This window comes from Pyrgilauda ruficollis, unplaced genomic scaffold (assembly GCF_017590135.1).
Source record: "Pyrgilauda ruficollis isolate IOZ18807 unplaced genomic scaffold, ASM1759013v1 scaffold25, whole genome shotgun sequence".
NCBI lineage: Eukaryota > Metazoa > Chordata > Aves > Passeriformes > Passeridae > Pyrgilauda > Pyrgilauda ruficollis.
Window position 1 is genome coordinate 4,390,272 of NW_024523822.1, and position 288,358 is coordinate 4,678,629.

Genomic DNA, 288,358 nt, shown 5'->3' on the forward strand with positions numbered 1-288,358 from the left:
TTTTGCTATTATGGTTTTGCTGTCTTTGGGATAAGGAAAGGCAGAGGAAGACTTTCCTGATTCAACAGATCGATTTATTCAAGACAGGAGAGGAAGACAGCAGGAGAATAGATAATGAGGTTAATGAAATCTGAAGATCAAAGCTTTTAGAGACCTCCCATTGAACCAGAGGCATTTTAAAATATAGCTGGTGTAAAAGAAAAAAAGAGGACTGAGAGTGGAATAGACTGATGTATGTTTAGACTTAGGCTAGAACAGCTGCAATAAACAGAAGATATTATAGCACAGAAGTATGATCGCAAAAAAATTAATTGAGTTTTTTATGATAGATTTATTTACAAGCTGTATCTTAAAGCATAAGCAAGCTGACTGTGCAGTATTCCTGGATTAGAGCTAAAGCTGTGCAGACAGTTTCATAACTGCTTTGATTTTTCAGAGCTGTCTGTTCAGCAGGTCTAAGCTGACCTTACATGTGTGCCTTAGCACAGGCATGGCTGGGAAGTGTGTGTTATTCTCACAGTCATATGGGTGACTGAGGTAAGAATAATTCCGTTGGTGAAGACACTATTACAGACAGCATCAGGGACTCACCATGCCCAAACACAAGGCAGCATTCAAAGCCATTGCCTGCAGTTTCACACCACATGACATTACATGGAAAAGACAAGCATAGCTGTTACCATCCTACCAGCCTTCAGTTGTCATGGACTAACGACTGTAAGGCTAGTTCACTAGGCATCTTAGCATCTTAGATAACTGCAGAAAGACATGATTTGAAAATCAAGAAGCTTGTGCTCTGCAACAGACCTGCAGAAAAGCCTCAGCCTCAGCTGTGTATTCCAAGGTCAAAGTGCTGGGAAGCTGAAACTTGACTAGCAGTAGAATTTTAGGTGTTGTGACGAAGAGAGGCATGAGAAGATATCAGTGTGTTTTAGCTGAGGTGTGTTTATGCATATATTATGCATATAATATTTTCTAAGTTACCTCTTGCAGATTTTAAAATTTATTCTAAAAATTACCTTTCTTATATTTTTTCTAACTTGCCACTCCAGACACGTGTTCCTGCATCATTGCAAAGCGTTTTCTTTGTTTTGCTCAACTTTGGCTTGACCTAGTAAGTTACTCAGTGAACAATTCTGTAACTTTCAGGGCTGCTTCTAATGTTCTAAAAGTTTATCAGTAAATCTAACAAGATTTACTACATGTAATGCATGTAATGAATTTGAAAAAGATCTTAAGGGATTTGGTAAAAGCACAGGCTTTAGTAACGTTCTGCCCTGCAATTGTTATTGCAGATTCTGAACTCGCCTTGATGTACAATGACTCATCAGTACTGGAGAATCATCACTTGGCTGTGGGTTTCAAGCTGCTGCAGGAAGAAAATTGTGACATTTTCCAGAATTTGACCAAAAAACAGAGACAGTCGTTGAGGAAAATGGTCATTGACATTGTGAGTTTTAAGACTTGGTCTTCCATAGAGCTAGGCCATTGAGTAATAAAGCACGGAAGCATTTTATGATAAATGACATGTCATCAGGCCCGTGAACAATAAAGTGAAAGTTTGAAGTTTTGTCATATCTTAGCCAAATACAAATAGTGGGTCCTTTTAAGTTTCACTCAGTTTCTGTGCATTTCTGGAAGGCATACTTTTCTGTTTCAAGCTGGTTTTGTACTGACATGACGCTATTCTACCATTACAGGCAGAAATTTGCTACTGAATTAATAATGAATTTGGGCTGATCAGTTCATTCTGAGCAATGTTGAACAATGATTCTTAAAAAAAATAATATGAGGACCTACTGTTATGAACATACAGGACTCTTACTTGTATCATGTATTCAGACATAGAAGCTGAATTCCTTCCAAAAAATGTTGATTTATATGTTCAATTTATATGTTTCTAAAAATTCCAGTAGAATAATTTACATAGTGTTCTTTTTTTTGGTTTTTTTCTAGGTACTTGCAACAGATATGTCTAAGCACATGAATCTACTGGCTGATTTAAAAACTATGGTTGAAACTAAAAAAGTGACCAGTTCTGGTGTCCTGCTTCTTGATAACTATTCAGACAGGATTCAAGTAAGGAAATGCATCTGAAAATGTTCACTTGTATTACACACTTAATAACATTGTCTTCCCCATTCTCCAGCATGGATTAGAGCTGTCTCTTTCACACCATGATTCGCTGCTTCCCTCTGTTTCCTCTGTGGTCTAATGACATGGTTTAAGTGATTCTCTGGGAGACTAATGAAGTGCTAGGGTAGTTCAGGACTAAATGAGGCTTTGGCCTTCCCTTCAAATTATCAAAAAGTGATTCTTTTTCTCACAAGGGTTTTGTGACCTTTATAGTGGCAGAAGCCAGGTAATTCATGGCTGTTACTGCAAGTGTGAAAATCACGCAAGCACCTAATTTTTGGCTGTTTAGAATAAATTTTGCATTATGTGTATCTTCAAGATTTTGTTTTACAGTCACCAGAAATGTAAATACAAAAGGAGCTGCTTGTCTTCAGTGCAATAACACCACAGGTGTTCAATGTATTCTAGGTTCTTCAGAATATGGTGCACTGTGCAGATCTGAGCAACCCTACCAAGCCACTCCATCTCTACCGCCAATGGACAGATAGAATAATGGAGGAATTTTTCCGTCAGGGAGACCGAGAACGAGAGAGGGGAATGGAGATAAGTCCCATGTGTGATAAGCACAACGCATCTGTAGAAAAATCACAGGTAATGGATTTTATAAGGCAGTTAAACCTTTTAGAAGAAAAGGATGCTACATAGTCATGTTTTGAGCAATTTCTGAATGCACTTTTTACTTTTCTTCCTCTAAGCTAATTAATTCAGCCCCTCAGTAGTAAGTGAGGCAAATTGAGACTTTTACTGTGAAAACGTAGAGCGTGGCAGTATGTTTGCTGAAGGAATTCCATCACTGTCCTGACCTGAAAAGCAGCATACGTGCCAAAAGAGATAATTGTACAGCTGACTGGGGTTTCCTTCAATAATGTAGTTAAATATAAAGCAGGTATTTAGCTCACTAGATGCAGTGGAGTTGTTTGAAATGTGCAGTTCACTTGAAAACAAATCCTTTCCGTGCTGTTATCCAATATCCTGAATCAGACTTCTGAAAAGTAAAAGACCTTATCTGTTATATAAATTAGTATGGTTTCCTTTCAGCCACCTCTAAGGGCAATGTATCTTGTCTCTCTTCCTAGCATTATATTTCTCATGCTTTGCATGACTTATTCATTTCTCTGTGAGTAATCATATTCTTGCATTATTTGAAATAGGTGGGTTTTATAGACTACATTGTTCATCCTTTGTGGGAGACATGGGCAGATCTTGTTCACCCGGATGCCCAGGATATCTTAGATACACTGGAGGACAATCGAGAATGGTACCAGAGCACAATCCCTAGAAGTCCCTCTCCTGCTCCTGAAGAAAAGGAAGAGGGAAAGCAGGGTCAAACTGAAAAATTCCAGTTTGAATTAACGCTGGAGGAAGACGGTGAATCAGACACTGAAAAGGACAGTGGAAGTCAAGTAGAAGAAGACACCAGCTTCAGTGACTCCAAGACTCTTTGCACCCAGGATTCAGAATCCACTGAAATTCCTCTTGATGAGCAAGTAGGGGAAGAAGTGGAAGAGGAGGAGAACCAAACAGCAGAGCCTTGTATGGTAGAAGAACATTCTCCTGACACATAACAATGAAAACGCAGTCTCTTTCTCTCTTGCTCACTCCCTTTCTTTTTCCTCTCTCTCTCTTTTTTTTTTCTTTTTTTTTTTTTAAAGGTAGGCAATGATTTCCAAAGTATATGTCACATACCACAACCATGGTCAGAATTTGGTGTTATCTGCCAGAATGATTGTTGATCAAAACTGAAGTTGATGATTCAGTTTGGCACTCAGGAATATTGCAAACAGAATTTTCACCTCCATGCCATCAGAAAGCAGGGGGAGAACATCCATAAATTACATTTTAATAAGGTCCCTATTTGGCAGATTCCATTAAATAAAGCCAATGCTTTCAGAGGAGTACCACCTGCCAAACGAATGTTGGTGTGCTTTGATAGTTTTTGAATTCATTGTATTGTATTGTAAGACAGTGGATAACGTTCATCTGTAGAGGAAACAGACAGAAAAAACATTGAGGTTCCTACTGGAAAACAAATTCACAAAAATGATGGGACACAAATGGATTCTGTTACCAACATGAAGATAAGCTGTGAAAATTACATAATTTTCTAATTTCTAATCTTCTGAGACATGACTGAAAAAAATGTGACCCAGTGGGTTGCACTAACCTCTCCATTTTGTATAATATGTGAAAGAGAGATCTTTTCTAGAGCTCACTTTTATTAAATATACCAAGGTATTATATTTAAAAAAAAAATCCCACTTTCATCTGCCACTGTTGTATTTTTTTTCTCCAAAGAGTAACTTACAAGTTTTCAGTACAAATCTGTACTACACTGGATAATACTTGTAGGGCTTTTTCTTTAATTCTTTTTTTTTTTTTTTTTTTTTGCCCCTTAAAATTGCTTGGTAATTTTTGGGCACCTTAGAATGTCATGGTAATATTGAGCTATAAATGTCTATTATTTTATATATTAGTGAGTTCCATGAGTATTCTTTGTGTTACATTAATTTTTTCAGTGGGATAGCTTTTTTTGTTTATTTGTTTTTCCATCACAATTTTCCCAGATATGTTAGTGGACTTATACAGTGCTTTTGCCCTCATAGTAGCCTGATCCTGCCAACTCTGTCTTACTACAAGAAGTGGTCCTGGTGATACCAGGTGGGACCACTAACATTAGGATTTACAGGACCAGAGCCTGTGAAAAGAGTAATGAATTGTCATCAGTACAAAAGCACCTCTTTTGCTATTCTAATCAATTTTGTTCCTCTGAAACATGGTTTTTCAGACTGCTTTTTTTCTGGGAGCTATAGACTGCTAAACCAGAACAGACTAATACAATGTATGGAATATTTGTTCTGGTGCAAAAAATCATTAGTGTAATATTTCCAATTTATGACTCCCAGTAACTTCTAATCTGGGTAGCTATCTAGTTAAAGCATTTGCTAATCTGAGAGGTGTACAACATAAAAGTGATGATTAGTGTTATTTTTTCATGTCTTTCTTGCTAGAAGAGCCGGCCAGTCTTGTCTTTTTATATTATTGTGTAAGCAAGCAGTGCATCATCAGAGTTGTAGTTTTCTCCATATTCTTTCAATCTTGTATCTCTTCATCCTTTATGCAGTTTGTGCTAAGGGAATCCTACCTTCCAGTTTCATTGGTACTGAAAGCTTCCGTAACTTGGAAAGCTAAAGGGAGGTAGGAGTTCATCTTTGTCATTTTTCAGTCTTGATGTTTGGTCACATGGAAGAAGAGATTTTATTTCCTCCACTTTACTCTTCATTAGAATTGTAGTTTTGAGTGTGGAAGATGGGAAATAGTTGCCTAGGGAGGCTAACAGACTCCTACACTGCAAAATTCAGTTAAAATGACAATATCAAGATAATTTCTTAACAAAAGGTGATAGCAGCAGCCATTATTTTCCCTTTGGATTCTTTTTGTAGCAAATTTGCAGATATGAATGCAGGTACTTTTAAATTACCAGAGATCTACAATAACAACCTGTTTTTAAATTGGCTAATAGTTCAACTTTTAAATAAATTTTGCGTTCTTCTACATCCAGGTCATAATTTTCTTTACCATTAGCCCTTACAGGGCTTTAGCACAGAAGATGCAGAAGGAGTAAAAGAATGAAGATAACTACTGAGGTTTTTTGTGTTTCGACTTTTTTTTTTTCAATTCCTTTTTTTTTTTTTTCATTATTTCTTGCTGAATCTGATCCATCTAAAAGTCATTTCAGCCCCCAAGAGTGCCTGGAACCTCAGTAGTGGAAAAGCAATATAAATTCCAGAAGAACCAGTAGGACCTGGAAGGTTTTGTTTCTGCACTAATTGAAAGTAAATGAACATAAAACCATATTGTGAGATATACACCTGTACATGTGGACAATCAAATCATAGAAAATTATACCATTTCTTAGAGTTGGGGATATAATGCACTGTACAATCTTTTTTTTCCTCTTTTGCCAAAGTGTGTTTTAGCATTGTACACTGCTTTAAAACAATACAATTTACAAGTGGCTTTACGTGTTGTGAATATTTTTGCCATAAAAAATGCAGTGAGTGGATATTGAGTGGGAGGAAAAAAGAAGAATCACCTAGTTTATAACTGTACACTTTAGCTTGCAAGTTGCTGTATTCAGTAATGCTGTATTTAAATTCTTAAATTGTTTTGTGTCATTAAAAAAGGATAATGAAAGAATATAGATAGAACAAATAGCATTCAGAAGTTTAAAACTTGAATGAAATGGATTTTATAGAAAGCTTTGACAGCTCTTTTCAAATGTGTTATTTATTTTTTGTGCCATGCATTTTTCTCACCAAATGACCTTACCTGTAATACAGTCTTGTTTGTCTCTGTTTACAACCATGTATTTATTGTAATGTACATACTGTAATGTTAATTGTAAATTATCAGTTCTTATTATAACATCATCCTTGTCAGGATGGTGTTGCTGTATCTGGAAACTCTTGGTGAGAGAATGACTATTGTGTATACATATTCCTTGTACATTTCTTCTCCTGTAATATATTCAGTGTCACCACAGAGCTCGTTTATGGAAGATTCAAGAAAAGTATAAAATACATAAAGATATATCGATTTAAAAAGCTGCAGGTCTTTGGTCCCAGGGCTGTGCCTTAACTTTAAACAATATTTTCTTGTTTAGCTGCATTTGAAAGTAAGGTAGCCTTGGGGCTGGGGCTGGGCATTTCTACCACATTTTTAGTTGCTAACTGATGGGGGATACTCTTACGAGCTAATATGTGTAATACTACAATAAATTTTCATTCTTGACCCTGCTGGAAGTTCAAGCTTTTGCAGACTTCTGGTAATGTAATTGTATTGTCTCTGAATATCTTTTTACAGCCTGTAATTGGGGATTATTGCAGCCATTTTTTGTTCCTAAAAAAGATAAATAATTGATGCTGCATTTCAGTGCTGAAATGCACTGAAACAGCTTTGGAAAGCATCTCTAATAAACATTTGATTTTAATGCATATTGTGAAATGGAATGATCAGAATTAAGAGGGTGTAACTCATACACTTTTACAATGTAATGTCTCTTCTTTAGTAGCACAAATGATCACTGTATAAGCAGAATCCATAGTAGGATATACAACTTCAGTCTTGGAAATGCTTTCCAATATTAGTGTTACAAGTAGCCAAAGTTTATTTTATATAGGTGTAGCTAAAGCTTTGTGCAGGTGTGTGTAGCATAGTGCACTAGCTCTCCAGAAGAGCAGTAAACTGTTAGATGTTTTAATAACACTACTACTAGGTTTGCAGGTTGGACTGAGCAACTCTTGCTGTTTGACTTGTCACATTGCTCCAGATAACCTGGAGCTGGTATCATTGAATTTGACAGAGTGAGGTAAAAACCTCTTCTCCATTCCAGTGATGCCCAGCCCTTGTAACTTGCGACTTATTCATGAAAGGAGAGATTCTTTTCCAAGAAAAAACAGAATCTCCTTTTTGACACAAACTGTAGATTTTAGCAGCCCTGGCCCAAAGGAATTCGAATGCTTTTGTTTTATATGGTCTAAAAGGGACACTACAACAACAGAAATCCAGAACAATTTCTTGTTACTGTTTTAATTCGGTATTTTCTTTGGGGATGTCTTGAGAGTGGCAACTTGTGTGAACATTGCACATGGCTATTCTTTCACTGGTTTCTTAGCCTCTCTTACAGCCTATGGGTTAGTACTGTACATCAATACCTTCATATGAAATTTTATATGCAATGGAAATAAAAGCATGTGTTGATTCTGCCTAGTTACAGCATTTGATTTTTTTTTTGAAAGTTAACTTTTTTACATGCATCCCATAGTTTTGACAGCTTAAGAAAAAACACATTTCCAGAATAATTTGATTACCACCATTTTGTCAGAATAGTGTTTTGCATAAATAATAGAAAATAAATATGAGCAAATCAGAAAAGTCAATCAAATATGGTATTTTTTAAGAAGCCTAATCCACAAAGGTATGACTTATAGTTATATTAGAAAGGCATACACTCTTGGTTGTCAGAAAATTTTACCACTTCAATGGCTTTAAAGAAACTAGATGTCTACAGGTTGTCTAGAGGAGCAATATACTGGATTACCACAAAGAAACATAACCAAAACAAAACAAACTAAAAAAAAAGAAAATGTACCACAGTTAAACATTGTCACAATCTCTGTTCCAAATGGATGATAAAAAGAAATTGCTCTTAAAAATAAAATTCATAAATTATAGTGTTTTCTTGAGTAAGAAATATGGTTTTTATGTGAGTCCAAATCTTAAAGTGGTTTTCAGGCACCTTTTAGGTGTCTGGCTTTCAGGTTCAGTGTGGCATTTTGTATGACTCTTTGCTTAACTGAAAATAGTTCATGGTTAAATTAAAAAAAAAACAAATCTATGTTCATTTTTTTCTTTAAGTCTCTTAGGTCCTTCTTCAGGTTTAGCAATTTGTTTGCAAGGAGAATGAATTCTTAGTACTTTTTCATTCACACCTTTGTGTCAGAAAATGCTGGTAAGTTCGGTGTGGGGAAGATGAAGGATGCTGCAGTGGGTGGATAAATTAGATAGTGTCTGTTACTCCTGTCAGGCTCCTTCTTGCATGTTTCCAGCAGCCCTAATAAGAAAATAGCTTGCATACATCATGGCTATTATTATAAGGGAGAAGGAGTCCCAAATTATTGTTGACAGTACTAAAACCTTTTCAGTAAGCAGATCAGGTACCACAGACAGGCGTAATCCTGAAGCTGGCAGCAGTAACTCATAGCTTCCTTCTACATCCTCTTGCATTACTTTGTCAGTCTCTGCCCATGGAAATAATTAATCAGAATAGAGAAGTTTCAGAGCAAAACCAAAATGTATCCCGTGTTTCAGTGCAAACAGCTGCTGCTGTAGCAGTTCAATGTATTTATGAACAAATGACTCTTCTATTTCCTAATGAGACAAATAGTCTGAATAGCTGCAGCTTTGTTTGCTTAATCTCTCTTCAGTGTGGAAAATGAAAGTCACAGCTACTAGCACACGTAGTGTTTACTGGAATGATCAGTACAATTTCTCTCCAGCTGTGATTAATTTTGCTTAGGTTTTTCCAGGAAAATGAAATAGAAAAAAGTTCAAAGATGTTTTAAAAGCCTTAGTTAGTTCAATTTCGTTTTGTCTGAAGAATAAAGAAAATCTCTAGCTTCCTCCTGTCAAACTGGTTGAGAAATCTGCAAAAGTAATAAAGGGGGATAGAAAGTCCAAACAGATATCAGAGTAACAAACTGGGAGCAAAACCTGAGCAGGGAGAAATACTCTCCAACTAAAATAATCTCATCTCATCAAAGATATCCCATAGTTTGAATAAGGACATTAGGAAAACTGAGTTTGAGTTTGATTTTTGTCTCAGTTCCTTGGGTACAAAGCTATATTTTTTTGCCTTTTTGCAAAGAAAATATTTTGAGTTCTTTGAAGTTACTGGTAAAAACTGTTTATGCAATTAAGATATATATATAAAAATCTAAAAATTGTTCAATACAATGCAGAGTTAATCTCAGCTTTAAAGACTAAAAATGTGGGATGACTGTCTCAGATAAACAAGCCCTTAGCGTGGGAGATATCACACCTCAGTAAACAGCCCTTAGTGAAAGCAAGAGGGAGAAGACATGGGACTCCAGACAGTGTTAATTAACTAGTGCTGATGAGCTGGGAAGACAGCAAAATACTGAGATCAAAAACTAATCAATCATGTTACCTCCACTCTTATCTCCATCCTTCTCTAACATCCATTGAGTTCAGATGCCTACAATATCAGCATTTCTATTATGCAGCAGAGACCATTTTTTGTTTATCTGAAGAAGTCTGGAAAACAAAATAGAGGTTTTGCAGCATGTAGTAGTCAAACTACAGAGGCATACTTTGTACATGTGCTGGACTTGGCTTGCAGCAAATGCCTGTAAGCCATCATTGCATGGGGCTAGGCAGAGACAGTTGAAGTTAGCTTAAAATCCTCACAACTTCTGAGAATCCAGAAAACTAATAGCCAAATCTCTTAAAACTTAACTTAAATTCATTATTTTACCATGTGCTGGTTTTGTCAGGGGTAGAGTTAATTGTCTTCACAGGGGCTGTGTTTTAGATTTGTGCTGAACGCAGGGCTGACAATACAGAGATTTTTTTGTTATTGCTGAGCAGAGCTCACACAGAGCCAAGGCCTTTTCTGCTTCTCCTACTGCCCTGGTGGTGAGGGGACTGGGGGTGCCTGGGAGGCTGGGAGGGGACACAGCCAGGACAGGTGACCCCAGGGATATTCCAGACCATGTGACATCACGCCCACAATATAAAGTGGGGGAAGAAGGAGGAAGGGGGGCATTTGGAGTGAGGAGTTTGTCTTCCCAAGTCACCATTGTGTATGATTAAGCCTTGCTCTCCTGGAGATGGCTGAACTCCTGCCTGCCCATGACAAACAGTGAATTCATTCTCTTTTTTTCTTTGCTCGCGTGCACAGCTTTTGCTTTCCCTATTAAACTGTCTATACCTCAGCCCATGAGTTCTCCAGCTTCTACCCTTCTGATTCCCTCCCAGCCCCATATGTGGGGAAGCAGCTTGTAGAGCTTGATTGATGGCTGGGGTTAAACAAAGACAAGATCTCACTGAAACCTATCAAAAGTGGTCTGTCTGGCGTTGCCTTGAAGTATGAAAGATTATGAAACCCAGGGAAACACACAAGTGAAGAGAGAGAGGGAGGAAATTTTTTAAGGAAATGTGTGGGGATAAAAGGACAAAAAAAAATGTTTGCATAAGAGATTATTGCAATCTGGCTCAGGGTTTTGACATTTCTTAGCACGGGTGCAACCTCCAACTGTATTCTCTGAAGTTCTCTTGTGCAGTAGGCATACAGGCCTTCACACTGAGAAGCAATGGACAGGTTGGTGAAGTGAGAGCAGGGAGAAACATGAGGAAAGCAAGAAAAAAAACACTCAAGGAGTGGCTCAACCGCAGCCACTGCTGCTCTGGGGAAGATAGAGGAGCAACAACCAAAGTCACAACAACACACCAAGAAGTCACAACCAAAACCCATCACTGTGAGCTGTGTCTGTTACACACTGATGTTCTGGGCTGCACAGTTGCTCCTTGCCCATGTAGTTGTGCAGCCAGAGTCATGGCTCAGCGCTCATTGCCCAGTGCGGCACGCAGGCTGCAGCGCCAGCTGCTCTGAAGTCATTAGAGAGCTGGATATCCCTGAAAACTGCCAGTGCCCTGAGGCTGACATACACCCCAAAACGCTCACAGTGCTGTCAAGTGCTGCTGTCCCAGAGAGAAACCTGCTGTGCTCCTGTGGGTTGCCATGGAGTATCGCTGCCCCCCTCGCTTGGGGCCAGCCAGCAGTAGCTGGCACACTCTGTAGATTTCAAAGGCCTTTAAATCTTCTTTTCCCAAACGGGAGTGGAGTGCTACACCATTTGGAGTCTCTGATCAGCAACACTCAAGAGCACAGCAAAGTCAGGGCAGATGTGAGACACAGACAGTGTCCCCAGCAGGGACACAGGACACGGGCTGTCTCCTAGCACCCTCCTCCACAGTCAGTAATTAGTAATAATGAACACCATTGGTATTCAATTTATTCATTATTCTGTCCAAGCTGAAAAAGCCTTCAGCAGCATGACTTCTAACTGAACTAGAATTGGTTTGGTGTATTTTCTCTGCAAGTAAGTAAAATAACTCTCAAGTTCATGCTTCATTAGAAATGTTTGACATCATTTCCATTTTTTCCTCCCCAGAATTCCCTCCATAAATATGAATACCTTCTGGGGCTTCTCCCAGGCCTACTGCTGTCTGGAGAAACTAGTGGAGACTCCCTTTAAAAATATGCTGTTGCAGAACCATTCAGCCTTTGTGTCTGAGTAAGTTGGCAACAAGACTCAGACTCTCTGGTCTGCTGGGTTTGCTCTTCCACTGCTCCACCAGTCAGGAGGAGTGGAGCCCTCAAAACTGTTTCCTTGTGGGATGCCTGCAACAGCAGTCCTGGAGCTCTTCTGCTGCTGATCAGCTTGCACAAGCTGCCAGGCTGGAGAAACTGTGCATAGTGGTGCAGGATTTTTCTCTGAGAGTTTTAATGTGCTGCAGAATCCCCAGGGCTTTGTGCTTGGAGAGTGGTGGAAATCATAACCAAGAGCAATGGCACTATTTCATGGGGATGAGTAGAGGGTGGGGGGTGGCACATCAGCCAGGGTGATGTTTTGGGATGCCGGTACTATTGTTTCCCAAAACCAAACTAAAAATTTGGAGAGTCTTTTTTAGATAAATTTGAACAATTTTCTCATGTATTTCTGCAGAGTGCTGCAGATCTCCTTGTAGTTGCAGCTCTCCCTGGCATCACTACTGGTATTTATTTCCCAGGGGAGCAGACATTAGAACTTGGCTCCTTTAAGCAAAAGGTATCCTCTCAGTGGTACCCAAACTTTCCTCTGCTGCACAGGATTCAGGAGCAATGCAGATGAAATCCCAGTGACACTCAGTGACCCCACCCTTTCAATAACTACCCAACAGCAGGTAGTGCATTCCCACTGCTTTCTGGGGACACGTGGTGCCCCTGCAGGGACCCTCAATGCAGGGGTGCTGCACCCTCAATGCAGGGAGGCTGCTGGCTGTGCCACAACCCTGGGCTGTACATCCTGCTACTGTGCTGCTGCCATAGCACTGCAGAGGAGCAGCTTGGCCAGTCACTGGCCAATGCAATGGGATTTTTTTGTGCTCATGGTGGGAGGAAATCGCTGCTTTGGGCACATGCTAATATCTACACATTAATTTCAGTACAGAACAGCATGCTATTGTGAAAAATAGATCAGAAAGCCCTTTGAAGTAGACTTCCTATCCAAAACCCCATGTTGCATTTCCAGGTATCGCTATTGGACTGTTTTGTATGTGACTTGATGGTGTCATATAGAGACCACTCTGCTTCTGATAAATTGAAATTTCCTCTAGCTGGATAGAGCTTTGTAACTGATTTAGAAAGAAAAAGGGAGGGAATGGGGATTTAATTTTGGGCCCCTGGAAATCCAGCAAATCTGAAAGCATTAGCAAGGGCGGGTATGAATCATTCCTTTCTTCTTTGTGCTGCTTCAGATGAACTGCTCTTATGTTCAGCTTCATTAATAATTAATACAGCAGGGAAGCGGGGCTCAGCCGCATTATCTTCTGTCACAGCCAAGGGGCATGTCTGCAGATCCACACAGCTGCTCTAACACCAAGGCTCTGGGAAGGAGTGCTCAGTGTGTAAGAGAACAGAAATCTGTGCTTCTTACCGTAGCTATTAGTGGTAGACGACAAAAGGTGAAGGCACCATACAAGGTGAAGTGAAGGTGACATGAAGGTTCTCCAGGAAGAGAAAACAAATGCACAATAGGGAACACAACCTTGATTGCTGTATTGTGTTCTTGTATATCCTGTTGTAATGGCTTGTACTTTGATTTGCTCCAGTTTCCCCATGTTGAAATAGTTCTGTCCCTGTTGCCTCCTCTCTCCTCTTCCCTGTCGATCTCCTTGCCTCCACCCCCCGGTTTCCTTTGAGAACTGCTAAGTCATTCCCTCACCCCTTCCCCAGTGTCCTGTTCGTCACCTGGCAGCCCATCCCTTCTCTCTAGAAACTTCTACCAGGGCTGTTGAGTGATAGGCTCAGGCACAGGGGTCCCTCCCCTGAGCTCTTATTGGTTCTCCCAACGGCCTGTGATCCCAATCTCCACACCCCCGTATATCCCCATTGGTAGATAGATGGGCGCCTCCCCTGTCTCCTCCCGCCTTTATAAACTGTTGCACAGCCCAGCTCGGGGTCTTCTGTGCGTTGGCCCCTCTGGGTTGTGGATTTCTTTGCTACCATCCTCCAATAAACCTGGATTTCACCCCCGACAGGAGTCCGCTCCTTTACGTCTACCAATGTTGTTCAGTGTCTTATCCGTGCAAGGTGAGAGGCCTCCTGGCCTCCTGAGGAACGGGAGAGTGTTCTCCGCCGCTCGCTGTGCCGGAGCGAGCCGGGACACTCCAAGTGGACACTTGGAGGGGCACAGCAGCACTTGACATCTGCAGCATGGCTGGCACAGCAGCACCATCATGCTTCCTACTGGAAGGGAAAACATGAGGTTTCTGGGAATGTCTTAAATAACAGCGAAAAATCCTGAGATTTTTCATGAGGCACATTGCAGCAAAATAAGGACTGCCTGGGTCTTGGTGCCCTGCAGCCTCCTGAGCCCACTTTGTAAAGATACCTGGCTCTGCTGCTCGCCTGGTCCCAAACTCCCACCCAGATATCTCTCAGGAATGGCTGATGCAGGGAGGTGCACAAGAGCATAATCCTGGCTGAGGAATTATGTTATAGTGAGTATCTGAGCACAGAGGAAAACGGTGGATAAAGGGATACTGGGACACCTTTAGGGTAGCAGTAAAGCTGCACATTCAGCATGTGTTGAGAGACAGAGGCTACAGCATACTTACAGGGTGAGGGAGGAACCTTCTCCTGTCACACTTGTGGTGCAAGGAGGAAAAGAGTTCCTCGAGGACTGCCTACAGGATAGGTTGTGTGAAGTAAGTCAGGCTCTGGAACATCTGTGGTGAACACTAGCATGGCAGTTCAGGATCCTGTTTTAGTTTCTTTACAACTTATTTTATTACCTCTTCTCACCAACAAAAACTAGCAATTTTCTCCAATACTGAGGGGAATTAATGCCTGATTATTTTGAGAAATTATCCATGTAAAGATGGTGGGTTGGTTGTTTGACATCTGTTAAAAAGTTTTAGTTTGGTAGAAGTGGTGCATGTCTGCAAGTTAGGGCTTTCTGAAAAGCTTTTACAGTACAGAAATCGCTAATACTTAAGTGAGCTTTTGCAATTAGTTCCTTAGGGAAGATTATTGTATTTCTAATCTATGCTTGATGTGAAAAAGCATATAGATGCATATACACCCAGATAGAGATACATATAGGTGATAGATAGATAGATAGATGATATAGATAATATAGCTGTACCTATAGATGATAGACTAGATACAGCTATAGATACGGTTGAAAAGAGGAAATTCTGTGTATGTATGGATGAATATGATACTCTAGTGCAGCAGCTGTGCTCTGCAGAAAAGAGGAGCCCTCCATAGCTAATTGGTGGGTGTGCCCTAGAGCAATTCCAGCAGTTACCAGGAGTTAACCTCTTGTCAGACTGCCTATAAGAAAGGACATCGCTTGCAAAAAACATCAGCAAGAGGGAACCTGTGAATGTTTATTGACAGATGCAACGCAAGTCCTGCAGGCTCTGACCTTTGCCCGGAGTACAGGCTGCAGCAGGGGCTGTGCACTGATGTGGCTGGTCCCACAGCTCCAGCTCTGCTGCGGAGGGCAGAGGGCTGGGGCATGAGCACAGTCCTGAGGCACCATCCCCCTTGCTCTGGATATCAGCAGCAAAGTGCACATGGCTTAGAAGCAAGACTTAAGATAGTTACATAGCCAAGCACAGTTAGTAACAAACACACACACTCACAGAGGCACGTACAAGCACAGATGTTTCTGCGTTACCCCTGAGGAACAGAGCTCAGACATTGCTTAAGATGGCTCACAGTAACAGAGCCATGGGGAAATCATGCAACAGAGTGAACTCTGCCCGCACTTTAAAAGCATATCATATACTCCATATTGGGGCAGTGAAGAAAGTCTTAAGGATCAAACAGGTAGTGGCTTTTCAATTTTTAAAACAGACTTTAAATTTGACACTCAGTTAGAAAAATAAGAAAAGTTCACACTGCCATTGGCTCAGGGTTCACCCTAGCTGCAGAAAAAATGAGATGACCTAGTGGTCACAGAGTCTGGCCGTGTAGGATAGAGTGAGTGATAAAATACTGCCTCCTCTTTTAATTTATGTCTTTTTCTTTTTTTTTTTTTCTTTTTAATTTAAATGAAGAGAGGAAGCAGAACTAGTTGTCTGATAAAAACAGAACAAAATTGCAGAATTCTGTCACTGTTTATCTGTGGGTTTTGTTAATGACAAATTTATTGGCAGTAAGATTTGATAGGGCCATCTTAAAAACTCTCAAAATGAAGTCTGTATCTGTTCATCTGTAATGCTCTGTAATTTTCTTGGAGATCAGTGGGGATCCTGTGCAAGCCTGGAACTTGCAGCAGTAACTGTGGTAAAGAGTCTGGCACCCCTGTCCTACCCTTCTCCAGGGATTTATTGCCAGCATTGCTGCCCAAATCCATGTTTATCCCAACCCACTATGGCTCAAATAATGCATACGAACTGGGGCACTTTTTGTAACAGTGCTTTTTTTGTCCTACCAATCCTGTGCTATGAGCAGAGGGCAAAGGCTGTTTTAGCAGCATATTCATCTTTCTAGCTTACACACTCCATGTTACCTCTTTTCTTGCCAGGCACTGAAAAATGGATTAAAAATATTCTCCTCTTCCAGTAGCTAGGGTGCAACAAAACCCATTTCCCAAAGTGATTCACAGCCTCCAGGAGGGGAGTAGCTGGAAGAGGTTGCAGAGTCAAAGGAGGAGCTACAGACTCTGGCCACACTCTAAATCCACTTCTTTCACAGCTCCACAGAACTAAGCCACCAAGTGCAGCTCATCATATTCACCACTTTTTGTTACCACGTGCATATCATGCAGTTCATCATATTCACCACGTTTCGTTATCACTTCTCACATCTTTCCTCCCAGCAGCTGTGCACTCACAGCCTTGCTGAGCATGCGGGTCTGTTGAAGTTTGTTTGAGGGGGCTCCCTGGGGAGTCCCCGGAGGGCCCCCAAGGCTGTGTGTGCACTGGCAGCAGCAGGCAGGCAAGGAGACTCCACACGGCTTCTGAGGGTGCTGATCAGATGAGAGTTTATTGGGGGTCCCATCCCTGGGAGCAGCATGGCTACTGAGGGAAAAGGGGAAAGGGGGAGGGAGGGGGAGAGAGGGAGAGCTAAGAGAGAAAGGAGCCAAGAGAGAGTCGCGTTTCCCTCGCACAGCTTAAGAGGGAGATTCAAAGTGGGCACGGAGTAAGACTTGGGCTAATGGGATTGCAGATACATGATACTTCAGGAGAGGAACCCAGCTTGGAATAAACCATATGTTTTCGAGGGGTGAGACAGCATACCATTTAACTAAAATGCAACACCACATGCGTCCTTTCCTCTTAGACTGGAGCATTCACTGTTGGTTTTCCTTGGTTCCATGAGGTTTCTTTCTTTGTATTTCATACGTCATCATCTCAATACTCTCACACTTTCAGCTTCCTTGGTTAAGCACTGTGAAGGTGGTGGTTCTGCTCTCTTTGCTTGCCAGAATGGGACAACTCACTTCTATCATACTATGTTCCTTGGAATGGCAACCTGAAGTGAGTGATACTGGTATGTAACAGATAAACATTCTTCTCTTAGCTCTGAGTTTCCCAGAAACAGCCTCTTCAGATGCTCCTTCCTGGTAAACATGATTCAACAATAGGTATTTTCAACCATAAATTGTATCTTGGATGCTGTATTAAAAATAAACTCTTGCAGCTTGTAAGCAAAAGGATTTTGGCCCCATTCTCTCATCAAAGTGTAAGCTGTCTCACTCCAGATTGCAGGAAGTGCTTGATTCCTTCCGATTACTCTGGATGAAGTACACACAGATCATGTGGGATCTCTGACCTGCCTCCTGTACCCTTTGAGAAGGTACTTCTCCCAGAGCACAGTCCCACTCAGGGAACACTGCCCATGACTCAACCATTGCTACACAAAGCCCAGCATCACTGATGACACTGACACTGGAGGTGGAGTTGTGCAAAGACACAGAAATGTGCACTGAAGCAGCTAATGTTTGGTGCCTGCTCCCTTCCTGTGTCTCTGCACAGGAAAGGCATCTTCATAAACAGTGGAAATGACAAATGTCAGAGTGTAGCAGCCAGCCCACTGTGAATGGTGTGCTGTCATCACATACTGCCACCCTCCCAGGTAGGTGTAGCTGCATTCACACTGAATCTATCCACGTCTTTGTGCAGGATGGAGTGGGAAGGGTCACTGTGCCCACGTGCAGGCTCTCTGCTGTTCAAGGAGCAGGAGGCTGTGGTCCATCAGACCAAGGAAGACATCTTGCGCTGAACCACTCATCAGACTTTCCTTCTGCTTGGAGAAATGTGACAAAAACAACAGCCAAAAAAGCAGGTAAAAAGCTGAGCTTGGCAGGTGCTGGCACAGTAGAAAAGTTAAACATACTCAAGTACCCAGGTTTAATCATGGGATAGGTCAAGGAAGCCCAGCAGTGTAAAAAATTTTAAAGGCTGGTTCTCAGTGCCTGGTGATCCAATTGGGAAAGGATGAAACCTGGTCTCAAGCCCATATTTTGAGCTGCATCTGTGTAAAGAACATCTGCCTGCAGTGAAGCTATTTGCATTTGTCTGGGAGAGACGGCAGAAGTTTAATGCTAACTGCAAGAATACCTGTTAAATCTAAGGTTATAGGATTTGGACCATGCTATGAAGCACTGTTTGATTCCACCTCTCACACTACACTTGGTGAGATAGCCACAACCAGAAGTGTGCTGAGTGGGAAAAAAGAAGTTTTGATGCCTACATGATGCCTTACTGTGGGCTGTCTAGATAGGAGTGCTGTGCCCAGGCATGCCCAGAACCAGGTCTGTGTGAATGACTAAGATGCGTGTTTTTTTCTCCTTCTAGAGGGAAATTGGTGTCTGCAGGCAATCAGTACAGGCTGGTCCTCTAGCCTGGCAAAGGGGTCCATTGGCTGGGTCTGCATATGCGATTTCATCTGGCACCAAAATGTAAGTGGGGCCACTGAATAGCTTCAAAGAGCTCTTCGCAAGATTTCACAGCTCTTTCACAGCTCTCTGTCTATTGAGCAGAGAACAAAGCCTGAGAACAGTGGCTGACCCAGACACAGGGCATCAAGCTCTGACAGGAGCCTTGGTCAGGGGAGGGGACCTGCAAAGCAACAGAAAAGTAAATAAAAATTGAAGGGCGCTGCTGTACAAGCTGTCTTCCTCTGGCTCCTGGAGAAAGTCCAGGGCTTTGCCCAATCCCATAGAGGTATCTCCCAACCAAAGGAATTTCCTCTGCAGACTGGGTAGTACCTGGAACATGGGGAAACATGGTAGCCATATTGTGTCTTGGTGCATTAGTGCTAGTCCTGGTCATCTTCCCAGTATTTAATTAGACAGCATTGAAAACAGTATGCTGGTCTTTGCTGCTGAAATGAACAGGCAGCTTCCAGGTAGGCAGAGATCACTCCACCAGATCCCCAGGACACTCATAACTCACTCACACCTGACACAGAGCAAGGCACTCCTTGGGGAATCCCATCTGTCTCTGAGAAGATTCCATCTGCCACACTGGAGAAGAAAATAGAAAATGTGGAGGGTGGGGGAGAGAAAAGATATTCCATTTTCCTTCAGGGATGTAGAAAAGCAGTGACTGCAAGGCACAAAGTTCTTCCCACAGTCTCTGTCAGCTACCACCATAACAAAAAATTTGCTGACCTAGATCAGAGTCCAAGTGTTAGGGCCTGGGAATTGTGCAGCACAAACCATTGAACAATCTCTTTGAGGGTGTGTCTGTGCAGTGAGCCACAGCTGTGTGACCATGGATGTTCCTCCTGGGACAATGCACACTGTGCACTTCAGTGTCCTGGGTGCAGCCATTCAGAACTACAAGTAGGACATATGCCTTAGGGCCATTTCAGGGAGCTGCACCGTGTGGAGGCTCTACTCCAAGAGCCAAACCCAGATCCAGCCTTGATAAATCCCCCATCTCACTTGCATGACACACAAAATCCAATGAGCGAATACATTACCTGAACCAGACATGTAAAAAAGTACAGACACTGCCTGTGAGTCACCTGCTATTCCTGACTTTGATGAATCCCCTGATACGCTGGTGACATCTTAATACCAAACCATTCAAAGCAATGACTGATACCTCCCATCCTCTTTTCTCAGCTCCAACTTCTGAAAGAGTATATGTAGCATGCCAAAAAAAAGGGGAAATGAAACAAAGTCTAATGAAATCATGTCTTTTATAGGTAGGAAAAACAAAGCAGTGTTGTTTTCTGCTTTCTCATTGTGACATCTGATGATTATGGAAATCTGTATAGAAACAGCAGTGGCAGGGCAAGGCAAACAGATGTAACCTCGTTTGCCTGCACAGATCATGCACAGCTCTCAGGTGAGTGTGTGCAATTCCCATTAAAGTAGTGTGAACCAGCCTGTCCCAGGCAAAATTACAGAACCTCCTTTTCCCATTTTTCTGCAGCATATGGCTACCAGTCTGACCACAGCAGAGCTTTGCCTTGGGTTGTCCATGTCCAGGCCACTTGGTGCTGGCCAGGCCCAGCTTCCTCCTGCTGCGGAGAAAAGTTTATTCCCAAAGCTCCATGGTATTGACATCCATTGACCAACTTCACAAACCCTTTTTTTACAGCTTCAGACTTCCCATAGCAGCATTAGCTCTTAACCCAGGCTTTTAGTTCAGCCACACAGATGGTACCGTGGTATGAAAGCAAAAATTCTTCCAGAAGATATTTATTTCACAACCTTCTCTCACAGCACTTGAAAATTTTGAATGGATGAAGAATATGCAAGGGGTAACACATAGCCTTAAGTTCCTGCTTCTGTTATGACCTGATGGTATGGGCAAGCATAAGCAGAAGATATTTTGGTTTGATGTGTCCATTTTTCTTGATACCCTGCAAAAGTTTGAAGTCTCTGGCTTGGCCACAATCCCATGCTCCACCCATCAATTTAAGATGTTTGGAACAGAATAGGGAGATGAAGCTGACATCTTTGCCACATTCAAGAGGAGGCCATGGCTGGGTTTGAATCTGTGCTGTCACCTGGCAGGGCCACTGTAAACCACCGTGTGTGCAGTGGTTTTGCTTTCTTCAAAAATAGGTGTGATTCTTTCCAAGAATCAGTACAAACTAGTAAGCTGTTCAAAACACTGCTTAAAAGTGAGACGTAAGCAGAGCACTGTTCTTCCTGTACCTCCTACGCAGGTGCGAATTGCATCTAGCTCTCCTATAACTAGAATCATAAATGTACGTTGGAAATTTAGGCTGCTAATGAGAACAACAGGAACCAGAGAGTGTGTGCTATAATTTTAGCTCATTGCCTCTATTGAATCACCTCCAACGCAACCAGCATCACATGTTGCATTAAGGAATGGCAGTGCCACCTGGTCATAATATAATTTAGTCAATTGAAAGTAAAAATCTTGCTATGTAGACCTCATAGGCCATGTGCAGTTACATGCCTTAAGGATGTTTTTTTTCTTCTACCTGAAGCTATGCAGGCTTAGAAACATGGAGAGTTTTAAATAACTGCTATGGATAACTGATTTAAGCTTGCTTTCAGGAAGCTGATGGCAGTAAATTCATTTATGAAAGAAATTATTTTCTCTAAATACTGAAAATATGTTGTCTGATGTGAAAACAAGTTGAAAGCCAAAAACATGCACATTTGTGGGCATAAGAGGTATTCTTTCCTTTTTTTTCCCTCTGTAGATATCTGCACCTTTTAGCAGCTCCTGCAATAGGAAAACATGTGAGGTTTTCCAGCCCAGCAGTCAGCAGTGGGAAGCTGGGCACATTTCCTTGAGATGTGATTCGTGCTTCCAGAGGTACTGGTTGAGGTTGAGGAATATAAAATATAAAATAGCCCTGACCTGTGTTCGGATGTGCTTGTGGTGATAAAACCAGGCTGCGCTGCTCCAGGAATTGCAGCATTTTCATCTTGAGAGTGATAGTGTCAGAGAAAATTATTCAGTGCTTTAAGAGTGTTTATTTCGTGCCCTTATGTATTCAAACTGTTTTTTTTGATAGCATAGCTGAATAGCAAGTGACTCATAAATGCCTGTTTTAAAGAAGGTCTCTAGTTAGCATGTCACATATGAAACAAGCAACATGTGAGTCCACTGGTGACAGCCAGTGACATGATCCGGTGGGGAAGGAAGCTGTCAGTCCTGGGGAAGGAAGCACTGCAGCTACTGAAAGTGGAGGCAGGAATTCTTTGTAGGTTTGGTGTTAAGCTAAGAAGAGCCAAAATCTCCTGCTCCCCTCTCATTTACTTACATGTAGTTATTCAAAGCAGTTTGACTAAAAACAGAAGATCTTCCAGTACTATATTCAAGTAGTTGGATACTTTTCTTTTAAGTTCTATTCCAAACTGCTCTATTTTTATTTCAGAGAAACTGTTTATTGTGAAGAGACTTCTTTCCCTATAGGGGCAATTTTTGTCAGAGCTGGACTAACAGGCCTCCCAGCTGCAATTTAATTTATTCTTTTACTAATCATCGTCTTCTCAAGTGAAATTTGCTTATATGCAGGAGCTCTGTCTGAGCTGGTAGGACAGGAAAGCTCCTGGGTGTCTGAGCAAGGGCTCAAGGGTGCTATTGAGGACAAGGAAGTCCCATCTCAAGTGTCTACATTAGACATTGCCCAGGTTTCCATGCTGAGTGAGAAATCAGTCAGTGCGGCTGTCACAGTGCTGCTTAGCAGCCCATCAGAGCAGGCTTCATTTGCATGAAGAGTATATGAGCATGGTCAACATCCCCCCTGAATCTGCAGAGCATTTCTGTGTGGGAAGGAGAGCGATCTTTGAGAACCTTAAAGTAACAGCACAGTGACGGTGTGAGCTCCTAGAAAGCTTTGTTGGCATGCAAGAGGGTCACAACTAAGCATATACAGGTAATGCTTTGGTGTAAATGGTCCTGGGAAAAGAAGTGGATGGCGCAGGTACCTGATCATACACTCTGTGACATAGAGGAGAGCTGATACAGCCAACAGATCTTTGAAAACTAATACCAATGTGGTTGCTTCTGGCAGACCAGAGACATGAGACCACCAATAGCTTCAGCTTTTTCTGAAATTATCATACATGTGCACCTGTCTGAAAAGCTGCTCTCTCTCTCTCTTTCTCTCTCTCTCTGCATCCCTCTTTGCTTTTGCACAGACTTTGGCATCACTTCTTCAGAGTTCAGCTTTTGATCCTCTCCTCTCCCTCTCCTCTCCCTCTCCCTCCCCTGAGGCACACAGGCACACCAATGCATCTCAGTGCATACAAATAGCAGAGTGAGAATGTAAATTAATAAGGATTTTGTGGTTAGCCATCGTATCACAACCACGTTCTGAAGCAAGTAGCACACCTACTGGCCTGCACACGCTGGACTTCCTTCCACATGCAGCAGCACTACAATGCCGTTTTTGAAAATAACACACTGTGAACTGGTAGCATTGCAGGAGATAACTTTGAAGTTTTATTGAGATACTCATGTTTAACATTGTTCAAAAGATGAATCAGGCTTCACACATTTACTAAGCACCTTGTGCTTTACTGTGTTAATTGCTGTTACTTGTTGAACACATCTATTTATACATGCTGCTGCTTTTCTCTTCTTTTTGTGTAAATTCTGACCTTTTTGCAAGGAGCAAGGTAACTTTGATAGCACGTTGTAACAGCAGGCTTGGATTTCTGTTGTTCTGCTGATCCAAAGCTATTTAAAAACCCTGAAAACCAGCTGGACAAAAAAAATCATGTAGGAATGTAAAAAAAAATTGGGAAGTACTTGGCATTCAACAAATATTTCTTTAAGTCATGTCATTTTATATTATTAGTTTATATTATAAATTGCTTTCCTCATTCCACTGTGGTTCTATGAAAAGTGTTTGATGGGCCAGAGGAGCACAGCATAACAGAAGCTGACTCTTCTGCATTGCTGAGAGGTGAAAATGGGAGACACTGTGGACTTGCTCCAGAGAGAGTCATTACAGTAACTCGACAGTAAAAACATATTTTCACTGTAGAGTTCCTCTTGTTTTAAACCTGAAAACAGTGGCATTTTTAATGAGAACTAAGTGACTATAACACAGGTAAAACTTCATACTCTCCAAAAGCCTAAAATACAAATTGAGAAAGAGGCTTCAGCTTGGGTACTGAGGAATTAAAGAGACTGTAGAATATTTATAAGATTGCAAGCAGATACTTGAAATTATTTTGTATTTGGAGATTCATAACTTGTTTTCATTAGACAATTGTCACTTCAAATTCTATCTGCTGGAAGTGGAGGCAGGGGGCAGGGGGTCTGCTTGTGCATCTAGAAGGAACTTGAAAGATCCAGTGCAAGAATCAGCATTAGCTCTTCTATCTATGGAAAAATTCCTGGCTAGAGTGGATGGGGTTTTAAGCACTCCGATCTAGCAGAAGTTGTCTCTGCCCAAGATTGGGCAGGGTTGACACTAGATGATCTTTAAGGTCCCTTCCAACTCAAATCATTCTATGGTTCAGCAATTCTATGATCCCCATGAAAAGCCCAAGGCATTTCATTTTCCTCCATATGTCAGTGTGTGATTTAATGTTAAGAGAATCTGAGAGAGTTAACAGTAAAACCATGACATGTCTGGGGAAGAGATTTTCCACTAAAATGACAAGAAATACCTCTCACTCTGTAAGGCTCCTCTCGGCTGAGGATTTTGCTGGGAGGAACTGCTGATTGAATATTTTCTATGACTGTATCAGTGTCGTCTGGCCATCAACAAAAGCACTCCTGCAGAAGTAGATTATGCTCCCACTGCAGATGTGGTTTTCAAGTCCAGCATATTTTTATGGCTCTCCAGCTTCTTGCACACTGGACCATGTTGCAGTGTTCTGTGCAGTCTCTAATGGGCCTCTACATTTCTAGTTCTGCACCAAAGTAGTCTTCACCTAACATTAGGGCAGGCAGCAGGGGAGCAACTGACCCTGTAGGAGCACTGGTGCTCTCCCTGGGGCTGGTCTGCTGTAGGGACTACCAGCAGGTATAAAAGGTCACTCATCTGCACTCACAGGTGCAGAACATGGTTGTGAATAACTACAGGTTACACAATGTTTAGCTCTGATCATCCTGCCCTCCCTGGCCTACAAAGCTCTGCTTCCCCTTGAGAAGGGCACCAGGGCAGTATCTTCAAAAAGAAGCAGCAACAGGGCTTCCTGGTAGGAAAGATAAGATGCTTTCATGGTTTGCATCCATGTTCTCTGCTCCAGCTTTTCTTACTGTTTTCACTTTTCACTCAGTATCTGCAAATTTTCAAAATCTTTTCTGAACCTGATACGTCTTAATCCTTATGTGACATTTCCTCCGCCCAACCACTTAATGAATGGCTTTATTCTCTTCCAGATGTCCCAGTAAGGTCTAAATTTGCAGCCTCTGCCGTGCTGCCTCTTACAGCTGCAAGCACCTTTCCCTGTCTGACAGCTGGGACCTTGCTCTGCTGTGGGACCTCCCCAGTCAGTTTAAACTGAGAAAGTGAGAGAGGGTGGAAACTGTAGAAGAGGCAAGAACCAGGGTCTGTTGGGAGCAGGGATGAGTCTTCCCAGGCTGCTCTTGACCTGCTAGGAAAGCGTGATGTTTATAACACCACTCTCTCTCACTCTCAGACACACCATTCAGAGACAAAGCCTTGGCCAGTAGAGCAAGCAAGTGACAGCCAAGACAAGGCAGGGGCATAAGAGAGTGACCGTGGGCATGGAAAGTCCCTTGGTAGGTCACAGCAGCCCTCCACATGAAAAGCTACCGCAGAACCAACTCATGCCTCAAATGAGTTGCTGTGCCTCCATTTCTGGGGTTTTATTTTCCTGTTTTTAATGCTTCATGCTCTTGTGAGCAATGATTACTGGCATTGCTATATAAATTAGAGCTGAAGTATTTCTCCTAATTGCTTTCTGCAGGCATATTAAGGCAGAATACTGTGATCTGAGAACACAGACCCTGCACAGCAAAGCTGTCTGAGGGCTGTATGCTGTGCCAAGATGTCTCCCTGGGGGAAAAAAAAAAACTATTATAGGAGTTGCATCTTTAAATGAGAAGTGAAGGGAAAGACTGGGAGGGAGAAACCCATAGCTTTAGTAGGTATTGAATGGAACATAAATTCTCACCTCCATCCCCACTCCATGAGCAAATTTTTGGGCAGCAGCATTGGCAGTGCCCTTTCCCTCAGCCATCCTTCTCTTCCACTTAGTCACAAATGGCAAGAGCACATACTCCTTCCCTAAAACCCTCAGAAATCAGACTGGCATCCTTTCCAGTGGTGACGACTCTGGAAGTCAACCCTGCTTTGTATGTGGATCTCTTAAGAGATATTTCTGCATTGTATACAAGAAAGGTTAAGAGGGCACAGCACCAGGTACCACAGAAGGGAGCCTTTGTGTCCTTAGCCACATTTCCTGCTGACATCACGAACCCGGGGCTTGGAAACCTGCGTGGCTCACTAGTGAGGGCAGAATAATTGTGCATCATCTTCCTGAACTGAGCATCTTTTCACCTTGCCTTCTAGCTGCTTGGGGGCACATTTGAGGTGTGGGGGATGAGAGCAGAGAATCAGTCACTTCTCCCATACAGGAATGGGGTAGGAGCCCTTGATATTTTAGAAGGTGATCAGTTGAGGACTTGCAGCCAGTTCTGCTCTCTCTAGAAGCTACAAGCCTGAATTCAATTAAATTCCTGCCCTGGGCCTCCAAACTTGGTGGCCCCATACCTGGGTTGATAAAAGGATGAGGAGGCCTGAGATGTCCACAGTCTGAGCTCAATGAAGAATAGGGTCAGATTGTCCCTAGTCTCTCCACATCTCCATGTAGTGTATTGCCCAGGTAGAGGAGCACAATCAGGAGCAGGCCCACTTCTCCTGGACAATGCGTTAGTAAGAAACATATTTGGTGTTCCTGCCCTTTCACTACTGGGTCTGTGTAGTAGCCTTTAAAATTGAGGTTTGGGAACCTATCTGCATAATAAATGTTTGGAAAAATGTCAACATTTTTTTGAGCATTTTCTGAAGAGCTAGTGTTAGAGCTAGGGTTTTGAAAGAAACTCCAGAAAGTACCAACTGCAATAACATCATGTGAACTAGCAGTAGAATACATCATTTTAATAGACTGTAGCCTCCTATGCCTTATGCCTCTCATATGGCAAACCAAGGTAGTTCACAGTGTGCTAAACTGAGTGGAATTTCCTTGCTTTGGTATCTTGGTGAATCCTCTTCCCATGTTATGTCAGGATACTTTTACTACTAGAAAATGAGATGCATTAACTTGCAAGGAAGGGGAAAAAGATGTTTCCTGTTTCACCACTGGAACCAACTCTGCCCTACTACTAACCTGGGATCAGAAGGTAGGGACAAAAAATGTTAGGGAGAGCCATGAAAACTCTGCTTACACAAACAGGAAGATGTGATTATGGGGCCCATGTTAAAGCTGTGTGTTTCGCCCTCTCTGTGGGTGAGAAGCTCTTTTTGCCTTCTAGCTCCCTGCCCAGGCCACAACAGTCTGTGTGTCCTGTGCAGCAGCAGCTCCTGCCTCTGGCTGAATTGCAGGACCTGAACAGGAAGGCCTGTTAGGGTGGCCCTGTGAACCCATCTGGAAGTGCTGGCAAGTGCACAACTAACCTTTTGCCTGAAAAAAACCACAGAATTTTGAGTAAGCCTCCGAACTTGTCAATGCTGAGTTGTTTCTGGCAATGGAACTATAATTTCTTGCCTTAGAGTTGGTAAGAAACAATTAAAAAGTGTCTTGGCACTAATTCTCCAGGGAGTTTCTAGCCCTTGGTGCATGTAGAAAGGCTGACAATGTGGGAGATGTCATAAGCAGATGCAGCACTGTCATGCTGAGCTGAAATGGGAAGCTGCAGACCAGGGTGCCCACAAGGGATAGAAGGAGACCATATTTGATAATTTTTATTTAGAGGTTCTTGTTTTACTTTCTCATGGGAGCTGACAGCATGAAGCATTTCTCCTTCTTGCTCTTTCTGTCCTTCACCTAAGCACACACACTCACACACATCTAAACACACATCTCAGACTTGAGCACTTGGAGTATTGACAAGAAGCCCTATGTACCAGACAATAGAAGGGATGAAGCCAATATATTATATGGTTTTTAGGCGCCTATTTCACAGTTTTCCCGGAGTCAGACTCATGGTTTGGGAAATTACAAGAATGACAATATTGAAGTCTTTAATTAAATGCAGAGTTGAAAAGTGTTAGCAGCTGCCACCAAAATGTGTGCGGCGGGAGGAGCAGGATGGGGAACGCATGGGAAAAAATAGGAAAGGGCTGGAGGGGAGCAAAAGTTTTTCTCACGTTTGCATCCGCGAAGGTTAAAAGTAGCAGATTAGGATATCTCTCGGGGATCCATCAGACGGCAACAAGCTAAGAAAAAAGCCTTGTCGCCACATCGTGGCCAAGCGAGGCCACTCATTTCTGGCGTCGGTAACACAGCCCTCCTACCTTACCTGCTCTTTCTGAGCAGCAAAACGGGGAAAGCTAGGGACTCGTGTAAAGGCAAACTGCAGGCAGGACCCACGGAGAGGCTTGCGAATAGCGGAAGGGGCCCGGCAGCGCGGCTGCGTGCCGCGGGCCCGGACAGCTGGGATGCGCGGCTCCGGCGCTCCCTCTGCCGTCCCTGCCGCCCGCCGGCCCCGGCAGCTCCAGGCGGGAGCTATCCCCTCTTGTAGCGCTCGGAACGGGAAGCGCCAGGCAGGGCTTGGGCAAAGTGCGCATCTCTCAGGTATGACCCCTTTCCTTCTCAGAGCTGCGCTGTCCCTAGGATATAGTGACGCTGGACTGTACAGCCTATCCTCCAGCACACGGCTGTGATGGAGCGAGGCACGGGAATCACAGAATAGAGTCACAGCATCAGCTAGGCTGGGAAGAATGCTTCAGATCAAGTCGAATCCTTAACTCAGCACTGCCAAGTCCACCACTAAACCATGTCCTCCAGTGTCATATCTACGTGTATTTTGTAGACTTCCAGGGTTGGTGCTTCCACCACTTCCCTGAGCAGGCTGTTCCAATGTCTAACCACCCTTTCAGTGAAGAAATCTTTCCTACTCCCCAATCTAAACCTCCCCATCACAACGTGAGGCCCTTTCCTCTTGTTGCATTTTACTTGTGAGAAGAGATTGACCTCCACCTTGCTAAAACCTCCTTTCATGTACTTATAAAGAACAATGAGTGACCTCCTCTTCTCCAGGATAAACACCCCCAGCTCCCTCAGCTGCTCCTCACAGGACTTGTGCTCCAGACCCTGCCCCAGCCCCACTGCCCTTCTCTGCACTCTCTCCAGCTCCTCAGTGTCTTTCCTGCAGTGAGGGCCCAGCCCTGGACCCAGCACTGGAGCTGTGGCCTCACCAGTGCCCAGCACAGGGGACAATCCCTGCCTGGCCCTGCTGGCCACACCATTGCTGATCCAGGCCAGGATGCCATTGGCCTTCTTGGCCACCTGGGCACACCCTGGCTCGTGTTCAGCTGCTGTCAGCCAGAGGTCAGGAAGACAAAGGGACTGTACTCAGTCACTGGTGCAGCAATGTGCATTGCAAGCTCTCCGAGCCCTCGCTTTAGCTCTCACCCTGATTAGGAGGGCAGCTCTTAGGGATCAATACCTCTTATACCAACAGACTGTGTTGCATGCCTGCTTGCCCTGTGTCTTGCAGGGAATGTACAGCCAGAAAACACAGCGAGGCTTAGTTCTCAAGCCTGACATTCAACTACAGATATAAAGGAAGTGGTAAAGTGGATTCACAAGATGGGGTAGGTAGCTCAATATGTTTACCAGGCTGAGCAGCAGCCTGGGGTTGAGTGAGTGGCTTAAAAACTGAAATTACTTCCTATGAAAGCTGAAATGACAAAAGATTGCTCCCAAGGCCAAATGCTCTGGTATGTAGCAGGTGACAGGTGACAGGACAGGTCCCTGCCAGGTGGTGGGGAGCAGCTGCACTGCACAGAACAGTGTGGTTGCTGCGCAAACACATTAGAGGGCTGTGGAATGCAATCATGAGCTGCACAGAGAGGCACCTACCTCTCCTTCCGAGGGGCAGAAGGAAAGGGGACTGGAAGGCTGTTGAGGGAGATTTTAAACTGTAGCATCTATACAGGGTGTTGGAACAACACAAAGGAGGGTTCTTGCTGTGAGACCAGAAAAGATGGTGAGTTAAAAGATATTTCTGGCATCTGATTTTCATTTCAATGCAAAGAAAAGGAAGAAGAGGGAAGGAGAGCAAGATTTTCTTTTGTGAGCCTGTCATTACCAGGCAGTTCAAAGTTATGATGAAATAACACAGCTAGTTTGAAAACTGGCCATGGATCACAGTGGACTACTGGACTGGATCACAGCAGAGTGAGGCTCCAGCAGCAAGTTCTGTTGACCATCCCCTGCGATCTCTGTACCTAGGTATGCATAGCCAAAAGTGCAGGACCCACAGCAAGATTTATGAAGTGCTGTGTCAGGGCTCTGACAAACCATAACTCCTTGGACTGCTAAAATGGACAAAAGGACTAGGTCATTGTTGATTTACTAATTTTATTCCTATTCTTGAAGAGTATTCGCCTTATACCAAGACTTTTTGCAAGTCTTATGGACACACTCTTCTTTTTCCCTTTCCCCATACCTTCTTTTAGCACTATAAGACCACTAGCTGTGTGATTCCCCACTGTTGCACTGAAGCAGCCCCTTTGAGAAGATGCAGTACTCAGAAACCTCGTGCCTGGATCATGAAGGGTGGCTGAAGGCAAATAGCCAGAAATGTGGCTGTCCACAAAATCATAGTTTCCATTGCTCATACTTGGAAGTAGCTTTGCATGGTATCTGTGGTCACCAAAACCATCCAGACCCAGCTCCTTTTCCCTGTGGCTTGTCTGTCATGATTGTCATTCACGTGTGCTTATTATATGAGTGCATAATTTATCCACAGCTTTCCTGGTACAATGAATCGTTCTTCTGGTTATATGGCCAAAAAAAAAAAAAAAAAAAAAAAAAAAAAAAAAAAAAAAAAAAAAAAAGAAGAATATTCACATCCCAGAATCCCAGCACAAAAAGGTCAGTTTCTCTTTGGAATATAAGTGGCAAATGAAGGAGAAAGAGTCTGTTTGCTTAGCACTGAGACACTAAGGCTTCTTACCCAGCCCACCAATGAGCCCAGGGCAGGAGGAATGCCTGTTGCCAGCACATCTCCAAAATGTAATTCTGTGATTTCTCCCTTTTTCTTGGTTAGCAGTTGCCAGGTACCTGCCACTCTGAGGCAGTGATTTGTGCATTTTGGGACAGTGCAGACATGGATTATATTTAGACAAGACTGGTAAGGCAAGAGAGAAGGCTTAGCAGACTAATAAATTTTCTTTCTGGCTTCCTCTGAAATGTAATAATGAAAATATTATCTGCTAAAGAAATAGGAAGAAATCCCTCTCTAATGGTTTGGGAATTTCTATTATTACATGTCAGGAAAATAATTAGTAGAAGAAAACTGGGAATCACATGCAGAAGAGGAATTAGACAATTTCCAGATAGAAATGTTCATCCCAGGACCATATACTTATGTCCCCCTAATACCATGGTACAGAAAGCACTCATACAATAGAAGCAGATAGCAGCCAGACTACTGACCAAAGGCACAGGACTCCTGAAATGAATGAATGAATGACTGTATCTGAAATCCTGTGTGTGCCCAATGACCTCCTGGAAACTTGACTTGGACACCAAGTACCTCCATCCTGGTAGATGGTCCCCACTCCCTGCAAGATAAAAGGAAGCTATATAACCAGCTTGTCTGTAATGTTAGTGAAGATATTTTTATTCTGCTATGCCAGGTGGCATGTGGATGGTTATGTGCCCTCATGCAGCAAAGGCGTCAGAAAACTCATCTCCCTATTGTTAATTACTGAAGGGACAAACTTCAGTTTGAAGTGGGCTTTATTTTCCAGACTATTTATGGTGTTGTTCCCAAACAGAAATAAAAGAGATGGCCCAAAGGCAGGTTCCACCCGAGACACTGAGCAGACGCTGCCTGAGCCGATGGCTGCAGGGCACAGCTGGCAGGGCTGTGTGCGCTGGGCTGGCGGCCTGCGCACGGCCTGGAGCTGCTGGGGTCAGGGGCTAAGCCTTCTCCTGCTTGGGTAAGTATTAAAGAAAACAGTAAAAATGAAGATACATCTCTTAGGGCAATCTTCTTGAAAGAAAAGCAGGGCAGAGTTTTTCATTCCTAGAACCCTATCTAAACTTTAAAATCTCTAGTCTGGTTAGATGCAGTTATTCTGTGTGACATCCCCAGATGTTCGACAGCTATTCATGGGCTTATTTTCTAACCACAGGCATTGATTTGAAACAAGAGAGTATGCACTTCCTGGGGCCTCAGAACACCATGTAGGGGCCCCAGAGTGAAGCTGCTCTGCTGTGAGTGTGCTGACTGTCTGCACCTGGCACAGTTGTTTTGGGTTAGCTACAATGCCTCGATAGGGGTGATAATTTGGCAGTTCAAGGTCACTCTTCACATGTGCTTGAACATGAGGAAAATATCGCCGGCCGGGGGCTATGTACAAATCACGAACAGGACAGGACTGCTAGGAACGTGTCTTGAGCCGTTTTATTTTCCAGCATCAGTCTCATTACATGGTTATGACAATGGGAAGATGCCAGCAGCTCACATCCCAGGCAGCAGACCAAGAACTTAATGTTACAGCTTACTTTATAAGTTTTTTGACCAATCACACAAAGCAAAAGCATATTGACAGTAGTTCTATCCAACCACTATAAGCACACATACCTTCAGTTAAAACAGTGCTTGCGTATTTCAAATACAATACCTGTTTGTAAGCCTTAAAACACAATGCACAGAGCTCCATTATTAAGCTTAGAACTTCCTAATATCTTGCTAGATATACTTTTCTGCAGATTAGGGAGTTATTCTAGACAAGTGTTAATACACAGACCATTGTTCCATTTGTCCTTACTTTTCTACTTTTTACATAATTTTTCTGCTAACTTATTTTATGGCTACTGCTTAGCTATAATCACAGTTCTGCTGTCTCTGAGGCCTGCCTTTCACAGCTTTTTCAAAACCCTCTGATTTTATGGATTCCCACAGAAAAGGCTGTATCTCCTCAGGAAACCATGATGCTGCTTGTGGAGGCCTCAGATAGCCTCCTTGGGGCAGCTGTTGGGAAGTGAAGAGTGTAATACCAGAGTTTCTAACTCTCAAAAGACAATGTTTTTTATCTTCCTAACAACTGGGAGTTTGGGTGGGTTTTGGACCTTTCACACAATTTTTCATCAGGTGGAATGGTCTCTCATTTTCCATTGCACTGCAGTGGGTTACAGAGCTGCCTGGGTTCACTCTTAGGCTTTGCCAGGGCTGGAGTGTCTTTCCATCCTGTCACTCCTTCAGCACCTCCAGCTTCTCCAACCCCAGTGGAGCATTAGGACCAGGTCCAATGGAAGACCCTGTGGCTGGGATATCATAGAGAACAGGATCTCATGCCAGCTTCCTACAGCCTGTGCCTGCTGCTGATGACCTGTGCTCACCATGGTTTAAAGCACATCCCTTTCTTGCATGAGACAGTTAAGGTGCAAATCTTCTGTCCTACATTTAATTTCTTCAGGATCTTGCATTAGTGCCAACAGGTACACAGGTGTAGAAAGACACTTCAGATTTTTGAAGGCACCTCTGTTTTTCACTTTGCAGCTCAAGAGTTACACAGATCTATATAAAAACCAGCTAACCCTCAGTTTTCCATTACCTTGCTGAGTCCTCTTACTTGGGTGTAAGCCAGAGTTTGTTTTTTTCAGTTTTGGTGGATCATATTGCTAAGTCACTCATTCTTACTTCACTGGGATATTCTGCCTGTTTGACCTTTTTTTTTTTTTTGGTGGTGGTGGTTAGAAATATTTTGTCTTCAGCCTTCTGACTGAAAATAGGATAAAAAATGTTTTACTTGAGCAAGAAATACCTATTGCTGAGAGAGGTTTTATCCTGGTAGATCACTGTTCTCACTTACCCATCTGTGATTTTCCCTAGTCTAGTTCTTTAAAACTTTTCTTTCAGCATGTTTAAAATAAAATCGGTTCAAAAATTCTGTCATTCCAAGGTATCCATCAGAAATCATCTGTTTTTTCCCTGCTATCCTTCCCCTCTTATACCTCATTTTTTTTCCCTTCCACTCTCACTAATACACAGGGCAAGTACATTAGAGCCAATCTCGGAGAGCAATGGAATGAGGGAGGTAGATGAAAAGACACTACATTTGCCAATATCAGGAAGGAAGGAAGGAAGGAAGGAAGGAAGGAAGGAAGGAAGGAAGGAAGGAAGGAAGGAAGGAAGGAAGTTCATTCTCAGACGTGATTTGATGACGAGTCCGTGCTACAAAGAGATGCTCTATGTGTGAGGCCAGTGAGCTGCACAAATAGACCCTTCAGCAAAAACCTGTCTAGAGATACAGGATCACAAACAGCAAGCAAGGAAGCACTCACTGTAGAGAGAAAATTAAGCAATTATCATGAGATATTTTGCAGATGAGATGTAAATATATTAGAAAAAATAGGGGGACTTGGCTGGGACACAGTAGAACAGTGAGAAGGGATGTGTGCTAAAGGAGTTTGTAGGTAGAGATGTGCTCTCTGGAACTGGGGGGGGGGGACAGGGGATGGTGCAACCTGATCAACAGACTGATTGAAGATTAGGATTTATGTGGAGGAAAAATAAGGAGCAGGGTTCAAACTAGAACAAGTGTGTGTGTAAGTGTTGGAAAAAGCATAAACTAGGCGCTGATGCATCATAATTTGTATGATATACAAATATCATATAACCACCCACCACAACTGAGATGGTGCATTTGAACTAAAATTACGTGATGAAGTAATAACAGTGTCGAAAAAGCACATATACTGTTAAGCAGTTTAGACAGTGAAAAATCAAAAGAAAAAACCTTGCCCTATTTTAAAGGGTCAGCTTAGAGGCAGCATGCTTTTGCTAGGAAAATGTCTAACAAATCTTTCTCCTTCAGACTATTAGGGCAGAGTCCCCAGTGAATTCTGTGGAATTCATAGAGAGCTACAGTCACCAGTGCTACTGAGAGGATATTAGTGAAATGAATTATTGCAGATATGATATCTTTGTCAATCATTTAGTCAGTAATGAAGTTATTCTTTTCCAGTTTTTGTAAGTTAAAGGAAATAAATGAAGGTAGAGGGGTGGGGTGTAAGACCATGTCACCACAACTGAGATATTCATGAATATAGTCTCTTGAATATTTATTGTAATTGCAAAAGGAAAAAAAAAAACTTTCAGCAAAAAAATTGAACAAACAAAATGCACTTAGTATACAGAAGTCACATACAAAAAGAATATCCAATGGAATACACATGGTCGCTACATCAGCACAGAATTAAAACTCTCCATGTGGATAAAACTTGACAAGAGCTTCCATGGATTTATGGAGAAAATGCACAAAATTTATCACTCAGCAGCATTTTAGCTAACATATTTTTTGAAACCACAGTAGCTATATTGCAGTAAGAGTCGGGGGTGAAGGCACCCCCTTACAAAGGTATCCTAAACACATACTTCAATTTTTCTTCAAGAACAGTTCAGCAAACAAGTTGGTTTGAGAGAACCAGAACAGCTACATGTTATCAAGGAAAGCATTTATTTTGGTGCATGTAATCATGTGTCTGTGAGGAATTATAAAAAAGCCAGGTAAAATTGTCTGCCAGCCGTTGAACTGTCAGGTCACTTAAAAATAAAAAGTTTAGCGAGTCCTGTAGCAGGCTGTACATTTCCATTTTTGTGGTAAATCATATTCTGACTGTTACTTTGTTGCTCAGCAACAATGATGCCAAGAATTTCCTTTTTATATTAAGCAATCCCAAATTTCTATACACACACATTTTCATTTCACTCTGATCTATATAATTTTGCAGAAGTTTTAATGGCATTAGGTAGAAAAAAAATTTTTTAAGGAATTTTCATATCATGCAAGTACTGTCTTGTGCTACTTAATGTCATTTGGCTACTTTGCTTTCTCAGAGAATGTATTTAATGACATCAGAAAGGAAACCCGTGATAATGGTTTCCAGTAGGCCTTAGAATTTCATTCTTTTCCAGATCAAGCAAATTTTAAAAAAACAAAACAAAGCAACAAAAAAACCATAACTTATGCAACCTCATATATTGTCACAAAAATGCACCAGATAAAATAAAAAATCTACTTATGTACCTTTTAGCATGGTACTAGTGAATATATATATATTTTTTTTTTTTTAGGAAAATTGTCTGGCAAAACCAATTCCCCAATTCTTCCACATGGCCCAGACTCAGTGGCCTGTCTCTGTTTAATAAATTCCCAGTGCAGATGACACATGCCTTTGAAGCTGGAGATGTAGCAAAAATTAACAGAATGAGCTTTTCTGCAGGCTCTGTGGGCACAGCTGGGAACCCATGGCAGATCAGTAATTCAGAGTTTAAAGTCTCAAATGTACCCAAGGATGTTGCTGAGTACTGATAGCTTTGCTTATGTTCTTAGAAAACCATTAGAATTATGCAAGTGAGTAGGAATAAATAAATTATTGGATGTCTCCTTTTAATTTCATGGTTGGATTCTGGCCTGCATTTTGTTTCCATTTGTACCTCAGCTTTATTCCTAATACTGGAAATGTTGAACTTTGAAGGCCGTGTAAAATGGAGTGAAAATTGTGGGTCAGTTTCTTTAAGGAAGTATCTTCCATCTTTAGTATCTAGAGAACTTAGGAAACTTAATTGTCAAAAGTGACCAATTAAGGCCACCTTCCACTCTGCTGTGCTGCTGACAGTGACCTTGAAGCTGTTTGCAAACCAGGGCACCAACCAAAGTCTGACAAGTCATCTGCAAGGATATTGGGTACCCCTGTTTATTATTTCAGGCAAGTATTATGAGTTAACTGTATCTGATTAAAGAAAACATGTCCACATATTATGCAATTCAGGCAGACAGAGCATGTAACTGACTCTTTATAAGAGGTTCTTTTAATGCTTCTAGAGAGCATGCTTCAAAAAATATAGGCAGACAGTTTATAAATGGTTTAAAGCATTTTCTGATGGAAGGCCTGTCCCACTAGTGTGTGTAACATGACAGTTCTCAAAAAGGGATACTCAAAACTCTAAAAGTAAAATTGACATGCACTTGCAGTAAACATACAAATACCTTTAACCATAGTCATATATGTGAAAAATAGCTTAAGTTATCTAAGAATATTCTTACACTACACTGGTAAAGTGTTTCCTATATAATATTTCTACAAGACGTGTACATTTACTAGAAATCTTAAGCCACACAGGCATCATCAACAGCTTATCACACATACATGATGCTTTTCCCTTTCACACAAGTTTATATACACTGAGTAAATAATTAAATATTGCACTTATTGGCCCATGATTCCTCAGTCTTGAGGTATTCAAAAATAGAAAAAATATCTATTTTTATAACATTTTTTTCATGCAACATGTAAGACATTTGAAATACACAAATGCTAGTATATAAGTTACACATTGTGATGGTCCAACTGAGTCACAACACATCTGACATTACTTACAAAATACCAAACAGAAGTTACACCACAAACATTTCATATATCACTAGTTGCAGGTACATGTCAGAATTACTTGAGGAAATTTATCACCAGAAGTGGCAAACAATGTCTATCTAACCTTCACTTTTGTGTGTTATAGGTGAACATGAAGTTACGGGGAAATCGGGACTTTTGTTTTCCCCCCCCCAAAATCAAATACCAAGTACCTTATTGTACAAATGACAAGTCATCTATCTGTGCTGGAACCCCGGTTAATAAACTTATGGTCTTCAAATGTAACTCATTTGATTTCCAGCAGTAGTGACAATTTAAGGATGAATTGGGAAAAGCGGCACTGAATATAAACAAGTAACAGTGGGAAATTAATATCAAAGATGTACTTCTGTATATATGTGCATGTAATATGTGTGTAGTCACAAATTCTGCTTCACTGAACACCTATGGGTAAACAAAAGGAAAAAAAAAAAGCTTAATTTGCAAAGGTGAAGTATATTTACCCCTAAATAAAACTGGTGGAGTTCATTCAAATAATTGAAATAAGTTGCCTTCTTTAATGAGACTGGAAAAGTGATCAACCTTGGAGAATCTGGAGTCAGAATGTATGGATCAATGGTGCAAATTAACACAACTTATTCCCCTGTAGTTATAAGTGAAGATATGTTGCTAAACCCCCTGAGAATGTATCTATGAGCCTTCAAACTCATGGTTTCACGTTGCTAAATCTGTCATGCTAAAGAAGAATGAGGCTTATACATTGTGAGTCTATATGAAACAGGCCAAGGAGGAATCAGTTGAAATTTAGTTGATGCCTGTAAAAATGTAAATAATAAATCTTACTTCTCAAAAAAAAAACAAATATAGAAAACAGTAGCTTGGGAGGGGTGGAGTTTGTAAGGGAGTTTCTCTTGGAATGCAATTGCAACATCATTTGTCTGCTCCAAAGGAACAAATGCATAATCACCAAATGTAGAAGTTTTGCTACTTTTTTTTCCCCTAAAAATTACAAATTTAATTCATTCTCAATGTTAGGATCAAACTCCAGCAAATTTTGTGTGCATCCCAAAATAACACTTCATTTCTAATGTAAAGAAGATACAGGTGGTACAGCTGAGCTGAGCAGACTGGGAAGAAAATTTAATCTTTCAGACTGGTGCTCTGGAAAAGGCCACATAGATGTAGTTGCTCAGGTAATTTCTCTAGGCGTTGCATTAAGTATAAGCACAAAGGAACAAACAATTCCAGCTAACAGTCACTTACACAGCTGTTCAGAGAGAAAGAGTATTTTCTGACAGAAAATTAAGCTAGTTCATATTTATTTAAAACACCCAATGAACAAGTCTAAATAAACTAACCACCACCACCAAAAATAACAGACACAGTATTAAGTCAGTTGCACTTGTAACTTGTGAACATGAACTCTTAAAAGAATCAAAAACAGGCATGTGAATGTTCAACCCAGCAGGGCTGGTTAGCTGTTCGGCAGGTTGCTGCCTGAGGCACCGCAGGAACCAGTCAATCCCCATGTTCCTGGGTGCTCCCAAAGTATTTTCTGACCAGTAGCTTGAAGGTGCAGAAAGCAGCACATTGTCAGAGCATGATAAGGCTGGTGCGTGGCCCATGCACAGGATTAGCTTGCTGCTATAAGCTTTAGTCTAGATCATAACTCGGAAAAAGGATTGCGTAGTATTAGTTCAGCTTCAGCTGGCACTATGTAGCTCAGGATTCGCTGCCCAAAGACATCTCATCTCTCAGAAATTTAACATATTCTGTGTATTAACTGCTGTATCTCACCAAATGGCTAAATCTCTGCTGAAGGGGGTATCTATGGCTGGACCAATGATTTGCTGTAACGTTCAGTCTTATTTCTATGTTGAAAGCACAAAAAATTAATGCAAGGTGTGTGAGAACTTTTTCACTTGTGATGAGGCTGAAAGTAGTTTTGTTTCTGCTATCCCAGTTTTCATCTGAGCCCGCCCATCTTCTATCACAAAACATGGGGCTTTATTGCCTGGTACTTCAAGGAATTGTGCCACAGCACTGGACAGATCAGGGATATAACCAAAACTTGCTTGTCTCCTCCAGGAAGTTGTAATCAGTGACTACTGGATATATGTGAAGAACAAGGCATTGATAGTTTAAATCTAGGCCCTTGATCAAGTTGTGACTGGTTCTTCAAAAATGTTCAGCCTATCTGAATTTAAGACAACTGCAATTCTGTCCTGTAAGTCAAGAGGAACTGAACCAGATTGACACAGGCTGCTGTGGGATATTCTGTCTCATAGGAGGCCAACGAATAATTTTACATAGAATGAAAATTCTAACACTGCTAGTCCCCTCAGAATTTTTGGAATATTTGAGGAAGCCATGGCAAGTTACTTCTCAAAAGCTTTTCTGTCTTAATGTTTCTCTAGAAAAGGTAAGTTCTATTTGAGAGAGATACTGAAATCATGATACTCATGATCTAAATGTGACCAACTTTACAGCAGAAAACTCAATATGGCTGTGAAGCATGTGACTGCAAAAGCCAACCTGTGATGGGAAATCAAATCCTACTTTTCCGACAGTAGGTAACCCAGTTTGGTAAGATAAAGCCTGCTTGAACTTCCACACGTTCAATTTCGGAGAAAGTCATGATAGGATAAATTTGGTTTGATGGGACCACAGCAGGACATCCTTTCCAAACTTCTATTCAAAACAGTGTCAACTGAGAGCGCTGAGTGGTTTTCACAGGGTTTTAGTCGCATCTTGAAAAACTCCAAGTATTTTATATGAACAGTTTAAAAATTAATCTCTTAACTCCATGACAATGTCTGAGTGTTAGTACAAAGTTTTGAGGAGATTTTAGATACAGACTCATTCTCTGCAATTCATTCATTCTCTGAATCTGTGTTTCAGATAAGCCTTTTCCTTTTAACACATTTTTAGCACTCTAAGGAATAACACTACTCTGACGGCTGCTTCCCCCAGCCACCCCATCTCATGCAGAAGTTCAAGTATGTGGAGTGTGGAGGCCTAGCAGGTTAGTTGCCTCAGAAACTTGAAGCAGGGGTTCTCCTTAGATTTTACTGCTACTCTTCCGCCCAGTCTCCTGATGCAAAATGAAAAGCAATTAATTAATCCCATTTATGTAAAGAACTTTTTATCTATCCCTCAATTTGTTTGAAAATATATATGCTAATAATGTATTTCTACCACCAAGTCTAAACAGTCATGACCAGACAGGGAGGGTGTTAAATTCATTGCAATGGAATACTAGCAAAGTGTGGCTGCAGCAAGGGACACCTTGAAGTCTTTTTTCCTTATTGCACTATGCACAGGAGATGAAAATTTCACATCAAACATCTCAGAGCAAAGCTGGAAGAATACTTGCACTTCTTGCCAAGGTGCATGATTCAGGATATGCCCAAGATTCTTGACAATGTGATTATGTCTGTCCCCTCCTTGCCTGAGATTGTTAAGATTAATAATACAACCTAAGACTTGTCTAAAGAATTTGAGAACTGAAGTTGAATTCTTTCTCTAGGCTTTTCTGCTCCTTCTTCTCTAGCAGGAATCACTGACATAACAAGAAACACATAGAAAACTGCCCAGCAGCCATCTCAAAGGAAGCTTGCTTAACTTTGTACTGCTTCTGTTTTTTCCAATCAGCTGGCACCTAGGGTGTGAAAATGTACTAGTGAAAGTCTCTCAGCACACTTAGCAACATGCTGTCTTAAATGGGGGAGAGAAATAAAGCACCCTGGAGAGAGAAAGACTCACAATTTGGATAGCACATACCTCTTCTACCTGGCTGGTCCTCCACTCTGAAAAGGAGGGTGCTTTCTCTTCATGGAGGTAAATCGGTCTCCATGTCTGATAGGGGGGAAACTGCTTAAATAAACTAGCTAACAGGATAGACATGGTTTCAAAGCCCAGACTGAAGACAGCTTTGATTAATTTAAGTTAGGCAGCCCAGGTAGAACCCTCCTGGCATATCCTCTTTACATGTGCCTATATGTCTTGTTTGGAAGTAACTTTCATTGTGTCAAAGTGTATTTAGATTATTTTATCAAATTTTAAAAAGCAGCCATTTTCTCTTAGTGTGTATCAGGAGTTACATAAGTTACCTTCAAAAAACATAAACTGTAAAGAAGGATTTCTCTGCAGTTGTGAGTCATTCAGTGTACTGTGTGTTATTTCCTTTTTTTATTTTTCAGATTTTTCCCATTATTGACAGTTTAAGCCTTGTCTTAAATTATGTCTAATTGGAAAAATTAAATAATCATGGCTTCTTCAGTTATGCTGTTTAGTTAAAAAGGTCACTATGATGCAAGTAAAGCAGTTTTACTTCAGGGCACAGATGTAAGAAACTTCCACCAATTACTAGAGGAGTAAAAACTGTAAAATATAAATATTTTAATACTTTACCATAAAAGAATTTGTGTACTTTATTCTGATATCTTCACAGTTTTTTGCTGATCTTTTCAATGTATTCAGCCTAAGATTAGAAATGTTGACAATTTTTTATTACTCCTAAAGTTTTAAAAATCCTAATTCTCTTACCAAAATAAATGAAAAAAAATCAGGCCAAACTTCAGTTCACTGACACCAACAGCCATTTCTGCAACAGGTCTGAGTAAAATATAGACATTTATAGCCTCTGTGGTGTTAGTTCTCTCAGTGACTGAATGGGAGATGAAATTTCTGAAAACTGAAGCATGCAGGTTTGACAGCAATGTGACAAGGCAGCTTTTGGCTATGAACAACCAAACACAATGGATTTGGCTCTGTCAGACATAATAGAGGACTGTGTGGTTAATGTCTCATGCAGGCAGACATGGAAAGAGCTAACTAGCCTTCTGCTACAGGGGTAGGTAAGACTGGGATCTCCATAATGATGGAATGAGAAATTAAGTCCAGTTTCATAAAATTATTAGTTAGACATGCAGCTCCAATGTAAAAGCAAATACAGTAGCTGTCCAAACAGGATGAAGTACCTAATATCTCTGAGGCTCTGGACTGAATATCCACATCCAGTCGGAAATTGTTGATGAACAGTTGGGAATTTTGATGGCTTTGGGCCCAGGACCTAACTTTCTTCCTATTTCTGCAGTTTTCAGTCAGCCAGGATGTGTAATATTGTGAGTGTGGATTTTCCAAGGAAGGATGTGCTCCAGGAAGTGTCCCTTGTACAAGTGATCTGGCAGAATGAGGGATTTGCTCACTACAGGAATACTTCTAAATTCATTTTTAGTCAGGAAAATATACAAGTGGCTCCAGGAAGCTAAGTCCAAACACCCTGACCACTACCCTAAAAATTCAATTATATAACTTGAAACTGATGAAGTGAGAGACAGATATAGGCAAATATGGTCTGAGGACATGGCACCAGCTGAAGTATGACACAAAACAGTAAAAAGAAAAGAGAAATTAATATACACCCTGCATGCAAAAGCCAGGTTCTAAAACATGGATCATCCTTTCAGACTAAAAACTGCTCCATCCCCATATGCATATCTGAACAGCTGTTTTACATCAGCTGATGTAAAACAAGACTGTTCTCCCAAATAAATTAATAAGACAGTATAAATAAAGGCATATAGACCATTCGTAAATACTCTGTTGGCAATAAACACACTGGAGCTGCCATTGCTGATAGCTGCATTAGCAGCTGCAGCTGGGCTGCTGTGGAGGAGGGGTGTCCTTTAGCTGTGTGTTCTGGTTGCTGGCAGCAATGGTGGGATTCGTCTCCAGACTTTCTGACATTTTGTCACAGATGATATCCACAAGTCGCTCAAACGTCTGCTTGACATTAATGTTTTCCTTGGCACTTGTTTCAAAAAATTCAAATCCTAAGAAAATAAAAGAACATGTTTATGTTCTAGGCATATTTCGGTATCTCCAATAAACATACAAACTTCTCTTGAGCAAGAGACACTCAGAAAGGGAACACACAAGAGCACACATGTGGAAGAAGAGCAGTAAAAACTATAACACAATCAGAGTAAGTACACTAGTGCTACTGGCTTTATACAAGGCTGGATGAAGTCAGGACCACTCCAAATATATTCCCTTAGAAAAATTCTACTTTAACACAGTTTGTTCTAAAACTTGATACCTGTTTCAGGGAAATATTTTAGGAAAGCCTTATATGTACAAATAACGCTTGCAAAAGTACAGGTAAAAAATCAAACAAGACAAGAAAAGTTTTTTGCAATTTGATAGTTACTAAAGTTAGATGTGAATCCATGGGACCAAAGGGATTTCCAGCTCCACAAACAGAATTTATAAAAAAAGAAAAAAAAAACCAAACAGAAATGCACATAAGGAAGAAAACATCTTAATTAATTTGTACAGAAGGACTTTTTATCTATTCATTCCCAATAATTAGCCCAAAGGCAAAAAACATAGCTATCCTTAGCCCTTAAGGGACATGGAAGTTTTTCTAGAGCAGAGACAGCTGTTCTAAGCCCTCCAGAGACAGTCTCTTCTCTGCCTCCATTTGTACCACATCTCACCTCCCACATGTGTCTCATTCATCTAGGCCAGGTTTGCAGCTTGGTGGTCAGCCTGCAATCTAGAAATATTCTGCCAGTGCTGGGTCTTCCCACATGCTTGTTTCCTTTGCAAAGCATTTGTGTTCTTTAATTTATTGTTTTCTAGGACTTTTACCACATTTTTCCCAAGTTAGGACAATGCTTACTGATAATTCACAACTTTCTTCCATTCCTGCCTTTCCACTACCTATAGGTTCAATATTGAAACAGTTTACAAAACATCTGATTCACTGGTAGCTTCTGTAAAGCACAGTCTGGCTTTCCCTTTGCATAACTCTTTTGATTCCTTCTGATTAAATCTGAATATTAATGTGCAATTAGCACTGTCTTTAAGTATGAGAAAAATCCCTGTCAGAAAATTTCAATTACTTGAAATTCCTGGCAGAAGGACAGAAAACAAATCTTTGTGGGTCTGGTGGTTTTGTTTGATTTTTAATTTATTTTTTTTTTTAATTTGGTTTTGAAAGGCCACACGAAATTGAAATGCTAGTACTTTGGTCACATTAGTATTATGTATTCAGTATGCCATCTAAACAGAATGTAATCTACACATTCAGTCCTATAACTGTTGTCCATGCAGCTTTTGCAATTTGAGTTCTAGCCTAGAATTACTGCAGACAATTATATTTAGCTTGATGTGATAACCCTGCAAGAAGTAAAAAGCAATGTACAAACTCAAGCCTGCTCTGATTTTTTTTTTAACTTTATTTTTATTTTTAATTTATGTAAGGTGCCGGACTGAAGTGTCATGAAGAACTAAAATGTTTAAATATCTAGGAGCTAAGCAGTGGCAAAAGCTAGTGTTCATAGGGAGATTTGATAACAAAAGCCACAAATATTGTACAGGGATTTATTTGGTCATATGACTTCTCTGAGTATCAGAAAGAAATGTAAAGCTCACCAGTAAGAGAATGCATTGCCATAAAAACTTTTCATTCCACATTTCTCTGCAAAGCAGGAAAACTGTGAATAATAAAAAGCCTTCTACAAAAGTTACATACAAAGATACAGTTTTAATCTATAAGATACTGCTTTAGTTTGCTTTGCTTACACATTTCCGTTGTTCTAAACTAGAAGGAAAAGGAGGAAAGACAGTGCAGCCTCACTTGCTGGTGGCTTTGGCCCTCCTGCAGAGCTCCATGCAAGAGAAAGCTGTTCAGATCATTTGGGAGCTGCCTGGGAAAGGAAGATCCTCCACAGTTTCAGTATGCTGTGTTGAAACCCAGATGCAGCTCTAGCCCAGCAATGCAGTCAAGAATCTTCCACAGCTCTTAGTGTCTTCTCCACAGGAAGGAGGAGGAAAGCCGCTGTTCCACAGAGGAACAAGCAGAATCATAGGGCAGAAGGGTTGAGTAACAATGGGGGAGTGGTGCACCAAAGCTTTGGAGATGGCAGAAAGAACTCTGAATCTAAAGAGCATTTAGGAGTGGAAGAGTTTTTACAGTTATAAAGATGGAATAATGAGCACATCAGATGATCATGAAATAGCAGATATGATATCTAGGTAAGAGATCTAGACAGAGAAAAGCAGAAAATGAAAGGAAAAGAGTCACAGAGAGGAGGCCCATGTCAAGAACTACTGTAACAAGGCTAAGATCACGAAAATAGGCCCACTGTCTTGGTGAGGATATTTTGCATAAGAACATAATGAAAAACTTACAAGGCATCCATTCTCCAGATTAAATGGAGGGTTACAGAGTGTCAAGCACAAAATAATTGATTCAAATAAAATACTCTGGGGATTTCTATGGAATTTCAGGTATGATTTCAATGTAAGAAGGAAATTGCAGTCATAGCAGTGATGTAGCTGGATATCAGGCTATGAGGGTGGTAATTGCTGGGACCTGCTAGGCTAGGCTTTCCTGCATAGATGAAACAATGAACAGACCTGAGAGAAAGTGGCTGAGCACCCAATTGCCTCCACAATAAAACTAATGCTATATTCTTTACTGGAACTGTAGGGAACAGTTGGGAAACAGTCTGGGAAATTAGCCCAAACAGCTCCTTCTATGTATAGACCTATGATAGGTGCTTTTTCTACGCTTGAATGTGCAAATAAATATCCATCTTCCCAAGAAGAGAATGGGGCATACATGTGAGCTCCTTCCAGGCAGCTCCTGCTGTAAAACAGATGCTGGTGCACATAGGTAAGACACTGTTCTCACAGGTGCAGAAATGGTAGCACAGAAGAATCTTTTGAAGCCAACTAACACAGTTAAGAAAACCTTTATGCAGTTTCTGGTAATAACTGTCAAAGCATCGTGGTATGTACTGAGCAAGTAGGACCAGCTGGATTACAAAAATTCAGCAGAACAGGAGTGCAGATTCTCATCTGATGCAGCCAAAAACACCATTACAAAGACTTGCAAGAGAGGCTCCTGTAGACACCCAAACAACGGATTGTCCTGGGCATGGGATTCAGTTTCTCATGGGACTATTACCTTGTGCAAGATGCCCCAACAAATTAGATTTGTTCTTTTGGCTGGTTCATTTGTTTAACAAAAACCCTGCCTGTGGAACAATTTCAAGGAGCTACACAGATTTTTTCCTAGCAGAGTGTGCTTGAAATCAGCACTAGAATTGTGTTTGTTTTCATTTTCTTATGGAATATTCTGCAAATCCTTTTTCCCCATGACACCGTCTTCTCTCCTGACTCATCTTGCAATTATTTTACTAATGGCTCTTAGACACCCTAAGCTTCATAAATCCCTGTGTATGACAGCCTAAGTTCTATGACTTTTAATACTTTTGTCAGTGTTATTTCCCACTGCTCATTATTAATTGAGAGAAAATATTTTCCATGAGGGTATAACTGTGAAGCGAGGCAGCTATCTGGTGCTGCCCAGGGAAGCAGAGCTCAAAGAACACCATGTCCCCACCACCTGTGATGATCTGTACTGCTGATGTGCATGAGGCCAGGCAGAGGAGATTAGTGCAAAGACATGACAAGCCCAAGAGGTAAGAGCTGAAACTCAGAAAATCCAACACATCAAAGTGTTGCCTGAACATATGTACAAAGTGTGTGGAACATGGAATATGATATTTTAAATGCTTATTTTGTGTTTAATTCTGTTTTCTTTTGCTGATTCCCTCTTTCCCTACTACTGACTCAAAGAAAGCTGGCAAGCTCTTGGCAGCTCCTACAGAGCACTACAGAAGCAGAGCTAGACAGGGCACTGACACGATTCTGTTGTTCACCTGGTGATCTATAATGCACACAGAGCATTTAGATGGCTTTCCTGAATCATACACACAGCCAGAATTACTGATTCTGTACCCTCTCTGCCTCACATATGTGCTGGTTCTGTAGAGGCTCCTTCATAACTGCTCATTAACATTCGTTTATGTCTACTTTCAAAACACAGGAAAGAACAAAGCCCAGAAAGCTCAGTCATGTGCAAAGAGAAGAACACTATGCACCCTCTCATCTTCCTGAGAAAACATGACATCAAGAGCACAGGCCAGACAGCAAACTTTAAGAACATTTCCACAGACAATACAGACAAGATCCATGCTGATGTTTCACAAGCTGATCAGGAGGCATTTTGGTTTCAGAGTGTCTTTCTGCAACAAAGCCAATTTAATTTATCACCCCTGATGTTACGTTTTACAGATGTCCACAAGTGTATGCTCCCTCAATAACTATCCTTCTAAACTTTCATGAAGACAAGCTTGAACTGTGGTCCTTAGTGCTGCTTTTGTCAGTGTCTTGTTCAATCCAGAATTGTGAGGAGGAGTAGTAGGAGACTGCAGCACCAGAGCAAGAAATGGCTGCAGGAAGCTGCTCCCTTTGTAAGAGTAGGATGTAAAAGGCAACCTCCAGGAAGTCATGGGAATTAATAATTTAACAATATCATTGTATATAAAGGAGAGGAGTTAATAAGGCCTTATCTTCTTAAAATTGCATCCTGTGGGTAGTTCTGAGGGGGCACTGGCAGGCACTTACCTTTTTGCCTGCTATGAATAGTATCTAATAAGTTTTGCATTCACGTTACAGGCTGTCAGTCAGGGCAACTGCAAGACCTTTCTCCTCTGCTCAGATGTCCACTTCCTCAGCACTGTCAATATTTTTTAGTCAAAGAGAGAAAGGACACACATGCCATGACTGCAAAGGTCATCTCTCCTAGGAAACTGGGCTGAAAGTAGCTGGAGACCACTGCTGTTCTTCAAAGTATCTTCTACATCAGCAACTATCTGGTTATGGCAGCAGCTCTGGCTTCTTGTGCTTTGCTCTCTAGATCAATAGGATGGGATCTCTGCTGACCTAACAAGCCCAGGTGCTGGACTATAGTCAGAAAATTATTAAAACAACATTAAGCCTCAGAACAGGACTCTGCTAATATTATCTCAGTGAAGAGCAGTGATTTATCACCATTCAAGATAGAGAATTAAAAGGAAGATAAACAGTATTAACAGAAATGCTAAGGTATTTATCCAGTCTTTAGGATGGCTGAATTTATTAATAGCAACAAAGCTAAAGGGGGACTGTCAGCTGTGGCAGAATGGGGAGACCCAAGGGGCTGTTACTGGTCATGCTCTAGCTAACATCTCGTTTTCCAGTCTTTCCAAACAGAAGGTTTCATATAAATTCCAGTTGTATTGATTTTGATTGTTGTTTCCAAATACCTTTTAAATGAGTGCATTTGGACAATAAATTAGATTCCTGGCAAAGATTTTCTTTGTGTGTTTACAGGAGACATGGGGTGAGCAAATCCTTGCTCCTCATTGTTATTAAATAACTTTGCTGTAATGCAGCTCCCAGTATGTGAAAGCAGTGGCAGACTGGCTTTCCTCTCAGTAAAAGAGCATCCTGGGGACAGGAGTCTGTAATTGCTCTGCCAATACCCTGTCTGTGTTGTAGCTAAACAGAAGACTGGTATTTGTCAGTGCTGTCAGTCTGTCTCTTTCCCCTGGAACTAACATTTGCCCATTAAAAATAGCTAAAAAACAGTGAAGGATGGAAGTTTGAATGGGCATATTGTGGCACAACCCAATTATTTTCATTTTTAGTGCAAATTTAGATGCAGCCATATGTCTGTGCTCTCTAAGCTGTGGGTGACCCTGCCTTGTGCACCACAGCCTCCAGTCAGCCACAGAGGCAAAAGAGAACTTGCTGTTCCAGCAAACTGTGTGCTGAGGTGTCAGTTCCCACTTGGTTCCTGATTTGCATGCCAAAATTACAGCACTACAAATGCCTCTTCAGTTCAGTGCCTAAACTCACAGATGCCTAGTGCACACAGCATGCCCACAGATGCCTAATGTATGTGTTACCCCACGGGGCTCCTGCCCCTGGCACGTGAAGGTGCATCCCAGTCCTGATGCTGGGGAGCTGCTGCCTTGTGCCCCAGCCCTGGAAGGATTCAGAAACCAGTCGTGTTCCTCTTCCATCTCAGCAGAAGCTCTGCTCTTGCAGGCTGGGTCAGACCACAAACAATTGCACCCTCTGTAAGACCTGACACCAACACTGGCAAAAGCTCCACTTTCAGGCCTACTGGCATGCTAAATGGTTTAATTTGAAGAAATGCAATCACAGCTCAATCCTGTCTCTGTTGTCTCCCTGGCAAAACCATTACCTACATAAATATATGAGCCAAGAAAAAATAAAACCTAAATAGTCAGGGAAGGATGATTCTGTTTGAAGTACAATCTTTTTCTGTTTGGTTTTTTTTTTTTTTTTTTTTTTTTTTTGAAATTTTTTTTAAAAAATTTGGAAAAACATTTTTTTTTTTTTTTTTTTTTGGAAATTATTTTCAAAGCATTGGGAATCAAGACAAGGAGAGAGGAAAAAAGGAAGTAGGAATAAGAGAAAAATGAGGACAAAATAAAGAAGAACAAAAAAATGAGAAGGAGAAAAAGGAGAAGAAGGAGAAGGAGAAGAAGAGGGAGAAGAAGGAGAAGAAGAGGGAGAAGAAGGAGAAGAAGAGGGAGAAGAAAGAGAAGAAAAGAGAAGAAAAGAAAAGATAAAAGAAAGGAAAAGAAAAAAGACAGAAAACAAAGACAAGAAAATAAAAGAGAAAAGAAGAAAAGAAAAGAAAAGAAAAGAAAAGAAAAGAAAAGAAAAGAAAAGAAAAGAAAAGAAAAGAAAAGAAAAGAAAAGAAAAGAAAAGAAAAGAGAAAAGAAGAAAGAAAAGAAATGCTATGATCCATAGTGGTGTTGCCAGTGTCATGTTATTAACAATAAATTTAAAAAAAATGTTCAAAGCAAACAAGACAGATTCTGCCCTCATAAAGATTCTGTAATTTTGCTTCAAGGTCAGGTCTGCGTTTCTAACTATTCTTTCATTCTTTTGTGAACTTTGAGTAGTGCCATGAAAAGGGTCTGCAGATGTACCACATGGTAGTTGTCAAGTTCAGCAAACCTCCTCCAACAGTAATGAGACTTATGTTGGTTCATTTGAACTCCTTGTTTGGGTTACACTTGAGAAATAAGCCAGCACAGAGATTTAAAGAAATGAATGATTACACCTGGTTAATAAACTTTAAGGCCACACTTTTCAGAGAGGTCAGGAGCCAAAAGTAGGCCCCATTTTCCAATAACACTGTTCTCAACAGAACAACATGTTCCCCAGAGGGTTTAATTCCCAGTGCTCTTTTTGACCTTCTGAATGTTCACCCCAGAAAGTGCATGTGTTCATTTTTCTCTTCAAATGATTTCAAGTGACTTCAAACAAACAAGGGCTGAAAATAAAACCACACTTGATAACAGAGGGTGTCACAGTGTAGTTTTTGAACAGCACTCATGAATCTTATTGGTTTGTGTCTGTGATCAGCACTGTGTTCAAAGAGCCCACAGTTTTAAAATGTCTGGCTGGACAGAAAAATCTATATTGTTATTTTTAAAACTTGTCTGTAAGAGATGTTGTCAACTTACTGCCAGAGAAACAAAAGACAGTCCCATGTGTAAAACACAATGGGTGCCCTCCAAACCAGCCAGCAAGGCCAGTGCACTTACTGCAGTTACATCACCTCACCCAGTCTCTGGGCAGATTTATGAAATTATTGCAGCTGTACAGGAAACATGTAAATAATTGTGTGTGCAGTCTGACTACAGTAAATGACTAGATCAGAGACACAAGTTTTCTAATACAATAATCTGCCCTTGAGATAGCCACAGGATATATATCTGAGAAAAGAAACCCCCTGAGCAGATAAATATGGAAATAGAGGATAATCTTCTTCCATAAAGATTGAATTTTAAACCCCAGGAGTTAGAATTTGCTTTAAAGTCTGAAACATGAGTTTTGTTATCTATCTCATTACTCTTTTTTCTTTTTTTCAAGCATTGGTTATTACATCTGAGGATTCTTGACTGTAAAACATATAAAGTTCCGTCTTGTCTTGATAAATTCCTGACCTTGGGGAGGCCTTGTCAATTCATTGCATAATTTTTTTTAATAGGAATATGGTTCAAGGAATAGAAATTCAGATTTTTTAATATCACTTAAAAAAAATTTCAAACTCTATAGTGAAAATTTATGGTTGTTGCTAAACGTTTCAGCACTTTGTCAAAATTCATGGTGAAAGTACACAGTTAGATTTTTGGGATCTCTTTGTCCAAGGAATACACATTCCTATCTCCTAGTACAATGAGTAAACATTAGAAATGGGAAGAACATATATAGAAAAATATATATAAAAATACAACAGGTATTCTGCAAAGATAAATATCCTCTGTTAATGATTTGGTTGCAAGCAATTTGAGAAACTCAATTCTTTACAAATATTGGTAAGTTTTTTGGATACAACCTTCTGTTAAATATTTCCTGTCATCTTTCAAAGACTAATTTACAGTAATCATTAATGTATTCATTCAAGGAGTTCTTTTACACATATGCAACACTTATTAAGACAGATACAATAGGAAGGTATGTTATTTGATGAAATTGTTTACCCGGAAAACTAATTGTACAAGTGGAAAACAGTATTTTTTTAAAAAATAAGGTCATTGACCTGTGAATATACGCAAATTAAGAACCACATAGTGAGATTAGATCCCCTATTAAAACATCCTTTCATCTACCTACCTATATAGGGATAGTGACAAGGAGATCTTGGTTACATATATTTTGACCAGACTGAGCTTTGACCATACCTAATTTTAAAAACAATAACAAATCCATGCCCATAATTTATGATTCCCTATGCATAAATTGACCTCTAACAATGCCAGAATTTGATTTACACACCTGCTGAGCTTACTCTCCAGAGGTCAGGAAATTTGAAGGAAAAAAGAGGCTGGGTAGTAGTATTACAATGATACTCTGGGGATTTTCCGTAAAGTTTGGCCATTGTAACTTCAAAAACACTTCATGGAATGAAAGGATAACACAGTTGTGTAGAAACAGAAACAAAAAAGGTGCTCACAGCTTGGCAATTTTCTGTGTATACAGAATTTGCTTCCCAGAGGGAGACTTTATGAAACAAGTTCATATCTACAGTTCTGTGAATGTACAGTAGATCAGTGGATGAAGTGTTAGCAGTGGGAGTTTGAGCTGGACAGCAGCATATTTCTGTTCTGGAGTATTGGTATTGCTAATCATAACCCAAATCTACTCAAGTTACAAAAAAGATCTAGTAAGCTTTTTATGCAATATCTCCTTTTCTCTCTTTTGGTGTTTTTTTTTTTTTTTGAGGGGACGGCATTTAGGGTTTTTTGATTTGTTTGCTCCATATCTAAAAGGCTGTAGAAATAAAAGGGAAGCAGTGTGTGACTATTCCTTTACAATGAATGTGTCATGAACATGTATTTGCAAGTACTGTAGCAATAAATGAAATCAATTTGTGCATTCTCACAAGCAACCACAAAGCTTTTGTTGTGTCATTTCTTACCAAGTTGCTCCGCTAAATGTTTTCCTCTCTCAGCAAAGATTACCCGTTCATCCTCCATGTCACATTTGTTGCCAACCAAAATAACCTGGGCATTATCCCAAGAGTACGTTTTGATTTGAGTTGACCTTAAAAGACAAAGGGAGAGAGAGGAGTCAAAGCAAAGCAAATTCCCCTTCATTTCAAACAGAGCTGCAAAAAGACAAAAGAGAAAATACTGATTTTGACAGCTAGGGTAACATGATTCTGTTTAATTACAGATTTCAAATAAACTAAGGATTATCTGTCAGGTATTACTATTACAGAGTTCATTTGAACTCCTTGTTTCAACACAGGTTTTACTTTTGCTTGCTAAAAATAATATTTTCTCCTGCCATCAACATTCTTCCTTTACTTTTAGAAAGAAGAGATTATACTTTCTCCTGTTTCCACATTTTAATACAAACCTCATAATCTAAAAACAGAGCTCTGAAAGAAAATCAGCAACGTATTCATTTCTTATCTTTTACTTTTGAGATCAGGATGTAAATTTAGCAGCAAAACTTCAAAAATTTCAGAGCTAGTCTATCTTCCTTCTGTTGTTTCTCTCCAGCACATTCCTCTGCAGGTCTTTGATCTACCAGAAGGTCAGCAACACTTACATGGTGCATTAAGCCATGGACAGGGGCTGAGTTTGAACTCTGATTTACCTTCCATTTAAGGGATACAATCCTCAATCATGACTGCAGCTGAGTGGAAGTATCAGAGGCCTTAAAACACCGTAGGGACCATGAGTGCTGGTGGTGAAACAGCTCACGGTGCTTTCTTTGAATGCAAGCAGATAATGGGTGACTTGGAAACATACTTGTGGTACTTATCAGTTTCTGCCTGCCATCATTCTGCTGGTACCAGATCTGCTCTGTAGAAGGAAAGCTCCATGGCTCCAGGCTCAGCCAGGAGTGATGCTGCTGGTTACCACCTTCTGACTGGGAGCAGTATGTGCCCTTGAAGGTAACACAGGATGCAGGAAACTTATGATTTGTCTTGAGCTTGTGACTAAGTCTGGCTCTAGGCTCAAAGTTTTTGGTGGGATCAATGATCAGTGGAGAGAGAAGAAGACAGAGAGCATACCTCTTTCTGCCAGACTGTCCCACACCATTTCCTCCCTCCCTCCCTCCTCGGACAATACAGGATGTTTAGGAAAATAGCAATATAATAGAAACTAATTTCTATAACTACACATTTATGAGAGGACACCCTGGAAAGGGATCCTGTGGCATATGCTGGACTTTTTTTCCCAAAGTCTCTTTGACAAAAGATGAAATAAAAAAATCTGTCACCTAAATGTCTTGCAATGCTGGTCTGCATGGGTACATTCACTACTGACCCCTTCTCGTAACACAGCCATCATCTCTACTTATTGAGACCCCTGTCTGCAAAGTCTTACATTCAAAAAAAAGATCATAATCTTTTCTAATTTGGTCTGACAACTGATTCTGGTGAAAGACAGAAAATGGATCAAATCTCCCCAGCTGGCTTTGCTTACTGCAAAACCAGAGGGATGGCCATGGGCAAAAGCTGCTATAGCTATCTCTGGGACTCTGGGTCCAATGCCATTGCCTACAGGTTCCCTGCATAAGTCAAAAACCTCTAGGCCACATCTGATGGGTTTGCAGTGACAGGCAGAGAAATTGAAAGGGGAGGATCACTGCTTTTAGGAATGTTGCATTTATCACAATCAACACAAAGAAGCTGAGGGAAGTCCCAGGCATTTTGTGCTACAGATTGGTCCCTTGGGCCTGACCTGATCTTTTCTTCAAGAAATGGACTCTGTGCTACTTTTAATCTCTTTTAATAGTAATTTGCGTAGGTGTAAGGTACTGTGACCAAAAAGAACTTCCCAATACACTTATATTTTACTAAAGATACCATTTCTCAGAAATAAAAAGGACAATATGCATTCACTTTGACAGAAATGTCCTTTTGGAATCATGCTGAGTGGTTAAGCAAAGTAGAATTATTATTGTGTTTTTTAACCCGAACTACATTTGTCACCACAGCAATTTTGCAAATACTAGTACCTCAAGTGCCAGAGTATGTTAGTCCATTAAGGGCTCTAAAAGAGTTTAGCTCTGAACAATTATTACTTGGGAGCCAATTTATTCCCTTAATGTCAGCAGGAAATCAAATACATTTCAAAAGCAAAATCCACAGTAAAGATATTAAGCTTTACAGAAGGAATTACTTACATAATCTATAAAGTTGAAATAGAATAAACTGATGAAGAAATACAGCCTGAAGAAATATCATCACACAACTGTAAAGAGCATTCATTCAGCCATGTTTTGCAGACTTTGCCTCCAGAGCTTTACATGAGTTTCTTTCATTAAGAATGTAAGGTCCCTTCATTTTACTGCAGCCAGATGTGATTTTTTATTCTACAACTACAAATCTGTGCGTTCAAATTCTTCTCATTACTAAAGCTTATTTTATTCATAGACATTATTTAGTCTGTCTTGCTTTTGTCTCATCTTCTAGTTATATTTTTTTCAAGTAACAAGAAGAGATCTTGCCCTTGCAAACAAATCCAAAGGCTTACATTTTGCAAACAACTTAGTAGTGCAAAAATATAACTGAAAATTAGTCAAATGTATTCACACCCAACACCACATCAGCAGAAGCTTGATTCCAAGGATATAATAGGCTTATTACTGTTATGTTTTCTTTAAGAGATATAGTCCCACTACTGGCCTCTGTAGGTTTTGATTCCCACAATTCTCCACCAAAGCCAACACATAGGTCACTTGAAAAAAAAGAGATTTTGCTGTTCCTTGCATACATGACCTTTCAAATGACCAAGGCTTCTGATTAATACAAAACACAAGCAGTTGTCCTTGTGAAGAACTTCAGCTTCAGGAAGATTGAAGACATGAAAAGGCAAATATGGTGTTTGCAGTAAGGTGAAAAAGACAGTTCTCATTCACTCTCATTGACCTGGTATATGTCAGTAGTAATTTACCCTGTAAGTCTTTCCCTTTCTAGTTTTATGGTGGGCATGTAACCTGCATCATGCCTGAATTTTTATAAGGTATAGACTCCAGGGGGGCAGATTAATGGAGGAGTGCAATGATCCATTACTTTCCATGATCAACACCATGCTTGTTCCCCCTGTACTGTAGTTCTACCAGCCCCTTGTCAGAAAAGAGCATTTGCTGAATGCAAACAAAAGCAATGCTATTGACTTATCATAAAACAGAGAGATCTTCAAATAACTGCCCAGCAAAAATGGCAGGGAGCCTGTGTGTGCTGTTGGTCAGCTTGTAAGGAATGCTGTGCAGTGGGACAGAGTGGGGTTCAGGAACATGCATCCCCAGCTAGCTGAGCTGGCTGAGATGCTGGAAGACAAGGTAGATAGCACAGAGCAATATGGGGTAGCTGTTCTGATGTCACTGCTGTGGAAACCAGACTGTTCATATTAGATTAAGTGATAAAAGCTTATCTGTACATACAAAAGAAGCACAGAGAGATTATGGCAGGAGAGAGAGCCCAAATAATATCCTGGCCCTGGCTGCTTTCAGGCCTATTGCAGGAAACATCAGATTATCCAAAGCCTATGTCCACTAGCCTGGTGGAGCAGTAGTGTGCTAAAGCAGGTTACCAAATTAAGACTCAGAAAAATACCAGGACACCACATCCAGGTCCCTTCCAGGGTTGTTCCAAGAAAGTCCCAGCCTCACTATCTAGCATGAAACCCATCACTGCAAGTCATCACTGGAGGCTTATATCCAGGTGTCAGATCCAGGGGCAGCTACTGGGCAGATTGAGGTTATGAGCCCAGCTGATGGCGGGAGCCACAATGTGTATGTCTGCACAGATACATATGCTCATGAATGGACCTCGATGCTGCACTGTTTTGGTGGGGAGCAGTGTGAGGATGATGATGCTTTTGGTGTTTGTGGGAGCACTCTGGGGGATCCTGGGTGTTTTTGTCTGCAATGTGTTTGTGTATGGTCAAGTGTATATGTATATATATACATGTGTGTTGTGCCTTTGTGAGTTATGTGCACATGGCCTGCTGGGAATAGATCTTCAACCTCACTACTCAATATATTTCAGGTTGCACCCGCTGCTGGCATACCTTCAGTTTACTCTGAATACCCATTCAGATGACCACTTTTTACTAACTCATCTATGTCCAGAGCAAATATTCATATAACCTGGAATAGTCTTTAGTATATTTTCACCCACAGACAGCATGGAAGGCAAGCAAATCTATTCAGTAAAGACATGTTCATAGACTAAATATATCAGGAATATGAACTTTTAGATAGCCTCAATCTATTCACCACTCTTTGAACCAAGTCCTCCAAGGAGGCTTGCCTATCATATAGAGGCTGATTTCACAGGCTTTTTAGATTAATTATGTAGTAAGTCACATGAACAAACAGCAAGATAAACACCTTAACCAAATGCTCTCAAGAGGGCTATGTATAATGTTCATTCCAGCAAGGTTAGGAAACATGTTGTATATTTGATCATTTGATTTAGGAAAGGAGTACTCAATGAACTGGGGTGCATCACCTTGCCAGGAAAAAGAAATAAAAAACTGCAAACCTATGCAAAAAACTTCAAACAAACCATAACCAAATTAAAGAAACCTCTACCAAACAGGTTGGTTTTGGTTTTGTTTGGTTTTTTTTGTTTGTTTGTTTTGTTTTTTTTAATTACTGTTTTTTGTACTGTTTTTTTGACTGCACTGATTAATTCTTAAAATTCTCCTGTCTTTATCTACAGCATGGTGACTGCAAAGTCCATTAGCTGAATTATTAGAGGTCACAGTGTAGTGGTGGGATCTCAGGTAGAGTCCAGGTTATCTATTCTTTCTCAGTTTATTTATTTGGTAAGAGGCAGTATCAGAGAAGCAACTATGAATTTGGAGGGGTTTCCAAAAGTATTCAGTGTCCCCAGTTGAACTTCATGCCTTTATTTGCTAAAGAGTGTGCCAAGTGTCCATGACTCACTGAGCAGGAAGGGTTGCTCTCCAGCTTTGTCAGGAGACATCATTTTCCTTCTGTAATTGAAGCAAGGAAGGATCTCTTTCCCTCTTCCCCCAGTCTCCATCTTGTGATGTGGGAAGACACACCACTGCCCTCTCAAACCCCTAATACAGCCAGGGATGGTAAGAGGAAGCTCTGTCATTCACTTCTTTTCAAATAATGGAATTATGCCACAAATCCTTTCCCACCCTCCTTGTCAGTGAGGAGCTCTGACACATTTCCCATTCAAACCAACTTTTCCACAGAGTGAGTCTGAGGTCTCCTTCATACAACCAAGTGTTTTCTACACTTCAGTGTACACCATATGTTCCATTCTTTTTCCCATGCCCTCTATATCACCTAAACTCTTATTATTCCCAGCAATACTGATAGGTTATGTGCCTTAAGAATGCCCCAGCATCTTGGAGTTTACCTCTCGCCTCTCTCTTTCACACTTATCTTTTAGATATGGTGAAAGCAGGGCATATGTAGGATTATTCTGTATGGCACATTAAATGACTGCAATGCTCAGTCTTGATGGCCATTCGTAATCTGGCTCTGTACCAGCTGCTCTGCACTGGGTGCTTAGACCTTGCTGCAGGCAGGGCAGGGAGAGAGGTGGCCTCAGGCTTTTCATCTGTTCTCCAGTAAACAATCTAGTATTAGTGGGAGACAAGCCATTCAAAATATATAGACCTACCAACCAAAACTCCAACTCAGCTCTCTAATTGGAATTTTGAAGAGAGTACTAAGGTAAAAAATTTGAAGCAATCTTAGCAAAAAAACAAGGCAAAGTGTCCTGGTGTACTTGAATACTAGGCTTTTTGTGGCCACCGTTATTGACATAGCAGGGATATACTAGAAATAATTAGTAATTATGTCACTAATAATAAAAAGAATATGCTAACATTTGCCAGATTTTAATTGAACTGATGAATAGATGGAGCCATACACAGAAATAGTACTATCTTTAAGAAACTGCTCAGGATCTTTCCTCCTCTACTGACAAGGGAAACCTGGATATTTGCAACTTTTGAAATCTTTCTATTTGTTTCATCTTTCTGGTGTGCTCTACCTGCAAGCCATAAAACCTCCAGGATTGTGGCTAATACAAATAGTTTTATCTCTTCCATTTATGAACCCCTGAATAATTATTGAAGCCATTAATGAAAACCATGGGAAGCAATGGATAAAGGAAATAATTATCAAAATAAAAAGCTGATGCAGATTAACATGTGACCAGAATGAGCAAATTGCAGCTCAGTCATTCTCAAGGCAGTTTTAAAACCTAGTGGACATTCTAGCATCTTCACTTCTCTCCAGAATTCATGATATATTGAATTTGTGATGTTTATTTTCAGTGATGGCACTGGCACCCACTGACTGCAAATGCTTATTAACATGTGATAGAGAATAGACAAAGACATCCCAGCAACACAGAGTACTGAAAATGGATGGAGAAGAGCAGTGAAAGGGAGACATAAATAAGGAAAATAAATTTGCTCCACCCTTAATATCACAACATAGCAAGAGAAAAAGGATCTGGGGAGAAGTGGATGTGCTAAGGATACGTTCAGTGTGGATAGCTTGGTAAGCAGGGCAGTTCGAGCTGCAGATTGTACTCTGGGTAGCAGGAGCTCAAGGAAAAGTAAACCTGAGCTACTCTTTGCACAACAAAAGGCCAGGAACCTGTGGTGTCAGCCAGGTGACTGGACAATCAGACACAGCGGGAACTGATGACCCCAGACTTTTGAGGGCTTAGGCTCTGAGGGTATAAAAGCCCAGCTCATCTTTATTAGGTGTCCCTCCTCAAAGGCACCAGCTCAAGTCGTTAATTTGTTGCTGCACCATGATTAAATTATTTTAAGGATACAGAGGTCTGAGCCTCTGCTGTGGATGTCTGAGACCCTGTTACGGGAAAGGTGGGAGAGCCAGTGAGGAAACCTGGCTGACTGTGGGAGTGTGGGATGTGTAGGGTCACTGGAGCCACCTGCTGTGAAGAGGCTTTGGTCCCAGGTGGGGCAGGTGTGGCTCCTGGATGGTTGGACAAGAAAGTTTCCTTTACACAAGTGATAGCAAAAATGGGATACATCAACCCCTCCATGCTTGCAAAAGAGCAGGATATATGAATATTGCCCAAGACTGACTGTATCTGATGTGTCAGTTGTTGTTTATACAGTACTGTGTTTTCTGTCTGGATTGAAGGGCAAATGAAGAAAAATGCCTTATGATTGTGAAAAAACCCACTGATATTGAAGAAACCAGAACAATGCCAATTATTCACCACTTCTTCTGACAGGCTTTATCTTCCTTGTGCAGAGACAAAGAGTGCACACTGTGCAAAGAAATGCTACACATTTAACCTTTCATTGGAGGAAGATAGACTGATGATGCAGAAGCTGCATGACAGGTGTGACACTAACAAATTATCAGCCAGAAAGCTAGTTAAAATGCACATTACCCGGAGCATCACAGGTTTTTGTTGTTCTGGATCTACTTTAATGAAAAAAATCCTTCACTACAAGCTTCTGACGCCATAACTTCATTTTAGAAAACCTGGTGTCACATTTCAGTTCTGACAGGCTGTAAAGATACTCAAAATTAATCCAGTTCTTTTGGAGATAAAACTGAGCAGATCTTTAATATGTGCATTTTTATAACCTTATGCAAGGAAATACAACATTTTGCAAAAAGTTTAGTTACCTACAAACAAAAAAAGAAGATAGAAAGCAGGGATAACAGTTAAGCTGATGTTCTTTGTGTGTTTATGTCATTTATTCTTATTTATTCTTATTTATTCTTGGTGATATTCCATTACCATAATTGTAATGGGGAAGTATATGCTTACCCTGTGATGTCCACTCTGGGTCTGCATTTAGTAGAATGCAATAACAACTGACATAGCATTAATAATCACACTATTCTGTGTGGTAATTAGGATGAGAGGTAAGGCATTATGTCAACCAGAATTGTCTTTCTAGTCAACCATCTCTAGCTGTTCCTACTGTGCTTGTGGAAGTGTCGTCCCATCCAGAGTTCTCTGCTGAGTACTTTATTGAGTTACATTTCACCTTTCATGTAATATACAAATATTTTTTTAGAAGAGTCCATGTATTATTTTTGGTGCCTTTTATGTACAGTGCTGTTTCAAATAAGAGTACCAAGTGTCTGTTATTGTCTGAAAATTATTTTCTGACATTAAAATTCAAATCCATTGGATAATGATCTCTGATGTCAAATTAATATATTGTTGGCAAAAGACATTAAGTTTAACTCTATTTTTTTCCATACTTTACATAACATAAGATAACAAAAGTTATCTTTTACATACTTTAGTTGGAGTTACAATGAAGGACCAAAAGCTTACAGGGCATACTCAATTTGTGTTAATCAGATTGTAGATGTCCTCAGTTTTTGCATCTTTGGCACAATCTGCAAACTGCTTTTTTTACAGCTGTGAAATACACCTTGAAACTACTTTCCAATACCAGTGTAGCAAGAGCCCAGTATGAAATTAATGCATTAATAAAAATAAAAAAGACTGTGCTCTAAGTTAGTATTGTATTCTTTACCCCTCCTCCCCGTACCTCCTGTGCTTGAGTTCTGATGGTCCTCTCCTTAGATAAAAAGCTCTCCAGGTGGGCTGTTTTCCTGTACCTACACAGCCAGCACACCTCAGCCCTCAGCAGAGTAACCACACACAGTACACCTGGCACTGCACACACTGCAGACTGTTTTGTCACAGAGACATATAACAGAGAATTTGTGGAGGAGTTCAAGGCAAGGTGGGCTTTGGCTGAAGGTATGCTGAATTCATGAAAAAGAGTAAATTCCCTGTCAGTCAATCTCATTTCTTCCTTTTCTGGTGTGTAGTACATACTGGCTTCACAGGCTTTTTGCTGAGAAAAGTAGAATGGATATTTAAAAGAAATCAATGAATAATAGATAAAAATAGTGTGTTAGACACTAAGGGCAAAGAGATCTTCCAAGCAATTTTCTTATATTTTTTGTCAAGATAGAGCAATATAAAGTACATCTCAATATTTAATTCTTATTAACAGGAGTACAAAATCCTCTCTTGCAACAAGGTTTACTTATGGGCAGACCAACTAATATAGTACATTTTTCACAGTAGGACACATGCTAATGAAGAGTTTTTATGTCATGTATAATGCCACAAGCTGTGTCATATTGTGGGAAGTGATTTAACAACTCACCACACAGACAAAAGGCTGTACATTTTAATTTTCTCCCCACTGAGAAACCCACCATTAAATTATCATCCTTCAAAGCTGCTACCACACATGCACAGTGAAAACAATCAAAAAAAAAGGGATTTGAAAAGAGATGGAAAAAAGTCTTTATAGGAAAATAATATTCATGGAAACAATAAAAAACAAAATACAGACTGCACTTGCACATCTTTTGATTATCCCCTTGTTTTCATGTTCCAGATGCTTCCACATAAATGATTCTGTTTATCACCAATTTAGTTGATTGCCCAGACTGTGGCTGGAATTCCAAGTAATGACCCTAATCAATCCAGCTGATCCTAACTCTGCTATTTGAAAAACAGAGATATAAAATAAGGGAGTTATGAAAGAATTTACTAAAACAACTACAGCATCTGCTTGAGTATATTGCACTTTCAAGTAAATGAGCAATTTGCTGTCACTTAATTTTTTTGCTTGCTCTTTTGTGATTTTATATATAAGAATATATATAAGGGAACTGATACAGACAGATACATATGTGTCCTCATTTTCTGTTTTTCTCTCTTACACTGATGGGCTTTTGATAATATAAAAAAAAATATAGCTAAGCAAGCAATAGTGATGCTGAACAAGTTCTTTTGGTCCTAGACTTTCATATCTAATATCTTCCTCTTCACTGCACCTACAACAGTCCCCTAACCCAGGACTGCACTGCCTACCAAAAAGGCTTTTGCACCTGGGATTACTGACTAGTGTCTCATCTCCAGCCCCAAAGAGCACCTACCCAACAGTGGCATTTTGGGAGCAGTGAAGTTCTTAAAGGCATGGTCAAGTTCTTTTGTTTTATACCAATATTGAGAGTTTTATAGCAATCATTGAGGTGGATCACACAGGATTATTTATTTTCCATCATTTCTTTTAAATAGCAAATCCAGATTCATATATACAATATATATGGCAAGTATCTGCCAACAGGACATCCCTATTTTAAGGAAATTCTGATTAATCAACTCTCAGGAACTCTGAGTTGACCCTGATTTTTTCTGTCAAATCTCATTATGAAATGCATTGCACATTTGTCTCTCTTAATCCCTTCTACCTATTTCATGAGGAATGACTTCCAAGTTTCTCTCACTTATCAAATTCATTTCTTTGGATTTCATTTCCTCTATTGTTTAGCTTTCATTTTTTTTTCAAGTTTAAATGAACTGTGCGATTACTTCTCTTATGTCCAGTTGTCTTAGATAATTTATGTTTATATTTTTCATTTGGTATTTTGCATTAACTCTTTCACAAACAATTCAGTCTTATATGCACATAAATTGAGTCCTGAAATGCCTGTGTTTAAGTATGAGAGATGGAATTGAAACAAATCATATCTAAATGTAATCACTGAAAAATCTTACCAGGTTATTGAAGCCACTTGTGATAAATTATCATCACCTATCCTTCTTAAAGATTCATGAAGCCTGTAAGTATCAGAGCAATCATGTGAATTATTTTACTTCTTCTTGTTAAGAGACAGCATTGTTTTACTAAAACATCAAGGATATATTTCTTTTATATTTCTGTTACTATTATTTTACACAAAATTGATATAAATCCTAGCAGCATTTGTCTTTAAGGTTGTTTACCCTGTTTTTCTCTGGAAGCAGAGGAATGGAAACATTCAGAATTAGGCATTAAATTTTGATTCTCCCGCTGTGTCCTTGCAATCATACTTCTTTGAGAGTAATTTCCCTGTGTGGCTATACACTTGTAAACACAAGGGATTTGAGGTCCGAAATTTTGAAATGTGACCTAGTTTTCAGTTGAACATGTGAGCTTCTGACTTTTGTCACAGATACCTGGAATTGGATTGGCAAAATAGCAACTGTCTTTATCTCATGGTTAACTGACGCTAACTGGTTAACTTGTTGAGTATGACTTCTGCAGTGGTACTGGGGATTTTGGGGGGCTTGGTAGTTGTTTTTTTGTTTTTTTTTCCTTTGAGGTCATGAGAGTAAATTTTGAATTTGTCTGACCATATTTTGTTTTGGGGTACTGCTGATCAAAATTCATTCTGTGAGGGCTGCCACTAGCCAAAGACAACAGTAAAAACCATTTCCCTGTCTACATCCTGTCTGGCACAGGGTGGCAGGATTGTCTTGCTGACTCACACTGCAAGCAAGTAAACTGCAGGTTTATTCCTGCTGACTCACAGAAGATGGAGGGACACTTCAGATTTTATTTCTAGGATTAATAAGAAGGTGAGATTTTTTTTTTTTTTAAGGGGAAAAAATGGGTTGTGTATTCATTCAGAATATCAGTAGTACTGCTACATGATTCACAAATCGAAAGACTGGGTTTATAGATACATATGGGTAGATATATATATTTTTCCTTTCAAGCCCTAGCTAGTATATATTTGGGATTTTCTTCTCCTTCACAGCCCTGCAAACCAAAGTATAGTGTTTTTCCCTGACCCCAAAAGCCTGAGTGTTGCAGAAGTTAACAGTAACACATGCAGGCATAAATACAACGTCCTAATAAAACATGGAGACTGGATGTAAAACTTCTTAACATTTGAAAACTGAACACAGTGGCATTTCAACAAGCTAGAGCCCTCAATCAAAAAAAACCACCCACCACAAAAACAAAACAAAACAACAACAACAAAAAAATTTAAAAAATTAAACAACAACAACAACAACAACAAAAAAAACAACAACAAAAAAACACCCCAGTTTAATGGTTTTTTATTGGGACTTTGTCACTGACTTCAGTGGGTAAACACCTCTCTAAGAGGACAAAACCATGTTCATTGGCTAGGCAGTAATCTTTGTATGGAAAGATTATAAGGACAAGTGTCAGAAAATAAAAAAAAATCATCAGCAGAATTGCTCTGTATTGTGGAGTAGAGTGAAGTACCGTACTGAAAGATCAAAAGAATAAAACATTTCTTATGTATGGCCAGAAATTAATGTCTGTAATTTCAAACAAGTAGCTGTGAATGAATGAGCTGGTCACCAGGTCTTTATAAGGTATGGAGAAGAGGAAGAAGGAAAAATGCTGGGCTTGGCTTGTGGCAGACTCTGAGGTCAGCTGAGTACACCTCTGTGTGCATGGCAGAACTGTGGCAGGGTTTTTGGAAGGCAACCTCCTGCCATCTATCCTCCTTTCATCACTTGATCCCTTTGCCCTAAATTGTGCCTCAGTCACAGTGAGCATGTTTGGGGGAATAACCCTGCATTTTCCTCACTGACTAGCAGAGCTAAGAAAGATTGAAAGGGAAGAGCATAAAATCTGAAAAGCCAGATGGTATTAACCACCAGGTCCCACAACAAAGAGAGGCTTTGGCTGATGTAATCTAGAAAAATTCCTGTATTTCAATGAAATTAAAATCTGCATAGCAACATTTGAAAGTGAAGTCTCTGTTGTTCACAGATGAATGAGTGGTTACAGCAAACCTGGTTTCATTTATATGTGCCTTTGTATGTATACACAGTGTCTGCTGGGATTAGAGTAGGAAATCATTGGATGTAAAACATTTACACCTCAGAAACTTTAGCTAGCTCTCACTGTCTTCATAGCAATGTGTGCTGCTCTGAGCACATTTAACCCTGTGAGCATGGGGGCTGCTGATCACAGACACTGACTGAAGTGGTCAGTTCCTTCAGTTTGGCTCTGCCAAATTTTACTGCAGTGTGAGGGTAGATTTCAAGATTTCACTAAGGCTGCTAAAAGGTCACCTCCAGATTGTCCTCTAAAACAAGGACTTAGTTGATAGCTCTGCTCAGAGACGCAAGGTGCCCTTGCTGAGTAGGCTTTTGTACAATGGATTGTGGATTTTCAGACTGGGGAATTGCCAGTGGGACACATCAAGGCGTGAAGAGAAGATCAATGGTGGTCTTTTAACACAACAACAACAAAAAAAAACCAAAAAACAAAAAACAAAAAAAAAAAACCAAAAAACAAAAAACAAAAAAAAAAAACCAAAAAACAAAAAACAAAAAAAAAAAACAAAAAAACCCAAAAAAACAAAACAAAAAAAAACAACAGCAACAACAAAAATAAAACAAACAAAAAAAACAAAACAAAAAAACAAAATCAAAAAGAGAAGAAATTTCAAGCAGGATGTACAGTCTTATGAAGGCTTGTGTTCAGACACAAATGATGACTACCTCTCTCAGACAGACAGTCTATATAAATGAATTTATGCACTCCAAGGCCAACCTCAAGCACGTGAAGATGTGGGATGTTTGGGAGGGAGAAGCAGAATGCAACTGAACTACTACTTCAATTGCAATGCAATTGAGATACTCTCTTTTCTTGAGAGCCACAGAGCCCCTGGGGGACATGCAGAGTACGTTCAGAGAAACAAGGCTGGTCTCATGGACCTAGTTCTTCTCGTGGCAGCCCCCTGACCTCTAGGTGAGCATTGATAGCTTCAGTCCTCCACTTGGAGAAAGAGAAGATAATTTTGAACAGCAAGGCTTAAATCTGTATCCTTCTTTCCCATTTGTCACAGCAGTACTGAATAGATCAATCAATAGAACAAATTTTGACTTTTTTCTCTGGATATCTGGCAGGGGAAGGACTTAGAATGGAAGAGAGAATGTGACTGAAGCAAATTATGAGTCTGAAAGCCATTCAATTGAAAAAGGGGTATGCATGAAGAGATACTAGGTGATAATCAAGCACCATTTCTAACATTTGTGGCAGATAATCTCTGAAGGCTCTGAAGCACCTCACTGCACTTAAACAATTTTGAATAAGAAGGTAAACCACATTAAAAAAAAAAAAAGACTACTGAAAGTGACACAAAAGGTCCTATTAATTTTTTTTTAAATTGCATGTTACATATTTGTGCATCACGTGTGAATAAGTGAGGTTGAGAGAAAAAATAGATGGCCTTAATCTTGGGACAAATATGCTCTATTTTTTCTTAATATAATATGATTGCTAAATTAGGAAATAGTTTTCCCCTCTCCTTAGTTATTCCTTGAAGGTTTTTCTAAAATTTTTGCATAGCATTAGAAAATCTTCATTGAACTCTAAACAATGGCTGCTTAAAGAGAAATCTGATGAATTAACAGTAATAGACAAAATGAAATATCTAAAAGTAGAATACACTTAAAAATGTATTAAATTCTTAATATAACCAAACCTCAGTTTGCTGATTCTCTTCCCACTTAGTTACACAGTGCAAAGATAAATATTTAAAAGCAAGATAAATTAAGAACATGCTCCCAGTCAGTGTGAAGAAAAAAAAAAAAAAAGAAAAGAAGCAACCTTGAATATAAGCAACTCACCTGAAAAGAAGAGATATACAAGAAGGAGGTAGCTGCTACATTGCATACCAAAAAGAAGTTTGGCCTATAGCATATATATAAGCAATATGCACAAAGCCATCTTTGCAGAGAGGCAGGGGTGCTGCAGGAAGATACCACAGAATCCTTATATGGAAAGAAGACAGTGTGGCACAGCATGCAAAGCAGGATGAATTAAATGTGCTGATTAAATGAACAGCTTGCTTCTTTTACTTCACTGAAGTTCAAAGCTTTCTAGCCAACCACTTTAAGCATACCTAGCAATCAAATAAATGACTTATGTTATAAAAGCCTCATGCAGAGAAACAATAGGTAATGCACAATTGATCCCTACAGGCCTCTATCCCTCACCTTTGTTCAGGGTTCTAAAAAGAATACATAATACATTCTAATGCAGGTGTAAAGGCTAAAAGGCTGAGAGAAGAGACACTGTCCACTACAACAGCACAAAAGGAAACTGAGAACAATGACCTCTATCCTGATTCTGAAAAATGGTGCAATCAGCTTTTCTCCCAAATCATACCTCAGGTATGCTGCACATTCATTCCTTGTGCGCAGATCTTTAGCTAAAAGATTAGTGGTAAAACAGTCAGTGCTGCTTGCCCTGCAAAGTGTCAGTCTGCAAGCATCAGGACATCTGGGCTCTATTTCTGTATGTAACAGGGTGTTACTGCTTCCTGAAAATTCATGGCAGGGAGTAAGGTGGCACAGGTAGTCCCTAGGTCTCATTGTGAGAAGCAGGAGGTCTACTGCCTTTGATCAGAGAGGTCAAAGAAAACGCAGACACATCATAACTCTTCATTCTCAGTCATAACTCTTCATTCTCAGACTAGGACAAGAGGAAGAGAAGTATTTTTGTTTGTAATCTGAAGTATTACTGTATAAATCACTGACAGATGTTAACTGTAGTGTCCTAACAGCGTTTGGTTGCAATGTATATTGTGCTCCAATACTTGAAAGTTGATGACATTTTCAGAAAAAGAACATCTAGTATTTAGAGTCATGCCATCCTGAGCTGTGAATTTGGGTGTTGTGTTCTGCTAAACTAGCTTGGTTCTTCAAGTGTCTCAATAGGGATTTATGAATCTATCTTTGGACTATCAACTAGAATAGATCCATTTAATCCTCCATTTAATCTTGCCCACAAGCCATGAGAAGAACTGTAAGCTTCTCATTTTCACAGCTTCCTGAGAGTCTTTAGCATATTGTGTGATATTTGGACATCAAACATCCACATATTTGACCTTGAAATTATCTTGATAGGACCTGGCTCAATCTTTAGGTACAAAACAAAACAAATGGAAGAAAGATTTTGTTCTTTCTCTGAAATCCCAGATAACTGCTACTGGTTGGAATATCTCTGTACGAAACCCCTCACATTTCTTATATGCAAAGATGCCACCAAACCTCACCTATGACATGAGTCAGAAGCCTGGACTGGCAACATGTTTCATTATTTTAATAGTAACCTCCAGACATTCTTCCAATCTGTCTTTTGTAAAAAACCTCAGCATTACATTATCCTCCTTTAAATATCTGCTGATAAATAACCTGTGTAGTCATGTCCCTCTTCAATGAATAGCCAATTGGCATGCTAGGACTGAATTTATTACACTAATTCTTACTGTCTCACTGGCATCCTGTGTTTTTCCTGTGTGCTTGTTCTTATGCTTCACTCAGACTCTTTTAGTCAGATTTTTTTTTGTTTTGTTTACTAATGTGCAGTGATTATTAACATAATGGTATGTCACACCCTACATCAGACTTGAAAATAACAAAGAGAGCTGCAAACACTGAAGAAAAGGCCAAGGACCAAGCCAGACTGCAGGTTAGAGCAAAGCACATGGGAGTGTAGCTGTCTTGTTCGTAGGGGCAAATAGGAACAAGAGAGGTAATCAGAGCCAGATAGAGATGCAGGAGGAAGATGGGGGAATTTCATGTACTGACGCACATGAAGAACTGTGGCTCTTGCTTGCTTCTATGGTGTTCATGGAAACAGGACACTTCATGAGTACTTGTAAATGGAATAGTTATTACACCTGAATAGGGAACAAATCTGCATCACAGAGAAATGGCCATGCTAAAGGCTGAATATAAGCTATGCAGGGTGCTTATGCAGGCATCATAAAATACACATACACACACCCCCTAATTCACAGCATTCTAAACTGTTGGTAATAAAAGCAGAATGTAAACTCTTGATATTTATTGTACTTTCTAGGATGCTATGTCAGATTCTACAGGATTAAATAGAATAAGATTTCTTTTGTACATAAACCATGACAAAAATTTATATGCAGTTGAAGTACTCTAAAGAAATTAATAAAGCTCAGTAATTGCTTTCCTATTAGTTATGAACCATTTGGTTGGCACACTTTCTTTGGACTTTTAAAACTTTGAAACTTATAAAAGAAGTTCAAGGTTTGGACACATGAAACCCCATTCACCTAGCTATTTTTCTGCTGGAGGTTTAGTGTAAGAGACTAAACATAATAGATATTTTCTCAGATATTTTCACCCACAGCAATATATAAACTTAATGGAGGATAACTACGAATCTGGGCTATGAGCTGGTTGAGTTGCTGTGTTGTCCTGCTGAATTTTGTATAGCAAAAATATAAAGGAAGAGCAGCTAAAAATAGGTGATGCAGGGAAGTAACATCTCAGGCTATAGATGTTTGTGCAGTAAACCCAAGTAAATTACTAAAGTACAAGCCCTAAAATGCCATTATTGAATAAGAGCTGGATAAGAAACACAAAACAAAGAGAAAATATTTAATTTGGTGAAAAAAGAGCAGTAATGTCTCCAATTTTACTGTGAAACAGTAAAAATAACATTGTGAAAAAAAACATGAAATGAAAACACATGGAAAATTCCTGATTAGATCATCAGGATGAAAAATGACTGAGACATTTCTGCATGAATGAAGGAATCAAAATAAATGGACAGAGTCACGGTTACTAAAATTTAGTGTTTATAAATTTTAAAACATGTACATTAGAAGGCATAATCTGTACTGCTGACCTTCTCTAATGAAGTCTAAATGAACTACAATCACTTAGGAAAAGTGTCAAGTGTCATTGCAAGCAAGCCTAACAAAAACCAGTGTTCAATATGGTGCAGTAGTTAAATAACTAAGCAAGATTCTAGCTGCATGCATAAGATGGTTGAGAATACTGAAAAAAATCCTCTTGTCCAAGGTCATTAGCCAATTTCATGGGTTTGTCAGCAGTGTTCTTTTGGGTGTTTCTGTTGTTTTATTTATTTTTTCATTTTTTTTGTAGGAGAGCACCTCATGTATTTTTGATGCAGTTTCTTTACATACAAAAAATGTGCTCAAAGATGAGGTACAATAGAAACTAAATTGGAGATACTAATTTTTCTCACAGTTCCCAAATGTCATAAACCCAACCTATTACCAAAAGAAATCCTTACTCAGAGAACTCCTTGCATTTTCTTAGAGGTCAAATCTTCATATTTGGAGGTGGGGGGAGTGTTTGTTTTGGCTGTTTCTCTGTCTTCTGTCTTTAAATACATAGAACAGGCTCCATCTTGCCTAAACTGAGATATTTACAGTGTAAAAGCCCAGTAGTTCCAATACATAAACTTTTTGCAGAAGCTTGCTCAGAACAGTCCATCTGGCACCAAAAAGTGTAAATAAAATCAGCCTTGAGATACAAACAAGACTTGAGAAAAAGCACACTGTATGACATGGAAATTGGAATTTTTGTGTCCTGTGAACTGTTAATGTCCTATATATCTATAACAAATGATTACTACATTTGCATTAAATATTGGTTAAAATAAATTAATTTAGCAGTTTTACTGACAGAAGCATGCCTTATTCATTCTGAAAATTGTTCAGCTATTTTTCAAGTTTTCAAAATGTACCACAAAAAATCATTCTCTTGCTTTAGAGTGGAATTAATAGCTGAGTATAATGCAGATGCCTGGTGCTTGGATGAAAGGCTGCTCTGGGGTTTCAGATGTCTTAGCCGCAAGTCAGAATTATGTCCAGTTTAGGGCACATGAGCACAAGCCAAAAATCTTGATTAAGCGAACTTGTTGTAACTGACGGATGGAAATAATGACAACAAATAAGAAATTAAATGTAGCAGATGGAAACCAAAACCCAATCATTTTATCCAAGAAAAGCATATAAGACTTAAAAACTTATAGGCCTCAAAAAAAAAGTATTTAATTTTTTTTCCAGACTCCAGCATTTCACATGGCATGAATACTTTTATTCATGCTCAGTATGTAATTTTCCCATTAAATCTGATCTCAATTGCCACACAAAAAGTGGACATGTCTACTTGGGTACATAATTAAGTAAATCAAGGTTTTCTGACAAATGTAGATAATAGCGATGTTTTCAACCCCCCATAGCCAAATAGTTCTTATAAAAACCCGAAACACTGAAGGTACAAGTTTGCAAATAACCATAGATTAATAGAAAAGGATGTTTATTAGTCTTTGAATCCATGCACAGCAGAAACATGATATTCTCTGAAGATGTTAGGAAGGAGAGCTTGAACAACTCATGAGGCTAGTCAGTGCCTTCTTCAGCCATTTCTCATAGGTAACTATGGGGTCAGAGAAACACAGCAAAATACATCCTGTGGGGACTTGTTCAGTGCCAGAACACGTTTAGGGTGCTTTACAGCACAAAAAAATATCTAGTGGGAAAAGGTCCTTCTGATCTAGTTGTTGTGTAAGCAGACAAAGTATGTTTTGGGTTTTTTTCTGTTCAACAACCCTTCCCTATAAAAATATTTGTAACAATATTGTGCATTTTAAACATATCAGTTTGTATCCTATCTTACTGCGGCTTGACTTCAAGCAACAAGCCTATTCAAGGCAATCAAAAGTCTTCTCTGTTTTAACATATTTGCATATCAATGTCTCTCTGCTTATGTCTTTAGATCATCACAATTACAATACCACTTGCACCATCCCCTGAGCATGATGGCAATTTTGGTATTTGATTTTTGTATAAAAATGAAGGATTTTTTTTTTCAGTTTGGATAATACAAATTATTCTACTAATTATGCAAAGAATCATGGTATCATAGAATGGTTTGGGTTGGAAGGGGCCTTAAAAATCTTCTAGTTCCAACTGCTCTGCCATGGGCAGGGACACCTTTCACTACATCAGGTTGCTCAAAACCTGATCCAGCGCTTCCAGGAAAGGGACATCCATAACCTCCCTGAGAAACCATCCAGTGCCTCACCATGTTCATGGTAAAGTATTTCTGCCTAATATCTAAATTTCCCCTCTTTTGTTCTCCATTTATTTCCCCTTGTCTAGTCACTATATGCCCATGTAAAAAGTTGCTCTCCTGTATTTTTATAAGCCCTCTTTATGTACTGGAAAGTTGCTGAAAGGCTTTGGTGGAGCCTTCTTTTCTCGAGGATCAACAAGCCCAGCTCTCAGCCTGTCCTCATAGAAGAGGATGCTTCAGCCCCAGAACATCTTTGTGGATCTCCTCTGGGCTGTTCCAACAGGTGCATGGCTTTCTTATGTTGAGGGCTCCAGAGGTGGATTCAGCATTCAAAGTGGGGTCTCTCTAAAGCAGAGCAGAGGGACAGACTCCCCTTTCTTGCCCCACTGGCCACACTGCTCTGGAAGCAGCCCAGGACACAATTGGCTTTCTGGGCTGCAAATGCATATTTCTGGGTCATGTCCAGCTTTTCAGCCACAACAACCCCAATGTCCTTCTCAGGTCTGGTCTCAATCAGTCTTCTCCACTCTCTACTCATGTCTGGGATTGCCCTGACCTGGGTGCAGCAACATGCACTTGGCCTTGTTGAAGTGTATGAGGTGCTTGTGGGTCCACTTCTCTGGATGGCAACCTGTCCTTCTGTGTCACCCCCACTGTTCAGCTTCTGTCACCTGCAAACTTGCTCAGGGTGCACTTGATCCCACTGTACGTGTCATGTATAAAGACATTAAAGGGTCCTGGCCCCAAGACAGCCCTGAGGGATACCACCCATCACCAGCTGCCACCCAGACACAGAGCCATTGACTGCAACTCTCTGGCTGTGTCCAATCAGCCAGTTCCTTATCCATGAAGTAAGTCACCCTTCAGAGCCATATCTCTCCAGTGTGGAGATCAGGATGTTGTATGTGACTGTGTCAAAGGACTTGGGGAAGGCTAGGCAGATGACATCTGTCAGTCTTCACGTGCTGACCATTGCAGTCACTCCATCATAGAAGGCCCTCAAATTTGCCAGACACAATTTTCCCTTAGTGAAGTGGTGTTGGCTGTCTCAGATCTCTGCATTGTTCTGTATGTCCCTTAACATTTCTTCCATGAAGATCTGCTTTATGATCTTCCCAGGGACAGAGTTGAACTTCACTGCTCTGTACTTTCCTAAATTTTCCATTCTTTGTTTTTAATAATTTTTTCCCCTTTTTCCGGTCTCCAGGGACATCCCTTGAGTGCTGTAACTTTTCAAGTATGCTTGGCAACAACATAACTAGACCGTCAAAGTTGCCTCAGAACTCTGGGATGTAAGGCCTGAATCCTTGTAGTCATTCAGTTTTATCGACTGGAACCAAAGGTGTCTTTCACTTAGAGTGAGAGGAACATCACTCCCCCAGTTTAGGGACTTGAGAGTCCTGGGAAGCCTCGCTGCCAGTGAATACTGAGCTGAAAACTCATCCACTCTCAGCCTCTTCCATAAATGTATCCAGTTCTTTTCTTGTTTATCAGAGGGAGTACACTCTCCTTGGCCTTTCTCTTCTGCCCTATGTACTCATAAAATCCCTTCTTTTTATTCTCACATCCTTTACCAAGTTCTGTTCCAGCTGTGGCTCAGCTTTCCTTGTCCCCTCCCTACACATCTGAGCTGTATCCCTGTACTCCACCCTGGTCACCTGTCCCTACTTCCACTGGCTGTGCACTTGTTTCCTGTTCCTCAGTCTGAGAAGCAGGTTCTTGCTCAGCTAGGAGCTGTTTTCTTCCTTCCCCACTTGATGTAGGGAACAGACAAATGCATACATAAAAGAGATCATCTGCAGGAGGAGTAAGATATTTTGAAATTAATATTTTGATATAACATATGTAAACTTTTCCCAAAATTATTTGTTTAGGTTATTTGTGTTTAGGTTATAACATTGCTACACAGAGAAACTTTTGAAGGCAAAACTCATAGTAGGATGATGAGAGATATAGCAGCAATGTCAAGTCTGTCATAATTGGTATGTAAAATTTTTCCAGCATTTTGGTCAAATTGTCTTTGTTATATCATGAAGTTTTGCAGACCTAAAGAGTATTGCATAGATAAGTGATCAATACACACTATTCCAGGCATTGTTGTCCTGCCCAACCCATCACACATCATTGTTTTATGATATCCCTTGGCAGGAGCCTTTGAAATCAGTCATCTCAAAGGTTTTACATTGTGCCAAGAATTTATGTAGAAAGTATGACCATTTTTTTGTCTCAGTCAAAATCTATTTTTATCAATGCATTTAGCCCATTCATATTTTTTGTGAAGATATCTGCTAATGAAAAATATGTGTCTCTAAATCAGATGGTTTTGTGGAGCAGACTGCTAGATGGATAAGAAATTGGTTGGATGGTCTCATCCAGAGGGGCGTGGTCAAGGATGCAGAGTCCCAGTTGACATCAGTGACAAGTGGTGACAATCAGTGACAGGTAGTGCCCTCAGGGGGCTGTGTTGGGACCAGAATATTTAATATCTTCATCAGTGACATAATACAAAAGGATCAAATGCACCCTCAGCAGATTTGCAGGTGACCCCAAGCTGAGAGGTGCTGTTGACACACCTGAAGGATGGGATGTCATCCTGGACAAGCTGGAGATGTGGGCATGTAGTTTAACAAGACCAAGCACAAAGCACTGCTCCTGGACTGGGGCAAGCCCCAGTATCAACACAGGCTGGGCATGAACAGCCCCAGAGCAGCCCTGCCCAGAAGGATTTGGGGGTGCTGGTGGCTGGGAGGCTGGACATGACCCAGCCATGGGCACTCCCAGCCCAGAGAGCCACACATGGGCACTCCCAGCCCTGCTGCCCACACATCCAGAGCAGTGTGGGCAGCAGGGCCAGGGAGGGGATTCTGCCCCTCTGCTCTGCTCTGCTCAGACCCACCTGCAGGGCTGCAGCAGCTCTGGGGTCACAGCACAGGAAGGACATGGAAATGCTGGGGAAATCTAGGAAACATGGAAATCTAGGGGAGGCCACCAAATTGATGTAGAGGGATGGATCACCTCTCCTATGAGGAAGGACTGAGAGAGATGAGTTTGTACTGCCTGGAAAAGAGACAGTTTCATGATGTCCTAATTCTGGCCTTCCAATACCTGAAAGGAGCTTACAAGGAAGAGGGAGAGGGACTTTTTACAAGAGCATGTAGTGACAGGACACAGGGGAATGGCTTCAAAGTGAAGAGGGTTCAAATAAGATATTAGGGGGAAATTCTTTACTGTAAGGGTGATGAGGCACCCAGAGAAGTTGTGGATGTTCCATCCCTGGAAATGGAAGGCCAGGCTGGATGGGGCTTTGAGTTGAATGGGGCTCTAAACAACCTGATCTAGTGGAAGGCATTCCTGTCCACAGAGGATGGTGTGAACTAGATGATCTTGAAGGTTCCTTCCGACCCAAACCTATGAATCTAAATTTAGTGTATAGGACCCTTTTACAGTAAAAATTTCATATTGTTTCACAAAATAGCAGATGAAGCAATTCTCAGTCACTCAGGCAAACAGTTGTTAGCTGGGGAATTAAACACAGCACAGAGTTGTCATTTGTGTCTCTGAAGACATAAAAATGTTCCTAATTTAGGTAGTACATCATGGGGATTCTGGTGTACCTCAGTAAAAGTTCTTAGCTCTCCAATTTGTTTTCCAGAACAGCCAAAAAGTAGGATATATCCACACAGTAACTAAGCCCACATGATTGGTTATGAACAGAAAGGTGTTTTCCGTGGAACAAAGCTATGAGTAGCTTTGGGTGGGAAGGGAGGGAGAATTAAAAAAAAAAAAAAATCTATATATATATTAGAAATAAGCAGAAACTCATCTATACTGATGGCCTGATGAAGTCCAAGTGTTCAATATATTGTACATGATACCTTAAAATACTTAAATAAAGACTAGGTTTCATGCATAAAACAAGATTAGTAACAGGAGAGAAATGCATGTCAAAACAGCAAAGATGTTAATGAATGTCCAGGATATTTACAGACATATTTAAGTAAGCAGAGTATGATTCTTTTTAAGGCATTAAGGAACTTATTGAAGTGATCTCTAGATCTCTAAATTATTAGCTATTACCTTTGAGCACTCCTAGAGTATGCACCCAAGAATTTTAAACACAGGAATGCATAGAAATAATATATTAAAAAAACAAAACAAAAAAAAAAACAAAAAAAAAAAAAAAAAAAAAAAAAAAAAAAAAAAAAAAAAAACAAAAAACAAAAAGAAAACAAAAAGCAGAATCTCAGGAATTACAGGCAAATAATTCCATTTAATGCCTGGAAATAAAAAAACACCTGAAGACTGCTACTGACATTGCTAACAAAGTCTGTCCAGGCCAATTTTGTTGCCTTCACTGATAACCTAAATAACCTGGCAGGTACAGGGGAGGAAATGACTGAGATTCCTCTTGATTTTAGTAAGATTAACATGTGAAAGGCATTTTCTGTATAGCAGCAAAGTAAACATGCAGAGAAGATTCTGAAAAAAATTAAATTAAAAAAATTTAAATTAAATTTAGAATTTAAAACTTGTTCTCAGGTTAGCTAGGAATTATTCACTGAAGCTAGAAAGGCAGTCTGAACATGGGGTGTCAATTCCATTTGTTGTTATATTAATGATCTGGATGAAAATAGGAAATACACTGATTAATTCTGTATAGACCATGCTGGAGGGAACTATCTGCAAGGATTTCAGTGAACAGGATCAGAATTCTAAGTGGTTTTGTTAGACTGATGGAGCAATCTGAAATCAATGAGATGGAATTTAATACAAGTGAGTGCAAGATGCTACCTTCTGGAAAAAGAGACAAAATACATAAACATGAGCTTTGAGATAACTGACTAGACAGTGTTTCTAAAGAAAAGACTGGGGCTGCAGACCAAAAACTGAGTGCAGGTTACAAAGTGACAAAACAAATCTGATGCCTGACAGAATTAAGAGGTGTTATAAAGAACAAGGATTATTCATTCCACTCAGCATTCTCTGGACTTTTGCTACATTTTAATGCCACAGTTTTGAGACAAATTAGGAGATTATAGAGGACAGAAACAAGAGGAAACAATGGATTAGAATATTGGGAAAAAGTAATAAAGGATTATAATCTTATAGTCTTAATTTAGAAATTATGGTAGATAAAGTAACAGTAGAGAATACTCTAAGACATTTTTAAAAACTCCAATCAGATACAAAGAACAACAACAACAACAAAAAAAAAAAGTAGCTTCAGATGTATATTTTCATCCTGAATGTCTACATTTTTTTTTATGTGGAGCTGTGAGCAATCCTAAATCCAAAATAAAATATGGCAATGCTAGAATTCAATACTTTTAACTTCAACATCTGAAAGCCTAGACATCCAATGTAATCCAGACACTTTGAGTCCTTCCTCAGTCAAAGCATAGGCACGGTTCAATCCTCAGTCAAAGCAAAGACAGCAGTTGAATCCACTGTATAGTCACTATAAACCCTCCCCAGTTCCTATTTCTCTCATTTGATTATCATAGAGACTTGGTGGCAGGCTTGGACTAAAACCTAAATTAAGAGAGATTCAAAGTTAAGAGACATTGATTCTATTATTTAGAGAGATTTATTCTATTATTAAGAAAACCAGCACATTATATTGCTTAATCATCTAAATTTACACAGATGTGAAGGGTCAAAGACAAATGAACATTGATTAATATGCAAGAACTACAGAATGTAAATAGACTTTTATGGGTTTGAAGGTGCTAGACATGAGCAGAGACAAAAATTAACTTTGGACTAGAAATATAAATAGAGATCAAAAGTGAAAAAACCCCCATCCAGTAGTGACCTGAGTACTTACCAAGAGAAATGTTTACTGGTAAGCAGTGAAACTTCTTTAAAAGAGGAATTTACTGAACACAAATTGCATTTTTCTGTATGACCAAGATAATGAGCAGTTTTTAAAAATAACACAATGTGTCCTGTGGCCAAAATGTGTAAGGCTATTATACAAGACATAAAGAGGCCATGGTGAACAGCTTTAATTAAATAAAATTGCAAAATAAACAATGTTAAAATAAATATGCCTATGTAGAATGTTGGATTTTGCATTCCCAATGATATAGGCACATGTGTTTCATGCTAATTGGTAAAAGACATTTTTCAGAAGAGGGAGAGAAATATGATTTTTTACGAAATTAACATGAATTAACTTCACTGCTTCTCCTTGAACTGTGCACAGCTTCAATTCCAGAGTAAATGCTTCTGAAGGTCATGTTCATTAGAGTTACCCAGAGCAATATCAGGTCTTGATGTTTACTTATGACAGCGGCTTTCTGCTCCTGATTCTGTCAATAGAAAACTAATCATAACTTCCTCCCTGCTGTGGTTTAGGTTCAGTGCTCTCAGTGAGACTCACCAAAACCACACATCACTGTCTCTGTCATCCCTTCACCTCCTGCTTCCTGCTGCAGTGGGATGGAGTTGGGAACTGGAGACACAAAAGGCAAAGGTTACAGGGTGAGATAAGAGCAATTTACTGGAAACAGAAATGAGATGAGAAAATGAACAAGAACAACAATACTAATGACAGAGGGTATAAGAAAATAAACAAAGTCCGTGGGGGGGAAAAAAAACAAACAAACCAACCAGTAATAAACAACACTGGTCAGCTACCTCCATTGTGTTTTCTTTACCAGAGGGAATCTCTTCTCCCTAGAAGAGACGCCCCCAGCAATGACCTGAGCTTGTACAGAATAAATTCCAGGTGTCAGCTATGCCCCTCCTGGCTACTGCAAAAAAAAAAAAAAACCAAAAACCCTTGTCCTGGCTGGAACCAGGACACTCTCAAACCTTAAGATCATCCTTGGTGTTACAAACTAAATGCAAGGCATGGAAGAACAGTGTGTTCACACAGGTAGTTGTAGAATTGAATTTAGTGGATTGCCTGTTTCCTTCATTTGAGACACTCTGTCACAGGGAGTCTAAGTTTATTTGTCTAGGTGATACAATTGGTCACATTTCAGATAACAAATTAAATTTCCAAAAGCTAAACCTAAAGTGTGTATCATGCTTCAGGGAAGTGCATTAGCAATAACTAAAGACAGACAGAAATTCTTTGATTTAATACTAGTATTAATACTAGTATATTAATAGATTAGTAGACTAACAATGTTCTATATAATTATTAAGTTCTCCATTAAAAATCAGCTGTAGAGCTGATCCTATTGATGAGAGGAGGAGTAGTTTTCATCTTGCAGCAATTACTTTGCTTTACTTTACTCTGTCAACCATTTAGGAAACTCTAAACTGCCTGTGTGGTCAATATGTAAATAAATAAGGCAAAAGAAAAATGAAGTCGAATATGCTTTCTTTAATATAGTGGGAATAGTCAGAACATCCTCAGTGAGGTATCATGTTCACAGTTTTTTCCAGATAAAAGATATTTTTGCAAGAGGTTTTTAGTGCCAGACACATCTCCTTTACTCTGTACTCTTCTATGTTCCACTGCCATGTATTTTGTGTTCCAATCCTCTCAAAGACTTACTGTCTCAAAATAAAATGCAACTTTAAACAAAAAATTATCTTTCTGAATTTCTGCAGAATATGTTTTAATGTGTGTAGATGTACTTGGAATGTGCAAAGAAAACTTGCTAAAATAAGTGTTCTGTCTTTATATGCAGATGTGTGGAGCAACTACCTAACGTGATAGAGACATGGCAGTCTATACACTAAATGGTATTACTGAATATCATTTGCCTCTATTGACACATCATCATTACTCTCCACAGAATAGAGTATCCTTCCTAGTGTGTGTAGAAAGAAGAGAACAAAGGAGACAATATTGACCTCATGCCCAGGTACACAGAAATTCGTCCAAAATTAATCTGCCATTCCTGTAAAAGCTGTTTGTTCACGGGCTGCTTGGCACCACTTACAAAAGCTCTATGAATGTGCTACTTAGACACCTGCATTAACAGTTTAAATATTAACCAACTCTTATTTACTTTTATTGTCTCTTTCATCACAGTGGAAACAAAGCAGCATGTGGTGTGTGCGCACATGAGTGTGTTAAAGTTCAAGCTATACCTCAGGAAATGAGAAAAGCATTCAGCTTCACAAAACAGGTAGAAGCACGACAGAGATTTGTAGAGGATAGGATTGGTTACCTTGGAAACAGGTTTGAATTCTTTCATCAAACAACAAGATGCTCAGTGTTGACCTATTTCCAGCTGCTGTATGGATTTAAGGTGGAACTATATGTGCAAAGTTTATAGAAAAAAGTCTTCCTATCAACACTGAATCTTTATTTACTAATTAAATGCATTACTTTGTTTCCTCTATACCTCTAAGCCTTTCAAGTGAAAAAAAAATAGTTGAGAACAGAAAATAAAAAGGGAAGAAGAATGACATCATCTCCTCAACAAGAATTTGTTTCCAATATATACGAACTACTTGTGAACACTAAAGACATTTTGGTCAATATATTATCTTCTTTCAAATAACTATTTAGTTAATATAGGTAAAAAAATGTTACCTGGAAACAGTCACTCCCCATCCCACTACACAACTTTAAACTACAGATGGAGTTCCTGAGATAAGTGTAGATGTTTAGCTTTATTTTGTCTTCCATCATCTCAGCTCCAAGAGTTTGTTTTATTTTTGTGAGAACTGACATTTTACACAGCATTTTTTCATGAAGCCTAATACAACCAGCAGTCAGATCTGTGAAGACCTTGAATGCAGTGCATTAGCAGCAGAGGGGTAACTGCAACTAAATCAATCTACCTTTCTCATCACATTCTACTAAACGTCAGGATATAGGAAAATGGAAAAAGGATCATTATTGTACGGTTGATAAACACACAAATAGAGATGGACAGCATCATGTGTTACTGATTTAGGGAGCCTCTGAGATAGTCTGGATGTCTAAATAATACAGTGCAATGCAGCATCACACAAAGGGACATGATATTGAATCCCAGAACAGTCAGATTGCCTGCCTGGTGCATACATCAGTTATCTGGTCCAAACTATTTTGGGTGTATTTATTCTGTGTTCCTTGGCATCACTGAAAGCCCAAGCTTTCTAAGGAAGGCAAGGAGCAGAAAGAAAACAAGGCAAAGGAACTCACAAATTAAATTCATCTGGACCTGTAGAGGGAAGGAAATCATTGCAAACTGCATAAAGTTACTTCATATCATCATATCTAATGATAACATAATCTTGAGTAATTTTTAAGCTCATTGTATATATCATATTTTCTGAAGCCATATATTTTTCATTACTTTCAAGAGAGAATAAATACATTTTTTGTGGTAGGGTGTGTTTCTTAATAGGAACTATATTAAAGGGGTTTTTTTGCACATTCTCTTTAAGAATATTATAAACCTCAGCATTTCCTTCTAAATACTTGCTCTTGAGATTGTGACATTACATGTGTTTTTTTTAAAAAGGGGATATTTTTGGCTGTCAAGGTATAGGTCTGGAAACATTTAAAATGCAAAAAAAAAAAAAAAAAAGGTATTTCTGAACCTCAGCCTGTGGAAACAAAACAATATTGAGTCCTTTGCAAGCCACACAATCCCTTTCATCAAAAAGTATTTATAGTTTTAAGAGAGAACAAAATATTTATTTCACTCTGGTATTTCCCACCAACCCTTCCCCACTCTTCGCTTCAGATCTTACTCAGATAAAAATATTCTTTTGGAGGTATAAAGATTCTCAGAAAGACTATTTTTTTTTTTTTTCAGTTTGGCCATAATCAGAACTTTCCCAGCCCAGTGATGTATCCAGCTGCTAGTCTAATAGGATGTGCTCCCTATCTGTCTTTGAAACACTGGGCATGTATCTGGCAGAGCACAACTTAAAGTTATTATCAGAGCATTTATTTCTTTGTCCTTCTTCATTGTGTACTGGGTTTAGACCAGATAATTGTTGATACTCTTACAAAAGGGTCTGAAAATCCATAATAAAAATCATTCATATGGATAAAGTGTCAGCAATTAGGCTATAATCTCTTTGCAGTTCATAGCATCCCAAAGTTCATCTGCTTTTCCTGTTATGTATTGACATATAAGCACAAGTACTATATTTTAGAGCCTCATTCTCATATGCCTCTATTAGTCTAATTAAATCTGTCTCACTGAAGATTAATGCTTTCTTTCCTAGAACATCTGTCAATGGTGTATGAATTTTACGTAAAACATATTTTTATTTTCATGCTTCTGAACCCATTCTTCCCTGGACTTTTTTTTTTTTTCCATAGCTCACTACAGAGCAGCAACACCAAAAATCATGTTGAAATGTATCAGGGAAAAGTGATTGTGCACATACTGCACATTACAGCAGAGTTACTTAAGCTGAAGAGATGAAGTGCAATTATTTCTTCAATTCTAGATGGTGAAAAATGGTGTTCCACTGCTAATTTTCCAAGTACTCCTAACAGTCATAGATACTTCATAATAACAGTGAAGCACTCTGGATGCAATCCTTGCATCATTCACATCACACTCTTTCACAACAATGAGGTATAGCCAAAAAAACTGAACAGTACTGATGCTGAACTACAAATGACCTACGAAGAATGTGGAAGAAATGTGGCCACATCCTTTTGTTTACCATGAAAAGTAACATGCTGGCTGCAGTTTTTCTAGATGCTTTAAAACCCAGTGTCTCTCTCTTTAATGTGTGTAAGACGCCAAATGTTTGGATGTGCTTTGCTCAACACATTCTCCAGTGCTTGTTGTGTTACCAGCTTATAATACCTTTGCTAGCTTTTCACTTAAGTTGCAGACACATGTTTACATATTGTGGGTAAATAAATGAATATTCACTGCTGCTGCAATGAATTAATGCATGGAGAAGAGGAAAAAATATCTGGAGAAAGAAACAGGCTCAGCTCCACTATATTTTATCTTTCTTTTTCATCTCCACAGTTTTATATGTCAGGAAGCATATATTTTGATTTTTTTTTTTTGTCTGAACATTACATTTTTCAGTATAATTTTTCTGGAATTCATCTACATCTTTTTTTTATTATTAAGCCTCATTCCATGGAGTTCTAAAGTTCTTGAGGGGGTGGCCTCAAGGATGCTGCCAGTCCAGGAAGCTTGACCAGTCCTGGCATTGCCCTGGCTGAACAGAAAAACTCTCATGGCTTCTAAATATGACAGCTTGCTCTGGCTTAAAATTGTCCCTGCCCTACAGGCTGAGCAGCACTGCCTTTTTGTATTATGGTGAGCAAAGGGTGAACAAATTCACAAAATGTGCACTGCTTGTCAGACATCCATGGGGACACGGGATTTTCACAAAATAGGGAGTATCTGGAATGAGAACAGGCAGTGCTGCTGCCCTGATGAAAGCTCACCAGAACAACTCTATTTCTTAATTCTCTTTCCTCAAAAGAGTGATTCTTACTATGTTTCTCCTATCCTTCTTAAGTACAGTTCTCACTATTCTCACTCTTAACACACATGCCACCCCCCACCGTCATTCTTTAGACATTTATTTTGGGCCTCTTATTTTGCAGTCAGACTTCTTTCTTCTTTATTATATGGCTATCTTCCCAAAAGCCAGAGCCCAACCAACCAATCTTCATCCACCAAATATCCTTGTTTACACTGTTATGTGAACAGAAATTAATCAGAAAAAAAAACACAACAAAATAGTCACCTTATATAACAGCAAAGATTTATCTCAATTTTTTCATGTCTTTTGATTCCTCTCACCCCAGCCCCATTTTCCCCCTGCTGTAGATGCTAAACAAAACCAGAGGACATTCACAGCAGACTTCATTGCTTAGGCTCAGAAATAAATTACATACCTCATGGTAAGGTATGTACATGTTCTTTACAGAAATGAAAATAATCTCTCATTTCCTTAGTTCCTGAGGTTTTTTATGAATGCAGAATTCAATTAAAAATAATAAATCATGAATGGCAATCAAAGGAAATTCAAAAAATGCTGATTAAATGCTAATTATTAAATAAGTAATACTCCAAGCATTCATATTTTTCAGGCACTCAGTTAAGAAGGATTGGCTGATTCCATCCTTGATGGCCTCAGTTATAGCTGAAAAAGTAAGAGCAAAAGATATTTAAGACTTGTTTTTTTAAGTGTGGAGGACTTCAGCTCTCTCTACACCAGGTTTTTGTGTATGGAACTGGCCATGACTGTGGAAAAGAAAAAATTAAAAAAGGAGAGCAACCAATGTAATGAATCAATAGTTTTCAATTAAATCAACCCAGGAAAGTGCAACAATGCCTTCAGCATAAACAAAAAACTCCAAAAACCAATACAATGAAAAATGAAGGTTATGAAATCTGTATTGAATGATTGACTTAATAATGCTGAAAAGTGAATCTAAACATTTTTGTTATTAAGTTCTTCCCTTCTCAGGATTCTCATGAAGAATGTAAAGAGCTTGTTCTTCTGTTGAAATATTACCACATAAGAAAGCAGTTCCACTTTTCTGGGAGGTTTTAGTTAATAGGAATATGAGTAATCCCTAATAAAAAAAACCTTATATATATTCAAATATCAAAATAGTTACTTTATCATGCCTTTCACATCCTTATGGCTTTTACTGCTAGAATATTATTCTTTTTTTCCAAAATTGAAGTCAAGATATTAGTCCATGTCCACCCAAGTCTAGAAGAGATCAGTGTTCACTCTGCTTGACTATTAAAAAGGTGATTAAGCATAGAAAATATAGAAATATATTGTACACGTATATATGTAGGAATGTGCCCCCTAATAACAGAGTGGCAAAACTAAACTTTGTCCCCCAAAAAAGGAAAGAAGCCCAGAAGCTTCTCTCAACTCTTAGGTGAAAAGCCACCTTATAGGGCCTCAGGGACTTCACCAAACACTAGAGAACATCTAACTGGATAGAAGCCAAAAAGTCCCGCCTGATCAATCAAGTAGAAAAGAACAGAACAAAAGAGAAGAGGGGCTTTTGTGTGAAGTGTTTCTACCAGGAGCAAACCGCTGTACCTGGCTCGAGTTTTTCTGTTTGTTATTTTGCCTTTTATTAAACCCTTTTTGTTTCTAACACCGCAGCAGAAGCCATCCTGCTTATTTTATGCCCCCAGAGTAGTAGCTAAGCTATCCTTGGGTGTATCAAGTGTTTTTCTAGGGCTTATAAGAACTGGCCCGGGAAAAACAACTTAATATATATACATCACAGAATAAGGTAATCATTTGAATATTCTACGAAACAAGAATCAGTCTACATTTTAATTCACCTTGACAGGTCTTGCAGGTTGTAAGCTTAATTTTTATTAATTTTCTCCAATATCTCTATTAAATAAATCTATAAGCTGGTTTCAGTATATTGTATGTTGGTGAGAATGCTGCACACCCGGAGACTTTTGCCTTTACAAAGGCAAAAATCACCTGCAGGAAATGAAGCGACAGGAATCTGTACAATCTGTGGAGTGCTACAAGAGCATCTTAATCCAACATGTGCATACAATGCAACTTTACATTTCAAAACACTTTCAGTTCTTTCCATCTCACTGAGCTGCAAGAGAAAATAGCAAGCTCTATCTGTGCCGAGGGAATAAGGTAGTTCCAGATGCATAAAAGCAAACTTTTCCTCTGCATAGGACAATGGACTAGAGAAGACAGTGTCCGACTGTCCTCACTTAGCAAACCTCATGGAAATATAAACTGCACTAAGCTACACACTATTTAACACCAGCCTTTGTGTTCATCACTTTTCAGTAACTCATGAGATGAACACTAGTACTTGAAAGTGTTCCTTCAGAGCAGTGTGGGTTATTAATGTGCGGGGAGAAGAGCTGACAATGTTCTTACAGCAGGGAGCTGCCCATAGAAGGGGGGATAGCTGTGCTTTTCCAAGCCATTCCTGCACTTCTGGGAGAACACAGCTCTCTGTAGTTTGGAGCTGAGTGTTCTTTGAAAGTGCTTGCTAGCTGTCAGTGCTCAGGAAAAAATTTTGTGGAGAAAGGACTGTCATTATCAGCTTCTGATTTGTGGTACGAATGTAACAGATCAATACTGAAATACTGTAGTTTGGTATTTTGTTGCATTGTTTTCAAGATAACCTTTGCAGTTAGAAAAGTAAACTTCAGCAATTTATTATTTAAAAAAATCAGACTGAAATGCAAAAAAATTTGTGTCAGAAACTTTCCAGCAATACATGTGCTCACGAGTGGGCTCTGGCAGACTCTAAGTAAAACCAGAAAAATTTCATTATTTGTTTAAATGTATTTTACAAATCTATTTCTACTTTATCAAGTGTTCACAGTCTCAGTATTCTTCTTTGTAGCAAAGGCCTTTTTCCTTCTGCCTTTGAGCCTTCCCACCGTCTTTCACCAGTTAAGTGGGAAGGGGATAAACTCCTTTTTTGGAAGATGCTTCTCAAGAAGAGGTTGGTGCTCTGGACTCAGAAGAAAAACTAGCAGTAACAAAAACAGGGGATATGGAAGGCAGCCAGAAAACAGTGAAAAATTATTTTTAAATTGATGCAATAGAGACTAAGGAGGAAAATCAGCATGAGGGGACGTATGAATTAAATAAAGATCAATCATAAAATACCAAAGACAAGCTTCCAGCAACCATTCCTCAGTGATTTTATTGTCTGAGCCCACCTGCTTCATCCCAGTCACAGTGGGTGCTCAGACTGCCTCATTCCACAGCTCTCACTAAACTCCCTCTGACTAATGGCATTTTCTGCTTCCCACAGGTCCCTGCAATATCTCCCACAGATCTGAGATCCCCATTCCTCTGCAAGTACTGTGGCCCCCAGCAAGAGTTTCTGCCCTCCAACTGCTGCAGAACCTGGCTTGAGGAAAGCTCAGAAGGATATCTGATTACATTCCAGTTCTTCCCTACAAAACAAAAAACAAAACAAACAAAACAAAACAAAACAAAACAAAACAAAACAAAATAAAACCTTCAAAAATAAAACAAACAAACAAACAAAAACCAAAACCATCAAACTACTCTTAAACATAACTCACTCTGGACAAACATCTTTGCTTCCCTTTCGCTGACTTAGAGGACCTATTTATTTTTTCAGATGCCTTCTTTAAAAATTTCCTTTCTGTTCATTTGGGATTTTGCCATCTTCTCCAGAAAGGACACAGGGCCTCAGACCATTCACTTTCTCTGTCTCCACTCCCTGTTTGCTGAGTAGATCAGCATCACTTGTTCGAATCTTAAGGAGAATCACAGTTTTGTCACTCTCTTCCCCAGTTCCCTTCTTCCTCTTGGAACACTTCAAATACAACTGGCAGGACAGCTCTTGTAATCTCTAAATAGATCTCTTTGTATAACTTTATTGGGAAAGAGAGAATAGAACTGGCATTAAAATAAATTCAGCTTTAGTTCAAAGCTTGCAGTTTAGATAGTCTCATAAAACAGCTTGTAACATATCCCAAAATTCTTCAAAATATGAGTCCTGAGAGGTGTTTCTTTTGGGAAAGCAAATTGAAGACACCTAATTAACTATTTAAAGTATAAAACCTTAACTGAAATGTGAGAAAAATATTAGGTTTTGGATGTCTTCCACTGGATTAGAAGACTGGTTTGCTATGGTAGACACTATGAAAAGCCCTTTAAAAACCACAGATAAATGCAGACTTTCCCTCTAGCCATCATACCCTCGCTTTTGTTTATATATCTAAGCTGCGATGGCAGTAACTAACTCAGTAGGGTTTCCATGGAGACTGGAAAGTCATTTTAAACACCCATGACTTTCAGAATATAAATCTCTATTACCAGATATTGTATGAGTTGCTAGAGGCAACATTTCCTAATAATTCTTAGTTACTTCTCTATATTTTTTGTATTCTACTCACTCAAATATGCATAGACAACAAAACTCTGAGAAGATTATAAAAACTGAATAAGCATTTGTAGTTCAGATGAACTACCAATACTGATTTTCCTTGATCTATGAAGGAAATGTCTATAAATCTGCATAGAATTATAACTTTAACTTCTAAGCAAAGAACTGAGTATTTGTGGTTTAAAAGCTCAGAAAATATGTTGATTTAAAAGGATGTACTAAATAAGGAGAGAGGCTAAAATGGCAAATTTCAATTTATGCATCTAAAAATATAATGAAAATTTCTATTATAAATATATATATCTTTTATATATATATATAAATTATATATATATATAATAAGTAAAATATGTATTATTTCTCTCAACTTTACCCAAGCTTACATAAACAATTTTAATCTTGTCATTGAGTCTTAATGGTATGTTTGCTGATTCTCTCCAAGCAATCAAAACCAAAAGGACTGATACTAAATATTACATCAAAGGAAGGCTTGCATTGCCATCCATTCTGCCTGGCTCGTATTTTGTTCTCTCCCTTTCTCCCACAGGCTGTAACACTCAGCTCTGTTATACTGAAAGGGACTAATGCTAAATATTACATCAAAGGAGGGTTTGCGTTCCCGTCCATTCTGCCTGGCTCATATTTTGCTCTTTCTCCCAGAGGCTGTAACAGTCAGTTCTGCTGCTCCCTGGCTGGTAACAAGTGAGCTGTAATACACAGGCTCCTCTCACTGACCAGCAAAAGAAACTGCTACAGTCTTGTCCTGTCTTCAGAATTGTTTCAAAGCAGAAATTACTTAATGCTTTTCCTTTATTTTTGCTTTCTTCAGCACACTTTGGCTCTGCTAATCTACACACATATCTAAGTAAGAATTTAATGTGTTCAATTAATATGGATTTGTTACAGAGTTTTTCCTTCCAGGAACAATAGGAAAAAACAATGCCTCATGACAGATGAGGTGGTGACAGATGCTCATTTTCTTACTCAGTGTACCTTAAGATTTTAGCTTTTATATCTTTCAGATCCTGTACTGCATTAGTATATAACTCTGAACTCCATAGAGTGTTAGCAAGATCTCCACATTTTGGACAGGCAAAACAACACTTGCAAGCCTCAGAACCAAGGACACCCTCTGCCCCAGGCCTTAAAAAGTATAAACAAAAGAGAATCACAGTGGGGGGAGCGAACTAGGGATACATGACTTCATTACCTGAAGCAATAATTGGAGAATGAACCCCTGATATGAAAATAGACCAAACTTATATCTGTCTGAAAAACTCATGACCATTGTCCATTTTGGGTGTAGTCCCTTGGGGAGGCTTTGTCTGCCCTTAATGTACCTGAAGGTCCTTCATTAAATATATCTGTTGTTATGTTTTTAACTTTGTTTCACCTCTGTCTCTACATAAGCCTGTTCCAGGAATTATCTAAATGGCCTCTTTTAAAAAACAAAACCAGGGATATCATGCAGCTATAGAAAAACTGAAAATATCATGAAGATTCATCTGCAAAACTGGGCCTGAAATCAGTTTTATCAGTATTATGGTTTTCCAAGGGAGCTCTTCCATATGAATTGCTTTTTAATTGATATAACATTTTCTTTTCTCTTGCTGTGTACAAAGCACTGTAAATAGAGATGTATCATATGAGTGGGAGAAGGCAATTGAAGATAAAAAACATTGATTTATTTTTCTCCTTGGAGTTCCTCATGATGTGAACTTATGGCAGAGCATGTTTGCTACAACTAGAGGGAAGTGAAGAGCTTAGGAAAGCCTTCCCTGCTATGAACATTGGACAGATACAACTTTTCTCATGTTTTCATGTGGGAATTGACTTTTAGTTTGATTATTTAAAATGCCAATACTATCAAGAAAGAAGAAAGGATAAAGTCACTGCTGTCCTTGGAAGAGTTAAAACTAATCTGCTGTGCAGTAGTATCTGCCCTTCCACACTTTCCTTGCTGTTTCCCAGAGTTGTGCACAGACCAATGCCTTCTACTTCCACCTCCCGAACTTAAATAAAACCATACCCCCACTCCAGTAAAACTATAGCTGTCAATCTCCCACTAAAACAATGATGTAGAGATTATTTCACACGTTATCACTGAGCTGCCAGTGCCTGACCCCTTGTGATGGTCAGTCCGAAACTGCTAAAGCAACCTGTGCTGAGTCTAATGTTAGGGACAACTATGTAACTTTGCAAGAATATGTATGCAGAACTGAACACTGCATCATGATACCCAAGTATGGGTGAGACAATTTAATTTCTGTATTGGAAACACTGTTATCCCAGACTCTCTCTGGGACATCTCAGCTTGGTTGCAGGTTTCTGTGCTGCTGCATTATTTGCCAAAGGCAACTTTAACATATTCAGCCACTGAGAAGCCACTCAGTTGCTTGGTGGCCAGCATAGAAAGGATTAAAGATGAAAGACATCTCCCTCCTCTGGTCCCTGTGGGGAGTTTTAACACCAGTTTGTGACCTTGAAGCTGCAGTTTTTACTGCCTGTTCTCACAATATCTAGATAAATTCAGGGCTTTTAAAGTAGGTTTTCTGCTAAAGCATATTTAATAAACATCCAAGATCTTGGTCCAAATAGCAGGCAGGTTTTTTGACTTACTTAAAGAGACTGCAATGCCTCTTGTATTGTAGAAAATAAGAGCAATCACCAGGTAAAAATAGAAACTTTAATTTGGAATGAAAATATTTTTTCCCTTTCTTTTCCTTATTTTATAGTGACTTTATATTCATAAATCTACCCAATCAGAAATGTTGATTTGTCTTTAACATGCTTCTACCTGACACTAAGAGAAGAGACAAATTCTTTTAGGGATCCTTGGCAGAATGATGATGGTACTAAGCTGTAGTTACAATTAAGGCTTTATTTTCTTAATGTATTCTTAATGAAGAATTTTATTATTCGCACAACACAGCACAACAAAAGAGATTAGGAAAGAAGTCGACTTAAAAAGAAGGCTGAAAACCATCATTATTAAGCATTTACTATAAATGCCTTGGTTTAAGGTCAAGGCCTTGCAATGTTCTGATGAAAGACAACCTAAATCACCAAACTAGCATTTGGATATGCTTTGAAAATAACCACTACCAGCAGGTCGTACTGCTGTGTCACATTGCAGTTTGCCTTTCAATACAAGAACAGAGGGATCAATTTCAATAAATCTTGTTGCACTCCCCCACATATAGACTGTATCTCACATTGCTAATATACTTGCACAACTGCCAGGGCTTGACACTCAAAACAGGGCATCTTGAAATCATGTGCAGAGGAAAGGAGGGGAGAGGGAACAGAGGTGAGAAAGTTCATGAGGAAGAAGGACTCAGTTAAACTTCATACTGCCCACAAAGTTGTACTCTGCAAGACTCACACAGTCTGGTTTTTTTTTAAGATTTTGAAAAAAAGTCATCCAGAAACTGCAGTCTTAATGCTCCTGAGATATCCTAACTCACAGAAGATATATGCAAAAAGTTGAAACCCCAAAGGAACAGCTCCATCAGCAAATTTCAAGCTTTGACTGTGGTACAGGGATCATGATATTCCTCTGAAGAGTAACAGATTCAGAATAATAGAGTACTGAGAATAGTGAATAATCTGCAGCTTCAGATGAGAGTAGAAACTGTTCAGGAACATTATTAAGTCCCTGACTGGACTTGTGTTGGCTGGCAGCAGAGTTTTCATTTGGGAATGCTGAGCAACTGTGTAAATCTGTCAATATACAGTTACAGGGAGATAAGAAGAGTGTATTAGTTACTGCTCAGCCAATAAAAACTATTATTGTCACAAGACTGTAAGACTTTTATTACTAACAAAAATAAACATTGTGAGTTGATTATAATATACCCATGTTTGTTTCTTTCACTATTGTCAGTGTGTAACTATAAAATGGACAGACTTGCTAAATATTAAACTCAGCATTTCATGTACCTTCTTCAGCATACTGTTATATCTTACCATCCCTAAGTTTGTTTATCTTTCTGATAATCTCCAGCAGCTTACCATGAGCCTATCAGAAGTATTTTCCACTTTAACCTTTTTAAAAATAAAAGCATTATCATAGGAAAAACCAGACAAAACTGAAAATCTCATTAAGAGTACCTTAGCATGATCTAATTAAAGGATAGAAGTTCAGCCCAGCAGCATTCAGATACTTATCTGATCATCTGGTTTGCTTTTATCCACCTCAGTGTAACCCCCAGTGATCATATCTGAAGAAGAGCAGGATGTGGTACACATTGGAAGACACCTCCTTTAACGAACAACAGTTCTCTGAATGGCTGAGTATTTGCATTACCTCATCAACTGCACAATAAATCTCCACTGTGAAATTTCCAGTCCAACAAAGCAAGTTAAGCCAGAGCTCTCCTCTTGCCAGATGTAGGTAGCAGCAAGGCATAATTTGCTAGTTTGTCATGTTTTCCCTGTTAAAAGATCCTGGCCATTTCGTATCAGACAGACCTCCACATTTTTATGACTGAGGAAAAGGGTCTTAGGAAAGGAGTGATGCACCCTTCCTTACCACAGACCAGGTATAACAAGAAGAGAAGAAATCAATCCCCAGAACTTCAGCCCTTATCTGCAGGGGTGGTAACTGTAGAGAAAGGCGCAGCTTTTAGCAGTTGCAGCCACACTTACGATGTAGCTGCCAGTCTGCAGCCGATGCTAACAAGGAGACTGCAATGTGGTGGTACTAGCTCATGTCCAGTTATGGCCAACAGCTGTCCTAATCAACAAGCATCCAGCTGATACATATAGATACAGATATATAAATAGTTATTTAAGCCAATTAGGTGCAGTGCAAGTCAGAGTGACATAATCTTGAAGCATGTTGTTGAGACAAACTCCACTGAGGAGCTGCACTCATCAGTTGGTGACTGAGTAGGACCTGGGTGTGTGATTGCTGTCAGTGACTTACTGACTGTACTGCCTGAGCTCACATTAGAGGGAAAAAAAAGACATAGTACACCCTGAGGGAACTCTGTCACTATTTACTCCTCTTTTTTATTAGACTTCCCACTGGCAGCATTAGTAGGTTTTGATGCAGCTGAGGACAGCTGAATGGACACCCTGATACTGAATAGCTGCCTAGAATCTAAGAAAATATCACATTTACAGTGAAGGAGGTTCAAGGGAGTGGTTTAAAACCTACAGAAGCACTTAGTCCCACAACAAAATAAATGAAAGGAGCAAGTGTGAGAAAGAGCCAATAGGACCAAGGATCACATACAAAAAAATTCTGTTCCACAAACATATTTCTCTCTATGGCTTAAGGGCATCAAGACAGGAAAGAATGAAAAATGCCATGAAAACTTAACATCTGTCTTTCGTGATTAACTGTGATAATGCATGAATTAGTTTTTGGACAGTTAACCCACAGAAAACATTTTCTCATGACATTTGTACTTTTAAGTCAAAGGTTTACTATTTTCAAGACACCACTTTGATAAGGATTTGCAGAGATTCCTATTTGTAATGTACATATTTAAATTCAGGTTTTAGTAGGAAGAAAAATATAAGTATCTTTATCAAAGCAAATAGTTCAGGCTAGATTGATGCTTAATCCTAACATGAAATGTTGTCATGAAAAGCCTTTAGAAAAACAGGTTATGTTTGTCCTTTTTAATGGAGAATTTTCCTAAAGCCATGCATTGGCAATGTCAGTAATAAGAAATGGTAATATTTTATGGCATGTAGAAAACTTTGAGTCAGCGATGCCCTGACAGCCAGGAGGGCCAAGCGTGTCCTGTGGGGCATCAGGGACAGCATGGCCAGCCGGACAAGGGAGGGGATTGTCCTGCTCTGCTCTGAGCTGGGGCAGCCTCACTTTGAGTGCTGGGAGCCACAATATAAGCAGATAAAAAAGCTATTAGAGAACATCCAAAGGAGAGACAAGGGGTTGGTGAAGGGTCTGGAATTGAAGCCATATGAGGTCACTTGGTTTGTTCAGCCTAGAGGAGACTGAAGGGAGACATTGTGGTTCCCCTCATGAACATCTTCATGAGGGGAAGCAGAAGGGCAGACACTGATCTCTTCACCACTGCCACCAGTAACAGGATCCGAGGAAATGTCATGAAACTTAGTCAGGGAAAGTTTAGTTTATCAGGAACAGGTTCTTCACGCAGAGTGTGGCTGGGCTTTGGAACAGGATCTCTGGGGAAGTGGTCACAGCACCAAGCCTGACAGAATTTAAGTGTGTGGGCAGTGCTGTCAGGCACAGGGTTTTATTCTTGGGGTGTCCTGCACAAGGCCAGGAGCTGAATTTGATGACCCCAAGGGGTCTCTTCCAACTCAACATATTCTATGAGTTCTATGACTTTATGAAAATACTCTGGATGACATAATGTTTTTTGCTGGTCTATCATGAGTGATCTCCTGAAAATTATAGAACTGTAAAAAAACCCAAATGATTTATTTACAAGATTTTCTCTTCTTTCCATACCAAATACATACTTCTTTTCTCTTTTAGGAAAACTCAGTTGCAGTATATATTACTTCTCAAATATCCAGGGCTATGTCCTGCCCTTCAGTTTGAAATGTGGGGATACTTTTTTTTTACATGTTGGGAGAAACATTGTGGAAGACATTGGAATGGGTCTTAAAACTGGAAAGCATGTAGGCAGTTTGAGCTAGCAGCAATTTAGCATTTGTGAAACAAAGTTTGATGATAGACTTTTGAGGGAAAAGATGTCACCTCAGAGAACTGTTTCATGTATGCACTTTCCTACACCAGGAATTCTGTAGCAAACTCTTCATGAAAAACAGCTAAGCAAATGGGTCTGGAATACAGAGTTTTAAAACACATTTGTTCCACCAAGAATATAATTTTTGCAATTATTTTTAAAATATTTTAACTTAGAAAATTTCTTTCTCAGAAAAAAACATCCAGTTTGTCACTGGTCTTTGTCCTCCTTAAAGTAAGTGTGAAGATAAAAAGTGAAAAAAAAAAATTTAGAGTCATTTTGTGCATAACAAAAGTACATTTTCAATAGTAAGTATTAAAAAAGAAAATGGTAAATTTAATGTAATTGCAAATAATATCAATATTTCCAACTGAAGAATGCATTTTTGTTTCTTATATTTAAGTCCATAAATAACACCATTTGTCTTTCCCCTTATCCAGTGTGCAGATGAAAGACTTAGAAAGAAATGAAAGGATAATACCAAACTGTGATCAATTTCACTCTTTTTTTCCACAGCACATAATTTGTGTGTCTTTTGTTTTAAGCAGGAAAATGACATGAAATTATTGACCAGCATGCATCTCCTTGCTCCTCAGTGGCTGAAAACTGTGAATATATCAAAAGCAACTGAAGGGCATCTGTTTAAATATATGTTGATATCAAGCACAAGTATATGTGTGTGTGTGTGTCTATAATACAGTAGAAGTTGTATGCATATTTAACACCAGTCTGCTCCAGCTGAGGTTGCTGCCAGCTCCATGGCAGACACTCAGCTGGTGCAGAGGTCACCAGTGGCACAGTGCCACTCTGTCCAGACAGTGTCCCCAGGGACAGGGCTCTGACACACATGGCACCTGGCTGTCCTCTGTGCTGCAGGACCCCATCAGCTGCTGCATGACAGCTCATGTGCTTTGGCAAAGAGAGGTGGAGGCTAAATTTGCCTAGAGGTATTTTCCAGTTATTTTCCCCGGTATACAGCATGGCATAATGAATTTTCTTAAATTATAGAACTAGGTACAGTATCAAGAGGTAAAAGAAAAGTAGCCTATCTGTATATCAGACTTGTGTTAAGCAATATTAGACTAAAATTTTAGATGTGGAAGCAAGAAGGTGTGAACATATGCCCTTTAGAAATGTGTGCAGCAGTGCTGACAGTAATTTAATGGCTCCGTTTGTTTTGAGGCCTTCTTAAATTGGTCCACAACATGCTAAAGTCCTTTCCAGTTTGTTTTTTTTCTTTTTCCTCAATGACTATTAAAAAAAATGACATCATATCTTCCATTACAAGACACAAAAGAATACATAAATGCTCAATTTCTAGTGTACTGTAGCTGTAGATGCCAACTTTTAGTTCAGTTGAGGTGTTGAATGGACAGAAAAAGTTCAAAGAAATGGAAGAATTTTTTCCACAATATTGTTACAGAATGACAACTACTACTGACATATCTAGTAAATACAGTAGCCAAATGTCATGTGAAAGTGAAAACTTTCTTATTTTTCATGCCTTAATTCTCAGTGTTATCTTGAATTGATAATAGCATAGACTCTTTTTAAGGTTCTACTTTATAACCATCTAAAATGACACTCTGAATAATTTAATCAAGATATATTTATAGTATATTTATATATTTATAGTAATGGCTAAAGTAATATTGAACAGCTCAGAATGTGCTCTGTTGTTATCTTACAGCATTCCCATAGTCTTTGCCTAGACCTGCTTTCCAATAACTACATCCCACGTGTTATGGGCAAAGATGAAGAATGCAAAATCAGTATTTACTTCTGGTTTTAATTTGAAATTAAAATTGTTTTCATGCTGTTCTAAGCATATGGGTTATTACTAAATTCTGCAAATAATTTCTGTCTAAATACAGAAGTAAACAGAGTGTGATAAAGTTCTTAAAACCATGAACAGTCTGCTGGGACCTGAGGCTCTGTCACCTCATGAAATAATATCTTCTGCCAGTTGATTTCTTCTCAAAGATCATTAGCTTGAGCAGTCTGCAGCAGGGGAGAAGGGGGCAATTAAAATGACATCTCAGAAAAAGCAAAGAAGAAAAGGAAAGAGAAATATCTTTCATGGAAGACCCTCTGAATTCTTTAAGATGTGTAACAATTATCTTTCCAATAGGGACATTAAAAAACATCCATCATACGATTTTTCGCAAATGCTATATTTTTTAAAGGGTGTGGGTAAACAGCCTTTGAAAAGGGTGAGGGTATGTTTTCTAGCATACTTTCTTCCCTGCTCCCATAGATCTCAGCCAAAAATGTAGGAAAAATTGATTTTTTTTACACCTTGACAGGTTTACAAAACAGACCACCAGTAGCTCAAAGTCTCTTAGACTCCTTCAACCTTATGTGTTTCCTGAGGAAGCACCCTTGAATCTGAGATTTCAGCAATTTGAAATTCTCAGTTTTTGAATTCATGCACAAGGGAGCCCTCCACATCAGTGTTTTCAGCAGTCACCAGACTGTGATAAAAATATTGCTAGACAAATATTTGTAGTTGGGAGAACATTTTCAGGTGCAAAGGAGAAACTTAGAGTGACTGTAAAAAACTATATACCATGTACTCTATTCCCATTCATCCTTCAGACCTACAGAAGTTTCACACAGAGGGTTTCAAACTGGAACATAAAATTTCAGCTATTTAGATCATGCTTTACATACCTGCTGTTTCTGACCTAGGTAAGATATTGCAATAGAAACATGCTGAGTAGGAGGATATTTCAATTCCTTCCAATTCATTCATTAGATGTCTAGAAAAGTATTTGTAAAAACAGGTTTTCACTTCAGCTCAGAGACATTTATTTCTCGGGAACTTCTACAGAGCTCAGCATAGTGAGTTGGTACCAGTTGCAAAAATAATACCTTTCACCCTCTCCTTTCTACCATAAAGGACCACTGCCCTTAAGGATACAACCTACGTGCACTGAAACACTAAGATGAAAAGGGGCATAGCACCTCCAAGTGAAACATATAGAGAGAAAAGGTTAACAAATGTAGATGCTACAGGTGCTAGTATAAAACAGGAATCAGTGCAAGCACTGTGAAATTACAGCTGAACTAAAAATTACTCATTGAGGTGGCATTGAGCCACTCTCAACATTCACCTATTTCTCCTTCAAATTTAATTAGAAAGAATTTCTAAAGAAAATAGATCCCACTAGGCCACTTTCTTGAAACATGTGGATACTGTCTTAAGAATTCAGCTAAATGGGAAGTTCTGGTTATTTGGCTATACCCTTTTTCTCCTTTAAAACTCAGGCAAACAGAACATGATGCCCTACAACTGATTTCTTATTTAAAGGAAATACATCCATTCCCAAAATCTTCATCTTTTTAGGATGACATGAACAAAGTGCATCAAGCTATTTCAAGGTATACATCTTGCAGCATTAGCTGCATTGCTGAAAGAAAAAGCCTCTTAGTGAAGGCAGCTTCAGACCCTGGGGAGAGCTCCATAGAAGAACTGCTGAGTCAAAGCATGTTTGATTTGCTCTTATTGCTAGCAGACAGACTTTCAATCCACTCTCTGTGAATTCTTGGCTACATATTACATATATAAGTACTAATAGAGTTAGATAAAATTATGAATACTGATTTTTTAAATGTAAAATGTTAATACATTGGCTATAGAATTTTTCACAGTTGAATAGATATATGCTGACTTGAATAGATATATGCTATCTAGAGGTGCAACTATTATTTATCTATATCTGTAGTTAAATAGGAGAAATGTCAGTCATATTTCAGGCTGCAAAAAATATTTTTTAATACAAAAAATCATCCCAACACATATTTTAAACCAAAGTCCTTTATCCAAACCTAAAAGGAACCATTGTCCTGACTGCAGTGCAGTTTCTAGATCAAGTCTTGAAGCTGATGCGATGTGATTTGAACTTGGACTTGACCTGTTGTCCATGCATATGAAAAGGCACTACTGCTTAGAGAGGCACATTTATCACAGAGAAAATCACTTTCAGCCCCAAAAGGACTTAAAATCCCCTGTTCTCTCCTCTGTAACTTTCAGAAATACACAGACACCTGCAGATAGCCATGCTTGCTTTTCTGTAGCATTGGTAATTGCCAGTTTTCTTTAACTTTTCTCACATTCAGAAGCAAGCTGTGCAATTACTATCAAAATTGAAGCCAGGGCTGATCAAAATTAATTATGAGCTGTGAGATGGGAGTAATGGAAAAAAGGAAGAGCAGCAGAACAGTAACTGGGCTTACAACATTAAAAATACAAATAACAGGCAAATCTATGTCTCATCCTGACAAGTGAGGCACTCAGCATATCTGTCATTCCTTTCATCATGCAGATTACTTCTCAGTAGCTCTCGACACATAATACTGCAATGCCTTCTTTCTACCAAATTTCTACCAAGAGCTATCAACTCTTTGTGAAACTTCTAGATAAAAAACATTGAAAATTCATATTTCATAATTAATCTATTTAAGAGCTCCATAGCCTTAAAATATGTTCTTGCTTCAATTTACAGTGACTTTTTTCTTTTTAATTAGCATGAAGCTTAGTTACTTTTTACCAGGGGACAAAGAGTGCCAAACATAACAGATCTAGGAGACTGGAAAACAAACAGGTGGGAAAATTAATAATAAGCACTCATATTTACACTTGCGATAAAAGGAGTCTTTGTGTTAAAGGGAGAGAGATAATATATGGTATGCCATCTGGTTTGCCTGGAGATGGGACAATGAAATTTTCAGATCACAGCTGGTCTTAGACAAGACATTATCAACTCAGTACTAGAATAGAATCAGCCCATGGACAATGAAAAACAGGACAAAACAAAAAAGTGCTGTATCTGGCAGTGGCAGGAAGCAGTGCCATTGGCAGCTACATCTGCAGGTTCAGATGGGAGATTGGTGTACTTCTTGATTTCCTGTTTTTGTTAAACTTTTGCAGCACCTGTGAATTAACACTTTCAGCTACCTCTTGTTAGGTAGGAGATTGTGTCTCATGCTGTTGAACAGAGCAGTAGTCACAAATGTGTAATAGCAAGTACTTATACTATGTTTCCAGATTGTAAACCATGGGCAAAACATCCCTTTGTCATAACTCACAGGGAGCAAAGGTTCCTTCCTCTTGGAGTATCAAACAGAGACTCCACTCAGATACATTCAATTGCCCAAAGATACTTAATCTATACTCATGCAAGCTTATAGATTCTCTCAAAAATTGAAGGAGTTGCTCATAAGAGCAATTTGGTGTAGAGGCATACAGACAACTTGATGGAGAAATAGTGGGACACAGTCTGAAGTTGCCCCTTTCCCCTGGAGGACTGTAAATGACTACATCCCTGGTGCTTTTATGGGAAATGTCAGGCAACCCAAGATCCCATTTCACTGCAGCAGAGTCAAGCTAAGGTTTTCAGTTATTATTTTCAGAGTGATAAATGACCAATCTCATCTTACAGAGACCAAGAAAAACTCCAGGTGTTGAGAGGGAAAGTGTTCCATGGGTACAGTGGCACCTTCTACCACAATAATAAGTAGAAGAGTATGAAAGAGAGAAAATTATTTTTCTTGGATGGTTTAATGTTTATAGCAATTTCTGTTAAAAAAAGGCATCACAGCATCATTACTTTTCAAGCGTGAAACATGCTTCTGACCCTGTCTGTCCTGAAAGAAGTACACACTAGAACATACCTTAAAATGAATTTTAAAAAGCCAAAGAAATATACTGAACAAACCACACAAACTCCAAACAAAATCCTCTTTCAAACACAGTTGTCCCGTGGGAACTACATGCAAGAGAGCACATGGACCACACATGACAAATATTATTCATATCACTCAGAAAACTGCTGAAAGGGTCTTGGATATCAAAATAACTCATAAAGGGGGAAAAAAATCACAGAGGAAAACTCTGGCTTTCAATTTATTATTTTCATAAGTTAGCTTTACTTAAAAAAGCTTTAGATTGTCTGGATGCTGACTGACTCGTGTGATTAAAATGATATCTCCACTTTCATGGAGACATCTGTATGTTCACATAATACCAGGTAATACAAATTCAATGCATTCTAGGGGTTCTGCTATTCTGATAAAGTTCACTCAATTTAACACTTGATTCACAGGATGGACAGAACAATGTATATCCAGCTACAGATAAAAAAAATTAAATTAAAAAATTACTCTCAAACATGGTATCTCATTTTTTTCCATAAAGTATGGGAACACTTTCTGGTATCTTAGCAGTTAGTCTCCACATCTAACACAGCATGTTTCTGGTTTCAGTAGTATCAATAATGTACATGAACTGAAATTACAGAAAACACAATCATTGCAATTAATTATATGCAAAACATTTTTAAATATTCATTGTCTTTCCTGACTGAAAAGAACCCCACCACCATATACTCAGATATAGGAATGCTTTAGCATTTAACTGGAAGTTTTCCAAAACAATTTATACTGTCACAGCAAATAAGTGATATCACACAATACTCTCTGACTATTTATTTAATACAAATTCCAATTTTTACTTACCAGTCTTGCACAGCATTGAAAGAGTCTTCATTTGTGATGTCATACATTAAAATGAAGCCCATTGCACCCCGGTAGTAAGCTGTGGTAATTGTTCTGTATCTCTCCTGGCCTGCTGTGTCCTGAAACAGTAACAAACAAAATTTTTACATTGCACATAAATTGAAAACTTTTTTCTTTTCTTTTCTTTTATAGAAAAGAAAGAGTTATTGTACAATTCTGTAATCCTGAGATAAGTAGAAATAGAACTCTGCATTGGATCATAACAGGAGGGACATATGAGGGGAGAGTGGAGAGCAGCAGAAAGGCATGGCCCCCTGTCAACCCATAGATTCTGAGTCATTAGTGATTCATTTTATTCATCCTGAGTTGGGTAAGAACTTTCTCTTCTGATCCTGTCTTGTACCTTTCCAGTAAGACAGAAGTAAATTCTCAGTAAAATGCTGGAACATAATAGCATCCTTAGGACCTTCATTACAAGAACAGGATGGTTCCTGAAGTCAGAAAACATCTGGAACAAAAAGGCAATGTCTAATTGTTCTGTTCTTGTGATTTTAATCCACAGGTCCTCATGTCAATGAGCACAAATTACAGCTTTTTGCTGACAAAAAAAAAAAAAAAAAAAAAAAAAAAAAAAAAAAAAGACTGTATGGCAGTGCTCATAAAACAAGGATGATAGGATGATATCTGGAAAAAAAAAATTTGCTATCAGTCCCTTACCTCAACCCAGTTTTCTCCATCATCTTAATCAACTGTCTTTAAAGCAATAATGTAGAAATGTAAGTCTTAGCTCCTACTTCTTGCTTTCCTTATTTCCATTAAAAACTTTTCAGGGTAGCAACTAGCTTTTAATATATTTAATGTAATATCCAGAATAGTGTTTGGTCTAGAGAAAAGAAGCCTGACAGCAGGTCTCATTAATGCTTTTATTAATATAATACCAATATTTAAAGGCCAAGAGGATGGTACCAGACTTTTCAGTGGCGCCCAGTGACAGGACAAGGAACAATGGCCATAAACTAAGCACAAAAAGTTTCACCTCAGCTTTATGAAGAAATTCTTCACATTGAGGGTGGCACTGGAGCAGGCTGCCCAGGGTGGTTGTGCAGTGTCCCTCTCTGGAGATGCTCAACCCCCACCTGGATGTGTTCCTGCGTCACCTTCTCTGGGTGACCCCACACTGGCCCAGGGGTCGGCAGGGTGATCTCCAGATGTCTTTCCCAACACTAAGTATTCTCTGATTCTGTAATACAACTACCTATGTCTGCACTAAAATTGAGACACAACAGAAATAACTGAAATATAGGAAATGCATAACTATTTCATGTTTCAGCCTACCTATTTAATATTTTAAACCATTAATATTAACAGCATTACAGGACACATATTTCAGTGCAATCCTGTAATTAACAGATCATCCGTGCACGTTTAATTTTAACAAACTTTGAAAATTAATATCATTATTTCCAATGGTTTTTCAATATCTAGAAAATTAAACATGAAAATTAAATTCTTACAAAGATGACTAACCAGTAACAAACATATTTGGTATGTTTTCTGAAATAGTTTCTAGTCTAGAAGTACTCCCTTGTGAACAAAAGGAAAATAGATTAGATGGGCCTCCATTCCTGCATATATACCACCTATTTCATAAACTAATAAAATAAGAAAAGGAAATTTACCTGCAATAGAAAACACTTTTAAAAAAAATTTCCAAGATCATCACTGCAACTAACAACATTAGGTAGAATATATGATTCCTGTTCATCCTGCCTGCTGCTTTGATGTATTTTCAGTGATTCAAGATGGAAAGCTAAAGTAGTAGTTAGACTTTAGCAGGTCTCACATGAAGTTAGTTTACATCTTTGTGGGAAAGGCCAGACAGACCTAAGCTGTTTCTGTTTATGCTCTGAACTGCCTGAGCCTCTACCAGCTGTGGTCTGGAGCTTGGATAGCTGCTCCTAGATTTTCTGGTGTTCTGGTGTTCCTGAATCTTAAGGTATTAAGAAGTGCACTAAACCTGTGCATATTTCAGTTATGAAAAAAGCTTTTTTTTTTTTTTTCTTTTGCTTTTTTTGTTTGTTGCTTTGTTGTTTGGGTTTGAGGGGTTTTGTTGTTGTTGTTGTTGTTGTTGTTGCTGGTTTCATTTATTTGATTTTTTTATTAGAAAAAACTTCTGGGAGGGACAGAAGCAAAATATGACCCACAGCAAACATTCAGCCTGTTCAGGAGAGGATTTTCAAACAAATTTTATCAGTGTCTATCTGCTTGGTTTTTAGTTAGAGACATGTTTGATTAGAATGTATTAGTATGACAAGCAAGATGACGCTCTTACCGAAGACAATTTTATTTTGCTCAGTGGTTTCCAATGAAGCCCACCTGCAGATAAGAGTGAAAAGCCCTAGCAATAAAGCCATTAGTCAATGATGCTTTCTGTCCCAGACACTGACTATTTTCTGTTCAGTGTAAAGTCACATAGGGTGGGCTTAGAAACTCTTGATTATAAAAATAAATAATGAAAATAAAAAATGGGTTTAAAGGATGACAAATCAATATGACAATCCTTAAATGATTTTTACAAAGAGGCAGGAAGCTGCAGATAAAGATGCAAACACTGACTGACTTTGGGATATAAGATGTTTTTCTAGACCCAAATTTGTCAGTCTGGGAAGGAACTAGGTATTTGGAGTTGTTCTCAAATTCTAATTCATAATTCTAAATTCACAGCTAATGCTATGTTAATAGGATGATAAAAAAAAGATTTCCTAAAGTGATATTTCAGTACACATGACATAGATGGATGACCATTGATAAAGGGCAGTACCTTAGTTACAAATACAGATAATAACATTCTTCTCTCTATTATTTTATATTCACTTCCTATGAAGAAGCAATTAAAATTTTAATAGGCCTAATGCCAAATTTATGCAGTAAAGTTTTTATGATCCTGTAAGAAATGAATCCAAATATAAATAACCAATGTTTCAAAACTTTTGTGTCCTACACATTCATAAGCATGTTCTTTATATTCAGACAAGAACATCTTCATAACTGCCGTAAGGATAGGTCCTTTCATATGACCATCAAGGAACTTAAATACCATTTGACAGGAGAGATAGCATACTAGAAAAATAACAAACTTTAATATTAAATATTATATTTTACCACACTCATTTATTTCAAACAGATAATACTATGTACATGATCTTTTTGTTTATTATCTTTTATTCTTATGGAAGAACTAAGCAGAAAATGATTGATTTCCAAATTTTATCATATTTATAGTTGTAAATCACTATGATTGTATCCTCAGGTACTGTTATGTACTTGTACTTGAAGAAAACCTTTTCCAATTCAGGTAGGGCTACTGTCTGTTGCTATGTTTTCTTAGTCTATTTGACAAGACCACAGAACTGATCTGATGACTGTCTTCTTAGATTTAAATTCTAAAATATAATATCTGTACTTGCACTGACTGATGTTTATTTCTAATCAAATGAAATAAAATAAGCCGGAGGAAGAATAAAATTTGGCCTATTATTCTGGTTAGCTGATCCTATCTTTGTGGATCTGTGGCATCAGATTTTAATTATTAAATCACATTATTATAAGGTTTAGTGGTCACAGTACTTTAGAAATTGTATTTCTACAATTTCTGAGCATTGTATACAGCACAATAGCTAATAGCCCACAGTCTTGAGTATTTGAAGACTCTGATACTTGCACAGATTTCCTTTTCATGTTTTGATGCCTCTAGTATGCTTTGTTCGGTTTCTTTTCTTAACTGATTTTTTTCATGTATAATAGAAATTAGTCATCTGCAAATATTTTTGTGCTCCAGATCCTGATATGTATGATTTCATATTAGAAAAATTCATTGGTTTTTGTGAGTGATTCAATAGCTAAAAGGATCAGTAAAGTTTTTCTATCAGTGAAGGTCTTGAAGAGGGCACATACATCTGTAGACTGGGAAAGAAGAATGATAGAGGTATAGACTGAATGCACAATATTTGGTTCTTCCTCTTGATGAAGATAGCAATCTAGTATGCTTTTGGCCAACTCTCCTTTCATTCTTCCTGATCACATATATATCAAATGATAGGCAAATAATTGCTGTATTACCTTGGCTCTTCATTTGAGTTAAACTTAAAGCTGTGAAATTTGACATAGAATAAAACAATAAGCAAAGATGTGTAAGTTGTTTGTACAGTAACTACCTGAATCAGTGTTTGTCCTGTGTTCCTCTCTAATAATGTCATGGAAAGATCTGATTGTTACTGTGGAACTACTATATAATTGGAGGCTTTATTGTATGGCGAATGCACCAGCTGCTGACAACAGTGTTCCCAGAGGAATGGAGAGATAGCATGTAATAGCCATCTGGGAAAGTAGAAACACTTGAGGACAGGAAGCTGGCTGACTCAAGAGGAAATAATGTGTTTCACGTGAAGTTAAGAGTTTAGGGGGCTGGAAAGTTTCAAAATACAAACCAAGGTCTTGATGGCAATCCTGGAGATACTACTTTGTATCTTACTTGCAAAGTACGGTTATCTAACTCAACAGAAGTAAACCCCTCCTACTGTTAAATCCTGCTAAGCTAGACTTCATCAAGAATGTGACCATACCAGCTTAGACTATGCTATTTTTTTGCAATGGGTTAAATCAGACACTTGAATTAATCTGCTGTCTGCCCTCCCTCTCACCCTCACCTAGCACTGCACCACTGACAGGAACAATACTTTATGCAAATAACCTGCAAGGGGAGTTGCTCATTATTAACATAGGCAGTTCTGAAGGTGGAAACAAACATCATTTGGCAGCAAGAACTTTTAATGAGCCTATCATGAGAGTTCAGCCTGCAAAACACAAATGTATTTTTTGGCGTGCTTAAATGACTCTGTGCCTCTGAATTTCTGTTCTGTATGCCAAACATACAAATATATTTTTTAGATCCACTTTCTCACTACAAGTATTACTCATATCATCATACAGCTTATTCCATGTGCCTACATAAACCTGGCAAGAATAGAGGAGGATTTCTTGGATGGTGTTTATACCTCTGCTTCACATCCACACCATTTGACGGCAAGGCAAATAGAAAGGTAAATTAGAAATGTGAGTGGGGTGAATCCTCATTTGCAGGCCAAATTTTTCTGTTAAGGTAAAGAAAACTGCCACAGCAATGAAGAATCTCAGCTCCCTAATGAGTTTCATTTTTCTTTCCTGCTGTTGCTACCCTAAGGTTATTTATATACTCAACCAAAGAGATTATGTATTTCTCCAATTTTTCCAATCTCTCCTCAGGTATTTCTGGGGTCTCAGGAAAAAAAAGGATAAAAATTAAAGCATGACAAACCATAACCCCCCCCCCAACCAGCCAACCAAACAACCAAAAACCATCAGAAAAACCCCAAAAGCCAAATATTCACCACCCTCAGAACAAACAAACAAACAAACAAAACAAACAAACAAAAAAACAAAACAAAAAAAACCCACCCAACAAACAAACAAAAAATCCCCCCCCAAAAAAACCAACCAAACAAACAAACAAAAAAAAAAAAAAAAAAAACCCAAAAAAAAACCAAAACCCTAAGACGTTATTCAAGGAGGAGCAAGAGAGGATGTCTGCAAAAATCTTATTGAGATAACACCCAGGAAGAGCAGCTGTGGGTTTATATCAGAAGCAGCTGGACAGGGCACAGACAAGGAGGACAGGAAGAAACACTCCTGGAGCAGGAGGAGGTGATTATCCCAGGAGCACTGTTTCTCAGCAAACAGTACTTTCAACAGAAAGTGTTAGGCACACAGACAGACAAGCACTTGAAAGGAAAACACCGTTTGAAACACTTACTTTAGCTAAGACACAATAAAAAAGATGTAACACAATATATTGCTAATTCAGTCTTTGCTTATGCACCTATTTTCTGTCAGCAGCTCTTTCCAAATTTCTCATGGCTTTGGTCTCCCTGGAAGTCTGTCTCTAATATTCATGTGGGTATATGTGTATATATATACACACAAGTATTTATACATGTATAAATATATGAGTGTATCTGTGAATGCATGCATGTGTTTGTAGAAATACATATAGGCATTTGGAGCTTGAAAAGACAGGTACTGACCTTGCCAATAAATACTTGCTAACCTTACGTGCTAATCCTTATAATTTGCCTCAAAATCACAGCTGACACTTACTTCCTCAAACAGGAGGCATGCAGGAGCATGGTGGGGCTAACTGCTGGCTCCTAGAAAGGTCTGGGCTAGCACTGGAAAAGTATTTTACTGACAGATTAACTTTCTCTCACTCCGTCTATGGAGCTGCTCATTGCACCTGAAATATATATATATATATATATATAATTTCTGCTTTTCTCCTTTCCTGTTCTTTCTTCTCTCTCCTTTATTTTTAAGACTCACATAATACGTCCATTCTCTGCAGTTCAACTATCATGCCTTCCTAACACACAAAATTTAGGAAAGCAGTGTAGCACTGTCTCCTTTCCAGCCCAGTGGAACTTGACCTCAGTTGCCATCAGTTCTGGCTCAGTTTTTGAACTCTGCTGCCATTTCATGCATGCCCCCTCTTTTCCCACCACAGGCTGTAGCTTTCTCCTGGTCCTGTCTTCTCCTTGAATGTCATCTGTCTTAATTTGCTGGATGTGAAGATTAATTCTTCTTGTCCTTCTTCCTCATCTTTGGACATTAATTGGATCAGCAGAACTTGGAATTATCCATAAAAGTAAAACAAATTTAAAAACTCCTTTATATTTTTACCAAACTTCCTTTTAAGTCTTAAACTTCCTTTAAAGTCTTAAGAAGAATTTCTTTCAGGAAAGGCTTAGGTTTTGCTTTCAAGATTTTTTTTTTTGTGTGTGTTTTATGACATGTGTTACAAAATCAAGGGTTATGTACTGCTATCAAAACCACATAGTGGAAATAATGACCTTATAAAATCTAATTCTCACTTCATGTAATATTGCAAATATATTTTAGGAGTCACATTAAAAAGTAAATTAATATTGAAGTGCAGTTTGTCACCACATCTACAGAAAGAAAAAGAGATAACTTTCTATTCGTATTATTTTGAAATACTTGTAAATCAAAATGTAAAAATTTCCTCACATTTTTCAGGAAAATAATGAAGCAACAGAGACCCATTCTGAAAAAAAAACCAGTTCTATACAATCAAAACCAGCAAAGCTGTGACAAGTATTACAGGCAGTTATTACCATTTGGGAAGCAGCACATGAAAAAAATGTGATATTCCTAGCTTTGTCATTTTTTGTTTTTTAAAACTCTTGCTCCTAGTCCTGAGATTGTAGGAGAACAGCAATGGCTTTTTTTCTTCTTTTTAATTTTTATATTCAGAGACCAAAAAATGTGTCCTCGTGCATAATGAAAAAAAAAAAACAACAGCAACAAAAAAAAACCAACAAAACTTTTAATATAAACTGAAATTAATGTATTAGCCATAAAATTTTTACTAAAGCCAAAATCATTTTGGAATGCTGAAATTCCACTGAATTCTGGAAAAACCTGAGAGGATCAGAACAACCTGCATTTTAATGAAAAGAAGAAGAAATATAAGATCTATGATAACATTACAAGGAACAGTAATCTTAAAAACCTCATACTCAACTAGAGACAACCTTCAGACTTCAGAGGAAGTGTCCTCAAGCTCCAGGAGTGTACTTGGTAATTTGGACACTAAACAGTGGCTGTCACACTTACAGTGGGATGGGTATAGCTGGAAAGGTCATTCCTAGTGCTGTGAGACCTATGCCTCTTCCTATTAGAAAAATAAAAAGTAGAGCTGTTTCATCCAGAGATGAAACATACGGCGGCATAGATGCCTTTCATTTAGCAGTGAGTAGAAAAAAAACACTGATCTATATTGGAAGTTAACAGACTTAGAGGCAAGTTGACTACTATCATAAAAACAAAGAACAATATTGAGAGTTATTGGAATGCCAGAGTATACTGCTCTTCCCATTTCTGTATTTTGATTATATACTTACAAATCTTTTTAATTAACTGCTTCTCTCTAGAACTTTTTATTCACAAAATAATAACCTTTCGTCTTTCTCTTCCCCTTGTTATTCATTCCTATTCTGCATCTCTAACAGCTTTCTCTATTAATATTCATTATTCATATTTCATTAACTTACACTTATTATTCAGGATGAATTGGGATCCACTGATAGCAAAAAGTTTGACCAGCCATTTTGATAACAGTTCTATGTTAGTGGCTCATTGCACTGAAAAAATTTCCATAATAGTGCCATCATATTACAATATTATGCAAATCTTCATCCACTGATTAGCTAACAGCATCTCTTGGCTATTGAAAGCTAAGAAAATAACTCTTTCCTCATGACAACAGTGAGCTTAGCACATTTTGTTCTGGGTCTTTTTTAGATGCAAAGCCTTATAACACTCCAACTCTAAGAGAGAATGACCTCATAGTAAAAAGAACATTTTAAAACCATAAACCAAGCAGTTTTGCCAGAAACTCTCTCCCTACCTCTACATTTTCTTGTGATAAGCCTCTGTGTTTAAATCTGCAGTGAAGTTTCTCTCATTTGCAACAAATTACAGAAACATTCACATTAAATATTAATAACCTTCCAAACTTCCCCAGGAGTAAATGAATGCACTTCTAGTCAGAATATTACATTTAAAAACATGTTTAAAGGCTCACTGAAATTACTATGGTCTTGTACTTTTACCATATTTTCTTTAAATTTAAAATCCATAAAACAGAAAGAACACAACTTCCAACACAGAACTAGACATATTTTACCCACTTGAAGAAACTAAAAATGCCTTATTTCTTGAAGGGTTCAGGAATGGTAGAAGTCCAATCCATCCAGAACTTATATAAGGACTGGTAAAAGGCGCAGAACTTTGTCCTTTAGAATACCTCGTGAATAAACACACTGGGCTACAGTGCTAGAGTGCTACAACAGCTTCTTTCTACCTTGAGAACAAAATGCTGCTTTAGAGCTATCTGGAAGATTCCTTGTAGGAGGATCTATAGATAACTTCTCTATGCTCTTTCTGTGTCTGTGGCACCATTGTTTCCTGGGGAAAGCATAAAGATACCAAAGGAAATTCTGGAAGTTCTTTGTTTATCACAACTTAGGCAGGTATTTTATATTCTAAGGCTCAGCAGAAAAAGCACTTGTTATTTTCTGGAGAACCTCACCAGTGATGTATCCAAAGCACAGAGTGCACCATTCTCTCCTCCAGCAACACAGTTCCTTCACGTCTTTCCTGGGACTGTTCCCTCCACTGACACAGAACCATTGAGAGCTCCATTTTCAGGACACTCTCCACCAATCTCTCGCTTCCACTTTTGAATCATTTGTTTTCCAACAGTTTGTTATCCCTTTTTTACTGCACAGGAGTCCACCATGGCTTTCAGACAGTTATTGACACAAAGGTGATTCAAGACCAAGAATCTGGCTCCAAGTCTTTTAGACTTAGAATGACTACTCTAGTTCTTTCAAAGCCAATCTTTACCAAATCTTGCAAGATGCTGGAAAACAGTTTTTCCTTACCCTTAATTATTTTAGTTTCCTTGTGCTAGAATTAAGAGGACACATAACATAAAGATATTACATAAAGATATACATAAAGATAATATATAACATAAAGATACTTTTGTTATCAATATGCTGCTAGAATTATCTACATGTAAGATTTATCTGCTAATTTGGGGAAACTCTAAATTGGATCGAAGTCACAAAAAAAAATGTCTCATCAAAGCAAGATGGAAGTCTTAGATACACTATAAGCACTCTTAAAATCTCTTCACTAAGGAAAGAAAGTTTAAAGATGCCCATTAGATCCAACAATTTAATCTACTACATTATATGAGAGTGGGGTTTTGTCCAAAAATATATACATTTCATCCAAAGCAAAAGGACTTTGTGTTCTCTTGCTTGTCAATAAATACCTCTGAACTATGGCTGCACATCAAAAGGTCATGTTTAGAACACTTCTCTACTGTCCTCATCTTTGATGAGAGACATGTAATTGAAGAGAGCACAGGTTATTCTAACAAGAAAATAGTTATTTAGCATGAAAATGTGTCAGCAGCTGACACTGTTTAATGCATACCCACCAATCATGTCTGTTATTTTGTTATGGTTTAAAACAGTAAGTTATTAAAGAGTGATTTGTAAAAATAAGTTAAATATGTCAGGTGTGATTAATCTATGAATCTTGAATTATTTCAAGTACAGTGCCCTTATATTTGCATTCTCTTTGTAGGGAATTCTGCCATAAAGTGGCATAATTAAATCAAATATCATCTAAATTGCTGTTTAATTTGGCCCTTGGTCTCTCTTTGTCTTTTAGGTCAGACTGTTTGAGAGCTGTGTGCCTAGCATATGCATAAGCATATTTAGCAATTATAATGACTTTGTAATTTTAAAATCTAACTTTGGAGAAAAAAACAATCTTACCAGAAAGCATAACTGCCAAGCCTAGGAATGGAAGGAAAGGAAAGGGAAGGGAAAGGGAAAGAAAAAGGAAAGGAAAGGGAAAGGGAAAGGGAAAGAAAAAGGAAAGGGAAAGGGAAAGGGAAAGGGAAAGGGAAAGGGAAAGGGAAAGGGAAAGGGAAAGGGAAAAGGCAGAGGCAAAGGAAATTTCATTTGGAAGGGACTGTCCCAATAAAATTTCAGTGGGAAGAGACTGTACAACTGTCTGACCATTTTAGAGCTGACCAAAAGCTACAGCATGATCTTATGAGCATTGTCCAAATGACTCTTAAACACGGACAGGTTTGGGGGTATGGACCTCATCTCTAGGAGAGAAAGAAATATTATTCAAGAGTTTCTTCAATAAACTGAGCAATAAGCGAAGCAAATAAAAGATATCAAAGATGAAGTTTCTTAACTAGGAAATTTTCTTTCTATATTTATATTTCAAAAAGCACCAGGCAAACAAAACAGCAGCAAGACCTCTACACTTCAAGGAAGAAGTGAAGTTTTAGAAGCGTCCATGGAACCTGGCAAAAGAATATGGACTAATTCCTAACAAAAAAGCATGTTACAAACTTTATGAATGCATAGGTAGACTGATGCACTTTGATAAAGAGACATTTCCAGAAATCTTGATGAAGAGAAGTAATTTTTGTAAGGAACTCAAGCCTTCAGGTGCTTTGCTGGATGATGACTAGAACAGTAATCATATTTTGGAATCAAATATTAGATGAGCTAACATTACTCCTTGGATTTTTAAGAAAGTCTAATTTATGTCTAATTAGACATAATTAAAAAACAGAGGTCACAGTTAACAAAATTTGTAAAACTAATATTTTGCCTTTAGAATTTCAGAAAAAAAGAAATATGAACTTGCTAATTCTTTATCATTTAAAAGTGATTAACACATTTACCTTTTACATATGAATAACAGTTTGCTGTGACTCACAGACAGTAAATAATAAGACCCTATGACATGAAAAAGATCATATTAAAAGTTCATTATTTTACTGCTAAATTAACTGAAGAAATAATATTAGCACTTGGGATTATTGATGCAAGGTTATTTCACTGGAAAATGCTGGACTACTCAAATCTAATTTTATCTTCTTTTGCCTTATTTTTAAGCAAGCGAAACAGTAAATTATGAGATCAATTAACATGAAATTTTCAAGCAGAACACAGTAAGAGAAAAAAGTCTCCTTGCTTTTGTAAATACATAGTTGCACCATTGTTAATTTTATTTTTGGTAACAAGATGTATATTTAAAGAGAGAAAAACTGGATCCTTAATAGTAAATTAATTAACCTTTTAGAAAAATCCAAAGCCATTTATGCTGATATAGGTAAAGGGTTAGAATCCTATCCATCCTTACAAGAGCTAACAAATCAAATACCAAATCAAAACAATGAAGAGATTTAGACTTGTCAGGATAGAAGGCCTGAGTGAAATGCATAATTCCCTCCTAAATATTATATAATTCTTGTATTTATTGCAGGCAGAATGATTGCCATAGTTTATTTGAAGTTTTGAATGCAAATATTTCAATAAAATAAAATGTGCTGGTATAAATAATTTCTAGAGGTAGAATTTAGATCATATATGATGAACTATAATTAGTGTTATTCTTCAGCTGAGATTCTTGAACGACAGGTGTTCTTTCAGAAATCAGAATTATTCTGTCTTAATGCACCATAAAGGAATAGGAAATTACTGTCTAATGGAAGCAGAAAAATGACCAGCTGTGAAATCTGTAGCAAGTATAATTATAATCAGAGCTACATTAAAGCACTAGCTACTTCAAAACCAGACATCAGGCTTATATACAGTCAAAGAACAGTCTAAAAGCAAATTGAGTGTAAATAACTTTCAAAGGGCTTTGCTGCCTAGAGTGCACCACTGACTACACTGAAGTAGTGGATGTCTGATCACAAGAATTCTACTTTAATTTATACACTGTGATATTTTTTCGGAAATTTAAAATATCAGTAAAATTAAGAGACAGCTTCCTGAAAATCACCATATTCTACTACATCTCTATCCCATTCCTTCTCAGAAAAAACTCTTATAACTCTCATATAACAGTGGTTTTAGAGTAGTAGTAGGAGGAGGAGTAGTAGTAGGATTTCCTGATTTGTCAACAATATAGCCCCAGAGGTGAGTTTTCCTGTGTACATACAGCAATTCATAAGTATATATACATATAACATGACAAAATGTATATAACACAAATCATAAATATTCACTATTCCTATTGTGATATAAAGAGGTATGGTTTTTTGTAAACATGCCCCATATATTATGCCTTTATGTTAGGGAAGAAGAAAGCAAATTTTTCACATTGCAAATTTGTGTCTACAGTCCCAGAATTTTTACTGACCTCCTCAAAGCATGAGGAGAAGGAAATACACTTCTCTGTAATTGTTCCTTTATGCATTTGCATTTCATTAATCACAAAGAGAGGAATTACCTAACAGGAGAACTAAATTCAGGAGTGTGAATCAGATCTGCAAGCATACTAAGACATTGGAATTATTTTGGATTCATATATTATTTACCAAAGAAATTCAAAGTTAAGTGTAAATGATAGCAAATTAAATGACTCTTTTTCAAATACAGATTAGACTAAAAATATTTGAAAAGCCATGCCAATAAATGCCCTGATAGAGCAGCTTTTCAGCACACAGCAGAGAGCATAATACAGGTTCCTTAACAATGCCTCTCCAGGCTTTTTTCACTGCAAAAGACACCTTTTTGGGTGGACTTGTATTTTTCCTTGATGCAAACTCTGCCTTTGCTGCAATCTGAATAGAAAGCCCAGCAATCTGTTCACTGAATATAGCACTGATCAGCATATTAACTGGAAATTGCATTATTAGACATTAAGGCACGTGTTCTTTGATCCTAGATAAAAACTAGAGATCTTTTCTACCCTGATTTGATTAAATTGTGGGACATGTTATTTCATTGTGCAGACATAACTGAATTATCATCCATCAGCTGACAAAATGCTTCTGTGACTGAAAAGGCAGACTGACAGCCGAAGGAGAGACTTGAATAAAGATCAAAGTGAGAACTGATCCCAGAAAGGAGGGTTGGAGCTTTTTCTTAATATATAGTTTCTACCATACTGTGATGGGAAGAAAAAGTCTGTTCATTTCACATGTAAGCATGCTCAAAGATTGCTGCTTTGAAGATAATTTACCAGCGTTGTTTATTAGGAGGCTCCATATAGGCTCCCAGGGGTCTCTGTTTCAGCCCACAGCACACAGCTCAAACAGAAGTTATTAATTTTCCTAAACCTAACCACTGTGGATTTCACAGTCACATTTACGGATGAGCAGAAGCAACAAATGAATATGAGGAACACATGATATTTTTTTCCCATTCTTTCCCTTTTAATCTTCAATGTGATGAAAATGTATTCTTTGTGACACATAATTTTGTCTAAATGGATATACTACAATCTTTTGGTTTCATATGAAATTTTCTTTGATGCCAGCTGCCATCAGAGTTACTGGATGCTGCAGGAAGTATATGTTCTCCAAAATTATGAAACCAAACTTCTCTAGTGTACAGGAGTTCCTGAGTGCTTTAGGTACTTGGTCTTCAAAACTGTGAATGAGGACAGCTCCATAAGTCATCATTAGGTGGTCAAGACGATTGAACAGGTTCAGATGGTTCCAGCATGGATGTTTCAGAATGCAGTACATGTACTTTATTATGTAGTGTATAGAAATATTAAATTCAATCAACAGTTAATTAATATTTTTAAATCACAAATTCAAACAAAATACACTCAATTTAGTCACTTCATACACCCAAGAAGGATCTTAATCCACAGAACATTTTAACTGGACTTGGAGGAAAATTACCAACCACAAAAATTACTCTCTGCCCTCAAATATTTTATTAGACTTGCCATATGCTTATCTAAAATAGAATAACTGGAACACCAGACTCACCCTGTATTTTATCAGAACATCTTGTGAATTAATAAGTCTTTGAAAACACTGATGAAAATAACTCATGAAATCCATTTCAATAATGTTTACCACAAAAGTGTTTAATAACAAATCTATTATATATAATTATACATTAAATATAAACTCTCCTTTAAAAAACCAAATGTATACAGATTCAAGCATAAAAATGTAAATTCCATTTTTTATAGGATATTTTAGACTAAATCTTACCAAAGAAAGCATATAGGGCTAAAATACAGTGTTTAAGATGGGTGATATACTTTCAACCCATGACACCCAAACAGATATCTCTTCTCTGCTGAGCATCACCCCAGGATCCAGGTGGCATGATCAGGGCTAGTGAAGTCTGATCTGACTCAAGTGTGGCAGGAAGTGTGAGTAAGGGTCTGAGATCATGATGCAGTAGTGACAATAAATGGGGTCCTGACTGATGACCTAAGATCATTCATGCTTGTGGGTCTCTCATTAAAACTTCACTTAATTGAGAAAGTTCAGAATTGTTTGGAGGTTGGTTTGTTTGTTTATATTTTAATTCTCTAATTTGTATAACAGAATGCTGAAGCCTAAAGCCAGAAAAATCATTTTAGGCTGCATTTTTTCTTTCTCCATGCGCAACACAACTCCTATACTTTGCTTTTAAACATGATGCATTTTCCCCTCTCTCTTCTCTTTGACTCTTAAAGCTCCTTTGTGCATTTATAACCTGTTCATCTGTAAAGAACAAAGAAATAGGCAAACTGCATACCTCCCAGGTGGAGTGTTTGAAACACAGAATATCTTGAATGAATTATCCTTGTAGAGTGACACAGAATATTAAACCCAAGATGTCTTATAACTGTGCTAGGTTTTCTCTTCCCTTCCAACTTTTTTTTTCTGAGAAGTGACTATATCCTTAGTACAGCATTCATTTGCCACTAAAATAGTAAAATCTGCTGTATAGTATCATTCCATGCCTTTCCTCATAAAGAAAGCAATTGCAACACAATGTCTAACTGCGGAAAAAAAAAAAAAAAAAGGATGCTCACAGTATTATATTACTTACTTGAATTCTCAGAGATGTGTAATGGGTATTTCATTAGCACACAAGAAAAATTTCTAGTATTATTAAAAATTAACTGACATAGGGGTAAGGACTGGATTTTATGAAAGATACAGTTAAAAGTGTTTACTGCTGCAAATATAGATACTTTTTTCTAATAAGTATCTTGTATTTTGTATCTAATAAGTATCTGTGTTCTGTATGTTACATACCATACAGAATAACCTTATAAATTGGGTCTGTGTCATTAGGACACAACAGTGTTAATGTCCTCTGACATTTAGTATATAAAAATGCACTCTATATAAATTCAATCTATAACTTCAACAAAAATTTAGATAAAGATTAGATTATATTTTATTTCAAAGCTTTTAAGAATCAATCATGACTTCCAATTAAAAACCTATCACATTCAAATAGCTTTTTTTCTTAAGCATGGACAGGGATCATAAATGCTGCATATTTTTAGGGGGATTCTCATGTGTTTCAATGAAAATCAAAAGAACCATTTACCCAAGTTGCTGAAAATTGAAAATTTAGCATGAAAATTAGTATCATCAAAAAGTGATTGCCAGCCATATAATGAGGATGTGTTACAGAGTGAATTCAAGACCTATTGGCAGAAGGGCAAACTGTAAACATCTTGCTGATGAGGCTTTCTGGTTCAGCTCCACTGCAGCATCTTAGGCCTTCTGGCCTGCTCAAAGTTACCCTCTTCATTTTCAGAATCTATTGTCCGAGCTGGCAGCCACTGCTCACACGGGACAACACAGCATTTGTCAATTTGGGGATGGCCAGTTGGATGCTCCGCTCTGGCTGTTCATCACACATCACTGCACTGAGAAGAGCTGTGCATTGCACAGCACCACTGCATAACCAGCTTCTGTTCACTAGCTAAGGCACTTCATTGACTCCCTCATCCACACTACTCTATTTTCATCTCCTTCTCTCCGTGTCTTCTTGTACTTTGCATGAGGCAGCTTCCTTAGCTCTGCCTTTAGCCCTATCCCACCTCAGTTTTTTGCTGTACCCTTCTGTTATACTGCTTACTGTTAGCCATTGGCCTCCCAGAGTCACCTCTTGTGAAGTGCCCCGTTATCAGCTCTAGTTGTTATCACACTGACCTGCTTGGAGCCAGAGCCGGGCACACCCCTGAAAAACAGGAAGCACAGTTTGGAGAGTGCTGCAAATAAAGAGCAGTACTATAATAGTGATTCATATTTTCTGTGCAAAGGTGTGCAACATGAGTCATATGAAGTGGTGCTGTGAAAGTGATCTAATGTGAGTTGTATGCTCTTTCCAACCCCTGATGAATACTGCTAGAAGGCAATCTATAAATTACATTAACATAAGTAAGGTCATTTGAACTACACAACGTGTAGCTGAACACAAAAAAGGTGGCCTAATTTTAAGAAATTCCCCACATTTAATAACAGCTGTGCATACAGATAATATCTATTTGGATATTCAAATACACGTTCATGTGTTTTGTGGTAATTTAGTTGTTAATACTTCAGTATTTGCTATTACCCATTTCTTTTTTGTAGATGCATCACACAAATACATGGTTGTGACCTCTCTCCTAAAACCCAGGGACCATCAAGTATCTCTTCAGTTGTACCACTGCTGTGTGGACCTGTATGATAGAGAATTCAAATGTCACCTATACAATCCACGCCTTTCTTGCCTGGCTAACAATACATGTGCCCACCTTAACACTTTTAATAGCCCTCTTAATGATGCAATTATACATGTGTAAAGCGTGCCCCTAATGTCTAGGTTAAGGCTCTGTTGTTATGGTAAATATATTTGGAAATTGCAAACTAGAAAGGCAGGTAATTAAACCCCAAGGAGTTTCCCTTAACAACAGCTTTTGATGTGCTGATAGTATTGAGCTGAGCACAAAACACTGCAGCTACTGCCATTTTTCTCATGAAAACCTCAGTTCTGTGGTTATGGTGTCAGTCACCATTTTTATACGGTAACTTCACAGATACAGCTTGGATCCAGGCAGGACATAAAAGAGATCAAAGCCTAGCAAGTCCAATGGCTGAAGACTGTTAATTCATATCCACCTTTCAGGAAAGTGCTCTTATCACTTGACTCTCCACACCTAGTGAATGCCCTCTCTCATCTCTGGCCTTAGGAACACAGAAAGACATTAAAGGAGAGTTATGTCTTCTACAGATAAACGCAAGACTTATCTCCAGAGCCTACAGGCTGGACTTTTTGCATGAAGAAGAGAACAGTGGCTCTGACTCCGGCAGCAGTAAGCACTGAATTTGACTCCCATAGATTAGGAATAAGCCAGTTATTCAACACACAGAAAAAGAACATAGAAGCCCCTTAAATCTAGAAATATTTTAATGCATTTTATTGAGTTAGAGGAATGGATTTCTGAGCTAGACTTTGCTGACATCTGCTTTTTAAAAAAATCTGTTCCCAATACTAATACTATTTTATATGTCCTACAGAGAATTCTAGGAATCTAGGGAAAAATTAAAAATAATAACAATAATAAAATTCCGTTATATTTCCAATCCCTCAATTTATTCTTAACAATTTAATACTTTTTTTTTTTTTACCAGATCTAGGCTCTCTTTTCCATGAAAGGTTAGACCAGATAATCTTTTAAGGGTTCTATGTTTCTATGCTATGACTTGTATAAAAAATTCATATAAATACAAACACTATTAAAAAAGTGATAAACCTCTGCTGCAGATTAACAGCAAAAACCCAATAGCGTGTCTTGTCATCTATATGCTGGTGAATAGCCACTGAGCTTTGCACAGAGTTCTTTCATAATCACTTCATGAAATTGTCAACGTTTTCACCACATCTGACATGTGCTACTGTACCATGGTTATTTAAATTTTGAATAAAAGCAGAAGGAGCCAGTCCGTTATTTAATCAGGAAAAAAAAAAAAAACAGAGTAGATCTTGAATATTTGACAGCACCAACAACTTACAAAAAAACCCCAAAAAATAAAATTAAAGGAGACCAATATTTTGACTGTTTACAAAGACATGTGTTACTGGAACTTCTATTTTGTAATAGGAAATTTGAGCTGCCAGTTCTGGATAAGCATTGAAATTCACTATTTATTCTTTAAATAGACTAACTTCTGAGTTTAACCTCTTTGTAAATTAGAGAAATATGAGTAGCTCATAAAATACCTATTTGATTTTTAACATTAGAGATAAAAAAACCCCAAAATCTGTATGGAAGGTAAACTCTTAAATCGGTCCTTTTTCTTATTATTTTGTGCTGGATTTGTACTGTTTTGTTTTGGATATTTATTGTTTTCCATGGTGGATACTTACTTCACTAGCACTCCAAATATTGTGTTGCAAGTTTAGCCTGAGCTAAAGAGGTCTGTAAGTCACTCTTTTGTAGAGTCCAGTAAATGAACTAAAATAAAGAAGGTTTTTTCCAACATATATGTAAACTATCATAAGACAATCATTATGATTCATTTGATTGACATCTTTCCTTCTAAACTATTACAAATAGATACTTTTCACTGTGTCTTGAGGAAGAGAACTGAGTGAAAAGTAAATATTGTAACATATTTAATTTATGTAATTGCAATTCCACATTTATATAGGAATTTCACTTTGAACCCAGATAATGAATGAATGTTTCTAACTTGAGCTAAGCTGCTAATATTAGCTTGGTTCTTAGTTTTGTTCATGACCCTCACGGCTGACATTCTGTTAGCAAGAAGGTTTTCATCACTTACATTAAGTGGGTACTTTGTCTCTCGTCTCTATAGTTCTTCTAACAGTTACTAAGAGATTTATTTTCCATTTAGTTAAAAGGGAAAATTTTGTGATTTAAGCCATATAGCTAACATATGTCTAAGAAGCACTGACCAAGTCTGCTACAATTTACAGGATTAAAAAAAGAATACTTACCTCTGCTTTTTAAGTTGAGAGTCCACTATTTTTCTCTTTGTGGAGGCCCTAGGCACTCAGAGTGGTGAATTTTTATTATTTATGTTTCTAAACACGGCACAGACAGACTATCTTATTTAAAATTTTCTCTCTCCACATTTTTAATTTCCTTCTTGTCATGAGTTATTGCAAGGTTTTATATTTATATGGATTTCTAGCAAGATCCTCAAGTCTGCTGCAACAGATGGATCATTTTGTAAGGGCTGTAGAATTAGGCTTACAGTACCTCCAGAATAATTTTAATGATGACAAACTGAAGTAACACCAACTGCTTTGCATCTTTTATTCTTTTAGAATATTCTAATTCCTCCAGCAACAGATCAAATAAATGTGAATTCTAGCAGAAAAGCACACATTTAATTCTTTACTTTCCTAATGAATTTTTGTAAAGGGGGATCTGCATAAAAACATTTGCATTAACATTTGCATTACCAAGGTCCAACTACATATTTTTAATTGTCAAGTATCACTTATTTACTCTTTATTGTGTAAATCACTAAGGAAATTATCATAACACCAGACATTTAAAGAAAGAGCCTTTCATGTCCATTAAACTAGCCACATATGATAGGTCAGACATCAGAGAATTACAACCATTTGTAGTAATATTCCTACATTATCTATCTGAGAAATTCATCTGACAAGAAAAACAGAAAGCACCTTTCCAGGAAGAAATTACTACCTCTGTATCTTGAACTGCTACAAAAATGAGACAAGGACTGATTTCTTCATGCTACAAGGTATCTACCCATAGATTCCTGCTAAGGAAAAGGAAATTATTTAGACAGTCTTCTTTCAATACAGATGATTTATTCAAATTCAGTACTTCCTCAAAAGCTCATAGGTAAAAATCTGAAAACTGCTTCAATTCCATGAAAAACACATCAACACAATTCTCAGCTTTAATATTATGGCTATTTAACTGAAATATCAAAGTGTTATATTTCTCTTTCATGAATGAAACCTCTATCTAAGGAATTTTAAGATAACAATATGCATGTGAAGCCTTTTTTTTTTTGCTTTGAGGGTTTTGGGATTTTTTCTTTGTTTGTTTGTTTTGTTTATGGGGGCGTTGTTGTTGCTGTTTTTGTTTTAGTCAAAACTCCTGAAGGCAATACAACCTGTATTATACCTCAGCATGGAAAATACTCATCCTCTCTGTATTTGTTCATGTCTCAAGGATAATAACAAATTAACACATTTCCATTGCTTTCTGTGGAAACAACTTAAATACTAAAAAGGTAGTCTTTTAGTGTATTATAGCTTGGTGTTTAAATAAAGCATGTCTAATGAAGACTTGTGGAAAATACATTGAGTTATCAGAAGAACAGGATTCTGCTAGAAATTTTGTCTTTTTCAGCTCTATTTTAGGAACTTCTGAGTTATTTGCTAATGACATTTATGCTTCCATAAATATAAGAGAACACATGGGAGTATAAAATTGATACAGTTCCAGAACAGGCACCTTGGCAATCTTTTACTCAATTACCTAGAATGTACCTTTATAGAAATTAATTTGACATCATGGTTGTATGTAACTTGCAGGTTGGCAGACATTATTGATTTAGTTTAAGATTAAAGTAACTTGGGTAAATATGATATAAAGCTGTTGCATGCAATGGGATCCCAGACATTTATCAAGGAAATTTGATACCGTGAAAGCTTATACAAGATCAGTGCTTTCTATATGCAGTGGTGTGTCATGACTGTGATTCAAAACTCCGTGCTGTACACAGAGAATTGTATTCTCAGAAATTCACAGTGCCTGTAGCATTTCCCCAATGAAACAGAATTAGATGTTCCACTTGAAGTTCATCAGAAATATGCTCTGGAGTGTACTGAAAATGCTTAAGAGCTCATCCATATTAAAAGACTGTCTTGCCCAGGTCCTGCTGGGCCTGAAAAACAAAGCTGTAGAAGAAATGTTTAGAACACTTAGGCACTTGCTGCTATGAGAATACAAAGGCCTGAAGAAGATCTCATTAATATCTAGTAAATTCACAGACATATGAATGTAAACACTCCTTCTCTACACAAATTTGATACACTTGGTTTACCTCTTAAACACTAACATTCTCTGATTTTCATCCTCAGTTACTGTGAGTTGGGTCTTGGAGGCTAGCTGAAAACACAGAGTTAGCACTTTGCAAATTTGTCTCCAACTTTAACAGAGGGTGTAGGGAGAAGAAGCAGGAGTGAAAGTGTGGCTAGATCAGAAAGAACACCTAGAAGGTCGAGCAAAAGAGTTAAGAAAGGTCTGGCTAGGTGCACAAGGAGAAGTAAACACATGCTCCAAGGCAAGATACAGTTGGAAGACAGGTAAAACAAGAGGAATGCCAACCACAGAATCACACAGGTTCCCAGCTTGAAGCAGGTGTGACAGAAGAAAGGCTACAAAGTCAGCCAGAGAACACACTGCAGAAGACGATACACAGATCAGGACAGAGCCAAAGACAGGGGCAATAAAATAAAATCTGAAAAGACTATCAACTGACTGAATAACAATAGAAAACAGCTGAGGTTCCCTTATACATTAGTAGGGAAACAAAGCCAGGAATATAGGCCAGATATTTGCTAGACTGTCAGCTGCTTAGGATGCCAGCTGAAGCTGTCTGAAAGGCTGACAGCTGAATTAAGGCCTGATGGAGAGTCTTTAAATGACACACAGCTTTCATGTTCCACCAAGTGTTGTAAAATTATTCTGAGAGCTTCTTTTTATTACTGTAATAAAACAAGGATGCTCTATAAAGACAATATCATATCCTATTATTACATTAACTTCAAAGAATGATGCTGTTTCCTCTTAAGGTCCATACACTGGCTTTCTTATGGGAAAAGAATGCCCCGTATTAACTAGTGATTCAAAAGGATCACTGGACTATCATACGCAAAATATTAAGGGCAAAGAAGGTCCTGGTTCATTGAGACAGCTGGCAGCAAAAACTCTGCAGAGAAGTTTAGTCCACAGAAATAAAGGCAAAGTTTTCATTGACTTTGAAGTTTAAGCATATGCCTTGCTGATAAACTCATCTGTGCAGCAAGAGTTGCACATTATGATGTTATTGCAAAATTTGTGGACATAAAGTGTCCAGATAGTATTGTACATAACAGGTTCTCAGTGGGTCAAAGCTATGGCAGGTGAGCAGTAGCAGAGAGAAGCAATACTTCAGTCCATAACATGTAAAACAGCTAAGTTAGGAAAGAGTTCATTACGAAGAAAAACAAGGAAAAATCATCATGACTCTCATGTGATTTCTCCCAGCTAAAAAAGTCTGTTACTTGTCTTAAATCATAAACTATTAAACACAGTTACTTGTGAGAATTACACTCCTTATTTATGATGTTGTTTCATGTACCACTTAGGATTTGACATTACAATTCTGAAATTATCTAAGTATAGAGATAAAAAAGTGTTTTATAAATCTAGATTCTCATTGGTTTTGTCCTGTAGGACTGTAAGAAGTGAAGAAATCTGATAAATACTGCATTGCTAAAATACAGGCTTTTTTAAAACTGATCTAAGTCATATCCCTTTATATACTCTAAAGAAGAGAAACCTAAATTTAACATAGAAACAAAATGAAAGTATCATCTGGAGGGTTCTTTAGTAAGGCAAATTATTTTCCACTAGGACTCAAGGGAGTCCAAGGTGGAAAATAATTCCAAAACAGAATATGGAAATTCTGATAAAAATATAACAATAGGAACCTATGATTCATTAAAACTCAGTAATTACTCTGTGGCTTGAATCCTGTAGGAAGCCATGACTGCGAGAAAAACCCTTCCTTCTCTCTGTTACCCAGGAAGGAGGTCTTGGCACTTATGTCAGCAGGGTCAAACCCACCAGTATGAGACCTGTTGGACTAAATTAGGAAATCCAAAGTTAGGAAATCCAAACTTGGGCTCTTGTTCACCTTGTGGGTCTGCAATGTAAAGCAAACAAAAACATCAGTTGATCTTTGAGACTTTCAGTCTTGGGTATCAGAAGAATTTTCAGGATCTGCTGCTTCCTGTTCATATCAGTCACTCACAGGACATGAATAATTAGTTTTACCTTCCTTTATGCCAGAAAGACAACTATTGTAATCTCAGTGTCCACTGAGACATTTATATTCTAGGAGAATTATTCTCTATTTTTCCATTTAAACTAAAGCGTAACAGTTCACAAGGAAGATGATCATCTGCACATGCAGTGTTAGTATTCAATTCTGTAATATATTAATTAAAAGATTAGGAATTTCCTCAGTTTTTTAATTACTGACAAGCAGATCTGGAACAATAGTGAAAATAGTTACTCAAAAACAAGTTACGTTTAATCTGGTTGGAATGTAATTGTTCCTGTTCTCCTTTTACTGCTTCTTCCACACATGACCTTGAACTACTTTTTTGGGGAAAAGAAATGTCATTGCTATGAAAAAAAAAAATGCAGTATCATAGTGTCCTAGGGTGATGTTACGATGCTTGTACCCCCAATCAAGTCTTCTGTTTATGCTGGATATTCTATTCTGTGCCTTCAAGACTGGCCGAGAGCGATGGTGGGGAGAAGAAGAAGCACGGGGTTTTGTTATCAAGAACTAGACTCACTCCTCCACAGTCTGCTGAAACACTGTTGTTGTCTGGGCACAGACAGGGCAGAACACCATGCTCCTTTTGCTTGTTAGTTAGTTAGTTTAGCTAGCTGAGGCAGTCTGAGCTTTCCCTGGACTGGTTTTCTTTCCATTTTCTTGGAACTGTTCAAACCTGCTGTGGACTAGGACTGGGGAGCACCGGGAGCTCGCACTTTGCAGCCTGCCGGGGCCTGCTCTGGGCAGCGGCCTTTCCCAGCGCCGGAGGCACTGATAACAGAGAGACCACCCCCCAGAGAGACTTTCTGAATTTGCCATCTCTTCAGAGCAGCGCATGAGTTTTGTCATCGGGTATTGTTCATTTTTTGTGCTGGGGAGTGCTTGGCCTGTTAAATAAACAGGTTCTTTCCACTTCTCTACAAGGAAATTTTTTCCTGAACCAGGTGGGGGGAGGGGACGCATGGGTTGGCTTTCTGGAGGGGCCCCTTTTGGAGGTTCTCTCCCAAATTTGCCGTAAACCAGGACACATAGGAATATGTGTGGGAAAAGATTGCTTATATATGAACTAAGTCACTGTTCTCTTAGCTACATTTGTGTCTTCAGTCATGCCCTGATTACTAAATAACCATTTGAGAAAAGCAGAATTTTATCAGTACCTCTGGAAAAAACAAAAACACAAAACAAAAAACACAAAACAGCAAAGCAAAAACAAAAAACAAGCTAGCAAAACAAAACAAACCCCCCTCAAAAGCCCCAAACCCACAACAAAACTAAACCAAATTAAAAAAAGAACCCCCAAAATCAAACAAAATCAAATTACAAGAATGCCCCCTCCAAAAAAAAAAAAACAAAAAAACCCCAAAACCTAAACCGTAATAAACAAACCCCACAAAAAACTCCACCAGAAAAATTCCAAAAGCTAAAAAAAAAAAAAAAAAGAAAAAAAAAGAAAAGAACCTGCTCAGAAAGAGAAGATGTACAATGTACAAGATCTGGACAGGCTGGATCATGGCTGAGGCCAATGGTGTGAGGTTCAGCAAGGCCCAGGGCTGGGCCTGCCCTTGGGTCACAACAACCCCAGGCAGTGCCACAGGCTGGGGCAGAGGGGCTGGAAAGGACCTGACAGCAGCTGAACATGAGCCAGGGTGTGCCCAGGTGGCCAAGAAGACACCAACAGTTATTTAAGAACTCAAATCAATTTTTGAGTTATTGTCAGCCCTGATGCCTCATGGAATAATGTTTGCCAAACAGAGAATGGAGGTTACTGAGTATATACCTGAACTGTTTGAAGAGCAGATAGCATCAGTCAAGGAAAGAGATCTAATACATACAGCATATTTCTGCTCATAGTGAATTAGGAACATCAATTTCACTAAGTATCCAGAATGCATTCCACCTATTTATGAACAGGGCTTGTGCACAATATATTTCTGGACCAAAAAATATGTACAAAGTGTAGCTTTTGACAGATATCACTGGTCTGTATTGTTAGTGTTCTTGGGAATATTTGGCATCTGAACCAATGCAATAAAATGGGGGATTTGCCTTCTGTGCCCGAAAGACCATTTTTTGCAGCATTATCATCAATAAATGCCTCTGCCTCAAAACTGACTAGAGAGCATAGATGAATCAGCATGAATAAAGCTGCCATGATGAAAAGTACTTTTTGCATACACTAGAAAAGGGGAAACATTTTAAAAGTCTCATAAAAGGAAAAATCAATCATTCTCCACCAATATAAAGATAATCTAGAAAAACATCTAGAGTAAAAACATGAGACAAGAAAGCTGAATACTTTTGATTCAAAGGATCCCTTTTGATTCAAAGGATCCCTGTGGAAAGAAAAGGAAGACAAAGCCCATTTTTAACTGCTTTCAATTCATTAAAAATTAGTCAGGTAGTGTGAAAAAAAAAAAAAGGTCTTTTAATCAGAATTACTACTTTATTCAAAAAATAAAGTGTTCTTTATTTCTGGGCCAATGATGCAATCAAAGATTTAGAACATAATTTTGCCTGATTGCATTGATTGCTTCTTGCTTTATACATGCTACCTCAGAATGCACACTGGGAGGGAGAAGTTTGGAAAATATTTTATATGAAAGAATGTTTTTATTTGTAAACATTAAATAATGGCATTTTCATCTACATAAACCACTACAAAAGACAACATGAATGCATTTAAAAATATCCTAACCTGAAATAAGCCTACAGATAATCCACATTAAATAAGGAGTGAAGAAATGGAAGTAAATGGAAACTTAGCAGAGATCTCCATCAGCTAGGGCAGGTGGTTTAAACTTTCTCTGCTATTGCCTGCACATTTACAACTCTTGTGTTGAAGTGAACTCAAATGTTGAAGTATTTGGATATTCTTCTGTTCCTCTCATCAGGACCCTTTTCTTTAAACACATAACTTAATTGTAGAGCTATAAACTATTTCAGATTGGAAGGCTCCTTGGAAGATCATCTAACCCAGCCTCCACCTCCATGCAGGGTCATCTCTAAGAAGAGATGAGGTTGCTTAGAGCTGTATTCAACTGGATATTAAAAAATTAAAAAAAAAAAAAAAAAAAAAAGAGATTGCACAAGCTTTCAGAGCAATCTCTTTTACTACTTTACTGTTGCTATTGTGGAAAAAACCTTTCCTTATTTCCTTATACAGAGACATAGATTTCTTCCTGGTGGACAGTCGATGGCTGGACTTAATGAACATAAAGGTCTTTTCCAACCTTAACAATTTTATGATTCTGTGACATACAGCCTGTTACCTCCTTATATGTATGGGAAGGATGCTCTAAGGTCCTTCTGAACCTACCACACTCCAGATAGCTCATTCAGTTTCTTCTTACAATGCAAGAACTCCAGCTTCCTGGGCAGTCTGGAAACCCTCTGCTGAACTTGCTCCAGTATGTCATCCATGGGGAAGGAGGGAGGGAGGGCAGGGAAAACACAGCATCATGTGTGCAGTTTAATGAAGAGGGTTGTGCTAATAATGCTACAGAATTCTTCTATAAATTTTCCAGCAGCATCAAGAGTGAATATAATATGTATATTATTAAAGATCACGCAACATGCACGTGTATAGAAGGGCTTTATATAGAGCAATTTACATTAAGCAACAGATAAAAGTAATTTTAGCTGTTAAAAAGATATAATGAATTGAAGATAGCTAAGGAATCCAGTTCCACTTGAACCTAAAGGATTTTCCTAGCTACTGAAAGGGAACCCATACTGGATGGGTGATGGATGAGGCTTATCCAGCACCATACTCAGCAATACTATCCCTTGATTTTTTAATTTTAGATTGTAAAAACAACTATTTCCCAGTTGTCAGCAGCCTTGAACTAATCTCTGTACATTGCTGTCCCAAGTTCCACAGTGCCATGAAACATCCTGAGGCAACAGTACCACTGAAGCATCCACACACCAAGTTTGTTCCAGTTGCTGCCTCCTTGAAGACAGTGAATACAAAAATGTACCTGTGTCATTCACAGTTCACACAAACCATCATTCCATACCACAGTGACAGACAGTCTTCATAGAAAAACCAAAGAAAGCTGTGATTAAAAACAGAGATAATTTTAAAATTACTAGCTGTGACCTTTCACCTGTGCTAAGTTCCCTATTTAAAATCCAGTCACTGCAAATGCAGGGATGTAATGGCTATCAGAACAATGACAGGAGGAAGAACATAATGAACTAATTACTGAAAATGGAGCAGACTAAATCAGCTACCCCTAGTATCTATCCAAGGGGAATGATTACTGCTGTTCATCCCAGTTAATTCTTACCAGTGTGTAGAGGTAAGGAAAGAAGGAAAAACATGAGGCACAACAATCACGATTAGCTTACAGTGAAGTGCCAAACTAAATTGAATCACACACTAAGAAGTCTTGAAACCCAGAAGGGAAAGAAACAGATTCAAACAAAGCAAAACACAAGAATGCAAAATTACTGTTTTCTAGAAAGACCAAGATTTTCCAGTTTACCAGCTGCCCTCTTTCACAAGTAGTGACAGACATAGTTTTTGTGTTTTTTTTTAAACCATGAAAACAGTTAAGTGACTTTTTCTATGGGAAATCTTTGGAAATTTTGCTAGAATTTCTTTATGATTTAAGTAGTCCCTTTACATGCTGTGATACCAAACCATCATTTTAAGATACAAGAATGATATTTATCCCTATGCAACAAGTTAGCCCAAAACCTAGACACTGTTTTGCTGCTCCTAACTTCTACAGAATCTATTGTTTTACTGTTAGGATTGTCATTCAGCATTTCTTTACAGCAAAGATCCTAGGAGAAACACTACTTTAAGTAAAAGTTACCCAGCTTTTTTTGTTAAGCTAAGTACACCCTGCCCACTGAATTCCCTATTTTAAAATAACATTAGAAAATAACACTGTAAAGATATTAAGTTCTGATATATTGCAATTAAAATCCCAGTGTAAAGTAAGGCAAAAATGTGATACAACTGTAATTTTGTGTGGTAGCTTTCAATAAATTTATTTGCAAGCATAGAGAAAGGCCATGTATGCTGATTTCTTCACAGATGTTCTTGATACCTTATGGTAAGAGACAAGAAACCTCAAGAAGCAAAAGGAAAGCTGAAGAATTACATCTTTGATCTGTAATCCTGATGCAAGTCATGGACACTCTTCTGTTGTTTGTAAATGTTGTGGGGAAGACACCACTATTCACATTATTGCCAAAAGCACATTCCCAGCAACCACAAGGATAATCTCTCCTTATCCAATGTAACATGTCATTACATTAATAGAAGAAATAGTCTAGGAAACACTTCAATATACAAGGATATTTTAAGAGAGGAAAATTTTCATAGTAAGCCTCTAACCAGAAATTTATTTTTTCTCTCTTATATAATCCTACCCTAGCTGCTATTTCCACTTTATTTACCTCTTTTTGTGAAAAAAGCCCTTACCTCAGCTTACTCTACAAGAACAGGTGATGTGTATACAAACAAGAAGACTAACAAGTCCTGAAGACATGGCATTCAGCTGTAAAAAGCAGGAGGTTTCTTAAGCCTGTAAGTGCACCCTTCACCTAATGTTATTCATCTCCCTCCCCTTCCTTCCTTCCTTCCTTCCTTCCTTCCTTCCTTCCTTCCTTCCTCTCAGTAGGGAACAAAAGAGCATTAATGCTCCTCAGAAATAACAGCAATTCTTTATGACACGGTAATTTTTATAACAAGAAGAAAGGAACATATGCACTCATCTAACATCAGTATTTCAGATATACACCACAAATGAGACACTTCTGAAATATCAATATGAATTTTTCTCCCATTTTTGAAGATCCTTAGACAATATTCTCCTTATCAGAGTAAATGTAGGTGCTTTCTTTCTACATGTTAGTTCTCATTATTTTTTCTCTGTGCAGACTCAACAGTACACAGATGATGCTCATTGTCCAATGCAACCAATCACAGGTAGCCCTGCACACAATTAATGAGGGTTTCTGAGTGGTTGGACTCTAATAACATTTCCAGGTCCTTTGTCATAATTAACTACATGTGTTACAGGCACATGGGTACAAAATGTGATTTGAGAACAGCCAGCTGCCACTAGGAATTAGTTGCTACTAGAGAGAGATATATTTAGCCATGAGATAAACTGATGGTAACATTTGAAGCTGAATGATTTCATTCAATGAGGACCCCTCTTCAGTGAGTAAATAATATAGTCCTGTTTGTCAGTCTTTATTTGCCCAAGTTAACTATTTTGCAATAGCCCTATTTGGGTGAGCAGAAATCCCTCTCATAGAGGATGCAGAACTAAGATCTAAAGCTGAAAATTAAGATTTTCACTTGCAAGTGATTTCAATTCTGGAAGCTCCTGACAACAGGAAGGAGCACAAAGACAAAGAACTGAGTTTCTTCTGAATGTGTTCTTGTGCATGGTAAAGGGAAGAATGCTATTTTCACGCACATAAGCAGCATACTGGCATGGAAGCCAAATCACAAAAATCACTTATGACTCCCCTTTTTGAAGAACTCCAGAAATAATTTTGAAAAGACATGAAAAAGTACAGATTTATGCCAAAGCCTGTTAGAGACTGAAAGAGACAAAACCAAAATGATTAGTATCACATGCAGCTCATTTACTTAAGTCATATGCTGTAAAATCTTGGCTTGGGTTCAAGGGGAATGCCTGGCTTTTAGGAAATAAACTATTTAAGATTTCTAATGCAGAACACCACAAACAACAATTAAATTAAAGTCCAGATAATTAACAGTAAGAGGAATGGCAGCAAGCATTACACAGTGTTCTCTGACAAATATAAACAAATGAGAAAATGGATTGGTGAGCAGAACTTTCTACTGAGAAAACTAATTATGTATCTTTTTCCTAAGCTATGGTTATAAAGCACAGATTCCTGCCCTCATAAACAACAGGAGAAAACAAAGACATTCTTGCCAGTTGCTCTGAAGTTCTTTTCTGATCTAAAATATAGCCCCAGGAGACCTTTTGCTCTCTGGACCACGTCCCATTAGGGTCTGCGTAGTCCTTTTCCATACATGAAAGCAAAAAAATTTCTAGAATATACTGAGAAAAGAAGACAAATTTTAAAAGCATTGTAAAAAGTGACCAATCAAACATACTAAGACTTCAAGAAATAATGCAAATTCCACAGCAAGTTGTTCATAAGGCACTGTGTTAGAGATGATAAAGCAGCTTTTGCTTACGAACAATCATGACCAGAAATGTTTATAAAATACCAAATTTAAAGAAGTATAGCCTCTTTCTCCATAGAAAGGGTCAATCACAAACAACACGTGGTGGCATGGGCATTGGGATCAAGTGGACCCTCTGCAGATGGCACCAAGCTGAGTGGTGCTTTTGACAGACCCAAGGATGGGATGTCTTCCAAAGGCACATGGACAGGCTTGGCAGGACAGCCCATGGGAATCTCATAAAGTTCAAGAAGGCCAATTGCAAAGTCCTGCACATGGGCCACAGCAACCCCAACAAATACAGGCTGGGCAGTGAATGGATTAAGAGCTGCCCTGAGCAGAAGGACTCGGGGGTGCTAGTGGCTGAGAGGCTGGACATGACCCAGCCACGGGCACTCACAGCCCCGAAAGCCAAACACGTTCTGGGCTGTATCCAAAGAGGTGTGGACAGCAAGTCCCAGTTCGGGCCACAACATAAGAAGATTTGGATCTGTTGAAGCAAGTATAGATGAGACAAAATGATCAGGGGTCTTGAGCACCTGTTCTTAAGGAAAGGCTGCAAGAGGTGGGGTTGTTCAGCCTGGAGAGGAGAAGGCTTTGGGGTGATCATATTGCACCTTCTAGTACCTAAAGGGGAGTCTATAAGAAGGCTGTAAAGGGAATGTTTACAAGGTAATGTAGTGATTGGACAAGGGGACTATAAATTGAACACTGGCTTTAAACTGAACAAGGACAGATTTAGATTAGATATATGAAAGAAATTCTTTACTTTGGAAATAGGATGGTGAGGCACTGGAACAGCTTGCTCAGAAAAATCCTGAAATTGTTTAAAACAAAACCAGGCTGGATGGTGCTTTGAGCAACCTGGCATTGTTGAAGGTGTTCCTCTCCATGGCAGAGGTGTTGAAACTAGATGATCTTAAAGGTCTCTTCCCAAATACTCAGCCCAAAACACTCCATGATTCTATGAACACCTTTGGAAACTATACATGGTCTACAGAAGATTTTAAACCTATCAGTCTGAAACAGGTATTATTACCTAAATTCAAAGGAAAATATAACCTCACACAAAAACAAATTGGTGGGTATTTTTAAAAATATAGCATCAGCACCATTTCCTGGACCAAAAAGTATAGATTTCCTAGAATATTCTGGATTCTGCTGCAAAGTTTTTCCAATAAATATCCATGTATAAAATAAAATTCAAAACATCATTTGGTCTCCACAGAGACATCAGATCAATTAATCAATATACCTCTATTGTTTTTCCCTAAAATGGATACATACACAGTGGGATTAGGATGTATTCTTTCGCTTGAAATTTCTGCATTGATTGCTATGTTTTTTTCTCAAAGCATTTCTGAAAAATTAACAAAGCTGGCATATTCACATCTTTGAGTTCTAAACTTTCCTGACTGATAACTATTACCATACATCCTTGTATTCCTTCTAAAAAAATCCTTTTTATTCACCAGTGAAATTCAGAATATGAACAAAGGCACCTGGTTCTAATAAACAAAACAAAACAAAAAGCTGTAATACTATTAACTATTGGCATCATCTCAGCAATGGCATCCAGCTAAAGGAGGCTTCTACATGCATAACACTGACTCATTGGATCATGTCTGTCTCCATAATATCATTTGTGCTATTCATAATCTGCCCAAAGTGCTCTGGTGGTCATCAATTTATAGCACACTGATTTTTTACAAAATTCTGAAAAGCCATGAATAAACTGAAATTAATGTCTCATCCATTGGCTGTTCTTGTTGTCAAAGGCGTCCTTTTTTTTTTTTTTTTTTTTTTTAGCTGATAAAGGTGTGATTCAGACATCAAAAATATAAGCATCTATTTTACTATATTTATGCCCACTTCTTTCTCTGTTTAATAGAATATATATTTCCAGAGTGGAAAATTTTAGATGGAACTTCTGTTGCAGAGACACTTTTTAGAAGAGAAATAAAGCATCTTCTGAAGATAGATATTTCTGGCTACCAGCCATAGAGCCATGGTAGACTACTAACTTCAGACAGATACCTAAATTTTAGCTTATTAAGTCCTTGAGTTTCTGATTCCACTTCTAAATTACCTCCCTTTCCCCCAGTTTCTAATCTTACACCTGTATCTCCATCTAATGAAGCTTGTTTGTTAACTTGGCTCTTTTCACCAGTGGGGGAACACTGAGAACCAACTGTGTGTCAACTGAAAACCTGTCACTTTGTGTAAGAGTTACTTACAACTTCAGAACACATTAAATAAGTAGTTGCTACTGTACACTTTTCTGAAGGCATTTTTGTTTGAATTACTCAAAAGTGAACATCGTCAGGTCAGAACTTCTGTCCATAAATTTATCAGATTTAGAAATCTGAGTGGAAATCTCATCATAGGTCCAGGAAATAATTTAGTTTTGTAAGAGAAATTTTTTCTGATGTAATAGTTAGAAGTCAATCTTTGATATAATCTGGCTGTTGACTTAATCACAATGGTTCCTGCACTAATTGCTAAGTTAGATTTACAGGTGATTTGGTTCTAGATGAAGTACAGTCAATCACTTGAATTAAGACTTCCAAGGACATTAAAAGCTACTAAATTTATTTTGTTTCTCCCTAACCTACTCAAAGACCAACTACAACAACCCTTTCAGAAACAGAAAATAGAGGCTATTAATCTCCTAAATGCTAAAAGTCTGGCAGCCCTTGAGATACAATTTGGATTACCAAGGGGATGAATCACAGTGATCCAACATTAGTTCTCTCAGTCTTGGAAATGTTTGACATAAAGGAATATTTTTTTCTGTGATTAAAAGCCATATGTGATCAAAAACTGTGAAGCAGTCAACTACATTTAAAACCCTTGTACTGACAAAATCCATAAGACATTCAGAAAAAAAAAAAATCTGAAGTTTGTAGTTATAGTCACTGACAAAAAACAGTTACTAAGGTTTGTAGTTATAGTCACTGACAAAAAACAATAGAAAATACACTAATGGACATTTTATGTGGATAAAAATTTGTAAAATAAAAGAAACTTCCAGCATTTAAAATTCCATTCTAAAAGGCCGTGTTTATAACTACACTAAAGAAGATATTCCAGTATCACTGGATTTAACTGTATGCTTCCAAGAGAAATACCACAGCAGAAGGTGAGTGCTACTTTTGAAAACTTAAGTTCTCACAAGAGACAAACACTCATTTTGGTCTGTTGAAAGTTATATTTGGGCAACTCACTAACTCAGTTTTTCTTCTACATGATCAGAAAAAAACATCTGTAAGGAACTGAGTTCTGCTAGCATATAGAACCCCATTTTCTAAGATCTTATGTACACAAAGCGGAAAAAAACCCAACTTTACTTTTACATTCAGCAATTTAGCTGCATTGGTATCTAAATTAGGGCAAACCACCAAGTACTCTGCATGTTCTCCCGGTTTACTTACTTACATGTAAGTAAATCAGGTAAAAAAACCAAAGGTCAAATAAAAAACTCCCCAAACTTCAAAAATGCAAGGACAGTCATGCTGTACCCATGTCACTGCTTCATGTTAGAGACCCTTGGTGTGGTACCACACTGTGTGATGGCAACACTGCTTTGCACAGTGATTGAACTGAGACAAAATTGTGTAAGATGAATGCATGTTCATCATTGTCAACAGAGACAGCCCCTAGCATCTTGCCAGAATATATTCAAAATATATTCAGGAGACAACAGTCTCCTGATCCACACTTAACTCAGTCTTGCCTGAATTTCTCCTACTCTTAAAGAAAGTGTATACATTCATTTATTATTTTATACCCAGAGAAGAAAAGTCATGCAATGTTATTTAACTTCCTAACTAGCAACACAAAATGAAAACTATCACAGGACTAGGTCCCAAGGGCTGTGTAGTGGTCAGAGTGAACCCCACAGTTTATTCAAAGTAGCATAGGATAGAGTAGTGCTCCTGTGTTTGCACAGGTAAAATAGGGCTTTACAAGTCAAGGTTACTGAACTTATTTTTCCAAGATCCCCCACAAGAGTCTTTATTTCTAGTCAAATATACCAGGCTAGTGTATTAGTGTATTTGTGTATTATCTGGGCTAATCATGTAAACTACTACTTTTCCCTCTTACATGTGTGAGAATGTAGTTTATATCTGTGTTCCTTACACAGACCCTGTCTGATTGTCCTAGAGGACGCCACTGACCCAAACAGGAATGGCTAAGAACCACTGCCTTGGAGCCAAGAATTTCTAAAGGAATTCAGATAGAAATAGTCTGTGATATCTGACACTTCAAAAGAAGAAAAAAAAATTATAATTTAGCAAAAGAAAGCTAGTATGTAATCTATCAGACACTACAAAATAAAAAATCTAGCTCTTGGTAATATTTTAAAATGGGAATCAAAGCACAAGTATTACCAGAAGACTGCCTCGAATCCATCCAGTTCCTCATTCTGCATCCTTCACCACAGTGAAAAAAGAAGACCGAAGTCCTGCCCTGCCTTACCTTCAACCTCTTCTGTTATCCCTTGTGAACTACTACCACACAGCTCTTAAAAATCCTTGTTGTAAGGGACAGGCCAGGGATTTCCCTGGATCCCATAGTTTCCAAAGTATTTAGACTCATTTGTACTTGCCTCATTTGTAACAAAGGCCTGAGCACTAAAATGGCCATGACTGAATTGTCTTGTACTTGTCTAGATAGGAAATACAGTTTCATAAAAAGTAGGGAACATTTTCCTGGGAGAAGGCAAAAAACTGATTTGTTTTGTAGATAATACACCTATATGTATGGCCAGTCTTGCTGGGTCAAATGAAAAACATGTAGTCAGTATCCTCTCTAGTAGTGTTTATTAAATATTTAGGGAAAATAGCAACAAGGTGGACATATATGGTAGTCCTTTTTAATATGCCTCCAATCTCCAACCACACACAGCTCTCCATTTCCTGAGCTAAAGTAGTTTCTGTGTCTATAAATACTCTCAGTGAGTACCTCTTAATATGAGTTTGCCCAGACTTCTCTTAATTCACACAAATTTTTTACCAAGAACTGTCATTGCTAATCTACATGTATGGGACTGACAAAATTTATGAAGAATTCCAGGTTTTATTCTTTCTATCTATTTAAAATCACAGGCTCATTCTTCTCATGCAGACCAGCTATTAAGATGGCTGGTTTAAAACAGGATATTTCTTTACAGTGCTTTCGCCTTCCAATTACAGAAAGAAAAAAAAAATTAGCTCTAAATATATGTAAATTTAATCTCCAGAGCTGAAGTCCAATTAAGCCTGTTCTGTACAAATGCCTTCTATCATTGCTTCTTTCGTGTACAAATGCCATCTTCTATCATTGCTTATTCTACTTAGCTTTAAGGTTCCTGTTTCTGCACAGTCATAAAGGCATTCATCATCTTCACCATAGAGGAATTTGTGCTGGACTATCTGACTTTTCTGTAAGGTCTTTTCATCCTTCAGGCTGCTAATTACAATCTTGCTTAAGATTTGACATTCATTTTCACAGGACTCCTCATATATGCTTCCATCACATCTTTCTTTTTTGTTTTCTCTCTTCTCCTCTAATTAGCACAATACTGGCTATCCCAGCATTTCCATTTCCCCAGCTAAAGCCACTATAACCCCCTTGCCATTATATGATCTTTTTAATGTCCTTCTGCCTTGATAGGTTCCATACTACCTGCATCATGGCAAAAGACATGTCAGAAGCTGTTTAGAGAGCTTCTTTGTCTACCAGACACATCACGTCCAAAGACCAAACTGATTTCCTATTGAACACTTTAGCTTTTGTTGTGATTCTGCTACATGCCACCAGCTCTACCTTATGGGATGCAACTAGCTACTGACACTATTTTGAACCACTCAATAAATTAAACTGCCAGAAGCAGAGTACTATGAAAAGAAAGCATTATCAGTATCTGACAGATGGACATTCTGAAAGGGAGTTGGTCGAAACAAGAGCAGAAAAAATGTTGTTGTCCCATGAAGCAGAGAAGCAAGACAAATACCTGAATACTTTAGGTACTCTATACAAGACTACCACCGTATTCAAAATATCATACAAGCATACAATTGGGGAACTAGCAATTGTGAGCATTCAGAAAGGTCCAAGTTCCACTCATCAGCCCAAATCCACAGAAGCTTTCTAAGACAAACCATGAATGTCTCTGTCTGTTATACAGATGATCAGTGCATGTCCTATTCAGTTGTTACAGGTTTCTTTAGCACATTGACATGATGTAAATAATGGGCCTGCTTGCACATTTTTTTCTCAATGGAGGAGTGTGCATTTTGGAAAAAACTATGTGTGTGGGGAAAAAAACCAGACCAAACCAAACCAAACCAAACCAAATCACAAGCTTTATAAAAAACTAAATTACTAGTCTTGCCTTTTTTTCTGGAGAAAGAAGCTGAAATTATTTGTCTCCTTCTCTTTCCTTTAGTTCCTCTATGTAGTACAGTAGGGTTTTTTCTTTACCTGTTGTCAGTTTGAACTTTTTTCTACATATGAAGTATCTCCAGTGCAACAAATAATGAAATAGTCCCATTTCCTCTGGAAATATTTCACAAAGCATATGCAAAAACCATATTAACTGTTTTTCCTTAGATGGTTAGCAGTAATTCATTATAGTTTTCTCATGTACCCAGATCAGGCCTTTATTTGGTGGTTGTTAACTAAACAACTTACACTTTAAAAAGTACTTTCTTATTCTTGCTTCTGAAGAGTCCAATTTGATATCATTAAATTAAATTCCAATTCTATTACCTGACATTTGAAAGCTAGTAGGGTTTTTTTAATGTATTATATACTGATCTCCTCTTCTATACTGGTAACACCTACCAACTGTCCATAATGTACAATTATTAGCATATATCTACTATGTGTTAAGTTTACTAACTATTTGAGTCTAAAACCTTTACACAATGCATTTGAAATCTGATGTCCTCTCCTGTCAAAACAGCTTGTCATTAGTTTCTCACCCACTCTTCTTTCCAGTACTGAAATCACTGCTCTGCAGTGAATCACTGCACAGGAAATTACTTTGATTCCTTTTGTTCATACAGTTGAAGTACCTTACATTTACATCCAGTCAGCTGAGATGCTGTGACACTTCAGATCATACCTTTTTAGTTCACTGCTAGCAGATGTGATACTATATCGTGTGTGATCATATCCACTGAAATCTAGATATCCTAATCACAGAATTCTCTGAAGAAATTGCGCCTGAAGTAAATTGCACTAATGGCTGTTAAGAAGTCATGTAAGATGACTAGAATTTGAGTAACTTTTGGAGAAGAGGTCAGACATAATCAGTCCCAAAAGATTTAAGGACATTTCAGAAAGTACATGTCCTAATTTTAGGTGAATTCTGAGATATTACATATCTAGGTGTTTTTTATTTAACTCAGCTCATTCTGGAATGTTCCATGAAGATGAACAAATATTGGTCTTAGTAGTCAGCATCACAAACTAAACCATCTATAAAGGAAAAACAGAAAGCCACATGAGAGTTTGTTTCATATTAATTTTTGCAGAGTGGCCTGCATTTCCAAATAAAATAAACCAAAGTCAATAGCTTCTAATCTATTATGGTCAACAATAATACCCACTGAGTATCATTCTTGCTATCACAAGAGAAAAATTGACTTCCTGTGGCAGACCTAAATTCCTTTTGCTTTCTATAAATACACAAAATAATAACCTGATGGCCAGAAAAGTAAGAACTTTCTTTATATATATACAGCTACCATCATATATAGATATATACCATACTAATTTTAGAGTAAAGAAGTCAGCAAATTGCACCATTGTCAACTTTCATCTGAGTTATTTACTGAATTCATTGAGATAAAATTTCTCTGTATTTCTCAAACTGCAATGAATATTTCTCAATATTTAACGAATAAACAAAGTCATAAGAGGTAAAAATTGGGGAAAGAATTTGTTTATGAAGAGTGAGTAATAAAACAATCTGGGTTAAACCAGAAAATACCAAGACGATTACAATAGAACAATATGTTTATTCAGGAAATATTGAAGGAGATTAGCCTTCAACTACACTGAAAAGAAAGAAAAGTGGAAAAAGCAGTTTCCCTAACAGAAAAAAAAAAAAATTGCAACCAATATACTAACCATTTTTTCTTATCTGAACAACAGATATCAATGTAAATACAGAGCTAAATTCTCCAGAGATGCTATTTTGTTTGATATCATAATTTCACACGTAAAACCTACATGTATTGCCTATTATATATGCTACTATATAAGATACTACAAACATCCTCATGTGACTCAGAGACTCTGATAGCTCTGTGCTCTTAGAAAATGCACCTAAGCTTACTTCCTGAAAAAAATGCAAATTGACTAGCATTAAATAGAAATTAGTTTCTTTTGTGTCACCCCCATATCCTCCCTCAGTCACTTGCATCCCTTTTAACCCAGAATAATTTCAGAATGACTTCAAGATGTTGTAACATAGCTCAGGGAAACAGCTTGCATTGAACAGCAGGAGAGGGCAAAAGTAAGCTTTAAATATTATCTCTACACTCCCATTTTCATGGTATTTACATTATGGCCCCTGTCCAAGGCTCTGGTCCTGTGATTTCAAAGCAACAACTGCACAGCAAGAGTGCAACATTTTGCTCTAATCTACAACATGAATCTTATTAAAATTCAGCAAAGAGCCTGTATGGGCTTCTTTTATTTTGTTTCTCTTTGTAGATTCACTGCAACTGTATAGATGTTATCAATTTGCTGCTAAAGTGGTTCATGGGATCTCACAGCACAGTTGATTTCACTTTTAGGAAATCTGCCAACATTAATTTCATTTTAGAAATAGGCTTAGTTTTGCTTATTAAAATGATAACTTAGTAAGTATATGTCACATTGACAGTTTAAAAGTATACTGTCAGATTCCCTGAATTCAGTTGAGCTTGCACAAATAAAATAGCTTATTTATTTTTCAAATTTAGTCCAATGTAACTGTTCTTGATCCAGATCCCACAGCAAAATCAGTCCTTTTATTATTTCTTTCCCACCCTGACTCCTCTCTTGAAAAAAAAACAACAAAACAAAAATCCTGATATTCAGACACACATCTATGAATACTCTTCTATCTTCTCTTTCCTTTTCTCATTACCAGCTTTTATGGGGCCCATGTAACATTTTTATGATATTTGTATGTGTGCAAGTGCTGGTTCATGACAGTTCTTCCACTGGTATATGCTTTTGGACAGTCACAAGCTGGTGACTTGTATACCATTATGTGGCAGGCAAAGGCAGCTATAAAAATGTTATACCAGAAGGCAGTCTGGTCACAGGTCAGGGGGAGCTGCAATTACTTAAAGTGTGGCAGTTTGACGATTTGTTGGCCTAGAACATGGCAGGATGCATTTCCCTGGAGTCCAGTTAAGAAAACTTCCTAAGACACACTATCCAGAAATTGTTCTGGAAAGGATCTTACACTAGCTGAGTTTCTCTTAAAGAATTCCCACATAGGCTTGAAGTCAAACAGTGAGATAATCCTTATTTGGAATCTCAATTATGCTATAAACCTTTTCTTTCCAATTAATATATGCCTTTGAATACAGATGTATCATTTCTCTAATAACAGGAGTCTTTGTCAAAGAATATTCAAAGCCCAGCAATGTGAAGTAAGCATTGGAGGGCTCTGTAAAGCACAGGATTTTGTAGAAGAGTGAAATCCTTGACCCAAGACTCTACAGGAGTTTTTCAAGAAAATGGTTGGAATATTGAGAAAAATAGTGGAATTTAATGCTGGTTGCAGTTGCAGAAGTGACATTACAGAACTGACTCACATTTCCTCTCCAAACTAATTGAGGCCAGGAATTTGCAACCACTTGGGTGAGCATTTTAGAGCAAACATGCAGCATCAGGACAAAAGACTGCCTAGACAAGGTGCTGAACTTATAGTCACCATCCTTTTTTTTGAGTTGGGTTTAAAGACAGTGTTTAAAACCCTCAAGACAGGCACTTTTTAATAGCAATAAAATTGTAATATCTCATAAATATTTGAACATCCAGTGCTGCATTTTAAATAAATAGCATATGAATTTTTAAAAGTACAATCACTGGCCAACATGGCCTGTCCTACAAAGTGTACATGTGGTCTTTGCACTGAAGTCTGAATGGAACATGGCTTTTACATCGTCAGGGTCTTTGGTACTGAAGATTGAACCCTGGCTCCATACAAGAAATGCAGTTAGTTTTACTAGATGTGTATTGTTTATATTGTATTCATCTATATTTTTACACATTGAATACTTCCCAAGGCAGCATTTCTTGCAAACATTTTTTAATGAGTACAGTTCTGGGTTTTCCAGCAAAGGACTGTAGTATCACATCCTTTAGCACTTTTATAGTGTGATTTTGTAGTGTTTTGTAGTGTGCAAAGACATAATACCAACTATCACATATAGTATCTCATTTTCCACACCACTTATGGTGCTCTAATCATAAACTCTTGGTCCCATTTTCACTCAGATTCTTGGTGCTTTCTCTCACATCCTGCCTCATAGTATCAGCAATTGCAGTCGAATTTCCAATAGCAGCACACATATTATCTTTTCAGTCTCTGCTTATATTTCTCTCTGCTCTGCTGCCTTTAACATTTAAGCTACAGTAGTTATTTATATTGTTATACATTATATAGATTATTTAAATTACCAGTATGTTACTAAAATTTAGAGAAAAGACAAACTGTCTTGTCTCCTTTCAAGTAAGCAGTATCTCCCCTTCCTACTGTTCATTACTACTTGAATGGTTGAAAACAAAATATTCGAGCAATTTCTCTCTAGGTACCTACCTAAGATGATGGAAAATTGTAGCTGAATTGGATCCATGGGTGCAACTTTAATATAAACAGAAAAACAAATACAGGAAACAGAATACAGAATAAACACGGCAAGATAAAGAGACCACTAATTCAGAGAGATCCCTAAATTCAGGAAATATACAACTTCTGAAATTAACTAAGACTCCTTTAAAGCTACACAGAGATTAAAAACTCCTGGTGGTTCTCTGATAGATCTGAATACAACAGTTCTCTCTGTACTATAATAGGCTTTCTTTTAAGTGTACAAATTTTCAATATCTGTTGTTGACAACTCCAGATGCTATGAAAAATAAGGGCAAAAAACAATTATGCAAGAATAATCATTAATAAATTTCACAAGTATTTCTGAGAGATAAAGTCTACCAAATATGACTTGCACATAAGTGCAATGAGTATATAAGAAGCACCATATGAAATAATACTGCATATGTATGAAAAGAGGATCCCACCCCAAAACTTTCAGGCTCTTCAGTGATTTATATTGTGTAAAAATAAGGAAAATAGGAGAAATTAAATAATTCAGGCAAACCATATTCAACTACAACTGGATAACATTTACCTGTTGACGGGTATCTTCAAAATGAAACAAAAGCTTCCTAGAATTTGCCTTTGTTTCAGCTAATCTTTCTGGAAAAGTCCAGAACGACTATAGCATTCTATCTGTCAAAACTACATTACTCATTAACCATCTTTTCTTGGGAATGGTTCCTTTAGGACCTTCTAACAGATCAACATATTGCATTTGTAAACATATTGCACTGCTTATCACAGTGGACCGGTCAGCCCTGCTTGTCTCTGCTGCTCTTTCACACCAGGTCTGTAACAGCAAATTAAGTTGTAACAAGAAGCACTTCAAGGCCATCAAATTTGTCTGTGCTGTGAAACTGCCATCATGTTTTGTCAAACTGCTTTGACCCAGGCTTGCAAGCACAAGCAGTTCCTGGGCAGAGTCCAGGACTTAGCAAAGGACAGAGACCTTTCCCATACAAGATTGGGATGTGTCCATTCTCTTTCAGAGACTGAAAGAGTTTAAACATATGGACAAAAACTATTCCATATCAGCTGAATACCACTGCCTAAGGTCAGTCTTAGAATGTTTTGTTTACCAATACAGCTGAATCCAGAGAAATCTCAAATTCCAGCACTGGAACGGTGTCCCCATGGAAGTGGTCACTCCACCGTTTGGACAATGCTTTCAAGCACATGATGTAACTCTTGGGGTGTCCTGTGCAGGGCCAGGAGTTGGACTTGACAATCCTGATGGGTCCTTTCCACCTCAGCACATTCTATGATTCTACATTACTCTCTTCAAATCACTTCGTCTGATGTATTACAGTATACACATTTGATTTTCATGCTGAGATGAGGAAGCATAATTTTCAACATTAGATTTACTATCCTCATCTAAAAAAATTGTGTATTCAAAGTAGCAGCTACACATTGTTACCAGCAGCTGAGGAAGGAATAATGAAATATAGTTTGCACTGGCTATCATAGGAATTAAAAACACTCAGAAGAGACAGATGTGACTGAAAATCCTGTGATGAAATACATGCTACATTTGCTATCCTCTTTCTCCATATACTATTCCTACCTCTTATTGCTTCAGCTTTCACTATCTTTCTACTGAACCAGTGTATTTACCGATTCTTGAACGGATTCTTATAGCCCCAGTCAGTGTTTCAGGGTATTTCTGCAATATTGCACTGCCTCCACACTTTTAAGTTACTGCAGAATACCCCCAAAGACCTCAGTATCAAGACAATATTCATGCATATTGGTACTCTACAGACCATTCTACCACACATACACACTCTCTCACACTTTTTTCTTTCTTTTTTTTTTTCTTTTTTTTTTTATTTTATTTGAATTCTATGTACTGCTAAAGGACTGTTAGGAAGCTTGTAGAGAAAAAAAGGAAAAATCACGTGCCTAATATTTATAGATTTTTTTTAATAGTTCTAATAGTTTTAGTTTTTGAATGATGACATTGTATTTTCTCAGTCAGCTTACAAAACCTAGTCCTCACTTAGTCCCTAAGCCTTATGATAATTTATAGAAGCTGTTGATGTGAAGGAAGCAACATTTTGGGTATCAAATGAAACTGTCACAGACACTTCTGAGAAGGAAATGCTGACACAAGCATCATTTATCCTGTCTTCTCTAGGAGGATATCTTTCTATGTGTTTATTGCACCCAATTCTTGAATTCTACAGCTAGTCCCAGGGAAAAGCCATCTAAGCAGCAAAGGGCAGTGCATTGTTCTTATTTGATATTTGCACCAAAGTGCTACAATCAGATATTGTTGTATGAATACAGTTATAATTCCTTTGTACAATACACAGATCACAGAGGGAAAACTTGATACTTTATTCCTCAATCAAAACTTGTACTGAAATCAGTTTGAAATCACTGAGGCTTCTGATCAAGTAAATTTTAAAAATGAGCCAAAGACAAGATATGGATAAACTGTTAGTTAAATATGTTATACCTCTCTTTGAAAATTTTATGCTTTCTTCTAAGAGACAATATCTGGACTTTATTTTTCCTTATTTTTTTCCTCCCTATTCTATGGTTTATTTTGACATGTTAGCTAACAAATTCTACTGTCCAAATAAGCCTATAATTTCTCCATAAACTATCGCAGGCTATTATTTGTATTATATCATTGACAGTTCAAAAAAGTAATGCAAGGTTTTACAACACTACAACTACAGATAGATTTAAAAGGTTCTTATTTTTATTTTCTGATTTACATACATTTGAGCTTTTAATAGTTTTAGTTATAATGTATTTTTGTCTGAATTAATATTGAAAAATCATTTTTTAAAATTCAATGTAAGTTTGAATGTGAGAAAATCTTATAGCCTACGAGTTTCAGCTCTTTCCTTTAATATTACCAATTCAAACCAAATGGAGGAAAAATATATTACTTTTAATTATTTGACACTGTAAAACACCCTAAAGGCCCTTAATGGACTTTTATCCTGTGTCTATATGTGCTGCATACATATATGTTTTCTTTACAAAATTTTTGCATAGTTTCAATGGAGAAATCAATACCTTTTTAGGTAAAGCACAATTTTTTTGGATTCCTGTCCTCTAAAAGGTAAGAAACATGTTAATATTCTGTCTTCCTAATGTCAATAGCAGATTGTCACACTTAAAATGTGCTGTGAAACAAAATTTCAGGGCCAGATGGTGGTCCTGTGACAAAGTAATATGCTACCACTAATCAATATAGCACTTGAACTCTGAGCTTCTTTCAATTCCAGTAGTAAACACTGTGGAAAGAAGATGTTTTGCTCAGAAGGAAAAGAAGCAAATGTTACAGTGCTCCCAGCAGGCTCTTTCTCACCCTTTGAAAATTATATTATAGCAAGGACTAAATGGAGCCCATTCTCTCTGACTTGAAAAATGAAAGAAGACAGTTCAAGAATAAGACACTATTGCCTCCAAACAAGAAAAAACCTTAAAGAAAAGACTTGCAGGGCATCCCAGTATGTAAACAACACCTGCCTCATTCTGGTAACCCTTCCTAGCTGATCCATGATAATACACTGTGAATTTTATTATTAAATAATTGCTCTGCTTCCTTGAGTGCCCATGCTGACTTTAAACAAACCTGTAACCTTCACTGGTAAGCATATGAGAATCTTATTCTGACGGAACCTGCAAGCTCCTACAGGTTTCAAGTAGAACAGAAAGTATCTTGTTGAATGTACTATTAAACAGGAACATTAACCTAGAAGAATATGTACAAAATTGTAACAGGAAAAATTGGATTTGATTGATTGTGTGTCTACATAGGGAATTTCAGTGACTTAAAAGCATTACTATTTATATATTTCTGCATTTTATTGTCAAGCAAGAATAGCAGAGCAGCATCATTCCATGTATTTCTTCACTTAAGCACATGGCAAAGTAAATCAGTTCTAATTTTGTCATTCAAAACACATGTTAAAGTTGCATCTGCAGTCGTCTGAGTTTACAAAACTGTGAGATTTTCAATAATTTATTTCATATATGCTGAATATCAGCTATCACATGATGCCACCAAATAGTTTGTTGCTGATTTTGGGGGAAGTGTTAAAACTTCATGCAAGTATTATAACCTCATGCTTCTACTCAGATTTAACATCAACTCACACTTGCTATGATTCATTTGATTTTATATTCTAATATAAATTGTCTTTCATAAAGGAACAAATAAATAAATAAAATGGAAATTGATATTACAAGAACACTATTCATTTTAGAATGTTATTGCATAACAAATAAAAATAAAGTATAATATAATATAGACACTAGCTACATATATAGACAATGCCTACTAAGAACAATTCTCCTCTGGATATAACTTAGGAGACAGGATAATAGTGCTCTATTTCAGATTTTGTGCACTAGAATAGCTTTCTGAGATCCCTTACTAATTTTATTGAAGGTCTCAGAGGTGCAACAATCAAAGGATTTACTAGCAAGCTTAACTGCAACACAGTGCTCCAACACAGAACACTCCACCTAAAAAGCACAGACAGCTAGAAGTGAGCTGTTGCAATTTGAGTTAATTTGGCAAAACCCCTTTCCTATGAAAGTGTGATCTGAAGTCTTGTCTCTAACCCTACGTCCCAGCACATGACTCTTCAAACAGGAAGGTCTCTTCTATGCTCTGACCCTCTGTTTCCTCTTCCCCAAGGAACACAGAGCTCTTGGGTTTGTTTCAATCATTTTGGTTTTTTCAGGCAAGAACTGTCAGAGCCTCTTTGGACTCTGATGTTAATGCCATGCAAAGAACAACAAAATGCATTTTGCTACAATTGGGAAGAACACAGCTGCTACATCCCATCTATGCCAGGGATAGACCATAACACATCGAGATCACTGGACACCTTTGAGCTAAGCACATATTTGTGACATGGAGAGGCAAAAAATATACTGGTGTCAAACTAATGACATGACAACCTTGTAAACCAACATTGCTATTTTTGCTAGGAAAGACATGAACAATAAAACCTACTGTAATGGTTACTTGGTAATTAAAAGAAGAACTGTGTAAAAACTGTAATATGAACACAATTTTATTGCTCCATTATAAAAAAAATAATAAGGTTCTGTCAATGTGGTCTTCAACATTAAACTACTAAAATGAAATCAGCATGTTATTGAAGTGTTTATATATAAATGTATCACATTATATTCATGTGATATATAGTTACCTAGCATGTACCACTGTTATACTAATAATAATAATGATAAGCTAAGCATAAAATAATTGAGAGGCAAAAAGTTTATGTTCTAGTTCCTGGAGGGGACAAAACAATAAATTATTTGAGATACCAAGGGCTGAAGCCTAATGAGATAGGGTCTTGAGAACCCTGGAAAATTCTCCATTGTACTATATTAAGAAAATATACAGTTTATCTGCTGTTTAAATCATGTTAGATGAACTGGTCAGATTTGAACCAAGATTTTCTGAGATTTAATGGCTGTCCATCATTAAATGAATTTTAAATTATTCATACCCATAAAAAAAAAAAAAAAAAAAAACATTTTAAAAAGGGAAAATCTGGGGATTAAGGCTCTTACTAACATTTCACAAAGGAAACACTGCTCTAAGTCCTCAAGCACACCAGGAAGACCTGCAGCTCTTGCTCCACATTACTAAAGGTCTTGCTATTTCTCCCTCTCCTTTTAGTATCACCCTATCACCCAAGAATGAGGGGATGTATCAGTGAATCTGTCCTAAATCCAACCATGTCCTGGAGTGCACCAGGCACAGCTGGGCAAGGGAAGGATTCTCCTACTTTGCTCTGTATTCCTCTGGCCTAGAGGAATTGTGGCTTTCAGGGGAATGATGCCTTAGGATTTTAGCTTTTAAATTTTTCAAATTCTGTACTGCTTTAATGTATAACTCTAAAACATTATATAGAGTGTTAGCTACTATCTTCAGATTTTGGTCAGAGAAAACAATTCCCCTAGGCCTGAAGCTGAAGGACACCTTACTGTCTCAGGCCCCAGAAGTGCAAACAAAAATGAGTTGGGGGCAGGAGCAAACTGGGGGTATATGACTTCATTACCTGAAGCTGCAGTTGGAGGATTAACCCCTGATACGTAAATGGACCAAACATATCTGTCTGAAAAACAGATCCTGACCATTGTCCATCTTGGGTGTAGCCTCTCGGAGGCTTCTGACTGCCCAAGGTGTACCTGTTGAAGGCCTTTAATACTTGCTTTTACTCTCAGTCTGGTCTAGCCTCTGTTCCAGGTAGCCACTACAAGGCATCGTGCACTGGGCAGCTTCACCTCAAGTCCTGTGTGTGATTTTGGCCACCATAATACAAAAAAGGACGCAAAGGTACTAGAAAGCATCCAAAGAGATAGTGAGAGGCCTTGGGGGGAAGCCATATGGAGAGCAGCTGGGGTCACTTGGTCTGTTCAGCCTGGAGGAGACTGAGGGGAGACCTCATGCAAGGAAGTTACAACTTCCTTGTGAGGGGAAGAGGAGGGGCAGGGACTCACTTCTTCTCTCTATGACCTGTGGCAGAGCCCAAGGGAATGGCATGAAGCTGTGTCATGGGGGCTTTAAGCTGAATATTAGAAAATATAAGTTGAACATTAGGAAAAAGTTTTTCACCTTTTTCAGAGGGTGCTTGGGTGTTGGAACAGGCTGTCCAGGGAGGTGGTCACAGCACCAAATCTGCCAGAATTCAAGAAGTTTTTGACAGGACTATCTGACATATGGAGTGATTGTTCTGTTGGTTCTGTGCAGGGCCAGGAGTGGTGCTCCTCCCAACTCAGGATATTTTATGATTCTATGGAATAAGTTTTGACTATCATTTATTTTTGATGAGAACTGGTGGAAAAGGAAACCTATTCCCTCTCATCACATTTTTCTCCACCGCATATCTTTCTACTGTCTCTAAGGTATAGGCAAGGAATGAGCGGGTTTATATGCCTGGGTAACACTATCTCTTTGCACAAGTTTCCTTCCTCAGCAGAAGATGGAAGATGTTTCAGGTGATCAGGATGACAGTGCAAAAAATTATGCCTTCTGTTATGCATCAACTATTGTAGCTCATGCATGCATTCATAATTTTTTAAGGCAAGACACCCGATCTTAAAATTAGTGTTTCGAGGTACTTTGATATAATGTGTCAGTTTCAATAGACTACATATTGTACAGATGTTTATAGCTCATTACACAGATATTAATATGTGTCAACCTATATTATTTCTAAAAGGAATTCAAATAATGATAAAGAACTGTACTTCAATACCTTAAAAATGCTGTTTGCACTCTAATATTCAAGGCAGAAAAACTATGCAAGAAAAAATTAACTGCTATTTCTTTCCTATGCTCTCACTCTCTAAATATATAAGGGTTATGACACTCAATGCAAACCTGCAGTTGTGTAAATTCTATCAAACCTGCAGTTGTGTAAATTCTATCAAAACTACTACAGTTTGTTTAATTCACAGAATTATTTTTTAGCTTACCCAAATCTGTAGCTTAATTCTTTTTTCATTTTTGAAAACTGTTTTTACTTTGAAATCGATCCCAACCGTGCTTACAAATGCAGATGTAAAGGAATCATCAGCGTATCGGAACAAAAAGGAGGTTTTTCCAACACTGCTGTTGCCGATAATGAGCAGTTTGAACATGTAATCAAAGTTCTGGTCAGATGTATCTTTCTGGCCATATCTGGAATCTTGAACGGATGCCATCTGTAATTCAAAATAAAAAAGAAATATTTTATTGTCTCTTTTATCATAAAAAATTGAAACATTTAGATTTTATTGGAGTTTTTCATACCAGGTATCAATGAAGCTCAAGAAGAATATCTTCTTGAAAGGTTAGTCATGTGTATGCTTCAATGTGAACTTCAAGAAATGCACAGAGATCTAATTATTTTTTGTGATTCCGGTATCTATTAGTAGTTCTGCTAGCAATAGAGGATGTAAAAATGACTGGTGACTGGTACAAAAAGAAAAAAATAATTCTAAAAATCTGGGAGAATTCTTGAGTATATCATTAAAAATACTTGTTTTCAGAAAATGTGATGAATAGATGGTGAAAATGCAATGACACTTTCTTTGTATAAGAGAGAAATAAGAGATCAATGCTTCATTTTGACACAGTAGGTATATTTTCAAACAGAAGCTTAGCAATTTTTACATCTAATAAAATTCTTGAACCATTCATTTTATGTAAATACGTTGCTATCTATTACCATCCCTAAAAATTTACTCAAAGTGTTTTTCCTTTACCAGCTTTTAGTTCATACCTATCATACCATTATTTATTATAATATAATTTATCATACCATTAAATAGTGAGTATATACACCTCTAAAATTAAGTCTTGATATTTTTCCAGTACCAGTATATTCTGTAGTTTTTTTGAATTTGCAATATTAATGCAACATCATCATAAGTGGCACTTAGATTAATAGAATATTAAGATTTGGAAGATCACCTAGTCCCAGTCTACCTGGGACACCTCCCACCAGACCAGGCTGTTCAAGGCCTTATTGAACTTGGCTTTGAACAAGGCCTGGGGCATCCAGCACCTCCCTGGGCAACCTGCGCCAGTGTCTCACTACTCTCACAATAAATAATTTTTTCCTAATATCTAATCTAAATTTCCCCTCTTTCAGTGTGTATCCATTCCTCCTTGCCCTGGCACTCCAGTTCCTGTCAGAGAATCCCTCTCCAGCTTCCCTGTAGGCCCCTTCAGATACTGGAAGGTGTCTGTGAGGTCCCGCACAATCCTCTCTCCTCCAGGCTGAGCAGCCCCAGTTGCTCAGCCTGTCCTCCCAGCAGGGGTGCTCCAGCCCTCTCACCAACCTCCTGGCCCTCCTCTGGACTTGTTTTAACAACTCCTTGTCATCGTGCTGGGGACCCCAGAGCTGGATGCAGTGCTCCAGGTGGGGTCTCAGCAGAGCAGAGCAGAGCAGAGCAGAGGGGTACAACTCCTCTCTCAATCTGCTGGCCAGCGCTGCTTTGGATACAGCCCAGGATTTCCTCGGCTTTCTGGGCTGGGAGCACTCACTGCGGGCTAATGGTGAGTTTTTCATCAGCCACCACCCCTGAGTCCTTCTCCACAGGGCTGCTCTCAAGCACTTCTCTGCCCAGCCTGTGGGTGTGCCTGGAATTGCCATGAACCAGGTGTAAGACCTTGTATTTGGCATTGTTGAGGTTTGCAGTGGCACTCCCAACAGTGTCAAGGTCCTGCTGGATGAATCAACATTTTGAAATCTGAGTCCTTAAAATACAGTTTTTAACCCATATAAGACACCTGAATAAGCACAGATTGCTGAATACTGTTAAAGAGCAACCTATTTTGCTCTAGAGATTTCAAAGATCTATTTATAAAAAGTACACCTTAGGCTTTCACAAAAATTGTAGAGATTAGAGTGAAAATGTGACCAAAGTTCTACCTAGGTTGCTCAAAAACAAATGGCAAAAATAAAGAACTTAGAATGTTTTGGCTGAGTTTTCAAGTAAATTACCAAGTATTTTGAGAGCCTGTGGAAGTTCTTTGATTATGATTATTCTAAGAACAACACTTTTGCATGCTGATTTGAGACAGAACGACAGACACCATAACCTAACATAAAGGCTTACAGAAAAGCAGCTCATGTAAAAGCTTTCTTATTTAGGAATCTCAGAATGCATTTGGGCAATCAGAAAGGACAACTGGAACCAGGATGACAGCTGTGCACTAACCCACACTCTCAGCAAAATTTTAATATTTTAGTATTTTACTGTATAATGTTGAGTATTTTACTGTATAATGTTTTAGATAATTCTGCTATCTCATAGCATCAAAAACATGATGCCAGCTTCTTTGGGCTACTGAAGAGGCATACAGGAGTGGGGACAAAAATCTCTGAAGAAAACATTGGAAGTAGCAAGTTTTTAATAGAGAATTCAGTGTCAGACATATATTTCATAAATTATAGACTAGAGGACATTTTATTTCAGAATTCAATTTCAGAATTTCCTTCTTCATTAAATGCAGTATTGGGTACCTATACACTTGCAACCTGAGTGTTTGCATTGGCCTTAAAATTTATTCACTTCTTCCACAGCTATGCAACAAAGAAGATTCAGAATTAAAACCTGAATATTGTCAAGCATACACATGACTAATCTTTCAGCTTTATTATTTCTATAGAAAAAAAGAGAAACTTTCATTACTGTCCTGTATTGTATAACTATTTGGGGATATTTTGCTTAGAGCAAAAGGAAATCAAATATTGATTTCCAAGTTGCTGTAAAGCAGTATAACACAGGGCATGCTGATGTTGCGTAGAGTTTGCAACAAGTCAATAAGGTCTATCAGATCAAAGACTGCAGTGGCTGTGGGTGCCAGATCTGTGACCACTGTGTGTTGCTACAGCAGCCTGTTCCACTGCCCTGATGGCTCCCCTCTGTTGTGCTGCAGCTGAAAGCAGTAGTTACCCCTTGTAGCAAGGAGGAATATCATATTCTTTCTTTTATCTCCTAGGAAGCCTTTCACATAGCTTCTTCAACCAGCTTCAGATTTACAAAAAGAGGTTTAAGCTTTCATCCATTTGCTGCCCTGAATCCTGTGAAGCTTCCAACTCATCCCCACATACTTTAATGCCTAACACTTCAGAAACAGTATGATTCAGTGAGCAGAGAAATCAGGAGACCTAGATTCTAATAATAGTCCTGCTAAACCATGTACATTGTGTAGCCTTTCTGAGTAATAGCGTGTTTCCTGTGGATAGTTTTAAATACACATTTTACCCACAGAAATTTCAATGCCCCTCTAAATTAGTGTGGTTATGTGCATTACTCATGCAGCAGTTTCCTTAACATTTCTGAAAAAAAATATTAAAACCCAACACTTTCACTACGCCGTAAACTTACAGAGTCATTACTTGCATTATCATAGGCAGAATTACAGGCATGTTGAATATAGAATTGAAGCTATTTCTATTTCAGGAGCAGGAGTATGTCCACTTATTACAGGATGCAAAAGGCATAGGAAAGGACTAATTTCTTCAGGAGGATTAGTGAGGTAATAATTGAAACTGTTTGGAGACTCTAAATTTAGGCTACTGAACCAGTCTCCCTGGACTACTGACAGTGATCCTTTCTCCTGTCCCAAACCCAAATGAGCCTGCACTAGTGTAAAGAAACATCAAACTCTGTGCTGTTGCTAAGACTTTGCCATTACTTCCTAAACTCACTCCTTCTGTAGTAAGCAAAAAGACAAATTCTTCCAAGCACAATCCACATTGTGCTCACAATCTAAATGATACCCTAAAGAAATACACCTGTATTTCTGCTGACTGTAAGGGAAATAAAAATGCTTGGTCCTCTTGAACTTTTTGAATAAGCCTGTAGCATTCTCTTTCTTAAATGCAAGCTGCTGACTTAAAAATTAAGTATGTAATCCACTTCCCAAGGTACTAATATGTCAGCTCACTCCTGACAGTACTTTTCCCTGCTGTTGTAGCCATATGTAAAATATGAAGATGGTGATGATGCTATGTTCCACCTTTGGAAGTTATGCTGGAAGCAATCACTAGGAATGTAGCGATCCCACCTGTAATTAACCATTACATACATGGATGAGAACCAAATAAACCTCATGAACGTTATGATATTCTGTTTCCAGTAAAGTAAAACACACCCCTTTATTTTGACAAAGTTCTTTTCTCAAAGGTTAAATGGATATATTAACCATCACTTTCAACAAAACACTCTTGAGTTTTCTCTTCAGTACAATTTTGCCCTTATTTGGTAAAATTGAAGAGAAAATGCACAGGGTTGTATTCATTAGCACCAAAAGCAGTCTCAAGACATTTCCTACAGAACTTGGGACAGACTTGAGAGTCAACTGAGAAGTCTAAGCTCAAGACAATGAAGAGAAAACCTATAGACAGGAGATCTCACATGCTTGCTCCTTATCAAAGCCAGGAGGAGTTATGTTGCCAATTTGAATATGGTGCAAGGACAAATACAGGATAGTTTGTGTGCTTTCCTGCTTATAGCACATCTCTAAACTCTTTAAACATGGATTATTTAAGGGCATAGGCAAGTTCAATCATTAAGCAGAGTTTTCTGCTCAGACCCAGGTGCTTTCCAAGTCTCATGTTCAGCCTTTTCCTTGATCCCAAAAGAAGAGGTGAAAATAGAGTAGGGTTGAGAACAAATGTCAGAAAAACTGTGTTTACCTGCCACCTTCATGATCATAATGAACATTTGGCTATGTGACTCTTTATGCGTTGGCAGGCCTCACTCTTTGGCAGAAGCAATTTGAACAGATTTCTTACTTGAGCAGCGCAGGCTGCTGTGATGTCCCTGGTCTGCACACAACTTTAGTTTGCACTTATATATGCACCCCACTCTGCATGCTTAGTATAGGATGATTTACCCCTGGAAAATATGGTGCAAAAGGCATGGAAATCTGACATTGAAAGCACTGAGATTTATTCCTTCACACCTTTAGCAAATAAGTTGTTTCCTTTTAAAGACTCTAATAACAGCCATGTCTTAAAGGAAAATATCATTAATCCAGAGAAAATGTCTTCCTTCTATGTACAGTGAGGACAGAGACTGATTAGTGAACTTAAAGTTGTTTAAAAGAGCAATACTCTCTTCCTGTCTAGTGTTGTACAGCCTGCCTCTGAAAGTGGGGTAACTGAGGTCCTTTTTAATAGATCACTTCAGCCAGACAAGAGTGGAACAGCACTGACTGATCAGTGTTTATACACACATAGTTGCAGTGGAAAGAGAAATGGTTCTTTCCCATATACAGGGTAGAAATATATACGCTTCTATTTCTTTCTATACAGCAGCTGACTTTAGTTGATATTTTAGTAAAAACAGAGTTTCCTGCATATGCAGACTTTTTCAAGGCATTCTTTCTGTCTTTTGCAAAATATAACTAGTCAAACGTAATCAATGGATATTGAAACAATGGAATACAATGGAAAAATTCAATGACTCTAACTTACCAAACGGTATGTAGGATGTGCAACGGAGTGGCACTCATTGCACATAGTTGTCTTTCCTGTGTAGATCAACTTACATCATCAGAGTAGTTAAAATATTACCAAAATCCTTATGTATAAGAACACTGTGACAAATAACCCAGCCATGAATAAATTAATTACTTTTGAGGTGAAATATCAGACTAATCTAGGGACTGTATCTTAACTCTTTCAGAGGCATCCTATGACTTTTCTTTTCTTCTTTTCTACACCTTGGGAAAGCTGCTTACTGTCTTATATTTTTGATGTGATCTTAACATTGATATCCACAGATGCAGACCACAGCCAATTCTCACAAATCTTAAGCATTTATTTTTAACCAACTAATAAGAATTAACAAGGTTCAGTAGACAATGCACCAGCCACTTATTTGGAATTTACTGATTGCCAGCCATCTGCAGAGCACAGCTTGTAAACTAATGTACTTGGCAGCATCAGGAAAAGCCTATCTGCTTCAAGGTATTATGGGGTCAGAATCATGTATATATGTAAATGTATCCCAGCACAATTAGAAACATGTTGTTATGCAAGGGTTTTTTTAAGCAGAACACTGAAAAGCGAAGTTGGGGAATACCAAGAAGAAATTGAGATGTTAAAATACTTCAGAGAAGCTCTACCTGCTTCATATCAGCAGAACTAGCATGAATATGGCCACACTGCCAGGAGCAGCCCATGACAGTAGAATGTAAGGTAGTTAAAAACAGTTTTTACAAGGCTCTAGCACCTGGATTCTTGTGGTGAACTCACAAATTATCCATCATTTCACTTTCTTTAACCTAAGTTTACTTTGTCTATGAAAAGGGTATCTTAGAAAGCATATTTCTAATTCCCACTCTAGGTAGCATTAGTGGCAAAATGAGATACAGTCCTAAGAGGGTTAGTATAACACAGGATATTAGGAGGCCACAAAATAGTGCTGCTATGAAAAGAAAAAATAAAAGCTGTGTCAGCACAGGTAGTCCAGAAAAAATACATTTAGATTTACTAGGGAATATGAACGAATGAAAATGAGATGGCTAAAGCTTTCTGCCATTTACTCTATTTAGTACAGCACTCAGGGTCATGAGACTAGGAAAGACTGTGTACCTTTTTGTTTGCCAGAGAAGCTGCATCAGGCTAAGAGACTAAGTGAAATACTAATGCCACTGTGTAGGGCACTGATGAGACAGCACTAGTGAAAATTCTGTTCAAGTGTGTTTATGAAAGCCAAGTTCAAATGGGAAAACACCCAGAAAGGTTAACAGGAAGATGAGAAGAAATATAAGCTTATCTTATGGCAGAAATAAAAACAAAACAAAACTGAACCAAATAAAAAAACAGCAAACAAAACAATGGCTTGTTTCTCTGGACAGTAATCTGGTCATGGTGCAATAAGAGCTATTTAGACTGATAGATATTGGAGCAGACACTGGATCTTATCAATAGCATAAACTGAGTGCCTCTGAGCTGGAGGTTAGTGAGTATCTAACCAGTAAGTGAACAAGCTTCCACAGTACACTTCCAAAAGGGGGAGTGGCAGAAGGAGGACAACAGACTCCAGATGCAGCTAGATCAGTTAACTAAAAGGTGTATATGAGATTCTCTGTGCACTTAGTGGCTTGGCAGGCTCTTGTACTCCAATGCTTCTACAATAAACTCACACTGACATATCTAATAATTTTGCTGAGTGATAGGAGCTGAATTGTCATGCCAACTCCTGTATTTAATAGCTTTGTTTGTGGCCTTTCTTATCATAATTTTATGATAGCTTCTTAAATATCTGTAAGCAGCATTTTGGCTTGCTATTGCCCTTCTCCATTGTGTTTGGATGTGTCTGCTATAAATGTACCTTGTCTAGATATACCTATTGCCAGTGACAACAGGATATGAAAAACTAAGGAAAATTGTTTTCATTTCTTTCCTTGGGAAAGGAGATAATTTACAAATTATGTCCCACTTCCTAATTTTTTTTCTCCCCTCAGCCACCTTTGAAACAATCTTTCCATACATAAAAACTGCTGAGAAGGGGCCCCTCTTTGCTACCCCCAGCTGTAGCCATGAGCCACCTCTGCCCGGTGTAGATGGACAACTGCTCCATGACACACAGGTGAAGGCATCGTGCCAACTTCCTGCGCACCTCGGCAGGACCTCGGTACAGCTCATCATCCAACACCTGACAGCCAGTCAGTCCCAGGAGAGCTGCGACCGGCGCTGCGGGGACAGTATCTGAAAAACACCGTTCGATGTGACTCGAAACCCGCCCGCTGCCCCGCGACGGGCCCTCCTTCCCGGGAACACGACCCCTCGCACATGCCCCGGGCCCCCTACACGCAAGGGGTGTCGTCACCCTCTGCCCGCAGCAGCAGAGCCGGCCCGGCGGCCGGCCCGAGGGGCTCCTGCCTCGTCCTGGCTCTCGGCTGCACCGCGCCCGCCGCACCCCTCGCTCGGCTCCGGCCCGGGGACCGACCTGCATGGGCGCTTCGTGCCTCATCGCCGGGCGCGGCCCCGCCGCCCGCCCGCTGCCTGTCGCTCCCGCACGCCAACAGCCGCCGCCGCCCGCCCGGGCTCTGCCGGCAAACCCGCGTCGAGATCAGCACCGGAGCTGTCCCCGCTCCGCCCCCGACCTGCCCCGCCCTCTCTCCCGTGACCTCCCGGGAGTCGTAGTCCTGCTGCCTGGGTTCCCCGCCCTCGGCTCTAGGAGAAAGGACTACAGCTCCCGGGGTGCTCGGCGTCAGGCCGCGAGCGGGCGGGGCCGGGGCGGGCAGCACGGCGAGCGCGGAGCTCCGCGATCCCGGCTCGAGGCCGCAGAGGGCGGCGGGGCCAAGGAGCGGGGGTCCTGTGTTGGGGCGGGGGCGCGGCGTGCTGTGCCAGTGCTGAGGCGGAAAGCGGAGACGGGGCGGGCGGAGCAGGCATCGCCGGCTCGGCGGATACACTGCCCTCCCGCCCCGACCGCCCGCAGCCAGGAGGAGCAGCGACGGCCGGGGGAGCGCGGGTGGCTGCGGAAGCCGCTCACCGGGGCCTGGGCGTGGGGCTGCACAGCGCCCTCTGCGGGCAGGGGGAGGGCGCGCCCGCAGGCTCCGCTACGCGGGGCCGCTTCCGCCCCGTTATCCCGCTCCAGCCCCGTTATCCCGCTCCCGCCGTCGGGCTGGTCCCGTTCTCACGGCCGCGCCCCGTGGCCCACCTCCAGCACTGGGGCTGGGCGACCGAGCACCCTCCAGCTTTAGGACTGCTGGTCAATGACCTTGCTGTGCACAGTGACTGTCCCTGGGCTGGCTTCTCATCGCACACCTCTGTCCTGCTTTCTCTTGTCTCGCTTGGCTTTTGTCCGATCGCTGACAAACAGGGTCGGGCAGCTCCGTGTCGTGCTGCTGAGCCATGGCCATAGCCCCACGTGGACATATGGACATCGCCTCTGGATGGTGGCAACCGTTTTTGATGTCATTATGCGGTGGTGCTTAATCATCCAAAAATGTTTTAAATATCAGTCTCAGCACTTTCGCTTAACCCCATCCTCTAACGCTGAGTCCATTTACCTTAGGTTAAAATGGACAGGTCCATACAGGGTAGAAAAATGTATAAAGGGTGTTGGAGCCAGATTTAAGATTTGGCAAGTTCTGTTCTAATGAAAGGGTGAAGATGAGCCATGGGTGACTCTGGAGATGTCTGCCCAAGTTTTGAGAGCTGGACACATCCCAGGCAGATGAAAGGGCAGGAGAAGGCAGCAGTGTTGGCTGAGGCAGCTTGGAAACAGCAGTATGCCCTGTGGGTTATCCACTTTACATATGTGGTATACATTGCATGAAGTGAAGCACCCATAAGAGCTGTGATACAAACAAATTGTGTCATAGAGATGTGAATATGGATTAAAGTGCATACCAGAAGAAATTTCATTCTAGCTTTGCAAGTTTTTAATTTTATTTGCAGCTGTTTATACCTACCCCACTATAACACAAAGACAGGAAGTATTTTTCAAAGGTGTGCATTTTTTGGAGCTCACCCTTCTTTCCAGCAGGAAACACAGAGTGTTGCAGTTTCTGCTATTGTAGACATCTTGAATTTGCTCAGTATTTTAAACCCACCTGCATGGGTGCTAAGAATCACTTTTGGGTTTTCTTAATGCATGCAATTTAGTCTTACTATTGATGTTAGGTGAATACCTACCAAAAATCATGAGTAACAACCCATTTCCCTCTAAAAACAGGGCACATTGTATGTGTTATCAATTGCAGTTAGGGAAAAACAGAGAGCTTTGAAGCGGAGTATACTTGAAGCTCCCGTTTAAACCTAATTTCTATGAACAATGTATTTTCACCAGGTGTTAACCTAAAGGGGATCCAGTTTAATAAAGTACCTTATTCTTTTAACCAGATGTAGTAGAAGCACCAGAGGAATAGCCATGAATATCAATTCAGATTTTCAGGTGTATTGATTATACTACCTCCTTTTCATTTGTTTTTCCTACAATCACAGAAATTATTTTTTTCCCCATACCAAATGGGTTTCACAGAACAAGCTGGTTATTATTTGCTAACTGAAACTAAAGAAAGTAAGAGAAGTATTAGTTTTCCTTAGGTTATGGCAAAAAGTCATTCAAATAACATAAGTCATCACAAAGGCTAACCCAGAATGAACATGCTGCATGTAAGATAGTTATAGCTGAGTGTGAATATATTTGTATATAGCACATAAGACTTATGTACATGTAAAACCCAAAACATTATTCTACAGCACATAGAAGATAACAATAACTTTCAGAGCTGCATATGAAATGTAATAAAATGTGTAACAACAAAGGCACCAGGAGGCAGCTGGTTTGTAACCAAGTGAGTTGTTTTGAATGTATGGACTCTGAAATGATGGAGAATATTAACAAAGCTGTTTCTCAGTTTTGCACTAGAGGTCTACATAAGTAAAGATAACACAGATGCAATGTGACTTCACAAGTTCAGTGCATATATTGGGAGCAAATATTCTCTGTGCTTTAAAAACTTTCAAAGTTTCGGCCATGCTGTAATATTAGCAAGTAAGTGAGATTCAGAAGTAGAAGAAATCTGAGTTAATATGAGAATAATAAGGCAAAGAAAGTTAACTAATGATCATAGCTCCTTTCTTGTAATTCTTAGATCAACATACAAGTACTTTCAATTTTTGATTTAAGAAAATAGATGTTCTTACTACGTACATATTTTTAACTGTTATGAAAGATCAGTACCACTAGACAAAGTTTTCTGTCATGTTCTCTTCCACAAGGTCAAATAGCTTTCTTTTTTTGTGCTGACCTTTTAGAAAACAGTGTTTCTTTTACTCCAGAATGCCATTTGGCTTATCCTGAGATTGGACTTTGGATGCAGAGAACAGAAAAAAAAGGGAGTCACGAGTATTTCACAAAGCAATAAAGGTCATTCACTCTCATTCAGCCTGTCATGTTTTCAAATCTGGCTTATGATTGTAAAAGGTAAATGTTGAGGTATGCCTTCTTTTGATATTTCTTTAAAAAGAAAAAAAAATATATGAGATCTTTTGACTAGGTAAACAGGAAATGTAGAGAGCAAGAAAATGGTGATTAGAGACCTCAGGAACATTTCTTTCCAGTTTTAAACATCAATTCATCATGAAGGCAATCATAAATTAACAAAATAAAGTTCTGAAATTAAGCTAGAGATTGGTAGTGGATTTGGCTCTGAGACAAGATCTGTCTCAAGCACAGATCTCCAATACACAGCCATTGAAAAAAAAAATCTGCAGGGAGTCCTTGCAGGCTAGAAGACAGATAAAGTACATAGAATCTTGTCATGAGGTAAACCATGTTGTATTTGCAACAGATGAAGATTCTTCACTGCTGTATAGATACTTGGGTTTGTGACTTTGGCAGATTCTGCAAATCCTTAAAATCCCAACAGACCAGACTCACATGTCAGGCTGCATGACAGCACACTGCTGATACATGAACTGGAGATGCCACAGTAGGGAATGAGGAAGCACTGGTAAAAGACCAAGTCTGATGCTCATCACATGAGACTTGACAGGCCTGCATTACAATGAAAGACAAGCAAACAGTTCTGTCAGGGTTTTTTTTTTTTCTAACTTCTTCTGATTCTCAGAACAGAAGATACTGTTGGTCTATTCACTATTAAACTTTGCAACCACAAGACCTGTAACATAGAACTGAAAAGCAACTTTTCATCTTGTGGATAAAGGACCAGCATAAATCACCACAATTTTGCTGTTGGTGGAAAAGAGCATTGGGTTAATCTCTCTTTGCACTGTTGTTGTCATGGCTGCTGGGTCACAACACCACATACACCATAACATTTCATGCATCCTCATAGTCTACATGCAATTGTTTCATTGCTGTGTAGAAAAGGGAGAACTTGTGATTTTCACTTTCTATTGCACAGCACCATGCTCTTGTCTGCATTAAGGTCACTCAGGGTGACCTTAATGCTATGCTATGGGTCCCTGGGCTGAAGAACAGAAACATCTAACTCTTGACTCACCACCACCTAAAGTGAGCACTCACACCACTATGCGTCTGCCTGTCCAGTGACCTGTCCAGGCAAGGGAGAAAATGCTACCTGGAGCTGAAGGTCTAACACATCTCCTGGCACAGATTTTGTTACCAACTCCAACTTTAAAAATCTTTAAAATATCTGCTCAGCTCTTTCATGAAAAAGGGACTTAACCCTTGGAGTCTGCAAACCATTCAAAAGGAGTTCAAAGTGATGTATTCATCATGATGGGCAGATTGTGGTTAAAGCTTATAGAAATTATGGAACTAAAGTCCATGTTTGGAGTTGTGCATATACCTGTAGAGATGTTTTCTAGCAGTGCATGCATAGTCAAAAGTGCATTTTAAGTACATTTAGAAAATGCACTTAAATTACATGCCAAATGTATTGCCCATGTAATGCTTTTGCAACAGGACTTCTATTCATGGTGAAATGTCATCAAAATAAACTTTCTGTATGTCAGATGAATGGTTCTTGTATTGTCCATGCATTTCTATGCCATTATTCACAAATTTGGCCTAGACAAGAGGAAGCTCTGATAACAGAAAAGAGCATACATCAATTTGTATAAAGCAGAGAAGTTCTTAAACACGGCCAAGTTTTGTCAGGTCTGTGATATGCCACATCACCAATCTGAATGGTCACTACATGGCATTGGTGGCTCAGTGCTGACAACAGCTCAGATCAATCAGATGGCCTAGAGAGGGGGGTTCTAGGACTACTGCTCTGGTAGGAATTTTCACAGTTTGTCCTGCCAAAAGGATCATTAAAACAGCATAGTAGCAAATGCTCTGTAATGAATTAATATGTTTAAGGTTTTGCAGAATGGTCAAGGGAACTAGCAGCCATAAACAGTGGGGTTTAGGCTCTCAAACCAAACAGTCTGATTTTTTTTTCTACTCTTGATGAGAAAGAAAGAATCTGACCAGTTTTATCGGATATACACACAGTCAGTGAGGTGTGTGGATGCTGTGTTCATTCATTTTGCATCTGACTTGTCTGTCTTCCCTATATGATGTTAGCATACACCTCCCGGTAATTAATGGAAATGACAGAAATAGCTACAGGTCATTAATTCTACACTTCCCTATGTTTTATTTTGAAAGTTTCTGTTATAGTAACTATAGACTTAAGTAAAAAAAAAAAAAAAAAGGTGAAAAGAAGAAACAGTTGAAAAAAACGACATATAAAAAATATACAACTCAGCTTGTATATTTTTCAGCCAGAAATATAAAAATGAATGAGGAAATAAATATATTCATATCTAGCTCTAATATAATTTAATTTTTCTTGCTTCTTCTCCTCTGATAAGCATTTCAAGACAGAAACACAGTTGCTACTAATGATATCATGGTGATTTTATCAAGTACTTCCCATGAATACTCTGCAGCTGTGTTAGAAGTGGCTGTTGTGGCAGGAAACAACCTAATAGATATTTTTGGGTCCCTTAGCTATGCATGACTCAGGAAGAAAAAGAATTATTGCTTGATTTTCTCTTCTGCATAGGTACTTAAAACACCAATCATCAGACCTACTCAGACATCAGTCTTATTTCATCAGGGATATTAAGAATAAGCTTCTGGAGGTCAAATGTGAGGATGTAATTTTATGAGAAGCTGATACCCTGTAGATCTCATTAGCTTTCAGTTAGAGGCATTCATCCTCTCTCAGATCTGAAAACTTAGGCTGAAAATCAAAACCAAGAAAGGAGCTCCACCTTGGCCTTTAATGTCAGATCAACTTCATGATTATTCTTGAGTCTTTAAAAGCAGGTAGTAATTTGTTCACCAGAGGAGAGATGTTGAGTGGTTGGCAGATTACATACATGATTAATGACATATTGTCTATCTTAATTTTACTCCTTATTTCCAAATTAAATGCTTCCACAGTTCCCTGTCATCCTTGTTATATATGCAGTACATTACCATGCTAGGGAGCTGGCAGTAGCCCCTAGCATTAAGTCGCAATTATTTCCATTAAAGTGGAACATTTTCATTGTTTCAGTGAAATCATCACATCCCATCTCAAATATCTGCAACTGCCTCTTAATCTATTTGGTGCATTCATATTTTGGATGTCTGTTTCCTTCTCTTACTTTTACATATGGCAAAATTTTACACACCTCACCAAAATTAAAAAAAAAAAAAAACCAAAAAAAAAAAAGCAAACAAACAAAAACCTGAGTACAACCATAAGGGAAAGTTCAGCCATAGTATTTTGGTTTAGCTCACTGTGCCTGGCACTCCTATGGGCATGTGCCTTTGGTATGCTGGGCTGACAGTGCAGAGGAATTAGTCAGAAAGGGAATTAATCAGTCTGTTTGAACAGTCTGTCCCAAGTGCTCTGGAACTTGCAAATTGTGCAGAAAATGAGAGCATAAAGGCAGGTAGATAAAGACAGGATGTGTTGGATTGATGTTTGCAAGTGAACCCGTTCTGTTATCATGACCTCTGCATAAGGAACTGAGCAAAATTCTGGCAGCTGGCCATAGAGTGCACAGCTGGATGTTCATTGCAGAAACCAGTGTGTCATTTAAAGACATTTCATGGAGGAGGCCAGTTTCCAACCAGAGTCAATGTAGGTCACAAGTAATTTCATTGGCTGTTCCTCTGCAGTATCATTTTCTAGCAGGGAGAAGTAACAGACAACCCTCAGGGAAGGATCCCTTACCCTGCCATAATGCAGAGAAACTCTCACTACAGTCAGCTTCCATGTTTCTCATTTTTAACCTTCCTAATTGAAATCTAATCTGCATACATTCTCACAAGTGCAATCAAAACACCAAGCTGCTTGTTATGGAAGTGTAAGCATGGTCACAGATTTGCTTGAAAGTAGGTCTGGATTCTGCCTTTCCGCTGACTCATTGGCTTAAAAAAGTCCTTTGGTCCCTGTTTCTTTTCTCATAAAATAATATTGTTATCTCATCATAGTTGCTGCTCTGATAGGAATGTTAGGAACAGAAAAAAAACCCCGAAAGTTGGAATAAAAAAGTATGACAGAATTAAGTTCTATTCTTTGAAAATTGTGGATATTATGATCCAACAAAAGTAGATACTTAAAAGTAAGAACAGAAAAAATAAATGGACAATTACTCCTAAAGAAGCATATGTCTATATATGATGAAGAAGAGAAATTTATTATTCAGATGGAACTATATTCCCTGAGAAGCTTCTGCCCATATTTCTGGTAACCATAACAAAATGCAGAGGAATGACAATTAATGCTGTGCTGGCAATACAAATTTTAATCTTGCTTTGGATTCTCTAGCATTAACTGTTGTAGTTTTTCAAACAGTATTTTGCCTGTTCAAATAACTACAAGTAAAAATATTACTTCAAGAAAATTCAATATTCTAGAGAATATTATATTTTTTAATTCTAGATATTTTCTCTGCATAGCAGAAGGAAAACAAAAATCTCTATAGCATACACAGTTCAAAAATTACCACTGAGCTATTCTGGTTAGCTTCTAGCAGGGCCTGATGGCTTGTGTTTACAATTTCTTTTAACTTAAGAACCAGTCTTTATGTTCTTGATTTAGGTACACTCAGAAAGAAGGATTACTTTAGGCAGTACCTGCTTCCTCAGATTTTAGTATAGTATATTCTCATCTGGTTAGAAACAAAAAAAAGCAAGGTCATATGGCTCTAGTTTCAAGAATATGAAGTGCAGGTTTGTGCATGATAATCTAATTTGCCACTAGGATTGCCTTCATAATTACTCATCCATAAGTCTTGTAAAGCAAAAACATAACGAATATTTTTCCTTACAACTTTTTCCTATTACAACTTTTTTGTATTCATCCTGTGTACCAGATTATTCCAGCCCTATGACAACTACTTAAATATATAAGAAGTTCAGTCAACCAAAAATAGCAATGAACACTCTGGTTATGGACATGCAGGCAAAGAATTATAGGAAGAGCTCTAATGTTCAAATATGTATTTTTAGAGTGGTCAGAGTGCAGTGTCAGACATTGGTAAAGAGGAAGGTAAAATGCATTTATGGGACAAACACATGCTTTCATGCACTGGTCTTTTGGCACCATTCTTCTGACTCTAATGACTTGCAAGAAGATAGTGCAAAGAGTTCCTCTGAATGGAGCTGGAGAAAGTAATCTGTTAGACCCAGATGGTCGTTATTTTTTATCTAAATAAGTATGACAAAAAAGCCATATATATTTTATTTTAAATATCTAGTATCAAAAAGCTTGGAGTGCAGAAATATTTTTTCCATGTATTTTTAAACATTTTGATTTCATTTCTACTGGAAATAATGAGAAGGCTGAACCTATTATTCTGCCTGAGACCTACATCCATGTAAATTCTGTCATGGTGTCCGGGTTTAGGGTAAATCTGGGAGAAAACCTGCAAAGAGGTCCCTCCAGAAAGCAGATTCAAGTGGCTCCTCCCCCAGCAGGTTCAGAAAAAAATATTTCCTTGATGAAAGAGGCAACAAACTGTTTATTTAACAGGTAAAGCATTCATAGCACAAAAAAAAAAAAAAACCAAAAAAAAACCAACCAACCAAACAAACAAACAAACCCCCAAAACCACACAAAAACCAAACAATATTAAACAATTAAACCTCTTGCCAGTCCAAAGAGATGACAAATTCAGAAAGTCCCTTGATGGCTGTTGCTCGGCCCCTCCAGTGCTGGCAATGCTGCAGACCTGGCCCGGCCCAGTGGGCCCCAGGTGCGAGCTGCCAGGGCTCTTCTGGGTGTTCAGAGCAGGTTTAAATAGGTCCAAAAAAACCAACAAAAAACACAGTCCAGAACTTCTCTGCCTCAGCTAGCTAAAAACTAACTCAAGCAAAGAAGATCTCCGTCCTCCCATCTGTCTGCGCTGCAGACAGCGCAGTCTGTGAGGAGGATGCGGGGAGCAAGGGCAGTCCCTGAGAACAAACTCTGTGCTTCTTCTCCCCCCTCAGCTCTCAGAACCAGTCCTAAAGGTGCAGAACTTATTTCTGGGCTAAACAGATGAATAGGGATACAAACATCATGAAGTCACCCCTGGTCACATGGATACTTAATGACTTTTGCAGCATGTGCTTCTCAAATGGGAATAGTTTCACTGCATGAACAATATGTTTTTCCCAGGGAGCAAACATAATGTTGCTTTCTAAAAGCAATGCATCAGGAAGTGAAGATTAGAGCCAACAGGAACTCCTTTTATACAGAGGAAAAGCAGGTGGGTCAGTCAATACACTGCATGTATGTAGCAGCTCTTGAGTCAGCCATTCCAAAAAGCATACAAGAAGCTGGCTTTTCTGTCTTTAGAGTCAAGATTTACCACAGAGATGGCACCTGCTCCTATTCCTCAGTACAAAGTTGCTATATAATCTATTTGATTTGCAGCAATGATGTTTACTGAAGAGGGGGTGGTCACAGGGAAGAATTGCAAGAAACCTCTCTGACCTGCCTCCACAACTCAGGAAAGTACAGTGGTGCAGTGCTCAGACTCTGGATAACAACAAGACTGATAAGCACATGCTTCAGCATCATCAGCAACTGAGGCACTGGAAATTCATCTGAAAGCGGACAATCGGGAAACTGATTTTCTGCAATGACTTCAGGCAGAAGTTGATTTTGTTTGCCTTTGTGTATGTGCATGTGGGGTGGGGGAATAATAAGGAAAAAAGGACAGAAACTTTCCTTCCCAGAGACTGGTGAGCACTTTACACATATTTCCAGGAGAGAGAAGAGCACTTACAAACTTTTCATGACTGCAGAATTATTCCTTAAAAGAATCTTTAATGCTTTCTGGAACAAAATAATACCAGTTGAAGCTGACAAAAACATAGTTTATAAGTGCCACACATCATAGGTAAAACCAACTCAGGTTCAAATCCAAGTACTTACACTAGTGCCCCATGCTTCATAACACTTTTCCATAAGAGAACAAATCTAGTTACCCAGCATTTCCTTTGCTCCTGCAAAGCTACTTCAGACTACTTCACCTACCTGAAGTAGTCCACTTTCCCAAATTCCCTGGCTCTGTTCTCCAGGGTTTTAACATGCAGTCTATACCAATATTTCAGGCCCTAGGCAGTGTAGACAATCTTGTTGAGTATGTTTAGCAATAAAAGACACTTAGTATTGGAGCACAGGAAGAATGCTTAGCACTGACAAGAGAAGAATGAGTGACTACTTTCCCGCAGCCTCTTTGGCCTAAATGGTGAACTGCAGCCATGATCTATTGGCTTTTCTCATGAATCTATCAGATCATCTCTCTCTCATAATCACCTTTAGTGATTCTTTGGTAAAAGCACTGAGTACAGTCAGAATTAAACTCTAAAGGTGTATTCCGTATGGAAGATTTTTCTCTGTGCTAACCAGAATTGCATATAGACCACATATTTTGTTTTGACCAGACACAGCAGCAGTATTAATTTGTATTTATATTTCATATCTGACTGCTGCAGTTATAAGTTTAAGTGACAGAAGTCAGAGTTGGCATCTCCATGTTATACAATACTAGTATCTGTGCTGTATTTATGCTGCAGAATGTTGTAATATCTGCACTAAGAAGTTGAAAAGAGGATTTACAACATTTAACTGTTTAGAGTTCATTTTTCTATATGATAATAATATAGTTGTATTATATATATATTACAATCTCAACTGCTTGAAGATAAGATTAAACTATAGAGAATATTAAAAATTGTCCCTTGTACACACAAGAAAAAACCATAAAAGAAGCCTGTTTTAAGGTAATAAATTAATGCTTATGCTAGATTAGTAAAATGTTGATTACTATTAGCATAAAGCCAGCAATATCTTTCAAAATATATATGTAGGCATCACACAATTTTTTTTCTAAAATTTTTAGTAAAACAAAGACAATTCTATTAACTATGTATCATTTAAACTGACTTCACTTAAAGACCGGACAACTGGGTACACAAATAAAGTCTGTGTTTCCTTTCTCTTAGAATTACTTTGATTAAGGTTAAAATTATAGGTGACTAAGGAAAAGGGGTTCTCTTTTTGGGTCAGAGCCAAGCCATTACACTATGATAAACATGTGAGTGGTATCAGTATATTTTTTGTCGCATAAAACCTCATTGTTTTAAGGAAAGGGAGTCTGGTGGTTATTTAAGCCTCATGGAGCAACTGCAGGAAAATTTAGCTTCTTTAGGATACTTTAAACCACAGTCTTTATCCTCCACATTCCTGCTTCCTGTCCGCTTCTTCCCAGAGCTCTGGTAAAGGGTGGTGCCACATCTGAGCTGGCTAATATCATGATACAGCTCTTTCAGATTGCTCACAGACTCCTACTTCCTTTTCCTCTACCATCTCTTTCTGCATTTGCTAACAGAAAATATTTGTGTATACTTTCAAATGGATGCTGGAAAAGCTGGGAGGTCCTTTCTCAATTACTTTTTCTGAGGAAACAGTGTCAACAGCATAGATCTCATGTATTAAAAAAAAATTGAATTAAACAGTGCTGGGTCATGTGTGCTGCTTCTTTAAATGTTCTCACCCAGCAGGAAATTAAAACGGAGCTTAATATTAGTATTCTTGAACGCAATGAAATATTTTTCTTTATATTCATTACCTTAATTCTCAGCAAATTAGCAGGCCAGGTCATTAATATATCCACATATCATTCACCCCATGCAATCAGAATTGACTTCTCATATGTAATTATGTCCAGCAAATATATTTATCTGTTGTGTGCCTCGGATGGCTGCAACTCAACCTCTAATGCTGTATCTCCTTTAGCAGACTCTCTCATCGCTGCCAAAGGTGAATTAGTTGGAGCAGTGAACAAGAAAATATTAAGCAGGCAAGTGAAGTCTTGGCTTGTGCTAACAAATATAATTTATGGCACTACAAAATTTTCTCTGCTGAAAATTTTTCCTCCAGAAACTGAGATAGCTAGAGGAAAAAATCCATGAGTATTTTAATCTTATTATCCTTCAATGATGACTTTCTCCAATTTCTTCTTTCTAGGATCCTGAACGTGGTGTTCAAATGTTGTATAACACCATTTTTCAGATCCCAGTTTGGCAGTTTGCTTTGTTTACACTTTTTTACCCAAGGAATCCTGCCTGTATGAGCTGAGTGAATGCTTAGTTTATATAGGCCACACTACATTGGCTTGGCTATCTAATGATGGAACAGTGGAACAGGTTGCCCAGAGAGCTGGTGGATGTCTCCTAGAATCACAGAATAACAGAATATGCTGAGTTGGAAGGGACCCACATGGATCATTGATTTCATGTCCCAGCCCTGCACAGGTCACATGAGAGTCGCACCATGTGCCTGAGAGCATTGTCCAAATGTTTCTTGAACTCTTGTCAGGCTGCAACTGTGACCACAACAGGTCCTGGGAGCCAGGGCCTGTTCCAGTGCCCAGCCACCCTCTGGGTGAAGAACCTTTTCCTGATATTCAACCTAAACCTCCCCTGACACAAGTTCAGGCCATCCCCTCAGGTCCTGGCACTGGTCACCGGTAAGCACAGGGAATAGATTAGTGTCTGCCTCTCCCTTGGGTATTCTCTAATAGTTTAAGGTCTTTCTCATGTTGTGGTACCCAAAACTCCTCCAGCACTCCAGGTGAGGCCATTCCAATGCAGAGCAGAACAGGACACTGTGAGAGACAGTACTGAAAGCCTTACTGAAATGCAGAAAGATCACATAAACTGGCTTCCCTTGATCAAGTAGGTGGAGTGCATTGTCAGAGAAGGAATTAAGGTTTTATAAGTTTTTTCCAGAATGACTTTTTCTGTGATTTTACAGGGCACTGAACTGAGATTGGCAGAACTGTACTTTCCAGGGTCCTCTTTCTTGCCTTTCTTGAAAACTGGGACAAGCTCGGGTTGCACAAGTCCAGTCATCTGGGACCTCTCTGTATTCCCAAAACCATGCAAAAATCATCAAGAGAGTTTTAGCAATGACATCAGCTAGGTCTTCAAGGATTCATGGATTATTCCCATCAGAACCCACAAATTTGTAAGGATCCAGCCAGAGCAGCAGATCTTGCACAATTTCATGGTCAGGTGATCATTCTCACAGTCATGGTCTTCCAGCTCAGGGCACTGAGACCCTGTTGCTCCTTCATCCATGTTGAAGAAATAGGCAAAGAATGTGCCAAACACCTCTTCCTCATCCATGCCCCTGTTTGTGAGGTGACCATCCTCATCCAGTAATGATTTTTACACTGCCTTTTTCCATTCAACTCCAGCTGAGCTTTGGCTCATGAATTTTCTCTCTACAGTGGTGAGCATCTCTGTATTATTCCTATGTCACCTGACCTTGCTTTCACTGGGCAGAAATCTTCCTTTATTGCCTTATTTCCAGGAGAACATTCCTGTTCAGCCAAGGTGGACCTCTGCCTCACCTGTTTGACTTCTGACCTTACGGAATTTCCTGCTCCTGTGCATTAAGGAGGTGATGTTTAAAAAATGGTCAGTGCTGACAGACCCCCGCACCTGCAGAAACTTCTTCCCAGGAGGACTTTACTTATTAGCTCCCTGAGAAGCCTGAAGTCTGCTTTCCTCATGTCCAGAGTTGAGGTTTTGCTGGCACTTTTCCTTCTGTCAACAGAGATTGTAATCTCTTTGTGGTTGTTGTGCACAAGATCTCCACTTTGTTCACAAATCCACCCAACAAGCAGATCAAGGACAGCATCTTTCTGAGTCAACTCCTTTAGAACTAGCTCCATAAATAAAGTTATCATCCAGGTTTTTTGGAACATTTTGGCTCAGGTTGTACCAGCTGTTTAACACTCCTAGTTGATTTCTGGCAAGTTGAATTCCCCCAAATTGATCCAAAAGGACAAGGACCTTTAACATGGAAGCATCTCTTATTTCCTCAAAGAATAATTCATCAGTGCTATTGTCCTGGCCAGGAGGTCTATAGTAGACTCCCCTGATGACATCCAGATTACTTGTTTGGACTTTGATTCCTACCCAGAGGTTCTCAATATTGCTAAAACCGTCTGTGAGCTCCATACATTCTACCCCCTCCATTACATACAGTGCCACCTCTGTCCCTTTTCTGCCCTACCTATCCCTCCTGAAGAGCCTGTAACCATCCAACAGGGCACTTCAGTCACAGGACTCATCCCACCAGGTTTTGCTTTTGCCGAATCCCTGGGAGTGGGATTTACAAAGCCTCAAGCTCCTCTTCTTTGTCCATCTCCTGCATGCATTAGTGTAGAAACAATTCTACATGTGGTACTTTGTAGCCAAAACACAGTTAAGCAAGTTGAGGGTTCCAGTTAGTGCTCATTTGCTCAAGATTTGGCACAGCACCACTGGCAAGCCTGGTTTTCTCCCTTTCCCTTCCAAGCTAGTTTAGTGTTCTGTCGATGAGCCCCTCTAGCTCCTGTGCTAGTGTCACACACTTAAATGAAGCAAAAACTTTCCACTTTTTCTACTAAGCTTTTTTGGACATTAAAAATAATTTGCACTGCTTCCTCAAGCTACTCTATCCTTCTTTGGTTAGAGACTCTTCCAGGCTAGAAATACTTTTTGGACAAGATTTGTCAGAATCTTAATCATCAGTGTCAATGGCTGTGAAGATGCCTTTGGCACAATTGGCCCCTTGACTTCTCATATGCCTCAGTCCCCTTGATTTGCTTGTTATGCAGAGATTGTTCTCTTAACAAGGAGAGTTAAAAAGCATATGGCATTCTGCTTTTGAACTAGTTCAAGAATTACTTCAGGTAGGCAGCTGAACTAATTTCAAGTATATAAAAGCAAATAGTTTTTCCACTAATTTCCTTGAGCTCTGCATGTTTTTGCTGCTGAACAGCATATTTTTAAATGGACTCAGGACTTGTTTTCTTTTACTTCTAGTCAGCACTGCATAATTTTACAGAATTCATGTTGTTCATATTGTTTTTCCCTTTGAAACTACAGAGATCTCTTTCACAAGGGCTTCATATCTAACTTATTCTGTGGCTTTATAAGTTATTTTCTGCACAGAAGACCCCAAATGCACAGCCTCTTGGGGCTTCCAACAGCCTCCCATTATATTTTACTCTATGTCAATATCCAAGCTGTTTACATTGTTTCAAATTAAACACTTGCTAAACCAAAGCCTAATCTCCAACACAATTTTAATGTATCTGCTAACATTCACTGCATTTTAGCTACACAACAAATGTTTTCATCTTGAAAATATACCCTTTAAATACTCAGGTTTCATGGCAATTAAGATCCTCAGTAGTGCTATTTACACCCTTCTGTTGCCATATGTTACTTTCAAATACTTATGTTACTCTCTTCTTCAGAATAATCCCCATTATTTACTTTAGAATATTTTCCTATTTCTTATTCAGTGTTCTTTGTTCCGAATTTATTAAAAGATCAATATTAGTACTGTGACACCACATCACATTTTAATATCCAAGAGTTCTTGGATTTTTGAGCAGATCTATGCCCTGTGACCAATTTAACAGTGTTTCTCAGCTCTCCTTTCCAGTAGCTATGTTGCTGCAGTTAAAATGGGATCAAGATAGGAATCTCAACACAGAGGATGTTTATGGAAAATCAATGGCATTAAACTCCAAACTGGGAAAATACATTAACATATTATGCAAGGCTTTACTGGCTGGGTTTCCACTTTTCTTCATATGCTTTAATTGACTAGTTTAGCAGCAACCTAATACCTCAGTACCTTTCTTCTATTTCTCCTCCTGCAGTTGATGTGGTGTCTCATTTCTCCTTTGTGAGTAATTACCATTCTAGTGAATCTTAGTTAGGAAATTGATTTTTCACAAATGCATTAGTAAATGTTTTCTGGGTTTATTAATTTCTTACTGGAAGTTAAATGTGCAGAGGGAGTTTTGGCAGTACAATACTTGTTAAAAGATTACTCCATCTCCTAGATCAATCACTAACAAAGAAGTGAAGCTTGGCTTGGCATAACACTCTTTTGGAAGAGAATGTTTTTCATACACTCACATATTCACATACACTCTCATCCAAGCAGCTCCCCCTATTGTCATCATAATTTCTTTACAGACATGAAGACAATTTCATTTAACACGGCTCTTTTTTGAGGTGTTTTTAATTAAGTTTTCTGTTAAGTTTTTGTGAAGTCCAATCCAGATTACACTGACTGCTGTCACTCCTTTCCTTTCTCATGGTTGACCTCATACGTTCTTAATACACTAATTCTTCATACACTGATTCCAGTTATTTTTTAGTTCTGTTAACTTTGACAAACTCATCTTCCTACTGTCTTTTGTACACCTTTTATTACATTTTTTAATTCTAATTTCCTCATCACAATTAATTCAATAACTTTAAAAATGCCAATCTCTCCTAGTCCATGCTATCTTTATTCTTTTTCAGTTATTGACTTACTTTCTTAATTTAAACACTGATTCTTGCCCTTGCAGCTTGCCCTTCTACACAGACAGTTCTCTGCTCTCCATACTTAGTACTTTCTTCCCTTGACTTGCCTCTGACCACAGACCTTACACAACTTCTGTTCCCTCCTGGCTGAGCTTCAGATCTGAGTCTTTGATTCTGCCCCTCCTTTGTGCCCTTTGTAAGCCCCTCAGGCTTCCAGGCCTGTGCCTGAATTAGCCACTTTATCCAAAGGTGTGTAACACAGTGAAACTTTTGAATAATTTCTCCCTGCAAGAAAATCCAGGAAGTCAATTACAGAGGAACAGGCAAAACACTATGCACACCATTTTCTCGGAAACGCTCAGACAAAATAGTTCAATACAACCATTATGCGGCAGGACATGTATCACATGCTAGCTCAAAATAGATTTACCAGGAAAACACTTAGTGCATGTTTTTCAACCTGAAGTGTATCTCAACAATTCTTGGAAAAGAGAGTCTCTTTAAAAAAGGTTAATTAACAGCAGATTTTAACTCCCTGTAAGGCAGTTTGACCATCTATTAAACAATGCTGACGTGGTCTGAAACATAAAAGTTTTGAAAGGTAAAGATGATCAGATCTATTCTGTAGGGATAATCCTTTTTTCTTTTCTTACACTGATCAAGAATTTTAATATAAGACAAGGAATTTGTTTTCAATAGAAAACCATTAACTCTTCAGAATCTATCATTTTAGCAAGTCAAAAGACTTAGACAATTAAAAGATAGGCTAAGAAGATTCTTATTTTCATTTGATCATAAATGATTTAAATCTATCTAATTTCCTACAATTTTCAGAGCACTGTCTGGTTTTGTTTTCCAGCTTGCATGCTGGCAACAACAAACACACCTTCATTTACTTAACAGCTATTGTTGATCATAGGGACTTTGCACAATGATTTGGGGTTTGATGTGGTTTTTTAACTGTTCATTAAATATGCTGCTTAAAAGACTGTTCAATTAAATGATAGCTTTGTCAACAAAGAGTAGGAACAATATTGTTACTGAATGCAAGAATACAATTGTGTATGAAGCCATTCTCAGTAATTGTTAATTTATGTAAATCTGAGCCCTTGGGGAAAGAATATGAAGGAAAATTGTTTTTAAAAGAAATACCTTAAAGATCAGATGTCAACATAAGTGCAAGAGTCTGACACGAGTTAGCAAAGTTCAGTTCTAGCAGCTGCAGTAATTTGAAGAGATAAGGACTGGGAGCTTGCAAATAAAAATCTTTCTATTCTTTCCTTCCTAACAACCATGGATTTCACAACAGGCAGCAAGTTTTTTAAAGTGCAACTTACCCAGAAAGCATCTAGCAAGATTATGATAAAAGGGTAATCAATTTTTTGATCACACTCTTGATTTTTTCTCCTTTTCTAATGTTTCAAAAAAAAAAAAAAAAAAAAAAAAAGAGAGAAAAATAATAATAAGGGAAGTTAAGCTACTCTTCCTGCTTCACAGCAAGTTTTGCACTCACAAGAAATGGGACTGACAGCTTACTCTGGTACTGCCAGACACCCACATTTTAGGACAGTTGTCAGCAGCTTCTAAATTTCAGGAAATTCTGCTAAATGTTCCAGTTTCTGTGGGCAGAAAGTATCTCAAAATAAAGTTATGCTTCCCTATTGAAATGTATTAAAAATCTGGTGTTCCCCAGTAACACGGTGATGCTGTCAAAACTGAATGTTATTGAATAACAGAGTTATCTGTTAAGTTCATGAATATAGAGTCTGCTCAGCAGCAACACTAATTCTGGAGGAAACCATCTAGGTCACAAGAATTGAATAGTGCTACTTTTCTTTAGGTAAAAAAAAAAAAAAAAAAAAAAAAAAAAAGAAAGTTCTTGTCTGAGCCTTTGTCCTACCAGCTATAAAATGGGAATGGAATGGCTAAATTCTGCCAGCTTTTTTTTTTCTTTTTTTTCGGCTACATTTCTCAGGTTCATGTAATTTGACAAGAACTATTGAAAAACAAGGAGAAAATTCGCTATATTATCTTCAGGGCAGACTGACTTGTGGGCTATAATTACTACTTGGGAGGTCATTAACTGAGCGCTGCCTACACCTATCCTATACAAAGAGAGTGGAAACACAGTCTGAAACACAAAAACAGAAGATTATCATAAATACAGCTTCACAAAGAGATTGAATGATATTTTATAGACAGCCTTAATTTTGCCATTTTGGAGTACATTATATGTATTACTAATAATGTTTTCTGGTACTCATTCCATGCAACTTGGTATTGAAAATATTCCTAAATATATACATTTGTACAAACTGAATTGGAAAAATAAAATCCATTGAGATACCAGAACCTCAAAAATACTTTTATTTGCAGAGAGTGGGTCTTGGTCCTTTCCTCTTGTCCACAGTGAGGACCATGTAACAATTGTTTTGTGCAAGTGTGTACAAGATATTGTCACCTCTCTTCTAGGAGATCTTGTGATGCCAATATATGTATTTTTCCCAGTTCTTCTGCCCAATATTAACATCCCACACCTCAACTTGCGTTGAAAAATAGTCCAAAGGATAAAAGGAAATTTGTCCAAGACTTCAAACACCCTTAAGTTGTGCTCATTTTTCCATAGGCTGGACTTACATAGAAACACTCAGAGCAAGGAAAAGCACCTAGATAGAAAAGGTTGGAGAAAATTATCTCAGGCTTTCTTTCACAGCACCATGTCTGCCTGCAGTGGAAAATCACAGCAGAGACAAGGCACTGATGGATTTTATAATGATACAGGAAGAATGAATAGTCCACTCTATCACCTAAGGGCCTGAATTTTCATCAGGCCACATCGACTTGATTTTCCAGGAAAATGTCCCTCAGAAGGTCACAGAGTGATAAAGCAAAGAAAAAAACACAAGAGCCGCCCCCGCCTTCATTGAGGTATGAACCTCAGGAACTCTCTGGGGATCTGATGACTGCCCTCCAGGCACCAACACTTCTCAGCTCATGACGAGTTTCACATACAGGTTTGCCACATCTAATCATTTGCTCCTGCACTGAGTGGCCAAGGGCTTTGTGCTGACTGCCAAGGCTGAAGCAGGAGTGCTAGAAGTCCTTCAACTATTTCATGCTCTCCCTCCAACTATGCCCTGCCATGGTAATCTGTGAGAAAAACTGGAGAGCAGCCCCACTATTTCACAAACTTTTCCCCCTGCTTTTGCATTCATAGATGCAAAGAGAAACAGAATAAAGGAAAGGAAAAAGAAAGATTAGGGTAGAGCTGCACTGCATAGATGTACATTGCAGTGAAATCAAAACACCGATAGATATCCTCCACCATGATTTATTCCTGTGCAATTAGGAAGTTTTAAAGTATCAAAAGCCTTTTCTCTGCTTTTCTTTTCTCCCCACAGTTATGCATTTTCTAACACTCTGCTTTCTGTTCAGCCAGTGAGTATGTTTCGGCAAGTCATAGTCCATTCTGTGGCTTCTGTTTTCTTCCTATTACTCTGCAGTAGTAGTAAACATTTTGTCTTCCTTTCTAATCAGCCAGCGTCTGGTGCATCACATTAGTAGGCAAGTACAAGAAAAGACTCTCTTTAAAGTACACTCTTTTTAAAAGTGTAAATAAGGAATCTAGACTAAGGAAAAACACAAAGCTGGGAACATCACAGTCACAGAACCGTTTGTTTGTTGTAAAGCTCTAAAGCTGGTAATCTCTAAGAGGCTCGCCATATTAATCACTCTGTTTACAGCTCACAGTCTGCACACTCTAGACAGAGTCCTTGATTCATTACAACTTCTTAGACTGTTACTGAACAATGTGTTTCTTGTCCTTCTGAAACTCAGTGCCCTCATTTCACACAGATCTGCTTTCCTTTGTGGTGGTATTAGCACACTGAGAACTGGCTTTATCGTTCATACGTTACAACATTCCAAATAGCACATAACTCTTCTGCTCCTTATTGATCATCTGAGTAGCTCAAGAACTCGTCTGATCTTACCAGCCTTTCAAAGTTTTGCTAGGTTATTTCAAAGAGTTATTTTGTTCCTGAGCAAGGTGTGAGTTGTTTAAAAGAACACCCTTCTCACTTAACTACAGTCTTGAAATGTCATTAGTTCTCCAGTTGAGATGCTATTATTTTAATTTTTGTGTGACCAAAGACCACAGCAGTGGTAAATAATTGCCATAGAGACAAACACATTAAAAAATCTCTGCAGGTGACAGCACCAGGTTTTCCTAATTGTTCTGTGTGGTGTTGTGAAAGACGCAATAGGCCAGGCATCACTACTGACCTTCAAGAAGCAGATCTGCAGAATATATATGACTTTTTACAATGGAAAGGATCATTTTTCTTCTGGCAACCACTTTTCTCAATATATCAGTATATCCCAAGCCCTGCTTTCTAGAGTTGAGAGCTGGACCAGCATCATATGCTGACAATATGACTCATTATTTAAAAAGTACCAAAAAAACCACCAAAAACTAATTCCTCCTGGAGTTCTGGCAAAGCAGTAACATAAATAATTGTAATTCACTGTGAATGCTCTTTCCTGGGAAGATATAAAAAGAGCCATGAAAGAGCTGTAACACTTCCATCTGAGCGATAACAACAAATATTTGCAGTTCCGAGCCCTCTGCCTCTTAGCGGCAGAACTAACCTAATTTACTTTGTCTGTTTGAACTGGGGGGGCACATACATACAGCACTGTGGCCTATGTGCCCTGCTGATGCTTCTCTCACCTGGGTCCCAGGGTCCCCTTCTGCTTTTTAGACAAGGTGCCTTCAGCATTAAGACCAGAACCAGTATAAAAGATCAGTGTCCATATTTCAGTTTAAGCAGCTGAGAAAATTAGATTAAGAGAAGGGAAAGAAAATATATGCCTGAGTGAAAGTACTTTAATTTCAAGAGTGTTTTTTGAGTACTCACCAGTTGAGAAGAGAACAAATTCACTCAGAGGTACCTAATACTGACAGTCTGTACATTGCTTCTCAGCTGGGTGGTTTATAATTTCCCTCCTAGGTGTACTAAATCTAACCAGAGATGTGCTCTGTGGTTTCTTGGTTCAGCCAGTCTCCTAGACATGAAGGGCCTCTAGTGGCTGATGCTCTTCTTCTATTAAAACTGACTCATAACTCAGGCTTTTAAGGTATTAAAGCATCAGGCGTTTTAAAATTATGCTTTGTATATCATCTTATATGCAGCTTTAATAAATAAAGGTAAAAGGATACTGAACCATAGGATGCTGATGCTATTCCATGTATGACAGAGCGCTATCTAATGTCAGAGACTGAGCCTTGCCACTTAAGGTCACCACAGTGACATAGGTGTCTCCCTTATACATTCTTCCTGTGTCCTTAACATCCTTCAATCACACAGAGTTAGAAGACCTTTCTTCTCAGAAAGGTCAAAAAAAATGAGGCTTTTTCTTTTTACAGTTGACAGATTCCTAATTGAGTTAGTTTGTGAGAAGCAGGGTAAGAATGCTTTACTTGCACTCTGCAGATATTGCTAAAAGACAGCTGAGAACAGCACTTTATTTCAGTGTAGCAGAGAAAGGCAAGATGTAAGAAGTTTGAAGCTGAAGTCAGCAAGGCTCAAACTGAAAATAATGCAAGATTAACAGAAAGAACAATTAAACAGTTAAGGAGATAACAGGATACAGAGAATTCCAAGTGGTGGAAAACAAGCAGCAACACTGGTTGACTTTCCACATTAAACCCAGCAGGTCTAGCAGAAGTTAGTTAGGGCTAAATGTATCATCACTAGGTGAAAATTCTCTGATCCATATTTCTAGGACAGAAGAGACTAAATTACTTCCTCTGGACTAAAAAATCATTTAAAAATGGTTAGTATTGTTTGAGATGTGAGATCAATAGTAAGAAGAGAGGAAGAAAACGAAAACACAGGGGACACAAAACCATCTGTCTGAGAAAGGCTTCACGATGTCATTACTGGGTGGTAGACACTGTTTTATGCAGGGAAGGGCATTCACTTCACTTTAAGACAGCTTATAGGACTCATCATCCTAATATACAAAAGTCAACAAATCTGATGTAAATGTCTTGTAGGTCAAAGTGTAGAAATAGAACTCACCTTTTGCCATTATTGACATTAAGATAAGAGATAAGGTTGATAAAGGTTGAGATAAGCTCAACCTTTCACACATGATGATCTTACTTGACAGCTGCTCTGGGGCAGTCTTTGAATGAGTTACCCAAAAAGTGTATGAAGAAACCATAAGCAGCAAGAAAACAGTAACTGGCTCTGTTAGACTTGTTTTAATTGTTCCTTCATTTGCAAAAGGTGTTTGAATTGAAATGTGTATTGGCTGTGTAGGTCAAGGTTTTGGTTGGGGGGGACTACAGGGGTGGCTTCTGTGAGAAACTTCCTTCATTTCCCACTGATTCAAAGCCAGCTCACTCCAGGACAGACATGATGCCACTGGCCAAGCCTTGGCCATCACAAATGGTGGTAATGCCCCCATGATGACATATTTAAGAATTTTAAAAAAAGTTTATTTCACAGATGTAATTGCCACCAAAGAAGAGTAGAGTGAGAACCTGTGAGAGGAACAGCCCCACAGACACCCAAGTCAGTGCAGAAGGAAGGGCAGGAGGTGCTCCAGGGGCCAAAGCTGAGGTTCCCCTGCAGCCCATGGTGCAGACACGGTGAGACAGCTGTGGCCCTGCAGCCCAGGGATGCAGAGATCCACCTGCAGCCCATGAAGGAGACCCATGCTGGAGCAGGCGGGTGCCTGAGAGGAGGCTGTGACCCTGTGGGAGGCCTGTGCTGGAGCAGGGTCCTGGCAGAGCCATGGAGAGAGGAGCCCACATTATATGACACTTCCTAGTAGGAACTGGGTAACGTGTGACCCCAAGGGACCCACACTGTGGTAGGCTGTGGCTGAAGGTCTGCACCCCGTGGAAGAACAACACACATTGCAGCAGTTTGTGGAGAACTGTTGTCCATGGGAAGGATTCACACGGAAGAAGTTCTTGGAGAACCGTCTCTGGTGGGAGGGAGCCCATGTTGCAGCAGGGGAAGGACTCCTCTCCCAGAGCAGAGGCAGGGACTGTGTGATGAACTGACCACTACCCCCATTCCCCATCTCCCTGCACCACTGGGTAGAAGTTGAGCTGGAAGGGAGGGAGGGAGGGAGGGAGGGGTGGGAGGCAGGTGTTTTTAAGGTCTTATTTTATTCTAATTAACCTGGTCCTATTTTGTTAGTAATAAATCCGATAAATATATCTAATTCTAGCCTGTTTTGCCTGTGACAGTATTTGGTGAGTCTCTCCCCAAGCTTATTTCAAATAATGAACTCTTGGTTATATTTTTTCTCCCCTGTTCATCTGCAGAGGGGAGTGATAGGCTTTGGTGGGTGCCTGGCATCCAGCCAGAGTCAACCCACTACAAAAGGGCAAGTGAAGTTTAACAATTATTACTTGTTTCTAATCAAATGTTTTGGTCATTCCAGTCCAGAACTGCTCTTTTCTTCTTAAAAAGAGAAAGAATCCTGTTGAATGCAGTACCTGTTAAAAACCAGCATATGTGTTACGGATGAATAAGGTATTATGGTAGCCATGATGTGAAATCCTGAAGGTTTCAGTAAAATTTTCTTGTTCATAACTACTGTTTCTTTCCAAAAAGCACAATCTAAATGGCATAATGGACTTACATGTTAAAATAAATTTTCATTTTCTAATCTGGTAGCTGGTTGTTGTGACATTTTTGTCATTATAGCGTGGACATTTTTCTGTCCTTTTTTCTACATGTGTTCTGAATTAGCAGTGTCTTTTATAGAAACTAAATTGCTAGCATGGCTCTTAGTAGGAATGACAGTAATTGGCAGACTATAGGGGATTTAACAGTCCTATACCTATTTCTGGGATTTTAGATGGTTAATGGCTGCTAAGTGCACTCTTACAGCAAGTCACTCTGGGTTTTCCTTGCAAATGCAAGAAAAATCATGTTCTGTAATAGTTTGGTTCCAGGAAAATTGACATTGCATCTTTAAATTGGTCCAAAGGGGTCCAGACAACAAATACTGGCAGGGCTGTAGAAATTGTGTGAGGAAAAACAACAACAAAAAAAAAAATAGATTTATTTAACCAAAAAGAGAGTGGAAGACAATGCAACATTCTTAAAATATTTGAAAAGCAGTAAAATTAGAAATACTTCTCTGTATTCACAGGAAATGGGTTTTGGAATGATGGGTTTATACTGCAGCAAACTTCTGACCACAAGAAAAGCTCTAATGGAAGGCTAATGAAGCATTAGCAATACCTGTCTATGAATAGGATGGACAGTAACCTCCAAAGAAGAGTCTTGGTGTCACCGATTCTCTTCCTAATTGCAACAGATTCTAGTCCAGAGTTACCAACTACAGCTCTCCCACAAGGCACAAGTTTGAAATGTGCTCTACAGATGGCACCCTGGACACACTCACATTAAAAACATCACTACTTGCCTCTTCCAACCTTATTTTTATCCTTAGGAGGTATTTACAGTATTCCATGCCGTAGACTAAGGGAAAAGATGTCCGTATTCCTCCAAAGGGTGACTCGCCAGTTGAGACTGGAAAGGAAGAGCCCTCAAGGTGCAGTGTTCAACCAGGACTGCTCTTGTCATGGAGTGAAAGATTCTGTGAAAGATAAGCAGTAATTGGCCACCCTTTCAGTCCCTGAACGTTAGGTTAAAATCCCTTTTTTTGTGATTTCCATGCTACACATACTTTTTCTGGAATCAGAAAATGAAGCTCTAGTGGATGTCTATTTATTTTGTCTCAAATTAGTATATACAAAGGGAAAATAATATAAATTTATTTTAGTCAATAGTCAAAAAAGTCAAACACTTTTTTTTTTTTTTTTTTAATTTCCTTTCTAACCCTGTTTTACTCTCTTGTTTATTTTTTTAGCATTATAGACTCCTGGTGAAATGAGAAGTTTGCCTGAGTACTCTTTGCCTATGATCTGAAAGCTTGGAAAACTGCTTGTTAAAGTGGTTCTTCATCACTGTCAAGGTTTTGAAACCTTAACAAACTCACTCAATTTTCCCCTTACCCTAAAGGAAGGCACACACAGTAGGAACAATTGGAGCCACACAGCTGAAGTATATGATCCAAGATAGAGGTCAAACTATTTATCACATTTTGACATAGAATATCAGCAGATGTGTCCTTGCCATAATTTTGATATCTGAGTCACTTTGTAACCTTAGTAAAAACTGAGGAAAACAGAGTTGGTGCTGTCTTCAAATGCTCTATTGAAATTTTTATCCAACAAAAGCAGCTAACACTCTTTTGTCCAGTACTTCTTTGTGAATTTCCAAAGAGGAGAAGATTAAAATCTTATTTATGTCTTTCAGCATCAAACAAACATGTACCATCTGTAGATGTAAATGTAGGGAAGTCTGGGGAATATGCAAAGTTTAATTCAGGGTGAATTCATCAAAACCCATTTTAATATCATTTGCTCTTCTCCATATGCCAAGCAAAACCAAAGAATGTAATTGGCACAGTTGTCCTAAAAGTGCTCCCACAAGGGATTGGAATTTTTTTAAACATCTAGAATCAGGGCAAAGGGCTCATGATCTGCACCTCACAGTTGTAGCTGTTATTCCACCTCTCAGGCAACAAAAGCAAACGCAAATCCAATGAGGAATCTGGGTCATTGCTTAGGTTTAGGTAAAAATGAAAAATTCCCAATGGAAATAAAAGACTTGAATATTCATATACTTAATTGTGTTTCATAGTTGCCAATGATTTCAAAGTAATCAGAGACTTGGAAGCTGCTTGTGAATAAACAACTTAGCCATTGCAAGCCACAGAGTTCTGCATCAGAGGTCCATCTTGTATCAGCAAATCTACCAAAACGTCTGGGCTGAGTTTTCCCTGCAGGGAGCTTTTCCTTTCAAAGCAAGCTCAGATATGAATATTTGCAACAATTACCAAACTCCTTTAAGAAAAAAAAAAAAAGAAAATTTCTTCTTGAGAGCTGCAGATCAGCCTAAATACACAGCCCAAGTGTGCAATGTCAGAAAGTAGATTTGGTGTTGGCACCCAGGGTGTTTTAGGAGGAAGGGCAGGGACTGATAAACAGTGAATTTCTGCCATTAGAACAGGTCAAACAATAAAGATACCACTGATGATTGCACCTGTATAATGTAGGGGCATAGCTAAATCATCATGCACTGTAAAACAAGATCTAGCTTCTTTTTTAAACTGATTGGCACTGTGGAAATGCCTGTGAAGGGCTGGTGTTTGGCAAGACTAGGGTGCTGAGGAATGTTAGAAACAGGAACTGGAAGGGAACCAAGGCCTAGGAAAGGTTATGGTGCTCTTAAGAGACCTGTTGCTATTGAAAGTCTTCTCAAGTACCAAGTGTTGCAATTATTAACAAAAAAATGCATGCAGAACTGTAGCATTTGAAAATTACAAAAACACATGTATTCTACTCTTTAATTTTCCAATTAACACCATATTTTGAAATAGATTGGAGTTTAGAATCTTCTAGCAACTCTTTCCTGATGATTTAGCTATTAATTTAATTAATACAATTTTAAGTAAGGTACTTACTAATCCTGCTAAATGAAACAATGTACGCCTAACATACCCTGCGTCTTCTGTGATAATCAGATGATAAAACCTTCATTTCCTACCTAATTAAGACCATCCAGATAGCCTGGTTTTCCCAACCAAAGATTTCTTTCTGTGTTCTGATACCTTCTGTTCCACACACAGCAGGGGAGGTTGGTGCATTATGTACACAAGATTTCAATCTGGATTTTGATCTGGGACCTGTATTTTTAGACATTGTAGAAGTCAGGCAAAATACTGAACTAGCTAACAAAATAGTGGCATCATAGTGAAACTTGTTTCCAGATTCATTTATCGGTTCTTTCTTCTCTCCCCTGATTTGTTTATTGCATGCAGACAGCATGCTTTACTACATCCAAAGTTTGTTTAGACAATTCCTTTTTCTTTCCTTCAGGCTTAGCTCCCCTTTTTTTGAAGTAAACATTGGTCTTCTTCATATGATTTCACCCTAAAATCTTCAGTTGAGTGAATTTCACCTGCATGGGGCGAAAACACCAAATCATGCTGTAGATATGGATCCAGTGTGAAACACTGGATTATTTATACATTTATACATTTATACATAAATATACATATTTATGACTTTTTCAGAGGTCAGCTGGAAATAAGATATCAGACAAATACTGCCAGGCATGAAAGCTGCTACTCAAACCATTTCTAGCTAGAAGAAATGGAGCAAATATCCATAAAATGGAGGTATGAGAAGACTAGCCAGATGTGGCATAGAGCCTGTCATGGCCAAGTGGCAAGGGGCCCACTTTCTGTCACTGGATCCTTGATGGTCTCTGCACATATCCAATCTCTCCTCTTGGGAATATATCCATTATTTCACAAACTTCCATTTCACTCTCAAACCTGTTCAAGTTGTCCTCAGTCATACAACAACTGCTGTTTTTGTGAGGAAGTGCTTGGAATAGCAAAAATCAATGCCAAACCTTCCTCTATAATGCTATGGGAGTGTAAACTTACATCCACAGGATCCTGAATGCTCACAAGCTGTAAAATCCTATTGAGAGAATTCATTGTATTATGACAACAAAAAAAACCTCTACACAACTGAGTGTTAGAAGTGTTAGACATTGACCTTCTTTGATTACATTTCTTCTGCTCTGTAATGTGGCTTCAAAACCTCTCTTTTCCTTGTGCTCTCCTGCTAACTGCTGCTTCAGGTGTTTGCCACTTTCAGCAAGTGATCTGTGAGGCAAGTGCTCCCCTCTCTGCCTCTTTCATCTTGTAGCTTTTGTACTAAAAATCAGCATTCTCTGACAACTCCCCACAGCATTTACCCCGTGCACCATGTGGAATACAAACAAGGCACCATACCCCACCTGAATGGCAGATCTGGCTGTCCACCAATTGTTTAGTTCTGCAAAAGAGAGAGTTTGGAGCAGTTCTGAATAATATTTCCAGCTAGTGAAGGCACATGTGGTGGGTCCTCTCCCAGCTTGTAATCAATACATTTCAATCATTTAAGGCTTGCTGAAAAAAAATCAGCTGTAAGTTATGTGCTGCTTTCTTAACTTGTGAAGACAACATAAGCATGCCAGTGTATTGGCACAATAGTAGTGACAGCTGACATTCAAGTTATGCCTGAACTATTGTATATAACATGCTTTGATAGAAGCAATAGCTCGATTTGGAGACAGGTTTTACTAAGTCTACTTAAAATAAGAGACAGTTCCTCAAGGAGTATTTGTATCAGAAAATCAGGGAAAGATTTTGAATTTGTATATGCCTTTCTTGCCTAGCTTCAACTACTACAAAATACATTACAAAATACATTTTTCTGTTAATTATTCAAAATATAAGTTGTGTAAATCACAGGAGGAACAATAGAAAGACAGTGCTAGCCTGGCACTTGTGACATACAGATTTATTTTCTCGTTTTGCTACGCACCTCCTTCCTACAGTTTGATAAGTCACATCCAGCCTTGCCTTTGTATCAAAAAGAAAAAAGAATTAACATAATATCTCTATCTTTGGTGTTGGGTTTTTTTTGTGTTTTGAGGGTTGGGTTTGGTTTTTTAATATTAAAATACAACAAAACGCACAAACTGCTCAGAACAACAGAATATGCAGTTCAAAACATAAATTTAGTGTTTCCAGCCTAGAAGTATCAATATTCATGCTTTATTTCATTGTCCATGAGGAGAAATATGATCTCCCTTTGTTACCTTGTTATGAGAGCACTGAAAATTCACAGCATGACTACCATCTTAGAAAAACAACATGCAACAATAGAGTGAAGGAGCCCTGAACAGGGTAAGAGGCAGAAATGTGGGCACTCCAATGTGAGCACAGAAACCTCAATGTAATGCTGTTTTTTCCCTGAAAAGATGAGCTGGTGCAAAGGCAGTGAATCAATGTCTATAGCACAGATACCTTCTGAAGCACTGAGCAAACCAAGACTCCTCACATGAGTGAAAGCTGTCTTAAACAAAGTCATTTGGGTTAAGTCAGCTTTTCCTGCCATCCAGAGAGACATGAGCAAGGTTGAGAAACAGGCCCATGTGAACCAATTTATATTGAGAAGGGTCAAGTGCAAGGTGCTGCACCAGGGTCAGGGCAACCCCTGGTATCAGTACAGACTGGGGGAAGACGGGAATGAGAGCAGCCCTGCAGAAAAGGATCTGAAGGACACTGGTAGACAAAAAACTGAATAGGACTTGGCAATGTGTGCTCACAGCACAGAAAGTCAACTGTATCTTAGATTGCATCCAATGCACCATGGCCAGCAGGGAGAGGGAGGTGATTCTGCCCCTCTGTTCTGCTCTGGTGGAACCGCACCTGCACTGCTGCATCAGCTCTAGGACCCCAGCATGGGAAGGACATGGAACTGCTGGAGTAAGTCCAGAGAAGGCCATAAAGATGATTAGAGAGAAGAAGCATCTGTCCTAGGAGGAAAGGTTGAGAGTGCTGGGATTATTCAGCCTAGAAAAGAGAAGGCTTGAGGAAAACCTTATTGAAGTCTCTCATTACTCACAGGAGTCTGCTAAGAAAGATAGGGACTCACTTTTTAGTAAACCCTGCTGTGGTAGGGCAGTGATGCCTTAAGTTTTACCTTTTATATGTTTCAGATTTTGTGCTGCTTTAGTGTGTAGTTCTGAGCTTATATTAAAGGATGGTAAGCTCTCTTCACAGAGTAGGCAGAAAAAACGATTCCTTTCCTAGCTGGGGACCAAGGACAACTGACCCAAATTTCAGGCCCAAGAGCATAAACAATGGCAGAATGAAGAGAAAAAAACAAGAAGGATGGGACTTCACAACCTTAAGCTATATCTGGACAATTAACTCCAATATGCAAATTGACCAGAACTTGTAAAAGTGAGAGACCTCATGTCACATATTTTTTGACCATTTTTGGTTCATCTTGTGTGTTACCCTGGCCGGGCTCTTGTACTGCCCAATGTGTATCCATTGAGGCCTTCTAATAAATACCTGCTTTATTCTTTAACTCTATCCAGCCTCTTACTAGGTCAGCCTTCACAAGGTATCAACAGAGTGTAATAGCTTTGAACTAAAGAGGGTAGATTCAGACTAGGATATTAGGACGACATTTTTCATTATGAGAGTGATGAAAATGGTACCACCCTCAATGGTACATTGCCCAGAAAGATGTTAGATGCCTGGAAGTGTTAAGGATCAGGTTGGTCTAGGCTCTGAGTAACTTGATCTATCTGAAGATGCCCCTGCTCATTCCAGGGACGTTGGACTAAACAACCTTTAAAGGTCCCTTCCAACACAAATTGCTCTATGATTCTGTGCCCAACCTCTACCCTGCCACAATACACCATTAAAAAATATACTCTTGGATTCAACATCATCATGCAGAGACAATAAATCATGGCGCTGCACAGTGTTAAAAAGAGACACTGTTTTTGCAACTCCCAGCCAGTCTGGGAAAACTCTCTGAATGCTAATGCTGTATTAAGGAAACTTTTCTGTCTGACCATTCAGGAGCCACTTTAGCTCCCTACACACCCTGCTCTCTCTGTGTCAGACAAAGTTTTGTCACTCAACCCCAGCTTTCCCATATCAGAGTCTCATATGTCAAGATCCTTAGAGTAATTTAACCATGGTGCAACAGCAGCATAACATCTCAAGCTGGTATTTCCAAGGAGGAGCCCGGAAAAAAGGAGACCCTAAACTTTTACACCCTCACCCTCAAAGTGTGTGACAATATCAGGTTTAGGCTCCTGCTGTGCCTCTGAGTGTCCAGTCACCTGGCTGGTGCCACAAGGCACCATGCCCTTTGCTCTGCAAAGGGTCAGTACCAGTTCACCACCCCTTGCCTCAGGCTCCGGGCCCCCAGATCTCAATCTGCAGCCCATACTGCAGCTAAGCACCAAGCTACCTGCATTAGATGTATTCCACAACAGCCAACACGTCAATATTGATGCAAGAATAAAACCAGTATTGCTTAAGCTCAAAGCTAGGTTTGTATTTCCCTCACAGCAAGATTCATCGATTTCAAACCTCTAGGCTCATCCTTGTGAACAGAAAGTGCTGTTGGTTATAAGTACCTTTCAGACTGCTATAAAGTTTTTGGCTTCTGGCAACTAGGCTTTGGAAGAAGACAACAGATAAACCAGTTTTGATACATATAACCCTCCTGCTAGGTGCTGCTGGTAGTTAAAAAAATCTGTTTCTCAATTCCCACAATCTCATTTATATGCTAGAAAGTCTTATACCCAGTTTCTTTGAAATACGGTAAAAACAATCTCATTGTGTCTTTGATTTTTCTTAGTATTATCAAGATAATCAACTTATGTACTTGGGCTGCAACAGTAATAACAATCAAGCTATTCTGGAACAGTCACTGATGCAGCATGTAGCTTTCTGTCTGCGCTTCCTTCATTACACATAGTCTATACTGAAGACAAATAGAAAGCTCATTTTACCATGTTTATTCCCATGCAGGGTACACACTAATACTGTGAACGCAAACACCATCTCGTCTTAAAGATTATGAGTCACTTCTGCGTCAAAAGAAGAAAAAAACCCATGTATTAGCACATTCTGAGAAACAAAGCACTTTAGAAATTTTTAGACTTGGATTTAGATGCAACCAGAAGTTTTGTCTTTTTTTCTCCAAGGTTCACTTGCCCAAGGAAAATGTTACACTCCTTCTTTTCTTCTTCAAAGTTTTTATCATAAATGTAACCCAATCCACCTGAGAGTGCACATCAGTACATTGCTAAATCCCCCCAGCAAAAAAAAAAAACAACCCCCAACCCTCTTTCTATAGCAGACACCATCTTCCAACTTACCTGCTCACAAGCTCTCTTTCTCTATAGGTCTACTTTGCATGCATGTACTAATTATTAAGTTGTTAATTGAAAAACATCAGTTGTGCTAATTGACAAACATAAAATTCCCTTAATAGGCTCCATATAGAATTATTATATTGGAGGCATCCTGGCAGGTTATGTTACTGTTAAACATTATATCAGCTCTGTATTTAATCAAGACTATTTATCCATTAATAAATTAACTTATTTTATTAAAAGCTGCAGTTGCAAAAGACAGGTCCATATGTTTCAACAATCAGTAGAAGAACACAGGTGAGCTTAGCAAGCCCAGGAATAGCACCTGCCTGAGCTGTCTCCTCAGGCCAGTGTCATGTGGCAACTGACCAAGCATGTTTGCATTTAAACCTTTAATGCTTGCAGAGAGAATTCCTTGACTTAAATTATGTACTGCATTTAAGAGACTCAAAGGAGCAGGAGGCTTGCATCAATGAAAAAGGAGCTCCTGTCAAAGCTCAGACATAAGCATGGGATATATATGAAGGGGAAGCAGGGACAGTTCCACCTGTGATGAATATAGGGATATGTTCAGAGTATGCAGAAATGCAATGAAGAAGACCCAGACCAGTCTGGAATTAAATCTGGTGAAGAATGTCAAGGATCACAAGTAGGGTTTTTTCAAATAGAATTACAGTGAAGTTTGGGATGGGACCTTAACATCTAGCTCTAACCCTCCTGCTATGGACAGGGATATCTTCCACTAGACCAGGCTGGTGAAAGTCCCATCCATCCTTGCCTGAACACTCCCAAGGATGGGACATCCACACCTTCTCTCAGCAAGCTGTTCCTGTCCATCACCACCCTTGCAGTAAAAAATGTCTTTCTAATATCCAATATAAGCTGACCTCTTTCAGTTTAAAGCCATTCCCCCTTGTTCTGTCACTACATGCCCTGGTAGGTAAAGTACCACTCTCCGTCTTTGTTGTAGATTCCCTCCAAGTACTGGAAGGTTACAATTGGACCATGCTGAAGCTTTCTCTTTTCCAAGCTGAACGACAATTACAACTCTCAGTCTTTCCTCATAGGAGAGCTGTTTCATCTCTCTGTTTTTTTTCAGACCCTCCTCTAGACTTGCTCCAGCAGTTCCATGTCCTTCCTGTGCTGGGGACCTTGCTGTGCTGATGCAGCTCTGCAGGTGGGGTCTCACCAGAGCAGAGGGACAGAATTCCCTCTCTTGCCCTGCTGGTCATACTGCTTTGGATGGAACCCTTTTTAAATATGGGTACAATGTTTCCCCTTTTCCAGTCTCCTGGGACTTCACCATTGGACTGTCATGAATTTTCAGATGTAGAGAGTGGCTTGGCACCTCCAGCTGCCATTTCCCTCAGGACTCTGGGATACGTCTCACCAGGTCCCATTGACTTATGTACACTCAGGTTCTTCAGAATTGGTCACCAGTCTGATCTTTACATACAGTGGGAGGCACTTTGCTCCCAAGTCCCCATCCTACTGTCCATCCACTTGAGAAGAGTGGGAAGAGAGGCTATCACTGAAACCCGAGGCAAAAATATTGATGAGTATCTCAGCCTTTTTCTCATCCTTGTTACCAGTTTTACAGCCTTGTTCAACCCTTCAAAAAGCATAGAATCCTATGGGTTAATATACGCTCAGGTCAGGTAGGAAAATCCAGGCACCTCCCTGGGGGACAGGGGAGTTTGCCACTGTCTCTTACAACAGACTGGGTTTGTTGCATCATGTGCAGTACTGTGGTGCAAGGCCTCAGGAATGACTCTGGGGGGCACTTCAGGGTAGCCTTTGATGGATAAGGCACTCCCTCATCTTCCGCTCATGTCAACGTCCCATGGATGTGGCTTTTCCAGGATTGGGGGTTCCATAGCAGTTTGTGTAAGGGGGGATGGGTTCCCTGCCCCTGAAGAGAGGTTACAATGCACCAAAACTTCCTCCCCCCACCTCGGCTGGGGGGGAAATCTGTGCAAACCTGCTCCCAGAAAAGGGGTCTGAGGGCTATGGCCTCCCCCACCCCAAAGCAAGCCAAAGATGATTCTTAGCATGGCTGCTGGGTTTCACTCACATTCTTTTTCCTTGTTTACTTATTTGTTTCAGGTGACTGAATAATGGGTTTTTTCCCTCTGTCTAAGCTCAGCAGTTTGACTTTCAGTCCAAAGTCCCAGTCAGGTATCTTCAGGGAGGCTTCTTTGGTTGTAGCTTCTTTATACAGTTTTTGTTATAATGAGAAAAACTTTATATCAATGTTTGAGGCACAAAGTATTTCAGTCTCTGAAACTCTCCTTCCTCTCCCATCTCTTCTGAACAGCCTATACTCATTGATAGTCATACTCCAGCGATGGGACTCATCCCACCAGTTTCAGTAATGGCAGGAAGGTTTCTGTTGCTTTCTAGCAACATAGTGTCTTCCAGTTTGCATTGGAAACTGCACCTCAGGTGGGCTTCTCAACCTCAGCTGGGCTGTCAGCCATGTAACCTCCCTAGAGGAGCATCTCTTAATCCCTTTGATACGTTTCCCTGATCTTTCCCTGCTGTCTTCTGTTACCTTGGGAGTCCTCTGCTCATCTCCATAAGTGTGTTCCAGTGTGACCAACAAATTTCAGAGTCACTGACAGAGGAACCTCACTACCACCCTGTCTCTCTAACATTTGTATATCATCCCACAGACTGCCAGGGACAAGTCTGATATTGCCCCCCATCCCCTGTCACACCTCATTTAAAGTTCTGCCAGTGAGCCCTGCTAGTTTCTGAGCAAACTCTCCTCTCTTAGTGAGTAAAGTGAGTTTAGTCTGAAAAGCACCATGCATGGTGCTACATAGACCATTCCATTGTTAAAAAACACCAAAATTGTTCCAGTGACACCAGCCATGGAGTCATTTATTAATAGATTCAATCCATCTGTTTCTTTCTGTGTAGCTGCCTTCAAATGGAAATTCAGGAGAGAGTATAATCTGGTGTTCCAGATTCCCTTACCAACCCAACAATGACATAAGGAATACCAGGGAAAGTGTGGATTGGAAGTTGAATGCAACAATCTCAACAGAGATTGCAGAGAAGGCTGAGATACTGAATATCTTCCTTCTTTCAGTCTTCATTACCAAGGCCAGCCCTTAGTAATCCATGATTCAGAAGACCAGGAAGGAGGTTTGGAGCAAGAGGAGGAAATCTGGTTTGGTTGATGAGGATAGGGTTAGACACCATTTAGTCAAACTTGACATCTACAAGTCCACGGGCCCTAATGGAATGCATTCAGAGGTGTCATTGCTAGACCACACTCAATCGTCATTGAAAGGTCATAGCAGTCAGGAGAGGTGCCTGAAGACTACAAGAAAGAAATTGTCACCCCAGTCTTAAAAAACGGCAGGACAGAGGACCCATGTCAGTACTGGCCAGTCAATCTCACCTAAGTCTCTGGAAAGTGATGGAATGGTTCATAGCAGCCATTTCTAAGCTCAGGGAAGACAAGAAGGTGTTCAGGAATAGTTCACCTGAACTTGAGGGAGCCCTTCCTTACTGTGAGGGTGACTGAGCACTGGGACAGATTGCCCCAAGGGGCTGTGGACTCTCCTTCCCTGTAGATACTCAAAAGCCATCTGGATACATTTCTGAGCCATGTTCTCTGGGGGACCCCATTTGAGAAGGGAGGTTGGACCAGATGACCTGCAGTAGTCCCTTCCAACCTTGCCCCTTCTGTGAGCATGTACAGAGAGAACAGAGATTAGCCGTGATGTGCATACTGTATTTCTGGAGCATCATTTAAACCGCCTTTTCTTACTGCAAATTACATCAGAAAGATATTATATTCCTTCTTTCTTAACAAAGCAAGCTGTAGTCTTCAGTGATAAGACATTGATCATATTGAAGGCTGCTTTATTTCTTATTTCTCTGGACCAGCAATCTGCTGGACATCACTAACTGCCACGCAATATAGGGGGAATGTTGTTACCAAGAGAGTGGTTGACGACTGAAAAGTATTCTTTGTGCTGTTGGGCTTTTATCGCTTTCAATTGTAATTGATAACAGATAAAATTGTGAAGGAAAGAGCTGAGTAAACATGCTGGAAAGTGTTATTTTAAAATGCAGATGTTAAACAATGTGAAGCCTGATAAGGAACATTGTACGATGAATATTAGTGTATATCTCCTAACAACAGGTTTTATGTCAGTGTCCAAATGTTTGCCTGATAAAAATAGTCTCTCTTCTGCCTTAGCTTTCTTATAAAAAAAAGGATGCTTACTTTAGCTTTACTTTTCCCTCCTACCACTGATGGAGCAGCAAATTTCCTTCACAAGTATGCCACCTCAACTGCCTCTGTGCTGGTTGCTTCAGGGAGGCAAAGATAGGGGTGGCAGTTCCCAGAAGGTCCTAGCAAATGGGAATCACTGAGCTCATCCTCCCAGGGAAGATGTACTTCTTAGTGGGTCTGTCATGCTGGGATAAGTAGAATTTTCTCTAAAATGGCATAACTTTTTGCTGCCATTTTTTTATCAAAACATAAAGAAACAATTTAAAAAAAAAGAAAAAAAACCAAAACAAAACACAAAAGTACATCGGGGTACTGGAGCTTTGATTAATATTTGTATATGGCAAAACATTGCATTCAATAGCTCACCAAAACTGGCCATCCAAAAGCAGATGGTTATGCTCCAGCTCTCATTCTCATTTATAATCCACCTCAATAAACAGGACTGGAGATGTCAAACTGTGATTATCTTCTCAGATAACATCTTTTTAATAACATGCATTGAAACTGCTCTGTTTTGACAAACAAGAGACATTGCATGAACATTGCAATGAATTCATGTTAGTCAATGTTTTCCAAAGTGCTTGAGAACACAGGTGAAAAAAAGCTGTTAAGGTCATTACATGTAAGAATAGTTGTTGTGACTGCTGTGATTGTTTTGGGCCCAAATTAAAAGGTAATCCTTTTTAATACCACCTACTCCAGTTTCACATGAAGACCAAAACATGGGGTCCCTTAGTCCACTGTCCCTCTCCATCTGTGCCATGTCTTCCTGATGCCAATATTCAGATATTGTGTCAGGTCCTTTAAATCTTGCCTGTATTTTTTTCTCCTGGTGTATGTCAAACCATATGAGATCTATTGGAGCACCAAACATGTTCAGACAGACAGATATTCAAAACAGTACTAGAAGTTAGCCCTGCCACTATCTTTCAGGTATTAAGAAACGTAAGTGTGATCAATTATGAGCCGAAAGTACAGCTGTAACACTAAGCTACACCTTTTAATACTGATGATTGTAAAAACTTCCTTTAGTATTGCTTTGTCCGCATAATCATTACTGACTAGAAAAGACCGTAAACTCTTATGTTGCTTTGGCAATAATCAGTCGCAGTTTACATAATTCAGGTGAAGAGATGGATAACATCAGTTGTACTCTTTAGCGGCATTACAATTAGAGACATATCAGACCCAGGGGCACTGGGACTATTAATTACATGAGAATGAGCCACTTATTTAGAGTAAGAATATACTTCCATCCCTCAGCCCTACCAACCAAGTAGCTGGAAGGGAACTACCTGCTTTAGTGGGGAGCATAACATGTTCTGCCTCTCAGTGCAATGTTCCACTTGAATGTATAGAGGCAGAACTAAGAAAAAGCTAGAATAAAAGGTGCCGTTTCATGCCTTGAAATGGATTTGAACTCAGGGAGTTAACGATGTTAGTTTGATACCATCAGTCACGAATGAGTGATCGAGGTAGCTTAAAGAATCGCTGGCAAAGGTGTCAGCAAAAGGAGGCTTAATAAAGATTTAAGAGCTGTGATGAAGTTCAACAGAAAGGTTCACTATATTACTTCACAGATGAAGAACACAGTGAAAATAGGAGCAGAATCAATTTAGAACAATTTTCACAGAGTCCAGGGATAAAAAGGCTGAGGGTAAACTAGGGATTTAGCAGCACTTAATCATTGACTAATTTAACATTTTTGAAAAGATTCAACAGGATTTACTATAAGCATAGCAGTAATTATAAAAATCTTAGATGATGCTAATCATACTAGACTCACCATCTGGCATTTAAATCAATTCACACGTGCACGCACACAGACACAGGGAGATATATATATATCTATATGTATATATATCTATATGTAAAAATATCAAATATTCCTGTCAAAAATTCCCATCAAATTTAGTGAAATACCTGTGCATTTCTCAATAGGCAAGGATTGAGCTTTGAGGACTGGGGAGGTGTAAGACCAGGCCTCATCATCAGCTTTTGGCAACAGTCCTCTGAGTATCACATCACTAAGGGTTGGTAAGCTCTGAGAGGCACCCCAGAGGGGTGGGACTGCTGGCTGCAGTCCTCTGTGGCCCAAGACAGCTGGAGGTGCCTACGAGGCTGTGAGATGGCTGCCTTTAGTCATCAGTCAATCTGTGCCCTGGCTGCAATCCAAGCCAAAACTTTTACTTAGAAGTCAAATAACAGCAACATTGTCCCACTCAGGCTACCATTCAGACAGAAATAACATTCCGAGACTATCTGTTGGAAAGCAGGAGCTTGTTAGGCAACAGAAGTTCCAGGGAATAGATGGCTTCTGATGAGCTCAGGGGGAGCTACCTGTCCAGGTGCTATTAACCAGGGAAGGCCTCACAAGCAGTCCTGACATCACAGAGTAGGGGAGAAGAAGCACAACTTCACTATCATAGGAATATTTTTTTTATTTTGAGGATTCTATAAGGTGTTCCTCCAGTCCTGGACTGACAGTTGTCCATGTATCTGTGCTTCACAGCATGGAGAGATGGGTTGGGCTCCATTTTGGAAATAGGCACCTGAAAGTACTCAAGCTTTGCTTAAGCTGCATACCTTTCCTTACTGTTTCTTGGAGCCAGAGAGGGAGAATGAAGTCTGGCTGTCTTGCTCAGAGGCAAGTGCTGAGAAAGAGAAATTTCTGGTGTTCTCACCTTGAAAGTACCTATGCATTCTGATGAGCTGCAGAAGGGGAGGGTGGGCTAACAGAGGTGCTCAACATCTCTTTAGAATGAATAATGGCAAGACAGTTTTTAGGAAATTACTAGTAGCTCTGTTCTGTGCACTTAGTCCCAGAGAAAAAAAGATAAAGAAGTATATTCATCACATTGGTGGGAGAGAAAATACTGGCTCATATTTTCAATTATAGTTTTCTAAAGAATTTGTATGTTCCTTGGAGCTGAGCACAGATTAAATTCTTGTGCCTGGATGAGTTTATGCAAATGTAGAGTTTTGTGGTGTGCTTTAATGGCTTTTTAGTTACATCTTAAGGGTAATGTTAATGCTGAGCTTTTAAATGGTAGCTGGATGTATTTATGATGAATGTAGGACTTGTTGGGAAATAGAACTGCCAAGTTTCATACACTCAGAGCTGGAGGTGAAGCGTCACACATTCCTCTTAGGAAACACTTAGAAGACATGTCAGGTCAGCTGATTTTAAAGCCATTAAGTCCAACTTGGGAGATTATTGTTGGGAGGGAATCTGCAGAAACATCAGTATGAATCACTCTCTTGGGAAGTGGGAATTACTGTTTTGGAGATTTTCATACCCCAAAAGGGTGGGAATAAAAATTACCTTTAGATAAAAACCACAAGCAGAATCTCTGTTATTCTTTTCTTCTCTTTCCCTTTGTGTTATGCATTTTTTATATTTTTTCTGCAAAAGCATTTTTTAGTGTGCTTTAAGCAGGTTCTTGGGAGTTGGTGGCCACAGCCTCTTGAGGGAATGGGCTATGAGGGAATGGAGGTGTGAGGAACCAGCCGAATGGTGCCAGTGTACATCACTTCAGTTGCAGGGAAAGGATGGGGGTGGGTCATAGCTGTGAGTCTGGAAGAAGCAATGCCTGAAGGAAAGACCAGAAGTTTACCTGGTCTGGAGCCTAAAACAGCTATGGAAAGAGTTATCATTAGTTATTCCTGACTAATACTGTTTGAAACAGGGTCCTATTTAATGATAAAAAAATATTTTTTACTTAGCAAGAAGATCTTTCTTATCCCTCCACTGCTCTGCAAATGAACTCCGTCAACGTTAACTCCAAAGAGTGAGAAGTTTCATGATTAATTCTTTTATACCCTCCATATCTGGGGAGCTGTGCCCCAGTTGCACTGCACACACTCTCTGGCTCTGATGCAATGTATCTTAAATGTCCTGAGCAGATTGGTCAACACAACTCTGCAGGGTGCTAAGATTTCTCAACAGTTTGAGAAGAAAATACTGGTTTAAATCACAAAGCACGCATACAACAAAATGAAACTGTAGATAAGCACCTTAGAACTTTTATTTCTGAAAGAAACTGTCTTTTGCAGTCCCTAAGGAAGGGCCTATTCAAAATTTCTTATAAGATCATAAAGCAGGTGACAGATTTTATTAACCCTGTGACTAATTTGAACATTAACGATGCAAAAATGTTGAGAGAAAATGCAGCTGGTGAGCATTGTCATAACTCTTATCTGGAGAGTCTCAACTCCCTCACAGATGATGAAATGGCTGTTTCATGAGGAACAGGATGATGCCACACAGTAAGCAGCTGCATATTTAGGCTCCATAGAACAAAGAGTTTTCCAGTTCCTCAGCCTGTTGCTGCTCACTGAGGTGTGCCCCCTCTCATCATAATATTCTTCTCCTTCTATAGCCATTGTAATTCAGTAAATGCTGGTTAATACAGCATGACAGAAGGTCTGTTGAAAATATTGTTCCTTCTCAAACATCAGTGAGGGAGAAAGCAGTTAGCAGTTACTGCAGGCAAGATGACTGATCACCCATTTGATGCCAAATTTAAAATGTATCTGGCTTGGTCTTTGGCATCAAGATCTTGCAAAGCAACAACTTCTGATACAGTCTCTCTTCTTCTCTCTCTCTAAATTCTGTATTTATTGCACCATTTTGTTCTTTCCATTGACTATACTATTTATTACTCACCCTTCCTCTCACCATAAACTTAATTTGCTGTTTGCTTCCACATGTTCTGTTTCCTGATGCTTGAAAAGACAGTTCTGATCTTTTCCTCAAGACTCTTCTGTGTTACTTTCTCTCCAGTAAAAGATAGTGGTTCTTTTTAAGCTTTGTCCCAGAGCAAATTAATGAAAGTGGAAGAAATCCCAAGGCTGTTGGGAAAGGTTTAGGCTGTAGAGGATGGTTTGAGAGCTGCCCAAGAGGCTGACTCATGGGGCCATCTTAATCTAAGAAATCAGTGAAGCAGAGGATACCCAATTAAAAATCATAAGAGAGACACAGTGACTACAAGAAAGTAAGAGGAAGGGAGAGGAGAGGAGAGGAGAGGAGAGGAGAGGAGAGGAGAGAGGAGAGGAGAGTAGGCATCAAATTTACATGAGAGAGACAAGTCTGGGTCTAATGAAGTCCAACAAAATCTGCAGTTCTTAATGCATATAGACTGGGGCATTTGCACTTTCTGATCAGAGAAACTTGTTAAGTAGTTAATCTGCTTTGTTTATTTCTGTGCAAAGACATGCTTGGGGACTAGGCTTAGTGAAATCAGGATAACTCTGAATCATTGAGTCATCAGTGTTGGAAAAGACATTCAAGGTCATTCACCCCCATCACTACTGCTGGTAACCTCTAAACCACTAAACTTCACTCACCACCAGATCCAGATACCTCTAAAACACCTCCAGGGATGGTGACTTCACCACCTCCCTGGACAACCTGTTGAAGCGCCTGACCACCCTAACAGTGAAAAAAGTGTCTCTAATATCTAATCTGAATGTCCCCTGTCTCAGTTTAAGGCCATTTCCTCTTGTCCTCTCACTGCAGGGACAGTTGAAGATACTGGACCCCACCTTACTAACAACCTCCTTTCAGGCAGCTGCAGAGAGCAATGAGGATTCCCTTCTTGAAGATAAACACCCCCAACTCGCTCAGGTGTTTCTTGTAAGACATGATCTCTAGATGCTGCATGAGCCTTGCTGTCCTCTCAACACAGTCCAGAACTTTTTTAGGTGAGGGGCCCAGCACTGGACCCAGCACCGGAGCTGTGGCCTCACCAGTGCCCAGCACAGGGGACAATCCCTGCCCTGGCCCTGCTGGCCACACCATTGCTGATCCAGGCCAGGATGCCATTGGCCTTCTTGGCCACCTGGGCACTGCTGGCTCATGTTCAGCCGCTGTCACCAGCACCCCCAGGTCCCTTTCTGCTGAACTCTCAAGCCATTCCTCTTCAAGCCTGTAAGGCTGCATGGGGTTTGAAAACATTCATTCCAACCACAAATGCACTTTTTAAAGCACTCTAAGGTACTTAAAAAATAACGCTCACCACACTGTTTTCCTCTTAGATGACCTTTTCCTGTTTTCTTGCAAAGCATGTACAAGTGTGAACTGCTTCTCTTACCAGAGTTTTTCACAACTGCTCACTCTGCCTCTCTAAACCAGGACTGCTCTTCTAGAAGCAGCCATGTTTCCTTAACTACCATACATCTAACCAGATGCACCAACACCAAGGACCCCAAGGGCAGTAAAATAAAATTATGTTTTTTTTAAAAATAGATTTATTTTATGCATGTATTGGATTATTTCCTTCATACATCTCAGCAATGAATTGGGTATTATTTTGAATGCTGATCATGCCTCTCTGTCATTCCTTGACAGATAATTGAAAGCTGTTCCTGTCTCTTTAAGTCAGGAGCTGGCTGATTCTATGAGTCTTAAATCTGTCATCTAATGCTAACAGTAAAGAGATAACTAAGAAAAAAAAAAATCAGGAAACGTCTAGTGGCAGAATCTAAATATATAAACCAGACAAGGGAGAGGTAATATTTTTCATAAACTTGAGCTGACATGTCTACAAAGAGTTCTTTTAGCACACCAGCCCTTCTGAAAGTTATAAATAAAAGCAGAAACTTTTGAAGCTAAATGCAGACTCTGACAGGAGAAACCTCACAGTTCACTGTGAAGGTCACTGGTATACATTCACTGAAGGATGTGATCTCCTTTACTTGAAATGAGAGTTAAAATTAGCTCAGACCCATCCCAAAAATCCAATAATCCATGCTGTAGGCCGAGCTATCACATCCTGGTTTTAAACTTGCCTTTGCAATGTTTTACTTCCTTTCCTAGGGGTCACCCTTTGCCAGATGCCAAAGCTTCTCTTTACATTGCTGAGCTGCAATAACTACTTGTATTCTTGTTTTTACCTTGTTGTAAATTCTGTTGAGTGTTATCTTTCTACATTATTTTGCATTTGCTCTGGGGCATTACTATGCACTTCAGAAATTAAAGTGCAGTGTATGTCTTACACAATAAATTTGCAATGGTTGATCTGTGCCAGTAATAACTGCTTTCGAAACTTAAAACCTGACCCATGTCAAGTAATACAGAACATTAAAGGCAACTGAGAACCCACAAGCCAAATCAGCATAAAATATCAATTTGAAATAGAACTAAGGATTTGATAGAACTAAAACTTTCCCCAAATGTCCCCTGTGTTTGACAAAATGATTGAGTCCGTCTCTAGCTGTGGAACTGAAATTTTGTGCTCCCTTTGGGCAGTCCTAACTGCCTCCTCTCAGCACAGATGTGCAGAAAAGCATCTGCTGTGGTGCTGGGAGGTATACAGATTTTTTTACTCCCCAGTGTGTGTCTAGTCTGTCAGAGCAGTGACAATACCCAAACAGATACCCCATGGTCAGAGGGCAATATTTACCCTTCTGGCTAGTGTATTTATCATTTTGTCAGCAGGTTTTTTTCTCATAGTTCTGCCTTTGTTTGCATTTGCCATATATGTTCCCCTGTAGGGTTTTTTTCCACTGATGAGTAGCTTTATACTGGCTTCCATGGTTTAGCAAGCAGATGTCCAGTAACTGCCTGAGGTCTTTGGTCATTGGTGGATCATAAATTCAGGAAAAGGAAAGTACACACTGGCCTACCTACCTTCCCTGGGTGGTTGATATTAACAATAGCTTTAATCAGAAAAGCATGCTGGAATGAAAGCATCAAAGTGAGTTGCTGAAAAAAATCTAGTGGGGATTTTCCTTTTCACATCTAGTTATTTAGGCCATCCTTTATGTTCATGTTTTCTTTTATCCATTCTGTTTTAAATATCACCTGCTCTCATTTCTATTCTTAAAGAGGCCAGCAGGCCCAGACTTTATATGTCTCTCTTTCCTAGATGTCTTAACTTTCCCTACAGGCCATTGATCAGTGTGTGATCTCTTTTCATTTGGTACACTGACTTTACTAATGACCTGCTTCAACTCTTCAGATCAGCAGTCAGGACAAATGTAGCTCCAATAAACTAAATTTAGTGCCAGCCACTTTTAAATATTTACAAAATGTAGAAAGTACTTTTACCTGGAAAAACTGGAGACATCAATATATAACACAATATAAGGAACACAGAAAAGCTTCTGATGTAAGAAAAGAGCTTATTGAAAAGTGTGGTTTTCAACTCTCCATAGAATCTCTGAATACATGCCTCTGTCATGTCAAAATTTTGATGGTAACATATGGTGTTAAGCGTCCCTACTACATGCTTTTTTAATCTTATTGTTTTTATCTTAGAGCAGTGTACAGAAGAAATCTACGAAATATAATGATTGTTAATTTAGTTTAATAAAATTCCAATGAGAAAGAGAGGACAGGATGCCCTTCTTTCATAGATGAGTTGCTTGCTTCACTTGCCTCTGACAACAGCAGCTTTCAGCCCACCTTTTATTCTTGAGCAGACTCTATTCTACTCTATTCAGGATTGCTTCTGGCACGTCTTGCTTTGGTAACAATAAGCTCCTCTTGTACCTACAGAGCTAATAGGTTGTGCTGGCTTATATCTAGTTATGCACTAACTCATTTTTCTGTAGACCCTCAACTCTTACCTTCAACTCTAATTTCCCAGAGTTTTTTCTCTATATTCAAGCCTTATTAAGATATGCATCACCGTCTGGCCCTGTCTGAACATCAGCTGCAACTGTTGAGGATTAAGAATAATGACTGGTACTCCTGTTTGTCAGAACATTTGATTCTTTGTATCTGTTTTGTTCTACAATCCTAGTTAATTACAGAAAATGAGACAACAAAAGTTTACAGACTCATAAATGTTCTCCTCTCTTGTGCTTCATGTTTATAATACATAATAAGAAGTGCCCTGTACACGTCTAGTTAGTGGCAGCATGTGCATAAAAAACAGGTATGGTTGTTCTGGATAGAAGAGAGTGTCATAGAGACTGATAACCTATGACATAGACTCTTACATCATGTATCTCATAACTCTGTTTCTGTGTTGTCTGTGTTACCTGAGCCCTAGTAACACTGTCTTCTGCCCTTAGGATTCAGGAAGCTGCTATTCTATCCATAGAAAGAAATTAAGCACTTAGCCTAATTGGTAAGCAACTCTCCTGTCCTGTATCCTGCAGTGCTTGAAGACTGAAATTGGAAAGGGGAAGGGAGATCAGGAAGGGAAACATACTGACTGAAGTACTGACCTCTTTGTTCTGTTTAGAGGATTTTGACTACCCTTTGGCATTATTTCCTTTAACAAGGAGGTCTTATGTGTAAGATATTCGGGCATTGAGAAGGGCTAAATGAAAAAAAAAAAAAAAAAGCCAACACAAAATATTCTTGACAGTTCTTTTAGGGCACAAAACACTACTCCAATTGTTCCTCAGATTTGAAGCTAAGTGTCTCTAATACTGGGCACGAAGCTGCCATCACACAGATCTTTGTTCCCTCTGCATGATCGATGCGGTTGCATAAGGGGCCTAGCAGTCATTTATACAGGAGGCAGGTTAATTCTGGCCATTACAGCTCCATCACCAGCACGTGGTGTCTGCAGACTCACGAAGTTTCAAGTACCTTAAAAGAGACCAAAAATCACCAGAAGCAGTGACAGCTTCTGAAAAAAATGCTGATAGCAGACCAAGTGGCCACAGTGCCAGGATGTCTCCCTAAATGTCTTGTGGACTGATGCTCTTAAACTAAGTAAGCACTTAGGAGCATTTACATTGCAGAAAAAGCCAGAATGACTGTGATTCCTACAAGACACTACACGAAATATTTGCATGTGTTTGTGGCCATTAGGTTTAACAGTTTCTTATGGATGAACAATACAGTTTGGACTCTTGTTTCTTCTCAGAGCATTTAGAGATGGCGAATAGTGGCCATAGAGAGCTTCACTGAGGGAAATTATGCATCTGAAGGTTCTCTCTTTTAAAACCTTTAAAGGCAAAAGCTTTAGAGTCTTTACTTTTGCAGTACTCAACTTTGAGGTTAGTATAATCTTTGTTTCAGTCTGGCACATGCAAGAAAAACAAGCCAAACTGTGAAAAAACAAAACCAGAAAAATAACACCATGTGCAAACCTGTGGTCTGACTTCACTTGTAGAAGCAGATGCTGTATGAAGGTGTTACTGCACTTTCTGAGGACAGGGGATAGTGTCTGAAGTAAAGCTGTGTGACATTATTCAACCCAGGCAGCACAGGGGAAGAATGAGAGAGTAGTGAGGAAGAGGAAGAAGATAAGTCTCTTTGACACTGGCTTCACTTGACACTGACACATGGCAGAAGCTATATTATTTTCATCCTCTCTCACTGCACTGGGGGAACACCTTCCAGAGCCATCCATCAATATTGACCATGTAAGTATGCATTAAATTCAATGAAATAGAATTTCATGTCTTTGGGGACCAAATACGGGGTCCTATAACTACCACAACTGCAATCCTGTCCTCCTGCCAGCCCCAGGGAACTTACATTGAGCAGTCAGGGAGGAAACAGACCTTGGCACCACCCCAGAAGGAACTAAAAGCTAGCACAGCCTGTGTGACCGCTGCCCTAAACACCCTCCTCTTTCCTTGGGAGATCTTTCTGGGACAACATATGATTGCCTTAAGCTCTTGGTAGTCTGCCTGCTTTTTAATTAGTAGATCACTTCAAATGAAACTGCAAAAGAATTTAGGTCTTTGGAAACATTGCCAAGCTTCAAAGAAAGAAAATTAAGAGACATGAATTATAGCAGAAACAAGTGTTTTGCACTAGCTCTGCAGTGATTTAAGGAGAAAAAATGCTATCATACCTGTCTATAAGAACAATCTATAACAATAAAATCCTTAAAGGGAAGTGACAAACTAAAGAGCAAATGTTTAATTCTATACCTAGTCCAGCTTTTGTGTGTTTTGTACTTTATTTGTTAAGGATGCCTATGCTAGAAACCTTAGAAATGAATACTTTACTGGAAACACAAAAATTAGTGCCCTGGAGAACAGGGAAAGTGTGGAAAACAAAAACAGAGAACATACAGACCCATATGGGGTGGTGAGGAAAGGCTGGTGTGGAACTGAAAATTAAAAGGATAAGTTAAGTAATTGTCTTAAGGTGACTTTATGCTGCTTGTATCCCCATTCATCTGCTCTATTTTGCTGGGTATTAGGTTATGTACCTTTAGGACTGGTTCTGAGAGCTGAGGGGGGAGAAGAAGCACAGAGTTTGTTCTCAGGGACTGCCCTTGCTCCCCGCATCCTCCTCACAGACTGCGCTGTCTGCAGCGCGGACAGTGGAGGAAGCTCTCCTTTGCTTTTAGTTCGTTTTTAGCTGGCTGAGGCAGAGAACTTCTGGACTCTGGCTTTTCTTTTTCTTGGAGCTGTTCAGCCCTGCTCTGGACTGAAAACCCAGAAAAACACTGGGAGCTCACACCTGTGGCCTGTTGGGAACCAGGACAAGGCACTGTCCAGCACAGGAGGGACTGATAAGAGATGAGCAAGCCAAGGTACACCCCACGACAAGGACTTTCTGATTTGCCATCTCTTCAGAACACTGAGAGGTTTTAGTGTTTAATATTATTTATTTTTTCATGTTTGTAAGTACTTTGCTAGTTAAATAAACATATTTTTCCACTTTTCTCCAAAGAAATCTTTTCCAAACCAGTAGAAGGGAGAGGCTACTTAAATTTGCTTTCTAAAACTACCCATCCAGAAGTTTCCTCCCAAATTTGCCCTAAACAAGGCAGTCATAGACCAAGAAGTGAGACTTAGTCAATCAATAAAGACTAAAGTGAAGTAAGATTAGTGATAGACTCAAGACAAGTCACAAAGGATCACAAAGAACATTGTGTAAAAGCCCCAATTTTAATAACACATTTTCTAGAGGGTGATGTTCTAGAAGTAAGCTACTTATATATGTTGACACATAATGTAGTAAATACACTATTCATTGAAGTCATTTTATTGTCCCATCTTTAAGCAGAATACACTTTTAGTACAGACTGCCATAACCTCTCTTCCAACAGCTGAGGGCACTCTATGACCAGTTAAACGAAAAACATGGTTCTACCAAAGCTAACCTGAAGCAGGAGAGCTATCAGCTAACCTGAAAGCAGAAATCAAATTATGAGGCCAGCCAGGTGAAAGGTCAGGGCTGCCTGCCAAATAAGTGTGGGCTACTGCCCGAGTCCAGCATGAATTGTGTAGGAGCATACTGAATTGGCTTAGATTGGCATGCTGGGTAGGGAAATAGTATTAGTGGCACCAAATATTCAGAAAGTTCAGTTGAGTCAGTCTGGAAGCCATGTATATGATGCTGGTCTGGATTTGATATAAAGTTTTGGTTTCCCTGGCAAAATCATGCTCATGAACACAATGACAAAGCTCCGTAATATTAAAGAAGTTGGAAATCCAGGATTTAATGCTCTTCTTTCTGGAAATTTAAGTCTCTGGACACCTCACTTTCATAATGTTAGGGTAAGAATAAGGGGTTCCTGACAAGACCTTCTTCCCACAAGCCAGTGATCAGACAGCTTCTGACTGTCAAATTCCCATTTCTCATCTGAACCAGGGACTTATGCACACCCAGTCTTCGCCGACCCTCGGTAATATGGCTTTTATGAACAGCTGTATATTTGTGTAAAAATGGAGCTGTAGGAATAAGTGACTGCTTTTTTTTTCTAGAGACAGAGACAGAAGGAATGCCTGAGGCCTGAATTTGGGCTAGGTTTGCCCTGTTTCTTGGCAGGGAAACTGTAATGCTGTTTGGCTGTATACTGATTTGGCTACAGAGCTGCTGCTATCTTATCCAGTTTTCAAATAAGATTCTTGTGCAGGCTGCAGGTACATTTAAGCATTTTGCTAATGTAATTTGGAAGAAAAAAATGGGAGATTACAGCTAGAGAGCAAAAAATGGGAGAGCACGGGCTAGAATGGCTTTCCTTTGCAAAATATAAAAAGGTCAGTTTCAAATATTAACTACAATGTTATTTTATCCAAGAGATCACCTTAAGAATAAAGCAAGTTTGCTTTGCAAAACCTCACAATAAACAGGTGAACTTGGCACCTTGAGATAAGTGTTAGGTAAACGCTCCCTATGAGAAAGTGAGAAAATCAGTCTTTGAGTAACTGTTGCATGGGACAGCCCAGCAGCCTCATGGCCTTTTGTAACCCAGGGAACACAGCTTAAATACTTTATTTCAGCAAAGTAGGTGAGAACAAATAGTGTCAGTCCTGCTTATCAGAACACTTTGTGTACTTTAACCACGTGCTAGTGTCCTCTTAAAGTCAAGCTTAACAATCTTCCCTAAACCTTTACCAGACAAAGCTTATTTTTCTTACCATGTGCAGTGCCACTTCTTTCCAGGAGAGGGAAAACGTGTACTTCTGCCTATTTCCCCTTTCCCCAAAAGCCTTTCAGCGCAGCAGAGCAAAGCAATGTACTGGCACATAACAAAGCAAAGAGAAATAACATTTATTTGTAATTTATTTTGCAAAAACGGGTACTAATTTGGAGAAAGGTAAGGTAATGTAAGGGTAAAAATATTTGTCAGGAATAGGAAGTCAATGCCTGTAAGACAAAGGGCTAAGAGGGCACAGGACTGAACAGCATCTATGTATCACAATTTTCCTTCTTTTTCTTTTTACCTCTACTCCTATGATTAATGACTAGTAATATCAATGTGATTTGATTAGGTTTTGCAGAGTGAGTTAGGAAGGAACATGAATGCAGCAGCAAATGCCCATTAAAAAACTGCAGAAAAAGAGTGTATACAATCCAGTATATTTAACACTTCAGCACTGTTACCTTCCTAAAGCAACACCTATGGAGAGAAAAAAATAAAGAAATATTGTTGTTTTACACTCTTGCTCGTTTTGGCTGGGGGGACTTTGTGTGTTCTGTTAAGGCACGCATCCTGTTGTTGACACGCTAAAAGAAGACTATTCAGTTATTTTAAGATGTGAAATGAGAGATTTTAAAGGATTGACACTGAAATAACTTACAGTTACATGCTCTGAGAGTCATTCTTATCAAATCAACTAGTCTTTTTTACCAGCAACAAAAGCAGGTCTGCAGGTATTTTGTCTGCCAACAAGAAAATACTGCTTCAGAAATGTGTAACACACTAAGGAAATGATGAATTTTGGCATTTTTGCATCTTCAGAAAGGAGAAATGCAAAACTGTTTCAGATTTCAGTATTTTTCTCCCAGACCACACTTCACTTTCTAGCAATTGTCTGTACAGAGGCCCAATACTACAACTGCCTTCAGGAGCCTTCCAACTTGATTTATTTACTGCTTATGAAGAGATTTTAGGGCTGACTGTGTTAGACAGCGTGGGGGTGTCCCTAGGCATGAGCTCTCCTTACAAAGGGAGGGGCACGATAGCCCCTCGGCAGTGGGGCATTCATGCCAGTGATTTGTACCACCTGAGCAAGCCCATGGGGCTCAGCTCCATGCTGGCCCTGCCTGTTTCTCTGCTGCGCTGGAGCTGCTTTGGCACAGGCGGGACGCACTCCTCCTCTTCCTCACGTGCGGCAGCAGCAGACACGCGTTACGGGGCTGCTCCTACAGCTCGGATCGTCCATCACCAATCCCCACTGCCCGCACACAGCAATCCTTGAGCGAGAAAAACACCTCTTGCGCTGAAGCTCTCTTCAAAGAGCTCCCACACGGGACGGCAGCGGCCAGAGCAGCCTCCCCCGCTGTCGGGGGACAAGAGCCTGTTCGCCCCGCCGCTCCGCTCTGCTCCCGCCACAAAGCTGGGCAAGGGAGGATAAAACAGGGCAGCCCGGCAACAGAGGGCAGAACAGGTCAACCCGGTGCTGCTCAGCTCTCTCGGGCCCCGCCGGGGTAGGGCGGGGCCGGGCCGAGCCGGGCGGGCGGAGCGGAGTCCGGGCGGGGACCGCCCCTCAGCGTTGGGGAGGAGCCGCCACCCGCTTCATAAAGGACGAGCCGCGGAGCTGCTCGGGGTCGTGAGCAGCGCGGGTGGGAAGGGTAGGGCAGGTGGAGCGGGACCGAGGAGGGCAGGGAGGCAGGACGGAGCCGGTGGGGTGCGGTGATGGAGCTCCTGCGGACTATCGCCCACCCGCCGGGCGGCGGCGGCGCCAAGGGCTGCGAGGCGGCGGCGGGCAGAGCGGCCGGCGGCGAGTCGCGCAGGAAGAAGGCGGAGGAGCCGCAGCACCAGCACGGCCACCCCGCAGCCGAGGTCTCCCGGATTATAACCGACCCCACGACGGGGAAGCGTTACTGCCGCGGCAAGGTGCTCGGAAAGGTAATGGCTGCGGCGAGCCCCGTGCCCTCCCGAGCCGACGGCCGGCGTGCCCAGCTCGCCGCCCTTCCCGGCGGGGCGGCCGGCGGGCGCTGCCCCCGCGGGGCTGCGCTCCAGCGGAGAGCGAAGTGCGCTGCGCTGCCGCCCACGACCTGCCCAGCGCCGCCCGGGCCAGGCGCTGTGGGTCCGAGCGCCCTTACTGCCCCGGAATTGTGCCTTCGGCTCGGGCGAGCCCGCGGGAAAGACTTGGATGTTGCATGCGGGGAGTGGGGAGCGCGAGCCTTCCAACAGACCATGAACCTAGGACCTGTCCTTAGAAATTGTCCTTTGCTAAGGAAGTTGCGCTTCTTGACTAATACATGAGCTGGTGAATGACTAAGTGCGGGACTGCATTTATACCTGCTCTAATTGCCTTTTTCTCCTATGTCTCTTTAGGGTGGATTTGCCAAGTGTTACGAGATGACAGATTTGACAACAAATAAAGTTTATGCTGCGAAAATCATTCCTCACAGCAGAGTAGCAAAACCTCATCAAAGGGAGAAGGTATGTATGCATGAATGATTTTTTTTTTTTTTTTTGATCGAACTCCTTTTGTGCTAGATTGCCTACCCCTTTTCCTGAAATGGTTCTCATAGAGCTGTATGCTCAACCTTGTGGAAGTAAGGCTAACAACACCTTTCTTCTTTCCCACTATCTTGTCTTTACAGATTGATAAAGAGATTGAGCTGCACAGAATGCTTAATCATAGACATGTTGTGCAGTTTTACCACTATTTTGAAGACAGAGAGAATATTTACATTCTTCTGGAATACTGCAGTAGAAGGGTGAGTATCAATTGGGAGAAATCTGGTATTTACTTACCTGGAAATTGCAACTAACTTAAATGTGTGATGTGTAAAATTTATTTTTCATGGCTTTAGTTGTTGTTTCTCTGTGTACTCATTTACTTTTGCTTACGGTGCACATGCTTAATCTTGTGCATTGTCAGTGACATTTCTGCCTTTGTTTTTCCTCTGCAGTCAATGGCTCACATCTTAAAAGCGAGGAAGGTATTGACAGAACCAGAAGTACGATACTACCTCAGGCAAATTGTGTCAGGGCTAAAGTATCTTCATGAACAGGAAATCTTACACAGGGATCTTAAACTAGGTGAGTTCTCCAGATTGCCAACTTCTAAACATACTCCTCCAGTCCTGTCAGCATTGTACCACTTTATCCTTGTATGGTGATAGTTTGTTTAGTAGAATCAGCTTAGTCTATCTTTACAGTGGAAACTCATGGTGCTTAAGGGATGACATTAAGCATTCTTAATAAAAAAAAAAAATCTTGCCTAGCTTCTGGCTCTGAACAAAGTATGACTCAGCACCTGTGGTAAATGCTGTCCTACCTTGCCAGAGATGGACTAACTGGAATTTCTTTGTTTGCCAGGTAACTTCTTTATCAATGAGAACATGGAACTGAAGCTTGGTGACTTTGGCTTGGCAGCTAGGCTGGAACCACTGGAGCACAGGAGGAGGTAGGAGCATCAAAAATATATAGTCTAGTAGTAAATGAAACTAAATTTATATGAAAATGAGAAGTCATGTTCCATAGCAGAAGCTAGTTACTGCCCCTCCACTATCATGAAGTAAAATGAAAAAAAATTCTATGCTATTAAAGTTCCTACAGTTCCTCTTTAGATGTCTGAACTTGAGAGGAAAACCTGCCCTATGAAAAATAGCTCCTTCCCCTTTCTATTTGAAGTATTAACCAGCTCTGTGTTGTCTTTGATTTTTCAGAACAATATGTGGCACACCAAATTACCTCTCCCCAGAAGTCCTCAACAAACAAGGGCATGGCTGTGAATCTGATATATGGGCCTTAGGCTGTGTAATGTAAGTACCTTCCTGCCTTTGAAATGTGTTATATCTACCACTGGCTTAGGCTTTTGAGAGTTCAAAGGGGACACAGTGCTGCATTCATTTACAGCCTTTTATACATGTGTAGTTCAGTGCAGAAATTGTTCATGTTGGGAGATACAAAAAAAGGTTTTGTCTATCTGTAGACCCAAGTATGGTGTGTAAAATAAAACTGTTTTTCCTTTGCCTTTAAACAGGTATACAATGCTGTTGGGAAGACCCCCATTTGAGACTACAAATCTTAAAGAAACATACAGATGTATAAGGGAAGCAAGATACAGCCTGCCTTCATCTCTTTTGGCACCTGCAAAACACTTAATAGCTAGCATGTTGTCAAAAAACCCTGAAGATCGACCAAGTTTAGATGAAATAATTCGACATGAATTCTTCTTACAGGTTTGTACTGCCTGCTATTAGTGTTGTAAAAAACAAAATCCACACAAAAATGCACTCTGTGGTCTAAAAATGTTGTGTTGTATTTCCACAGGGCTTTACACCTGATAGACTTTCTGCAAGCTGTTGTCACACTGTCCCTGATTTCCATTTGTCAAGTCCTGCTAAAAATTTCTTCAAAAAAGCAGCTGCTGCTCTCTTCGGGGGAAAAAAGGATAAGGCCAGATACTTGGACACACATAGTAAGTTTGAAGTCTAGAATACAGTCCACTTATTTCTATTACATCAGTTTCATATTAATGTACATCTGTGAGATAGCAGCAGAACACTTATACCTGTGTCTCAGAGCTTTCCTGGTTTGGTTTTGACTTTTCTTCTTAAGTATAGATGGTAGCCTGTCCACCTATGCCAGTTTACGTACATGAATGCTTCTTACAGCATCCCTATCTATATTTGTCATCTGTTAGTTTGTAAAGTCTATTGAAATTTAGTCTCTTATATTGAAATTTAGTCTCTTAGAGTGATTTGTATATAATAGCATCATTTCTGTGGGAGACTATGGCAGGCTTAGAAGAAGCTGCTAGAGAGAGACAATGTATTTTCTGCAGCTAACTTGTTATGCTTTTTATAGTTCAATAGCATTTCCAGATTCAGTGTTAAATATTTTTTTCCTGTGTTGCAGACAAGCTAGCCAAAGAAGATGAAGAAATCTACAAGCTCAGACATGATTTGAAGAAGACATCGATAACCCAGCAGGCCCCCAAACACAAGAGCGATGAGGTATATGCAAGTGCAGTTCAAATCTAGTAACAGTTGGGTGGAGTAGCTATAATTAAATTATATTTGACTTGGATATCAGGACTGGGGCTGTACACAGCATAATCAAGCTTAAATGATTAGCAGAGCTGCTTTAAGAGGGCTTAAACAAGCATCACAAAGGTATGGTAGCCTTTGTAGGGAGACTATAAATTTTGGCTTTTGAGTAATTATAGTATCTGCCTAGACTCCATTGTTACCTGTGCGTTAACTTGTCTGCCAGGTGCTATTTCTCAATATTCCAAATACAGGGCTTCAGTTCATGATTAACTAGGGCTTCTTAAAAGAATAAATTGCTGAAATCTGTCTTTCACTACTTGGTGTTCAGACCTGCACACAGCTACTCCCTTGCTAGGGCAAGAGAACAGAAAACTGATTAATAGCCTGGGAGATGCAAATTGAAGATCTAAAGAATGGAAAGACCTGGAGTGCTGCTCTAAGCTAAGTCTAGCAGCAGCTCCTTTGTAATCTTTGTACATGAATACCAGTTTCCCTAGAATTTATCGTCTGTTGAGAAACAGGAGAGCCATGCAAAACTTGTGTATAAGCCTTGACTTGTGTTATGTTTGATGTTTACAAGTCTGACATCTCTTCTAGGAGATTCAGCCTCTTATCACAACAGTGGTGAAGCCAGGAGCATTGCCAGAAACTAAACAGATTGGAGACTCCATTCGGATGATAGTCAGAGGAACTTTGGGAAGCTGCAGCAGTAGCAGTGAATGTAAGTGCAGCAAAATGTGATGTCAAAGTCTGAATCCCACTTTATTTTCCTCATATCTTAAAAGCTTGAAGCAAACGTCCGCTTTTATACTCTTTATTTTTGTTGTTGCAAAAGCCAATAATTTTGAAAAATTTAAACTATAAAGTCATTAAGGCTAGGTTTCTTAATCTATGTAACTCAAAAGTTTAGAATGAAAATCTTCTCTCCATGTGCTCTTGTCAGTCTAATAATCCTTTCTTTTCAGGTTTGGAAGACAGTACTATGGGAAGTGTTGCTGATACAGTTGCAAGAGTATTGAGGGGATGTCTGGAGAACATGGCAGAAGCAGATAGTAATCCCAAAGAACAGCTAACAGCATCCTTCCAGTGGGTTACAAAATGGGTGGACTACTCCAACAAGTACGGCTTTGGGTACCAGCTGTCAGATCACACTGTTGGTGTCCTCTTCAACAATGGGGCACATATGAGCCTTCTGCCAGACAAAAAGTAAGAATCATTAAGCAAACAACTCACTAAAGCAGTTTAAACATGAAATACTTGTTTCTCATCACTAACCACCTTATTTTTTTCCTCTTTCAGAACAGTGCATTACTATGCTGAGCTAGGCCAGTGCTCTGTCTTCTCAGCCACAGAGGCCCCTGAACAGTTCATTAGCCAAGTAACTGTACTGAAGTATTTCTCTCACTATATGGAGGAGAACCTTATGGATGTAAGTTCAGCACCTTCAGGGTCCTGAGCTGTAAAAAAAATACACTAAATGTAAACTGAATGCTTAACATAGTCTGTTGCCTTTCCTAGGGAGGAGACCTGCCCAGCCTAACTGATGTACGGAGGCCCAGGCTTTACCTCTTACAGTGGCTCAAATCTGATAAAGCATTAATGATGCTCTTCAATGATGGCACGTTTCAAGTAAGTGTGGTAGCATCACCAGAGAAAATGTCTTAAAATACTTTATTTCAGTAAAACTAGGTAAATCTCAGAAACTGAAAGGAGAAAGGAGACAAACAGTAACTTACTTCTCTTTTGCAGGTGAACTTCTACCATGATCACACGAAAGTCATAATTTGCAATCAGAGTGAGGAATATCTCCTTACCTACATAAATGAAGACAGGATATCCACAACGTTTCGATTGACAACTCTTCTGGTTTCAGGATGTTCATTGGAACTAAAACACAGAATGGAATATGCTCTGAACATGCTGCTGCAGCGATGTAACTGAAGGAATTGACTCTCTTAAACCAAATGGACTCTCTTGTTCACTGTGAATCTACAGTGGAGATGGTGGAGCAACTAGTATGTTGATGATGGATGTGTGGTGGTACGAAAACTGGACTGTCCAAGTGTGCTGGGCACACATCTATTAGAAGCCTAAACCTACTTGGAGTAAAATGTTGTGACAAGGAGTTCTTCGGATCATAGTTTTCCTTGCTTCATGTGTGTTAAAGATATAATTTCACTTGAACTCGGAGCAGAGAGTGTCTGTTTGCTCTGTAAGAGAGCATCTCTGATGGAGTTAAACTGTGAATACACATCTGGAAAGGGAGGGAAGGGAGAGCTCCGTTGTTGGGGATAATTGTAACAAGCAGCTTCTGGTTGCTTAACTGTGAACTATGGCCATACTGTTTTTTTCCTTATTTCTCAAAAATACCCACACTTGTGGCTGGCTAAGTGCATTCCTTGTTAATTTTTTTTTTTTATTTATTACAGCCTAAAGTGAAGTATTTATTACTTTTTTTTTTTTTTTTGGACCTTGGCATTTTGAATATAAATCTGTTGGCAATAAAGAATGGAAACCTGAGGCATCATTCTCTACTTTTTCTCCAGTGTAACTGAGCATGCTTTACTTCGCATTACAAAAAAATGTTGCAGATTTGCTTTCTATATTCTATTTTTAAAAAGTCTCCTGCAGGTCTGGATATGAAGGGTAGGCAGGTTTATCTGTGTCTATGCCCACTTTCAGTCACAAACACCAATATGGCTATTGTTAATTATAGCTGCAAACCTAAAATAACTGCTGGTGGAGCTTACAGATAATGATGTAGGCCTTGACACTTATTGTCCTAAGGGCTTAAAACAAAACTATGGATCTCTTCAAGATACTAGATCTCAAAATTCATGTTTAACACTGACTGAAAAGAACTCTGTCTTCTGGGTAGTATGTTGGAGACTGAAGGATCCAACATCCTTGAGGAGCTGTGTAAATTCTCCTCTGCTTGCTGGGAAAGCATTGCTCTTATCAAGGGCCTGAGAATCCTGATACCTCAGCAGCAGAATCACTTGTCACCTATCTCTTTGCCTCTACTGAGCTTTATTTTGTCTTTCTACTCTTGGTTAAATACCCAGTATAGTAAAATCAAAAGAGTGAAAAAATTAAAGGGAGACTTAGTGTATACCATAAATCATAACTTGTCTTAGTAACACTTGTGGTCACTTAGTAACACTTGTTTGGGTAGAGTAAGCCCAAAGTTGACATTTAAGTTTTCTGAGACCAACACCAGGATGGCCTGCTGCTTTCTGCAATCTCAGTGCTTCTAAACATCCACTTACGTGACTAATGGCTTTCCAAAACAAGGCAGTGCCATTTGTCAGTTAAAAACATGCAAATAGGTGCAATTATGGAGAAATCATGGACTCTAGGCAGGTGGAAATTGTCTGACTTGTGGACTGGGCTTATTTCTCTTAGATATTGCATAGCACCCGGACCTGTATAAACATATAGCTGTCTTCAAGTAACTGTTCTGATGCAACAGCAAGCAGTTAATTGCTTACTTGACCTATTGTTCCTATAACTGAATGAGGCCTTTTCTGAACTACATCAATTGCCGTCAGTGTATCAATCACAGCAGCTGAATGTAAGGAACAGGCAGAGTAATAAAGCGCAGACTAAACAAAGTACAGATGTCAATCTGAAATAGTGAGCAGAGTACTTATTGCTGGCTTGCTTCATCTTGCAACAAGTGTGTATAACTGTGATGGGGTTTGTTGCATTGAATACCATGCATTAGGTAATATTTATTTACTTCTCAAGTCTAGACAGGAAGACCCAATTGAGTTCTTCAGATGGATTCATTAATGTAACTCTAGGCAGTTCAGTGAAGTTAAATATATACTTGCTATAGTGAGCAGAATTCAGCTTCCCAGCTGTCTACTTTCTTCAAGGGATAATGGCTGATTTTATTCCTGAGAGACCATGACTTACCTAATTCTGCTGCACACATACAGTTACTGTTGTGTTCTTTTCTCTAACAAAGTAAAATCTCCCTTTTTTGTTTATGACATTAAACATACAGTAAACATACAGTTTGCATGCATTTCAAAAACAAAATTTACTAGAGCCATAGTACTTCACATGGAAAGACCACTTTTGTTCAACTTTTGTGTGCTAGAGAAAGTGCAAACCTTTATTCAGCTGCTGATTTCTTTGTGTACCAAAATCATGTTTGTATGGCTATAATTCAGGCTCATGTAAGCCAATAAATCAGCTTTTAATTTAGAATATTTAAAAATGTATGTAAAGGCTCCAGGATGCTAGTCGTTTGTGGATGGTTGATACCTCACTAAAATAAGTCAAGTGAATCAACTATTTGTTTGCAGTGTTTATGCTCAGTGGTTGCTAAATCCTTATGTATCTTTCTGCTTAGTGCAGCTTATGCTCTATATCCTTACCTCACTTTTTATTTTAATATTGCAAAACAAGAAAGATGTTTAGATCAGGTTAAGGAGAAATACGCTTTTCAAGGTACCTTTGTCCTAGTCTCTGAGCCCAAAGATGGAAAGCCATTTTAAAATTCTTGGTATAAGAACTTGCATCAGGAACAAAAGTTCTGAAATTCTTTCTCAGGGTCCTGTCTTAAACAAGATACTGTATTGCACTACTTGGCCTTTTTACTTAAACATGTAACTTCCTCTTGTAGTTCTGCATATAGGAAGATAAACATTAGAAAGGCACTTGTCCATATCTTCTGTATAACAAATGTCTTACCTTCTCTTGAAAGATGTGGTCTGCATTTTATGCTGGTCCAGCAACTGTTCTATTATATTGAAGCCAAGAGAAAACACAGCATAAAATCTAGTTTGAGAGTATATCTTCTTGAAAGGAAGGTGAGGATTAAAAGGTTAGGTGAAAGCACAAAGGTTTGTCAGGTATGAATGCTGGACACGATGAAATAACATTGACAAGGAAAAAAAATATTTTGTACTCTTATTAAAACATCTTTATGAAGTTTGAAAATATATTTTTGCAAATATATATACATACTTGTATGACTGAGTGCACTAATCTGCTGATAACAAACAAGTCAAGAAAATTATTCAAACAGGTCATGCTTCAGCACTAAAAAAATGCATTACCCACTAATGCCACTAGTAACTCAAGTATTCTAGGGCATTCTGTAATCTTTTCCTGAAATTATTTCATTTAATTAAGTTCCTATATATAATACTATGCAAAAAAAGAAAACAGTTTCAGTGTATGCTGCTTTGCAATATTGAATAAACGTTCCAATATTCTCCAGGTTATTTAGGAACCTAGAAGAATATTCCGTTATTTTAAAGCTATTTCATTACTTCTGAAAATAGTCATATCAGAGAATGATCCTTCTGCTGCCCACATCTCGGGATCTCCTCTGGTCAAGCTGACCCCAAGATGTATTAAAAGTTCCTTTTCCCCAAACCAGCTGTTGAAGAAGGAGTCAGAAGTCTTTGGCTCGCGTTCTCAAGGTTGTTTATTATTTTTTATCTAAAACATTTTCTGTGTGGCCTGCCGAGTTCTGTTTAGCAGGTTGGCCCGAGGCACACTGCCCGCCCAAGGGGCTGGTGTTGTCTTTTATACTACAAACTACGTATTCGATATTTACAGTTATGTTCCAATACCTATCACCTATGTTAGACAGTGACTTTCTACTCTACACCAATCCCAAAGTGCCACCATCACCAAGAAGATGGAGGCTAGGAAGAAGAAGGAAGAAGGACAGGACAATGCCCAGATTCCTCTGTCTTGTCCCGTAGACCCCCATAGTAAAATTCTTCAAAATTCCACCTTTCACCCTGTGGCAATTACTATTATGCTACTTAAACTTTTGTGACTTGTAATTCTTCATATAAAGTTGGTAATTTGCTCCATGGGTTGAGATCGAATTCCCAAGTGTCTTTGGCTTCCTGCCAGGGTCTCCCAGCCCCTGCCAGGATTTTGAGCCATCCAGGGCACCCAGAGGGATGTCCTGGGTTCCGACACCCACCAATAACAGGTAATTTTGTGCTTGACTAAATGGATTCTAAATGTAAATTTTCAAAAAATTATAGGTTTTTATAGGTATTTATGAACTCCCAACCAGATACATACCCAAGGAATCAACAAGAATAATGCATGGCATGAGCCATCACTTTGGTTTATTTGGTTTGTTTTTCCATTTTTATGCCTTATAACATCAATTGTGGCAGAATTGCCACAATGTTAGACAGGACATACAAATTGAGAGGTTAAACTCCATTTAAATATATATATTTGGAAACAAATATTGTGGATCCTCATGGTGTTTGGAAATTAGGATAATAGAAAGTAAAGATTTGGCCTCTGGGATTTATGCATGTAAATTAGCTTAGGTATGGGAACAGAATTGATTCGAAAGATTCTGTTTTACTGGCTACACTTGAAGCCATTGCATTTTTCTTCTCTACTTGAAATCATGGGTAAAAAACCACTATATTTTCTGTTGTCCATAGCAAGTTTATATCACCTGAACAGGAGTAAGGCTGATTGACATTTTTAATGCCTTTTCCTGCTTACTATTGAAATAAATTCCTTAATCCTCATGACAAAAACATAAAAGTACGTAAAATTGACAATTATTAGTACCAAAGTGGCCCAGGTAAAGAGTTACTAAACCCTTTTTCATCAGACGTAAAAAAGCAACATATTTTATATGTAACATATTTTACAGTTACTTCCACTGAGGATTCTGAGTAAAGACCTGAATGAACTCACCCAGCACTTGGGCAGTTTGTAGGCAGATGTTTTCTGTGGCAGGCTAGAAATGAAGACTAATCCACACACTCCCTTCCTTACATATATTGAATAATCATGAAAATGACTGCCCATTTTCTGCTGATGGTTGCAAAAGTTATGTAAAGGTGAATCAAGCATTATCCACAAGCGAATGGTTGGGTGCATGAGTGACTCTCCATACACTGAGAATTTTAGGCAGAGGACTTTTTTTTTGCCTTATTCCCTACCCTGAGAAATAAATACCAGCTCATTTAAATTGCTTACCTGGATTTGAGATCTTTGAGACTGATAACTTATCACACAACTAGGTCTTCCTAGACGAAGTGCTCCGAAGTTCTAAAGTAGCACAATTACATTTTAGAACCTGGTCATCTAGGACACCATTCTCATGGAGCTTTCTTCTGAAGGATTCATTTCCCGGTATTTCACATCAAATGACCACAACATCAATGGTCTTAACACCGTGAATAAAAGAAGCTTTGAAGTCACTTTTTCAATCTTACTGCCAACTCCAGAAGACCTCTCCTGCTCCTGGTCGTGCTTCAAGGGTTTTACAGACACAAGCATCAGAATCAAACTAGTAGTAAACTCTGACAACTCATGAAAATTCTACACATATGACATTTTATGCTCATAAAGTAGCTTATAAGACTTTTTTTCCTTATTTACTATAAACAATAAATTTTAATGTAGTTTTATTGTTTTGGAATAGCTTCACTGGAGGAATGAAGGTAACAAGGCTTTTGTAGTGGGATTCTGGATCTGGATTAAGACTGCTGGTTCTGATGGGAGAAATGGAAGGCATAATGCATTATAAAGTAGACTGTGGCAGAGGAGGAAAGTCAATGAGGATGGAAGAAAGGAAGCAAGGTTATGGCATCAACACAATCTTAATCTTCTATAGAAAGAAAAAAAAGCAATTTGTGTATCATCCTCAAGGACAGCTTCTCATGCCTACCATTGCATTAAGTAATGGATAGCTGCAGTAAAAGATGCATGAGAGGTGCAATAAGCGGGCAGAACAGGAAAGGCTGGACTTTTTAGTACAGGGAAATTCAAGGCAGCTGAGACAAGCTCATGGTAATTTAAATGCCTTGTAGTATATGTTAGCAAAGGCTGCAACAGTTATGTTTGATGTTGCTTTACATAGGAAATGTTAAAATCTACTCTGATTTTCAGAGGCCCTTACCTCTGTTAGTAATGAGCACTTGTGGAAATGAAAGTGGGTGCTTCCAATGAAGGTTAGATATCTCATAAAAGGACAGGGAGCATGATAGTGTCAGGCAGATTATGGAAAGAGGAATGTACACAGAACAATTATAAAATTATTCTGTAGTATATTATGCTGTTTCTGTCTCTCTAAGCATTTGCACTGAACTCATCCTCACATCTGATCATCTCTACTTAATGTCAGTTCCTTCTTGTTATTGTTAATTACAAATAATTAGAAGGTTAGCTAGAGAGGGTGAGTCATGGCACAAGGGGTATGTAGGAACATGGGTTTACTGTAGGGTTCTGGAAAAAGTGAGGGAGCTCACAAGACTAGGAGGAAGAGAAGGTGCTGGAGAGCTGTGACTCAGGGGAGGGAGACCTGGGATGGAAACATGAGGGAGGGCTGGCTGGGGCAGCCAGTGGAGAGGATATTTTAGGAGGCAGAGGCCCCATTTTGAACTCTCCCCCGGAGCAAACATGTCATGGAGGAAGTGGTGGCGGTGAGGCAGGAGGCGTCCGGACGGACGAGGTGCGGTGGGGCAGCAGGCAGCAGGGCCGAGTCAGGGCGGCGGCAGGCCCAGAGAGGGCCGGGAGCTGCCCGAGGATGGCTCTGGCTGCGGGAGCCAGCCAGGCAGGGCCAGGGCAGGCGCCAGGTGCCCTCGCAGCAGAACCTGCAGCAGGGAGCCTCCCTTTCACTCGCCTTTGCCACATGGACCACGTCCATCACTAACCTCACAAGGGGAAAGGAATGGTGTTCAAGGTAGAAAATAATAGCAATTAGAAGCCATAGAGGGTTCTTGATCCATGTTAATTGATCCATTATGAGTCAATAAAAGAGGACTAAGTGGGAGCTCATATTTTGGGAGCAGGGGAGTGAGCTCCACTGTTATCTCATGAGTTGCATCAAAGATGTTGGAATGTGAGATGTCAGAGAAGATGGCCAGAATGCTCTGCTAGTGGTAAAAGCAGGTATGGACCAGAGGTGAAATACTGAGTGTTGTAACCAGAGAAAAGACAATAGCAGGAATCAAGACACAGCAGGGAATGAGTCAAGTGCAGAAATTCAAAATCACAGAAAAAATAAAATCTGGTGACATTAAATGGAGCTGAGGAGAGATGCTTGAACTTACATATCAGCAGCCTTTCCACATCTGTTGCCAGGAGAGCCAAGAGAGCAGTGCCAAAGTGGGTCAAATGGAGGATTAGCAGTGTGAAAGTGAAGGCAGTCAAAGCAGGCATCATACTTGCAGGAGGAGACAGACGTGGAGCTGGACAGGTGAAAACAAAAGGCATGCTGAGAGAGTGAATTCCCCTCCAAGTAATGGGGAAGGTTCTCTGTCAGGAGGCAGCACACTTATTACACACAACACGCATCTCTGAGGAAATCAAATGTGAAGTAAGTGTTAAGAGAATTTTCACATTCTCAGTAAAACAAAGGATTAACAATGATCTGATCCAGTTAGATTAGTGGTGCCAGCACTGGGGACCAGTATTGCGAGACAATGCATTACTCTTCTGAGTCATTGGTTTCGTTCTCACATGAGCCTTTATTAACTGCAAACCTTTACCTCCTGATGGTTGCCTCATGTGAAATGAGTTGGTGGCTCATTCCTGTTCATACTGAGAAGGTATCCACGTTACAAAAACCATCACTGTTAATTACAAGCCATTTGCATTAATTGGTATCCTCGCTGGAAGTCTTCACAGGGAAGAAGTCTAATGACTAAACAGCAGGCATGGCAGCTAAAACACCCTGTTTCCATGAAGTTGCTCCTGACTGATCAGGGATTATATGGGGTACTTGGGGTGGGTCACCAGGGACGTGGCAGTTGTTGCCTTAGTGTGATATATGGGTGGCCTTTTTAGAACCAACAACTGATTTTCTGAGCATAAACTTCCAGCAGTGGTGGTGATTTGTGACTTTTGTATGCTGTACTCTTCTGCACTACTATTTGCAATAGAAAGAGCTTCCCATGTCCTAGTATTTTATGATGGTTTATTTTCTGCCTTTTTGATCATTACTGTTTTTATTTGATTGCCATCATCTGCATAATGACAAAGTAAACTTCTGTTTTCTAATTTGTCCACAACAACTGAAATTAGTGTCTTCTAAATAGACTACTTCTTTTGTCTCAGGTTTAGGTTTTCATATGGTTTCAGATGTAGAAGTGCAGTAGAAAGTTCCATTCGTCAATGAGACAGACTAAAATGAAAAGGGAAACTGTGAGTACTGTACTAAGGTCAGATAATCCTAAGCATTTTGAACAGACAAGCAGCTGGTGATATAATCACTTTTCAGGGAGGTGTGTGGACATTGGAAATGTTAACTGAAAAGGGTAACAACTTAAAATGAAATAGGGATCTTGGTCGAAATTAGTGCCTGTAGCATCATTGTCTCTGATTTACAGTCTGGTTCCCCCTCTTAAATGTTGTATCCATCTAACTCATACCTAAAGTGCTGTAGATCCCAGTGGGGTATCTCTTTTGTATTTTTGTGTTCTTCTGCACGGCTTTCCACTTCCACTTATTACTGGATACTAACACATTGGATGTTATATGGAATATGGCTGTCAGATAAACTACATTAATACATCCATTTTACAAAAGTAAGACAGCACACAGAGGGAATCTGTTTAACAGCTTAAAATCCCTTTCACCAGTATTTCTCAAACATTCAGAATTTTTAATGGTGCCAATTCCTCCTCCTCAGGAGGAATGTTCAGCATTTCTCCAGGTCATGTCTTGGGGTCTCAAAGTAGGAACTTGGAGAGGAGGGAGCTTGCAACTAGAAGACCTTGCTTTTGGGCAAGGGAAAAAAAAAAAACAACCAAAACCATAGAAGGATCCTATAGACAGACCTGGCATTTTCTCCTTAACTCTGATTCTTTCCACAAAGAATGGGTTTTATGCTATGGACTTATTGAAACTAGAGTCTTGGAAAAATAAGTCTTGGTCCTGTAATTGTGTATCCAGTTTATGGTGTACGAATAACCTTTGGACAATATTCTTGGGCACATGGTGTGACTTTTGGGGATGGTGCTGTGCAGGGCCAGGACTTGTACTCAATGTTTCTTGTAGGTCCTTTCCAATGCAGCATATCCTGTTATTCTGTGATTTCCTATGGCTGTGTCCTGAACATTGGAATTCTAGCTATGTTCAATACTAAAGGTTCGTAAATGGTGTTTTTAGTCAATTTGGACACTTTTAAACTAGAAAATAGAGGACAATGTAATCAGTGCATTGTCTAAAACTTAAAAGGTCTTTAGAAAATTTTTTAAAATTAATTCTGTCTTCTATAGCCTTAAAAAGACCATTTTCATATTTGTAATTTAAATAAGGCTTATAAAATGCCTTCTGAATTCACTAGAGAGAAAACAATATTTTCTACTAGTGAACAGATGTAAAGCAACCATAAAACTCTAAGTCCTTTAAATCACATGCTTTCAAGAATGCTTACAAAATAAAATATAGCAGGCTTGCAGAACAAGTAAAATAACTCTACCTGATATTTTCTTGGGGTGATTAAATCCCTAACATGAGTATAAGTTAAATTTAGAAGAAACCTTGTAATATTCCAAACAGTACCAAAAGGTATCACACAGAAAATTACAGTACAGAATTTACTTATTTTCTGAATGAAGCCATAAAGAAATGTAGAAATGTAAAGAAATTTTATCATTTTGGCTGAATATGACTAACTGGTTTCATTTTAAGAAGGAATCTCTCTCTGTGATGAATGTTTCTCAAAGATAAAGGGATGTGAAGTCATTACTTAATATAAATGAAATAGACACACCTTATTACATTAGTTGCTTATCATGGGCAAATCATTCTCACCTGGGTTACCTTTAGCAGTTCCACTAATACCAAGAGAACTGCACTGAGAAAGCAAAGATGTGTTTGTTGTCAAAGATATCATTAAGGGCCTGAGATAGCAGGAATGCAACTAGCGATGACGATTTCTGGGAGTAGATAAGTGTATTTCTGAAGAGAAAGGGCATAAGATCCCTTCTCCTGAGGGGGTTTCCAAACATTTGCCACCAGTGGCTGCTGTACCCTGCAAAACCCTTCTGATGATTTCAGGAAATGTTCAGAGAGGCCCAAGGTAGTGAGTTAGTATCTCTTTTTGCAGCAGTGTGAACTAATTATAGACACAGAATAATTGTTGGGTAGTAGGGAGGTGAGGAATGACAGGAGGAGCAGCAATAAGATTATGTGGTCACTTGCCAAGGGATGGTGCTTGGTATAATGCAGTTAAGAGGGCTTGTTTGTTTGTTTTTTTATTCTAATTAATGTGTGTGTCCTATTTGCTAGTATTATTAGTGTATTGTGAAAGAAGTATTTCTTGGGAATGGACTTAAGAGAGTTCAGGGTAATGAACTTGCAGAATGACCCAGGACAGGCACTCTGTGCAGAGGGCATGATATGCAAAGAAACAGAGATTGTTGCTGGACCAAGCTACAGATGCTGATGGCATTATCAAAGAAATGAACATAGGGTAATACACCTGGGTAACAAGACACAGCAAAGTGGTGATATGTCCTGCTCTGACACCAATAAAATCAGTGAACCCTTAACCTAAATAAAAAGCATGATCAAGTCCAGAGGCATCACGTGTAAGAAAATGTCTTTGTGGTCAGAAGCAGATGGGCTTGAGCTCACATTCCTTTTGTTCCAAGTCTGCCAAAAGCAAACATATGTGGCCCTTGTAGCTGTCATCCCAAGTTCACCCTGACAAAGGCGGTTTTGTTATGGTATAGCTATATGGCTTGTGGATGGAGCTGGCTTGTACCCGGGCTGCTTGGAATGGGCAGTGGTGATCACACCTAGAGTGCCCGTCTATGTAAAATTACTGGCTCTGCCACTAACTCTGAAATCTTCTGTTCCAGAGCCACAGTGTTTTCATGCAGTGTTTAAATTTGCAACAAATGTAAAGCTCTAAATATGTTCTCTGAAGTGTGAATTTTCATTCATGCGTACCACCTGGGAACAGACTTCAAAAAATGTGCTTTCCTACTCCCATGCCAATAGAATAGCTTGAATATGCTGTGGGTGAGTTCTGGAGCAAAGATTCAAAGGCTGGCTTGTGAAAGTCTGAGAGAGCTACCACAAAACTTGCCATCTCCTGTGAGGCACATGACACTTGCCTGTTTTGAGCTATGGAAAGTGATGATAGCTGCTTGTACTTGACCTGTTTCATGAATGCTCTTAGTTTTTACTAATCCTCCTAATTTGTGTTCTCCTTCCTTTTGTTTTTCCCCAGAATGGAAAAGTGAAGTAGAGAGCTTTTCAACTCATGAAGACAATAGTTGTCTAAATTCCCAGTGTGAAGTCTTGTCTGATAATACAAATTTTCACTCAGGTGCAAATTCCTGACAAATCCGCTTTCCTTTCTGTGCTGATTCCTGTGGTAGGTCTTCTGACTTTCTCTTCAAAGCTCCCTGGGATATTTTGGACTTTCTGAAACCAAGACACAAGTTACATAGAAGTTAGTCTATTTGAAAATGGCTCCATTTCCTTTTTATTTTCTGCTGAAGCAATGTTGTATTATTCAGACAATTTGAAAAAACTGGTTTAAAATTATAAAATAATTGTCTTTTTATATCAGAGCTGCATAGCATTTGCAGGTGTTCAAGTGTGAGCCCACTAAGAACAAACATACATTACTGTAATCTGATTCTGATTTATTGTACAAAAAATACAGTTAACTCCCTATCTCTCAGTATCAATTAGGCAAATGCTCATACTAAATATTGGGGAAAAATAGGCAATCACTGTGACTACCAGTTACTGTGACATATAAGAAATCCCCCTGTAGTTTTGGGAGTTTTTTTTGTGTGAGGGTTTTTTTGTGTTTTTTATTTTAATTTGGTTTTTGGGGTCTTTTAATTGTTATTATTATTCTAAGAAAGGCCTGGTCATAAAATACAGGATGTCCTGGTACTGTATAGAGTGACCTAAGAAGCATGGCTGTCACCTTACCACTTCTGTGTTTCTCTGTCTGGTGTTTTCCTTGTCATTTCAGCTGTTTCTTACTTTGGTGTTTTATTCTTTAGTTTCTGTAGTTTACCAACAAAGAGATCACACCTCTCTGATCTGAGTGCATACCATTGTTTTCTCCTTCATCTGAATTTGCTGGGGTTCCTCAGAAGTCACTTGGTTTGTTTGCCTACCACACAGTCTTATTCACTTCTCTGGTTTGCTAGTATTTAAAGCAGAATTGGGTCAGTGCAAATCTAAACCATGAGTTAGACTATCTTTCCCTGCTAGATCTGGTATTTAAATGCTATGCACAGCATTATTCCATGCTGAATTGTGAAAGCATCCATGAGAGACTGGCAAAGGCATTCCTGGATGCTGGCCAGCATGGTTTCTTTCTCTTTCTGCCAGTCAGATAATATAGCAAGCACATTATCCCTTCACAGACTGGAAATAGTCTTCTCTATTCTCTGTCATGCCTTGCCAAACTTCTCTTGTTATGGACATCTCCAGAGTTATTAGGTGTGGAGAATTATATACTGTCCATGCTAGTGGACCTTGCTCCACTGAGCTACATATTATTATGAAGTGGTTTTGCTTATCCAATCCCTACTAGTACTTGACAGTCCCTTCTGCAAGAGAAGGACAAAATTGTTCTTAGAAGAAGGAAAGTTGTCCTCCCTCAGTAGGTACAAAGTCAGCATATGAAGCCAGTAGAGAAACTTGTGGTAGATGTAACTTTGATACATATCTGGTGTTGAATTGATAGCCAACAGTCTGGCTTTTCTTGGTTTGTTAAATTGCTGACAATTTAGGAAAGCTACTGGCAGATTTTGGGAGAAAGGCTGCTGTAGGCAATTACCTTGAAGTTTCAGATCTCTTTACATTCAAGAAACCAGAAACAGGTCTTTGCAGACTGGGGAAAGTTGTCTAAGTCCTTTAGGAGTAGAAAGTTTAACACCTGTCCTTCTCAGTATTTCATGTTGGTGACTTTGACAAGCTTCTATGCCTGATTAGAAAAGGTTTTTAGGGGTGCCTTGTCCTCTTGCTTACCGTGGAACTGTGGGCCGCTCTTGTGGTAAACAAAGGTTGAACACTGTTCAATATTTAAATGCTTCAATCTATTTCAAAGTTTTTACCTCAGACTGCTTTTGACCTTTTTTTCTCATCTGAATATTTGAAGCAATTTTAAAAATTGTGTCTAATTTGTACACTTTATTGGCTCAAGCTTGAAATAAACATTCACTACATGATCAGAATATTAATTAATTTTCCTGCTTGCTACTGACATTTAAGGTTCCTGCTATGGCAAACAAGCTGATATTTATTTTACTTGAGACTTAGAAATAATAGAATGAGGAATTTCAAAGACTTTTAATAAACTTTGCTGTGAGTTTATAAAAACCACTGTACTAATAAAAAATATTTCTGAGGTAAAATCTACTGTAACATCATATTGTCTGTGAAGATACAGAAGATGTTCGTGTTCTGTCCAGTAAATGCATCTGTTTTTTAACAGTCTGGATCTTTTGGAATTACCCTGATGTACAAACTAACATTCTCCAATAGTAATGCTGGGAATATATTAATAATTTTATTCCTTAAATACTTGATTTTTTTTTTATACTAAAATACAGTTATTCATTAAGTAAAGATAAGCTACTTCATATTTTGTCTTTGCTTTTTAGGTCAGATTTCCACATTTGACAGCTTTCCTGTGCCGAACAGACACCAACATGAATAATGAAGTGTGTCACAGTAAAGTAATTCCTTACAACAACACCAATACAGTAGTTTTCCACCTTCCCTGACCCATTTACCAGTGTCTTCCTATGCACCTTTCTGTAGAAAGGGTTGTGAATTAAATGAATATTGTATGTTATGAAATGCAAGGCTGTTTGTAATTTCCTGTAATTTATAGACATTATATTTGTTACAATTTATAGAGATAAACCAACCAATCTTCTGACATAAGTGGTGCAAACTGAGCAAAAGGAACATAATTACTATCTATTGTACCTGATACTGTGATTGTTTCAGGGCTAGAATTACTTCTTCAACATTCTTGATGGAGTTACCCAAAATTGTGAAAAAAATCTAAGATTTTAGTAATTTTTCTCTAGCCAAACTCCTGGTGATGAACACAGCAGATTCAAAGATATGCTGCTCCTAGTAGGTGTAAACTGTAGAGTTTCAATGTGAATTTAGCACAGTAAGAATATTTAGTATGGAAACTTCTTGCTTTTGCATAAGCTGGGGGTTGAAACTGCCAGTTGCACTTGTCCAGACTGCCCTGACAACTCAAACCAAAAGAAAACTGATCTCCATTTATGTTGTAAGTATCCCATCTACCAATGTAGCTATATACATAATAGATTATAACAACATAAATTTTACAAACAAAGAAGCAGCCTGCTTTATTTTGTTGATACATGGTGCTAGACTCAGAAAAGATTTAGTTTCTAATTACAATATTTTAAATTATTTTTTGTTCCTCTTAACACAGAACTTCACAGATGAGTACACAGAAGGAACATGAGTCCTTGAGTCAACCTATGGTAATCTGAATGGATTATAAATCACAACATGGAAAAATTAATGACTTTATTAAATATCTTCTGCTTTAAGTAGCTGGTACTGAAAGTACACTGTTAGCAAAGACTGTAGAGAGCTGGACTGTAAAAAGAATGTAGCCTATTTATATCATCTGATTTGTAGGGATGAAAAGGTGGCAGCAGGAGCAGAAGGAGAAGTAAATACTGACTGCTCTGCAAATATAATTACTATTTTGCAGAGGCAGTGGAAACCATCAATTTACATATACATTTAATCTCAACAGAGCACTGTGGCAAAAGGCTTTGGTCTCACTGTGGCAAATTCTCTCTACGTTTGAGAATTGCCTGTGAGAATTTAATTTCATTTATATTCCTTTATGCATGTTTAATGAGTATCTGATCTTATTTAAAGTGCAATGATAAATATGCTAACAGATTTTTTTGTTCTCCCCAAAAGTAATTAAACATCTTATTGCTGTGTTCTGGGCTAGCACAATGTGAATATCTAATGCAGGAGTGCATACATTCTTTTATTTAAACAAGAGTTTGGACACTGCTTATTTAGCCTGAAGCCAGGCCTGGCACCCAGCAGATCCTTAGTCTTTCTGGTGCTGCACTAGGCACAGTTCTTGGCTAGCTACAGTGGGATGTCAGTTCCTTTACAACACAGAACAATATATGAAAAAAACGCAGTAAAGTTACTGTATAGAAGCTATTGGACATCTCAGGCAACTCTAATCCAACTCATCTATGAGTTGGTAGCAAAAGAAACATCTTGCAGGTAGAGTTGTAATCTAGGCTATAATCTTGGGCTGGGAGCTGTTATGCTTCAATTCTGCATTGCCACTTCCAGTCTGCTGGATGCTGTGGCATGAGACCACAAACAGCAGCTCGGGAGCTTTCTTTAATGTTGCTGATTAAGCTGACTTCTGATTACTTCAGAGAATGCAGGGAAAATAGCAACAGCAAAAAGTCAATCTCTCTATTTTAAAATCTGGGAATAATTTAGACTTTTAATTTCAGATTATTTCAGAATATTTCTGAAGGGGGAGGAAAAACAAAGTGCTATGTCTGTGACCAAGGCTGGCAGATTTTTTTCACCTGGCTGCTTTACCAGTTCCTCAGGATTAACAGTCCCTAGTCTATTCTTCAGATTTCTTCTTTCTGTTACCAAAGCAATGACACAAATTGAGGTAATAAATTTATGTCGTATGCCTGAAGTTGAAATAGCTGCTCTAGATGGAGAGTTGGGCAATTAAATATTTTATTTAATGTTTTGTGTTGTATTTTTTGAATTGATATTTAACAATTATCTTTGAAAAAATCCTTTTGTAAGAAACACTTCAATTCATGTGCAATTTACTCATGAAACACATGGTTCCTCTGTTATAGATTTCAAGTACCATATAGGAATGAACATATTTTTTTTTATCTTCTATTCAACAGTGTTCCTTGTTTTATTGACCTGTCTAAAAATATATTGCAATTTTTTTCCCCTGATTACATTATTCTCTTCTACCCTTAGCACTGCATTTCTCAGCTGATTGATTTGACAGTTTGGGAAAAGGGTAGAAATTATCAACTGAAACTAACAAACTCATGTTATTTGACCAGATTTTACTCTCTGTAGAACAATGTGAAAAGGATGACCCATTTTCTCCTCCTGCCAGGATTAAAAGCCAATACATCAAGAATCTTGAAACTATCACTAATTTGCAGTGGTTTCTATAGACCACAGATTCTTCTGTTTATATATTGCACTCTTGGCAGTCTGCTGCCTCTTTGATAAAGACTTCCCTATTTTGCTATAAAATAAATTATTGACAAAGATGGGAAAGCCTGATTGAAGGCAAGCAAAAGAGTAGTCATTTGTAGAGAAACACAAGTTATAAACATGGTCAATTTTTTGTCAGTGATCCACACAATTTAGCTGATGAGGTCAAAGCTCTTTCAACACTACTTGGTGCAGCACAATATCTTCCACATCTGTGCAGTTCTTCTTACCTTCCCATTCATATATAACATCAATAAAGTCAAATGCTGTTTCCATCAGTGCTTCCTGTGCCTCACAGAAGTTTTGGAGGCCATGCTAAGTAATCTATAGCACTGCATGTGTTTTCCACATGAATTTTGATGACAATGTTGCCTAGTAGCCTACAGAAAATGTTGATGGTGGTCATCTTAACAGTTTAGCAACTACTCTGTAAAACTGATATTGTTTGTTGTGTCCTTTCTTGTAAGTGTAAACAAAGTAGTATAAACTGCCTGTTATGGCTATCAGTAGCACAGAGCCCAGCAAGACTGCAAGATCCCATTGAGTGCTTGGTATATTTCAGTGATTAGTCTCTTTGAGCTCTGTGCTTCTGGCGCGTAGTAAGCAGTAGTACTGCTGCTACCCTTCCTGTAGGAGAGAGTGTGTGTGAAGCTTGTAAAGAAAATGACACTGGCCTCATGCTTTTCCTGATCTAATGCTTTTCCTCTGCTTAATGCAGAGGGTGGAAGCTGTGACTTTTGTAATGCTATGAGGTCTGTAGAACTTTTCTGAAATATGTAATATCTGGAATGAAATCTTACCAATCCCTACACACATATGGCATGTTGATTCAATTTAACGTCAGGTCCGTGCATATTCTGCATGGCAAAACATTGCAGAGAGAAATAGGTAAAGCAGTGTAAAACCAGTGACCATTAATCTAGCAATATAAATACCTATTTTAAAATAGCCATAGTGTTGTCATGGGTTGTATAATCTCCAAATATTCTCAATCTCTATACTAAACTTTCCACAATTTTAGATTTCAAATCAGCACTTCATCTGAGCTTAAACAATAAAACCCAGTCAAACCCTTTTAAATATAGAAATTTACAACTCTGTGAAAATATGTAGTTCCTTCCAGTTTGATGTACTTTTATCACTATGAAATTTTCACTGGTGCTTTGGACCTTTCTGTACTTTCTGCCTGCAAAAACATGAATGAAACATGACAGAAAGGTCTCCTATTGTCAGCATTTTGAATGTGATTTTTTTTCCTGACAGTAATCTCTGAATTCTCTATATGACTCTGTTCATTTTATGCTGATATGAACTAAAAGAGACACAAGTCTCTTTTTTTTTGGCCTGAATTTAAAGGGATGTTTATTCCCCTCCAGCAGCAGCATTAGAACAGTGCATTTATCTTTGCTTTTGTGTTGTCCTCTCTCCCACTTTGTCGTAGATATGAGTACATTTTTTCCTTGAATATATCCTTCTTTGTTGTTTGGGGCATAGTGTTTTCAGTGTGACATCTGACACACTTTGGACACATAGCAGGATAGGTTAAAGCCTACAGCCACAAGGCCTAAATAGGACTGTCCTATTAGTAAGTTTTTACTACCTCCCAGGGGCCTCCTCTCCTTTGTCACTGCTCTCTGCTGAGGATTCATGTACATATTTCCAATTCTTTATAAACAACATTCACTGAAGACCAGATTCTGATCCTCATAAATGCCTTGTTTTAAAAACTGGTCTACTGAAGAGAAACTATGCCATGCTATGAAAAGGATCTGAAGCTGAACTTCTCAGCAACCAGATTTAGATCCAGAAGATAAATTTTAGCCTATCATGATAAATTTCCTAGTAGTATGCTGTCTAACAGTAGATATTTGTGACTGCATCTCATGGATTCTTATGCTGTTATACTCTTAAGGCTGAAAGATCAAAGGAAATAAAATGACATTTTAAAATTTCTCTACCTGGAGAAATTGTTCCAAAATAGCCATTCAAAGTGGCACTTCTAAGAATAGAATAGTACAAAATACCTCTTGTGGAGGACCTGATTTATGTACTTCTATGTGTCAGCAAATCCTTCCAAGTTTATAATCAAGCAGGGATTGCAGACTTTGCTCTTGCTGTCACTAGGCCTGCAGAGAAGAAAACAAAAGAGCAAGGCTAATGTCCTGTTTTGTTGGGATTTTTTGTAAGCATAATGTATAATTGTAATTTTTTTGAAAAGGATTCTCTTTATTTTCCCTTTCAGATTAACACTCAAAATTGACATTGTGTAGTGTATTCATGTGGACAGAGACAACATTCTATTATGACTGATCTTTGATAATTTCTCTTTTATTTATTTTAAGTGTTAATTGTTGTTATTTTTTCAATTATTGTTGAGCGGACAATGAAAATAAGACCAAACACCAGATCTCTTTGAACCTCAATGCAAGATTCCTCATTTTATATAAAAAAGAAAAAACCCCAGCTTAAAATCTCAAATTCTTTAGAAATTATTACAAATCTAGAGACATCCACACAGATGGTGCTTAATTTCAAATCTTCTTGATGTAGAGCTTCAGGGAGTATGTGACATATCCTAGCAGGTATGTATTATTGAAATATCTTCCTTTTAGAGTTTGGAAAATGTCATCAATTCTTAGGCAAGAAAACAGTACTAGGGAGATGGTAGAGATAGGAATGTCTGAGTGAAAGTAAACTGTGTGGTCCTATTACCTAATCAAGGAATTTGCCATGGGGGAGAGAATTCAGTGATACTGAAATTGCAGCATAAATTAGAAAGGAAAAAGATATTCAGCCTGGGAAACTATTTGCCAAAAGATGTAGTGAGGCCAAGACTTGGAGAAAATTCAAAAGCCACTTGGCTGTTCTGCAAACATAATAATCCCCAATGGTATGTTTTTTAGGGTAGATATAAAGATTGTTCCTTTAGAATGTGAGTCAACTGATAATTGCCTGAGAGTAGAATGAAATTTCCTATTGGAGAAGTTATTCCCCCACTGTCTGTAACAGAGTTTCTCAGACCTCTTCATTCCATGTCTGGTGCTGGCCATGGTTTATGACAGGGCACAGTCTACATAACTTAATAACCCATGCTTATTACTAACATTTAGGCCAAAGAGAGCTCAGGGATGATTATTTATACAAACACTGTTGTATGGCAGTCTTGCAAAAAGACCACTTAGGTAGTTCATCTAGGTGTCCACAATGCTAACTATGCGCCGCCGTGTAACAAAGTACAGCTATTTGAAGTGTTTGGCAATCTCCAGAGGACTGCTCTGTGCCACTCTTGTATGGTCGCAGAATACACAAGTGGCTAAACCTCTGCAGAGAGCCTGATCTTGTCTGGAATCAAGGGTACTTAACATAATCTACTGCGGAAGGACTTCCAAAGTCTTTCCTGTCAGGTAAAACAGCATAACACTTGGCCCTTTACATTTAAGAGAAGGTTAGGGGTACAGATTGCAGGATGTCATGGGGCCTGTCATGCTACGGTGTCTTTGTCGTTTCCTTTCTGATAATGTACAGTGCTTGCAACAAGACGAGGGCATATCTTATCTACACAACAGAAACTTAGAGTGCTTTTAGGAAGCAACTGGTTAACAGTTTTGTAGCTGCACCACAGAGCTCAGTTCAGACTACTCAGCCCTACTAGTCAGGGTAAATATACCTATCCAAAAGTTTGTGTTCTCACTAGTAGATTGTTGGACTTCTCTATACATTTAAATTAAAAAGTGATAGACAACAGTCTGAAACAGCACTGAAACTCCATTGTTCCTATTGTTAGATAATTAGATTTGGGCACACCTTTAACCCAAGCCAGTTATCTCTGTCCCAAACAATTCCTGAACATGGCAGAGGAATTAGTCATTTGGGATGTGATCATTACGTTTGGAGCACTGAGGGACTTCAGAAGTGGGCTAATTTCAGCTGGTGAATTTCAGCCAGTTAACTTCAAGTCTCAGTGCTGGGAATGACCCAAGGTGTACAAAAATTAACAGAGTAGTTGCTTTAGAGTTATCTTCTTTAATGGTGGCTTGAGTATACATATCTGTGCAAGGGAGATTTGCCTAGCATTTTACTAAAACTCTAATTAAAGTTAGAAACAAATAATTTCCCTGGAAGGTTTACTACAGAGAGATAATCCACAGGGGAATAGCTGTCTTCAGAGTCTGAGCTTCTTTAGGGGAAAACCTTTCATATGTGATGCTCAGGAGGTAAAATTCTATGTTTAAAAAAACCCATGCAAAAGATTTAACCCAAAAGACTTTTGATACAAGTTGGAGCTTTTGGGCTTTTTTATTTGGGTTTTTTGTTTTGTTTGTTTGTGGGGTATTTTTTTGTTTAGTCAGGATGTTTTAGCTCAGTATGAGTTATGCTGCCTGAAAGCATATGTTGCTTGAAAGCACCCAGAGGAGAGCAACAAGGCTGGTGAGGGGCTTGGAACACAGGCCCTGTGAGGAGCAGCTGAGGGAGCTGGGGGTGTTTAGCCTGGAGAAAAGGAGACTCAGGGGTGACCTTATCACTCTACAATTTCCTGAAAGGTGGTTGTAGTCAGAAGGATGTTGGTCTCTTTTTCCAGGCAGCAACTGACAGAACCAGAGGACACAGACTTAAGCTATGCCAAGGGAAATATAGGTTGGATATTAGGAAAAAGTATTTTACAGAGAGAGTGATCAAGTACTGGAATTGTCTGCCCAGGGAGGTGGTGGAGTCACCATCCCTAGATGTGTTTAAAAAAAGACTGGATGTGGCCCTCGGTGCAATGGTTTAGTTGAGGTGTAAGGGCTCAGTTGGATTCAATGGTCTTAAAGGTCTATTCCAAATTAGTGATTCTGTGATTCTGTGAAATATTGGCAGAGGATTGATTAGAGATAGTGTGAACAAACTTTCACTGGGTGTCTTTCTGGAAAGTCAATATGTAAAAAGGCCAAAAGGTATACACTATAAACTGCATGAAGATGTGAAAAGGCATCTTCTTCCAACTTTTACTTTTGTTATTATAAGAGTATTGCTGGCCATTTGAGCAAGCAATGTTTAGAAGGGTATGAAAGTGGTAGTCTGTTTAATCTTGCATATCTTCTCAAAATCCCTGTTTCAGTGATAAAAATCTGTGATAAAGAAAAAAGAAGATCATCTTGTATCAGGACTTTAGCACATGATAAGAGCTGTGATGAATTATAACTTAGAAATAGAACAGTGAAGAATACTCTAGTGCTCTCTAGAAATGATACACATTGCACAGTGTTCATCTTCCAGCTCAGCAACAGGCAGAAGTTTCTAAGCTAACTCCAGAACTGGATGCAGAATTTCTGTGTCACCACAGCACTACACCCTAATTAATCAGCTGAGAGGAGTTAGGTAAATTATCTCCAGTAGCACTGTACGAATGCAACTCTGTGTCTTCTCAGACACATGTCATCTGAGCTGTGTTGGATCAGGTAAATGTTCCAACTTGTTCAGTACCCGTAACTTCATCCTAGACTGCATAATGTAAAAGGTCTCCTGGGTGTCTGACTTTGAATGCCAGTATCTTTGGACAAATAGCCTAGGTTTGCAAATAAACTTAGAAAATAATAAAGTAAAAGACTTCAGAAGGAACAATCTTTTAAATACGAGATAGAAAATATACAGAGTTTCCGAAATGAAATTCAGTGAATTTTTTGCATCACAGATTCTGTATCTATTTGTGCATGTGCTAAAATGTTTCTACAACACATTACCCCATTCTATTCAGTTAAAATCCACAACAAAACAACAGCTCCTCATCTGACCAAACTGCATTGTCTGTGCCCAAAGAAAGCACTTTTTGTCTTTTGTGAATAAATAGACCCTGCTGCCATAGACCATATTACATATTAAGGAAATTCAAATTAAGAAATTAGGGAAATTCAAGACCTTGTTGAATTATAGAAGCTTATGAGTGTCCAGTGGGAGGAAAACAATTTGAAAGGACCTATTGAAACACTTTTCAACAACTTTACTTTTCTTCCAGAAGTTGGTTGGGACACATGATTCCTAAGAAAGTGGCCACAGCACCAAGCCTGAAAGAGTTCAAGAGGTTTTGAACCGTACTCTTAAGTACATGGTGTTATTCTTGGGGATGTCCTGACAGGACAGGAGTTGGACTTTGGTGTTTCTTGTGGGTCCTTTCTAACTCAGCATATTCAACAGCTCAGTCCTGTAAAGCATAAAACCCACCAGAGTGAGGTTCAAATTTTTGATTCTTCATAGATGAGATACCCTGAGACACAATAGGTCAAACTGTATCCTCTATTATCACATTATGCACTGGCACACTTGGGAGATATTTAGATGTACCATACATGAGTTTACATCACAGAAGACTGATATCTTTGGTGCTCATTAGAACACTGTGGTTGCAAATCGTGCACTGAATTGTTTTCTATCTTTCAAGCAGCAATTGAAATATTTCTTACATGCTTTTTCTTCTTCCTTGTGTTCTGTTTCTTGTGCATGGATATAGGTTCAAAATATCTAACCATGTGGAAAAATTACAAAGATATTTTGGTGTTCTAGTCTGAATTCTAAAAGAAATGGAGCTTGTAGGATCAGCTTCTACTAACAATTTTGAATGTTTTGGCCAGCATTTTTGGTTTTAATAGTGATGTAGAATATTTAGAGAGACTCAAGTCTCTCTTCCCCTATGAGGTAGTAGCTCACCACAGAGTATATATTCAGAGACAATCCTGTTCTCCCACTGGCAGAAGTGCTGCAGTGTTATCACTTCACATTTTTGTTTGCTGAAAATCAAATGAGCAAGAAATATTTTGAAAGAAAGAAAAACATCAGTGAGATCTTGCTTTTTCTTGGGAAGAATCTATCCACACTACAGGAAGCCATGGGCAACCAATTTTTTTCCATTCCCTTACTCACAGAACTTGTTTTATAAACCCCAAGTTCTTCAGTGCAGTACTATGACTGCAGTAAAGTTATCACTTGGTTCTCAATGGCTTATGGTTTGACAGCTGATGGTCCATTACTAGCAATACCTATGTGATGGACACTCCCAGGGTGAATCAGCAATTTCATAGGAAGTTTTGATTTCTAGAAGTTGATTAATTATTGACAGAACTGAAAACTGGAGGTAAGGCACTTGATAATGCATTATGATGACAGGATACCTTCAGGCACCCGCTGTCTGTTGAAGCAAGGAGTTATTTAAGAGGCTTGCTAGAATTATGATAGTTTGCTCTCTGTTGTCCAATTTTAACCAGACAAATCTGTTTTACTTATACTTCTAGAAGTTATTTCCTATTTGCTCTTATTGAATTACTCTGATTAAATTACAACAGCAAGCTGATTTTTATAGTCCCCTGTACTAGAAAAGTTTGGGAAGAAATGCTTGTAGCCTGCCCTCTCTCCATTTCCTAGTGACATTTAAATATTTTCTTACAAGTTCTGCTTATAATTTTTTTTGCCAAAGTTTATTATATTGTGATTAAGATGAAAAATTACTGTGTCTTGCAACTTTTGAGATGAGGACAGCAATACTAAACCTCCATTTAAAAGAAAAGAGATAGTCCTGTATGTTTTATACAGTAAGCATAATCCATAACAAACAGTAATAATACTTTTTCATAAGAAACAAAAACCTGTAGAATTTCTATATTTTGTAAAATATATGCCTGAAACTGAATCAGGTATATAAATAGTAGATTTTGTCCTTTCTAACACAGGAGAAAACATGGCCACTTTTTCCTAGTGGGGTATGTGTACGCTCATATAAGTTTTCCTGTGATGCCTCTGGTCTTCACATTGCAGGGACTAGTCCTGTGGCAAGATATATGTTGTTTAGGCACTAAAGTGCAGCTAAGGAAAATGCTTTAAAGCAGGTCTCATTTGAGTATTGGGCACAACTCAGTACTGTGTCTTCTCTCTTGCTTTCTCTCCACATGCAAATAATTAGGGAGTCATCCAAATTTGCAAACCATCTGCTTCTGTCACAAGGGATCATGACAGAGAAAGAGGTCTTAGCACTGTGCTGCATAATTGTAGGAGGTACAGTCTTCATTATGTGCATGTCAATTCTCAGGAATGTCAAACAATGGATTGTCTCTGTCCTGCCACTCTGGACAGGCAGGCAACATAAACACAGTCCTAAGGGTAAATCCCAAGTCAATTGGTAATACAAAGGCATTGAGGGAAAAAAAAAAAAAAAGATCCTCAGAACAAAAATTTGCATAATAATATTCTTCCTTTTGTTTTCCTTCGAGGTAGTGATTCTGTCATCTCCAGAAGCAAAACACAGTATGACATGAACTACTGGAATAGGGAGATGCAGGAGTCATCAGCAAGATCTTGCCCTGTACAGAGTTAACACATCCTGCTCTTGATGGCCTCAGTTATACAGCTCTCTTCACATATTGCCACTTAGATCCTTTCCCCACGACATTGTCACAACATATTAAAGCCCCCATCCTGCAAACACTTCACGCATGTGGGTAGTCAGAGTTAATCACATGCATGAGTGTTTGCAGGACAGCAGCCTGAGAGATTAAAATCTAGAAAAGCAACCATATTGAATGACCTATTTTTAGGAGGAAGAGAAAGGGACTCAATGGAAATTCTTTATATCTTACTTGGATATAACATTGTAAGATAAGTTATGTCTTACATTTTTACACAACATCTTTCTTTCCTATACCACCATACCTAAAATCATAACAGCAAAAGCTGAAATGTGAAACTGGCACTTTGCCAACACTTTAAATCTGTTGATGTGGCCATGAAAAGGAAACCCAGACACAGGAACAGCTGTCTGGCATGGGAGTGTCCTCAACTTGTTCATTAATTGAATTCCCAAACAATATTTGTCACAAGTTCTGAAGATTAGGAGTAGCGATTCTTGAATAGTAACGCAATGAAAAATAAAACTAAGGTAGAAAAACAAAGAGAAATGCTGTTACTCACTAATTGTCATGCACTCAGCAGCTTCAACAGCCTACTTAGCACCTGCCTCTTTAATAGGTTTTAACCAGAAGGCTGGGACCAGTGGGACCAGACCCTTTTTTGTTGCAGCAGTTAGTTCAGTTTGCAAATCAGCTCTTCCCCAAAAAAAAAAAAAAAAAAAAAAAAAAAGAGAGAGAGAGAGAGAGAGAGAGAGCGAGAAGCCTTCTTTAAATTATTTCTTTCTCTTAATCTATATTTATATGTTTGACTAAAAACTAAGATACTTTGTGGCCTGCCACTGCATTTCCTACACGTTACTAAATATGTTACAATTTGTTGCCAGACAAAGCACAAAAAGCTAGCTTTTTCCTAGCAATTGCAAAACTACTCTTAATTTCCCTACTATATCATGCCTTTCTGAGCAAGGCTTCATTTTTCATACCTCTTTTAGACTAATTCTATCTGACATCTTTAAATCCCATCACTTGACACTGATGTGGCGATGGAAATGTAACACAAATTATGAAAGTTAATTATGGCTGATAAAAACTCTTCTACTCTCACTTTTCTGTCCTCTTTTCAGAACAAAGGCACAAAATCAGACTAATCTGCTATCTGATGAGAGACTGTGAGAAAACAAAAATTATATTGTTGTCTAAATTTATGTGCATTTAAAAAAGCCACGAATGCTTTATTCAGACTGTGCAAGGGGTTGGGGTCTGTGGATCCATAGGAGTACAGGCCATTGTGTTTTAACTTAGAAATAACATTCTGTGTCTAGGAACAAAGACAAATTTAACCTCTTTGGATGACCATCAATTACCACCAGTGTGGCATATGAGCCAGCTTTACGTAAGGTAACCTCTACCTGTTCTGGCAGCTGAAAACACTAATAACCATTGGGCTTCAGATAATGACTAAACGCTCAAACATTTGGGTTGATAGAAACTTCCTTAAGATGCTGTAACTTGTAAGTGGTTTTAATTCTTTGGAGCACAATCTAAAGATATTTTTCTATGAGTTACATCAGAATCAGAAATACGGCAAGAGCGACATTATTGCCTCTGTCTCATACTTCATCTTCCAGTTACAGACATGGAAAAGAGAAGAACAAATATATAAAATATGCTTAGCAAGAAAGGATAAATGACAGTCTAACCTACAGTCCAAAGCTTCAGCAAATTTTTTTTACAGTATCAATTTTACATCTTGGTTAAGTGCTATGAATGCAATTGCCACTGCAGGAATTCCACTGTGGTTAACTTTCATGGGAATCAGTGTTGAAATTTGGATGTAGCACCTGAGGTATCTGTTGTAACTTGCTTTAAAAGAAAAAGCCGTTGAGAAAAATTCCTTTTCCATACACCATGGCTCTTAATGTCTCCACGATGGCATGCAAAGTTTCCATAATGAAACCTAAGGGATTTCTCTTTGTGTAAATTGCAGTCTGGACTTGATGCAATCGTTTTTATGTTATCCCTCCTCATAGCTTCCACCACTAGAGAGAAATGTGGGTGAAGCAATTGTTAGACTGGGGTAATTTTTGACTGAAAAACAGCATATGAAGTGTCTAGGAAGACACTAGGGAGAGGCAGTGAGGCATTATCTTGCCTTAATGGTGAGCAAATGGGTACAGTTTCCTAATGTTAGACCTTTTTTCAGGGCCTCTTGGGCTCAATTTTCTGTCCTATGTCTCCTAAGTTGAGCAGTAAAAAGTGCACATTTCTCACACTCAGCCATAAAGATGTACTGATAGAAGTGTGGTAATATGGCAGAAATTGTGCTATAAGGAGATAATCAGAGATAAGCAAATAAATGTGTTTTCTATGATAATAATGACTGAAAAAAAAGTGAAACAATTATTTTAAAAAAAGTGTATAAATACACCAAATATAAGGGTTTTATTGTGGCAATAGAATCCTTTTAAAAGTTCCAGTTATTTGATTTATTATTGTAGGTGGGCAGTTTCCTAGACAAAGGTGTATTGGATTTTTTCATACCACAACAACAATTCTAATTAATGCAAATTTGAGTCACATCTACACATCAAAAGTAAAGCCTGTTTTCAAACAGTCATTGAAATTTAATTTTTTGAGGTTCCACTTTTGCATCAGTAAGCAGTGCTACATTCTCTGGAAGCATCTATAATTTCTCCATTTGAATGACCTAATCATAATTCCAGCCATTGAAAATACAGTTAGGCTTTCATTCTTTAGAATTGTTGAGTATGCAGGAAGGGCTCTGAAGCCTTTCATTTTGTGTCCTGGATGCATACTGAAGCTAACCACACTTACTAAAAATCTAACAGAGACTACTGCTATTATCTCTGATACCAGTGTAGTCAAATATGTATCTATTCAAATGTAAAGATTTGTGGCATGATGACTCTGTATTTGCAGCAAAAGTACAAAATCATCTTAAATGTCCGTAGCAACTCATTTTCCTGGAGGTAAGTTACAAGTCTTTAGTTGCCATGTGAAAAGATTGCTCTGATAACTCTAGGGACTTTTCTTTAAAATCTTGCTTCACTATACACATTTTAATTAAAATTAATAATTTAGTTTTTTTAAAAAAAGCAGTAAGTAAATTAAGAAATAAATTTGCCAAACATTCATTCAGGTACTAGCTGAAGTCTTTTCTTCAGAGATTCATCTCTACTGTGCACATCACACTGCACAGATATGGAGGACTTATCTGAAAAGCCATGGAGGTGATGGACAGAAACATATTGCAAATGTCCTACAGAAAGATGAGGCACAAAACCTGAAGCTTCGTAACTTAAGAAGACTAAGACTCAAGAATTTTTTTCTATGTCTAGAATAGAATATTTTGCTGTCAACCCTTTATTTTTTGTTATAATTGTGATGTAACCAGCCTAGTTGTTATGTTGTCATTTGTTCATGTGTTTTGACAATGATACCTCTGTTTAATTAGGGATGTGTCATTAGGAAGTGCCTAAGGATGTTATGGTGGAGATTGTTTTTGAGACAAAACTGAAGAATGCTCTTCCCATCTGTATTGTATTGCATGCTGGAACCCTGGTGTGTATGTTTGCAGTAGAATAATAAGATGAAGGAAGTCTGTCCTCCCATGTTCTTGCTGCCCTGGTACTGCAAAAGAAATAGACTCTACCCAGCTAGGAAGGCTTGTGTGGCGGGATCCTTTGTGAGGATGGTGCTGCCATAGCCACCAACTCTTCCTTTCCCTGCAGGTTCTAGCAGAGGCAGTGAGAAGAGAATGACGTAGAAATGACATTTTATGGCATATAATTCGGAGGGAATACCATTAGTAAAGGTAAGTTATAGCCATTTTTCTGCTACGCTTTTCCAAACTTCAGGAAAACTTCAGCCTATTGGCTAACTTTGTTGTAGATCTGTGTAAGAACTACTCAGATCTGCTAAGATCTAAGACCTAGATCTAGATTTGCTTTACCTTTAGGTCTAGTAAATTGAGTGGTCCAGTGTCTACCTGCATTTAGCAGTGAGGAGGCAGAGCTGCAAAGATCAGATTCTCACAGGCACAGATGGAGAATCGAAGCCCAACCCCATCTCTGTTTCAGCCTTAGTGCATGTGTACAAAATGAGACATTATTTGTACAGGAAGATGATCTGCTCTAAGAAATTAATTCAAGGCCTGAGTGCTGGATGTGGTATCCAATATTTAGCTTAGCCTTCTGTGTGAAACCTGCACTTCTTTTTTTTTTTAAATCCGTGCAGGACTTTAATATGTGTGTCATAGTTTTTTGGTTTTGTTGTTTTTTTGGTTTTTTTTTTTTTTTTTTTTTTGTTTTTTTTTTTTTTTTTTTTTTTTTTTTTTTTTTTTTTTTTTTGGTTTGATTTTTTTTTTTTTTTTAAGTTGTTTTAATATTTGGTTTAAATATGAAGGTGAAAACTGTGCTCAGGCTGAGACTTTTCCAACTGTTACACAGAAGTGAATTTTTCAAGCTGAGCTGTGTGACATAAAAATAAAGATTTTTAGGAGAAGTCTGACACATTGTTAAGGAAAGCAGATCTGGAAAACTCTTACAGATTAGAGACATATCCATATCGATATGTACTTCTGTAAAGCACCAGAACAGCTTTGCACTGCATGTTCCTTCCCACCTCCTGGAAGAACCTAGGCTCTACAGAGTGAAAAAAAGGAATTCTCAGTATTTTAAAAATTGTTCAGGCATGTCCTGGACCTTCTGTTAGGAAATCATACAGTCAAGTGCTTACTAATACAGTGACTAACTCTCCATTGAGCTAACAGTGACACAAGCTTTGTGTCAAAGCTTTCACTGTGCAAGCATGACCTATCATTGTCACAATTGCCTGCTGTGAAATTTTCCCTATCACTGGCATTGCTTAATTATTTTCAACCATAGTCAAATAGGGAAGTTTCCTTTTCTGATATGAATATTTATTTTCAGAACATAATTATTCCATGCACTGACTGACCTAAATAGGACTGAGTGTCTACCAAATGGATAACACTAAAATAAAGAACGCAGAGGGTTGCAGAAGAGCTCCTGTTGTCCTGATACTGTCCTTGTCAGCAAAAGCACACATATTACAAAACAATCCCTGGGTTAGAAAGCTGTAGCTGTTCATATGGTGTTAGCTGTTTATTGAAGTGTTGCAGTTTCAAAGTTTTGCTGTCTCATTACTTCTTGGTAGATACAGCTTTGGATTTGTCCTGTTTTTAATTGAAACTATGGTATTTTGCAAGCCTGTGGATGTGTCATTTTAAGAACTTAATCTTTTGCAGAATTGGATATCAAATTCAAGTCTTCACAAACATGCTATTGCTCACAAAACTGAAGATATGCACAGTTACAGAGATATTTATTACCGTAAGAAATTTTTTGTCTATTAAGACACCATAATCTCTTAATGAACCTACTGTTTTGTGGTCATATAGACATTAATATAAAATGTGACTCAGGTTGCCTTCCTTTTCAGCATTGCAATACTTCTCTTTCATGCCTGATGGTACGGGAGAATCCAAAGATTTGCATGCAGGATCAATACTGTGTAGATGGAGTAAACTCTTAGTGATGATATTCTGCTCAGGGTAGAGGTGCAAAAGATCCCTGGAGTGCTCTCATGAGAACCAAGATAACAAAAGTATGTCTTAAATCCTATGAGTCACCAAGGGGTTTTAATCTTCATTGGTGATCTCTGGTATTCCTCCATCCTCCAGGGATCAGAACCTGACAGCCTGATAGATAGTAAGAACCTAATAGAGCAGGGTGCCTAACCTGATCTTCCAAGCCTATTGCTTCAGGAATGCAGCATCATGTTCCAGTCTGTAGATAGGGCAGGGAGGCTAAATCATGAGGCCCAGGCCTTTCCTCAGGACAGATTTATTTCATGTTGAACAATCACTGAAAAAAATGCAGAAATTATTTTGGGCACCTAAGAAAGGCAGAGTTCATATCTGGCAGGGACAGCAGTAGTCCTTCCTACACAGGAGTGTCAGCTTGTTTTCTTGTCCAATAAATCTTTATTCCCTCTGTAGTAGAAGAGCTTCAGTTGGAATGGGGAGTGTCCTTTTCACATTGAATGGCTTGCAGTTTGTTGTAGTGAGACTCACTTATTGTTGAAGTGAATTTTGTATACTGCTTACCAGTGAGCATCCTTACTGCTTACTCTCTTCCCCAAGTAAAACTTGTCTCCGCAGTGTTGATAGCACAGTGTGAGATCAGTATGGGCTTAAACATCAGAATTCTAGTCTTCTTGTGATAATTCTGTAACTACAGACACAACTTTCCAATATAATTTTTAAAAGATAATTCTATGACTATCCCACATCACATGGCATATTATTAAAAAGTCTGGGATCAGTAAAAATAAAATAAATGAAATCACACTGGTCTGATTTTGTTTCTAATTTTGTTATTAATTATACATTTACTTCAATAAAATCTTAATATTTTGTAGCTCTTCTAGAGCTAGTATGTGATTGCCAGTCTCAGTGACTGAAGGGTGTCAAGGAAATGAATCATAGAATCTTAGGATTATAAACTCATAGAATGGCCTATTTGGGAAGTGACTTAAAGGATCATATAATTTCAACCTCCCTGTTTTGTACAGGCACACCTTACACTAGACCAGGTTGCTCAGAGCTCCATCCAACAATTTCTAGGAATGGAGCACTTAGAACTTCTCTGGGCAGCCACTTCCAGTGCATCACCACCTTCACAGTAAAGAGCTTCCTACTAATATCTAATCTAATTTCCCACTCTTTCAGTTTGAATACTTGTCCTTTCATTACATGCTCTTGTAAAAAGACCCTCTCCGTCTTTCTTGTAGGCTCCCTTTAGGTACTCAAGGCCTGCAATTAGGTAACCCTGAAGCCTTCTCTTTTTTCCAGGTTGAACAAACCCAGTTCTCTCAGCTTTTCTTCATAGGACAGATATTTCTTCCCTCTAGTTGACTTGGTGGCCTCCTCTGAACTTGCTCCAGAAATTCCACATCCTCACTGTGCTGGGGCCCCAGAGCTAGATGCAGTGCTCCAGGTGGGCTCTCAGCAGAGCAGAGCAGAGGAGCAGAATCCCCTCCCTGGCCCTGCTGCCCACACTGCTCTGGATGCAGCCCAGGACATGTGTGGCTCTCTGGGCTGTGAGTGCCATGGCTGGGGCATGTCCAACCTCTCACCCACCAATACCTTGAATTCCTTTGCCCTTCCCATAGATACACACAAGGCTTCTGAGGGACTTGAGACAATTTAAACACAAGAGAGCCAATGCCATATTTCAAGATGTCGGGAAAAACCCCAAACTTATGCTTTTTGAAATGTTTTCATGAAGAAGCCATGTTATTATATCATCGCAATATTTTCCTCTTCTCATTTGAATTACTTTCTTGAGGGATTGAACAACTGATATTCATTATTGTTCAAAACTCCACTTCTGCTATGGATTTGCTGTTTGGCTCTGCTGACACATATCTTTAGGTGTCCTTTGCTGATAAATAATTAATTAGTTAAAAATTTCACTCAGTAATGTTGTATTCTAACCAATTGTGAAATGTCAAACAACCATATAAAAAACAGATCACTAGACCAAAGAGATTGCAGTAATAAATATGTTTGTCATGCCCTTCCAGATTTGTTTTCCATCAAAATAAAATGTTGGGAAAAATTTTTGAGTAAAAGGGCAGATTTTTTATATGGTTATCAGCTGAGAATTCAGGTTTTTAAGATACTTCTGAATGTTATGAATATGAGTCTACATATGCTTGTGGTTAAAATGGGTACATTTTAATGGTTCACTTACCTAGTGAAGAGCTGTTGGAAGACTGCTGATATGCCCTGAACTTAGAGAGACATTTTAGTTGCAACGGCCCTTGGGACTGTAGGTTGTCCAGCAGGCCTGTGAAACCAAGTGATCAGTGAGCTATAATGGCACCATGAGCCATTGTGACCTTGTCACAAACTCAGGGAAATTATTAGGCTTTTAACTTTATCCTTAAAAAGGTGAATTTTACAGGAACAGATTATTGCATTATGGGTATGATTACATTTTCCCCCATTTCCTTTAAAGTGAACCTCTGTCTCCACCAGTACATGTACTATTTCACAGACTTTCTCCACTGTGTGTTCATACAATTGCTGGACATTTTTTGTTTGTATGTTTCTCATGCTGTGCACACCACTAATATTGATATGGGAGTTCTATTTGAGAGAGTTTTGAAACAGAGTAAATTCTGTTGAACAAAAGAGCCCTGTATACCCCAAAAACCTTACCATGAAATATCTTCCATCTGTCAGAGATGCTAAAACTGGCAGTTTTGTTGCTATGTATGAAATTATAAAGTCTTCTGAAGACTTTTTCCTTTCATGAACTTGTAAATATCAGGGTCTAAACATACTATAATAACATACTAAAATAATATACTTTGTAGGAAGCACAAAAGAAACTCTAGGTGTACAAATGTGGCATTGCACTATGCTCTGACTCAGGTACATCTTGCTGGTCCTGCCATGTATGAACACATTACCTGACAGAAATAACTGGAAGACCTGCTATTAGTAGCATGCAATTTCTTAGACATCATGGAGGTTAGAAATGGGGTGAAAGGACTTGCCAGACCTGTTGGTCTGGCGCATGCAAGTAATCCTATGGGTAAAGCTTGGAGTATCAGACATTTTCCTGATTAAGAACATGTTTGTTGAGAGCATGTTTTTTAGCAAAATGGAATACTCTAATTGAGAAGGCTGTTAGTGTATGTTCTTCCTGTACAATAACAGGTATTGGGAATTGTTCTGTGCAGGGAAAAGTACTGTATCTGTCTGAGACTCTAGTACATGCTAGATTGACATGATGTGCTGTGAAGTTATCCATACTGGGTGGGGTTCAGGGTCTTTGTGTGGTCTTGGCTTCTGTCAGAGGCTTGTTTCTGATCACTGAGCAACACTGCAATACAAGTCTCTTTGTCAAAGAGGCTGACAAATGACTATGAAGGAAAGAGTAGAATGAAAGGACATGAGTAACATAGCTGTACAGAGAGCCATGTGCTGCTGTGCTCTGCATGAGGTCAAAACTAACTTGGGGTCCCCTGTCAAATTCAATATATGCCAAGAGTGGCTCACTGCTTATAAAGTAGCAGGAAGGGTGCACACTTTAAGGATTTTGGGATTTTTTATGGTCTATGTGAAAGGTAAATTGACTTCATCCATTTTCCTAATGAACTCCTTCAGAGGTGTGAGAAAATACCCTTTAGTAGAGATTTCTCTCCAAGCTATTTATGTATGTCCCATCAGTGCTGTGGGAGAACATGTCTTCAAACTGTCAGCTGGTCCGTTTTCTGTCTGTCCATTCATTCCTGAAATCCTTCTGCCCTAATCATGTAGGAGGCAGGCACCACAGCCAGTTTTGCTGGCTGGTGTTCACCTCCCTACTGTGCTTCATCAATGAATGAAGCAGAATATATTGCACTGATACCTTTCCAGCAGATCAATTGCTCTCATGACGTGTGGTAACCTTCAGCAGGGAGTTAATTGCAACCTTTGACAAAAGGAGGACTGAGGAACACAGTATCTAAAGTCACACAACGGTAAGTGAGGACAGGTTCTGATTTAACTGAATTAATCATTCACTGCATAGATCCAGGTTTTCATTTAACAACTGGAGAGCCAAAACATCACCCCAGACCTGATTCTTATGTCCATATTTGAATGCTGTAAGTGTAGGGAAGCTTTGGCTTTCAAATACATGACTGAGACTCATTTCCTTATTTCTACTCTGCTGCAAGTTGTAAAATCAATGCATTAGCCTGACACTAATCACAGCTATTATTTTGTTCTCATGTTGTTGATGAAGTGTAGATCACACTTATTTGTGAGATTTATGCTTCTACATTTTTCTATAAAATCCTGTGATTAATCTGTTGTGTAAGACCTCATGTGCAAGAAAAATAGCTTTTTCTGGAAAGAGTTGCAACATAACATGAGGTATCAACAGGACTCCTTCCACTGTAAGTGCTGAATGAGCTTTCTTTTGTTACTCTGCAGAGTGTTTTCTATACCTGTACAATCAAACTGAAGACCCACAGCTATATCATTGGGTTTGGTTGCACCAGTCTTTCCAAGAAAAAAGTGGTTTTCAATTACATAAATCAAACAATCAAAACAAGCATTTGGCTCAACTGCTACATGATGATAGATTTTTTTTTTTTTTTTACTTCAAAGACAGCGTGGTCTCTTCAAGATATATGCTCAAAAATGACCCAGAAAAATACTTAAATGTTTAATGATGTTTCTCTCTGTCCTGTTTCAATCAGTCAATCTGTCACTGAGACACATCTTACATTCAATAGTACATGAAAGACAAATGATTGGAAAAGAAATGCATCTCTACCAAAGAAAATGATTCAGTCATTCAGGTATCAGGTTGTCAGCAGCAATTCAGGGTCATTTTTGTGCTTACCCACACTGCCAGCTGAGTTACTTATTTATGTATTTATTTAAGAACTTGTAGAATTTTTGACATCAAATGTATCCATATTCCCCCCACATTTTCTTTTGTCATTCTATCAGCTCTGCTTTTCTGGGGAATAAAAAATATTATTTTCAAGCAAGTTGAAGTATCTGCTAAGTTCATTAGTCTCTCACAGTTTTCTGATTATTTTTCTGACTTTCCTCTGTATTTTTTTTAATATTTTGGAGCTTATACAAAACAGCTGACAACAGTAGTGTACTCTAGTAATGTGTTATTAATGTTCTACATAAGGTAAAATTGTGTAGATCCTATTTTCAATCAAGTTCCTACTAGGAACTTCTGATTTTTGTCTCAGCTCCTACTTTCTCACTTTTAGGATTATAGCTAATTTACCAATGTTTTTGGCATTCAAGTGAGGTTTTATTGCTTTTCCACAGGATCACCACTACAACCCTTTCATAAGTAACTTTCCCAGATGCAGTCACTCATTCTATGCATGTGGTTTGCATCCATTCTCCCTAGGAATTGTAAGGAATTTTACTTTCAGCTATATATAATGTTTTTTAATGAATCAGCTTAATTAGCCTTCAAGATTACACGGTGGGACTGTCTTACATAAAAGGATATTTGAAGACATTCTAAAATAAATCAATATAATGAACACTAGTTACTTAAGGCAGATGGTATTCTCTGTAGAATTCTAAAAGAACTCGCTTGTAAAATTGTTGAACTGCCAGCAGTGATATTTAAATAATCCTTACACTGAATGCTCTGTTACCAGTGAATTAGAAGATGCTTCACGCACCACTAATTTTAATAATATTTCAGGAGTAGTGGAAGGAACTATAGACCTTATCAACTAAACAGAACAAAATCATGTTAAAACTTAAGGAAATTTAACATATTTATTACTATTATATGATGGCAAATAACTACTACTTCTTTTTTGTAGCAAATCATATTTAATAATTATATAAGAATTCTTTGAAGATACTGTTGATGATGCAAATTGGTTGGCAGAAATAATATTTATTTGGATTTGAAACAATGCTTTTGGTACAGTTCTTCTCCAAAATCTTTTAAGGAAACCATAGTGTTATGGAAGGAGATCTTCTTGTGAACCTATGATATATTAAATTAAGGAGTTACAAGAAAGAAAGAAACTGTGATTTTTCCAGTTGAATGCAGTTTCTCAGTATAGTCCATAAAAAGCTAGGATGAATGTTGTGCCATTTTAACATAGTCAAGAATAGTTTGATAATGGTGAATAGGATGACGTGTGATTCAAAGAGTTACAGTAAAGTTCCATAATGAGTGGCTGTACTGTAAAGTGGAAAATGAAACTACATGCTGATAAATGGAATGTAATGTGTTAAAGGAGACAGTCTTGAGAAGCTATATGTAATGAAAATCTTTGTGTCAACTAATGTTACTTACAAAAAACGTGTTTTGAGGACATTGTAGACATGTCCTCATTTAGAACTTCAGCTCAGTGTTCAATACAAATTAAAAGTGAAGGAAAAGCCTACTCAAACAGAAATATCTCTTGCAGAAATCCGTGATGGGCATATTTGTTGAAAACTCCCTGTAAATCCTGTTACCTGCCCCACTGAATGGTAAAGAGAAATGAAAATACAGAAAACAGCAGGAAAGTAAGCAAGAAATCCTATACATATATTGTCTAGCAGTATTTGACTGAGGAAAAAGACATTTGAAGGAAGATATATGTATCTATAAAATCATGACTGTCAACAAGAGGCCAAAAAAACCTCTGTCAGATGGAGCTTTCAAAACAAGAAAAGGTTGTAGTTGTCCATATAACATGCAGTTAATTTGTGAAGTTTGGTGCTGTAAGACACTCCAATTTTTGAAAGATTCCATGCTTTCAGAAACCAGCTGGAGAAAACACAGGGAAAAATCTATCAGAAGCTATTGAGCATAAGGACAAGCAGTTCTGAAACAGCAATCCATTAAAATGGAATTGGGGAGCACGGTGTGTACCTTCACAGTACATATACCATATTCTTAGGTTTGGTAGGCATTCTCTCTGGGTCACTGCATGAAAAAGGATAAAAGATTAGACTGGCATTTGTCTAATCCAAGACAGTTGTTCCTATACTACACTTCTAATTAAAGGTTTATGTATCATTCTATATATTAAATGCTCAGTTCAAATGCATATCAGAGTTCTTTTTGGGTATTAAAATAAGGCTTAGAGATCCCTCCCCAGGCAGTGTCTTTCTGGCATTATAAGTAGGAGCTGTGCCATGAACACTGAAAAAATAAAATCCTTGATCTGTTCTTTCAACTAAATATTGCTGAATAATACTTGAAAGAAGCTGAATATATTTTAAGCTTATATGGGCACACATTTTAATTAGAAAACTACTGTGTTGCATTTGTAGCTTTTCCATACCTTGTGAGAATTGGAAACCCTGTGAAACTGGTCAGAACTCTCTTAGAGTGCCTAGTGAATTTGATTATCTTTATTTCCATTTCTAAGTTCTACTGCAGCTATTTTCCAGACAGAAAATTAGCCACTGTCAGCTAAGTGCATGGATGTTGTATTTTATGTCTCCCATCTTTTCCAGCTCCAGGAGAGCCTCTAGATACTGTCTGCACTTTTCTTTTACACTCACCTCTGTGGCATTCTGATGTTGCTTGATGATATTGAGACTAGGGATATCTGAAACTGCAAACCAAAATTTAATATTGCTTGTTTTTAAAAATAACTTCAATAGAAAAAAAAGTAATTAAAAAACTGTAGACAGGTCTAGTGCTTAATTACAACAATTAACCAGACCAGGATATGTGCAAACATGAGACATTTGTGTACACTTTGGGTGTGTTGTGAGACAAAAGACTGATCTGGCCAAATTATCTTTGTAATTCAAATTCTATGAGATGATCATAACATTCTTCAATTAGTACTGCAATAGGAAGACAGTTCCTTCCACATAAAAGGAGGTATTTAAAATGAAATTTCTGTATATGTATTTGAAGTGATCCCAAATGAGAGCAAGACAAGTTGCTTCTATCATACTGGGTGCATTAGAAGCAAAGAAATAAAAATCTCTTACAAACTTGCAGCACTGGTTTTATGTGGGAATCTGTAAATATCTTCATAAACTAGCTCAGAGCTCAGTGTGCTTCACAGTCACTGCAGTGACTGAAGCTAGGGTGAGGGAGCTTTAAAAATGGATCTTCCTGCATGAAGAACCTCACATTCTTCTGAAGATCTCACATTGGTCTCTGAAAATATTCACAGCCTGCTCAGGTGTCAGTCACTCTATGATGTACTTCTATTTGTCGAGACTGAGGACTGAGACTGGGATATTTAAGATTAATAGTTCCCATCATTTTCTATTTAGAAGACTTCTGGCAGAAACATCTACATATTTTCTTCCAAATCTTTTATCTACCCTGAATTTCATGTGTGAATTTAATCTTATTCCAGAAGCACAGTGATTCCATTTATACAGGACTTATTAAGGAGGAGTGACAAAATTAGAAATAGTAATAGTAAAAAAAAGTTATATGCAAGGCCATAACCTTGATGTGTGACAAATACACACATATTGCAGAGGGACAAACTCATGTCTCAAGATCATACACTGCTTTGGGTTAAATGACTGGGATCTGTTCCTAAAAGGAGCCTCTGTCTCCTTTTTTGTCACTGACCTCTGATATGGGGAGCACTTTCAGGTTTTTGGAGACAGAAAAGCATTCTGGGCTCCAGAAAAGAGGAGTAGAGCAATTGTCTTTAATTGAGGGAATGGGGAACAGAAGGATGTTTGGTTAGAAATTTAATTACCAAGATTGTGTCTGTATGCCATGACAGATAATCACCTGTCCATGCTCAGAAGGATTTTCCCATACAACATAAATGTATGAAAGGCTAGAGACAGGTTTATGCAAGCTGAACCTGTAGAATCTTGTTTTCTGACTTTATTTCTTTTAGGGCAACAGGATTTGCATTGTTATTATAGATTCAAGATAGCATTTCAGCATTTGGAGAGTTATTTTTCTATTCCAAGAAACTTAATAGGGGAGTGCGAGCTGTTAAATTCCTCATCTTCATGAAATTCTGTTCTAATGGGTAGGAAACAGCAAACCAAGCCAACCATATACTGGGCTTCATCAAAATCTTCATGACCAGAAACTTAAGGGAGGTGATTCCCCCTCGTCCTCTATTCTAGTAAGACCTCCATCTGGAGTGCTACATCCAGCAATGGAGTCCCCAACATGGAGTAAGACATGGAGTAAGTCCTGAGGAGGGCCACCAAGATGATCAGAAGGCTAGAACACCTCTCCTATGAAAAAAAGGGTGAGAGACAGCTTGGAAATGAGAAGGCTCCAAGGAGACTTTATGGCACACTCCAGTACCTAATGGGGACCTGAAACAGAGTCAGAGAGAGACTTTTTACAAGGATGTGTAGAGATAGGACAAAGGGGTATGGACTGAAACTGAAGGAGTGTAGATTTAGATTAGACTTTAGGAAGGAATTCTTTACTGTGGGTGTGGTGAGGCACTGGAACAGGTTGTCCAGAGAATTTGTGAATGTCCCCTCCTTGGAAATGTTCAATGCCAAGTTGAATGGGACTTTTAGCAACCTGGTCTAGTGAAAGGTGACCTTGCCCATGACAGGCTGGTTGGAAAGAGATGATCAGTATGGTCCCTTCCAAAATAGGCCACTCTATGTTTCTATGATTTTGGAAGGAAGGAAATTGCACACTCATTTGCAGCAGGATGCTGTATAAAAGTTCCAACAATTTTGACTTAGATCCTCTAACTTAAATATTTGCTTCCCTTCAAACTGTACTGGCCTGTTTTGTAACAGTATTTGGATAGACTTTCAACTAGGACGCTCATGAATTAATCAAAGATGCAATTGTGTTGTATGAGAGCTTGAATGAAGATTTGTGTGTTTTATATAAGAATTTGCTTGTGATAATACACATGGCAAAAAAAGCTGGATCCTTAACATATGTTCATGAGAATTACATCATGCTGATTTATAGCCTACAGAATACAAGTTAATACAATTCCCACCTGCACTTTTCAAGAGCAAAGAACATGGGCAGCAAACAAGGATGTTTTTACTTCCTGGTTTTGATTCCATTTAATGTATTCCTTGGAGATATTCCCATCAGCTAAATCAACTGCACATACGCACATGGTTCCAGCTTGGGTAAAAAGGTGCTAAAACCCAAATAACTCCCAAAATATCATTTTGAACAGTGAATAACTCAATAACATCACCATCAGTTTTTCTAAAAATAGTTTTCAAAACTTCTTTTTTACTCAAGACTATTTTTTCCACCCCAGAATATTTCTATTTCTCAAAGACCCTTGACCAGTAATGAAAATGTTGGTTTTGTTTTTGTTTTTGGTTTTTTTTTTTTTTTTTTTTTGGTCAGCTTTCTCTAATTTGAAACACAGTTCAGGATTCTCTTTACTGAAACCTAAGCAAAATGACAGCCCTGGATAAAAACTAGCCTAGGGCAATTATACCCAAACTATTTCAGAAAGCAATGACTAATTGCAGATACATTTTTTTTTTTTTTAATGAAAAAGCTGTCACAGTCTTTGGCTTGGTCTGCTTTTAAATCTGATATCCTAATAGACACAGCAGAAATCCTCATCAGACTTAGATACTATCATTAAAGAAAATTTCCTTTTGCCATCAAAGCTTTTCATTCAGAAAATTAGAGTTACCTATTCCAAGAAGTAGACTGTCCTGCCGTTAGAGTAGTGTAGACCAGGCAAGACCACAAATGTGATTGCACTGTGAGACAAATTGTCATAAAAAATTTTAGAAGAGAGTTTGATACAAGAAGAATAGTACCTCATACCTAAAGTTGCTTTACACTAAGGCTTGAAGAATAATGGAGGAAAAATATTTGCCTATTGTTCTCCCCTCTCTTTTTTCTCTTTATTCCTCTTACAAGCTGATGGTTATGCCACAAAACAGCCTAGTAGGAACTTGATGTGACAGTTTTGGACTAAGCTATAGGCGTCCTTTTATGATGACATAATTTATGATAACTGCTGTCAGAACAAGTGTTCTTCATGGTTCAATGGTTCACAGTTGTTCAACTGGTTGGATGGGTCCTGTTTGAACCTTCTCCAAACAAGAACATTTCTGAACGTACATTTGAACAGAAGGTGCATATTGGACACTGCGTCCTTTCCTTTTTGTATCATCTAAGAAATAGGTTTCTGTCTTGGCATTATTAAGTTCTTGGACTGTACCATTTATGGAAAAATTTTGTAGTGTTAAAATGTCTTCCACCTCCCAGTCTGAAAAAGGAATAAAAACCTTATTTATGAGATAGATAAAGGTTGTGTCCCTGGAGTTATTATAGAATTTGGAGCATACACAGGATTGCTAAAGAAATTATCTAAGTGTGATATTTGACAAATTTTGGGTTTTATTTCAAAGTTCTGTATATGCTATGGCCTAAAGGATGGAAATCTAAGTCCTGCTGTGGTAGGACCTACCCTACACAGGGACATCCTTCACAGTACAATTTTCTGGTTTACAAACTTAATGTCCATGTGAAGAGTTTGCAACTGCTTTTTTTGGCCAGTAAACTTGGAAGAATTAATAAGCCCAGTTGTCATAGCAAAACTAGAGAGTGCAGACAGCTCTACTTTATTTCCCTTTTCTCAATAAGTGCACAGTCATGCATTGGCTAACATTTAATGTTTCACCTCAGCAGACGTAATTTCCAGATATATTAATGGTTTGAACCTTCATGTTGAAAAACTCGCCTATTGGAGATCTCAGCAAAGATGGGTACAACATTAGCACTATTTGCCAGGAAGTCTGTAGGCCTGTGTTTAGTTGTTGAGATATAACGTCTGGTATAGGTGTGGGGCAGGGGTCACTCTATGGTAGACCCCTCTACATCTCTAAATGTGAAAATTGGGGACAGAAGTTGACTGAAATTTTATGTTTTGTAAGAACAGATGACAACCAATACCTGCTTGTGCAGGTCTTCTCAGGCTGCAATTAGAAAACCAGAGCAGAACAATGTTACCACACAGAAGTTTTCTATTTTCTTTGAAAAATACCATCAATAAAAGAAATAATCATAGCTGTTAGGTTAGTCTGAGGCACAATAATATTTTTGAAACATGTTCACTTAAAATCTAATAATGTATTTCATCATGCTTCATAAAAAGCATTTATGAATGCCATAAATGAAAAGCTTGTCACAGACCATAATCTCCGCATAGAAAAGTTGAGCTTATTCCTTTGCAATGAGCACACTGGCACACAGTAACTTTCATCTTTGGTGGAGGAGAGATTAGACACTGAACTTTGCTGAAAGCAGCTCTTCAACCTGTGCCCTGACAACACAGTGACCTTGTTGCCTAAGCACCCGGAGACAGAGTTCTCTAGCCTCAGAGATGCAGGTGTCACATGGCTCACATACACAGGCTTAAAACTCCTTAGGCTTCAAAATAAGGTTGCTGCATTCAAACTGCCTTTGGAGAACCATGCTTGGTTCTCATCTCTTTGGAAGATTGCTCTTTGGCTTGTGTCAAGATCATGCCAGAAGCTGTCCCTCTAAAATAAGTATATGGGTACACATGTGCGAGTACTCCCATTGCAGTAGTTTTTCGTGAACAGTGGCAAGGTCAAAAAGACAAGGACTGTAGAAAACAGTGGAATTAATTTGCCAAAAAGCAGACATATATAAGAAAGAAATGTACATCACTCTTAGTTTTTGTAAGACTACAGCCAGTAAAAAAAACCAGACATTTTCAATGTGTGATTCAGTTTTTCTTAAAATACATGTGAAAAATAGTTCAGATTCATTGTTCCTTAAAAAGTTGAGATACATCTCCCTCCAGTCTCTACAAGGAAAATCTGCTCACCTGGAGAAGAATCTCTGCATTGTTGACACCAAAAGTTAGGGAAATTCAGAGGTATGAAATTTTCAAGGGTGCTGTTAAAATACGTTTCTCTTAAGGCCTAATCTACACAAACATGTAAGCGTTAATATGCATACTAAATAAATATATAATAACATATATATATAATTATATGTAATAAATACCCAATAAATTTCATAGAATGACTACAGTTTTCCTAATATAATAATGCCTTATTTCAATAGATGATTGTTGTTTCTATTCTTGGTCTAGAAAAAAAGATATGAGCTTTTTATATTGATATAATTGCATATATCCATACCTGGTTGTATTGCTTAAGCTATCTTTGCCTAGCTGAAGGATTATAATTCTTCAAAGTAGAGAAAGGAACACTGATTTCCCCACAGAGTCTGCACAACATTTCAGTATGTTAACTACATTTAAGCATAATGTCAAAAATATTTACAATTAATAAACTTCAGAAGCACTTTAAAACATTGCATCAGAAGGAAATAAAAAATAATATAGCACGAACTGCTGTATAAAGGACTGTCACAATAAGGGATGGATGGGATTCACTTCATCTTCAGAAATCTACAGTGTAGTTGTCTTTGAGATCTCACAGCTCTTCTAGCAAATGAAGAAACATACATGCATGCAGAGAGTGATTCATCTCATTCTAAAAGAGATGTCTAAAATAAGCAAGACTGCTTTTTACAAGTCGCTGTTTCTTTCCTCCCACTGCATAGGGAGTCCAGATGACTAGCTCTGATGTAGGTGGCTGCAGTGTAGACATTCATAGTCAGGGAAACTAATCCTGTTCCACACTTCTCGAAGTGGTGGCCAAAAATGGGTGATCAAATAAGGAATAGGTTGCTGCCAGAGCTATTCCACACATAATCATGGAGAGTTTCCAAACTAACATAAATATTTTCCTCTTGTTGTTGCAAATAAAAAAAAAAAAACCCAGGTTTTGAAAAAAGGTCAGGACAGGTTTTTTCATTTAATAGTTCCCAGGGTGAAACAGAGGACAAGACACAATTAGTTTTAAATTAAACAGTTAATTAATGTTATATATGCATATTATGTAAGAGGGGGTGTTTATGTGTCAGAGGGAATGGTTAAGTAAAGATCTGACTTTCCCACACTGATGGGTGAGAAGAGAACTGTGTAACAGCTATTCCACTCAGCTCTCTGAGAATTAAAATAAACCTATCTCCTTTTTATTTTCCCTGTCTCTTAGGGAAAAGCTCATGCCAGAACTGCTCTTTACTGCTAAAAGTCTTCAGCTGCAGTAAGAAGGCATGTATTGGGAAAGGGTCTGGTGCTCTACTCTTTCTCCACTGCTACTGAGAAATCCTGTGTGGCTTACAGAAGGTCTCAAATTATTGCAGCAACCTTAATCCAAAACTGGCTAAGAGGGAGGATGTTTAAAAAGAGGTCAGAATTAAAGACATTTTTAAAAAGATCTATTAATAATTGTGCTTTCTTCAGCAACATCAAAATAGAGAAATGATACTGTATTTCAACTTATATTATCTTTCACTTCTCTGTCCATAGGCACCCTTCTTACATAACCACAATTTCTGACTCCTACAGAACTCCATTTGGAAACAGAAATTCTGAACCATGCACAGAAGAATAAACCTGTTTAAATTCTACCTTATATAACACCCTTAACTGATGACATGCCTCTAGTAGAGATATACCATTTACTAATATTAATACTAATTTAGTAAAAAAAAATAATTTACTAAATAATAGAGATTTAATACTTAGGATGATTAAGTTCAAGGAGTTGGAAGTAGCAGAGGCTTGTGCTGTAGGGATGGTGGTATTTAAAGGTACTCCTTTGTCTTCCCCATTACATGATCCAGAGTGCACAACAGGCAGTGATGCAACCATACACAGCAGATCTTCCTTAAAAGGAACTTTCCAGTTCAGGAACACATTATATAGAAATAATTATTGCCTGGAGCAAAATTATTAAACCATATTTGATCAATCTAAATTTATATCAGTAACAGAAAAACATTAAATTTATTTTCTTTTATTTCTTCTCCTTCCTTCCTTCCTTCCTTCCTTCCTTCCTTCCTTCCTTCCTTCCTTCCTTCCTTCCTTCCTTCCTTCCTTCCTTGGAAATTAATATTTGAGCTGGAGACAGAGGCATGCGCCATGCTTTACAGTTCTGACAAACATGTTTTTCTTTAGTAGAAGTATCTCCTACCCTTGGTTGGGGTAACCTGACTGATAATGTGGGAAGCTTTATGTTTACCTGCTGGTGGCCGTGTTTCCTTTCAAGGTGTTGTTAATTTAGCACTTTGAATCATCATTATTCTAAAGGACAAGAAGTAGATTCACCAAGTCCTGTGCAGTCAGCACATTACCAGAGTGATCTTCAAGATGTCTCTGTGAGCAGCTTCTCTTCTTGGCTCTGCACTAAATACAGATCTTATGTAATAATACAGAAGAGTCATGTTCTATATGGCACACATGACTAAATATTCATTTGCTAATTTACACAGTTATTTTAACTCTCTTAATCCTGAAAAAAATTTTCACATTGGACTGTGTTGCTAAATCCTGTGGGATATCTATTAATCTAGTGTTTTTTCCACACTTTTTACATGCCTATGGTATCTTGTATAGGAATGGAATTTTAATTTTTTCATAAAAAATTGAATCACCTGAGTGGCAAGCCTTAAATAAATAACTGCAGCATTTAAATAAATTTTCTAACCTGTATGATAAAAAATTGTGATAGGAAGCTTGCAAGATATTACTTTTGCAGCTGAAATATCCTCTCAAAAGCCTCCCTTTCACTGTTAGAGCAAAGAAAGTGAACTTTGCTTTCTGCTCCTGGTTGCCTGCTGTGTCAGCACTGCATATGTGGACAGCCCAGTCAGTTCCAAACAGGTGAAAGACTGAGTATCTACCCAGGAACATAGAAGCAGAGTTGTTGCTGGGTCACCCACAGCAGCAGAAATGTGGAAAACAGAGGAATTTATTTAGGGTGGCTTCACTGATAATATTCAACTCAAAACGGGTCTACTGGTTTTGTACTGCTGGTAGGATCTAAAGGGAGCATTTTGTGTGGGAACAAGTGAGACTATCTTGAAAGCAAGAAAGAATCCCAGGTTTTCATGGTTCTACTAATGCATGTGTCTTTAGAATCATCCTGGTTTGTCTAAGAAGTGATTTGTGATGATGCCATGAAGAATGAAGGAACTGAGTGAGCCATAAAGGGTTAAACTGCTCTCAGATAGCAAATCTAGATTACTATATATGCAGTTCAATTTGTTATTTTACTTTGTGCAGATTTTGTCTGGGATAGAGTTAATTGTCTTCACAGTGGCTGGAATGGGTCTGTGCTTTGGATTTGTGCTGAACACAGAGTTGACAATACAGAGATGTTTTTGTTATTGCTGAGCAGAGCTCACACAGAGCCAAGGGTTTTTCTGCTTCTTGTGCTGCTGTGGACTGAGGGTGCCTGGGAGGTTGAGAGGAGACACAGCCAGGACAGGTGACCCCAGCTGAGCAAAAGGATATTCCAGACCATGTGGCATCATGCTCACTATATAAAGTGGGGGAAGAAAGAAGAAGGGGGCACATTTGGAGTGAGGAGTTTGTCTTCCCAAGTCACCATTACATGTGATGGGGCCCTGCTGTCCTGGAGATGGCTGAACACCTGCCTGCCCATGGCAAGCAGTGAATTCATTCCTTGTTTTGCTTTGCTTGTGTGCAGGGAGTTTTTGGTTTCCCTATCAAATTTTTAGTACCTCAACTCACAAATTTTCCAACTTCTACCCTCTCTCGCTGACCCTACTGGTAGGGGAGTGAGGGAGCAGCTGCCTCGTCTTCACTGCTATCTGGAGTGAAATCACAACATAATAATTTTAAAAAGCTGACTTCTGAATGCTACATTGTACAAAATGTAGGTTGCCCTTGCTTAAGTACACCCAGACAGTTTGATAGCACCTGGATTGTGGCCCCATCCCTTCCTTCTTCTCTTCTCCCTGTCTTACTTCCTTGCTCTAAAACAGCAGTACTGGGTTTTGTGCCTAGCATTTCATATAGTTGGGTAATGCACTAAGCACACTCCAGATATATTCACCTAAGAGGTAATCAGAGTCAGGGTTTATAAGCCTCAGGAGAGAATTACAGATATTTGTTATGACCATAAAACTTCCCAATTTATCACTTCCACTAGACCTACTTTCCCAAAATACATAGATAGTTGAAGCCATTGCATTGTTCAAATTCTTTGCTGCTGGAAGATCTTTAAAAATATGTATTAATGAAATGATGGATTTTTAAATCAGTTTGGTCCTTAGTTTCACATATCATTATAACTACAAGAAAATGTTACCTGGTTTTCTGACCTAGTTAGATGTTAAAATTGTCTTTATTCTTATCCTTTTTTATTGTTGTTGTTCGGGTTTTTTTGTTTTTTTTTGTTTTTTTTTTTTTTTTTTTTTTTTTTTTTTTTTTTTTTTTTTTTTTTTTTTGGTTTTTTTTTTTTTTTTTTGGGGGTTTTTTTTTTTTTTTTTCTTTTTTTTTTTTTTTTTTTTGGGTTTTTTTTTTTTTTTTTTTTTTTTTTTTTTTTTTTTTGTTTTGTTTTTTTTTTTGTTATTTTTTTGTTTGGATTTTTTTGTTCTGTTTTGGTGGGTTTGTTTTGCTTTGTTCTGTTTTCTGTGGATTCATTTTAAGTTTTGCAAAACTGAGAAAACTATTTTGATACTCAAGTCAAAAGGAGCCACTTAGCTCAGGTAGAGGGGAATTACAATTTTTATTCTGGTATTGGACAGCATAGATCTCTGATTTAAGCATTAGAATGTAACTGTGAAAATACCAATAAGCTACATTGCTTCAAACTACCATTCCTGTACCACACGAAACAGTTTGGTCCAACATTTGCTGCAAATTGCCTATGATAAATTCAAGAGAGTGAGGTGTCTAAAGTAAAGATATGTAACAATACAAAATTATTACAATTGCAATTATAATAATTTACAATTTTTCCTTTGGAAATGCATATTTTTAAAATATTTGTTAAATTCCATATTTTTCTTGTAACACATGTAGGTGGAACTGGCCACTTGTATTATGAAATTTTTCTGCTTCTGAGCTCAAACCTCTGTTAATCTTTGTCCCTATGAGCACTTTCAGGATATCCGTTTCTTGCACTGACACATGTGTTTTCCAAATGTTTTTTGTCACTTCATGTCTCTGAAATTTCTTGGAGATCCAGCTTTCCTGTATTTTCTGCTGTGTGCAGATTTGCATACCATATTACTTGCTCCTGGCATGAAACTTAAAGGGAGGATTAGTTCTGAACTTTTGTAGCAGGTCTTTAACTTTCTTCTCTGCATCTGCTCATGATGAGAGGCTTAAATGTGAAAGACAAAAGGATCAGGCCTCAGGAAAAGGCTGTTAATACTTGGTTTCATTTTATGCCAGCTAATTTAATTCAGGGACCAGTACAACAACTTTCATTTCTTTCCTATTCTTCCCCTCTATCCATCCCCCTCAGTCTTATGGCAAACTAAACCATTCCTTAAAAAAGCAAAGGATGTTGTCTGGGTCAAGGTTGTGTATAAACAGAAATAGCAAAGATCTTTGAAAATCTGGAAGTTCTTGCCATGTCAGTACATAATGACACTTATGTTGTTTTTAAAAACAATTCTTGAAATAGATACATGCAGTGGTAAACTGAATCAAAACTTTTAAGCATATATTTCCTTGCTGTTCGTGCTCCCCCAGGATGTAAATCCTTCTTAACAAAATTTTCTCTGCTGGCATAATGCTGAAAAATGCCTTGTTTTGGAATTAAATAATCTGCTTACATCTCCTTTCTGAGGACATGCCAAGAGAATTGTGGTAGTTTAGCCTGGGAAAAAGAAGGCTCAGGGAGACATTAGAGCATCTTCCAGTGCCTAAAGTGGACCTACAGGAAAGATGGGGAGTGACTGCAGTAACAGAATGAAGGGTAATGTTTTTAAGTCAAAAGAGGATAAATTCAGATTAGTTGTAAGGAATATAATCTTTCATGTGAAGGTAGTGAGATGCTGGAGCAGAGAGCATGCCCCGAGAGGTTGTGAATGCGCCCTCTCTGGAAGTGTTGGAGGCCAGGTTGTATGTCACTTTGAGCAGCCTGGGCTAATGGAAGGTATCCTTGCACCATTAGAGTGGGCTGGGAAAAACCTGGTCTTTAAAGTAATTTCCAACCCAAACCCTTCCATGACTCTGTGCTTCTAGATGAAAAGCTTTCAGCTCCATTAGTAGTTCAGAAAGCATCAGCATCAGCTTTAGGTTTGTTTTCACTTTAGCAAAGCTAGGTAATATTAGCGTAATTCTTACTTCCTGTATTGTGTAACAGTGTGACTCTTTGTTACAACTGCTAAATCAGTGAACAAGACCTGCTGGGTCAGCTGAGGGAGGTTTTTTAGATATCTACTATAATATGGAAGATAAAACAAAGCCCTGAAGAGGCAGAAACACTAACAGAAAAAAAAATGCACAGCAGATAAAAAGGCTTCAGAAAATGATGGAAAAATATTAAATATAGTCAGAATTAAGTTCTAGTACTATGAGGTAATTTTTTTCATACTCTCCTTTTTAAGTGGCAGCCAATCACAAGTGTTGTTACTTAGAAGGCAATGTTGGAGACAATATTTTGAACATTTTAATCAGCAAGAGATAATAAATCTGGATATTGAGACAGAAGAAGCCTGTTTATACCTACAAGCTCAACAGAGGTTTCAACTGTTTGTAGGTATAAACAAAACTGGGAAAAAAATTATGTATGGGAGGGCAATGATACTCTTTAGGGAAACATATGCAGAAGATGCATTTTGGAAAGAACCTCAGCAAGTTCTACAGAAACAAAATCCTGCACGTGGGTAGAATAATTACATGTGTCAGTATCGGCCAGGGACTGACTGTCTGGATAGCAGCTCTGTGGAAGAGAGCTGGTGGTCCTGGTACAGAAGCTGAAGGTGGGTCAGCAATCAAGGCTAATCATGTACTGTGGTGCATAAGCATGAGCATAGACACCACATTGGTTAAAAATGTTATTTCCCTCTAAACTAGACACATAAGTCTCCCCCTGAAATACTGTGCCAGTGATACAGCACATGCAGGCAAATGGGAAAATTCTGTTAGATGACCAGGAGGATGGCTAGGAGGCTGCTACATTGACAGGGGAACAGGCTGAAAGAACTAGAGTTTTTTAGCCTGGAGAAGGGAAAGCACCAATCCAGCACTATCCAGCACCAATATTCCACAACCTAAAGAAAGGAGAGAAGTAAGGCAGAAGGCAGAGCATAACTCTTCTCAGAGCTGCACAGCAAAAGAGCCTGAGGCAATAGTCACAATTTATATCAAGTGAAAGTCTTGCTAGATATAATGGGAAAATAGTTCTTGCCAATTAGAGCAATTAGACACTAGAATATTGTCTGATCCTGCACTTCTTACTGAAGAGACCTTTGGACTAGCTGATCTCCAGAGACTCATGCCAACTTAAATTTGTTACTTAATGTGTGTTTTCCATGGTTGCACAAAAGTACTACCCTCTCTCATGCCACAAAGTAGAACTAGGTTGTTCTCCTGGAGTTGATGCGATCAGTATGGCTTAGAACTCTGTCCTGGGAAATTCACTTCTCATTGCTTGGCTAACCCCTTACTGTGCTCCCCTCAGCCTCATCCTCCCTTAGAGTCCTCTTGCTGGTTGATCTCACTTATCTTACCCATTGCATTCTACTTTTGCCCTTTGCCTTTTGCCTCTTGTCTTTTGCCATTTCCATGTCTTTCTGATTAAGTCATGGTTAGCTGAAACATTTCACAAGCAGTGTGAAAGCAATTCACAGCAATGCCATCTCGATGGTAAATACTGCCTACTGCTCCAGGCCCTTCGGCCTGCAGAGTCTATATCTCGTGTCATTGGCTTTTTGCTCAGGTGAAGGCTAGTATGTGCGACCTGTGCTACCTCAAGAAATACAGTCAGACGCATTTGAGCAGAGCTCAGAAACAGAGAGGTCTCTGAAGAAAGGTGTGTGGTGCTTTGTTAAACAGTCAGGAGTTATCTGTGCTCTGTTTAGGATTCATAGCTCAACTTTAATATACGCTTTCCTCTCATGCATTTTTTAATCTTCCCCTGCCTCATTGTAAGAGGATATTAACTATGTTCATGTGTATTACCTTTCCTTCAATAACAAAAGACATTCTATATGCCCAGATGAATTTTTAATAAGTCAATAATTAAAGAAGCTCTTCTAAATATTTGTAAAGAAATAAAGGTCAAATTTCTTCCTGTCCTCAGTCTTTAGATTTCCATGTTAAAATGAATGGTTGAGATTTTTATTATATTGAGCTTTAAATGCTGAATTTAAAAAAAAAAAATCTTTTCAGTCTTCTGACAACTGAACATAAGTATTTCAGGTTAGTATGAGTGCACGCTGAAATACAGAATAGCTCGCAACAACATGCTACATTCAGAGCTGCCAAAGTACATCTGCACCCACATGCCTTAACTAATTGCTGCATGACTTAGAAATCATTCCTTCTAAGGCATGTTCAGACAAAAAATGGAAATGTTTAGTCTGTGCCAACTTTGTTAAGTACTTGTTCCACAAAAAGACTTTACTGTGCTATGTTGTAAAGTCCTTGTAAGGCCTGCTGTCTGGAGAATTCTTATACTGTGTTGCAGGAATTCTTCTGTGTAGTAAATGTTGTTGGCACTAATGTAGAAGAATCATTTCCAGGACTCACTTTTGGGGTTAAATTTTGTCAGACAAAATGTTGTTCAGTGTATAAGGGATGGAGTACCTTCAACATTCTTTAGCATTAGATTATTCATATTTCTACAATGGCAGTCTGTACATAGGGGTCCAGTGATGTCTTTAATGACATAGGGAATTTTTAGGAACCTCCACAAGCCTGGCAGATACAACACAGGGCAACTGGAAAACTGGCTCCATTCCTGGCTAGCCTGTGTTGTGTGGGACATCTAACATGCACAGTGCCCTCTTTCACACATGTAGTACTGCTCCAGAGATTGTAAAGAAAGCAGTAACAGCTTTAGAGCTATTGCACAGATGATCACACAAGATACTGATTTCTCTGTTTATTGAAATTAAAAACAAGGTATTGACTTACTTGTAAGACTGCTTGTCCATAATGGGTGGCATCTTATAAATTTTTAAAATGTAAAAATTTGGTTTGGAGACATATAGTATAATTTATGTTCTAAATATTCCAAATTAAGACTGCTGAGGCTGATTGTGCAGCTGCATCTCCATTGTATTTTATTGTTGAATATAATAGATATCAATCTGAAATATACTTTTTTAAAATATATTGTCACTTAAATTTAACATTCTAGTGAATACTCATGACAAGTGTCTCAATTTCACCAATAGCTACAACAGAATTAAAAAAAAAAAAAAAAAAAAAAACAGAAAAAAGTCAGTGATTTAATTTAAGAGCTCAAATGAGTATTTGCAGGGATTATTTTTTTCTTGCTTGCATTAGTTACTTGTCTCCTCAGTCAGCTATATTATTTAATGGGTTGTCTGTACACATGCTTTAACACTATCTTTCTTAAAACATTGGAAAAATAAGAAAAAAATCGTGATTTTGAATGTCATAAGGGTAATCCAAATAGCAGGAAAACCACAGCTCAGTTGTATATGAGAAACACACACATGTATTTCCAGCACTAAGCACTAAGGTATAGAAAAGTATATAATGTTGTGTTAAATGATAACTTTTGAGAATTTTTGGGAGCAAAGCCTTACATATTACTAACTTCCATTTTATTTTTATTCGTTGCTTTCCTTTACTGGAGACTCACATATACTGCTGATTCTCCAACACTGAAATTATCCCTGTAGGTTGGCCTAATTCTGCAGTGAAATTCTAGAGCTTAAGCAGTTTGTTTGATTCATCATGAAAAAGGGGTAATTTTCACTTCCATGTGATGAGAAGAAATTAGTCTTTTATTTCTTAACTTTTTGTGTGCAGCCTGCAGCTGCCAACAACCATCTCCATTTCAAAACCCAGAACCAATAATGCTGGCTAAATGTGATTCAAAAACCATTGTGTTTGTATTTTAATTAACAGTTTAAAGGAATAAATGATTGTCTGCTTCTAGAAGCTGAACTGTTCCTCTCCTCAGAATGTAGCCTGTAGTGTAAAGCAGCAGCTGACTTAATAAGAGAGGAAGTAGCATTTGCACAAGCCAAATAGTTTGTCTGTTACAACACAGCAATTACAGTTTACGTCCCGTCAAGTTATGCATCATTCAAAAATGCCAGACCACATCTCAGCCTTTGATATCTGAAAATATGTACATATATTCACAGGAAGAATATATTTTTATGGTCCTTATTACCTTAAGTAAAGAAAAAGATGAAACATAAAATAATAAAAAAGAGTTTGGGATTTTTATGATCTTTCTTTACACTGAAAAAAAAAAAAAAAAAACCAAAAAAAAAAAACAAAAAAAACCAAAAACAAACAAACAAAAAAAAACCCAAAAAAAGATGAGCCAGCACACAAGGCACAGTATTTTTAAAAAGAAAACGAGATGGAAAAATAAATAATTTTTTTTTCAGGAAAAAAAATTAACACTTTCATGTCCTAAAAAAAAGCTACTGGAAATTAAATAGCCTTTACATTGAAATGTTAAGGGAAAATATTGCTATTATGGAAAATTTCCAGCAGAAGTCAGTGAATACCAGAAGGAGTTCTCTTTCTTGCAACAAAGTCTGTCAAGTTCTCAGTGGAGGGATGTGCACTGTGTTGTTCTCCTTCCCTGAAGCTCTTTACCATGGCAGGGAATGGTCAGCTTCTCCTATTCCACTGGTACAACTGAGATTTGCCCTGGGAGAACAAATAAATGATGCCCCTCTGGATGTGTCTTTGTATTCTTGTCACTCCCAGACATAGAGGTTTTATATTCTCTCTCATCATCAAGAGTCACAAGAAAACAGATGACAAAAAGGAGGCAAGAACAACATAGTTGGATGGAGCAAAAAATCTGTTATACATCTGTAGTCTTGTCAGTTTTAATACTTAGGATGATAGGCACCCACCATTTCTCAGCGTAATATTATTCTTTTTCTATCTGTGCTTTTCAAGGCTCTATATTTTCAAGGCTCTCTACCAAGAAGGATATTATTCAGCTGCACTGATCTACTGATCTGAAGGGTAAAAGCATCACAAATACATTATTTGACAGCAAAAATGTCCACTTACTCTGCTATCAACCATCAGAGTCAGCTCTTGCAGTAGAGGAGGCTTTTAACTGTTCCTTATGTCTTCCTTAGAATACCCATTCTAAGTTTACTATAATGTTCAAAAAGCCAAAAACTACTCTGAACTCTTTATTAAATGATGTAGAATATTTCAAAGAAAAGGTTTCTTCATTCACTGGAGTATTTGTTTTGCTAATTATGAAATTACACACAAAGCAATATTCAAACTAATCCATTTACCAAGGAATGGTAATGGAAAAGAGTACAAACAGAATTACATCACTGCTGACAGTGGAAATGGAAACATAATTGAAAAAATATAGTCTATCTGAATCACAGAAGGCAAGAATGTGGATAATGGGATTGCGCAAACAAAATGGCATTCCTGGCATAATGCCTTTTGATATCATGATTAAGACTTCATTTGAAACATAAGAAAATAGTAAATGATTGCTTCTGATATAATTCTGTAGGGCCGTTAAACTTGTCTTTCATTCTTCAGACCAAATGTAGAACTTTAATTTGCTGGAAATCATGATCACAGAAATTGATCAGTGATGGATGAGAGTGTTCTGGTTTGGGCCAGCCCACTGACCAAAACCACAACTATCTTTGTCTGAATCTGATGCGTTTCTGTACTAAGTGCACTTGGAAATAAAATAGTAAGAAAGGTAGAAAAGAAGTTTTTTTATTGCTTCATTCCTACAAGCTGAACTGTATTATATGGGCATTTCAGGAAAAAGGTATACACTCCACAAGTTACTAATTTCTCTGGGACTGGAGAATAACTTCAGTGAATTTTCACTCCAGAGTGAAGCAAAATGTTGTCTAAACATCTGGTGCATCAATGTTTAAATTTTCTGAACAAGGAAGATTCCAGTCATTCAGCAGTATGGCATTAACCTTTTTTATTCACACATTGAGGAAGACTGACTCAGATACCCTTTGGCATTTAGGATGAGCATCAAGCAAATGAAGAGCCGGATTCTTACATCTGGGACTGGTAAACTAGGTATTTCAAAACTCTACAAACAAACTGGAAAATAAGTGGGAAAATAGGATATATGGCTGCAAAGACTACAGTTGCAACCACATAAACAGAATGCTTTAAATTATAGGTTTTTTGAAATGTCAGTAGAATATCATAACCACCTCTTAGAAATACTAACTTCCAGAATTTACATAGTATGATATGTCATACACCAGAATTTGAAATTATTCATGTTTCAGACAACTGTGACACAAAAGCAAGAGTGTTGGGCTGATACAAAGGTCATAAGTACACAGGACTTGCTCCTCAAAGTCTTTTGCTTGAATCTGGTAATAGCTGAATTTTAAGGAACTATAAAATTCACTATTTTCTTGTTTTAAACTGTGAACTGAAAAAGGCTGTGTTATGTATCAACACCTGTTGATTGTGTTTCTCACTCTCTGAGTTTTCTCCTGAGATATTATTTCAATTGAGACTTTTTAATATTTATTTTTAATACAAAACAGCAAAAAGCCTCATTAAAGAATTTTTTTTTTTAGGTATGTCATAACCTCAAAGACTCAGGACTTTTCTGCTAAGGACATTGGTTAAAAGCAACATAAGAGTATTATAAATCACTTTGAACTATGCTATAGCCACAGGCCACACTAATGATTTCTGCTCCATTTCTTGAGCATTGTCCATATTTCAATGCTGTGTTTGTGATTTTTTTCACCCTAAAATATCCTTCTTTTTTAAAAGAATAAAGTTTCACGCTTTCTTTGTGGTTACTTTTTCCAGGAATAAATACTATTCCTTTAGCATTTATTTTTTAGTATTATTTTTTAATGACTTTTTACTTTTTAAGACAGCAGTAAAGATGTATTTATTCCTGCTTAAAAAGTCCACCTAGGAGTTTTTTCTTTGAAAAATAAAACCAAAAAAATGAGGATTCTTGTCTTGATATTCATTGCACTTTGCAGTACTGTCATATTAGCTTATACTTTCCCCTCTGTTCTTTTGTTCAGCTGAAGTTTTAACCTGTTCCTTTCCATGGTGTTTTGTATGCCAACAGCAGACAAAGTAATGGAAATAAACTTTGATCATAACAAAAGTTATGAAAAATCTGCCAATGAAAAGGAAAACTTTCACAAAAATTGGAGGTGTTTCAAAAACTTAGGGAGGAGAAGGTTAAACATTTCCTGACCAAATATTGTTATAAGATGCACTATAAAACCAATGGGAAAAGAAAGCCCTTCAAAAGAGAATGAAGGGAGTTTGACAGACTGCATGGTGCTGAGCCAGATGTTTTTAACAAAAACACAATACAGTATAGCTGGTAGTCAAAGAAAAAGATGAGTTTAAAGAAAATGCAGTTCTTCTGTTCTTCTGTTCTTCTTCTTGGAACAGCTCCACTTTATATAAAATATTGAATATTCATTGAACCAGAAAAAAGTAGTGAGACGAAGAACTGTACCACCCAGCAGTTAAGAGTACTCATTTGGGAAGAAGGAGGTTCAAATCTCTTCTCCAAAAAGCATTCAATTATTTATACAATTAGGACTCCACGGGATAAATTCAGTCACAACTTGTCAGATCAGTTTATATGTTAGAACAGTCACTGGGGAAACAGGGGACCAGAAAGTCATACCAGAACATAATGCATACCAAGGACTTAAAACTGGGTCTTTTGCATCCCAAATAAGATTCCCAATCATTTGGTTTCTCTGAACCACTTTGTGCCTCTAGTAAGGACTTTCACATGCATCTTTCAAATTGTTTCCAAATATTTTGGTTTTACCCTGATGTGGAATAGGAAAATAATGCTATCTAGAGTATTTTCTCAGCAAGGAAAAAATGGAACATTCCTAAGCCACCTGTGCTACTAGAGTGTGTTTCCTTCTGACCCCACCATCTGCCTGTCTCACTTTTTTCAGGAAATTCATTGGCTGTGAGAAACTTTTCCAATGGATTAAGAATCATAATGATGCATAGGCATCAATGGTCAAAATATGTCTATATATCCCTAGACCACTTAAGTTTGAAGGCTGATAATGTTTAAGTGTAGGTCTTACATAGGCTGCTGCTTTTTAACATTATAGTAATATATAAAGATTGCTCTTCTGAGGAAAAAAAGGCAAAAACCCAAGAACTGCCTGCAACCACTGAAGTATTAGTAATCAACCTGGCTTCATTTCTGCTAAAACCACCTTATCTGTCACTGGTTAACGTGGAGAAGATTACAGTTTTTACTGCCAAAGAAAAGTTGAGGGAACACCCTTTGTATTTGTTATTGTACTAACTTCATCTGTACTAACTTCAGCTGGGAAAATATTAAACAAATAAGACATGCCTTAACCGGTGGTAAAGAAAAGGGAGCTCCTTAGAACAGGTGGCTGTTGCTGTGTGGGAATGTGACTGGAGTATGATGTGAGGCAATGTGGTTTAGGAAGAGTGGATTAAATACAACGCATATCAACAAGTGGGTTTTTTCCCATTTACTAGATGCACTTTCAATCAATCCATCCTCAGGGTTGCCAGTAAGATGGATATCAAATGACTATACATTTTAGGGGAAGTTACTTCTTGTGCCATATCCTTCTGTACTAGTCTTCCCCTGAGAAATTCTATCAGGTAGAAAATCTCATGGTAGTAAAAGTCACCAAACAGCAATTACTGCATTGAAAATGCCTAAGAAATTTTGACCTTCTGTACTTTAGTTAAACACAGAAAAATTTATTGATTTCAGGTAATTTTTGCAATTTGTTGTAAAGCATTCTGCTCATTGTTGGTTGTGATCCTTTCCTCCAAAATCACTCAAGTGTTTTATCCAACTCATCCCTATTCTCTTTCTGAATCCAGACATAAACACCATAACACAAGTTTTGTGGCATGTATGATATTGATAGAAGTAATCCTAAGATTTTTATAGAGGATTATTCATTTCCCAGTTACTGGAAAACACTGACAAAATTAAGATTTGAGATAAAAGAGTAAAACAAGAGTGAACAGGAAATTTTGCTTATGTCTCTTCGTTCAATGTTTGGACACTCAGCTCTACTATGCCAATTGCCACATACAATACTGAATGACATCCAAAATCTTTTATGTTGCACTGGGTATAATTTTTGTAATATCATAATAGAAAAGTTGTGTCATCAATACAAAAATAAATTCCAAAGAGATTTTCATTAATATCAGCTGCCTTTTAGGGATAGAAAGAAGTCCATAACTGTTTTTTTCTTGAATTACACACAGAGCAACTACATATGTGAGGACTGGAGCAGAAAGTATATAATGTGTTATTAATTCACAGAATCACAGTATTGCTAGGATTGAAACAGACTTCTTTAAATCGTGTAGTACAATGCTCCTGACAAGGTGACGTCACCTAGAGCAGGTGGCACAGGAACACATCCAGTTGGGTTTTGAATGTCTCCATGGGGAAGGAGACCCCATGACTTTCCTGGACAGCCTCCTCTAGTGACACGCTTGATGGAAAGAAGCTCTTCCATATGTTGAGCAGGAACTTTTTCTGTTTTAATTCATGGCCATTGCTCCTTGTTCTGTCTCTGGATACCACTGAAAAGAGTCTGGCACCATCTTGGCGCCTGCCTTTGAGATAATTATACACATTAATAAGCCTCCCAGCCTGCTCTTCTCAAGACTAAACAGACCCATCTTCCTTGATCTCTCCTCGTAAGAGATACTCCAGACCCCTCATCATCTCTGTGACCCTTTGCTCGACCCTCTTCAGTAGCTCCTTGTTTTTCTTGAACAGTGAAGACTAGAACTGGACACAACAGTACATATGTGGCCTCACCAGACAGAGCTCAGTAGAGAAGGATGAGGCTGCACTCTTTCTGATGCTCCCCAGGATCCTATTGGCTTCATCACTGTCCATTCATCTAACTCACACATCCTTAGCTTACCTATAAGGATGTTATGGGGGACAGTATCAAACAACCTCACTGAAGTCAAGGTAGACAACTTCCACTGCTCTCCTGTCATCAGCCCACCTTACCCTGCTATCATAAAGGCAGTGACATTGGTCAAGCATGATGTACTCTTAGGGAATCCATGCTGACTACTCCTAATGACTTTCTTTTATTCTGCATGCTTGTGATGACTTCCAGAATGATTTGTTCTATCACCTTTCCAGGGATGGAGGTGGGACTGACTGGTCAGTAGTGTTCTTCTTGTCCTTTTTGAAGATGTGAGGGACATTGGCCTTCCTCCAGTCCTCTTCAGTTCTCCATGATTTTTCAAAGGTGATGGAGATCTGCAGAGCAACATCTGCCAGACTCTTCAGTACCTGTGGGTGTATCCTATCAGGGCCCATGGATTTATGGGTGTTCAGTCTCCTCAGCTGATATTTCACCCAGCCCTCCACAACCAAGGGCAAATTTTCCTTTCTCCAGCCTCCCTCTCTTACGTCCAGGATCTAGGTTTCCTGAGAACTGACCACAGCAGCAAAGACTGAGGCAAAGAAGGCATTCAGCAATTCTTTCTCTGTGTCTTCCCTCACCATGACATCCATCTGATTCAGCAGTGGAACCACATTTTCCATAGTATTCCTTTTGCTGCTGATGTACCTTTAGAAGTTCTTCTTGTCCTTGATATCTCTTACCAGACTCAATTCCAAGTGTGCTTTGGCATTTCTCCTTGCATCCTCACATCCTCTGAAGATGTTTCTACAGTCCTCCCAATAAGCTTGTCCCTTTTTTCCCATCCCATAGATTTATTTCTTCTGTTTCAGATTTACATGCTCATCCATGCAGATCTCCTGTCCTTTTTGTATAACTTGCTCACTGTCTTGATCTTGGAGGAAGTGATGCTTGAATATTGACCAGCTCTCTTGGACTCCCTTATCTTCTAGGGTCCTAAATGATGGAATTAATCTGAATAGGTCTTTGAAGAGGTTGAAGCTGTCAGGGAGTTCAGGGTTCTAGTGCTGCTTAGTGCTTTGCTTCCTCCATGCAGGGTGCCAAGTTCCACCATCTCATGGTCTCTGCAGTCAAGGTTGCTCCCAGTTCATATCTTCAACCAGTCTCTCCTGGTTTGTTAGAACAAGGTCCAGCAACACACCTTTTCATTGTTGGCCCTTCCAATACTTGCATCAGGAGGTTATCCTCAGTAATCTGAAGAATTTGCTTTCAGTAGTTCCATTTCTAATATATTTGTGGCATTTTTATTTTTATTTGTAATATGTCCTTATAGTCAAAAGTTTGATTATCTGTGTTTTGCATTTTTATGCAAACAAATGCTTTGGCTCTGATGGCTACCTTCCAATTTTAAGTTCTTATCAATTTTAAAATATTACAAAATTACCTGCCAATTATCTTATGTATGGGCTTAAGAGTGCCATAAGACACTCCCTGTACATACCCTATCTTTTTTTATTTGGGGAGCTGTCACATTTTGCTGCTGTATATATTCCTAGATTACAGCTAGTTCTCCTTGAATCCAAACTGTCAAGAGATACTACCTACTAATCTCCAGAGTTTATTTACTGAAACCTGCTTTTCTGTAGGACACTATCCCTCTTTCGATGTTACCATTCCTTAGAATGACACTTAATTTCTCATTAAATTAATGCAACTTATCTTCCACCTTCAGATATTACTCAACTGTTGTTTATTTTTTAATACTTTCCCTTCATTTCATCCAATTATTTCTTAGGAAGTTTGTCTAAGGAATTTGAGTTGCTGGTAGTTAGATTGATGTATCACCAGACTTATTCTGTGGCTCCCACAGGTAACTAGAGCTAGAACCCTTTTATGACATTGCACTTCTTTCTGCATACTTTTCCTTACTCTTTGACCTGTTCTTGATGCTCAGAATAAGTATTTATGCTGAAATGATATTCTTGAATTTCCACTTGTGATCTTCATAAATAATTTGTACTCTGATACCACCACTCCTATCAGATCTTGTTCTACCACATTTCTTTGATGTCACTGCTGTCCTAGCTTTAGCTGCATGCTCAGTTTATCCCTGCTTCTCTTTATTTCTTTACTCTTGACATCAGAATATGATCCAGTCAGTCTTATTCTTTTCTCCCATATGGTCTTCTATCTGCTTTGTGTTTTCCTCTGCAAGAGAAATCTCTCACAAAGCTATTACCATATTTTGATTTCTAGTAATATTTTATTACCTGCCTCTTTCAAATTTTAAACCTGCCCTTTTTACAACTGAGAATCTGTACCTGGACATTTCTCTCCCTTGTTTTGGGAGCTAGACTCAAATTTTTGCTACTTTTTGCTAGTTTTTCATTTCTTGGATCTTCTTTGTCAAATAGGTTAAAGTTTACAATTGACTCTGATGAAAAACATTGCTTATTTTCAAAATATAAATATTTTGGCTGACCTTTACGCATGTTTTTCTTTCTAGCTTTATTACTGCAACCAAGCCTCCAGCATACTGGAGTCACCCTGACCTGCTGTTGGTCACCTAGCATATTCTTAGTGCTCACATTGAAAACACAGTTAACAGTAAGAGAGCTGGATTGACAGAGTAACACCACCTGCTCTCCAAGAGACAAAATCAGCAGGCAGATTGCTGTACCAAAGGACTTCTAACCCATTTCACCCGTTGTTTCTTTTGTGATTGTGGCTGTACTTTCACAGCTGCAGATCATTTCTCCACATTGATTGTCATGGTTTACTATTGGTTTTTACAATAACAGTAAATAGTTTTTGAGTCCAATTGGATTGGATAGGACCTGGATAGGAAGTGACAATTGCTTGCTGACTAGGATGGACAGAATCATTTTAGCATTTCATTAATTCACACTTTTCTTTAGTTTGGTATAAGCCTTGTAAGTACAATAAAAGTGGACATAAGTCTATTCTCAAAAAGTCCTCTTTTTCACACAATAAAAAAAGTTTAGAAGGTATTGTGTAGATTTTTACTGAATATAGCTATTTTTATTCTAAAAACTACACTGCTTTAGCAATATATAACTTTTTTTCACTTTTTCCAGCATGTATTTCCCAGACTTTCCTTTTCTTCAGTGAATCAAGATGTATGCTTCCAGTATGTGTAGTAGAGAAACTGAATTTCTTTTTAAGATACTTTGTTAATGTTATATACAACATGAAGTGTTATTTTTTGAGGTTTGGTCAAACATTTTACCAAATAGAGCTTGGTCATTCTTTAAATACACATTTTCTAGAGAGACTGTTGTGCCTGAGGAAATCATAAAGTAGAGCACAAGTGAGTTTTATTGGTCTCCACAGTTTTCAAAGTGAGATTTTTTTTTTTCAGAAGATTTTAGGTGTTTTAAAGGTTTGAGCTTCACAAGAGGCCATGGGGGAAAGGCAGCACTATTCCCACATAGCAGGAAAAAAAAGTAAAGTGTATGCCTTATGTAAAGATATTATGTATCGATCTACCTGAGGTAGTGCTGAAATACTTAGGAAAGAAGGTCTGACTCACCAGAGCTTGATGATTTAGTCAAGCACGGGCCGGGGAGGGGGGGGGGAAATTGGTTGCGAGAAACGCAGGACGCCTAGTCCGCAGGGCTCTGGTCATAATTCTGTCTAGAGCTATCAATACAGAGAGCACTCTTGTGCTAAGGAACCCCTGTTTTTGCAATATTCATGTCCAACAAAACAAGTGTTGAAAAGAAAGTTCTGCTCAAGCAGTAGATTTTTACTTTAACCAAGCCACAAGTATTGGCACTAGTTCAAATAACAGTTTTTTGGGGTCGGTTTTTTTTTCTTAAGAGTTTTTTGGGGGCGGTTTTTTTTTTTTTTTTTTTTTTCTTTTTTTTTTTTTTTTTTTTTTATCCTGATGGGATGAGAACCTTGTTTCTTTCTGAGGTTCTTTTAAAGAAAATGGTTAAAACCTGCCTTGTATATGGTGAAGAGGAAAAAAATGACAAAAAAATTTTTCTTTGCAGTTTAAACTCCCTTTTAGGAAACTCCAAACTTTACACCTAAAGTGTGCTTCCAAAGACTAGGGAATTCAATTCCAGCAGCTGATAAAGCCTTTCGTAAATCTATTCTTCAGAACAGAAAAAAATTAGAATATTTCAATATTTTCATGTATTTTCAGGGGATGGATAAGCAGACAAAGTATTTAGCTGAAAACCACCACTTTAAAAAATTGTAGAAATTTAAGTAAAATTATAATGGTAACATAATAAACTCACTTAAATATGTGTGAGACCAATCTGGAAGCTAAACTTCAGGTCTTATGGAAAATATCGAAATAAATTGTCACTTTTTCTTACAGTAATATCCAACTACAAAAGAAAAATCTATGTCAAAATATGGATACTTAGGTTATGCTTGGCATATCACTGATTCAATATGGTGAATTTTAAGCCAGGTTCTGCTGCCTAAGTGTTCCGTCCCTAAGCTTCTGCTGGAAAAAGGACTTCTACCCACAGTGTTTGCTAGCTGGACCTACCAGGCCACACCAACACCCTGGTGAAAAGCTAAGGCTCTTGTTAACTTTTGCAGGTGTAAATTCATCCAGCTAAGCACTCCCAAAGAAGGCTGAGATTCAGGGAACATACTGATGTTTAGGGTTGTTCTACTCAACTGCCCAGTCTTTAGACTATTCTGGTGATTACAAAAGGCTGAGTTTGAATCTCTGCCCTGTCTGATAAGAGGCAGAGACTTTAATCCAGGTTTCATCATGCAAAAATCTGCATTTGTTGTTGTCTATGCTTGAGACAATCTTTCTTAATGCTATTTTTGGCAATATTCTACATTTCTGATTCTATAAATAATTAAATATTCAGTGAAGCAGAGAGTGGAATCTCTTGTTCCCACCTGTGCCCTGACCACTAAGTCCTTTTCTCCTCTTTGTCTCAATGAATATTTAATTATTACCCCAATGAGTAATGCCAAGAGATTAAGCTTTTCTATGATGCCAGATAGTCTAGTGAGTGGGACAGACTCCTAATATGTTTCTTCTGTCTCTTCCACTCAGTGGCATGGAAAACAAACCTCTGGCCTGACAAAGGATTGCCTGGCAATGGAGTAGGTCCCTTCATGTGTTTATGTTGCTTAAACTTGAACATTTGACCCCTGGGAAGAATCTCATTGGAGTAAAAATGAAGCACATCTGTAAATGTGAGATCTCAACTGACATTTTAATTAGTAACGTAAAAATATAAGTGGATATTCAGTTTCAATTTGTAGGCTATTTTGCTTATAAATAAACAAGAACATATAAAACATAAAGCATCTTTATGGGCATGACAAAAGATTCCTAGAAAGACACTAAACAAAGGTGACAATGAAGGCTGATACTGCAGAAAGGTGATAGGAATGACAGCTGGGAAATTAATGTAGCCTATATCTGTTTAAGAGAAAAAATGATGTAGAGAATCAATAACATTGAAAAGCACAGGCAAATAATGAGGGTGAGCAAGCAAAAGGGAATATTTAAGGCAAGGTCTCTAGAGCTTCAGTCCTTTTTTACCTAGTGATGATGTTGTTGTTGTTGTGGTTTGTTGTTTTGGGGTTTGGGTTTTTTTTTGGTTTTGGTTCTAAAAGGCCATATATTCATTTCTACCTTCAAATGCAGAATTTTGTGGAGAGCTGACACTATCCTGGATTAGTGATTTCTAGATACACCCTTACATTATCAGACTGTGTGCATAAATGCATTTTTACATGACAGTAAAGAGCAGTACAAACCCGTCATTGAATGTCATTATGCAGATAGAAAAGGAAGCAGTTAATAAATGATATCTCCTGTTAATATCATCTCAGTTTAAGACCTGGCAAGGAAAAATGATTCTTGAATGGATTGAAAATAGCTAAGAAAAACTAAAAGAATGAAAAATAGTTGTCTGATGATGTTTTTCAACCAATATGGCTGACTACTATGACCTGAAAAATTGTTAGCACGCATAAATCAGATTAGCCAACATATATAAATTACCAGTGTTTCCAAATATGGCCGTGCCTGCTCCTTACTTTAGTACTGAAATGTTCTTTGCTGCCCTATTGTTTCCGTTCTCATTGTTTATTTTTAGCTACATTTAACCAACTATTTTTAGCTTTTGCTTATTTGTAGTCACCTAGGCAATCATGTACATTGACTAAATTTGTGCCTGTACCTGAGATCTCATGTTACCACAAAAGTATTTAATTGAGAATGCTAGCATTGAAGAAAAAAACACATGAAAAATGAATGTGTTGACACTTAAGTACCCACCCAGGCCCATTGTCTTCTCTTCTCCCTAAGGTGTGGAGCTTAGTCAAGGCGATGCTGGGCAAAACAGCTGTCACCCTGATGGATTTGCAGGCAGAGTGATCTTAGCAATACATTGCTGTGAACAAAAGTTCTACTTCTCCAAACTTTACATTTGGAAGCAATGTGCCAGTTGTATTATGAGGGCTGGATAAGCCTCACAAGCAGCAAATCTACTTAAGACAGCTAAACCCCCATCAAACCAGAATGGCGTTCAGGTCTTCCTGCCTTCTTATCACAAGTGAAGAGGACTGCACAAATCACAATGGACTTGAATTGTGGTTCTGTCCCGTAACTTCTCTCCCAAAGGGATTGTGCACAGGCAGTGCAGAGTCTGGATGACTCCTGCCACTGCAGAAATGAAATGCAAAAGGAGCCTGACATTCTTCTCTGCAGCATGTATTTAAAAGAATGAGAAAAGCAATAAAAGTAGGTACTAACACTAATTATATCTGAAAACTTGTAAAGCAAGATATTCTGCACATGAAAATGACAAGATGAAAGACTTGTTTGCCCAAAATAAATTAGTTTTCCTCATGCCTCTTGTTTCTTTTAGGCTGTGTTACCCCTCTCAAAAACGAGGGAAAAACTAAGAACTCTAAACACAAAGAAATTATGTGGAAAAAAATGCCCACTTATCTTTGTACTTAAAGTTTTCTATTCCCAAACAGAAATTCTAAGCATACAGTATCTCAATGACAATAGGGATAAACCGATGTATTATTGCACAAAGATATGTCTACGAAGCAAGTAATTCAAAGCTTAAGTGTCAGCTGTCTTGCATTAGAGAGTGTGATAATGACATGTCTTGCAAAAAACTTGCCTGTGTGTATTAAATTTCTACTTTGTATCTTCGAGGATATTGTTCACAGCTGGAATAGAAAAGTAGTCAGATGTTGTTTAGTGCAAGTAAGGACACATTCATAGGATGCTCAGATCTGCATTGATTGTTCAGAAACTGTAATGGAGGTACAGATATAGAGCAACACAATACCTGTGGTAGATATTTTGGTCCTATCTTCCTTTACTTAACCAGTTAAAGTGCACTCATATATGTACAATGTTAAATTTTCTAAGTTAGCCAGAGCCTGATGATACCATCATCATGATCTACCAGCTATACAGTGAAAAACAATGTCCTTGTCTACCATACATCTGATGGGACTGATCACACCAATTAGAACCAGTTAAACTCTTCTGTACACTGGGCTTTCAAATTTAAGCCCGTTTAGCATCACCAGCTGCAAGGTTTCACTCTAGAAAACCCCTTTGTGTAAGGTTCCTTAGTGTTGATTATTAAATATAGTTTTTTACTTGGTTCTACTTTTTTATGAAGTAGGATGCAGGATATTGACCTAAACACATAGAAAAGTTTTTTTTCTAGCATCTGTATTTTTGCATAGGAAATTCATTATGTGGATAATTAGTTAGAATTTAGTAGTACATTTTAACACAAAATGCTTTCTTTAACGCTTTCAATTAGAGACCTGCTTACTCTGAAGTTTAAACGTGTCTGTGGTGGAAAATATCAGTTTGGATGACTCACTCTTTTCCTTTCCAGTAGTGAATAAAATATATAGCATTAAAGTACTTGAATTGCCTTAGGGTTTAAGTCTTCTGCTTACTGAAGTTTTCCAAATTAAAGTGTAGTGTAATCTATCTTATTTTATGACATTATAGTACAGTGGATTTCTAGTTATTTCAGTGAGTACACAAGTCTTGACAGATAGAAATAATGTTGGTTTGACGTCACAGCATTTCATTTATCTACACTTAAATCTCACTGGATTTGTGGACTTATTTATATAGATATCTCCTATCAGTAAAGTTAGAACAGAGAAGACTGTATATCCTGAGTCTAAGGCTATGCAATCAATCTTCCTCCTTTATTTTATTACCACTGCATGTTAATTTTATTTTTTTATTTACCATTATTATTTATTTACCATTATTATTTATTTACCATTAATTATTTATTATTTCTTTACCATTTTATTACCACTACATTGCAAGTTAGATAGATGCTGGAGTAAGATAGTGGAAAGACAATATTGTATTTCAAAAGTGAACATCCATTTCAGGACTTCTATGAAATTCTGCTCTGGTGTGTTTCCCATGCAGCCCTATTGACTATTATATGTGAATAGTAATGACAGCACAGTAGCTGGGTCTTTGACCATAAGTAGTAGTCCTGGAAGTATACTCCTGGAATTGCAGTTAACCATAGAATGGACTCCTTGTCCAGAAAGACAAACCTTGCATTTACATAGATGACAGATGACAAACCACATACTTCTCAAGTACTTCACAACAAATTGAAGGTGCCATGCAAGATTGCTGTGCAAAATTGCTGACATGCATTTGTGTATCCAGTGCATATCTGCTGTGCTACCACAGAAACAGCCTGACCTCAAAAATGCAAAAATCCAGCTGTTAACTCTAGAGGTGTGCTTTATGTGCCTGGGTAGGAGTCATGTCTGTGGCTCTGTGTGCTCTTTTAACAAAGTTCCTCTGTGAAAGCAGAGGTAAGGGGATTTCCTTCCTCCTAAACACGTTGATGAATGCTGCCATATCAGCAGTGTCAACAGAAGTTCATCCAGAAGGATCAAGAGAGGTTTTTTATTTATTTTTGCTTTGATTTTCACTTTGCATCTGATGCCAAGATCTTTCAAAGCTGGAATGAAACTACCTGCAGCCTCCCAGCAAACATATCCTTTGCTTTCCTTTGGTTTGTCTGAAACAGTAATCTAATGTGGATGGGGAACATGCGAGTTCATTTCAACATGCCTGTTTTAAAGAAAAAGTCCACAGCTGCTGCAGATCTACTTCACATTATGATTTTCTGTTCTTATTAAAGGTGATGAGAGCTCTGACCCAAAAGTGTAGGATTTGGCTCTAGATTGTTAATGTTACTGATATCAGGCTGCCTGTTTAGTTCTGTGTGATCTGAATAATATGTGACAGTTTAGCATTGTGATCCTTCTGCAAGCCCAGTAGATGGGCAGGGGTCACTGCTTTCCTAAAGCACATTTTCTTCTGCACATTATGTGCAGAAGCCCAGCCTTACAGCTCCTGCTGCTTCAACATTGTTCAAACCTTTAATCTCACATGAAGGTTAGAGGGGAATGAATGGAGCAGCTCCCCGGGCTCTGTGGGAAAGCTCCTGGGAAATTCTTAATCAAACTGAAATCAAATAGCTGTTTGTAAGAAATATATGACTTACAGAGATCTAAGCAATAGTAAAACACATATTTTCCTACATGGAGGAGTGTTTTGGAGTTTATATGAAAACCTTTTAAGGAATTGAAAACATTCTGAAGCTTCAGTCAAGTGTTTAATTCCTAAACCATCCCCTTAATTTCTTTATCATATTTCTTTGCCATTCTTTCTCATGTGTTGTTTCTGCAATGTCACTTGAAGTCTGTCACCTTTCATATGGTTCACATTCCATTGCCAGTAACTGATGAGTAGTTCCTTGAAAAAAATTTGCTCCATCAAACTGTGCTTTGCTCTTTCCACCTTCCTGCATGTCATCAGAAAAATCAAAGAAAATAGACCTTACAAAACTCTGTCACTGTTAATTGCTTTGTTCAGGGCATGATGAACTATCAGGGTCTTTAAGTCCTCCTTTTCTAGTCATGGTTAAATGTATTTGCTACACCTTTTTCCTTATTTTATGCAACTGGCATGACAAATTATTTAGTAAAAAAACAATAATAAATATACAGATTTCCAAATCAATGTTGACATGGTTTTCTTTAGCATTAAAAAAAAAATAAATTAAAATGTCAGTATAGAGATAATACTTTTTATACGTGTGGTGTTTTTCTAGGCTTGAAAACCCTAGCTGCATATGCCATTTGTAGTTGAACTAACCTAAGACCTTGATGTCAGGTATAGCTGTAGAACATAGTCAATTCTTGCAATTTTTCATTTCTTGTCTGAGGAAACTGGATATTGTATCTTAATTATGTCAGGCTATGAAGAGTATAGACTAGAGTCATAGGCTGATAACTGTAAATTTGACATTATTATCTATGATAATACCAGCAGTGTAAAAGAAAGATGTGGGTGTATGCACAGTTATGCATTCATATATGTATACATAATGAAGGTAATAATTTAGATTGAAAAAATCAGTGATTAAAAAAAAGAAAGCTGTACCTGGAAGTGTCCCACTGATTCAATGTAACAGGATTGTTTCCTGAACAGGAATTTTCTTAGTTTATTTACGTGTAAATATTTTATGTATGTCACTCATGCTTTGGCATGAGTTTGGAGTATGAAGCCAAACTGATTTTTCCTACCTAGTAGGAAAGCTACTAGTAGGAAAGCTAGAGATTAGCTTCATTGCAGACATATGTCATTTGTTGGACAACCTATCATTCAATTTTAAGTCCTCTTTAAGTACCATCATACCTTCTAAAGATTGTTGGGTTTACTGTGATGCAGTGGAAACATTCACTCATAGATCAAAGTAATGTTAAGACAAATGTGAGATTTGAAGTGTAAATTCTGTGTTAAAACACTAAATGGTGTTTCAAATCCTAGTGGATGACTGGGTTTGAGATTTTTTTCTCTAGAAGGTCATTCCTTGATACGACATAGATAAAATCATTACAACCAGATAAAGGTTGGTCTTTACATTATTTGTCTTTGCTTAAAAGTAGTTTTAGAATAGATTCAGATAATGTGGAACAGATTTCTGCATGGATGATCTTTTTCATAGATTGTATGCGTTCTACCTGAATAGAAATTTAATGAAATGAGAAAAACTAATTCAAAACAGCTATAAATCCACACAAGCAAAAGTGTAAAATTAGTATAAACAGTTTTCTATGTTAAATAATATAAAGAAAACGAAGCATACTGGACTTTTGTAGCCAATCTCCATAAACACAAAGGCAAAGCACTGAAAACGAGGGTGTTCATGCAAAATGTTGTTTTCCTGCTCCTATGAAATAATTGTTCTGTGCCTATGTTACACATGTATACAATAAATACTACTATATATGTATTCCTGGGTGAGAGGGATAGATCTCTTCATTTAGAAGTGAAAATTAATCTCATTAAAGACTATGCTAAATAAAGCACCTTATGGTTTTGAAAACCTCATTATGAAATGAAAAAATAAGTAGTAAACTTTGAAAAGAGGCACAAATTATTTAAGTTTTGTCTTAGGAGAATTTGATATTTTGAAACTTCTCATAAATGTTTTGCTTTTCTGCCAGTTAAATGCTCAGTCGAGCTCTGAATTTTTTCTTCCATAGTAAATAAAAGATAACCAGGAAATGTTGCAAAAATGAAGATTCAGATCTGTATTTCTTGGACATATAAAGCTGTTTAGAATAATGGAATTAAATTTTAAGTAGAAGCTGGTAAGAAGACTATTTTCTTTATAGTGCTATCATAGATGCATAATGAAAGCTTATGCTGTATAAAGGAAAAAAAAATTGCATCTGACCAGCTACTAGTTTGTTTAGCCCTGGGACTTGCTTTCAGATTGTCAGGCATTGAAGCTGATGGGTGAAAGTGAGTGAACAAAACCTTTAGATTTTCTTTCACTGGTGAGAATGCATTACTGCTTTTTGTCTCAGCAGTTAAATTTTCTGTAAAAGCCTATTTAGTATTTTTCTGGGTCTGCACTGAGAGGGAGAGGTAGCACCCAAAATGAAAAGTTGCATTAACTGCCTTAGTTAGAAAAAGTAAGGATCTGGTGTGAAAAGGATCTGAGAAAAAGAGAGAGGACCCTGGTGAATGGTGTCATGGCACCAGATACCTGCAGGAGGAAATGACAAAATGAAGTGAAATTTTGCTATTGATCATTTCCTGATCTTGCTTATTAAACATGAAAGTGAGACTTACAATTCTTTTTCCTTTCTACATCACACCTATTTGTGACTTCCGTTTACAGTGCCAAACAATTAATTTGACCTTTTTCCAGTAGCAATGGATTATTTTCTAATTTTATGTCTGCCAAAATTGTGACAACAATTCATTTACATGGACCAGTCCTGATTGTGTCTACCATTTTCAGTCATACATTAAGGTCAGTAAGACATGGAAGACATTGCACAGAAGTTGCATTAGTACTCAGTTTGATGAAGCTGGAGATTCTCTCCACAGAGATGCCTTGGATGCCCTCTGTTTTGAAAAGAAGACTTTAGCTTTAGTGGATACTGGAGGACTCACCTGTGATGCAATACATCAATCTGAAAAACTTCTTCTCTTCTTATTTTTCTCTAATCTCATTTTGAAGCAACCAAAATTACTCTAGTAAAGTTGAAGGTTAGTATAAACTCAGGCAGATTGTATTCTCTGTTCAGAGCTTTAGAACACAAATTTATTGCTTAACATTTGCTTTAGCAGTAAACAAATACACCAGAGAAAAAGCATCCTTTCATTGAAGGACCACAGGATCAGTCCTATAAATGAATCTTAAATTTCATTTTTTTGGGCATAATTACTCCACTCTACTTCAACTGGTATGTTTCAAAGTTAATGTGCATTAGCATATGCAGTTAAAACTGACATCTGTTTTGTTAAGGCTTCTGAAAACTTGCTTTACCAGGCAAGGGAGGGAAGTCATGTCAGGTACTACCTCAACTGATCCTATAGCTGATCAAGTTTTGTTTCTGTGATCTCAAGGTTTGCTGTCATTGTTCATCCTGCACACCACACTGATGTACCTTTTGGGTTGATTCATTTGTTAACCAAGGCTTTAATAAATGGCCTACACTAGAACATATGTTCTAGTCATTTGATACACAAACATCTTTGTTATAAGTTGTTTGCTTCTAGTTCGGAAAGTGATTGGCCTGAAAAGAAATCAAGGAATAATAAATATCACTGAAGTTTTTCATATGTCCAAAGAGAAATTTAATTATGCCTGATCATTGTTCTATAAAAATATTATTCAGCATAATAAATGGAGAAAATCTGCTGAAGAAGCTTGCATGTAGCTGTTGTATCAGAAGCTAGTTTTTAACATTTCGAGAATTTTTTTATTGTTTGACTGCTGACTCCAAAATACCTTCATGAAGGAATCCTGCATTTAGAACTATGGATTAAGGCATTGTGCCTTTTCATCCCAAGTAGCTTCACATTTACAGTATCTTGGAATGCACATTTAGATAACACTTTAGGGAACCTCTCACCTTTGTTTTCCAAAATGTATTTCTTACTGATGTTTCTATCTTCGTAAATACACTTACAAAATTGCTGTTGCATGATCTTCTCAGTTATATTTCATTCTTGTATATTACTGAAATATTAAGTAAATTACCATATAAATTGTGAGACAAGGTGTATCTGAGGGAACATTCACCTCCTGTTACCTGGATGTATTAAGTGGCTGAAGCCAGTAACATCTTTGATTGTTAAAGCCATATCTGCTACAAATATAAGTTTGATTTCTCTGTGTTGTGATCACCATATTACCTGACACAGATGACCAAACTGGAAACTTCTACAGTT

The 288,358-nt window shown here is 38.5% G+C and overlaps 3 protein-coding genes across 9 annotated transcripts in view; 2 read left to right on the forward strand and 1 right to left on the reverse strand.

Moving 5' to 3' along the window:
• The window catches only part of PDE4D (phosphodiesterase 4D), a 306,758-nt gene extending 302,218 nt beyond the window's left edge, over positions 1-4,540 (forward strand). For all 6 annotated transcript variants that reach the window (XM_041470893.1, XM_041470898.1, XM_041470896.1 and 3 more), the window contains 4 exons: positions 1,296-1,450; positions 1,957-2,079; positions 2,545-2,727; positions 3,288-4,540. In XM_041470893.1, the coding sequence (XP_041326827.1) occupies positions 1,296-1,450; positions 1,957-2,079; positions 2,545-2,727; positions 3,288-3,701 (875 nt within the window). In that variant the 3' untranslated portion in view covers positions 3,702-4,540. The remainder of the gene's footprint in view (positions 1-1,295; positions 1,451-1,956; positions 2,080-2,544; positions 2,728-3,287) is intronic.
• A 38,590-nt stretch (positions 4,541-43,130) lies between these two features.
• Positions 43,131-158,692, reverse strand: RAB3C (RAB3C, member RAS oncogene family). Of its 2 annotated transcripts, XM_041470816.1 has the most exons (6): positions 158,646-158,692; positions 151,772-151,787; positions 150,686-150,913; positions 101,618-101,736; positions 52,853-52,977; positions 43,131-43,318 (listed from the first exon to the last, which is right to left on the reverse strand). In XM_041470816.1, exons 1-6 carry the CDS (start codon positions 158,690-158,692, stop codon positions 43,131-43,133), a joined length of 723 nt encoding a protein of 240 aa, XP_041326750.1. The 2 variants fall into 2 exon arrangements, with proteins under 2 accessions (XP_041326750.1, XP_041326751.1); XM_041470817.1 differs by lacking the exon at positions 151,772-151,787 and having other exon boundaries at positions 158,669-158,692.
• A 51,372-nt stretch (positions 158,693-210,064) lies between these two features.
• Positions 210,065-215,984, forward strand: PLK2 (polo like kinase 2). The gene is made up of 14 exons (XM_041470877.1): positions 210,065-210,363; positions 210,796-210,903; positions 211,068-211,184; positions 211,380-211,509; positions 211,789-211,876; positions 212,139-212,234; positions 212,456-212,654; positions 212,746-212,893; positions 213,334-213,431; positions 214,065-214,188; positions 214,433-214,673; positions 214,767-214,896; positions 214,986-215,096; positions 215,217-215,984. The coding sequence occupies exons 1-14, from the start codon at positions 210,151-210,153 to the stop codon at positions 215,406-215,408; spliced, it is 1,995 nt and encodes a 664-aa protein (XP_041326811.1). The 5' UTR covers positions 210,065-210,150; the 3' UTR covers positions 215,409-215,984.
• Positions 215,985-288,358: the final 72,374 nt, after the last annotated feature.

Bases quoted from the DNA above. Each gene is read 5' to 3' on its own strand.
- RAB3C (XM_041470816.1), bottom strand. From the start codon at position 158,692: ATGAGGCACGAAGCGCCCATGCAGGTCGGTCCCCGGGCCGGAGCCGA. The intron at 52,978-101,617 runs GTAAGTAAAAAT...TTGTCTTTTAAG, and splicing joins TTCAATGCTGTGCAAGACTG to GTCAACTCAAATCAAAACGT. The intron at 43,319-52,852 runs GTAAGAAATGAC...TTATTTTCTTAG, and splicing joins ACATTTAGCGGAGCAACTTG to GATTTGAATTTTTTGAAACA.
- PLK2 (XM_041470877.1), top strand. From the start codon at position 210,151: ATGGAGCTCCTGCGGACTATCGCCCACCCGCCGGGCGGCGGCGGCGCC. The intron at 213,432-214,064 runs GTATATGCAAGT...CATCTCTTCTAG, and splicing joins CCAAACACAAGAGCGATGAG to GAGATTCAGCCTCTTATCAC. The intron at 214,189-214,432 runs GTAAGTGCAGCA...CTTTCTTTTCAG, and splicing joins CTGCAGCAGTAGCAGTGAAT to GTTTGGAAGACAGTACTATG.